The sequence below is a fragment of the Canis lupus genome, chromosome 19 (assembly GCF_011100685.1).
Source record: "Canis lupus familiaris isolate Mischka breed German Shepherd chromosome 19, alternate assembly UU_Cfam_GSD_1.0, whole genome shotgun sequence".
Taxonomy (NCBI): Eukaryota; Metazoa; Chordata; class Mammalia; order Carnivora; family Canidae; genus Canis; species Canis lupus.
Window position 1 is genome coordinate 21,810,711 of NC_049240.1, and position 254,541 is coordinate 22,065,251.

At 41.5% G+C, this 254,541-nt stretch overlaps 2 protein-coding genes, 2 long non-coding RNA genes and 2 pseudogenes across 10 annotated transcripts; 4 read left to right on the forward strand and 2 right to left on the reverse strand.

The window, feature by feature from the left end:
• The first annotated feature begins 16,955 nt into the window (after positions 1-16,955).
• On the forward strand, positions 16,956-17,052 carry LOC119864553 (annotated as a pseudogene).
• Positions 17,053-47,643: 30,591 nt separating this feature from the next.
• LOC111091128 lies at positions 47,644-73,247 on the forward strand. Its single transcript, XR_005374006.1, has 3 exons — positions 47,644-47,757; positions 70,979-71,115; positions 73,113-73,247. It is a non-coding gene; the product is annotated as an uncharacterized LOC111091128 (long non-coding RNA).
• Positions 67,782-68,226, forward strand: LOC100687725 (annotated as a pseudogene).
• On the reverse strand, positions 72,754-73,545 carry LOC119864465. Of its 2 annotated transcripts, none has more exons than XR_005374005.1 (2): positions 73,281-73,545; positions 72,754-73,179 (listed from the first exon to the last, which is right to left on the reverse strand). It is a non-coding gene; the product is annotated as an uncharacterized LOC119864465 (long non-coding RNA). The 2 variants fall into 2 exon arrangements; XR_005374004.1 differs by having other exon boundaries at positions 72,754-73,133; positions 73,281-73,543.
• A 30,154-nt stretch (positions 73,546-103,699) lies between these two features.
• ARHGEF4 (Rho guanine nucleotide exchange factor 4) lies at positions 103,700-190,750 on the forward strand. Of its 5 annotated transcripts, none has more exons than XM_038564797.1 (11): positions 103,700-103,830; positions 168,138-168,277; positions 180,407-180,586; positions 181,560-181,736; positions 183,060-183,239; positions 184,930-185,162; positions 185,464-185,593; positions 187,020-187,151; positions 187,902-188,145; positions 188,922-188,999; positions 189,564-190,750. In XM_038564797.1, the coding sequence occupies exons 1-11, from the start codon at positions 103,773-103,775 to the stop codon at positions 189,713-189,715; spliced, it is 1,704 nt and encodes a 567-aa protein (XP_038420725.1). In that variant the 5' UTR covers positions 103,700-103,772; the 3' UTR covers positions 189,716-190,750. The 5 variants fall into 5 exon arrangements, with proteins under 5 accessions (XP_038420725.1, XP_038420726.1, XP_038420727.1 ...); XM_038564798.1 differs by lacking the exon at positions 103,700-103,830 and adding an exon at positions 162,783-162,822; XM_038564799.1 differs by lacking the exons at positions 103,700-103,830; positions 168,138-168,277 and adding exons at positions 176,210-176,378; positions 176,812-176,873.
• Positions 190,751-191,438: 688 nt separating this feature from the next.
• On the reverse strand, positions 191,439-242,199 carry FAM168B (family with sequence similarity 168 member B). Of its 2 annotated transcripts, XR_005374003.1 has the most exons (8): positions 242,094-242,199; positions 233,206-233,285; positions 213,853-213,936; positions 198,588-198,730; positions 198,274-198,451; positions 196,380-196,505; positions 195,155-195,932; positions 191,439-195,123 (listed from the first exon to the last, which is right to left on the reverse strand). XR_005374003.1 is itself a non-coding variant. In XM_038564802.1 (7 exons), the coding sequence occupies exons 2-6, from the start codon at positions 233,273-233,275 to the stop codon at positions 196,393-196,395; spliced, it is 588 nt and encodes a 195-aa protein (XP_038420730.1). In that variant the 5' UTR covers positions 233,276-233,285; positions 242,094-242,199; the 3' UTR covers positions 191,439-195,932; positions 196,380-196,392. The 2 variants fall into 2 exon arrangements, 1 of the variants encoding a protein (XP_038420730.1); XM_038564802.1 differs by having other exon boundaries at positions 191,439-195,932.
• Positions 242,200-254,541: the final 12,342 nt, after the last annotated feature.

The window sequence follows — 254,541 nt, forward strand, 5'->3', positions numbered from 1 at the left end:
GAAGAAGAAGATAATAAAGATTTGAGGAGAACTCAATGAAATAGAGTCCAGAAAAACTGTAGAACAGATCAACAAAACCAAGAGTTGGTTCTTTGAAAGAATTAATAAAATAGATAAACCCCTAGCCAGCCTTATTAAAAACAAAAGAGAAAAGACTCAAATCAATAAAATCATGAATGAAAGAGGAGAGATCACAACTAATACCAAAGAAATACAAATGATTTTTTTTAAAGTATTACAAGCAGGCATACTCCAACAAATTAGACAATCTAGAAGACATGCATGCATTTCTGGAAAATCACAAATTACCAAAACTGGAACAGGAAGGAATAGAAAACCTTAACAGGCCAATAACCAGGGAAGAAATTGAAGCAGTCAAAAAAAAAAAAAAGAAAGAAAGAAAGAAATTGAAGCAGTCATCACAAACCTCCCAAGACACAAAAAGTCCAGGGCCAGATGGCTTCCCAGGGGAATTCTATCAAATGTTTAAAGAAGAAACAATACCTACTCTACCAAAGCTATTCCAAAAGATAGAAAAGGATGGAATTCTTCCAAACTCTTTTTATGAGCATTAAATTGACATTAACTTGACTCCAAAACCAGACAAAGACCTCACCAAAAAGCAGAATTATAGACCAATATCCTTGATGAACAAAAATGCAAAAATTCTCAACAAGATACTAGCCAATAGGATCTAACAGTACATTAAAAGGATTATTCACCATGACCAAGTGGGATTTATCTCTGGGATGCAAGGCTGGTTCAACACTCATAAAACAATCAACATGATAGATCACATTAACAAGAGAAAAGAAAAACAAGAACCATATGATCCTCTCAATAGATGCAGAGAAAACATTTGACAAAATACAGCATCCATTCCTGATCAAAACTCTTCAGAGAGTAGGGATAGAAGGAATATTCTTCAGCATCTTAAAAGGCATTTATGAAAAGCCCACAGTGAATATCATCCTCAATGGGGAAAAGCTGAGAGCCTTTCCCCAAAGATCATGAACACGACAGGTATGTCCACTCTCACCATTGTTATTCAACGTAGCACTAGAAGTCCTAGCCTCAGCAATCAGACAACAAAAAGAAATAAAAGGCATTCACTTGGCAAAGAAGAAGTCAAACTCTCCCTCTACACAGATGACATGATACTGTACATAGAAAACCCAAAAGACTCCATCCCAAGATTGTAGAACTCATACAGCAATTTAGCCATGTGGCAGGATACAAAATCAATGCACAGAAATCAGTTGCATTTCTATACACTAACAATGAGACTGAAGAAAAAGAAATTAAGGAGTCAATCCCATTTACAATTGCACCCAAAAGCATAAGATACCTAGGAATAAACCTAACCAAAGAGGTAAAGGATCTATACCCTAAAAACTACCGAATACTTATGAAAGAAATTGAGGAAGATGTAACGAGATGGAAAAACATTCCATGTTCACGGATCAGAAGAATAAATATTGGGAAAATGTCTGTTGTACCCAGGGCAATTTACACGTTCAATGCAATCCCTATCAAAATACCATGGACTTTCTTCACAGAGTTGGAACAAATTATCTTAAGATTTGTGTGGAATCAGAAAAGACCCCAAATAGCCAGAGGAATATTGAAAAAGAAAACCAGAGCGAGGGCATCACAATGCCGGATTTCAAGCTGTATTACAAAGCTGTGATCAGCAAGACAGTATGGTACTGGCACAAAAACAGACAGATAGATCAATGGAACAGAATAGAGAACCCAGAAATGGCCCCTCAACTCTATGGTCAACTAATATTCGACAAAGCAGGAAAGGTTATCCTCTGGGAAAAGGACAGTCTCTTTAATAAATGATGCTACAAAAATTGGACAGCCACATGCAGAAGAATGAAAGGCCATTCTCTTACACCATACACAAAGATAAACTCAAATGGACGATGAAAGATCTAAATGTGAGACAAGAATCCATCAAATTCCTAGTGGAGAACACAGGCAACACCCTTTTTAAACTTGATCACAGTAACTTCTTGAAGACACATTTATGAAGGCCAGGGAAAAAGAAAAGTGAACTATTGGGACTTAATCAGGATAACAGCTTCTGCACAGCAAAAGAAACAGTCAACAAAACTAAAAGACAATCTACAGAATGGAAGAAGATATTTGCTAATGACAAATCAGATAAAGGGCTAGTATCCAAGATCTCTAAAGAACATATTAAACTCCACATCCAGGAAACAAACAATCCAATCATGAAATGGGCAGAAGACATGAACAGATATTTCTCCAAAGGAGACATAGACATGGCCAACAAGCACATGAGAAAATGCTCTGCATCACTTGCCATCTGGGGAGCACAAATCAAAACCACAATGAGATATCACCTCACATCTGTGAGAATGGCAAAAATTAACAAGACAGGAAACAACAAATGGATGAGGATGTGGAAAAAAAGGAACCCTCTTGCACTGTTGGTGGGAATGAAAACTGGTGCAGCCACTCTGGAAAACAGTGTGAAAGTTCCTTAAGAGGTAAAAATAGAGCTACCCTATGACCCAGCAATTGCACTACTGGGTGTTTACCCCACAGATACAGATGTAGTGAAACACCAGGACACCTGCACCTCAATGTTCTTAGCGACAATGTCCACAATAGCCAAACTGTGGAAGGAATCACGATGTCCTTCGACAAATGAATGGATAAAGATGTGGTCTATATATGCAATGAAATATTACTCAGCCATCAGAAAGGATGAATACCCACCGTTTGCTTGGATGTGGATGGACCTGGAGCATATTATACTGAATGAAGTAAGTCAATCAGAGAAGTACAATCATCATATGGTTTCACTCATATGGAGAATATAAGAAATAGTGAAAGGGATTATAAGGCAAAGGCAGGGAATTGTGTGGGAAAAATTAGAGGGAGACAAACCATGAGTGCCTCCTAACTCTGGGAAATGAACAAGGGGTATTGGGAGGGAAGGTGGGCGGGGGGTTGGGATAACTGGGTGACAGGCACTGAGGAGGGCACTTGATAGGATGGCACTGGGTGACGGATCTCATCTAAAGCAGATATTGTCCAAATGGATATAAAAATATATATAAAAAAACTACATCCAACTGGAGGTAGTTTTTGTCTTGCGATGGTTCCACTTGCTAATTTCACTTTATGATGGTGCAAAAGCTATACACATTCAGTAAAAATTGGGCTTTGAATTTTGAATTTTGACCTTTTCCCAAGTGAGCAATATGTGGTAAGAATACTTTCTGGTGAGGCTGGGCAGGGGCAGGAGCACAGCTCCCAATCAACCATGAAACCATGAAGGTGAGCAACTGATACACTTAAAACCATCTGTTTTTCACTTTCAGTAGAGCATTCAATAAATCACATGAGATATTTAACACTTTATGATAAAATAGGTTTTTTGTTAGATGATATTGCCCAACCATAGGCTAATATAAGTATGTGAACATAAGGTGAGTGAGGCTATGATGTTTGGTAGGTTAGCCATATTAAATGCATTTTGACTTATTTTCAACTTATTATGGGTTTATTATGATGTAATCCCACTGTAAGTCAAGGACAATCTGTATATGCTCTTTATAGAAGACACTTTAGATTCAATTACACAAATATGTTGGAACTCAAGAGTGGAAAAATATACCATAAAAGCAACAGGAACAGGAGTGATTATACGTGTATCAGCCCAAACAGACTTTAAAACAAAAAATTTATTACAGATAGAGAGGGACACTTTATAATGATAAAAAGCTTGATCCATTTAGATGATAAAATAATCATAAATACATATGTACTTACTAAGAGTCCCAAAGTCCAGGAAGCAGAAATAGGCAGAATTGAAGGAAGAAATAAACAATTAATAACAATAGTTGGAGACTTCAATATCAGACTTTAATTAATGATAAACCAACTAGGCAAAATATCAACAAGTATACAGAAGACTTGAACAACACTGTGAGCTATTTAGAACTAATAGACATCGATAGAACATTACCTCAAACAGAAGTGGAATACACATTCTTCTGAAGTGTGTATGGACCATTCTCCAGAATAGACCATAAAACAATCATCAAAAAAGTAAAAGGAGGGGATCCCTGGGTGGCTCAGCAGTTTGGCGCCTGCCTTTGGCCCAAGGCGCAGTCTTGGAGTCCCAGGATCGAGTCCTGCATCAGGCTCCCGGCATGGGGCCTGCTTCTCCCTCTGCCTGTGTCTCTGCCTCTCTCTCTCTCTCTGTGTGTGTGCGTGTCTATCATAATTAAATAAATAAATCTTTAAAAAAAAAGTAAAAGGATTGAAATCAAAGAAAGTATATTCTTGAACTAAAATTGAATTAACTTGGAAAGCAATAACTGAAGGATATTTGAGAAATGACAAAGAAACATAAAAGTCTTAATCCAGTGAAAAACTTTTATGCTACAAACAAAAAATGGCATCCAGAAAGTTAAAAGTACACAAAATGGAGAAAATACATGTAAATGATATTCTGGTAAGACATTTATACCCAGGATTTATATAAACAAGCCTTACAACTCAATAAGAAGAAAACAACCCAAATATAAAGTAGGCAAAGGATTCGAATAGATATTTCTCTAGGGAGGCTGTACAGGGGGCCAATAAAACATACAAATTTGCTCAGCATCACTAATCATTAGGAAAATGCAAATCACAGAGATACCACTTCACATGCACTCCATGGCTGTAATAAAAAATATAGAAAATTTTGGTGAGGATCTGGAGAAGTTGGAACTCTCATACATACATTCCTGGTAGAACCGTAAAATGGTCCAGTCACTTTGAAAGCAGTTTGGCAGTTTTTCAAAATGTTAAACATAGAGCTATCACATGACCCAGGAATTGCACTCTGCATTTATTTATTTTTTTTTTAACGTTTCAACTTTTTATTTTTTTTTTACATATTGGTGTTCAATTTACTAACATACAGAATAACACCCAGTGCCCGTCACCCATTCACTCCCACCCCCCGCCCTCCTCCCCTTCTACCACCCCTAGTTCGTTACCCAGAGTTAGCAGTCTTTACGTTCTGTCTCCCTTTCTGATATTTCCCACCCATTTCTTCTCCCTTCCCTTATTTTCCCTTTCACTATTATTTATATTCCCCAAATGAATGAGAACATATAATGTTTGTCCTTCTCCGACTGACTTACTTCACTCAGCATAATACCCTCCAGTTCCATCCACGTTGAAGCAAATGGTGGGTATTTGTCATTTCTAATAGCTGAGTAATATTCCATTGTATACATAAACCACATCTTCTTTATCCATTCATCTTTCGTTGGACACCGAGGCTCCTTCCACAGTTTGGCTATAGTGGCCATTGCTGCTAGAAACATCAGGGTGCAGGTGTCCCGGCGTTTCATTGCATCTGTATCTTTGGGGTAAATCCCCAACAGTGCAATTGCTGGGTCGTAGGGCAGGTCTAGTTTTAACTGTTTGAGGAACCTCCACACAGTTTTCCAGAGTGGCTGCACCAGTTCACATTCCCACCAACAGTGTAAGAGGGTTCCCTTTTCTCCGCATCCTCTCCAACATTTGTTGTTTCCTGCCTTGTTAATTTTCCCCATTCTCACTGGTGTGAGGTGGTATCTCATTGTAGTTTTGATTTGTATTTCCCTGATGGCAAGTGATGCAGAGCATTTTCTCATGTGCGTGTTGGCCATGTCTATGTCTTCCTCTGTGAGATTTCTGTTCATGTCTTTTGCCCATTTCATGATTGGATTGTTTGTTTCTTTGGTGTTAAGTTTAATAAGTTCTTTATAGATCTTGGAAACTAGCCCTTTATCTGATATGTCATTTGCAAATATCTTCTCCCATTCTGTAGGTTGTCTTTGAGTTTTGTTGACTGTATCCTTTGCTGTGCAAAAGCTTCTTATCTTGATGAAGTCCCAATAGTTCATTTTTGCTTTTATTTCTTTTGCCTTCGTGGATGTATCTTGCAAGAAGTTACTATGGCCGAGTTCAAAAAGGGTGTTGCCTGTGTTCTTCTCTAGGATTTTGATGGAATCTTGTCTCACATTTAGATCTTTCATCCATTTTGAGTTTATCTTTGTGTATGGTGCAAGAGAGTGGTCTAGTTTCATTCTTCTGCATGTGGATGTCCAATTTTCCCAGCACCATTTATTGAAGAGACTGTCTTTCTTCCAATGGATAGTCTTTCCTCCTTTATCGAATATTAGTTGCCCATAAAGTTCAGGGTCCACTTCTGGATTCTCTATTCTGTTCCACTGATCTATGTGTCTGTTTTTGTGCCAGTACCACACTGTCTTGATGACCACAGCTTTGTAGTACAACCTGAAATCTGGCATTGTGATGCCCCCAGCTATGGTTTTCTTTTTTAAAATTCCCCTGGCTATTCGGGGTCTTTTCTGATTCCACACAAATCTTAAAATAATTTGTTCTAACTCTCTGAAGAAAGTCCATGGTATTTTGATAGGGATTGCATTAAACGTGTATATTGCCCTGGGTAACATTGACATTTTCACAATATTAATTCTGCCAATTCATGAGCATGGAATATTTTTCCATCTCTTTGTGTCTTCCTCAATTTCTTTCAGAAGTGTTCTATAGTTTTGAGGGTATAGATCCTTTACATCTTTGGTGAGGTTTATTCCTAGGTATCTTATGCTTTTGGGTGCAATTGTAAATGGGATTGACTCCTTAATTTCTCTTTCTTCAGTCTCATTGTTTGTGTATAGAAATGCCACTGACTTCTGGGCATTGATTTTGTATCCTGCCACGCTACCGAATTGCTGTATGAGTTCTAGCAATCTTGGGGTGGAGACTTTTGGGTTTTCTATGTAGAGTATCATGTCATCGGCGAAGAGGGAGAGTTTGACTTCTTCTTTGCCAATTTGAATGCCTTTAATGTCTTTTTGTTGTCTGATTGCTGAGGCTAGGACTTCCAGTACTATGTTGAATAGCAGTGGTGAGAGTGGACATCCCTGTCTTGTTCCTGATCTTAGGGGAAAGGCTCCCAGTGCTTCCCCATTGAGAATGATATTTGCTGTGGGCTTTTCATAGATGGCTTTTAAGATGTCGAGGAATGTTCCCTCTATCCCTACACTCTGAAGAGTTTTGATCAGGAATGGATGCTGTATTTTGTCAAATGCTTTCTCTGCATCCAATGAGAGGATCATATGGTTCTTGGTTTTTCTCTTGCTGATATGATGAATCACATTGATTGTTTTACGGGTGTTGAACCAGCCTTGTGTCCCAGGGATAAATCCTACTTGGTCATGGTGAATAATTTTCTTAATGTACTGTTGGATCCTATTGGCCAGTATCTTGTTGAGAATTTTTGCATCCATGTTCATCAGGGATATTGGTCTGTAATTCTCCTTTTTGGCGGGGTCTTTGTCTGGCTTTGGAATTAAGGTGATGCTGGCTTCATAGAACGAATTTGGAAGTACTCCATCTCTTTCTATCTTTCCAAACAGCTTTAGGAGAATAGGTATGATTTCTTCTTTAAACGTTTGATAAAATTCTCCTGGGAAGCCATCTGGCCCTGGACTCTTGTGTCTTGGGAGGTTTTTGATGACTGCTTCAATTTCCTCCCTGGTTATTGGCCTGTTCATGTTTTCTATTTCTTCCTGTTCCAGTTTTGGTAGTTTGTGGCTTTCCAGGAATGCGTCCATTTCTTCTAGATTGCCTAATTTATTGGCGTATAGCTGTTCATAATATGTTTTTAAAATCGTTTGTATTTCCTTGGTGTTGGCAGTGATCTCTCCTTTCTCATTCATGATTTTATTAATTTGAGTCTTCTCTCTCTTCTTTTTAATAAGGCTGGCTAATGGTTTATCTATCTTATTAATTCTTTCAAAGAACCAACTCCTGGTTCTGTTGATCTGTTCCACAGTTCTTCTGGTCTCGATTTCGTTGAGTTCTGCTCGAATCTTTATTAACTCCCTTCTTCTCCTGGGTGTAGGATCTATTTGCTGTTTTTTCTCTAGCTCCTTTATGTGTAAGGTTAGCTTTTGTATTTGAGTTCTTTCCAGTTTTTGAATGGATGCTTGTATTGCGATGTATTTCCCCCTTAGGACTGCTTTTGCTGCATCCCAAAGATTTTGAACGGTTGTATCTTCATTCTCATTAGTTTCCATGAATCTTTTTAATTCTTCCTTCATTTCCTGGTTGACCCTTTTATCTTTTAGCAGGATGGTCCTTAACCTCCATGTGTTTGAGGTCCTTCCAAACTTCTTGTTGTGATTTAGTTCTAATTTCAAGGCATTATGGTCCGAGAATATGCAGGGGACAATCCCAATCTTTTGGTATCGGTTCAGACCCGATTTGTGACCCAATATGTGGTCTATTCTGGAGAAAGTTCCATGTGCGCTTGAGAAGAATGTGTATTCAGTTGAGTTTGGATGTAAAGTTCTGTAGATATCTGTGAAATCCATCTGGTCCAGTGTATCATTTAAAGCTCTCGTTTCTTTGGAGATGTTTTGCTTAGAAGACCTATCGAGTATAGAAAGAGCTAGATTGAAGTCACCAAGTATAAGTGTATTATTATCTAAGTATTTCTTCACTTTGGTTAATAATTGATTTATATATTTGGCAGCTCCCACATTCGGAGCATATATATTGAGGATTGTTAAGTCCTCTTGTTGAATAGATCCTTTAAGTATGATATAGTGTCCCTCTTCATCTCTCACTACAGTCTTTGGGGTAAATTTTAGTTTATCTGATATAAGGATGGCTACCCCTGCTTTCTTTTGAGGACCATTCGAATGGTAAATGGTTCTCCAACCTTTTATTTTCAGGCTGTAGGTGTCCTTCTGTCTAAAATGAGTCTCTTGTAGACAGCAAATAGATGGGTCCTGCTTTTTTATCCAGTCTGAAACCCTGTGCCTTTTGATGGGGTCATTAAGCCCGTTCACATTCAGAGTTACTATTGAGAGATATGAGTTTAGTGTCATCATGATATCTATTCAGTCTTTGTTTTTGTGGACTGTTCCACTGAACTTCTTCTTAAAGGGGAATTTTAAGAGTCCCCCTTAAAATTTCTTGCAGAGCTGGTTTGGAGGTCACATATTCTTTTAGTTGCTGCCTGTCTTGGAAGCTCTTTATCTCTCCTTCCATTTTGAATGAGAGCCTTGCTGGATAAAGTATTCTTGGCTGCATGTTCTTCTCATTTAGGACCCTGAATATATCCTGCCAGCCCTTTCTGGCCTGCCAGGTCTCTGTGGAGAGGTCTGCTGTTACCCTAATACTCCTCCCCATAAAAGTCAGGGATTTCTTGTCTCTTGCTGCTTTAAGGATCTTCTCTTTATCTTTGGAATTTGCAAGCTTCACAATTAAATGTCGAGGTGTTGAACGGTTTTTATTGATTTTGGGGGGGATCTCTCTATTTCCTGGATCTGAATGCCTGTTTCCCTTCCCAGATTAGGAAAGTTTTCAGCTAGAATTTGTTCAAATACATATTCTGGCCCTCTGTCCCTTTCGGCGCCCTCGGGAACCCCAATTAAACGTAGGTTTTTCTTCCTCAGGCTGTCGTTTATTTCCCTTAATCTATCTTCATGGTCTTTTAATTGTTTGTCTCTTTTTTCCTCAGTTTCCCTCTTTGCTATCAACTTGTCTTCTAGGTCACTCACTCGTTCTTCCACCTCGTTAACCCTCGTCGTTAGGACTTCTAGTTTGGATTGCATCTCATTCAATTGATTTTTAATTTCTGCCTGATTAGCTCTAAATTCTGCAGTCATGAAGTCTCTTGAGTCCTTTATACTTTTTTCTGGAGCCACCAGTAGCTGTATAATAGTGCTTCTGAATTGGCTTTCTGACATTGAATTGTAATCCAGATTTTGTAACTCTGTGGGAGAGAGGACTGTTTCTGATTCTTTCTTTTGAGGTGAGGTTTTCCTTCTAGTCATTTTGCTCAGTGCAGAGTGGCCAAAAGCAAGTTGTATTGGGAAAAAGAGAAAAAGAGAGGAGAGAAAGAAGGAAAGAAAAGAGAAAGAGAAAAAAAAGGGAAGAAAAAGAAAAAAAAAACGAAAAAAAAGAAGAAAAAGAGAAAGAAAAAGAAAGGAGAAAAAAGGGGGTGGGGGAAGGAAACAAATCAAAAAGCAAAACAAAACAAAAACAAAAACAAACAAACAAAAAAAGAACCACTGGGGAGTATCTTCTGATTCTGTGTACTTTAAGTCCCTTGGCTTCTCCTGGAAGTTGTCCGTCTAGCTGGTGTTCTGGGGGAGGGGCCTGCTGTGCTGATTTTCAGGTGTGAGCACTTGGGGGAGCTGCTGTGCCCCTGCCTGGTGCAGGGCTCAGTGGGGCTTGTTTACCCCGTGAGGCCGCAGGAGGAACAGCCCCAGTGGCGGGGCAGCTCTGGAGCCCTGGATTCAGCTCCGGCAGGAACTCCGTCTGCAGGGCCTGGAGGCTCCGGGGCGGGGCCGCTGATGTGCTCAGCTGGGGCAGGAGCGTCCTCGCTGTCCTGGGCCCTCCCGGCCTCTGCCTGTCCCGGGGGAGGCGGGATCCTGGGCTGTGTCCCGGCGCCCTGTGCTCCGGGGCCTGCGCTTTTGGATTCGCGCTTCCGGGCCGCGCAACCCCCTCCGCGGAGCTGCCGCCCGAGCCCCCCCGAGCTGCTCCTGGAACCGCGCAGCCCCCTCCGCACGGAGCCTCTTCTTCTGCCCGAGCCCCTCCGAGCTGCTCCCGGGGCCGCGCAGCCCCCTCCGCGGAGCCGCCGCCCGAGCCCCTTCAGCTGCTCCGGGTCCCGCCGGGTCCCGCCGTGCAGCTGCAGCCCTTAGGGAGCTCGGCGCACTCTCCTGGGTGCGCAGTTGCTGTTACTGTCCCCGGGAGCCCGAGGGCATCCTCGCCCTCCTGGTTCCTGCTCCAACCCCCTGCGAGCCCCTTTCCCCCGGGAAGGTCGGTGCAGCTCCTGCTCCTCCGGGACGGGGCTCTCCTGTCCTGGGGACACTCGCCCCGGCCTCAGCCCCGCTCCTCGCGGGGCCCCTCCCCCTTGGAGGCCTTTGTTCCTTTATTTCTTTTTCCCCGTCTTCCTACCTTGATAGATGCGCGAACTCTTCTCACTGTAGCATTCCAGCTGGTCTCTCTTTAAATCTCAGGCCGAATTCATAGATTTTCAGGATAATTTGAAGGTTTTCTAGGTAGTTTGGTGGAGACAGGTGATTTGGGGACCCTACTCTTCCGCCATCTTGCTCCTCCCTCCCTGCACTCTGCATTTATCCAAGAGAAATTAAAGCATACATCCACACAAAGACTTGTACAGGAATACTCAAAGTAACTTCATTTATAATAATCTCAAAGTATGAAAAACTCAAATGTTCATCAGCAGTTGGGAAGATAAACTGTGACATAGCTATACAATGGAATACTGCTTAGCAACAATGGGATGAGTTATTGACACATATAGAACATAGATATAGAACATAGATGAATCTCAAAATAATTAAGGCTAGTGACAAGAGCCAGTCACAAGGATGATGTAATGTACGATTGTACTCATAGGAAATATCCAGAATAGGCAAGTTTATAGAGACAGAAAGTAGGGTGGGGTTGAGATGTGTGTGTTGGGATGTGTAATAGGGAGGGAATGCTAATAGGATTTCTTTTGGCAGAGTGAGGGAGGGAACATTCTCAAAGTAGATTGTGGTGATGGTTGTAGAACTGAGTTTATTTTTGAAAATCCAATTGTCTACCTTATCTTTTATTTTAATTCAATTTGCTGACATGTAGTATAACACCTAGTGCCCATCACATCACGTGCCCTCCTTAATGCCCATCACCCAGTTACCCCATCCCCCCAACCACCTCCCCTTCCTCAACCCTTTGTTTCCCAGAGTCAGGAGTCTCTTATAGTTTGTCTTCCCCCTCTATCCAATTGTCTATTTTAAATGGGTAATTTGTATGGTTGTAAATTATAACTCAATAAATCTTTAGAAAGTTGAGGAGATATAAGTGACATCAGGTGACTCCTTTCCTTTGATGGCAGAGACATGATATGGCTTTGTGTTCTGGGAGTAGTACTAGTCAACTGGCCAACATTTCTCAAATATCTCTGTCACATACGGAACTCCTACAATGCTGTAAAATATTTAGGTTGTGTTCCCTGTCCTCACAGGAGGAGCTTGTTATTTAAGCAAGGGTTTGATGAGGAAATTTACAACCACAATTTAAGATTTTTAAGGATTTGAGGAGTCATAAGAGGCATCTTAAAAGAGGGAAACGTTTGTACTGGGCCTTTAAAAATAGGTGGACTTTAAGTAGATGGTGAAGGCTTAGAGAATTGTTTTCAAGTGCTCTATGCTTGTACAACCCTCTCAGGTGCCTTCTGCCCATAAGCTATTGGGCAGCTCTAATCGTTGGAAAATTATTCCTTGTATTAAATAGACTCTCCTGTTGATAATACTCTTAACATTTATGATGCAGTTATTATTGACAGAACTGTCTCAGAAATAGTGTCTCAAGTAATTCTTTCCACATGAGATAGATGGTGCATCCTCCTCCTCATTATTATTTTCCTGATGAAAAAATTCTGGCCCATAGGTGTGTACATGACCTGCCTACAATTGCAGCCCCAGAACTCATCCTCATGTGCCCCTGCAGTACTGTCATTAGTGGATGTCCTTTCTTTCCTCTAATCCACACAGGACATGTCTAATTTCCATACATATGATAGTTAATAAAAGTGAAGATCTTTAATTTTTTATGCCTTTTAACGCATCTTTTCCTCCCTTAGGGTTAAACAAAATCCATTGCTAAATCATTCTTCATTCAGGATGATTTTGAGGTTCTTTCCCATCTTAAGCACCATTCTTTGATCAAATCTGTCAGTATTTTACTGAAGCATGGGCCTCAGAACTGAGCAGGCTACTGTGGTCTGACTAGCTGAGGAGTGTAGGACTTGATCTCATTCTTCTTCTGTACAATGTTTGTCAGTTGATGGATCCTAAGATGGCATTAGCTCTTTGGGCAGCCACATTCCTTTATGGATTAAAATTTTTGCCGAGTAAGGTCCAGGACCTGAATAAGGGAATCCTTTTAGAGTTGAATAAAAACACCAAGTCTGCTGTAGGGTCTGGATGAGGTTTGAACCTACTAACACCAGGACCAGGCTTCATTCCACCTAGGACCAGTCTTTTAAATAAAGTAAGATGTGACCATTTACATGGTACTCAATATAATAATATTGATAACTCCTCTAAAATCTCTCCTCCTAGAGCTTCATTATTCTGATCTCTGATACTTTTATTCCAGAATCCATTTCCTTGCTTTTTTCAGCCTACTAGAGACTGATTGGGTGATTACATTGGGTCCACTTGGATGATCCAGGGTGAACTCTCCATTACAACATCCTGAACATAAACTTATCTGCAAAGCCCCTTTTGCCATAAAAGGTGACATTCATAGGTCCTGGATATTAGGACATGAACACTGTGGGAATTATTATTCACCCTACACAGAAGGTATTTCACAGAGTTTGATTGGGGGGGGGGATGATGTGATAAACTGTATAATTCAGATCTGTCTGGCAACAGAGTGGGAAGAGTAAGGCTGGAAGCCTAGAAAGTACTTTGGAAGCTTCCAATATCAGTGGATACTGATCTGTATCAGTGGCAAAGGGACAGAGGAGAGGATTTATGTAGAGCACTCAGGAGGTATAACCCACAAGATTTGTAGCCAGTTAGGATGTGGGATGAATGAGAAAGGAGGTCTAGAAGGGCTCAGGGTTTCTGTGCTCATCAGTTGGGTTGATCAATAGGGAGTACAGGAGAGGCAGAGAGAGATTACTGGTTTTGTCAGGAACCTGACTTTGGGGTATCTATGAGATAAACAATGAGCCCTGCCTAATAGGCAGTTAGGTCTACAGAGGAAGGTGGTGACAGCTATTGGTGTGCTGAGCACACAGGCAGCACTTGAAACCACAGTAGACCAGATGACCCAGGGGCTGTCTCTAGAATTACAAAGAGCATCAAAGCTGTCTGGAGGGGAGGTCTAAACCTCAGCTGCCTACACTTGGATCTTTGAAATGCCCATTAATGTACAGATGCTTTGAGAAGTCTATAAGGAAAAAAATCAATTTAACTCACGGCATTTTCCAAAATTATCTGATTGTCAGGCTCATCATTTCTCTTCCAAATCATGTGAACCCTGCTTCAGAAAATGCTTCATGCCAGCAATCTGGGAAACTCAACTCCTCCAGATCCTGGAAAGACCCTCCAACTCTTTGTTAAAAAATCAACTTGACTCACTCCCTTATGGTTCTGTCAACACTGGGGCAATAAAAAGGGAGAGACCTTGACTTCCTGGGTTGATGTTAATTCCTCCTTCTGAAAATCCTCAAAACAAGGTGGTCGTAGGAAATGGTGAAATGTTTCCAGATCTTGGTGCATCACCTGTCAGCTGTGTCACCTTAGATGAGTACTTAACCTGGCAGAACACAAACTGCATATATGAAATATGAAAAATGGAGCCATGGTGCCTTGCAAGGCTGCTCTGCAGTTTACATAAGAAGAGGCAATGCACCTAGCTGAAAGGAAGGGTACTGCTATTCCTTTCTCTGCAGGGAATAAGCTTAGCTTTCTAAAAATGGCTTCAAGCCTATTTCAAGTTGTTCACCTTGTTGTTAGAGTTAATGGGTCTTCCTCTGCTAGCCTTGTACCAAGCACACCCCAGTATGTAAGCCTTGCTTTAAAAGATTTCTCCAGTCTAGAACCTGCCCTAGAAGAAGCCATGGCTTTTGTACTAAAACTAGGAGTATGTGATTGATGGCAGATGAAATTTTGAAATTGAGATTGTCTTGGGAAACCTGGCCCTGTTGGATTCTGTACCCACAGACTGTTCAGTCCTAAAGCAAAACCATTTCTAGTTCCTCCAACCAGGCCTCTTGTCAGCAGACCTTACTTTAGAGCTTGGCTCCTATTTCCCAGCTTTCTTCTTTGAGCTGCTTTGAGCTGAATTATACCAGTTGTGTGTCCCTTCCCCATGACCACTGGATACAATTTCAAATCTTACTGATGGCAAGTTCTTTTGCCTAATGTATGCAAGGTTCTTAATGGGATTTCTAATGGAGTCACTCAGAAAAGAGACTCTTTCTGCTAGCTCCTTATGAGAGGGAAGAATTTCCCTGTTGTTTGGGGATTATGGGTTGCAAGGAGATACAAAGGAATAGAGGAGAAAGAATGGGCTGGGATACGAACGCCATATGTGTAAGACAGGAGCACCAGCACCTCACAGGGCTGAGGTACAATTTGATGGGATGGGGTCAGGCCTCCATGGTAGCCCACCTTTGAAGAATGGGGGCCGCCTCTATAAGGCTACCTGGAGTACCTCCCAGCTTGCATCTGGTCCACATGCCCACCTGTGACCACACATGCTCACACTCAGTATTAGCTTGCAGAGCATGCTTTTAAAGACTCCTACGGCTGCAAAGCTCTAAGTCAGATGACTAATACGGGGCTAACTGTGGGCACTAACTTTATTTTGTCACTTTTCTTAATCTTCAGAGGAATGGACACAAAGGCTTGGAGCCAAACGGCCTGGGTTTAAATCCTGATTCACTACTTCCTAGCAGGTGTGACCATGACCAAGTTACTTGATTTCTCTGTGCCCTATTTTCATCTCCTAGGATATAGTGCCTACCTCATATGGCAGTCATGAGACTCCTATAAGGTTCAATAAATTTATTGTCATTTCTCCCATTTTATGAGAGGAGAAATTAAGACTCAGATATCAGTACTGGTTACTTTTTACTGAGTAAGTGGCAGAACTAACTAGGATATATATCTGATATAGTCATAGTCCTCTTTTATATGCCAGCTGTTGTTCATGGTCAGAGAAATTAATCCAGACTGATAGGAGATCAGAAACCATATATAGCAACACTGGGCAGTGTGTATGTGTGGTAGCAGGTGGGTTAAGAGTGCTCCTGGATGTGGACTTTGGCTCAGGGATACCCAGGGCCAAAATGGGATTTCCAGGAGATACACCCAGGTTCTTTCTACAGACCGATCTTGCCAAGAAAGGACTATTTTGGATTCCTTACTGTTCCCTGGTGGTAACAGATCCCTATGAGGCTCTTTCCCTAAGAGATCAAAGTGAGAGGCTATTTTGAAATTGGCTCTCTAAATTAATGAAGAATTTTGAACTTTTTGTTTCTCGGTTTTAGCCTTCCAGGCACCTCTGGACCAACAGCCTAAATTAGTTCTCGGTTTTGTCCCTTTATAAATTAATAAATAGCTTACTAACTGCTTGACCCCAGTAAGTTACCAGCCTCTTGGGGATGTTCCATCTGTAAAATCAGCATTTCAGTTCCACTCAGAGAACAGGATCTATTCCAGTCATTCATTCTTATTTTCAGCAGACAAACCACAAGGGGGCACTACAAGAGTTTGTCATCCTGTTTTCTCCCCAAGCGATGGAAGAGTAGGTCAGAGGAATTGTGGTATGTGCAGGTTGACTCAGAGCAAAGCTAAAAGTTATTCTATCTGCATGTTGTGTTTCCAACATGGCCAGCCTCAGCACTCATACCTGAGACCTCAGCATAATTCACATGTATGTGTGCCTTCTCCTTCTTATATGGAAAATAGAGACAAAATTCGCTGAAACTTCCTTAAAGGGCACCCTAAGAATTCAGATTAGCTAGTGGGTAGGATTAAGATTTATTTTTATAATTAAGTTAAATTTGAGGGTGAGGCTATCATGGATACACATAAAACTTAGAAGACATAATACAGAGGGCTACCATGTGCCTTTCACCCACTTTCCCCCAGTGACAGCATTTTGTAAAACTATAGCACAATATCACAACCAGGATGTTGACATTTATACCATCAGGACACCCAATACTTCTGTCACCATAAGGATCTCTCATGTTGCTTCTTTATAGCTACATTCATGCCCCCATCTTTAACTACTGATAAGCACTAATCTGTTCTCCATCTCTATAATTTTGTCATTTTAAGAATATTATAGTGCTTACTTCAGCAGCACATCTATTAAAATTGGAATGATACAGAGATTAGCATGTGCAAAAATGACACATAAATTCCTGAAGTGTTCCATATTTTTTTAAAAAGAATGTTGTATATCTTGCTATTTGCAGTAACATGGTTAGAGCTAGAGAGTATTATGCTAAGTGAACTAAGTCACAGAAAGACAAATGCCATATGATTTCACTCATATGAGGAATTTAAGAAACCAAATGAATAAAAGGAAAAAAGAGAAAGGCAAACCAAGAAACAGACTCCTAATTATAAAAAACACACTGATGGTTATCAGAGGGGAGTTGGGTGGAGGGATGGGTGAAATAGGTGATGGGAGTTAAGGAAGCACTTGTGATGAGCACTGGGTGTTGTATGGAAGTGTCGAGTCACTATATTGTACTCCTGAAACTAATATTACACTGTATGTTAACTAATTGGAACTTGGATAAAAACCTTTAAAAAATAACCAAGAATATTATACAAGTAGATTCATACAGTATGTAATACTTTAGGTTTGGATTTTTTCACTTAGCATAATTCTCTGCAAATGCACCCAAGCTGTGTGTGCAATGGCTGGTATTTCATTGGATGGATGTACTGGTTTGTCTTACTATTTACTTGTTCAAGGAAATCCAGGCCATTTCCAGTTTTGATCTACTCTGAATGTTAAGTTATTTTGATTTTGAACTATTGTGAATAAAGTTGCTATGAGCATTAATTTACAGGTTTTTGTGTAAATGTAAATTTTCATTTCTCTGGAAAAAAGGCCCAAAAGTGCAATTGCTAGGTTGTATAGTAGTGTCTTTTAATCAATGGATCCATTTCATCTAAGTTCTCAAATTTATATGTATAGAATTATTGGTAGTATTCTTATCTTTTTAATACCTGCAGGATCCCCTGTTTCATTCCTGATATCAATAATCTGTATCTTCCTCATTTTTCTTTGTCAGTCCAGTTAGAGCTTGGTCAATTATATTGACTTTTTGATCAGCTCTTTATTTCATTGATTTTCTTTGTTTTTGTTTTCTACTTCATTGATTACTGCTCATTACTATTTATTTACCTACTTACTTTAAACTTATTTTGCTATTCTTTAAGTTCTTGATATGTAATGTAGGTAATAAATTGAGACTTTCTTTTTTCCTAATATGTTCATTTAATGCTATAAATTTCCCTCGCAGCATGACTTTAGCTGTGTCCCACAATCTATTATATGCTGCATCTTCATTTGGTTATTTTTTTTTTTTTTACTTTTTCCTTGAAACTTCCTCTTTGGCCTTGGATTATTTAGACATGTGTTGTTTTGTTTTTCAAGTGTTTGGATTGTCCTATTATTTTTCTTAAATTATTTTTTAAATTGTTTATTTAACTTCAATTTAGTTAATATATACTGTATTATTAGTTTCAGGGGTAGAATTTAATGATTCAGCAGTTGCACATAACACCCAGTGCTCAGTACATCAAGTGCCCTTCTTAATGTCCATCACTCAATTACCTCCTTGCCCCACCCACCACCCCTCCAGTAACTTTCAGTTTGTTTCCTATAATTAAGTATCTCTTATGATTTGCCTCCCCCTCTATTTTCATATTATTTTATTTTTCCTTGCTTTCTCCTGTTCATCTGTTTTGTTCCTTAACTTCCACATATGAATGAAACCATGAGATATTTGTCTTTCTCTAACTTATTTTGCTTGGCACAATACCCCCTAGTTCTATCCACATCCTTGCAAGTGGCAAGATATCATTCTTTTTTGATGGCTGAGCAATATTCCATTGTTGAAGTGACTGTCTTTTTCCAGTGGATATTCTTCCCTGCTTTGTCAAAAATTAGATGAACAAAGAATTGAGGGCCAATTTCTGGGTTCTCTATTCTGTTCCATTGATCTATGTGTCTGTTTTAATGCCGGTACCATACTGTCTTGATGATCACAACTTTGTAATATAGCCTAAAGTCTGGCATTGTGATGCCTCCTGCTTTGGTTTTCTTTATCAGTATTACTTTGGCTATTTGGGTTCTTTAAAGGTACAATACAAATTTTAGGATTGTTTATTATGAGTGTTCTATAGTTTTCAGAATACAGATCTGTTACCACTTTGGTTAGGTTTATTCCTAGCTATCTTATGGGTTTTGGTGTAACTGTAAATGGGATTGATTCCTTAATTTCTCTTTCTTCAGTCTCAGTGTATAGAAATGCAACTGATTTCTGGGCAGTGATTTTTGTATACTGCCACTTTACTGAATTGCTGTATGAGTTCTAGCAATCTTGGGGTGGAGTCTTTTGGGTTTTCTATATACAGTATCATGTCATCTTTGAAAAGGGAGAGTTTGACTTCTTTGCCAATGTGAATGCCTTTTATTTCTTTTTGTTCTCTGATCGCTGAGGCTAGGACTTCTGGTACTATGCTGAACAACAGTGGTGAGAGTGGGCATCCCTGTCATGTTCCTGATCTTAGGGGAAAAGCTCTTATTTATTTCCTTTTTGAGGATAATATTCACTGTGAGTTTTTCATATATGTTTTTTATTATATTGAGGTAAATTCCCTCTATCTCTACACTGCAGAGAGTTTTTTTTAAATTTTTTATTTATGATAGTCACAGAGAGAGAGAGAGAGAGAGGCAGAGACACAGGCAGAGGGAGAAGCAGGCTCCATGCAGGGAGCCCGATGTGGGATTCGATCCCAGGTCTCCAGGATCGCGCCCTCGGCCAAAGGCAGGTGCTAAACCGCTGCACCACCCAGGGATCCCTGCAGAGTTTTTATGAAGAAAGGATGCTGTATTTTGTCAAATGCTTTTTTCTGCATCTATTGAGAGGATCATATGGTTCTTGTCCTTTCTTTTACTAATGTGATGTGTCACATTGATTGTTTTATGGATATTAAACAACTCTTGAAGCCCAGGAATAAATCTTCCTTGGTCATGTTGAATAATCCCCTTAATGTATTGTTGGATCCTATTGGCTAGTATCTTAGTGAGAACTTTTGTATCCATGTTCATCAGGGATATTGGTCTGTAATTCTCCCTTTTGGTGGGGTCTTTGTCTGTTTTTGGGATCAAGGTAATGTTGGCCTCATAGAATGAATTCGGGAGTCTTTCTTCCATTTCTATTTTTTTTTTGGAACATTTTCAGAAGAATAGATATTAATTCTTCTTTAAATGTTTGGTTGAGGGATCCCTGGGTGGCTCAATGGTTTAAAGCCTGCCTTCAGCCCAGAGGTGATCCTGGAGTCCCGAGATCGAGTCCCACATCAGGCTCCCTGCATGGACCCTACTTCTCCCTCTGCCTGTGTCTCTGCTCTCTCTCTTGCACTCTCTCTCTCTCTCTCTCTCTCTCTCTCTCTGTATCTCTTGTGAATAAATAAATAAAAATCTTTAAAAAAAATAAATGTTTGGTTGAATTCCCTTGGGAAGCCATCCAGCCCTGGAGTCTTGTTTGTTGGGAGATTTTTGATTACTGCTTCAATTTGATTGCTGGTTATGAGTCTTTTCAGGTGTTCTATTCCTTCCTGTTTCCATTTGGTACTTTACACGTTTACATGCATCTGTTTCTTCCAGATTGCCAAATTGTTGGCATATAATTGCTCATAGTATTTTCTTATAATTGTTTGTGTTTCTTCAGTGTTGGTTGTGATCTCTCTTCTTTCATTCATGATTTTATTTATTTGGGTCCTTCATCTTATCTTGTTGATAAGTCTGGCTAGGGGTTTATTGACCTTATTAATTCTTTCGAAGAACCAGCTCCTAGTTGCATTGATCTGTTCTTCTGGGTCTTTTTTACTTCTATGTCACTGATTTCTGTTCTAATCTTTATTATTTCTTTTCTCCTGCTGGATTTAGGCTTCTTTGCTGTTCTTTTTCCATCTCCTTTAGGTGTAAGATGACGTTGTGTGGTTGAAACCTTTCTTGTTTCATGATAAAGGCCTGTATTGCTATATACTTCCCTTTTAAGACTACCTTTGCTGCATTCCAAAGGTTTTGAACTTTCGTGTTTTCATTTTCATTTGCTTCCGTGTATTTTTTTCTTCCATTTATTTTTTAATTCTTCTTTAATTTCCTGACTGACCCATTCATTCTTTGGTAGGATGCTCTTTTACCTCCATGTATTTCTGGTCCTTCCAACATTTTCTTCTGGTTAATTTCAAGTTTTAAAGCATTGTGGTCTGAAAATATACATGGTATGATCTCTGTCTTTTTTGGTTCTGACCTGATTTGTGATCCAGTATGGGATCTGTTCTGGACAATGTTCCATGTGCACTTGAGAAGAATGTGTATTCTGTTACTTTAGGATGAAATATTCTGAATATATCTATGAAGTCCATTTGGTTCAGTGTGTCTTTCAAAACCCTTGTTTCCTTGTTAATCTTTTGCTTACATGATCTGTGCATTGCTGGGAATGGGGTGTTTAAGTCCCCTACTGTTATTGTATTGTTATCAATAAGTTTCTTTACTGTTGTTATTAATTGGCTTATATATTTGGCTGTCTCAAGTTGGGGGCATAAATAGTTACATTTGTTAGATTTTCTTTTTTTAAAGATTTTATTTATTTATTGATGAGAGACACACAGAGAGGCAGAGACACAGGCAGAGGGACGAGCAGGTTCCCAGCAGGGAGCCTGATGCAGGACTTAATTCCAAGATCCCCAGAATCACATGACCTGAGCCAAAGACCGACACTCAACCACTGAGTCACCCAGGTACCCCAATTGTTAGATTTTCTTGTTGGATATACCCTCTTATGATATAGTATCCTTCACCCCTTATTACAGTCTTTGGTTTAAAATCTAGTTTGTCTGATATAAGGATGGCTACTCCAGCTTTCTTTTGATGTCCATTAGCATGATACATAGTTCTCCACACCCTCACTTTCAGGCTGAAGGTGTCTTTGGATCTAAAATCAGTCTCTTTTAGACAGCATATTGATAGATCTCATTTTTAAATCCAATCTGATACCCTGTGTCTTTTATTTGGTGTATTTAGTCCATTTCCATTCAGAGTAACTATTGAAAGATATGAATTTAGTGCCATTGTATTACCTGTAAATTTACTATTTCTATAGATTATCTCTGTTCTTTTCTGGTCTTTGTTACTTTTGGGCTCTCTCTTCACTCAAAAGATCCTCTTTAATATTTCTTGCAGGGGCTGGTTTACCATTCACAAATTCCTTTTGTTTTTGCTTATCTTGGAGACTCTTCATCTCTCCTTCTATATTCTGAATGACAGCCTTGCTGGATAAAGTATTCTTGGCTGCATATTTTCCCATTTGATACATTGAATATATCATGCCAGTCCTTTCTGTCCTACCAAGTCTCTGTAGACAGGTGTGCTACTAGCCTTAGGTGTCTACCCATGTAGGTTAAGGACCCCTTGTCCCCAGCTGCTTTCAGGATTTTCTCTTTATCTTTGAAATGTGGCAGTTTCACTATTACATTTTGTGGTGTTGGCCTATTTTTATTGATTTTGTTCTCTGTGCCTCCTAGATTTGAATGCCTGTTTCCTTCCCCAGGGTAGGGAAGTTCTCTGCTATAATATGTTCAAATAAACCTCTGCCCCTGTCTTTCCCTCTCTTCATCTTCTGGGACACCTATTTGAATATTATCTCACTTTATGATATCATTTTCTTGAAGTCTCCTTTCATGATCAAGTAGTTGATTTTCTTTTTCTCATCTTCTTTATTCTCCATCATTTTGTTTTCTATGTATCGCTCACTTTTCTGCCTTGTTTATCCTTGTTAGAGCCTCCATTTTTTTTGCATCTCAGTAATAACATTTCAGCCTGATTAAACCTCCAACTTTGTTCTTTTTTTTTTTTTCAAGATTGTTTGGCTATTTGGAGTCCCTTGATAATTCATAAAAATTTTAAAATAGTTTTTTCTATTTCTTCAAAAAGAAGTCATTGGGTTTTGATAGGAAAACCCAATCAGGATAGGATTGGGTTTTAAATGTATCTGGAGATCATTTTAGGTAGTTTTGTCATCTTAAGAATATTCAGTCTTCTAGTCTATGAACATAAGATGTCATTTATTGGCACCTTCTTTAATTTCTTTCAGCAGTGTTATATAGTTTTCACTGTATTAACCTTTCATTCCATTAGTCAAGCTTATTCCTAAGTATTTTAATCTTTTTCTTGATATTTTAAATAGAATTGTTTCCTTAGTTTTGTTTTGGATCTTTCGTTATTAGTGCATAGAAATGCAATTGAGTTTTTTGTGTTAATTTTGTATCCCACAATATTGGTTTATTTTTTGTTGAATTGTTAATTTGTTTATTAATGTTAATGGTTGTGTGTGTGTGCATGTGTATTTGGAATATATAAAGTCGTATTATGTGTAAACAAAGATAATTTTATTTCTCCCTTTTCAATATTAATCCCTTTTATTTTTTCTTCTTGCCAATTTGCTCTTGCAGGGATTTCCAGGACTATGTTGAATAGAAGATGTAGAAAATGGGAATCTCTATTTTGTTTCTATCTTGGGGGAAATAATTTTAATCTTTGACCACTGAGTATGATGTTACATCTGGGTTTTTCACATCATCTTTAGGAAGTTTCCTTATATTCCTGGTTTATTGAGTTTGTTTTATTTTTTTGTGAAGAAGGGATATTGAATTTTGTCAAATACTCTTTCTGCATTGGTTGAGATGATCATATGTTCTTTCCCCTTCATTCTAATAATTGATTTTCCTGAATCAGTTTTCACTTGAATCATTATTATATTCTGGGGATAAATTTCATTTGGTCACGATACACAGTCTTTTTAATATGCTGCTGAATTCACTTGGCTAGTATTTTATTGAAGGTTTTTACAACATTTATAAGGAATATTGGTCTGTAGTTCTCTTGTATTGTCTGTCTGGTTTGAGTGTCAAGGTACTCCTGGCTTCATAGAATGAGTTAGGATGTGTTTCCTCCTCTTCAGTATTTTGAAAAGTTTGAAAAGGACTTGTGTTTATTCTTCTTGAAATGTTTGGTACTCTTCACTAGTAAAGCCATTTTGTTTTAGCTTTTTGTTGTTGTTAGAAGGTTGTGTCTATTGATTTAATCTCTTTACTAGTTATAAGTCTACTCAGATGTTTTTCTTTTCTTGATTCAGTTTTGGTGCATTGTGTGTTTTTAGGAATTTGCTTCATTTAGTTTAATATGTTAATATAAAAAATCACATTCTTTTTATTTCTGTAACCTCAGTAGTAGTGTTTTGTTTTTATTTCTGATTTTAGTAATATGAATCTTAATCCCTCTGCCAGTTTTGGGTTTAATTTGCTTTTCTTTTTCTTAAGACATGAAATTAGGTTATTGACTTAATACTTTTTTTCATGTGTACATTTATAGCTATAAATTCCCTTCATATCATTGCTTTCTCTATATCTCATAGATTTTGGTATTTTGTGTTTTTGCTTTCATTTGTCTCAATGTACACAGATCGTTCTCAACTTAAAATAGGGTTATATCCCAATAAACCCATCATAAGCTGAAAGTATCATAATTTAAATGGAAGAAGATTTTTGTGAATGACATATTCAACAAAGGGTTAGTATCCAAAATACATGAAGAGCTTATAAAATTCAACACCCAAAACCCAAATAATCCAATTGAAAAATGGGAAGAAGACATGAACAGACACTTTTCGAAAGAAGACATACAGATGATCACAGATACATGAGAAGATGCTCAACATCACTTATCATCAGGGAAATGCAAATCAGAACTACAATGAGATATCTCTTCACATCTGTCAGAATGGCTTAAAATTAACAACACAAGAAACAACAGGTATTGGCAAGGAGAAAGGAGAATGCTCTTGCCCTGTTGGTGGGAATACAAACTTGTGCACCCACTGTGGAAAACAGTATGGAGGTTCCTCAAACATTAAAAATAGAACTACCTTATGATCCAGAAATTACACTACTGGGTGTTTACCCAAAGAATACAAGAACACTCAAAGGATACATACATCCCTATGTTTATACCAACATTATTTACAATAGCTAAGATATAGAAGCAGCCCAAGTGCCCATTGATTGATGAATGGATAAAGATGTTGTGATATATACATGTATACATATATATACACACACACATATATACACGCACACATACACACTGGAAAAGTATTCAGCCATAAAAACGAATGAAATCTTACCATTTGCAACAACATGGATGAAGTTAGAGAGTATACTGCTAAGCAAAATAAGTCAAAGAAAGATAAATACCATATGATTTCACTCAAATGTGGAATTTGAGAAAAAAAAGTGAGAAGGAAAATTTAAGAGAGAGAGAGAGAGAAATCAAGAAACAGACCTTTAATTATAGAGAACAAACTGATAGTTACCAGAGGGGAGACGTAGGGGGATGGGTTAAATAAGTGATGAAGATTAAGGAGTGCACTTGTCATGATGAGCACACAGGGTGATGTATGGAAGTATTGAATTGTACACCTGAAAGTAATAAAATACTATATGTTAACTAACTGGAATTAAAATTAAAACTTTTAAAAAACAAAGGAAGTACCATAATTCAAAAAGACATTTAATATACCTAACCTACTGAGCATTGTAGCTTAGCCTAGACTACCTTAAATATGCTTAGAACACTTACATTAGTGTACATTTAGGCAAAATCATCTAACATAAAGTCTCTTTTATAACAAAGTGTCAAATATCTCATATAATTTCTTGATCACTTAACTGAAAATGAAAACCATAGTTGTATGGGTACAGAATGTTTGTAATTATATTGGTTGTTTACCCTCATGATCACAGGGCTGACTGGGAGCTGTGACTGGGTGCCACTCTCCAGCATCACAAGAGTATTAATAGTATCATATATAATGAGCTCAAGAAAAGATCAAAATTCAAACATCAAAGTATGGTTTCTACTGACTGCATATCACTTTTGCATCATGATACACTTGAAAAATTGTAAGTTGAACCATTATAAGTGGAGACTGCTTGTGTTCTCTAATTTCCCTTCTGATTTCTTCTTTGACCCATTGGTTAAGAATGTGTTGTTTTTGAAAAAAAAAAAAAAGAAAAAGAATGTGTTGTTTAGGGGCAACTGGTGGCTCAGTTAGTTAAGCATTGGTCTTTAGCTCAGGTCATGATCTAGGGGTCCTGGGATCAAGCCCCTGCTTCTCCATCACTATGCTCATGCTCTCTATCTCTCTCAAATAAATAATATAAATAAACAATATAAATAATATTAATAAATAAAATCTAAAAAGAAAAAAGAATGTGTTGTTTAATTTCCCCATATTTGTAAATCTAGTTGTTGTTATTGATTTTTATCTACTGTGATAGACATGAATATTTTTTATGATTGAAAACTTTTAAAATGTATTGACTCATTTTGTGATATAACATACGGTCCCTCTTGGAGAATTTTCTATGTGCACTGAGAAAATACGTATTCTGCTGTTCTTGGATGTTCAGTATATTTCTGTTATGTTTAATTAGTCTATGGTTTTGTTCAAGTCCTCTATTTCCTTATTGATCTCCCATTGGTTCTACCATATTAAAAATGATGTTTTGAAGTCTTCATTATTCAATGTCCCCATTTCTCCCTTCAAATCTATAATGTCTGCTTCATAGATTTAGGGTCCTGATACTTGATGCATATATGTTAAAATTGTTATATTTTCTTGGTGGATTGATCCTTTTATCAATCTCTAATATTTTTGTTTTTGTAGCAGTTCTTTACTTAAAGTCTATTTTATCTAAATTAGTAGTCACGTTAGCTCTCCTTTGGTTAGTATTTGCATGGAAAACATTTTTCCATCCTTTCACACTCACCCTATTTGTGACTTTCAGTCTTAAGTGAGTCTCTTGTAGACATCATACAGTTGGATTATGGAGTTATTGTTGTTTTTTAACCAATTTTGCCATTCAAGTGCCTCTTGATTGAAAAGTCTAAGCCATTACATTAAATTTCTGACAAGGAGAGTCTTACTTTTGCCATTTTGATGTTTATTTTCTGTATGTCTTGTAACCTTTTTGTTTTTCATTTCCTTCATTACTTTTTTTGTGTTTAATTGCTTTTTTTATAGTGACACATTTTGATTCCCTTCTCATTTCCATTTGTGGCTACTCTATGGATATTTTCTGTATGGCTAAATGGAGATTACCTATAATACCCTATAGTTATATTTATCTAATTTGGACTGATTCCAGTAGTGCTCTCTCTACCCTCTTTATGTTTTGGTGTCACAAATTACATATTTATACATTGTGTGTCTGGTAATATTGATTTTAACTATTTTTATGCTTTTGTCTTTTAAACTCGTAGAAAATTAAAATACAAATTACAAACTAGGATTACAATAATACTGTTACACTCATATGTTTACCTTTATTGGAGATCTTTATATCTTCTTGTGTGTGTGGTTTTTTTTTAAGATTTCATTTATTTATTCATGAGAGACATAGAGAGAGAGGCAGAGACATAGGCAGAGGGAGAAGCAGGCTCCGTGCAGGGAGCCCGATGCAGAACTCGATCCAGGACTCCAGGATCATGCCCTGAGCCAAAGGCAGACGCTCAACCGCTGAGCCACCCAGGTGTCCCTCTTCATGTGATTTTGGGTTAATGCATAGTTTCCTCTTATTTTAACCTGAGCACTCTGTTAATTATTTCTGTAAGATATGTCTAGCAGTATTGAAGTCCATCAATTTTTTTATATAAGCATGCCTAATTTCTCCCTCAATTGTGAAATTCAACTTTGCCATATATAAAATTATTCATTTATAGTGTCTTTCTTTCAACACTTTAAATATACTATCTCTGGTCCAGAGTCTCTGTAAATGGCTGATAATCTTATTAGAAGTCTTTGGTACATGATAAATCACTTCTCCCTTGCTGCTTTCAAGATACTTTATATTTGACTTTCAACAATTTGATTATAGTTTGTCTTAGTGTGGGTCTCTTTATGTTTAAACTACTTGGAGTTTACTGAGCTTTTAAGATTTATAGATTCAGAGGGAGGAGGGGCAAGATGGCAGAAGAGTAGGGTCTCCAAATCACCTGTCTCCACCAAATTACCTAGAAAACCTTCAAATTATCCTGAAAATCTATGAATTCGGCCTGAGAATTAAAGAGAGAACACCTGGAATGCTCCAGTGAGAAGAGTTTGCGCTTCTATCAAGGTAGGAAGACGGGGAAAAAAGAAATAAAGAAACAAAAGGCCTCCAAGGGGGAGGGGCCCCGCGAGGAGCCGGGCTGAGGCCGGGGCGAGTGTCCCCAGGACAGGAGAGCCCCGTCCCGGAGACGCAGGAGCTGCACCGACCTTCCCGGGCGGAAAGGGCTCGCAGGGAGTTAGAGCAGGACCCCAGGAGGGCGGGGATGCCCTCGGGCTCCCGGGGACACTAACAGGCACCTGCGCCCCGGGAGAGTGCGCCGAGCTCCCTAAGGGCTGCAGCGCGCACGGCGGGACCCGGAGCAGCTCAGGGGGCTCGGGGTGGGGGGACTCCGCGGAGGGGGCTTCGGAGGGAGCGCGAATCCAACAGCGCAGGTTCCGGAGCACAGGGCGCCGGGACACAGCCCAGGATCCGGCCTCCCCCGGGACAGGCAGAGGCCGGGAGGGCCCAGGACAGCGAGGACGCTCCTGGCCCGAGCTGAGCAGATCAGCGGCCCCGCCCCGGAGCCTCCAGGCCCTGTAGACAGAGAGCTCCGGAGTTCCTGCCAGAGCTGAATCTAGGGCTGCAGAGCTGGCCCCGCCACTAGGGCTGTTGCTCCTCGGGCCTCACGGGGTAAACAACCCCCACTGAGCCCTGCACCAGGCAAGGGGCACAGCAGCTCCCCCAACTGCTAACACCTGAAAATCAGCACAACAGGCCCCTCCCCCAGAAGACCATCTAGATGGACCAGTTCCAGGGGAAGCCAAGGGACTTAAAGTATAAAGAATCAGAAGATACTACCCCGTGGGGTATTTTTTGGTTGTTGTTTTGTTTTGTTTTGTTTTGTTTTGTTTTGCTTTTTCATTTGTTTCCTTGCCCCACCCCCCTTTTTTCTCCTTTCTTTCTTTTTCTTTCTCTTTTTCTTCTTTTTTTTCGTTTTATTTCTTCCTTTTTTTTCTCTTTCTCTTTTCTTTCCTTCTTTCTCTCCTCTCTTTTTCTCCTTTTCCCAATACAACTTGCTTTTGGCCACTCTGCACTGAGCAAAATGACTAGAAGGAAAACCTCACCTCAAAAGAAAGAATCAGAAACAGTCCTCTCTCCCACAGAGTTACAAAATCTGGATTACAATTCAATGTCAGAAAGCCAATTCAGAAGCATTATTATACAGCTACTGGTGGCTCTAGAAAAAAGCATAAAGGACTCAAGAGACTTCATGACTGCAGAATTTAGAGCTAACCAGGCAGAAATTAAAAATCAATTGAATGAGATGCAATTCAAACTAGAAGTCCTAACGACGAGGGTTAACGAGGTGGAAGAACGAGTGAGTGACATAGAAGACAAGTTGATAGCAAAGAGGGAAACTGAGGAAAAAAGAGACAAACAATTAAAGGACCATGAAGATAGATTAAGGGAAATAAACGACAGCCTGAGGAAGAAAAACTTACGTTTAATTGGTGTTCCCGAGGGCGCCGAAAGTGACAGAGGGCCAGAATATGTATTTGAACAAATTCTAGCTGAAAACTTTCCTAATCTGGGAAGGGAAACAGGCATTCAGATCCAGGAAATAGAGAGATCCCCCCCTAAAATCAATAAAAACCGTTCAACACCTCGACATTTAATAGTGAAGCTTGCAAATTCCAAAGATAAAGAGAAGATCCTTAAAGCAACAAGAGACAAGAAATCCCTGACTTTTATGGGGAGGAGTATGAGGGTAACAGCAGAGCTCTCCACAGAGACCTGGTAGGCCAGAAAGGGCTGGCAGGATATATTCAGGGCCCTAATGAGAAGAACATGCAACCAAGAATACTTTATCCAGGAAGGCTCTCATTCAAAATGGAAGGAGAGATAAAGAGCTTCCAAGACAGGCAGCAACTAAAAGAATATGTGACCTCCAAACCAGCTCTGCAAGAAATTTTAAGGGGGACTCTTAAAATTCCCCTTTAAGAAGAAGTTCAGTGGAACAGTCCACAAAAACAAGGACTGAATAGATATCATGATGACACTAAACTCATATCTCTCAATAGTAACTCTGAATGTGAACGGGCTTAATGACCCCATCAAAAGGTGCAGGGTTTCAGACTGGATAAAAAAGCAGGACCCATCTATTTGCTGTCTACAAGAGACTCATTTTAGACAGAAGGACACCTACAGCCTGAAAATAAAAGGTTGGAGAACCATTTACCATTCGAATGGTCCTCAAAAGAAAGCAGGGGTAGCCATCCTTATATCAGATAAACTAAAATTTACCCCAAAGACTGTAGTGAGAGATGAAGAGGGACACTATACCATACTTAAAGGATCTATTCAACAAGAGGACTTAACAATCCTCAATATATATGCTCCGAATGTGGGAGCTGCCAAATATATAAATCAATTATTAACCGAAGTGAAGAAATACTTAGATAATAATACACTTATACTTGGTGACTTCAATCTAGCGCTTTCTATACTCGATAGGTCTTCTAAGCACAACATCTCCAAAGAAACGAGAGCTTTAAATGATACACTGGACCAGATGGATTTCACAGATATCTACAGAACTTTACATCCAAACTCAACTGAATACACATTCTTCTCAAGTGCACATGGAACTTTCTCCAGAATAGACCACATATTGGGTCACAAATCGGGTCTGAACTGATACCAAAAGACTGGGATCATCCCCTGCATATTCTCAGACCATGATGCCTTGAAATTAGAACTAAATCACAAGAAGAAGTTTGGAAGGACCTCAAACACGTGGAGGTTAAGGACCATCCTGCTAAAAGATGAAAGGGTCAACCAGGAAATTAAGGAAGAATTAAAAAGATTCATGGAAACTAATGAGAATGAAGATACAACCATCCAAAATCTTTGGGATGCAGCAAAAGCAGTCCTAAGGGGGAAATACATCGCAATACAAGCATCCAGGAATTAACTAACAATAGAAGGCAATAGCTTGCATTGGAGATATGAAAGCAGACCAGGAACAGTGATAGAAGTAAAAGAAAACCCCAAACTCCCTCTTCTATTTGAGTTACCTATTCTCAACTCCTTCCAAGAAAAGGTACATGTTCTACCAGTGGAAGGCAACACAGCATAACAGTCAAGACCATAGGCTTTATGATATGAGCTGCTCACCTTCACTAAATAGTTGTGGGGAATTAGGCAGATTGCTTACTTGCTCCAATTCTCATTTTCCTCCTTTGATAAATGAGTTGTGAAGATAAAATAACATAGTATTTGTAAAACACTAAACACAGGGCTTGACACAAAGAATTTTCTAGAAGTATATTGAAATTGCCAAGAATTAGGACACAATTGGCATTGGGGAGAGTTAGTGGTAAGTTAGGAACCAAAATCTTGAAGGAATAAGGGCATGTAAAATAGACGTATATTGCTTCAGTAAAAGTAGTTGTGGGCAGCACAGTCCAGATATATGATATTCAAGGTTAAGTGACTTAAGAGATTGGGCTTTTGCTTTACTGGTTTGGAATTCATCAAACAGAGACTACAGTTGTGCATGAGTTGTCTTTGGAAGGTATCCTCTTTTCCAAGGCTTTTGCCATAGTGAATGCTACAGAGATTCTGAAGAGGAAGAGGTAATTATGGGTCAGAGTCTCTACACTTGGAGGGTGGCCCTTGAGTGGAGGTGGGTTGGAGATAAGGAGGAAAAAGTGATGCGGAGTACAAGCGGTGAGAGTCTGCATGGGGAGAGTTTGCTTGGAGCAGGTGTGCTGTAAGAGAGCTTCCTGGGCCAAAAGGGGTTGGTTTGAGGCCAAGGCTAAGCTAGCCGGCAAAAGAAACACCCTCTTCTCTGGTTTGTCCAGGTAGCTGGTACACAGGTAGGATCCATGGGAGTCAGGAGTGACTAGGGTGGAGGGGTCAAAGATAGCATTATGAGTTGAATATAGAGAATGGCCAGTGAGAAGGAAAGCTCACTGCCCAGCCGAAAGAGGAGATAATTCATGACAGAATGGGCAGAGGTAGTAAGTGGTCAGGCCAGGCCTTAGGAAGAGAGGGTTGTCCCCTCATCCTCAGTCCTCTTATTGCTTCTTGTCCTTAGATCTGCAGCCTGCTCCGGAGGCTTCCAATTCCAAGACAAAATGCCACTAATACAGAACAAGGGAATGATATCTCACATGCATGCTCTCCCACAGGTGTTCACATTTTAAAAGAAATTGGATAGAAAATTAAATTTCTGCTGGCGCAACCAAGAGGGCCATGTTCCTTAGGAGCATAGGGAGCAATTGTCCTGATTTCTCAGGTTGCACTGCATGGAGAAGCTCCTCCTCCACCCACATTATTTGCCACGGTCCCCACGGTGGGGTTGGGGGAGGTCTTAAATAGGGCTAGACATTCTACCTGGGACTTTTGTTTTTCTATATTTTAGTTTATGTTTTATTTTAATTTATTTTGGGCTTGCTTTAAAAGACTTGACTTCCCTCTTTAGCCCAAGGTTTCATTACCTAACTGCCTCTCACCCCACAAGGTGGTAAACACTTCTTTTATTTCTTCTCTACCTCCAACTCTAAGAGTCATTTTTCCAGGATACTATTGAGAAATTAAGATTTTTCAAGAGCAAGATGCTAGAACCTTTATGCTTTCCCTGATGGCTGCCTGTGTTCATGCCTCAGAATTGTCTGGTGCATGTCTGTCTTCCCTATAAGATTTGAGTGAGATTTCAGGATTGAACTGATTTGAGATTTCAGAAATCTCATTCATTTTTGTGTTGCCAATGCCTAGACAGCTAATATTTGTTGCACTGAAATGAGGTAGATACGGGGCTTAAGAAGGAGGCTTATGGGACTTGGGGCTAGGGGCTCCCTGTGTTTTCTCTGTTTTCCTGTTGATTCAAAACACATTCAGGTGAGTAGGCACTCCCTGAATTATGAAAGTGCCCTGAAGTCTTTAGGGATGCCAGAACTTCCTCTTCTATTCTTTGGAATGCTGGAGCAGAATGGTAGGCAGTCACTTAAAATTAAACAAATCTTTTTTCTTATGGGAAAAAAAATGTCCAAATCCAAGATATCATGGATTTTTCAAATGCCTCTTTTCTTCTTCTCTCTCATCGAAAATACTATATTGTTAACTTTTCTAAATTTTCTGCGTGGGTTGATTCAATTCCACTGATTCAGTTCCTTTAATGGTTATTGAGTTATCTCAGTTGTTCAGACCTGGGGAAACCAGAGGCAAGTGTTACTCTCCTGGCTCTAACCCAGTCACAGAGCTGATGGTAGCACTCATGTGTAACTATGGGAGACAGGGATGAGCCAGGCAGAGGCAGCATGCTGTGAAATGACTGTGTATCTGGGGCTTCTTCTCTGAGGTGTCTGAAAGAGTGGGCAGTTTGGTTTTCTGAAAGGCCTCAACATCCTAGTTCTCTGCAGGCAGAGGGTGTGGGCTAGCAATGGTTCTGCCGCTAACCATGTGGCTTTGGGTAATTGTTTAACCTTCTGAGTCTCAGACCCCTCATATTATATATATCCATATTCCACAAAATATGGAATAATAGTGTATGTTTCCAGGATATTCATGAGAATTAAATGAGTTAATTCATGTAAAATCCATAGAATAGTGGGTAGCACATAAATAAGTGTTCAACAAATACTAAGGTTCATTATCACCATCATCATCATCATTGTCATCATTATGTCCCCTTATACTGACATATTACAATGTTATTTTATATTGTGAAGGCAAAAAGTGGTGTAAGAATTTTGAAAATGTTTTGGAAATGTTTTCACTAAATAGTTTAGAAAGGCTTTTTGAAGGAGACAGGAAATGAGCTGAGCGTGGAGAAATGTAAGTAGTGGCAAATGAATAGACAGAAGAGCATTCAGAGAAACTCAGTTTAATTTAGTTAATGGTTAAAGAGCACACTCTGGAACCTGACTACAATTGTTAGATTACTGGTTTTGCCATTTACTAGCTACATAACATCATGTAAATTACTCAAATTCTCTGTGCCTCAGTGGATTTCTTTGTAAAATGGGGATGTTTATAATACCTACCTGAAAGGTGATTATGATCAAAAGCACATAAAAGCAGTCAAAAGTATTAGCTGACATTATTAACAATGCACCTAATATGCGGTATTTGGCATGAATTTTGTTACTTCAAGGAGTAAAAGGCAGATTGCTTATCTTTTCTGAGCTGTCCATTGTTGGAAGATACAAACCATTTAGCTAGAGAGAACAGGTAACCGTAATACCAGGCAATGTCTCAAAATGCCCATGGTGGTAGAGAGATTCAAGAAATATTCTTGATGAACTAGGATGTGTATACCTGTTTTTCCAGGACCAACTGGAAGTGGCTAGGGGTTCTCAAAACCAAGCCCTGCTGCCTCCTATAGAGCAGCATTTGATTGCAGACTGAGGACTGTCCCCAGGATCTGTCCTGACCGGGAAAATCCTTGGCCTTTCTAGGCCCTCTTCAGTTTTATCAGTAATATGAGGACAAAATCCATCATCTTACAGCACTAGAGAGGAAAATAAAATGAGGTACTATATTTCTGAAAGTACAAACTTTGTATTGACCAAACCTGGTAATTATGGTTTTGTTTCTTCCTATATTGCTGGATTTGGTATAATGATAGTTTGTTTTAGATTTTTGCATTTTTATTCATATATGAGACTGGTAGGTAATTTTTCAAGCTCATTAGTGTTTTAGGTTTTGATATCAAAGATGTATTAACCCTATAAAATGAACTGACAGGTAATACATTTTTTTTTAAAATTCTGAAAAAGATTGTATAAAATTTTTATTACTCATTTCTTGAATATTTGGTAAAAATTGCTAGGAAGCTTCCTTTTTAGAAAAAATATTTTAGCACTGATTCAATTCCTTTAATGGTTATTGAGCTATTCACAATTTCTACTTTTTTTTGCTAAGTTATTTTTTGCTGTTATTTTTTTCTATGTGGATCTATAATGTGCCCAACATTATTTGTTGAAAAGACTATCCTTTTCCCAATGAAAAGGCACCAACAAAATGATCTCTTTGTGGGTACATATTGTTTAATTCCTTGTCTCTATTTGGTCTCATCAATCTAGCATTCTTACACTGATTGTCTTGCTTACTGTAGCTTTAGTCTTGAAAGTCTGGAAATCAGCCTGTATAGTACCCTAGTTTTGTTTCCTGTTTTCAAGATTGTTTTAGCTATTCCAGAAAATTGCATTTCTGTGTAAATTTCAGAATCACATTATAGTTTCTACAAAAAGCCTGCTAGAATCCTGACTGGAACTACATTTACCATACAGAACAATTTAGGAAAAATTGACACCTTAACAATGTTGAGTCCAGTTTTGTTAAATTATATTTTCTGAGAATGTGCAGTTTCATTTAACTGTTCAAAGTAATTGGCTTTTTCTCCATCAACCTTCTTAGTAATGTTTTTAAAGGCCTGCAACATATATAATGGTACCATCTTTTTCATTCCTCATATTTATTATGTGCGTCTCCACTTCTCCCTTAACCAGTCTTTTCAAAAGTTTGTGGCTGCATTAAGGTATTCCTGGTTTCTATAACAACAACCAACAATGTGATATTTCAGAAGTTTATTTCTCCAAATAGGTGCTCTTAGTCAGCAGTGGCTGTCCTCTAAGTGATGACTCAAGGATGCTAGACCTTTTCTATCTTTGGTTCTGTCATCTTCACAATGAGGTTTCCAAGGCTGACTTGCTTGCCTATACCATGCTAGGAAAGTGTATGGAAGGCCACATGTTGGAGGGCTCAACAGGCAGGGTGAGAATGGTGTGTGTCACAGTTGCTCATGTTCCACAACTAGAACTGTTACACGGCCACAACCATTTAGAGGCATTAGGAAATGTTATGGAGGGGTGTGCCCAGAAAGAAGAATAGGTTTCTATAGCTATCCCGTATAATCTATAAAGATTTTTATTAGTCTTAAACTTAAAAAAAAAACTCTTCCTTTACTGGTTTTCTCTGTTATTTCATTAATTGCTTCACTGTATTTTCTTAATTGTTGCTCTTCGCCTTTTATATTCTTCCTTATACTTAATTTGGCTTTATTTTTCTGTTCACTTTCTAACTTCTTAAATGAAATGCTTAATTTATTAATGACAGGGCTTTCTTTTCTAGTGTTTGGTTTTCTTTCCAGAATTTAGGACTATAAATTGTTCCCCTAAGTAATGCTTTAGCAGTATCCCACAAGTTTCATTGAGGGTATTTTAAAAATCATCCAGTTCAAAATACCTCTGATTTCCAACCATATTTCATCTCCAATGCATGGGTATTGTATATTGTTACTTAATTTCTAAATATATGGAGATGTGCCTTTGCTGAATTCTACTTGAAATGCACAGGATTATTTCAGTCTTTTGAATTGTGTTATTTTTCTCTACTTTTTTTAGAAGTTGCACATTCTGTTTGCATTTCTCTTAATATTTGCCCAGAACTTATAATATGTATTTTTAACTTAACCAAATTATAGTGAATCAATTCCTTTATCTTCCTCATGGATAATATAATAATCCCAAAACACCTTAACCTTATAATTTTAATAATTTCTTTAATATTGTTCTGTAATTTATGTCTGTTTTCTAACTCTAAGATATTATTATTTTATATAGTCCATGTGCATTTTTATTTGCCTACTTATGTACTACTTCTTTACCTTCATTTTTTTTTGTCTATCTGGAATTATTCTCCTTCTGTCAGATACTCATCATTTAGATGTTCCTTAATGAGAGTCTACTAGGAGTGAATTTTTCTCAGCCTTTTGTTTTCTTAAATTGGACTTATTATTAAAATGTGTTTTCACTGGAAACATATCATTCTAGTTGGGCAGCTATTTTCTTTCAGCATGTTGAAGATCTTCCATTCTATTCTGACTTCTGTTTTTGCTCTTATAAGTCTAATATTGTACAATTAGAATTTTCCCCCTCTTGCTACTATTTTTAATAATAAATTTAAATTTTATTGGTGTTCAATTTGCCAACATACAGAATAACACCCACTGCTCATCCCATCAAGTGACCCCCTCAGTGCCCATCACCCAGTCACCTCCACGCCCCGCCCTCCTCCCCTTCCACCACCCCTAGTTCGTTACCCAGAGTTAGGAGTCTTTATGTTCTGTCTCTATTTCTGATATTTCCCACACATTTTTTCTCCCTTCCCTTATATTCCCTTTCACTATTATTTATATTCCCCAAATGAATGAGAACATATAATGTTTGTCCTTCTCTGATTGACTCATTTCACTCAGCATAATACCCTCTAGTTCCATCGACGTTGAAGCAAATGGTGGGTATTTGTCGTTTCTAATGGCTGAGTAATATTCCATTGTATACATAAACCACATCTTCTTTATCCATTGATCTTTCGATGGCCACCGAGGCTCCTTCCACAGTTTGGCTATTGTGGACATTGCTGCTAGAAAAAAGGGGGAGCAGGTGTCCCGGGGGTTCATTGCATTTGTATCTTTGGGGTAAATCCCCAGCAGTGCAATTGCTGGGTCGTAGGGCAGGTCTAGTTTTAACTCTTTGAGGAACCTCCACACAGTCTTCCAGAGTGGCTGCACCAGTTCACATTCCCACCAACAGTGTAAGAGGGTTCCCTTTTCTCCGCATCCTCTCCAACATTTGTGGTTTCCTGCCTTGTTAATTTTCCCCATTCTCACTGATGTGAGGTGGGATCTCATTGTGGACTTCATTTGTATTTCCCTGATGGCAAGGGATGCAGAGCATTTTCTCATGTGCATGTTGGCCATGTCTATGTCTTCCTCTGTGAGATTTCTGTTCATGTCTTTTGCCCATTTCATGATTGGATTGTTTGTTTCTTTGGTGTTGAGTTTAAGAAGTTCTTTATAGATCTTGGAAACTAGCCCTTTCTCTGATACGTCATTTGCAAATATCTTCTCCCATTCTGTAGGTTGTCTTTGAGTTTTGTTGACTGTATCCTTTGCTGTGCAAAAGCTTCTTATCTTGATAAAGTCCCAATAGTTCATTTTTGCTTTTGTTTCTTTTGCCTTCATAGATGTATCTTGCAAGAAGTTGCTGTGGCCAAGTTCAAAAAGGGGGTTGCCTGTGTTCTCCTCTGGGATTTTGAAGGATTCTGTCTCATATTTAGATCTTCCATCCATTTTGAGTTTATCTTTGTGTATGGTGCAAGAGAGTGGTCTAGTTTCATTCTTCTGCATGTGGATGTCCAATTTTCCCAGCACCATTTATTGAAGAGACTATCTTTCTTCGAGTGGATAGTCTTTCCTCCTTTATCGAATATTAGTTGACCATAAAGTTGAGGGTCCACTTCGGAGTTCTCTATTCTGTTCCATTGAACTATGTGACTGTTTTTGTGCTGTCTTGATGACCACAGCTTTGTAGTACAACCTGAAATCTGGCATTGTGATGCCCCCAGATATGGTTTTCTTTTTTAAAATTCCCCTGGCTATTCGGGGTCTTTCTGATTCCACACAAATCTTAAAATAATTTGTTCTAACTCTCTGAAGAAAGTCCATGGTATTTTGATAGGGACTGTATTAAACATGTAAAGTGCCCTGGGTAACATTGATATTTTCACAATATTAATTCTGCCAATCCATGAGCATGGAATATTTTTCCATCTCTTTGTGTCTTCCTCAATTTCTTTCAGAAGTGTTCTATAGTTTTTAGGGTATAGATCCTTTACCTCTTTGGTGAAGTATATTCCTAAGTATCTTATGCTTTTGGGTGCAATTGTAAATGGGATTGACTCCTTAGTTTCTCTTTCTTCAGTCTCATTGTTAGTGTATAGAAATGCCACTGACTTCTGGACATTGATTCTGTATCCTGCCATGCTGTCAAATTGCTGTATGAGTTCTAGCAATCTTGGGGTGGAGGCTTTTGGGTTTTCTATGTAGAGTATCATGTCATTGGCGAAGAGGGAGAGTTTGACTTCTTCTTTGCCAATTTGAATGCCTTTAATGTCTTTTTGTTGTCTGATTGCTGAGGCTAGGACTTCCAATACTATGTTGAATAGCAGTGGTGAGAGTGACATCCCTGTCTTGTTCCTGATCTTAGGGAAAAGGCTCCCAGTGCTTCCCCATTGAGAATGATATTTGCTGTGGGCTTTCGTAGATGGCTTTTAAGATGTTGAGGAATGTTCCCTCTATCCCTACACTCTGAAGAGCTTTGATCAGAAATGGATGCTGTATTTTGTCAAATGCTTTCTCTGCATCTAATGAGAGGATCATATGGTCCTTGGTTTTTCTCTTGCTGATATGATGAATCACACTGATTGTTTTACGGGTGTTGAACCAGCCTTGTGTCCCGGGAATAAATCCTACTTGGTCATGGTGAATAATTTTCTTAATGTATTGTTGGATCCTATTGGCTAGTATCTTGTTGAGAATTTTTGCATCCATGTTCATCAGGGATATTGGTCTATAATTCTCCTTTTTGCTGGGGTCTTTGGTTTTGGAATTAAGGTGATGCTGGCCTCATAGAATGAATTTGGAAGTACTCCATTTCTTTCTATCTTTCCAAACAGCTTTCGTAGAATAGGTATGGTTTCTTCTTTAAACGTTTGATAGAATTCCCCTGGGAAGCCATCTGGCCCTGGACTTTTGTGTCTTGGGAGGTTTTTGATGACTGCTTCAATTTCCTCCCTGGTTATTGGCCTGTTCAGGTTTTCTATTTCTTCCTGTTCCAGTTTTGGTAGTTTGTGGCTTTCCAGGAATGTGTCCATTTCTTCCAGATTGCCTAATTTGTTAGCGTATAGTTGTTCATAATATGTTTTTAAAATCGTTTGTATTTCCTTGGTGTTGGTAGTGATCTCTCCTTTCTCATTCATGATTTTATTAATTTGAGTCTTCTCTCTCTTCTTTTTAATAAGGCTGGCTAATGGTTTATCTATCTTATTAATTTCAGAGAACCAACTCTTGGTTTTGTTGATTTGTTCCACAGTTCTTCTGGTCTCAATTTCGTTGAGTACTGCTTGAATCTTTATTAACTCTCTTCTTCTGCTGGGTGTAGGATCTATTTGCTGCTTTTTCTCTAGCTCCTTTAGGTGTAAGGTTAGCTTTTGTATTTGAGTTCTTTCCAGTTTTTGAATGGATGCTTGTATTGCGATGGATTTCCCCCTCAGGACTGCTTTTGCTGCACCCCAAAGATTTTGAACGGTTGTATCTTCATTCTCATTAGTTTCCATGAATCTTTTTAATTCTTCCTTCATTTCCTGGTTGACCCTTTCATCTTTTAGCAGGATGGTCCTTCACCTCCATGTGTTTGAGGTCCTTCCAAACTTCTTGTTGTGATTTAGTTCTACTTTCAAGGCATTATGGTCTGAGAATATGCAGGGGATGATCCCAATCTTTTGGTATCGGTTCAGACCCAATTTGTGACCCAGTATGTGGTCTATTCTAGAGAAAGTTCCATGTGCACTTGAGAAGAATGTGTATCCAGTTGAGTTTGGATGTAAAGTTCTGTAGATATCTGTGAAATCATCTGGTCCAGTGTATAGTTTAAAGCTCTCGTTTCTTTGGAGATGTTGTGTTTAGAAGACCTATCGAGTGTAGAAAGCACTAGATTGAAGTCAGGAAGTATAAGTGTATTATTATCTAAGTATATCTTAACTTTGGTTATTAATTGATTGATATATTTGGCAGCTCCCACATTCGGAGCATATATATTGAGGATTGTTAAGTCCTCTTGTTGGATAGATCCTTTAAGTATGAGATAGTGTCCCTCTTCATCTCTCACTACAGTCTTCGGGGTAAATTTTAGTTTATCTGATATAAGGATGGCTACCCCTGCTTTCTTTTGAGGACCATTTGATGGTTAAATGTTCTCCAACCTTTTATTTTCAGGCTGTTTGTGTCTTTCTGTCTAAAATGAGTCTCTTGTAGACAGCAAATAGATGGGTCCTGCTTTTTTATCCAGTCTGAAACCCTGCGCCTTTTGATGGGGTCATTAAGCCCGTTCACGTTCAGAGTTACTATTAAAAGATATGAGTTTAGTGTCATCATGATATCTATTCAGTCTTTGTTTTTGTGGATTGTTCCACTGGACTTCTTCTTAAAGGGGAATTTTAAGAGTCCCCCTTAAAATTTCTTGCAGAGCTGGTTTGGAGGTCACATATTCTTTAAGTTCCTGCCTTTCTTGGAAGCCTTGCTGGATAAAGTATTCTTGGTTGCATGTTCTTCTTATTTAGGATCCTGAATATATCTTGTCAGCCCTTTCTGGCCTGCCAGGTCTCTGTGGAGAGGTCTGCTGTTACCCTCATACTCCTCCCTATAAAGGTCAGGGATTTATTGTCTCTTGCTGCTTTTAGGATCTTCTCTTTATCTTTGGAATTTGCAAGCTTAACTATTAGATGTCGAGGTGTTGAATGGTTTTTATTGATTTTAGGGGGGGATCTCTCTATTTCCTGGATCTGAATGCCTGTTTCCCTTCCCAGATTAGGAAAGTTTTCAGCTAGGATTTGTTCAAACACATATTCTGGCCCTCTGGCCCTTTAGGCGCCCTCGGGAACCCCAATTAAATGTAGGTTTTTCTTCCTCAGGCTGTCGTTTATTTCCCTTAATCTATCCTCATGGTCTTTTAATTGTTTGTCTCTTTTTTCCTCAGTTTCCCTCTTTGCTATCAACTTGTCTTCTATGTCACTCACTCGTTCTTCCACCTCATTAACCCTCGTCATTAGGACTTCTAGTTTGGATTGCATCTCATTTAATTGATTTTTAATTTCTGCCTGATTGGATCTAAGTTCTGCAGTCAAGAAGTCTCTTGAGTCCTTTATGCTTTTCTCTAGAGCCACCAGTAGCTTTATAATAGTGCTTCTGAATTGGCTTTCTGATATTGAATTGTAATCCAGATTTTGTATCTCTGTGGGAGAGAGTACTGTTTCTGACTCTTTCTTCTGAGGTGAGGTTTTCATTCTAGTCACTTTGCTCAGTGCAGAGTGGCCAAAAACAAGTTGTATTGGGAAAAGGAGATAAAGAGAGGAGAGAAAGAAGGAAAGAAGAGAGAAAAAGAAAAAAGGAAGAAAAAAAGAAAAAAGAGAAGAAAAAGAAAGCAAGGTAAAAAAGGTGGGGGAAGCAAACAGAAATAAAAAAGGAAAAAAAAAAAAAAAACAAGGGGGAGTATCTTTTGATTCTTTATACTTTAAGTCCCTTGGCTTCCCCTGGAACTTGTCCGTCCAGCTGGTCTTCTGGGGGAGGGGACTGTTGTGCTTATTTTCAGGTGTTAGCACTTGGGGGAGCTGCTTTGCCCCCTGCCTGGTGCAGGGCTCAGTGGGGATTGTTTACCCCGTGAGGCCCAGGAGGAACAAGCACAGTGGCGGCGGCCAGCTCTGGAGCCCTGGAGTCAGCTCCTGCAGTAACTACAGAGCTCTCCGTCTGCAGGGCCTGGAGGCTCCGGGGCGGGGCCGCTGATCTGCTCAGCTCTGGGCAGGAGCGTCCTTGCTGTCCTGGGCCCTCCCATCCTCTGCCTGTCCCGGGGCGAGGCCGGATCCTGGGCTGTGTCTCGGCGCCCAGTGCTCCCGGGCCTGCGCTGTTGGATTCGCCCTCCTGCCCCGCAACCCCCTCTGCGGAGCCACCCCGAGCCCCCCGAGCTGCTCCCGCCCCGCAGCCCCCTCCGCGGAGCCGCCCCCGAGCCCCCCGAGCTGCTCCCGCCCCGCAGCCCCCTCCGCGGAGCCGCCCCCGAGCCCCCCCGAGCCCCCCCGAGCTGCTCCGGTCCCCCGTGCGTGCTGCAGCCCTTAGGGAGCTCGGCGCACTCTCCCGGGGCGCAGGTGTCTGTTAGTGTCCCCGGGAGCCCGAGGGCATCCCCGCCCTCCTGGGTCTTGCTCCAACTCCCTGCAAGCCCCTTTCCCCCGGGAAGGTTGGTGCAGCTCCTGCGTCTCCGGGACGGGGCTCTCCTGTCCTGGGGACACTCGCCCCGGCCTCAGCCCGGCTCCTCGCGGGGCCCCTCCCCCTTGGAGGCCTTTTGCTTCTTTATTTCTTTTTCCCCGTCTTCCTACCTCGATAGAAGTGCGAACTCTTCTCACTGTAGCATTACAGCTGTTCTCTCTTTAAATCTCAGGCCGAATTCGTAGATTTTCAGGATGATTTAAAGGTTATCTAGGTATTTTGGTGGGGACAGGTGACTTGGGGACCCTACTCTTCCGCCATCTTGTCCCTCCTTCCCCCTCTTGCTACTTTTAAGATGTTCCTTTCCTAAACGGAGTTTTCAGTTTTACTTTAATTTGTCTATGAGTAGATTTCTCTTTTTATTTATTGAACTTGAGATTTGTCAGAGTTCCTAAATGCATGGATAGGTATCTTATCAGTTCTACAATATGCTCAGCCATTAATTCTTCAAATATTGCATCTTTGCCATCTTCTTTCCCCCTCCCTTTGGAACTCCATTTTAAACTTGGTACATTTCCACACTTTATTCCTCATGTCTCCTAAACCTCTCTTCCATAATTTTCATCCTTTCTGTCCTCTGTGCCATTTTATAAATTTCTTTTGTCCCATCCTGTGATTCACTAATTCTCCTTTTAGCTGTATCTAATTCGCTGTTAAAGCTGTTAAGTTTTTAATCCTTTTATTTTAGTTTAGTTTTAAAAGGTTTTGATTTCTATAAGTTAATATCTAGTTTCCTGTTTCCTGTGTGTACTTGTCTCTGTTTCTTTGAACATAGGAAACATACTTGTTTTAGCTTCAGGCACTTTGCATTTGTTGTCTCCTTTGGTCCTCAGGACCCAGCTGTGAAGAATCATTATGCCTATCATAGAGAAAAAAGCACCAAGACACTTGTCTCAAGGTCCATTAATTCCTTTTCTATCATCTACCTTTAGCTAGAAGTTGAAACTCTGAGAAATTGCTCCAAGACAGAGAGGAGTGTCTGCCCACTGGAGCCTCCCCCAAAATTATACAATAGAGATGATGTCATTGAGCATGGAATACGTTTTATGGAGCTAAGACTTATATTTCCGTGATTCACTGTGAGCTCCCTGAGGGCAGGGACTGTGTTTGATGCATCCCTATGACTATAGTTCTTAGGACAAGACTTAGTAAATATTTTGTGATTGCATTATTCAGTGTTCTGGGCACATAGCCGGGATGCAAATACAACTATAGAAGTGAATTAATTAATAACTAAAATAATACAATTAAAACAAACTAACTTGAGAACTATTTCTTAAACATTTATTAATAACTGGTTATGAGCATCTAGATTGGAGCTTGGCAAACTTTTTCTATAAAGAGGACAATAATAAGCATCTTAGACTTTGTTGACTGTATGGTCTATTTCACATCTACTCAGCTCTAGCATTGTAGCCTGTATTAGTCTCTATAGCCTGTAGTAGTCTGATAGGGCTGTCAAAAACAAGAAAATGCCTGAGAGACACTTCTAGGTTCCAATATTTTCACACAATTTTGGAACCTAGAAGTCCAAGATCAGCATGCCATCAGGGTTGGTTTCTGATGAGAACTCTTCCTAGCTTTCAAATGGCTACCTACTTGCTGTGTCCTCATGTGGTCCTCATATGTGTGCAGAGAGGGAGAGAGAGATTTCTTCTTATAAGGACATCAGTGCTATCAGACAGATGCCACCTTATGACCTTCTTTAACCTTAACTAACTCCTTAAAGGTTCTACCTCATAATACTTTGGGGGTTTGAGGGCTTCAACATATGAATTTGGTAGGAGGACACAATATTGTTCATAACAGAGCCTAAAGCTGCCCTAAGCAACACATAAATGGGTAAGGCTGTGTTCTAATAAAATCTTATTTTTAAAGACCTTATTTATTTATTTTAGAGGGAAAGAGAGTGGGGGGGGGGGGCGGAGGGAGAGGGAGAGAATCTCAGGCAAACTCCATGCAGAGCACAGAGCCAAAACACAGGGCTCAATCTCAGGTTCGTGAGATCGTGACCTGAGTCAAAACTGAGAGTTGGATGCTTAACCAAGTTAGCCACCCAGGTGTCCCTAATTAAAACCTTATTTACAGAAACAAGTAGCAAACTGATTTGACTTATGGACTGCAGTTTGCCAATTCATTTTCTAGATATATAAAGATGATTACCTGTAAATGTGACAAAACTTATTTGAAATCATATTTCTTTAGGGTGCTCATTCTTGGCTCTAGTGGCTCTTGAGCCTCAGCAGGAAAAGTATAGCATCTGGGGCAAAGCCAGGGTCAGATGCTTTGCCCCACTGACCAAATAGGTATCCTGACCTTAGCTTTCCCTTGAGAGGAGCCTAATTTATCAGAAGCACCTAAGTGATGAAAGATAGTAAATAGGTCCTGAATGAGTTTTATTTCATTGCCCTATCTTTAATTTTTTATAGAATAAGATATAAAACTTGAGTTTAAATTGCAGTTGGTGTGATGTATGAAAGTGAAACAGCCTGAATCATTCTATTCATGCATTCATTCATTCAAATATGTATTTTTAACATCTTCTGTGTGTAAGACAGAGTTCTATGTGCTAGAGATACAGATGTGATTAAGACAGAGAAAACCCCGACCCTTCCTGATGCATGCTAAGATATGACTCAGGCTAAAATTATAGCATCATTGAAGAAAGCCCCTAAATCCTTGGCAGTGCCTCTTTCACAAGACTCTTTTACTCATTTCTATTCAAAATTGCTCTTTGGGAGCTGCCAATAATCAGGCATCTCACATGAGTGAATGGATCTTTCTTGGTTGCTTCTCTGTTCTATGCAATAGGTGTGGACCTGCTAAATCTAACAAGTCAGTAAGACCTAGGAGGACTTGGGATTTATAAGGAGAAATGAGTCTTTGGGGTGAAAAGCTTTTTGGATGGACAAAGAAGGAGAAGTAGCAAGATCGGCCTCAGGACTTCTCACTCTGAGAGTTAGGTCTTCCTTTCTTGATTTTGGCATTCTGGTGGGTTTCTTGCTAATGCTAATGCTGGCCTTAATCTACAAGACACATGAAACTAATGCTGGTTTGAGTGACAACCTGGGCCCATGCTAGTGGATGGGGGAGCCTAAGAACTGCCTCACTAGGATGCGATGACGATTCTTACACAGGAGGCCTGGCCAACCCTGTTACTGGGAAAGCATTTCTGAGAGGATGGTGGTATGAATGATCTGGTGAGTGGCTCCCTATAGGCGACTCCAGTACACTATGACAGGAGGCTGTCACCCAGCAGGCATTCACTGGGCACTGCCTTGGCATCTGACCCCTATATGGGTGTGGGAGGAGTGAGTGGATGGGACACAGGAATAAAGTCAATGGGATATAGTGGGTCAATGAACAGTTGTGTTTACGTACAACTTTTGCACTATTAGCTGCATGTTATTAAGCAAATCACTCTTTTAGGCTTTACCAATCCTGTGCTCCAGGCTATTAACTATGGCCTCTTCTATACCATTCATCTCAGAAGAAAACTGAAGCTAAGTACCTCTAAACTTTGCCCAGTAGCAACAGCTCTTGGTGGCAGATTGAGGACTAGAGCCAGGACAAATCCCATTCCAGCAGTCAGGTCACCCCTACCCTGCAATGCACATCTCTCCACAGATTCCTCCCCTAGACTTCTACTCTCCTTGTGCAGCCTGTGCAGATTGCCTGCATTCACAGCCCACCCAGGACCCATCTCCTCAGGAGGTGTTCTGCAGCTGCCAGGTCTGCCTCTGAGACCCATCTATACATAGGTGCTATACCCCTTGCCTTCATTCTCAGTGCTATACCCCTTGCCTTCATTCTCAGTGTCTTAATGTCTATGTTCTACATGGCTCCCAAAGTGGATGTTTTTCACCCAGAAATATGTTGATTTACTTTCTTATTTAAAGGCTGTGTCTTGTAGATTAAGGCCAGAGCCCTGAGCATAGTGTATATAACCCTTTGCACCCTGGCTCCTGCCTAATAAAGTTGAACCTTATCACTCTTTCTAGCCATTCCAGTAAGTGTTCCAACTGTGCTAAGTGACTCAGTTTCATCCCCTCTTTCTACATGCTGAACTTCTACTCCTGTTTCCAGCTTAGCTCATGCATTCTTTCTCTAGAAAGTTTCTCCTGTCTGCCTTGGCATATTTACCTGGGAGGTCCCACCAAACTTTCACATTCAGTAATCTAGTACTCATCACTTGGCCTTATAATTTTCTGCCTTCTTATTTGCTTCAACTTCTGTCTGACCTCCCGAAGGGTCAGCACAGAGTCTTTTATTTATTACCTAGCATAGAATCTGGCATAAAGACCCAACAAATAAATGTTTGAATAAATTTTTGAATTATGGAGAATGGATATATTCTATCTGGTTACAAACTGTCCTGCACTGTTTTTTTAATTCATCTTGTGCTACCTTTGTCTCTCTTCTGTTCTGTGGGGGCTGGTCTTCCAGTCTGGCACAGTGCTAGAAACAGAGCATGGCCTCAGGAGCTAAAGTGCTGAATTGGGCTGAGCTGCACTGTCTTCCATGCCAGTCAGTGTAGCCTCAGCAGGGTGGGGAGACATAATCTCCTCCCTGCTTTTCCTCCAGGACTCAGTCCTGTGGAGCCAGAGGGTGGAGTTCAGGAAGGAAAGCCGGTGCTTCCATTTTTTCATCTGTCAGGTGTTGTGGCCCCACCTGGTGAATCAGCCCAACCAGAATGGGCTTAGTAAAGCACGTGTTGGTGTTGCAAATACCCAGAGGCACTCTCCAAACTTCACAAAGCCTCCCTCCCTGCCCAGTCCAGGCATGTTCCCCAGTTCCCTGCAGAAGGCACTCTGTTGGAGAAGGCCACACCTTGGTTTACTTGTGTTCCAGGACAGCTGGACCTAAGAGGTAAGAAAGGCCACATGTGCTTCTAAGAAGGGAGACTACTCTTGTGTCTAGGAAGAGACTTTTTGATGAGATTCGGATGGGAGAGTAAATTCAGAGTTTAGATGGTCCTGTTACTGTTCAGCCTTCCCTGCCATGCCCTGCTGTGCCTGGGTATGAAGGATGTGCCAACCCACAACCCATTGAGGTCATGGCAGGGAGCAAACAGATCCTGTATAAGTATACTTGATCATTGGATATATTTTCAGAATTTTAAACTGTGTGTTACAAACTGGGTATACATGTCAATTTGCTATGGATGTGATTGTTTTCTGTAAAAGCTATTTATTAAACTAAACTGAACTTTAACTTAGTTACACAGAAATTACTGTAATGGTGTTATCTACATGCTTATTCCTGCTCTTTATTTTACCCACTGCCCACCCAGAACAGTTGCTTGATTTCTACATGTATAGTGATCAGGCAGGGCTTATGCACTCCAGATATGATCCCTGCAGAAGTGAGATTTGAGATTTTATGAGGAAATCTGTTTAATGAAATCTGAACCCCTAAATTGCAAACTAAATCTAGGTGTGGCTTTCAGTCCTTTTTCATTAAAGAACCACTGAGGAACTACCTGTAGGGGGAACAGGAGGACAATATGAGGGGCGTAGTCCTGCCCCCAGAGGGCACCAGAGGGCACTTCTGAGGCCAGGGCTGGGAGTCCTGGGACAGAGAGGAGATTCTATTGTCATTCATATCCTTCTGGTTCATTGCTTTGTTTGCACAATGAACCATCTATTGCTTTTCTAATTTTTAGGAAAAAAAACACTCTCTTCTGGAGAGGAAAAACTGGTGAGAATCCTTAACAATTTCATCCAGTCCAGGTTTTGCTTCTTTAAAGGTCCTATTCTGTGGCTCCCTGCATGGCCCCCCTGTTGCATGGTGTCAGGTTAGCCAATTCACAGCCTTTTGGGCAGATTAACCTCAATCTCTGTGTATGCAGTTGTTTAAAGTATCTTCCATTAGCTTCCTTTGTGATTCTTTTTCTGGCCAACCTAGAGATTACAATATGGATTTCTAAAACTAGCTTTATTGAGGTATAATTTGTATATAATAGAATTCACCACTTTTAAGTGTAATTTGATGAGTTTTGACAAATGTGTTCAATTGTATAATTATCCCTACAATCATTATACAATCATCATATAGAACATTTCTATTCCCTGAAAATGTTCCCCTCTGCCCCTACCTAGTAACTCCCCTTCCCATGACCCCAGTAAACATGGGTGTGTTTTCTGCTACTTCAGGTGTCCTTTTCTTCTAGAGTCTCACATAAATGAAATGGCAGCTTAGGTGGCCTTTGGTGTTGGGCTTCTTTCACTTAGTAGAATGCTTTTGAGATTCAACCATGTTGTTCTGAGTGTGAGAAGTCCATTCCCTTATTGTGGCTATGTAGTGTTCCATGATGTCACTGTGTGATTATGCACCAGTTAGTGGACATTTGGATGGTTGACAGCTTGAATATTATGAATTATGAATACATCTATTGGAGCATTTGCTTAAAAATCTTTGTGTGAACATGTGCTTCACTTTTTTTCAGTAAAAACATAAGAGTAGAGGAGTGCCTGGGTGGTTCACTTTGTTAAGTGTCTGCCTTCAGCTCAGGTCACAATCTCAGGGTCCTGGGATTGAGCCCTGTGGTCCTGCTCCCTGCTCAGTGAGGGACCTGCTTATCTCTTGCCCTCTGCATGCTTATACCCCTTCTCTCTCTCTCTCTCTCTCTCGTAAATAAATAAAATCTTAAAAAATAAAATATAAGAGTAGAACCACCAATCTCATGGCAAGTGTGTAACTTTATAAGACACTACCAAGCTCTTTCCCAGTGGCTATACTGTTTTATACTCCCATCAGCAGTATGTGAGAGCTGTGGTTTTAATTTACATTTCCTTAAGGACTAAGAATGTTGGGCACTGTTTCATGAGTTCATTTGCCATCTGCCTAATCTTCTTGGTGAAGTGTATGTTCATATTTTTTGCCCATTTTTTTTATTGGGTTGTTTGTCTTACTACTGAGCTATAAGGGTGCTTTATATAGTCTGGATATAGTGCTGATCAGATGTATATTTTTCAAATATTTCCTTCCAGTCTGTGGCTTACCTTTCCATTTTTTTAACAGTGACTTTTAAGCAGTAAAATTTTTAAATTTGAGCAAAGTTTGATTTTCACTTCTTTTGCATGTTGTACAAGCTTTTTAATCCAAGATCATAAAGATTTTCAAGAGTGTTATGGGTTAGTTCTAACACTTAGGTATATGTCTATATTGAGTTAATTGTATGTATGGTATAAGGTAGAGGGTTTTTTATTTTGCATTTTTGCATATGATTATAGTTCTAGTACCATTTGTTAAAAAGACTAGTATTCTAGGGTTTGGTTTTTTTTAAAGATTTTATTTATCTATTTGAGAGAGAGAGAGAGAGAGAGAGTACAGGAAATGGGGAGGGGCACAGGGAGAGCCAGACTCCTCGATGAGCAGGGAGCCCGATGTTGGCTCCATCCCAGGACCCTGTGACCATGACTTGAGCCAAAGGCAGTTGCTTAGCCAATTGAGCCACCCAGGTGCCCCTAGGGTTTGGTTTTTATATAGTCTTTTTTGATTTGTTATTAATCTAAAACATTATAAAAATATAGTACCTCATATATATGTTAACAAATGACCTTTTGTTCTTTCTCTTTTTCTGGAATACTTGAAATAGCAGTCTTATAATCCCTTGTGTGTACAGAGCCATTTGTGCTGGCAAATAGGAGAGATTTTATGTAAAGTAGACAGGGAGAGCTTCTTATTTGTTGTAGTCCAAGCAGAAACCATTATTCTAGCAGCAGTGACTCAGGAACATTACAATACTTAACTATGCAGGGATGGCGTGTGTATATGGGAAGGCAACTGATGTTCATTGAGCACATACTATATTTCAGGTACCTAATTTAACCCTTACAACAGTATGAGGTGAGAATAGCTATCTCATTTTGCAGATGGCAAATATGAGGCTCAGAAAGGATGGTTAACTGACCCACAGTAAACATTTCAGAGCTTGGAACTTTTTTTTCTTTCTGTTATACTGCCTTCACCAGTACTGGCGATTTTCATATTTTACTATATTAACTGTGTGTGTGTTCTCCATAGAAGGAGAATCAATAGAGTATATAGAGATGTATATAAGAGGAGATTTATTATAGGAATTGGCTTCTGTGGTTATGAAGGCTGAGAAGTCCCATGATCTGCCATCTGCAAGATGGAGAACCGAGGGAGCCAGTAGTATAATTCAGTTTGAGTCTAAAGTTCAAAGAATTGGAGGGCTGATGGTGTAAGTCTTGGCCTGGTTCCAAATAACTGAGAGCAGGGAGCACTGATCCCCAAGGGCAGGAGAAGGTGGATGTCTCAGCTCTACCAAAGAGAGTGAATCCTCCCTTCCTCCACTTTTTTGTTCTATTTGGGTCCCCAATAGATTGAATGATACCCACTTGCATTGGTGAGGCCAGTCTTCTTTCCTTCCCATTTAATGCTAATAATCTCTTCCAGAGACACCTTCATAGATACGTCTATAAATAATGTTTCACTAGTTATCTGGGAATTCCTTAGCCCAGTCAAGTTGACACATAAAATTAACCACCATATTAATGATATTTTAAAAATACTTATTTATTCATTTATCCATTTATTTGAGAGAGAGAGAGAGAGAGCACAAGCAGGGGGACCAGCAGAGGGAGAGAGAAAAGCAGGCTCCTTGAGGGAGCAGGGAACCTGACGTCAGGCTCAATCCCACAACCCTGGAATCATGACCTGAGCCAAAAGCAGGCACTTAGCCAACTGAGCCACCCAGGAGTCCCCACATTTATGATATTTTAGAACGAACTATCACTTACCAAATGAAGGTATATTTGGCAAACAAAGAGAACTCAGGCCTCAGGGTAAAAGGGTACGAGCCTCTGAAGTCCAAGTTACAGACCAGAGACAATGAGGGTAGATGTCTGCATCAACAGCAGCCAGAATGAACGGTCCCCAGCTCCATATGGATCCATACTGGTGGCCGGCCACTCATGCCAGGGACTGGCCACTGGTTCAGTGGAATTTAAGTCTGCATGGAAATAGTGGCAATCATCCTCTAGGGTGATGAAAATTGAATAAGATAGCACAGGTAAAATTTCTATCATTTGGTAGGAATGAATTAGCATTAGCCTGTTGGCCCTGATCACCACGCTAGGGGAGGACAGAGGAATGTAGTTCCTATAGAATTTCAATGAAAGGAAGAATATAAGACACAGTGAGCTCTAGAAATGCTAGCTCCCATCCTCTAATGCTACCGGATGAAAATATTTCTGTGACAGTGCACTTCCAGCCCATCATTGAACATGGCTCTGTTTTTTAAACCACAGCACACGCAGGAAAATGTATATACCATTTGCTTCTATGAAACAAAAGACATGCAGTGTTTGCATAAGTGATAGCTGGTTACTAAGTGAGCTGAAGCTGCTAACTGTGAGTCTAGGAATGTTAGCCTCCTGCCACAGAAGATCTTGCTTTCCATTATGGATGTATGGGACCTGAAAGGCCGCAGGTCAGGGTGAGCAGGTGTGAAGGTCACTCCACCCAGAAGCAGGAGGCATAAACATTTCCACATTGTTTAATTTTTCCCTAGCTTCAGTTGTGTTAATTTTAAAATTAAAGAGGAAAAGACCCAGTATTTGTTGAATATCTACTATTTGCTGGGCATTTTACACCTATTTTTTTCATTTGAGCACAAACATACATACATGATGTAGCATTTTTTCCTTAAATCTTACCGATAAGGAAACTGAAGTTCAGGCAAGTCTGATACCTTTACCCACAGACATAAGGCTAAGTGGTAGTTCTTTCTAACAACAGGATCTTTTAATTTTTCTGAGACACCATGCTGCTACTAATTCAAAATTGTCATAATAGTACACAAATTGTGAAGAACAAATGAGTTAATGAATGCAAAGTTTGCATGCTGTCAAGTACAATGGACCTATTTTAGCTGTATTTTTTTATGTTTAAGTAACTAAATGAACCTTTATATTAACTGTACAGTAAACATGCCAGAAGAAATATAGAAGTCCAGGCAGAATAGAGGGCTATACATGTGCATGCTAAGATTAATATTTAAATATGTAAGTAGGAAAAACTGCATTTTGTTTGTAGTATGGTTGTTTCATATTATCCACATTTTTCTCCTGTACCATGAACATAAAAATGCTATTATGCCCCCAGATAAGAGCCCTGGGTGGGCCAGGAGCATGGACAGATCTTTTGAATACAGTCCTGGATATGAATATAAGACATACATGTAGCCAAGTCCTGTGCAGCAGGGCCACTGGAGCTAAAGCCCATTCGAGCACAGGGCAGCGTGCTGCAAGTAAACATGCACTTTTTCAAGTCCTTCTGCAGGCCTGGGAAGGAGGCCTTCCACGGGTATCAGCCCAGGATGAAAGAAAATTATCACTTTCCCAGATCAGGAAACTAATAGTGGAGGAGTGAGTCAACCCTGTATTTGTCTGTATGTCCCTTGTGCCAAGCCCAGAGCCTGGCATGGAACAGAGACTTAACACAAGATGGCCAATGAAAGAATTAAAAATGAAGGAAGGAATACAAGATTGTGGATTTAGGTCTGGGAGAGTTCATGAGATGGCAGCACTGAGTAGATTGATGAGTTGGTCAGAGAGAAGAGAGAGACCTGGATTCTCAGGTGGAAATGATAGGACTCTGATTGGGCAGATGCTTCAAGGCCTCATAGGGAGCCAGAACACACCCATGACAAGAAGGAGTGTGTGAAAAACAGGGAAATGATAGGCAATAAAAAGCTGCAGACTGAAGCTGCTCCTTTTTATGTACTAAGGCAGAAGGATTCTGCAGCTCACACAAACACACTCCTGGTGGAGCCAGGTTTAAGTGATAGGACAGATGTTAGCTACTAAGAGCACTATATTGGACTGCCAGGCTACAACAGAGCATGGGTTCAGTTTGATGTGAGGGTGTGCCAGAAAATTTCCTCTCAATCTCAAAAATATACATATATCTCATATTCACAATTTTTCCCCGATTCATAGAATTCTTTACCATAGCTACATCTTGCACATAACCCCCTATAGCTCAGAGCCAGTGAAGGAGTGTCCGAGCTTTGCCACATTTGGAATCTTTCTGACTTCTGCCCCAGCTCACTGCCTTCCTCTTCTGCTTTGAAGCATATGACTACTTTGGGCTTGCCAAAGTAATCCAGGGTAATCTCTTTATCTTAATTTTAACTGATTATTAATCTCAATATCTGCAAAATCATTTGTGTCATGTAATTTATGTATGAACGTGATACTGGGGGCAAAAATTTTGCCTTCTGCACGCTCTTGCCTCCAACTCAAAAGGGGGGATCAGAATTGATAACAGGGAGTTAAGATACAGTCTAATTATTGCTACAAGAAGAATAAACACAGTGCTGTGGTGTACTTAGGAAGTCTATTTGAAGCAGGGGCAGCTTCCTGGAGGAAGAATATCTGATGTGATGGATAGAATTTAACAAGGGTGGGAAAGTCCCAAGCAGAAAGAATAATGCTATTCTGCTGCACAGTGGCTCATTGTTGTTGGCCTATGGAATTCACTTCAGGGAGCCTGAGATACAGGGCAGTGAAAGGACAGATAAGAGAGCTGCCAAAGGCTCTAAGCAAGGAGCTGAGATGATCAGATTTTCATTTTAGAAAGGTTGTCTGATAGTACTATGGGAATGGACAGGACTGTATTTAAAGAGGAGGCTGGCAAACTAATGAGACTGTTGCGGTAATCCAAGCAAGATGATGATGGCTTGAAAAGTAGAAATACCAGTGTGAGGGAGAGAGGTGAATGTGATACAATGTGGGATTGAGCATGAGAAAGTACCAAGTTATGAGTGATCCCTGAGTTCCTAGCTTGGCTGACTAGATGCAAAATGGCACCATTTCACAGAGACTAGAAGAGAGACAGAACAGTGGAAAGCATGAGTTCAGTTTTAGAGATATTTAATCATTTGAAGTGGCTATGACAATGAGAGGTGATGTTCCATGGATAGCTCTAAGATAGTGATAAGGTTTGGAGGTCATCAGTGAATGACTGGAAACATTCTTGATGTTTCTTGATGTGGAAGGGAGGAAGAGGAGCCAGAGAAGGAGGAAGAAGCAGCAGGTATAGAAGAAGGAAACCCAGGTGGGTATGGTGGCTCAAAGCCAAAGAATAGAGTTTCAAGAAAGAAGTTGAGGTCAGGTGCTCTTGAGAGGTCAGGTTAAATGAAGACCAAAATGTGCACTGGATTTAGCACCAGCAAGGTCACACTGGTGATCTATTAGAGTAATTCCCATAGATGGTGGGCAGGATCAGGTGGTATTGCATTAAAGAGCGACACATAAGGGATGACTCAGTCAGTTAAGTGGCTGTCTTCAGATCAGGTTATGATTCCAGGGTCCTGCTCAGAGGAGAGTCTGCTTCTCCCTCTCCCTCTCTTGCTCCCCTTGTTGGGCTCTCTCTCTCTCTCTCATAAATAAATAAAATCTTTTTTAAAAAGTGACATAGAAGGTAAGATAAGGAGAGTAGCGAGTAGCTGGAGGGAACTAATGTCAAGAAAGTTGGGAGGACAGAGGAATATTGAAAAAGAAAACCAGAGCCAGGGGCATCACAAAGCCAGATTTCAGGTTGTACTACAAAGCTGTGGTCATCAAGATAGTGTGGTTCTGGCACAAAAACAGACACATAGATCAATGGAACAGAACAGAGAACCCAGAAATGGGTCCTTAACTCTATGGTCAACTAATATTCAGCAAAGGAAGAAAGAATATCCACTGGAAAAAAGGCAGTCTCTTCAATAAACGATTCTATGAAAATTGGACAGCCACATGCAGAAGAATGAAACTAGACCATTCTCTTACACCAGACACAAAGATAAACTCAAAATGGATGAAAGATCTAAATGTGAGACAAGAATCCATCAAATTCCTAGAGGACCTAGGCAACATCTTTTTTAAACTTGGCCACAGCAACTTCTTGCAAGATACATGTATGAAGGCAAGGGAAACATAAGCAAAAATGAACTATTGAGACTTAATCAAGGGATTCCTGGGTGGCACAGCGGTTTAGTGCCTGTCTTTGGCCCAGGGCGCGATCCTGGAGACCCGGGATCGAATCCCACGTCGGGCTCCCGGTGCATGGAGCCTGCTTCTCCCTCTGCCTGTGTCTCTGCCCCTCTCTCTCTCTCTCTCTCTCTGTGACTATCATAAATAAATAAAAAAAATTAAAAAAAAATACTAAAAAAAAAAAGAAAGAAAGAGACTTAATCAAGATAAAAAGCCTCTGCACAGCAAAACAAACAGTCAACAAAACTGAAAGACAACCTACAGAATGGGAGAAGATATTTGCAAATGACGTATCAGATAAAGGGCTAGTTTCCAAGATCTATAAAGAACTTATTAAACTCAACACCAAAGAAACAAACAATCTAATCATGAAATGGATAAAAGACAGGAACAGAAATTTCACCAAAGAAGACGTAGACACGGCCAATAAGCACAGGAGAAAATGGTCCGCAAAACCACAATGAGATACCACCTCACACCAGTGAGAACGGCAAAAATTAACAAGACAGGAAACAACAAATGTTGGAGAGGATGTGGAGAAAGGGGAACCCTCTTGCACTGTTGGTGGGAATGTGAACTGGTGCAGCCACTCTGGAAAACTGTGTGGAAGTTCCTCAAAGAGTTAAAAATAGAGCTACCCTACGACTCAGCAATTGCACTACTGGGGATTTACCCCAAAGATACAGATGCAGTGAAAAGCCAGGATGCCTGCACCCTAATGTTTATAGCAGCAATGTCCACAATAGCCAAACTGTAGAAGGAGCCTCAGTGTCCATTGAAAGATGAATAAAGAAGATGTGGTATATAATTTTTCTTTGTTTTTTTTTTAGATTTATTTATTCATGAGAGACACAGAGAGAGAGGCAGAGACACAGGCAGAGGGAGAAGCAGGCTCCATGCAGGGAGCCCAAAATGGGATTCCATCCCGGGTCTCCAGGATCATGCCCTGGGCTGAAGGCAGTGCTAAACCGCTGAGCCACTCAGGCTGCCCAAGATGTGATATATATATATATATACATAATGGAATATTACTCAGCCATTAGAAACAACAAATACCCACCATTTGTTTCGATGTGGATGGAACTGGAGGGTATTATGCTGAGTGAAGTAAGTCAATCAGAGAAGAAAAATCATTATATGGTTTCACTCATACGGGGAATATAAAAAATAGTGAAAGGGATTATAGGGGAAAGGAGAGAAAATGAGTGGGAAAAATTAGAGAGGGTGACAAAACATGAGAGACTCCTAACTCTGGGAAATGAACATGGGGTAGTGGAAGGGGAGGTGGGTGGGGGGATGGGGTGACTGAGTGACAGGCACTGGGCAGGGCACTTGATGGGATAAGCACTGGGTGTTATGCTATATGTTGGCAAATTGAACTTTAATTTCATATATATATAATCATAATATAAATATAATATATATAATTATAATATATATATATAATATATATAATAAAAAAAGTTGGGAGGAGGACTTTACTTTAAATGAGAGAATGAAAATTATGCTTAAGTGCTATTGGGAGAAAGCCAGTGGAAAGTTGAACTTACAGAAAAGACAAGATTGTCATTGGAGTTTGGAGGGCTCACATCAGCAGGAGAAGGTGTGACTGGGAACACATACAGGAGAAAGGGAATGGGACTGAAAGTGTACTTGAAAGGAGGAAGAGATGAATGACACTTAAGGGAATGTAAAGGAGGAGACAAAATTTGAGGGTACTCTTGAGTGACAATGTTGTCTCCATTAAGGAGGTGATCAGATCACCTGGAAGAGACAAGTAAAAGATGTGGAGCAGGAGAATTGGGTGGCAGGAAGGTCTGAAGTAGCCTTGTGGAGAATGAGAGAGTAATTACTGGAAGAATTGCAGAGCAACAGTAAGCACCCATGTCTGAGGAGCCACAAGGGGCTTGTTGTTCCCACTACATCTGCCTGAGTGCACACTTAACAAGGTGGGCCTTGGCCTGGGGCAAATGAAAAGATTTTCGTTAGGGCGATAAAAACAGATTTTTAAGAAATTTTAAAGTATAAATGCAAGACACATTATTTATTCCTTATCTTTAGTGATCATCTGGAATCCTGTAATTCACAGGGTTGGGTAGATGGCTCACAGCATTACTAATTTATCACATTGAAGATCATGAAGCAAGGCTCTCCAGGCATGGCCAATTGTTAAGATTCAGAAGTATAGCATATCTCTCCACTTACGTGTCTTCTCTAGTGTCCTTATTTTTTCTTCATTATTGAAAGATATTTTCCCTGTCTACAGAATTTTTAGTTGGCAAGTTATTTCCTGTAAGCTCTTAAAAAATACCCACTTTCTTCCACTGCCATAGTTTTAGATGCAAAATCAACTGTCATTCAAAATGTGTTTGCTACAAGAGTATGTCATTTCTCTCTGGCTGCTTTCAGGATTTTTTCTTTGTCTTTAGTCTTCATAAGTTCAATTATACTGTTCTTGGCATGGAATTCTTTCTATTTATTCTACTTGGAGTTTGCTCAGCTTTCTGAGTCTTTGTAAATTTGTATCTTTTGCCATATCTGAGAAATTTTTAGCCATCATTTCTTCAAATAGTTTTGCAGTGCTATACTCTCTCTCCTCTCCTTATGAGACTCTGATGATACAAATATGAGCTTATTTATTATGATGTCACATATCCCTGAGACTATTAATATTGCTACAGTCTCTTTTCTCTCTGTTGTTCAGATTGGGAAAATTCTATTGATCTTTCTTCAAGTTTATTGATTCTATCCTGTATCATCTCCCCTCTGCTTCTGTGCCTAGCCAGCATATTTTTTTCTTTTTTTAAGACTTTATTTATTTGACAGAGAAAGAGACAGAGACAGAGAGACAGAGAGACAGAGACAGAGGGGAGGGAGAAGTAGGCTCCCTGCTGAGCAAGGAACCTAACTTGGGGCTTAATTCCAGGACCCTGGGATCATGACCTGAGCCAAAGAGAGACACCCAACTGACTGAGCCACTCAGACAACCCAGATTTTTCTTTCTCTTATTATATTCTTCAGTTCTATAATTTCCATTTGATTCTTTTTCATTAAAAAGAAAACTATTCCCTATTTTTTTCCTGTTTTCTTGTTTTTATTAGTTTCCAGAAAATTCATAATTGCTTATTGAAGCATTTTTATGATGGCTGCTTTAGAATTTTGTCAAATAACTGACATTTGGGATCCCTGGGTGGCGCAGCGGTTTGGCGCCTGCCTTTGGCCAGGGTGCGATCCTGGAGACCCGGGATCGAATCCCACGTCGGGCTCCCGGTGCATGGAGCCTGCTTCTCCCTCTGCCTGTGTCTCTGCCCCTCTCTCTCTCTCTCTCTCTCTCTCTGTGACTATCATAAATAAATTTTTAAAAAAATTTTTAAAAAATAAAATCTTAAAAAAATATATTAAAAAAAATGACTGACATTTGATTCATTTTGGTGTTGGTATCTGTAGATTGTCTTTTCTCATTCATGTAGGGATTTTCCTGGTTCTTGGTAAGACCAGTGATTTTCAGTTGTATCTAAGACATTTGGATATTATAACACTCTGGATCCTATTTAATCTTCCTTTAGTAGTAGGCAATACCCAGTTGAGATGTACTGCTAGGGCATGGTGGATGTGTAATGTTAAACTTCATACTGGGCCTTGACAATAACAGCCCAATAAAAATGGAGCACTGACTGACATTGCCTCTTTCTGTACAGGAAGGGGAAGCAGAGGGCTGACTCATACCACACTGTTGCTTCAGGGAGGGGTGGAAGCTTAGGGGTGATGGCACCAGAGAAGAAATGGGAAGGGAGGCATGAGGAGGGATAAGCAAGCCAGCCTTTCACCAGCCTTTCCACCTATGTGATGCTGGGTTGGGGTAGAGTCTTCGCTGGGGGATAGGAGGTAGTAGTGAAACATGGTGGTAATTACCTCCTTCTCATTCTGCCTTGTTAAGTCTGATTGTTATTGGTTTGGGATTGAGGTTCAGCACCCTGCTGGCACTCTGATGGCAAAGGAGTCAGAATACCACCTGCTTCCACTGAACAGGATATCTGCCTTCTGCTGGGGTCACTGACATTGCCCACTAGGGGCAATACCCACAGATGAGAAAACTGGAGCATCACCTCCTTCCTGGGAACAGGTGGAGTATCTCTGAGCACTCACCCTGCTGAAACCAGAGTGAGATGAGACAATGTGGTTTTCACTGGTGTTTGGCTGGAACAGGGAAGGTGTTGCCAAAAAGGTATTGTTTTGTGAGGCTACCCTTTTCCCGGACCTTTCATTAGGGCAGTTTTTGTTTGAGCCTATTGTGAGCTTAGGTTTACAGGTTCTTCAATATACATGTAAGCAATAAGAAAGCCAGTGGACTCATGTCATTCCTTAAGTCTAGAAGGTCCTAAACAGCCACCTTCTTCTTCCCACTCTTCAGAGACTTACTGTCTTGTTGTCTTGTGCCTACAGTTATTTAGTTGTAAGGGGGAGGATGTGGGAGCAATGAGGCTGCTCCATCTTTGGCAGAACCAGAAGTCCTTTAATGTCTTCCAAGAAACTTTTAAATTGAAACTGAAATTTTGCATTTAAAGTAAAAATTTTTTTCCATGAAGATTATGGACATATATTTATATATATTCTTATGTACTAAGGTATTTGATGTTGTGTTTATAAAAATATGTCTTTTTTACAAGAAAGGATCAGAGAAAATCTTCAGAAAGCCACAAAATAAGTAATAAAGTGGCAATACATACATATCTATCAATAATTACTTTGGATGTAAATAGACTAAATGTTCCAAACAAAAGACATAGGGTGACAGAATGGATTAAAAAAAAATAAGTCCTATCTATATGCTGCCTACAAGAGACTCATTTTAGACCTAAAGACACCTGCAGATTGAAAGTGAGGAGATAAAAAAAAAAAACCTATCATGCAAATGGATGTCAAAAGAAAGCTGGAGTAGCAATACTTATGTCAGATAAAATAGACTTTAGAACAAACACTGTAACAAGAGACAAAGGACATTATATCATAATAAAGGAAACAATCCAACAAGAAGATATAACAATTGTAATTATTTATGCACCCAAGATATAAGCACCCAAATGCACAAACAGTTAATAGCAAACATAAAGGAACCAATTGATAATAATACAATAATAGTAGGGGACTTTAACATCCCACTTACATTAATGGGCAGATCTTCTGAACAGAAAATTAGTAAGGAGACAGTGACTTTGAGTGATACACTTATACAAATGGATTTAACAGATATATTCAGAACATTCTACCCTAAAACAGCAAAATACACATTCATTTCAAGTGTACATGGAATATTCTCCAGAATAGATCACGTTAGGCCACAAAACAAGTCTCAACAAATTAAAAATATCAAAGTCATACCATGCATCTATTTCAACTACATGGTATGAAACTAGAAGTCAACCATAAGAAAAAATCTGGGAAGACCACAAATACATGGAGGCTATATAACATGCTACTAAATAATGAAAGGGTCAACCAGAATATCAAAGAAGAAATAATAAAGTAAATGGAAACAAATGAAAATGGATGACATTTTATATATATATTTACATATATATATACATATAAATTTTTATATATTTACTCAGCTAGAGAACTCTTACTATGACAATGGCAACTATTTCTCTTATTTATTAATTATATTTCCCCCTTATTCATGTGAGACACAGAGAGGCAGAGACATAGGCAGAGAGAGAAGCAGGTCCCTGCAGGACCCTGGGATCATGTCCTGAGCTGAAGGCAGACACTCAGCCACTAAGCCACCCATGTGCCCTTATTTATCCCCTTTTTAATATTTATTCAGTCATTTATTCCTATCAGTATAGGCTTATGGATAATTATTCTCTCTTTGGGTTATAATTCAATAATATGGTTATCTTGTTACTTAAATGATTCCAAAATGGGGAGAATTGGCTTCGTAATATTAAGTAATAGTAGTATAAAGCAGTATTAAGTCCTTAAATACATGAAAAGCACACTTGCTTTATATATTTATGTCTACTTTGATTTCTTTGATTAGTACTGATTAAAAAGCCATGCTGATGAAATATAGCATATAGGTCCTAAATTTTTTCCTTAGATTTATACGTAGGGATATAATTTTTGGCTACGATTTTTATAATTCAAAAAATGCTATTTTTTATTTCAAATTCTAATTGTTCATCCCTAGTATATAGAAATACAACTTATTTTGTTTCTTGACCTTATCGTCTTGAAACCTATTAAAACCTCCTGTTAATTCTAGGAGGGTTTTTTTTTTAATTTCCTTTGGTATGTTCTTTTTTTTTTTAAGATTTTACTTATTCATGAGACACACACATACACACACACAGAAAGAGAGACAGAGAGAGAGAGAGGGGGGCAGAGACACAGGGAGACTCCATGCAGGGAGCCGGATGCGGGACTCGATCCTGAGACTCCGGGATCATGCCCTGGGCCGAAGGCAGGCGCTTAAACTGCTGAGCCACCCAGGGATTCCCCCCTTTGGAATTTTCTATGTAGAAAATCGCACATAGACTATTTAGTTTCTTCCATTTCTTCCATTTTAATCTGTATTCCTTTTATTTCTTTCTATTGTCTTATTACACTGGCTAGGACTACAGAGTTCAGTATTGAGTAAGAGTGATAAGAGAAAACACCCTGGCCTTGTTAAAGACTTAGGGAGAAAGCATTCAATTTTTCCTATTAAGTATGGATTTAGCCTTAGGATTTTTTATAGATTACATTTATCAAGTCCAGAACATTTCTTCCGCTGTTTGCACTCTTCATTTCTGTGTGTAGACCCAAGATTCAGCCTGCTATCATGTTCCTTCTGCCTGAAGAAGTTTTAACATTTCTTATACAGTAGGCCTGCTGGAAATTAATTCTTCAATTTTTGCTAGGAAAATCTTTGTTTTTCCTTCATGTTTGAAAGATTCTTTTGCTGGATATTTTTTTTCTTTCAGCTCTTTAAAGAGGTCACTCCACTGCATACTAGTTTCCATGATTTCTGATAAGATTTTTGCTCTAATTCTTATCCTCGTTTGTCTCTATTATTGTGTCTCTTTATCTGCTTTGAAGATTTTCTCTGTCTTTGGTTTTCTGCAGATTAAGTATGATATTCATACATGTGAACTTTTTTCTTTTATATTTATCTTACTTGAACTTTATGAATTTGTAGCTTAATATGGTCACTTATTTGAGGAAATTCTTGGACTTCTTATTTCAAATATTTTTTTCTGCCTTGTTCTCTCTCTCCTCTCCTTCTAGGATTCTAATCATGACATGTGTTAGATCATTTGGTATTAGTCTTGGAAGTTTGAGTTTCCTATATCCCTGCAGATGCCCGTCTCTCATATTTTGGGCCAGTACTTTGCTCTGCAACCTCAGCTCTCAGATGGCTCCAAAAAATGTTGTGAATTTGAAACTATTGCTTTTTCATTTTAAGAGTAAGAGTGATGCTCCTTTGAGCTCATTTGTATCACAAGGCAGAAGCTGCAGTTAGAATGCTGTCTTGGAATATGCTAATCCAGTCATATGCCTTCATTTACAAATGAGGATGCTGAGGTACAGAAAAGGGAAGTGAGTTGCATAAGTCAAATTCTCATCACAATGAGAGTCACTTACTTTTTACCTCTCTAAGCTGTGGTTAAATGCCTATTTCCCATTGGAAAGGGATTCTAGACTAGTTTCTCAGGTGATTCAGTTCACCATTTAGAGTAGTCCATGGGGAAGGAGAAAAGGTTTCAGAGGCCAATGTGAGGGCATGCAGCCAGATAATAGGGTGCCTTTAGTAGGTGCCCAGCAGTGAGACATTAGAGTCTAATAGAGAAGACAAGTAAAAAACTACAGTAGTTTTCTGACTGGCCCAAGTGACTCTAAAGATAAACCACATCACGTCTTAAACTCTTTATTGGCTTCCTCTCAACTAAGAATGAGATCCAAATCTCCAACACACCTACAAGTCCCCACAGTATCTGGCCTTTACCTCCTTTTGCCTTCCGCCATGAGGTCACAGTGGCCTGTCCTATTGGATCACTTGAGCCAAGGTGTCTAGACCTGTGAGTTATGCTTTTTCCTTGACCTAGAATGCTCTCCTCCCTAACCCTTTCCACAGATGGTTCCTGTTCAGCTTTCAGGTCTCAGAGTAAACACTTTCCCTAATCATTCATTGCCCCTTGGCTTTTATCCCTTTACAACCTTCATCTGAATTTTTAATTATGCACACACATGTCCTTGTTTGCTGTTTGTGTGTCTTTGGGGGCAATGGCAAGGTCTACTTGATTCACCTGTATACCTCCAGATTTTGGTATTGTTGAATAATACTGATGATTGCAGCATTATGTGTTATGTGAGAAGGTGGAGATGTACACCTTCTGGTGGGTACAGAGTAGGTAAATATGCCCTCATCTGACATAGAAGAAGAAATGAAGAGTGCTAAGGACCCATCTTGCTACCAAGCCCCTCAGGGACCTTACTTGCCATCAGTAATGGCCTACTTTTACACTTCTCCCCCTGGCACTTATGAAACTTCATCTCTCATAACACAGTTCAAAGGGAAGCCCCCGTGAGAACTTCTTCCCTCTAAAATCATTCATTTTCATGTGTGTGTATAGTTTTTGTTTATACTGTTGGTAGAGCATGCAGCACATTTCACACTTGCTAGTTGCCTAGCTGCTTGTTCCTTTGTTAGTTTAGAACTCCTCTGATAGAGGATCCCTGAGTGGCTCAGCAGTTTAGCACCTGCCTTCAACTTGGGGTGTGATCCTGGAGTCCCAGGATCAAGTCCCACATCGGGCTCCCTGCATGGAGCTGGCTTGCCTCTCTTTCTTGAATAAATAAAATATTTTTTTAAAAAAAAGAACTCCTCTGGTAGAAGGGGCTTTGTTTTGTGTGTCTTTTATTTCAAACCATCTCTGGTACATAACAGTTCTAGTAAATGGCAACTTCTTCTAGAGTGTCTTATGGTTTGTTTCCCTCTCTCCTTTTGCTCTTTTCCCCCTTCCCATGTGTTCATCTATTTTCTTTCTTAAATTCCATGTATGAGTGAAATCATATGGTATTTGTCTTTCTCTGTCTGACTTATTTCACTTAGCATAATACACTCTACCTCCAACCACGTGACCATAAAAGGCAAGATTTCATTTTTGATGGCTGAGTAATATTCCACTCTAGGTATATGTGTGTGTGTGTGTGTATCACAGTCACAGCTACATATATATATATATATATATATATAATCACATCTTTTTTATTAAATGGCAACTTCTTAAGTGGCTCTGAATCCAGAATTTTGGCAAATGCATCTGTACTTTCCCAGAAAAATCAGACAAAGCAGTAGATTGCTATAGGGCCTTTGAAAATAAAAAGTGTCTGATTTATGTGGAAATTCAGGCTGAGCATATAGAATGAGGGCTAATTAAAGGAAAAGGCCATTTAGGATTCTAGAATATTCTTTTTTTTAAAAGATCTCATTTTTAAGTAATCTCTACACCCAACAACGGGGCTTCAACCCATAACCCTGAGATCAAAAGTCACACACTCCACCTGACTGAGCCACGCACCCCAAGATTCTAGAATATTTTTAAGTAAACATAATAGTAATACTTCCAAGATCATATTTAACTCCCATTGATTGCCTAAAAGGACTTTCCAGATAGAAGAAATCTTGTCACCTAACAAATGAGTAAAAACTAAGTGCATGTAGTGCATGTAGGTACAGTGAGGTAGAAATTGCTTGAATCCTTGGGCAGTGTAGAGAATACATTTGCCTTATAACTTCATCAGTGGGAACAACTGACCTAAAATCCCATGCTTTTAGAGAGTAAAAAAGGTAAATATGATCAGATCAGGTCCAAACATCACGGAGGGGTAGGGAATGAGGTTGAGTAAGTGAGCGGCTCTGTCCATAGGTAATAGGGCAGCTTGCTTTAAAACTGAGGGAGCTTCTAGGGCTCCTCAGACCTCCCCAACTTTCTTCTTTTTCTGTCTGTCTCTCTACAGCCCCACTAAATAACTGTCACTGCATTCTGTTCATTAATTCACCTGACAAACATTTACTGGAAAACCTTGCCCAACTGTGTGCCACACCCTGAGCTGTGACTGAGGAGTCATCAGGTGCTCCTTGAGCAACCAGAGGATAGACTGCAGTGGGACTCACCCTCCCTCTTGTCTGAGGCCTCTGTGAACTGCAGTCTAACTCCAATTATTTGAATAAGAGTTTCCTTTTGTTAAAACACACACACACACACACAATGTTTCTTTACTCAAGTAGAGTAGTAAAATATTTCATTTCTATAGTAAAATACATTCCAAATTGGAAAACTGAAAAAATAAGATGCTCTGCCTCTGCTGGCACAAGTCTAATATATACAATAAGCAGGAAATGTGTGTGTAAATCTGGATGTACCTTTGAATATTATGCTTGGGGGAAATGATCTGTGAAAATAAAATCATAAGATTTTCAGATCTTTAGCCACAGAATTGAAACAGCCATCCATTGCATGGTGATCCTGTGTGATTCTGTATCCCTCAAATACTTACTTTGTGTTTACTCTGTACCCCCGGAACAGATGCAGCAGGAGATGATGTGTGTATGACACAATTTATGTCCCCAAAGTTTTTGTGACCAGTTAGTTGTGAAAAGAACTGATAGAATTTATATTCCACATGTATCATAGAGAAATCAATATAACTTAGAGTGGCAGAAGAATATTTAGAATTTTTGGAGGGCTCTAATTTCCTTCCTTCGTCTTTCTTCAAATCCAGTAAGATAAGTGCACTCAGCCTTATGGCAGCCACTGACAGAAATGTGAACTCAGACAACTGAGAAAAATAGGCCTATAACCCAGACTCTACTACACTAAAAAGACCATGAGCTTTCTCTGGAAAGCAACATCGTTATATGTGACACAGTGCTTGTGTTCCTTGCCAGTGTTGTGCTACACATGCCTACTGGTAGACAACATGGAAAACTCTCATGTGGGCTAAAACCAAGGGGTCAGCAGGACTGTGTTCCCTTCCAGAGGCTCTAGGAAGAATCATTTACTTGCTTTCTCCAGCTTCTGAAGGCTGCCCACATTCCTTGGCTTATGGCCCTCCCTGAATCACTCTGTTTCTGCTGCCATTATCACACCTCCTTCTCTGACTCTCCTGCCTCTTATTTTTCCCCTAAAAGGATCCTCATGATTACATCAGGCCCACCCCAATAATTCAGCATAATCTTCTCAAGATATTTAACATAACCACATCTGTAAAATCCCCTTTGCCATAAAAGGTAACTTTGACAGCTTTCAGGGATTAAGATATGGATATCTTTTGGGAGAGATGGACATTATCCTGTCCACCATACTCTAGAAGAAATGATAGGAAAAATCTTTGTGATCTTAAGTTGGAATGAGTCTTTAAAATTCAACACATGACCTACATGACCTACAAAAACGAATAAATTAGGCTTCATCAAAATAAAAACTTTTCACTCTGCAAATTAAAAATAATTATCAATAAAATGAAAAGGCAAGTCATAGACTGGAAGAAATGTTGCAAAAGATATATCAAACAAAAGACTTATATCTAGGATCTGTAAAGTAGTCTTACAACTCAATAATAATAATACAACCCAATTTTTTTAATAGGCAAAAAACTGAAAATTGAAATGCTATTTCACAAAGATGTACAGATTGAAAAAGCATATGAAAAGATGTTTACATCATATGTCATTAGGAAAATGCAAATTAAGACCACTTCACACCTACTGGGATGGCTGTAATGAACAAAGGATACCATACCAGATTGGGCAGGGCGGGGAGGGTAGGGGTGGGGGGGGATATGGAGCAGCTCACTGTCATATATTGCTGGAGCAGTATAAAAGGGAATGGGGATTTTTTGGCGGTTGCTGTTGGTTGGGGCCGTCCCGCGTCTAAGGCAGGAAGATGGTGGCCGCAAAGAAGACGAAAAAGTCGCTGGAGTCGATCGACTCTAGGCTCCAACTGGTTATGAAAAGTGGAAAGTATGTGCTGGGGTACAAGCAGACCCTGAAAATGATCAGACACGGCAAAGCGAAACTGGTCATCCTGGCCAACAATTGCCCGGCTTTGAGGAAATCTGAAATAGAATACTAGGCCATGTTGGCCAAAACTGGTGTCCATCACTACAGTGGCAATAATATTGAATTGGGCACAGCATGTGGGAAATACTACAGAGTATGCACACTGGCTATCATTGATCCAGGTGATTCTGATATCATTAGAAGCCTGCCAGAACAGACTGGTGAAAAGTAAATCACACAAAATTTTTCTTTAATAAAACTGGTCAGAGCTTGTTTTAAAGAAAAAAATAAAATTAAAATAAAATAAAATAAATAAAATAAAATAAAATAATAAAATGAAATAAAATAGAATAGAATGGAATGGAATGGAATGGAAAGGAAAGCCATTTGCCATTCCCTAAGAAATTAAACATATAGCCCTTCCATATGATCTAGTCATTCCATTTCTAAATATTTACTCAAGATAAATGAAAGCACACATCTATACAAAGACTTGTACACGAATGTTCATTGCAGCTTTATTTGAAAAGCCAAAAACTGGGGGCAACTCAAATGTCCATCAGTAGGTGAATGGATAAATAAACTGTGCAATCTCTATACAAGGGAATGTTACTCAGCAATAAAACAAATTATTGACACATGAGACATGGATGACTCTCAGAATAATTGTTCTGAGTGAAAAAAAAAAGCCAAACCAAAAATATATACAGTATGATTCCATTTTATGGAATTCTAGAAAATGCAAATTAATCTGTAGAACCAGAAAGCAAGTAAAGATCGCCTGGGTATGGAGGAGGGTGGCCAGGGAGAGGTGAGAAGGAGATGAGAGGAAGCAAAAAAGCATAAGGTAACTTTTGGAAGCAAGAGAAGTGTTCATTATCTTGACTGTGGTCATGGCTTCCCAGATGTACGTAAAAACTTTAATTGTACACTTGCAATATGTACATTTTATTTTATGTCAATTATACCTCAACAAAGTTGTAAAAAATTAAATAGTCAACAACAACAACAAGGAGCAATCAAGACAGAAAACCGGAGTCCTGGGTTTGGTAGTGCAGAGGTCACTAGGGGCTTCTGCCAGAGTGATTTGGGTGAATGAACAGATAGCCAGTCAGACTACAGTGAGCAGAGTGAATTTCTGTTTCTAGAATTTTTGCAGATTGTGTATTGCCCAAAATGCTCACTGCAACAAAAATACACAGAAATGATGCGTATATTTATGCTCTTAAGCAAACCATTGCTGAATCTACACACAAAAAAGAGAAATTTCCAGGAAAAAAAGGAGAAACCCCAAAAGAATGAAATATGGTGGTAGACTGAAACCATAATATACCAGTGATCACAATAAATGCTCACTGATTAAACTTTGTAGTTAAAAGTTAATGAAAGGGGCATCTGGGTGGCTCAGTCAGTTAAGCATCTGCCTTCTGCTCAGGTCATGATCCCAGGGTCCTGGAATCGAGCCCTGCATACCATTGAGCTCCCTGCTCAGTGGAGGAGTCTGCTTCTCCTTCTGCCCCTCCCCCACTCATGCTCCCACTCTTTCTCTCTCTCTCTCATAAATAAATAAAATCTTTTTAAAAACTAAATAAAAGTGACTGAAATAGATGGGATTTTGAAAGCCCAGCTACATGTGGTTTATGAACAATATACTTAAGGAGCATAGATTGAAAATAAAGGAATGGAAAAACTAGGAAAATAATAACCCAAATTAACCCATATTAGAGAAGATGGCTTTGAAAGCAAAGACCTTTATTAGGGATAAAAAAGGTTACTATGTAGCAAGAGAGCCACTCACCAGGAAGGTATACCATCATAAACTTGTTTATGCACCTACTAACATAATGCTGAGATATGTCAATCAAAAGGTGACAGAGTTAAGAATAAATTGACAAGTGCACCACCTTTGTGGTTACATTAAATGTTAAAATCACCCTTCTCTTAATAGCAGATGAAAAACTGGTCAAATTACTGAGGATTAACAGTATTAATTAGGATTTAGCAGTTAACAAGCTTGAGCTAATGAACACTTATCAAACCCTGCATGATCTTATTAGAGAATACATATTCTTTTCAAACACACAAATCATGGGGGCAGCCCAGGTGACTCAGCAGTTTAGCGCCGCCTTCAGCCCAGGGCATGATCCTAGAGACCAGGGATCGAGTCCCACATCGGGCTCCCTGCATGGAGCCTGCTTCTCCCTCTGCCTGTGTCTCTGCCTCTCTCTCTCTCTCTCTCTCTCTGTGTCTCTCATGAATAAATAAATAGAATCTTAATCAATCAATCAGTCAATCATGGGTCAAAGAGCAAATCATAATGGCTTTTAGAAAAAAAAAAAAAAAATACAGGAGAAAGTCCAAACACCTTGCCCTAGCGTTTGAAGCTTCATATAGTTACAAAAACATGACAATTAGGAAGTGCCAGGACTGTGACAAAAATAGTTTCTCTGCTTAAGAACATTCAAATTTGACCCACCGCTCACTCTCACAAAAAATTTAAACAGGGATCCCTGGGTGGCTCAGAGGTTTGGCGTGTGCCTTTGGCCTATGGTGTGATCCTGGAGTCCCCGGATCAAGTTCCACATCGGGCTCTCGGCATGGAGCCTGCTTCTCCCTCTGCCTGTGTCTCTGCCTTTCTCTCTCTCTCTCTCTGGCTCTCATGAGTAAATAAATAAAATATTTTTAAAAATTTAAACAAAAAGAATACTTTTGCTTCTAGATTTAATCCCTAGGCCATCCCTCCAGGGTAACCATGGAATTACATGGATTCATGCTGAGAAATTACTTGAGGATTACTCCTATGCCAAGTCAGGAGGAAAAGATTCTTTCTTTAGAAGATTTAGAACCTAATATTCAACCAAATCAAATGCTTTTTTAAAAAGATATGTGCTCTTCATATTTCAGCATTTGTACACTTTTAAGGAATTTTAAACCTGCTATACCAGTGCACTTGCAGAGACAACACCAATTTTGCAATCTGGAAAAATTATTTTTTGTATTTTTCTGCAATTTTCTTTTATTTTCATTGAAACAGAGTGAGACCTCTTGCCCGAATAACCTGGAATTTAAAGAAAGGCTTGATCATTAAGAAGACCCAGCCAGGGAGTCCAGTACCTTGGCGTTAGTCCATCCCCTTATGGGCAGTGTTCTGGGAGGTGATACTGAACAGAGGTAAGCACAGGAATTTTGGGATAATCATTGTCCAGAGCATTGGCCTTTTGGAACTTGGGTTTTGGAACTCTCTGGGCTTGAAGCATGTGAGTATTGATGCCACTATGGGTCTATAAGTTTATGTCGAGCTATGTCTGGCTAAAAGGACTGCTCACATGTTCTATCATTGGGGTGTCAGTTCCTGATTTCATAACTCAGTTGGCAAGATGAGGGAGTGGACATGCTCCAAAAGCAGCACTCACTGAACAATAGCTGTAGGTGGCCTTCATTTTCTCTCCTTCCCGGCAACAGGCCTCTGTGCTTGCCAAGGCATGTTCACATCCACATCTTGCTCATCCTCACAGGGCTGTGGGTGACCTGGGAGTGACCAGAGTTTGCCCCTGTGTTCCTGCTGGGGAACTTGGGAAACCCTGGCTTCCTAGCTGGATATCTCCCCCAAATACCACACAGCAAGCACACAGCACTCCTTTCCAAATGTTTTGATTTTTAATGTTTCCTTTCATATTCCGGACTGACTCCTACCTGCCTTGCAACAAATTTGAAACTATACTATCATATTATTCCTGATGTTCTGAATCTATCTTGTGTCTTAAAAAGCTTCATATTGCATGCTTTGGTGTTTGTCCATTTTTCTCCTCTCAGTTAAGGAGTAATGAAATCTCTTATGACAAGTCCTAAGAAACGTGCTTAGGAATGGCTGGCTGAATGAACGGCTTTTGTACAAAACTTAATGTGGAGGAGCCTTAGCTAAAAATGGAGCCAATTGCTTGTTCCACTCTGGTCTAAGGAGTCTTTGGGGAGTTTGGTGATTGAAAGAAGGGTGTAGCATTATCACCTCATTCAAGGCATTGTCTGTCCAACACATGCTACAACCATGATACGTGAATGAAACTCAAATACTATGCTGAAAGCAAGAAGCCAGACCCTGAAGAATACAAACTGCATATTCTGATCATTTGAAACTCCAGAAAACAGAGATCTAGACTGTATGGTAGAAAACACGTCATTGCGAAGTAAGAAGGACAGAGGTAGAGAATGACTAGGAAGAGGCAGGGGCTTTTCTTTGAGAAATAGAAATACTCTAGGTTTTTATTGATAGTAGTTACATGGGTGTCCACATTTGTCAAAATACATAGGTCCATCTATTTTAAACAGATGCATATAAATTTATATCTCAACAAGTTGATTAAGAGATGTGTAAGACAGGGGTACCTGAGTGGCTCAGTTGGTTTGGCATCTGACTCTTGATTTCAGCTCAGGTCATGATCTCAGGGTTGTGGTATTGAGCCCCGGGTCAGGTCTGTGCTTAGCAGGCAGTCTGCTTGGGATTCTCTCCCTCTCCTTCTGCCCCTCCCTCTGTTCACTCTCTCTCTCTCTCAAATAAATAATTTTTTTAAAAAAAAAAGAAATGTGTAATGTCAAAAGGAAAATTTGCAAATACTTGAACAATTCTCCATCTTTTCTTCCTATTCTCAAAGCTGTCTTAGGCACTTATAATATCATGAAATGTGTTTAAAATTCAATAATTCTTTTTTTTAATTACTCCAGCAAACCTAACTCAGAAAACATTTCTAAGTGTAAGAGTCTTGACTTTAATCCAGTTGGTTATGTAAGAATAAACAACACAAAACAAACATATATTAATTTGATATTTACTGCTGCAAACATTAGGCAGAGATATGCTTTTCACCATGACTCACACAACATATTTATACTTACTTAAACTGCACATGCTCATTTGTCCTATTCTGATTTTTTAATAGAATTGCTTTAACTATGTGCTACATTTTCTCCGTACTGTTTGGGTTTGGCTTCATCGCTTGTTTTCTGTGTTAATAAAAGGTAGCTCTTCATATTTACCTCTCTTTTCCTAGGCACACATGGGGAACTAATAAGATGTTTCTGAGCCTTCCTCCTTCTGACAAAGGCTGGTGCAATGTAACATGAGTGCAAATGTCCTGAGGCCTTGTCTGACTCCTTTCTTCTTGCCCTTGCAGACTCCAGAGCCAGGTGTACACCTGCCAGGTGAAGACAAAATTGAAGATAAGCAGCTCCCCACTTCTCCTGCAGAACCAGAGAAACAGGCATGGAACCAGGAAACAGACCACAATGACTTTGAGACACTGTCCCACCAGAGTGAAAGTCATTCAGACACAAAAACTGACCCCTTTGAAAGTGCTTCCGACACAGAGTCCCTGCCTGGTGACCTCGCTGGGGGAATCTGCCTTCCTCTAAGTGGTACCTCTGTGGACAGAGAAGGACACTGGCGATGCCCTGACATCCCAGCACCCAGACCTCCTCAGGAGCAGCATTCAACTGGTGTCCCTGGGCTTGACCCAAAGGAGAAACTAGACTTGTCCCTTGACTTCAAGGAAGAGTCCTACAAAAGTGGGTTCCAAGACTTTGCTGTAGAACCTGGAGAAGAGAAGACAGAACACCTCCAGGACAATGGTGTTCCCAGCCTAGAGCAAGAGTCTTGGCTGGCAGGGTCTCCTCACCACACAGCGAACTGCTCACAGGGTACCACAGGCAGCTACAGTCTCCAGCCAGCAAAGGTGGTGACTGCACAAGACCTTAGGGGATTCTCTATTTTTTCTCTTCAGAAATCCAGGTCTGAAAGTTGTCTGGGCATCCCAGTGGCCTGGCCCTTCCTTCACTGGTGTTGTGAACTGGGCCAGAGCTGGCCATATATCCACACCTGGGCCAGGGGACCAGGGCTGCCTTACAGAGGTCCACTACATAGCACAGCCCCTCTGGGAGCCAGGACAAAGAAGGGAAGTACTCTAGGTCCTGAGAACACAGACTTGCTCTGCCCCCAGCCCTACTCCGACGCCCCTTGCCAGCTTCCTTTAGGGACATCTTGCCTTCCACATGCCAAGCTTCACCATAGTGCCCCAGAAAATATTAATGACAAGGACAGGACATCCCCAGAGTACTGCTGTCAGCACATGGGGACACTGACCAGGGCCCATTCCCTAGCAGTGTTTCCTATAGGTTACCCTGAGAATCCTCCTAAGCAGAACTTTGTGAAATTTGGGACTCATTTGAAGGAAGGAACCAAATCAGAACAAGATCCAAGAGCACAAAACCCTCTTCACCCTGTTCCCACCCAACTGTCTCCTTTGCCTTCTGCTTCCCAAAGGAAGGCCCCTTTCTTACAGGATCAGTATAAACTCAGGGCTCTTAGCTGGAAGAAGGCCTTTCAGGACACACCTTGTGAATATCTCTGCTTGGAAAACCAGTTGGGACAGGATTTTAGATCCTGCCCAGTCTCTTCATGCCTTACTGCAAAGTCTGTGAGCCTTAACACAGAGGAAGCACCAGCGCCCACAGAGTGCAAGTCGGAACACAGACCAGAAAGCCTGCAAGAGGAGCCCCGAGGCACTGGCCCTGCACCAAACATTGCTGATGTGAGTGACAGACAAAAACATCTTCAGGACATTTCTGTTGAGGCAGGAAACCAAACCAGTAATTACAGATCAAAGTCCATTCTCAGTGAGAAAAGAAAGCCACCTGTCAGGGCCAAGTTCCCACTTCATTCTAGCAATAGCAGGTTGCAGGTGTGGAACAGAGACTGGATGGGTTGCTGTAAAGTGGGTAATTGTTCAGTTGCTCCAGAGACCACCCTGATATCAAGTGCCATAGACACTTCTCAGGAAGTGGAAGACGTGATGGTACTAGACTCCAACTGCACCAAAAGTGCCTTACCAGAGTTTTCAGAAATGACAGCAGCCACTGTGCTTCATTGCAGCGGTGGGGATGAGTGTGAGCAGGGGCTGGAGGCTGGTGTGCAGCCCTCTTCTGAGGGCCTGAAGCTAGAGCCCACAGCAGACACACCTAGGGGCAGGTGTACACTCTTCATTATAACTGTTGAGCAGAAAGGTCTGCAGGCCACCAGGACGAGAGCGGGTCCTCTTTCAGAAACACAGTCTGAGTTTCTGGAGAAAAGACCACAATCTCCTTGTAGTGCTGAAGTGACACCCTCTGAATCTTCCAGGGCTGGGAAACCACAAACCTGTGGCAATGAGTGCAAGCTGTCTGCATGCAGCGGCCTAGGAGGTGACGATGGGAGTCTTTGGCAGAGGGCCCAGGCCACAGAACTTACGCCAGTTCTGCTGCCCTCGGCTGCCCCCCAGGAGAGGCCCTTGGGCAAAGAGACTTTTCCCCAGGAGCTGACCCAGGGCAGTCTGAGCACAGGGGATACTGCAGAAGAGAAACTGCCTGGGGCAAGCCAGACTCCTGGCACTAAGGCAGACAGGGAACAAGCTGCTAGTGTGCCTGGCCCCTATCCTGAAGATACACACAGAGACCAGGGCCTTCATCACACTGGGAGCCAAAGAGCACAGAGCCCCAAGGCCGGGAGAGGGGTTGGGGGAGCAGAGGACACAGAGAAGGAATCTGGCACCCCGGCCTCTGCCCCCGCCCAAGCTCTCCCACCACCAGGCCCATCCTTCTGCCCCTGCAAGACTTCGCAGGAGCCTGGGAAGTGCCTGACATTTCCTAAGGTGACTTCCCTCAGAAAAAGCAAGCCTATGGTTACCAAGAGCCCAGGAAGGGACGCCGGTGCACAGGGACCCAGCACCCCTGCCCCAACCATAGGTTCTTCGGGCCTCCAGGAGCTGGCTGTGGACAGTCATGACCCTATGGCCTGCTGGCAGAATGCAGCTGGCTGGGACATACCTCCTACACACCAAGTGGGTACAAGCGCCTCTCAGAAGGTCATCCGCCAGGGAGCAGGGTTGAGAGAAGGGGACAATGTGGAGACACCAGGGGACCTTGGTAGCAGAACACTGTCCTCAGAAAGCTGTGATGCCAAGAGACTCAAAACTCCAGAGAAAAGGTTCAGAGCACAGTTGGCCTTAGCTCATAAGACCTTTGCAAATTTTTTTGAGTCAAAGGTTTTAGAAAAAGAGAATACTGATGAATGTTCTCTAGGTTTTCTCAAGGGCCGGAAGGAGAAGAGTAGGCCATGGCAGAGTTCCTGGTGTGCATTTCTGAAAAGCAAAGATGCAGAAGGCACAAAAAGGCCCTTAGTTAGTCTGGTTCCAGGACAGGAAATCTTGAATCCATTCAGACCTTCTCCACCAGGGCCCAACAGTCACTGTGAGGAACAGGTACAAGACCAGGAAGGCTGTGTTTTTGAAGATCACTGGTCACTTCCACATCTCCCCACACCTTTGACATCCAGCAATTTGGTCTCTCCACATAACAGGAGAAAAAGTGAGCCAAACATCAAATGCACAAGCCCCCAGGAAAGTGGCAGGTACCTAACTTTAGGTATCTTTCCTGAAAAGTCCTGGCTGATGTCACCCACCAGCCCTCATACCCAGCAGGCTGGGATCAGCTGCACCCTTCCCTCTAGGTCTGCCTGTTGCTTGGCATATGGAAGCCAAGGCATGCCCTGCAAACCCATGAGTCCCAAGCCCCGGAGCCCCAGACCTGGTGTTCATCGGGCTGATCTCCAGTACTCAGGCAGGAGCAGTGCTGTCTCCATGGTTTCTCTTGGAAGCTACATTGATGTGGTTAACAACTCAGAGGCTTCTGAAAGGCCCAAGACCCTCAAGACCCGAGCAAGCCTCCTACTTTCTCTGCAGACACTAGACCAGGATGACCAGAAAGAGGAGAGCAGGAAGAGATGCTGGAATCACCATGGCCTGAGCATCACACCCTCACTCAGGGACCTTCCTGGGAGTGAGGTGAGTTACCTGTGGCTCACACCAACCTGTTTATTTACTTCTAAATACAAGAGGAGGGAACCATATGGGAAATTTTCCTAAGTGAGGGGAGAGGTGAAGCAGGAAGGCCAATTTGCCTTCCGTGGAGAGAGACTGTACCATCTAACACTCCTAGAGTGTCCCAACTCTGATCAATACAATGTATGACCAACTTCTGGGAATTTGCTAAACAAGTAGGAATCGGCCTTTCACTATAATTTTTTGACTTTTTTTTTTTCCTTGCTATTTGAATCCCCTTTTCTGTCAACTGCCTATTCATAGTCTTTGCCCATCTTCTATCAGGTGGTTGATGCAGGCTTTTTCGTGTCACCTGCGCCCTTCCCCACTGTGAAACTTTTAAAAAAGAAATCTCCCTATTTTGTCTTCTACTCTTTTTAATCTGTTTATTTTTTAAATTTAGTTCTGATACAGTTGAACTTATTTCAGTAAAGAGATAGTTGTTGGTGCTTCTGAATTAGTAAATAAAATGGTCTCTCTCCCAAAGCAACGGCATCTACCCAGAACAGGGTAACTGTGGTGCTGGGTCAGGAACAGGAAAGGGTATACAAGCTTGAGTTTTCTCATGAGTCACTGCCCTGAGAAGGAGGTAGCTTTCTTGAAATTCCAGAAAGAATACCCTTGGGACTGTGAAAGAAAACCTCTCTATGTCCTGCCCAACTCTGCATCTGTGTACCCTTTACCCCTTCGCTTCTTTAGATAAATGGTATGGTGTCTCACCTGTGTTGAGCACTGTGTTGATGTGCAAGGACCTCAAGTTCAGTGTTAGTCTCCAGGCAGAGCCAGTCAGTGCTGGCCTGACTGCCCCTGGTTCCTGCTGAGCCCCTTCCCTGAGGGAGCCATCTTCCAGAGGCCAGTCGTGCTGCAATGGGTCTGTGCTCTCCCTCCTCTGCATGTCAGCCATCCAGGTACTCCTGTGGGTCTCTCACGCACTTCCCTTGCGTTCATGTATCTGCTGCTCTTTTGTTTTCCTGCTAACAGTGGTCACCTACTTCATGCCTGGCCCTTTCTTAGGCACCTTCCAGATGTTTGCCTGAGGCCTACCACAGCTGCTCCTTCCTTATACTACACCTGGAGGAGGGGGAAGACCTAGTGTGCTTGCACATCAGAACATGTAGGAAGACAAGAAAGTAGCATAAGTAGATAAGTGAACACAGGATTGGGAATGGGAGAAAAACTTGGAAATTTGCTCTCTAGCGGAAGCCCAGAGCAATCACAGAACATGAAACTCAACCTGGAGATATGAAGGCTCCCTCCTGTGGCTGTTGGTGGGAAAGCAGGCAGTGATGTAAGAGTAATTAGCAAGGAATTCAGTGGGCATTCCCATTTCTTCCTTCCACAGCTCATTTAAGGAGCAAGGGTTCTTTTATTCTAATACCCTAAGACAGCCACTTTTGGTATTTTGTTTTTTTTGTTTTGTTTTTTTTGTAATAAAATAATTTTTATTGGTGTTCAGTTTACCAACATACAGAATAACACCCACTGCTCATCCCGTCAAGTGTCCCCCTCAGCGCCCGTCACCCACTCACCCCCACCCCCCGCCCTCCTCCCCTTCCCCCACCCCCAGTTCATTTCCCAGAGTTAGGAGTCTCTATGTTCTGTCTCCCTTTCTGATATTTCCCACACATTTCTTCTCCCTTCCCTTATATTCCCTTTCACTATTATTTATATTTCCCAAATGAATGAGAACATACACTGTTTGTCCTTCTCCGATTGACTTACTTCACTCAGCATAATACCCTCCGGTTCCATCCACTTTGAAGCAAATGGTGGGTATTTGTCGTTTCCAATGGCTGAGTAATATTCCATTGTATACATAAACCACATCTTCTTTATCCATTCATCTTTCGATAGACACCGAGGCTCCTTCCACAGTTTGGCTATTGTGGACATTGCTGCTAGAAACATCGGGGTGCAGGTGTCCCGGCGTTTCATTGCATCTGAATCTTTGGGGTAAATCCCCAGCAGTGCAATTGCTGGGTCCTACGGCAGATATATTTTTAACTCTTTGAGCAACCTCCACACAGTTTTCCAGAGTGGCTGCACCAGTTCCCATTCCCACCAACAGTGAAAGAGGGTTCCCTTTCTTCCACATCCTTCCAACATTTGTGGTTTCCTGCCTTGTTAATTTTCCCCATTCTCACTGGTGTGAGGTGGTACCTCATTGTGGTTTTCATTTGTATTTCCCTGATGGCAAGTGATGCAGAGCATTTTCTCATGTGCGTGTTGGCCATGTCTATGTCTTCCTCTGTGAGATTTCTCTTCATGTCTTTTGCCCATTTCATGATTGGATTGTTTGTTTCTTTGGTAAACATAAGAGTAGCCCTTAGCTCTGACTGTTCACTACAGTGGGTCCATTTTAGAACTTGATTTTTTAAGACTATTTCTTCCTTACTTCATGATGGATAATTCGTTTGCAAATCAAGAATTTGAAGTTGATTTTTTTTTCATTATGAAAAAATTTGCAAATGTTCTCTAGGGAGAATTGATTTCTTTGGTTCTGAAGGAAAAGTCATTCACACAGAAAAATTGAGGAAGTAACATTTTCAAATGTGACATTAACCCAGGAAGTTAGACATACTGGGTCCTTAAAGGTGTCATATTGATTTAATGTCTTTTACATTTTAAGTTGTGATTTTTTAATTTGTATAAGTCAAAAAAAGTGTCTTATGCAGATTAAAAAACTGTAATAAGACCTTCTCATTGTAAGCAATTCCAGTGAAGACTGAGAAATAAAATATTTTAAAGACAAAAAAATAAAATAGAAAGAAAAAAGAAAAAAGAAAACCATAGCTGGGGGCATTACAATGCCAGATTTCAGGTTGTACTACAAAGCTGTGGTCATCAAGACAGTGTGGTACTGGCACAAAAACAGACACATAGATCAGTGGAACAGAATAGAGAATCCAGAAGTGGACCCTGAACTTTATGGGCAACTAATATTCAATAAAGGAGGAAAGACTATCCATTGGAAGAAAGAGAGTCTCTTCAATAAATGGTGCTGGGAAAATTGGACATCCACATGCAGAATAATGAAGCCAGACCACTCTCTTTCACCATACACAAAGATAAACTCAAAATGGATGAAAGATTTAAATGTGAGACAAGATTCCATCAAAACCCTAGAGGAGAATACAGGCAACACCCTTTTTGAACTTGGCCACAGTAACTTCTTGCAAGATACGTCCGCGAAGCCAAAAGAAACAAAAGGAAAAATGAACTATTGGGACTTCATCAAGATAAGAAGCTTTTGCACAGCAAAGGATACAGTCAACAAAACTAAAAGACAACCTACAGAATGGGAGAAGATATTTGCAAATGACGTATCAGATAAAGGGCTAGTTTCCGAGATCTATAAAGAACTTCTTAAACTCAACACCAAGGAAACAAACAATCCAATTATGAAATGGGCAAAAGACATGAAGAGAAATCTCACAGAGGAATACATAGACATGGCCAACACGCACATGAGAAAATGCTCTGCATCACTTGCCATCAGGGAAATACAAATCAAAACCACAATGAGATCCCACCTCACCAGTGAGAATGGGGAAAATTAACAAGGCAGGAAACCACAAATGTTGGAAGGATGTGGAAGAAAGGGAACCCTCTTTCACTGTTGGTGGGAATGGGAACTGGTGCAGCCACTCTGGAAAACTGTGTGGAGGTTGCTCAAAGAGTTAAAAATATATCTGCCATAGGACCCAGCAATTGCACTGCTGGGGATTTACCCCAAAGATACAGATGCAGTGAAACGCCGGGACACCTGTACCCTGATGTTTCTAGCAGCAATGTCCACAATAGCCAAACTGTAGAAGGAGCCTCGGTGTCCATCGAAAGATGAATGGATAAAGAAGATGTGAGGGAAATACAAATCAAAACCGCAATGAGATACCACCTCACACCAGTGAGAATGGGGAAAATTAACAAGGCAGGAAACTACAAATGTTGGAGAGAATGTGGAGAAAAGGGAACTCTCTTACACTGTTGGAACCATTGGTCTCTAACAGCAGATTGGACATGATGGACTTAACAATATATACAGAACATTCCATCCAAAAGCAGCAGAATACACATTTTTCACAAGTGTACATAGAACATCCTCCAGGAGACATCACAGGTTAGGCCATAGGTTAGGCTACAGTGTACATAGACCATTCAGGAGGCCATAGGTTATGCCACAAAACAAGTATCAATAAGTTTAAGAAGAATGAAATAATTTCAAGCTTCTTTTCTAACCACAATAGTAGGAAACTAGAGATCAATTCATAGAAGAAACTGGAAAAATTACAAATAATCAGTGACTAAACAAAACACTACTGGAAAACCAATGAGACTATAAAGAAATCAAAAGGGAAATTCAAGACAAATAAAAATGGAAACACAACATTCCAAAAATCTATGAGATACAGGAAAAGTAGTTCTAAGATGGAACTTCATAGCAATACAGGTCTACTTCAAAAACCAAGAATAGTCTCAAGTGAATAATCAAAACATATACCTGAAGGAATTAGGAAAAGAACAAATGAAGTACAAAATTATTAGGAGAGAAGAAATAATAAAGATCAGAGCAAAAATAGGGACTAAAAGACAGTACAAAAGATCAATGAAACTAAGGGTTGATTCTCTAAATAAACAAAACTGACAAACCTTTAGCCAGACACCAAGGAAAAAAAGAGGGCTCAAACAAATACATGTAATAAATGACATTGCAACTGATACCACAGAAATACAAATGCTCATAGGAGACTACTATGAACTTTTATCCACCAACAAATAGGACAACCTAGGAAAGATGGATAAATTCCTGGAAACATGCAGTACTCCAAGACTAAATAATGAAGAAATATAAAATTTGAATAGACTGATTATTATTAAGGAAATTGAACAGTAACCAAAACCCTTCCAACAAACAAGAATTCAAGACCAGACAGCTTCACTGGAGCTATATATCAAACATTCAAAGATTTAATATTTATCCTTCTCAAAATCTTCCAAAAAATTAAAGAGAAAGGAACATTTCTGAACTCACTTTACAAAGCCAACATTACCCTGATCCCAAAACGAAAAACACCACAAAAAATTACATTACAATATCCCTAATGAACAAAAATGTAAATTTTTTTCAATAAAGTACTGAAGCAATCCAAATATCACAATACATTATAAGGATCATACACTATGATCAAGTGAGATTTATTCCAACACTGTGAGGATGGTTCAAAAGCTGCACCATTGCAGTACACCATGTCAACAAAATGGATAAAATCATATGATCATCCTAATAAATGTAGAAAAATAATTTGACAGAATTCAATATCCATTCATGATAGAACTCTCAACAAAGTGGGCATAGAAGGAACTTGCCTCGCCATAACTATAATAGAGGCCATATAGGACAAGCTCAGTGCTAACATCATACTCTTTTTTTAATTTATTTTTTAATTTTTTAATTTTAATTTTATTTTAGTTTAGTTTTATTATTTTTTATTTAAATTCAATTAGCCAACATATATTACACCATTAGTTTCAGATGTAGAGGTCAGTGATTCCTCACTTGCATATAACACCCAGTGCTCATCACATCAGGTGCCCTCTTTAATGCCCATCATGCAGTTACCCGAGCCCCCCACCCACCTCTTCTCCAACACCCCTGTTTGTTTCCTGTAGTTAAGTGTCTCTCATGGTTTGTCCCCTCTCTGATTTCTCCCTTTCAGTTTTTCCTCTCTTCCTCTATGAGCCTCTGCACTGTTTCTTATGTTCTATGTATGAGTAAAACCATGTGATATTTATCTATGGGCAGCTTTATCTTTAAGGTTCACAATCATAAGGTACTTGGCCAGTGAATCCTACAGTAGATTTTAGTAAAAATTGAAGGAGTCACATGCTACACCTGATGTCATGGAGCAGGGGAGAGTGGATTGGGTTGTTTGTTTGTTTGAATGTCCTAACATACTCAATGGTGAAAGGCTGAAAGCTTTCCTTCCAAGATCAGCAACAAGACTAGTATACCCACTGTCACTACTTTTCTTCACCATAGTACTGGAAGTCCTAGCCAGAAGAATTAGGCAAGAGAAAGAAATAGAATATATATAAATCAGAAAGGAAAAAATAAAACTGTCACTATTTGCAGGCAACATGATATTACATATATAGAAAGCCCTAAAGACTTAACCAAAAAACTGTTAGAATAAACAAATTCACTAAAGTTGCAGAGCACAAAATCAATATACAAAAAAAATGGTTGCATTCTATATACTTAAAACAAACTATCAGAAAGAGAAATTAAGAAAACAATCCCATTTACAATTGCATCAAAAATAACAAAATCCCAGGGAATAATTTAGTCAAAGAGAAAGACCTGTACACTAAATTATACAACATCAATGAGGAAATTGAAAAGACACAAATAAATGGAAAGTTATACTATGCTCATGGATTGGAAGAATTAATATTGTTAAAATGTCCATATTATCAAAGGCAATCTACACGTTCAATGCAGGTACTCTCAAAATTCCAATGGCATTTTTTCACAAAAACAGAACAAACAATCCTGAAATTTGTATGGAACCACAAAATATCCCAAATAGCAAAAGCAATCTTGAGAAGGAAGAACAAAGCTGGAGGTATCATGCTCCCTGATTTCAAACTATATTACAAAGCTATAGTAATCAAACTAGTATGGTATGTTTAGTTTTTTGAGGAACCTCCATAATCCTTTCCATAGTGGCTGCAACAATTTAAATTCCCATCAACCACCTACCAGGCTTCCCTTTTCTCCACAAACTTGCCAAAACCTTTTATTTTTTGTCTTTTGATACCAACCATTCTGACTGGTGTGAGGTAATATCTCATTGTGGTTTTGATTTGCATTTCTCTGATGATCAGTGATGTTGAACATCTTTTCATGTGTCTGTTGTCTGTTCGTACTCTAGAAAAATATCCATTCCTCTGCCCGTTTTTAATTAGATTAATTATTTATTTGGTGTTGAGTTGTATGAGTTCTTTATATTTTGTATATTAACTTCTGATTGGATATAGTGTTTGCAAATATTTTCTTCCTTTGGTTGCCTTTTCATTTTATTAATGGTTTCCTTCACTGTGCAAAAGGTTGATAGTTTGATGTAGTCCCAATTGTTTATTTTTGCTTTTGTTTCTCTTGCCTGGGAGACATATCAGAAAAATATTGCTAAGGTTGACATCCAAGAGATTACTGCCCGTGTTTTCTTTTAGCAGTTTATTTGGTTTCATGTCTTACATATAGGTCTTTAATCCTTTTTTAGTTAATTTTGGGGTATGGTATAAGATAGTAGCATAGTTTCTTTTTCCATGTGGCGGTCCATGGCTGTTTTCCCAGCACCATTTAGTGAAGAAACCATCCTTTTCCTTTTCCTATTGTATATTCTTGCTTGCTGTGTCATAAATTGACTGTATATGCATGGGATTATTTCTGGGCTCTCTATTCTATTCCATTGATATGTGTCTGTTTTTATGCCAGTGCTATACTGTTTTTTTTTTAACTGAGGTACAGTTGACATAAAATATAATATTCATTTCAGGTGGACAACAGAATGATTTGACAATTAGATATATTATAAAATGCATACCACAATAAGTTATTTACCATCTGGCACCACATAAGGTTATTACAGTTTTATTGACTGTATTCCCTTTGTTGTACTTTTCATCCCTGTGACTTATTTATTTTATAACTAGAAGCCATGCCTCTTAATCCCCTTCTTTTATTTCATCTATTTCCCCACCCTCTTCCCCTCTGGCAACCAATAGTTTTTTTCCTATGAGTCTGTTTCTCTTTTTTGTTTTATTTTTTAGGTTCCATATGTAAGTGAAATCATATATCTGTTTTTCTCTGTTTGATTTATTTCACATAACATGATACCATAATTCATCCATATTGTCATGAATGGCAGGATTTCATTCTTTTTGTGGCTGAATAATATTCCATTGTATTCAATTCCATTGTATACAATTTCTTCTTTATCCATTTATCTATCAATGGACACGTGGGTTTTTCCATTTCTTGGCTATTATAAGTAACACTGCAATAAACATAGGGTATTCTTCACAAAACTAGGACCAAAAATTCCTAAAATCTATATGGGGGCAGCCTGGGTGGCTCAGTGGTTTGGCAGCTGCCTTCGGCCCAGGGCACAATCCTGGAGTCCCAGGATGGTCTCATGTCGGGCTCCCTGCATGGAGCCTGCTTCTCCCTCTGCCTGTGTCTCTGCCTTTCTCTCTCCTTCTGTGTCTCTCATGAATAAATAATTAAAATCTTTAAATAAATAAATAAATAAATAAATAATCTGTATGGAACTACAAAAGAATAGCCAAACCTATCCTGAGAAAGAACAAAACTAGATATCAATACACAGTAGAATATTACTCAGCCATAAAAGAAAGTGACATCTTGCCATTTGTGACAACATGGATAGAACTTAAGGGGATTATGCTAATTGAAATAAGTCAGACAGAGAAAGATAAATACTGTATGATTTCACTTATATGTGGAATCTAGAAAACAAAACTCATAGATACAGAGAACAGAATTGGTGGATGCAGAGGGGAAGGAGTGGAAAGTGGGTAAAATAGGCGAAGGCAGCCAACAGGTACAAACTTCCAGTTATAAAATAAATAAGTCATAGGAATCTAATATATAGCATGGTGACTACAGCCAATAATGTTATAGAAAATACTTGAAGTTTGCCAAAAGAGTAAATCCTAAAATTATCTTTGTATGAGGACTGATGGTAACTAAACTTCTGTGGTAATCACTTTGTAATGTATATAGATATCAAATATTATTTTATACCTCAATCATTAAGATTATGTCATATGCCAATAATACCTCTATAATTTTTTAAGGGTGTGCTAGTATGGAATTCATGGAGTATCGGGGATAGTACGTGGTAGGTCCTTGGTGCCTTACAGAGGCAGGAAACAGGGGTTGTTGTAATGGCTAGAAGACAGAATGTGAAAAACTTGGCCCCATGTCAGTCAATTTTTACTTGATCCTATAAGAAATGGCAGTCTTTTAGGGCTTTAGTAGCGGAGTGGCATGATGAATCTGGTGTGGAGCAAGGAGAGAGGATTTAGGAGGATGTTTTAGTAATCCATGTGAAAGATGGCTTGATAAAAAGTTTTATGAAAATGATATAGTCACCAACTGACATGACTGTTTTTAAAAATCAGACATAATCTGGCCTCCATGAAAACATTTACAGGGTCCATTTCCCCTCAACCAGGATTAAAGTAGATTTCTAGAGAACTCTAAGTCTGAGATTCTATGATTTTAACAGGTTTGGGGGCCTAAAAAAGAATTCTGAGAATTTAGTAGGAAGTGGGAATTATATACTAGTTGAGTCATATAATGCTCTGATAGTTTCTACAAGTAAACACAAAAAGATACATTATAGGTATGATTATCAAAAGAGTATGATGAAGAATAATACAGTGTACTTAAAAAAAATCAGAACACTGGGAATTAAAAAAAAAAGAGAGAGACTATATTGAAGAAATTGGAATGCTGGATCACAGTTCTCAAAGTGTAGTCACTTTACTACCGTGGATTATTTTGAAATGTGTTGCTTAATTTCTAAGTAGGTGAAGACTCTCCAGTTACCTTTCTATCACTGATTTCTAGAGTAATTCCATTATGGTTAAAGAAGCATATTCTGTATGATTTTAGTCCTTTTAAACTTAAATTGTTGTTGTTACTGTTACTATTATCATGCTTATCAAGGATATAGTCTCTCAGGTAATATGCATATTCCATGTGCATATTTTGTGATTGTTGGGTGGACTATTCTGTAATTGTCAGTTCCATTTGGTGGATGATGCTGTTCCTTCACCTGTCCCCTTGCTATCTATGTTTCTTTTTTCTATTGATTAGTGTGGTAGAAGTGTTAAAGTATCCAACCATAATTGTGGCATTTCTATTTCTCCTTTAAATTGTATCAGGTTTTAGCGCTTCTCAGCCTTTTGGCTAAGATCAAGTATACATTGTATCAGGTTTTGCTTCATATATTTTGAAGGTCAGTGGTTAGATGGTGTCCTGTCTTCTTGATGAATCTACCCTCTTGTTATGTTTGTAAAGTCCTCCTGTATCCCTGGTCATTTTCTTTACTCTGAAGTCTGTTGTGTCTGATATTAGTGCAACCTTTCAAGTTTTCTTTTGATCAGTGTTTGTGTGGCATATGTTTTCCAACCTTTTACTTTTTACCTTTTACTTTTCACCCTCATCATTATTTTGAAAGTGGATTTCTTATGATAGCATATTGTGAGGGTTTTTTTTCTTTAATCCATTTTGAAAATCTGTTTAATTATGTGTTCTTAGTATTTCAATTTAATGTAATTACTGATGTGTTTGGATTTAGATCTACCATGTTCTCTGCTTGCTCCTCTGATTCACTGCTCTGTTTCCTTTTACTGTCTTTTGGATTATTTGGATAATTTTTAGTTTTCATTTTAACTTACCTATTGAGTTTTTTACACTATTTTTATGTGGGTTTTTTTCTTAATTGTCATTGTGGGGGTTAAAATACATCTTTTAACTAATCACAGTCCACTTTTTACAATTGGTTATTTTATTACTTGAAGTAGAACATATGAAACCTCCCACCATATAAATCTCTTTAATCTCTCCTTAACGCTGTAGTTGTCATGTGTCATCTGTGTACATTGAAAACCTCATCAGACAATGTAATTTTTGCTTTTAACTATCAAACATAGTTTAAAGAACTTAGAGGAGAAAAATAGCCTGTTACACTTACCTATATATTTACGATTTCTATTGCTCTTCCTTCAGTTCCTGAATTTTGAAGCATCCCTCTAATACCATTTTTCTTTATATGAACATATTCCTCAAAGTGTATTTATTTTTTTCTTTTAAAGATGAATTTATTCATGAGAGACACAGAGAGAGAAAGAGAGAGGCAGAGACACAGGCAGAGAGAGAAGCAGGCTCTATGCAGGGAGCCTGATGTGGGACTCCATCCCGGGACTCCGGGATCACACCCTGGGCCAAAGGCAGGAACCAAACCGCCAAGGCACCCAGGGATCCCCCCCTCAAAGTGTATTTAGAGCAGGTTTGCTAGCTATGAATTTTCTTTGCTTTCTTCATGTAAGAATGTATTTATTTCAACTTCCCTAAAGCATTTTGTTGTTGTTGTTGGATATAGAATTCTGGGTTGACAGTTGGGGCTGCATTTAAAAAATACTGTTCCACTTCTCTCTGGCCTCCATGAGAAATCTATAGTCATTTGAATGATTGCTCCCTATATAAGGAATTTGTTGATTTGTTGTTAGTTTCTGGCTGCTTCTAAGATTTTTTCATTGTCTCTAATCTTTGGTAGTTCGATTATGCTGTGTTGGGCATTTTCTTGGGTTATCCTGTTTGAAGTTTGATGAGCTTCTTGTACTATATGTTAAGGTTTTTCACCACATTTAGAATCTTTTCAGAAATTTTTTGATATTGTTCAGCACCACACTTTTTCTTCTCCTTCAGGGTCTCTGATGGCAGAATGTTAAATGTTTGTTGTTCTACAGGTCCCTGAAGCTCTTGTTTTTTTTTCCAATATTTTTTCTTCTCTGTTCTTCAGATAATTTCTTTTGAGCTATTTAGTTTACTGACTGTTTCCTCAACCATCTTACTTTGTAACTATACTATACCAGTAAATTTTTTATTTCAGTTATTATATCTGTCAGTTCTAATATTTCCATTGCATTCGTTTTTCCATCTATTTAACCCTTGAGCAATGCAGGGATTAGGGATGCCAACCCCCCCCCCCCCAAAACAGTCAAAAATCCACATAACTTTTGATTCCCCCAAAAGTTACTAATAGTCTACTGATAAGATAAGCAATCAATTAACACATATTGTTTATGTCATATATATTATATACTTTATGCTTACAACAAAGTAAGCTAGAGAAAAGAAAACATTACTAAGAGAATCATAAGAAAAATACATTTACAGTACTATAGTTATTTTTTTTTAATCCACAAGTACACCTGTGCATTTGAAACCCATGTTGTTCAAATGTTAGCTATATTTCCCTGATGTTATTTTCCATTCATTTCAAGAGTAGTCACCCTTACTTCTTGGAGCATGTTTATATGAGCTGCTTTAAAATCTTTGATCATTTCAATGACCATGTCATCTTGGTGTTGAGATCTGTCAGTTGTCCTTTCCCTTATACTTTATTGAGAGTTTCATAGTTGTTTGTATATTAAGCAATTTTGAACAATATCCTGGACATTTTGAATACTATGTTATGAGACTCTGGGCCTTGTTTAATTGCTATGGAGAACAATTTTTCATTACATTTTTTCAGGCAATTGAATCCAATTTAGACTAAAAGTTCTTACTAACCTTCAGAGGCTATGTTTCTTATGTCAGTTCAGTTTTCAAGGTGTTTTCAGTACTATTTGGATAATGTGGATTACTCAGTGGCCAGTTTAGGACCTGTAAAATGTTCTGTTCCATAGTTCAGTTCTCAAAGACTTAAGTATTCTGTTTAGGATCAGATCCCCCCATGCACAGTTTGGGGGTAAGTCCAGTAGCTTATGAACAACTTTTGAGGATCAGTTTCTTGAGCTCCTTCCTCTCTGCATTCTTTCAGACACTTCCTGATTCCAGGAGCACTTACATTCCTGGTTTTTTGCAAGATTGCTGGCTTTTGTTTTCCAATTTTGCCACATACTTCCTGCCATCCTGTCTGCCTCTGGGACCAAGTGGCAGTAGGAGAGAGAGAAAAATGAAACAGGATTCTCCACCTATCCCATGCTTTTGGGTCCACAGTTCCTCAGGTCATAAAAGATTCCCCTTCCTCAGAGTTTTAGGTGCCTGTCTGGCTATTGTTGCCATCCTATAATGGGATTTCCTGGGAATCCAGTACAGGAGGGGAACAACAGAGAATATTTCCCCCATTTGTTCATAGTCTCTAGGGGCCCCTTTCCCTTCAGACCAGAGAGGGCTTCTTTTGGATTCCTTTTTATCCATATGCAATTTCAAGCTGCCGCCGAGTTCAGACCACAGGATATCACAGGAACAAAAGAATTTTTCAAGCATACTTGCTTAATTGTGTGAGGAATACATAAGAAAAGGAAATTGAACATTTATTTGAATACATATCAAAAATTTTAAGTTAATACAATAACTTTACAAAGTAGACAAAACTGGAAGGGGCTAATTTTGTCTCTAGATGATGGGATGATAAAGAAAGGGACAGTATCCATTTTCTTCCCAAGACTCTATACAACACTGGTCCTTGCAGTTTGAAAGGTAAGGTCTGCCTCATAATTATGACATGTCAGGGGCTTTACGAGTTGCATTTTAATTAAATTCATTTTTTTTAAAGATTTTATTTATTTATTCATGATAGACAGAGAGAGAGAGAGAGAGAGAGAAGCAGAGACACAGGCAGAAGGAGAAGCAGGCTCCATGCAGGGAGCCTGACAGGGGACTCGATCCGGGGACTTGATCCGGGGACTTCAGGATTGCGCCCTGGGCCGAAGGCAGGCGCCAAACCGCTGAGCCACCCAGGGATCCCCTAATTAAATTAATTTTAATTAAACAGTTATGCTTTTGGAAAGATGTCAGGCTTTGTTACTCAGCAGCTGGGGGAGACTTAAGGGTTTGGAGACCTTCTCAAGAGTCCTCATTTTACATTGTTGAATGACAACCTATCCTGCCACAACTACAACATATGGCCACACAGGATGTAGACTCCAGGATAAGTTTTGCGGGGTTTTTTTTCTCATGGATTTTGATGTGAATGGCACCTCCTGAAGCTGTGTACATTTTGGCTGTGTACCCTACTACAACAAAGATCCCAGACAATGAAAAAAGTATGAAATGACAATGACAGCTTGTCATCTTTTTTCTTCATTTACTCTCTATGTCTTTCCTCCTCTCCCAGTGTTGGAGGAAGGTGACTATTACCTCTCCAGAGTCTCTGAGTCTCGCTAGAAGAAGCCATCCATTCTCCCAGAGTGCCCCAACAGGATTGAACTGCATGGGCTGGCCACAGTACATACCTGACACTGGTGAGTTATGAACCTCTCTCTTCTGCTTTATACTCTGATGTCCTGGAAAGAAGGACAAGAAGTGAGAGAATGTTGTTGACTGCTATGTTTACTTGTCTGGAAGAAGAAACTTAAAGTAAGTGAGATAGATAAACCAGTGTTTCTTATCCTTTCAGGATAAGAGGTCCCTAGCTCCCAGAGAAAGGGAATTCTTGGCTTGGGGAAGAATTCATTATTGAATCCCCAAACCTGTTTCCCTTTGTTTATTTTAAGCAGAACTAATGACCACCTCTTGGGTCTTGTAATAGAATATAATTTGCAGAAGAAATAATCACAGAGATTTGTCTCTAATTTGAATGGAACTTGAGTGTTTTCCCCTTCTGAGGGACAAGCCTCTTCCTCCAGTTTTATGGCAACTTCTATGAGTCTATTTCCCAAATCTATACCAAACAGCTTCGCATCACATATTTGGCCATAAAAGGGCTGGTCTTTGTTCCAGAAGGAAGCTGGGCCCCAGTGAGAACCAAGATAGGGCATCCTCATGCAAAGCTACCCCCTGTCCTAGACCTAACCCAGAAATGCCTGGATATGCTGAAAATGCTCAAGGGCTCCTGATGGAAGGACAGGTGTTAGGTCTTGAGCAGTGCAGATTATATTAGATAGTAACCTTACTGTCTAAAAGCTAGCTGGTGGGGTGGGCGGGGGTGGAGGGCCTATGCCGTTTATGAAGGATAAAGAATGGTAAAGTCCTAGACAGGGATAAAAAGGCAAACTAGCTCCCCATGTCAAACATGTACTGTGTCCAGACTTGGGGAGTGGGAACAGGACTGGCATTGAGGACAAAAGATGATAGGAGCATTGTGGCCAGGCTCTGAGCATCAGAGTGTGGCATATGCCATCCTGAGAAAGGTCAACTCTGATGTAGACCTAAGTCCTGAGCCCGAATCCAACTTAGTGCATACTAACTGCTGGTCCTGGGAGAACTGATTAGCTGGTGGACATGATTGTTTTCCATTAACAAATGTATGTACTTATGCTGCATTTTGCAGTGGACCTTTATTCTTTTCCAAGTGTGGTTGTGATCTTAAATTCACAACAAGAAAAGTCATGAAAGGTATTTGACAACTGCTGAAAGAATCTTTTCAAGGGAAAGAAAGATATTTCTAACATAGCTTTTCATTAAATCATGGGATTATTTAGAGACTCATGGAAGGGGCCATGATGGGTTCCAGTAGTGTTTTTTCTAGCAATAGTTGTCAAGGCTGATTTTGGCCCTTGAAGTTAGAACTTTCTTACAAAGCCAAAGCTTAACAATCACATAGTCTTATTATTTCATAAGTTCATTTGTATTAATTAACAGGTGACTTTATTTCAGGATAAACAATTTAAAAACCTCACAGTGACACATATGTCCTGGGATGTTTGCATATCAAGAATACTGGTCTGAATGTCAGAGTTTAGGGCTCTGGTTCTAGCTGCACTGATATGAGGATAAGAAATTGGGCACATCCCTCTGTTTCTCTGTATTTCAGATTACTTTATTATTCAAAAAAATAAGTAATAATTTTTGCTTTCCCATTTCATTGGTTAATATGAGGGTCAAGTTAACATGGGTAGAGTCTCTGGATTTAACTCAGGAAAGCCTGCTTTTCTTTATCACTTCCACTCCAACTGTTCTGTTCCAAACTTCTGAGATTTCTCTTTTCTACAGATTCTATTTACAGTTTCTATCCTTGGAACCTCTCTCATCATTTTCATTTTTTACTCCTTTTCCCTCTACGTTCTGGGAGAAGTTCTTAGTTTAATTTTCTGTGTTGGTTTTCTGATTTTATCTACCTGTTCATTGCCTTCATTGGAATTTGTGGTTCAGTGATCACACTTTTAATCTACAATAAATCTTTCCAATACCCTCTAGAAGCTTGTTAAAAACAGAAAATAGAGAATTTTGTAAAAATTGTCTCCTATTCATGTTTTATCAATTCATTTCCAAAAACACCTGCATTTCTTTTGACTAGTAGTTTTTCTGTAGGGGAAATTTCTCTATTGGCTTATCCTTACAGATATCAATCCTTCCCCAGCAAGGGCTTGTTATCATGTAGCATTGGAGACAGCACCCTGTCAGAGACTGCTATAGATTCCTGTTAAAAATCCTTTTAAAAAATAATTTAAAAAAAATAAAAATCATTTAAACATGGCTGAAGCAGGATATGAAAAGTTAAACTTCCCTGTAACATATATCACAAGTTCAGTCACCTTGAAAGGAGCTGTAAGCAGTTCCAGCTGAAAGCTTTGCCTCTTGCCAGTACTTCTTTTCTATGTTTGGAGGAGTAGCCAAGAATTACCCTAATGTGAAAGCATGCCACACTCTGCCCCACAAGTTGGTGCCCAGGATAAATTGCACCACACCCACTCCTCTCTTGGTGGAGCCAGCAGAGCAAGATACAACTCTTCAAGTCGCCAGTACAGCAGATGCACACATCACATAAAGCCCTTGACACCTCCAGAGCCCATGCCTATGACTGAAGAAGGGTTGGCAGGGTTCCACCAGGCATTTTCCTACTTGGTTCTGGGTGCATTGCTATTTCAAAGATATGGGTCATTTCTTTCTTCAGGCCAGTAATATCTTTATTGTATCTTGTGGCTAAATTTCTCTATTTTTTAAACTGCTTTATTGAGATATCGTTCATATACCATACAATTCATCCATTTAAACTGTAAAATTCAAAAATTTTAGTCTATTCACATACATGTGCAATCATCACAAATTTCCCTATTCTGGAATTTCACATTGATGGAATCATATAGGACCTGGTCTTTTGTGACTGGCTTTATTCACTTAGAATAATGTTTTCAAGGTTCATCCATTTTGTCACATGTATCATTCTTTTTGATGACTAAATAATATTCCATTGTACAGATATACCACAATTTGTTTATTCATTCATCTGCTGGTGGACATTTGGATTGTTTCCAACTTTTGGCTATTATGAATAATGCTGCTTTAAAAATTCTGAGACAAGTTTTAGTGAAGACAGATGGTTTCATCCATATACATAGGAGTAGAACTTCATCCATAAAGTCAGATGTTGACTTTATGTTGAATCATTTGAAGAATTGCTAAACCATGTTCTAAAGCAGCTGTACCACTTTATACTCCCACCACCAGTGTAACTACTCCAATATCCACATCCTAACCACACTAGTTATCTGACTTTTTTATTCTATTCAAACTAGTGGATATAAAGTAGTATCTCACTGTGGTTTTGATTTGCATTTCCCTTTTTATGTCTTTATCAGCCATTTATATATCTTCTTTGGTGAAATGTCTATTTAAATCTTTTGCTCATTAAGATTTGTGTGGAATCAAAAAAGACCCTGAATAGCCAGGGAAATATTAAAAAAGAAAACCATAGCTGGGAGCATCACAATGCCAGATTTCAGGTTGTATTACAAAGCTGTGGTCATCAAGACAGTGTGGTAGTGGCACAAAAACAGACACATAGATCAATGGAACAGAATAGAGAACCCAGAAGTGGACCCTCAAATCTATGGTCAACTAATATTTGACAAAGCAGGAAAGACTATCCACTGGAAAAAAGACAGTCTCTTCAATAAATGATGCTGGGAAAATTGAACAGCCACGTGCAGAAGACTGAAACTAGACCATTCTCTTACACCATACACAACGATAAACTCAAAATAGATGAAAGATTTAATTGTGAGACAAGAAGCCATCAAAATCCTAGAGGAGAACACAGGCAACACCCTTTTTGAACTTGGCCACAGCAACTTCTTGCAAGATACATCCATAAAGGCAAGAGAAACAAAAGCAAAAATGAATTATTGGGACTTAAGCAACATAAAAAGCTTCTGCACAGCAAAAGAAACACTCAACAAAACTAAAAGACAACCTACAGAATGGGAGAAGATATTTGCAAATGACATGTCAGATAAAGGGCTAGTATCCAAGATCTATAAAGAACTGATTACTCAGCAGCAAAGAAACAAACAATCCAATCATGAAATGGGCAAAAGACATGAACAGAAATCTCACAGAGGAAGACATAGACATGGCCAACACGCACATGAGAAAATGCTCTGCATCACTCGCCATCAGGGAAATACAAATCAAACCAACAATGAGATACCACCTCACCCCAGTAAGAATGGTGAACATTAACAAGACAGAAAACAGCAAATGTTGGAGAGGATGCAGAGAAAGGGGAACCCTCTTGCACTGTTGGTGGGAATGTGAATTGGTGCAGCCACTCTGGAAAACTGTGTGGAGGTTCCTCAAAGAGTTAAAAATAGATCTGCCCTACGACCCAGGAATTGCACTGCTGGAGATTTACCCCAAAGATACAGATGCAGTGAAACACCGGGACCCCTGCACCCTGATGTTTATAGCAGCAATGTCCACAATAGCCAAACTGTGGATGGAACCTCAGTGTCCATCGAAGGATGAATGGATAAAGAAGATGTGGTCTATGTATACAATGGAATATTCCTCAGCCATTAGAAATGACAAATACCCACCATTTGCTTCAACGTGGATGGAACTGGAGGGTATTAAGCTGAATGAAATAAGTCAATCAGAGAAGGACAAACATTATATGGTCTCATTCATTTGCGGAATATAAAAATTAGTGGAAGAGAATAAAGGGGAAGGGAGAAAAAATGAGTGAAAATATCAGTGAGGGTGACAAAACATGAGAGACACCTAACTGTGGGAAACGAACAAGGCATAATGAAAAGGGAGGTGGGCAGGGGGTTGGGGTGACTGGGCACTGAGGGTGGCACTTGGCAGGATGAGCACTGGGTGTTATGCTATATGTTGGCAAATTGAACTCCAATAAAAAAATAAATCTTTTGCTCATTTTTTAAAGCAGTTATTTAAATTACAGTTAGTTAACATACAATGTAATGTTAGTTACAGGTATACAATTTAGTGATTTAATACTTCTGTACAATACCTAGTGCTCATCACAAGTGCCTCCTTAATCCCAATCACCTATTTCCTACATCCCCCCACCTACAAACCCTCTGATAAACATCATTTTGTGTTTTAATGGGATATTTGGGGATTTTTTTTTATTGAGTTGTAAGTGTCCTTTACATCCTGGATACACATCCATTATCAATTAAATTATTTACAGACATTTTCTTTATCCTATTCTGTGATTTGTCTTTTCATTTTCTTGTTGGTATCCTTTGAAACGCAGAAGTTTTAAAAATCTGGTGATGCCCACTTTATCTTCCTTTTTCTTTTGTTGTCTGTGATTTTTATCTCATGTCTAAGAATCCTTTGCCAACCCAAGGTCATGAATATTTGGCTCTATGTTTGTTTTTTTTTTTTCTGAGACTTTTATACTTTTAGCTCTTACATTTAAGTTTTTGATTTGAGTTCATTTGCATGTGGGTATCCAGTTGTCCCAGCACTACTTCTTGAAAAGACTATTTTTAAAAAATTATTTCTACTCTAACTTTTATTATTTCCTTTCTTCTTCTTGCTTTAGGTTTTGCACTTCTTTTTCTGGTATCATGAGGTGCAAATTTGGTTGTTGACTTGAGATCTTTCTTCTTTCTTTAATACAGGCATTTGTAGTTATAAATTTCCCTATAAGCATGCTTTAGCTGTGTCCCATAGATTTTGGCAAATTTTGTCTTTATTTTCACTTATCTCAAAGTATTTTCTGATTTTTCTTCTCATCTACTCTTTGACCTATTGGTTACTTAGGAATGTGTTGTTTAATTTCCACATATTTGTAAGTTTCCTAAATTCCTGTTACTGATTTCTAATTTTATTCCATGTGGTCAAAGAACATGCTTTGTATTATTTTTATCCTTTTAAATTTACTGAAGTTTGTTTTATGGACTAACATAGGGTCTAGTCTAGAAAATGTCCCATGTATACTTGAGGAGAATGTATACTCTGTTGTTGAGTGGTATGTTCTAAGATGTCTAAGAGGTTTAGTTGGTTTGTAATGTTGTTCAAGTATTTATTTGCTTGATCTTCTGTGCAGTTGTTTTATCCATTACTGAAAGTTGGATATTTAAACCTCTAACTATTGTTGAATTATCTATTTTCCCTTCATTTCTGTCATTTTTGCTTTATATATTTTGATGCTCTGTTATTAGGCCTATATATGTTTTAATTTTTATATCTTCCTGATGAATTGACCCTTTTCTTGCTAAACCCAGCTCTTAAACTCCACTGATTGGCAGCTGATTGCTCTACTGTTTACAGCCATGCCTTGGGTACAAGTTGCTCTACAAACTAATTCAATCAAATTCTGGCTCCTTTGAAGAAATAGTTTCAGAGATGTGTGTTTGGAGTTTGTTCTGATCCCAGAATGAATCCCCCCAAATGTCTTACTCCTGGTTCTTTCTTGCAAACTAATAGGCTTACAACCTAGGCTGTATCTTTATTAGATCCATGAATATGTTTCCCAATGCCTTCTACCAGAAGCTCCATTGCTCTTGGGACCACCTTTAGGTTTAAACTTCCCCATGCTCCAATACAAATGAGGTCAGTTCTTTTGGGAAGAGATTAGCAGCTATCTGTTTTACAGCCTTCCCAGGGTCAAAATTCTCTCCCCAGGCAACATATTTGAGCAAAAGCCTGGAGCTGGAGATAGAGATAATGGCAGGCTTCTCTCTGAGAGACAATCACAGAAGGAGGATACATTCACATATGGTTACCTGGGCTTGCCTGGCATGGAATCACAGCCTCCCAAGCAGAGGGAAAAACTATCAGAGCTCCAGTATTCTTGGTATGCAGAAGAAGGGAGGCTCCACTGCTCAGCCCTCTTGTACAGGACTTAGCCTCAACAACAGGTAGTTGGGGACAGGGTGAAAAACACTGCTCCTCTAGGGAAGTAAGCTCTCCAGCTGGGAGATGGTGAAAGAGGGGGCCCTATGTTCTTGGCTTTAGTCATCCAGAGTATTCTGGAGTATCCAGAATCTCCAACTCACTAAGCCAGAAAGAAGAGAAGAAGGAATGGACTTGCTTCAAATACCATAGACTCTCACCCTTCTTTGTAAACTTTCATTGATTTTCTTGAACAGATGTTTCTTTATTTGCTGTTTGCCCCTAAAGCCATATCCAGAGGTTTTAAGTGGTTATTTTTAAGTGATTTTCACTAGTTTCCTGGAAAGTGGGTCAGTAGACCTTGTCATTTTCCTGCCTGCATGACGTCAATCTCAATTTCCCCTATTTTTATAACCTATTAGTCATTTCAGTTAGAGTCTTAAAGTAGAGAAGTTAGATGACTGAGCTCAAGTCGTACTTACTCAATATCAAGATCCATTGCTTAAACTTCATTATATTCCTAACAGCTAGCATTATGCTCTGTACTAAGTAGGCTCACAGTGGCTCTTGCCAATGATACTGATAATATGCCAGCAAGAACTATCTACAGAGGGGTGCCTGGGTGGGCAGTCGGTTGAGCATCTGCCATTGGCTCAGGTCATGGTCATGGTCCCAGAGTCCAGGGATGGAAGCCGGCGTCAGGGTCTCTGCTCAGCAGGAAGTTTGCTTCTCCCTCTCCCTATACCTACCTGCCCCTGGCTTGTACTCTCTCTCTTTCTCTCTGTCAAATAAATAAATAAAATCTTTTTTAAAAAAACTGTCTAAAGAATCCTCAAGGGATGGCTTAGTGGCTCAGCAGTTCAGCGTCTGCCTCTGGCTCAGGGTGTGATCCCGGGATCTGGGATCGAGTCCCACATCAGGCTCCTTGGGGGGAACCTGCTTCTCCCTCTGCCTATGTCTCTGCCTCTCTCTCTGTATGTCTCTCATGAATAAATAAATAAAATCTTAAAAAGAAAAGAAGAGAATCCTCAAAATCAGGAGGAAAGGAATTAACAATTTCATAGTGGTTAAAAGCATAGCTGGTGAGCATTGGAACCAATTCTACCATTTCCTGGATGTGTAGCCTTGGATCATTCTGAGCTTGTTAGTTTCAACTGTAAAATTAGGCTGATAATAGTACCTATCATTTGAAGTTGTTGTGGAATTTTAAAAATATATGCAAATACTTAACATTTAGTATATACTTAATAAATAGCAGCTAAGATTTCAGACATTTCTAGACACTGTTGTATATGTATGTATCACTTCATTTAATACTTACAATAATCCTGCAAAAATAGTTGTTAGTATCATTATTTGATGGGTGTAGGGAGAAAGACTTAAGAAGTTTAAATAATTTGCCCAGTCACAAATAGTAAGAGAAAACCAGAATTTGAACCCAGATCTCTCTGGCTTTAAAGCTTCTTTCCATTTAACATTGTTGTAGAAATCAAAATACGGGTTAGTCAGGAATGACAGGACAGAAGCCAATCACTAAGCTTAGACAAATTTCAATCCCATTCTGTGTCTGTTTCCTACATGTACAGTTCAATTGCAGCTTCTTTTTTCACATCATTGAGCCAGCCTCAAACAGTAATTCTTGGGGATCCCTGGGTGGCTCAGCAATTTAGCACCTGCTTTCGGCGTAGGGCGTGATCCTGGAGTCCCGGGATCAAGTCCCATGTCGGGCTCCCTGTATGGAGCCTGCTTCTCCCTCTGCCTGTCTCTACCTCTGTGTGTGTGTCTCTCTCATCAATAAATAAATAAAATCTTAAAAAAAAAAAAAAACAGTAATTCTTTTGTGCTGACCTTTCTGATAAAAGCACTGTGTTACTGTTAATTCAGAGACAGAGAGAGAGGTAATTACTTATAATTATAAACCTATCATGTGATGTTAAGAGAACCAAAATCTCCTTTCTCCCTTAATAATATCAGAAATAGATGAGTTTGATGGGCCTCCCATTGTAGGGAGGCAGCTAAGTCTCACTGCATCAACTTGTATCCCTCAAGAATTCCCTTAAGCTTGGGAAATAAGTATTAATTTTGGATGCCGGGGCACCTGAGTGGTTCAGTTGGTTGAGCATCCAACTCTTGGTTTTGGCTCAGGTCATGATCTCAGGATTGTGGGATTGAGCCTTGAGCCTTGTATCGGCTCCATGCTCAGCAGGTAGTCTGTTTATGATTCTTTCCCTCTCCCCCTCCCCAACTCGTTCTCTCCCTTTCTCTCTCTAGAATAAATAAATAATTTTTTTAAATATTTAATTTTAGCTGCCATCATGACTGTGGTCTTAAAAAACGTAGATCCCTTTTTCACAGCATAGCTCAAATGAAGACATTCAGCAATACAGCTGAAACCAGGATAGCTGGTTCAATTAAGAGTTTACTAAAGTCTTATGAAGATTTAAAAAAGAAATGGGCACTTGACGGGATGAGCACTGGATGTTATTCTGTATGTTGACAAATTGAACACCAATAAAAAATAAATTTATTTAAAAAAATAAAAATAAAAAAGAAATGGACTCACAGAAAGCATAGCGCTTAGCCGTCTGGCTGACAGTTGCTTACACGAGCTAGATTTGCCCATGCTGCTGCCATCTGGAGCACTCAGGATAACACATCATCTGCTCAAAGGTCTGACCCCAAAGAACAAGAATGCTCCCTTCCTGCTAGTTGGCCTCCTACTCAGTTCCAGGCCCGCACTCATTCCTCCACGGGCACACACCAAGCACCTAGCCTGCAACAGGTGCCCAGCAGACACCTATAGGGGCAGGCAAGAGATACACAACAAACCAATAACAGATAAGTCCTGTGAAGGATAAATGAAGTTTCACTGAGAAGATAACAGTTACTAAGATCTTCTTTATCCATTCATCTTTCGATGTGGTTTATGTATACAATGGAATATTGCTCAGCCATTAGAAACGACAAATACCCACCATTTGCTTCAACGTGGATGGACTGGAGGGTATTATGCTGAATGAAATGAGTCAATCGGAGAAGGACAAACATTATATGTTCTCATTCATTTGGGGAATATAAATAATAGTGAGAGGGAATAGAAGGGAAGGGAGAAGAAATGTGTGGGAAATATCAGAAAGGGAGACAGAACATAAAGACTCCTAACTCTGGGAAACGAACTAGGGGTGGTGGAAGGGGAGGAGGGCAGGGGGTGGGGGTGGGCACTGAGTGGGTGACGGGCACTGAGGGGGGCACTTGACGGGATGAGCACTGGGTGTTATTCTGTATGTTGGCAAATTGAACACCAATAAAAAATAAATTTATTATTAAAAAAACAGTTGCTAAGATCTGAATATTGAGAAGGAGCCAGTACCTTAAAAAACAAAAAGAATAGCATTCCAGGTAAATGGAACAGTCAGTGCAAAGACCCTGAGGCTAGAAGGAGAAACAGCAAGGTGGCTACAGTGGCTGGAATGCAGAGAGCAAGGGATAGGGGAGATAATAAGAGTTGCAGAAATAGGTCAGGTCAGAACACAGAGGGTCTTTCTTGCAGGTCTGGCAAATTGTGAAGAGATGCTTCTAGAGGGCTTGAAGGAGGAGCATGAAATAGTATGATTTATATTTTAGAGTTCCCACAGGCTGCTCTCTGGAATAAGTAAAAACAAAACAAAACAAAACAAAAACCAAAAAAAAAACCAAAAAACAAAAAACAAAGATGTCTTCCAAGCACAGTGTGATAGTGGTAGCAGTAAAGACATGGACAACTTTGACACTTACTCTGGAGGCAGAACCCAGATTTGCTAATGAGTTGGGAGAGGTGTCTCTTGATCTGTGCCTCACACTGACAATGACCACCTCCTTCCTGAGCAGTTCTTCCCACCCACCAGAGTTTATCTCAGAGTCCTCAACCAGACAGCCACACATGAATGGACATAGGGGGGACCCTCCTTGCAGTACTGCCCACAATCAGGAACATGGGAAGGGAAGAGTTGTTCTTCCAAGGGGCAGGAAAGGATGGTAGGAGGTGTGCATTCCAGGTATGGGGGAAAGTACACAGTTTTCCCAGACAAGTAAAATAAATTGAGGGAGGGGTCTTCAAGATGCAGATTGGCTGAGTCACCCTCCAGTGCCCGTCAATTAAACACCCAACAACACCATTATTGCCTTCTGCTTGTATAGAGCTTTGTACTTTACACAAATGTTGGCATGCCAATGTCCCCAGCCCCTGACTCTATTAATACCAGCAGATATTAATATACTCATTTGATAGACAAGACAACAGAGGCCCTACAAGAAGAGGAGTTAGAAATCTATAAAGATGCAGGGTCCCTTACGGTACAGAGCTGGGAGCACATATAGCTTAGTGAAAGAGATGGGCCACAGGAAATGGACCCCAAATGCAGGGAAGGGGAGAAAAATGACCTTTACCACCATCTGCCCTATACTAGCTGGTGTGTGGCAAGTACCTCTCATTTTATCCTCATTATCGATAATACTTCAGCCACTTTACAACTAGCTCCCTAGGACGTGGAGGAGTTGGAGGAGGAACAATGCTGGGGGTAGGGGACTGGAAGGGTAGGAGGCTGGGAGGGAGGGTCAGCAACCCTGACCAGGCCATATCAATCCATATTAGGACTTACCCTCTCCCATGTCACCTCCATGACCAAGTCTCCTACTGTTTTCACTTCCCAGATTTTGTATTTCATGTGAGTACTTCTTGATTTACCATTCTTATTTGGAACATTGGAGGTACCTCACCTTTTAAGCCCACTCCACGAACCCACAAAACGTTCACAAGTGTCTGGAAGGATCAAAGGAAACAGCAACATTCTTTCCTAATAGTGCCTATCCCTCTGCCAAAAAACAACCCCCTGTAATCTCTGGTTCTCTGTCTTGTGCTTTGGGGCTCCCATTTTCATTTGTGCCTGTCACTGGGCTGTTCCGGACGCTGTATAAAACCGTTCGGGCCGATGACTCTACTTCGCATGGTCTCCCAGCCGGCGCGGAGCACCTGGACGGCGACCCCCGGCTGCCCCGCGGAAGCGTCGTGGGGGCGCGCGGCAGGGCGCGGGGCGTGTCCCGGCCAGGCGCGCTCCCGGGGGGGCTCCCCGCTGCAGGGCTGGGCTCGGTCTCAGACCCGGGCCGAGCCGCTCACCCGCCGGAGCTCCCGCCCCGGTTGGGCAGGGAGGCGCCGCCCGCAGTCGGAGCTGGGTCCTTGCAAAGCAAAGGCCAGCGCCCACCGGCTCTCCTCGTCACGGTGGCCTCCGCGTGTCCCTCGCGGAGAACGACCCTGACCTCACACACGCGTGCGAGCGCGGGCGGCCGGGCGCGGCCCTGTGGCACGGAGGGTGGCCCGGTGCCCCCGCGCGCGGCGCCCGCGCTCGCCGCCGCTCCAGGTCGGCGTGCGCGCCTGCGTGAGCGCGTGCCCACGGGCCCGCCACCCGCAGCCGGGCCGCCGCCGCCGCCGCCACCCGCAGCCCGGCCGCCGCCGCCGCCGCCGCCGCCGCGGTGCGCAGCCAGGCTGGCCGGGGCCGGGCGGCGAGCCCGGGCGCTGCGCCCTGCCGGGTGGGCGCCTGGCCTGCACCGGAGCCGCGCGAGCCCCGGCCCTGAGAGGACCCCGCGCCGCGGCCGCAGAGCCCGAGCAGGCGGCGGCCGGCCGGGAGCCTCCTTAGCGGAGCCCCATGATGTCAGCCGAACCGGAGCCGCGGCCGTGCGGCAGCGGGGATGGGGCCGAGGACGCCGCGCCGGCCGCTGCACGCCCCTCGCCCTCCGACGGCGCCGCCGGCCCCGGCCCGGGCCCGGGCCCCGGCCCCCTCGCCCTGTCTCCCGGCAGCCCCGGGCCCGCGCCGCCGCCCGCGGCCCAGCCGCCCCCCAGCCTGTGGCTGGAGCTCAGGCCCGCCTGCACCGGGGCGCAGCAGTGCCCGAGCGAGTCGAGCGGGCAGACGAGCGGCGACCTCGGCAGCAGCAGCAGCAGCAGCAGCAGCCGCGCGGGCAGTAGCGCCGGGCTGTCCCCGGGCTCCGACTCGGACAGCAGCGGCGTGGTGTGCGGCGGCCGCGGGGGCGCCGGGGGCATGCGCGGCGCCCTGCCCCGCTCCTGGAGCCTGGAGAGCCTGCGCTCGGCCACCCCCGGTAAGGGCGCCGCCCGCGCCCCTGCCGCTCCGCGAGCCAGTCCTCCCCGGAGCGGCCCTCCTGCTTCTCTCCTCCGCCTCGAAGAGGTCGGGCCTTTCCTCTCCTGCTTCACTTTTCCTGTTTTTCGTTTCCATCTTCTGGCTCCTTGCTTCCCATTGCCTCGCCCTCCGGATTCCTTTTCTTTTCCCTGGTTTTCTTCTGATTTGCCACCACCACCACCTCCCACCATCCCTGTCCCTTCTTGCACCCACTTTTACCAGTGGGCTACCTGTTACATCTGGGACCTTGTCTGCCCCTTCCCTCCCCAGCAGGGCGCGTCGTCAACGGGAAACTGAGTGCTTAAGGTGAGATTAGAATTTGGTCCTTGATGCGCTGTTACCCTTCCCCAAACGGTTCGTGACCAATGGCACGTGTCTGGCTTTCTGAGCTGCAGCTTTTTGACCTCTGTAAAACAGAAGGGAGGAGAGGGCTCGCTGGCCAATGGTGGACCGGATTCAGTGGATTTGTCCTGGCTTCAGGTCAGCACCCCCCCACCCCCCAGAGGAGGAGAATGGTCTTGGACCTTCTGAAATAAGCAGTGCAGTTTCTCTGAGATGGGATTGTTCTGAGGTCCACAAGGACCATGTGCTCCCCTTAGCGCTCTCCTTCCTATTCGGAGGACCGAATTCTGGGTACAAAGTGAGAGGAAGACTTTGACCCTAAATATTAATTAAGGAAGTTCAGAGTGATTTTATAAATGGTGATCCCCTGCCCTTGGCTAATTGACAAACTGGATTATTTATATTTTACTTCTTCCAAACATTCAACAAGTCATGCCATAGGAGCTATAAAGGAAGATAGGTGCTGCCCAATAATCTGAAATGGAATAGGGGGGGAGATAATGCTTAAGTTATGCTTATACATGGGGTAGGGGGTGCAGCTGGTGAGAGCTGCATGGTCCCACCGAGGTGGTGGAGGTGAGGCTCTATATGTGCCCTGGTCAGAGCAGCAAAGCCAGAGAGGGGCAGGGGCCCATACACAGAGCAATTCCCCCTACCCCCAAGAGTGGAGCACAGGCCATTTGGGGGAGTGCAGTTAAAGCTTGTCTCCCAGGGGTGTGAGAGTACCCTTACGGGCAGATGCAGGGTTGGGACTCTGCTCTAAAGTCAATGGGTTTGCAAAAGGCAAGTGAAGGATGCCCAGACCCTTATATTGAGCACTCTGTGATTCTCATCTGCTCTGTCCCAAAACAAACACTGAAACTCAGAAAAGTTGGGGTCTCCTCCAAATAAAAGTTTTTTAGAATTCTGCATCTCTGACTCCTTCCCATCCCAATTCCTTGAAACTCTCCTTTTCCTCCCTCCCTGGGGTGTTTAAATATAACCCAACTTGAGAAAACCAAATAAGATAATACCCTAAGTGAGACTGTAAGGAAACTGACAAAGTACCCTTTTTTCTCTGTGCCCAAATGGTACAAATTGTGGAAGGAATTCCACATCCAGCGTGAGAAGGCATACCTGCTCCACCTCAGCAATTGGCAAACAGGCTCAGAGAGGTGGCCCTGGTGCCCCCAAGAATTCCTTTGCCCCAGGGCAGGGGTGAAGCAGATGGAAATGGCAGAGACCCAGGTTTATTAGGTGACCCTGAGATTTAGGGACTCCCCAGACCACACCAGGGGTACTGAGGCCACCAGATGAGTTTCAGAGATAATAGCCATATGTATATGAAGGTGTGGGGTGGTGTGTATATGTCTGTTGAGAGGTGAAGCAAGGTCACCTAAAGTCCAGAACTTTGAGGGGTTCAGAAATGTTCCTACAATGGGAGGACAGGGTTTAAAGCAACATGATACTGGGAGAGTTGATGTGAGAGACCCAGAAGCAGATGCCATACCTCTGCCAAAACACAGGTATTGTGAGGTATATGGACAGCACACTGCCCTTGCTCAGGGAGTTCTGGTCAGTAACCAACCACAGAGACTCAGGACTTGAAGGTATTTTAAATCACTTCTTCATCCTCTGCCCTCAATCCCATACCTCAGCCCTCTACTACCTGCCTTTTTCTGGGGACTCTGTATCAGTTGTATTCAATACTAGATTTGTAATGGTGCTGCCACGAACCCTGTAGAGTTTTGTGAGTCCATGAAGCCATCTCAGCTGGGTTCCTGGGGAGAATTAAGCCCAGCCCTAATTTCCTAAGACTTCTACTATATGCAATGGAGGAATTTTCTTCCCTTTTACTAGAATGATACTAGCTATTTGCCATCCTTGAGAGGAATTGAGAAAATAGGCATTTACGTAATGCTCTTTGGATTTGTGGTTTAGATGAGGAGATCTGGTTGGATAGGCTGCCATGGAGGGGTTTTGATGGGAAGAACAAAGGGAAAGTAATTTATTGAACATCATGCACCATGTTACCTGCTTTACCACATAAAAATCCAGTGAGGTAAGCATATCCTACAACTCAGGTACAAAAACAGGGTCAGAGAGATGCAGTAATCTAACTAGGCCATGTCTAACTAGAGCTTCAGGCCTGGATCGGTATGATTTGATAAGGGCTCTTTACCAAGTTTGGAGTGGAGGCTCCAATGAAGGGCCAGATCCAGAGAGAAAAGATTGTGTTGGGGCAGAGAGAAAGGATGGAGGGACATATTGTAATCATGTCTTGGCTACTTGCATGCTGTTATCTTTACTCGACAGTCGCGGCTTTTTTCTAGATCCCAATTAACCCATTTTCAGAATGAAGACATTGAAATCAAAGATCTGACTTCTTCTCTAATCAACTATAAAATTCCATAATTCTAGTCAGAGCTACTGATTTGGGATGGATACCCTCCATGAGTTGGCATTTGCTATATATTGTATTTCTGTTTGGTCTATGGCTCTAAGACGAAGCACATGTGTGTTTAATTGAACTGTATTTCTCTATTAAGAAAGATTAGAAATTACCAGTAAAAGATCCTTAGCAAACTTAGTTATTATTTTTGTGATTTTTGTTAAACATTTTTGTAGTTGTCAGCAAAAACCAGAAAGGCTAGTACTTGAAGCTGGAATCGCAACTTAACCCACAGGGCAGAACATCAGCTAGGGAATCTAGCAGAGAACTGTAGATTCTCCTTTATTTCCAAAAGACTTCTTGAATTTTAAATGTCCAATCTTGGCATTTTCCACTGAAATTTCACATTTCCTGGTGTGGAGAGGGCTTTCCTTAAAGGCAGAATCTAAAAATTAAACATAGTTGACAAGGTGGAATTTCTACAACCCTTCTTTCTGCCACACTGTTCTCATCTCCCCCTAAGCAGGTGCCTATAGTCTCCACAGCCCTCAGCTATGTTTACCACACTTCTGCTACGGGGCTAAGGCTTTTTACATTTCTGTTCTGGATGTCTTGTCTGACAGGATTATTTCTCAGTTCAGGTTTCTGGGGTTGACAGTTTTCACTACCTGTGCTTTTGCATGGTTAATGCCATATGACTTCTTGGAGAGAGTGCTTGCTACTTCTACATTCTTCTGCAAGTCCCTGAGGCAATTTTCTGACTCAGATAGGAATCAGACTTATCAGAAGGCTAGGCTTCTCTTGCAGTCAAATGTTTATTTAACACTTATAATGTTCCAGCCATAGCACTAGGCACTAAAGATGGTAGGCAAATCATACAAGGTTCTTGGCCTTAAATAAATGACATCAGAGTGAGACAGACAGTGACAGTTCATTATAAGGGCCCTGAGAGAAATAAACCCAGTGAGATGATACTTCAGGGGTGCCCAAGCCACTTTTAGTGGATGAGTCTCTAGAAGACTCAAAGAGCTCAGAAAAGCTGTTACACCCATGGTTCCAGTTTATTACAGCAGAAGCATACAGATTAATATCAACCAAGGCAAAAAGATGAATAGGGCAGAGTATAAGAGAAACCAGGTGCATACCTCCAGATGTTCCCTCCCATGGTCACTTGGACCTTGCTTAGCTCTCCCCAAAGCTGGGAGAGTTCACCAAAGCCTTGGTGCTCAGGGTTTTTATTGGAGGTCAGTTACTTAGGAATGTAGTGTCCACAAGACTGACCTTCATTACTTAGTCTCCAGGTTCTCCAGAGTTCACATTGATACAGTATAGCCCAGGGCTCCCATCATAAATCATAAATCATAAATCATATATATATATACACACACACACAAATAAAGTGTGGTTTTTTTGTTTGTTTGTTTGTTTTACTTTTAAGCTGAACTTTTATTTCCTCTCTTTGGAAGTTCAGCTTCTGATTTTGACCTTTGGGAAAAGTATAATGAGAATACCAGCAGAGGCATTTAATATCCTTAGTTCCAAGGTCTGGGTTGGCTAAAGACCTGAGGTATACAAAGTCACTGTTAGCAGGGAGGATATTCCAGGGACTTAGAGTCAATCTCCCCAGAACCAGCTGAAGGCCAGCCCTTTCTTCATAATGTGTAAGGTTGAAACATTCCCAAGCCTTTACTGCTCAGATGAGGAAGCCCAGAAGAGAGGCACCAGACTACACTGATTGTGAGGGACAGAGATGGGGAGGAAGAAGTCAGAGAAACCTTTCAGGAGAAGGTACTGCCTGAGTCTTACTGACTGCAAGTTAGCTGTGTGGGAAGGAGTAGAAAGAGCCTTTGTGAGGAAGAGCCAACATAAATGCAGAAAGATATATAAAGGAAGGGAGCCTGTGTTTACTGAGCACCTGTGCTAGGTTCTGTGTCAGGTGTTTTAAATATTCAAGAATTGCAAATAATACGGAATGAGGAGCATAGGAAGAGAAAATTTGGAAGACCACGCTGTGGCTCCATGCTAAGAACTGTGTACTATTAGCTCTTGAAGCCATGGAAAGGTATTAAACAGGACATTAATGTGGCCAAATGTTTGCATACTTTCTCTTCTTATTTTTAAAGTTATACACAGTAAAAATTACTCTTTTTGGTGTATAGTTCTAACATTTGTATACAGTCATGTAACCACTACCATCATGTAAAATTACTCTTTTTGGTATATAGTTCTGACACTTGAATACAGTCATGTAACTACCACCATCATCTAAATACAGAAGAGTTCTATTACTCTAAAAACTGAATGCTGCCCCTTTGTAGTCAACACCTCCCCCCACACCCAGCCTTTACTCCATCTCTATGATTTGACTACTTCAGAGTGTCATATCCATGGACTCATATCATATTGCCTTTTGAGGCTGACTTCTTTCACCCAGCATGATGCATTTGAGGTTTATCTGTGTTTTTGCATGTATAGATAGTTGTCTTTTCCTTTTATTTGTTGAATAGTATTCCGGAATGGATATACCACAGTTTGCCTAATAGTTCACTGATTGAGGGGCATGTGGGTTTGTTTCCAGTTTTTGTCTATTATAAATAAAGCTACTGTGAACATTAGTGTACGATTCTTTGTATGGACATAAGTTTACATTTCTCTTGGTTAAACACTTAGGACTAAATTGTGCGGTCATTTTCTAAGTAAGTGTTTAACTATAGGAAATCAACAAACTCTTTTTCAAGGTAGCTACCATTTTCACTCTCACCATCAAAACATGATGGTTCCCATTGCTCTGGATTTTCTTTAGTACTTAGTACTGCCAGTGTTTCAAGCCATCCTGTTAGGTGTGTGATAACTCATTTGGTTTTAATTTGTATATCCCTGGTGACTACTCATGTTGAACATTTTTTTGTATGTTTATTGATTGTATGGGTATCTTCTTTAGTGAAGTGCCTGAATCTTTTGCCCGTTTTTTATTGGATTGTTTATTTTCTTACTACTGCATTTTGAGAGTTCTTCATTTATTCTAAGTACAAGTGCTTTATCAGCACTTGTATTTGCAAAGTGCAAATTTGCAAATATTTTTTCCAGTCTGTGCCCTGTATTTTAATTATTTATCAGTATCTTTTGCAGAGCAAAGGCTTATAATTTCAGTGGAATCCAATTTATAATTTTTCTTTTATGGATTATACTTCTAGTGTTGTATACTGGAACTCCTTTATTGAACCTGAAGACACAGAGTTTCCTGCATTTTCTTCTAGATGGTTTTATAGTTTTACATTTTATACTCGGATCTTTAATCCATTGTGAGTCAGTTTTTATATAGTTTAAGATGAGGGTCAAAGTTCATTTTTTTGCATACCTTTACATACCGTTTTGCATACTAGTTTTGCAGCACCATTCATTAAAAAGACTATCATTTCTCCACTGAATAGCCTTTGCACTTTTGTCAAAACTCAGCTTTCTATATTTGTGATCTATTTCTGGATTTTCTGTTCTGTTCCACTGATTTAAGGGTCTTATCTTTTTGTCCATACCATTTGTCTTAATTACCGTAGCTTTATAGTATGTCTTGAGAAAAGTATGTGAACTTCCTATTTTATTCTTCTTTTTCAGTATTACTGTAATTATTCTATTTTTTCTTGCTTTCCATTTGCATTTTAGAATCAATTTGTCAATATCTACAAATGTCCTCCTTGATACAGATTATAACGAAACTGTAAATAAACTTGGGGATAATTGAAATCTTGACAATATGGAGTCTTCCAATTTATCAACATTGTACATTGGAGGCTAGGAAGCTAAGCCATGGACCACGCACCAGTCACCTACAGTACATATAGATTTGGATGAATTCCTCCCTTCTAAAAGTTTCCAAAATATCCTAATGTTTCTAGACCTGCCAGATAGTGACCTTCCTCACTGACCTATAAAGCTGGGAACTCTATAAGCCCCAAATCAGACCAGTTTTTTAAGATGGCTTTGTAAGCATTGGCTGCATAAGTCAACTTTAGCTTCTTAAAAGTGTCTAGGTGTATGTTATTAAATTCATATTCTTAAATATGACATTCTATTCAAGGCCTTGGTCATATAACCAAGTTTCCAGATATTCCTTCTGTTAACAAGGAGGACAGATTCTTATTAAACCTATGGGAACAATTATATTGCTATGAAAATAAGAGTACTCAGAGTATCCAAATTCTAGAGGGGTCAGGCAGGGAGAAAAAGGCATAATTAACAAATGTTTCATTTGATAAAAACATAGTCTGGCTATTTACAGCTATAAATGGCTATTTATCAATTAAGGATAACTTAAGAGAAAAAATAAGGGGTTCCTTATGTATCAAGAAACTAGAACATTAAAATATTAACAATGTTACAAATAAAATCCACAATCATCCTTCGTCAATTCATTCAGTTTAATGTAGTTAATTACACCTGGATTTGTGATCTCTTAAATCCACCTGCTTCTCTGCTAGAGTTTTAGAAATCCACTGTTGGAATGTCAAAGTTGATTATGTAATATCATCAGAACTCTACACCCAAAAGTACCTGGCATAGTCCCTTTCATGGGGGTACTGAGACAGTTCTTTATGGAAGAGGAAACTCTCAGGCCAATAGCTATAGCATCAGAATACAATAAAAAACTATCTGTGGAAAACTTAAGGTGGCTATGATTAAATTACTACTAATAATTTTAAAAGTGAAAGAAGATAGTTAATATTACAGCTAATTTATTAAAATGAATGAGCATAATCTCTACAGAAAAAACTTCAGATATAATATGTAATAATCCTGGAGTTCCCTGGGTGGCTCAGGGGTCCTGCCTTTGGTCCAGGGCATGATCCTGGAGTCCCGGGATCGAGTCCCATGTCAGGCTCCTGGCATGGAGCCTGCTTCTCCCCCTGCCTGTGTCTCTGCCTCTCTCTCTCTCTCTCTCTGTCTCTCTCTCTCTCTCTGTGTCTATCATGAATAAATAAATAAAATCTTTTAAAAAATAATATGTAATAATCCTGACAAGCTTATTATGAATAGACCAACCATGTAGTTAGAATACCAAGAATATCTATAAAGAGGTTAAATAAGTCTGGAGCAGATCCTAAACATCTGTATATTAATATAATTGCATAGGTTACATTATTTCAATCCCCAGTTGAAAATTACTGGCCTCTAAATTGCTAGATTCAAATTAAAGAAGTAAAGCAACCAATTTAACATTTAAAAATAAATGAAATCATCACTTATAACATTATATTATTGTCATATAGGCAAAGTAGCACCAGTACTCTGATGCAAGGGCATTGGTAATTCTCTAGGAGGTTTCCATAAAGCATACAATTTCTGAAGTATTTATGTTAACATTTTATCCATTATTTTTTTTAAGATTTTATTTATTTATTCATGAGAGGCACAGAGAGAGAGAGACAGAGACACAGGCAGAGGGAGAAGCAGGCTCCATGCAGGGAGCCTGACATGGGACTCGATCCTGGGTCTCCAGGATCACACCCTGGGCTGAAGGCGGTGCTAAACCGCTGGGCCACTGGGGCTGCCTTATCCATTCATTTTTAACCTAGGAACGTCAGGCATCTCTCTAATTTGGCATCTCTTCCCATTCAACTCATCTGTGATAACACATCAAATAAAGCTAAACATTTCTAGCACTTGTCTTTTTCACAAGATGAAAGAACAAATGCTTTATGATTTTCCAAGGACCCTGTAGGAAATATCAAAGGCAGTTTCAGGTTCTAAGGATTTAATTTTGGAAGGGCAAAATATCAAAAGTTGTCAAGAGATTTGAACGCTGATTAAGATAAGATCATGCATTACTGAAGAATACTTGATTAGATGTTTAACCAAAGTAACAAAATATTTCTAAAATAAACACAATTGTAAGGAATCTTAGCTCTTTTCTAACTAAGAAACTTTTGATCTGAGGTAATCAGAGACATGGCAAAGTCAACAGAAAACACAAAGAATGATTTTCATAATATATCGAATCTCTGCTGTCTAGGCAGATGACACAGAAAGCAACAAATAACCTTCTCCAACTTCTTATTAAGAGCAAATCAATAATCCAAGAAAATTTTGTCATTTTAACAAAGAAAACCAAATCTTTTTTACATCAGTATAATATTCAATACTACAGCTCCTTTTGCAAGTCTTATAAAACCTACCAACTCTTCATCAGTTTTGACCGTAGCAAGTTGAATTCTTCCCTTACAATCTTCTAGTTCTGTGTATATCCCTTATGTTACACTTCTCAAGATGGGAAAAGGAAACACAGTTTTTAACAGGCCCAATTATATGTTTGTAGTCTCTCTGTAGCAATAAAAAATAAGAACACTTAAATTTAAATTATGTTTAGTAATCAATAAACGATTCAGTATTCTATCATATTGAAATAATCTAAATATCTATTGAATATCCACTAGTTAACTGCAAGGTTGAGTGACACAAAAATCTTAGAAACTATCTTCATGCTAACATACCTAGTGTTGAAAGAGAGTTTGTCAGAATAATGACTCAGTTTTGTTAAATACATGTACATTTTTCATAATGGTAAACATTTAGTAAAAGTAATGCTAGCTTATACAATCAGTAAGCCCTTATAAGTTTAGGAAGAACATACCCAAGTAGAATAAAAACCTACACATATATTATTTGGCATTGGTAATTATTTAACATAGAGAAGACATAGTTTCGTTTATTAAGTCAAATATTAAACTAGTATTGCCTGTCAAAGATTCACCTAAATTATCTGAACTTGAATAGTTAAAACTGTTTCTGAGTCATATTTTTTTCACATTGAAGATATTTGATGTTCTGGCACCTGGGTGGCTCAGTCGATTAAGTATCAGCCATCGGCTCAGGTCATGATCCCTGTTCAGCAGAGAGCCTGCTTCTCCCTCTACCCCTTCCCCCCCACTCATGCCCTCTCTCACTCTGGCTCTCAAATAAATAAATAAAATCTTAAAAAAAGAAAAGAAAATATTTGAGGTTCAATTTCTTTAACTTCTTATAATATTAGGAATATTCAGTTACTACAAATGATTATTTTTAAGCTGATCAGAAAAGAGCTCCTTTAAGAGAATTTATAATCTAATTTGGTAATACTGCCTGAAGTTAGGAAAATATTATATATTTGCACAATGAGAAGCAAAGTCCTTTCTGAATTACAGTCAGGTGAACATACAGAGAAAGTTTATAAGCTTCATTTATAAAATTTCAGCCATTTTACATGCATACAAAACTCACCAGTCCAGATACCACCTCCTGGTGGGCATGGAATTCTTAATTGACTTGAGCTTAAGATAGACAAACAGACAAGCAGAAGACTAACAAACCAGATTCTCTGCCATCTTCACTCAACAGTTTTCAGAGATCACCAAATGGTCAGACCATGAAACCAAAAGAAGTCAGCACCAGAAATTAAGTGAGCACTCAAAAGGAATCGAAATCAAATCCTTACCATGCTCCTGCTGGACACAAGTCCGGAGCTCAGGACCATAAGCCTGACACACTATTGTTTCTGAATCACCAATCAGGAAGGAGAGACTCATCACCATCACCTGGGGGGACCAAATTGGGATCTGAAGGCTGGCTCTGGGACGGCACAAATCACAGCACTAAAACCACTAAAGATGAAGTGCACTGGGCAATTGAGATGGTTTGATTTAAGCCATTGCAATAGGGAGAAAAGTCGCAGAGAAAAGAGAGAAAATTTGCGGTTTTATTAAACAAGGGAGTCTTGCAGAAGGACAGAAGTGGTCTTATCTCAAGATATGGGAGATAAGGGTGGTCCTTTGTATTCTCAGAATACAGAAGGATCACAAAAGGAGGGAGGTTTTTCTGTTTTCTGGGAAACAGGGCTCAGCTAACATTCAACATTGTTGAATTGTTCTTTTCTATGTCGAGAGGAGATTATGTAGATTTGGGATTATTTTTCCTGAAGTGTTTAATGGAATTCAACAGTAGAATTATCTAGGCCTGGGGAAACTTGCTGTTGTGGTCTTTTTTTTTTTTTTTTTTTTTTTCAGTCGATCTAACTAGAGGTTTGTCAATTTTATTGACTTTCCAAAGAACCAACTTTTGGCTTCATTCACTTTTTTTCTGTTTTTCTGTTTTTAATCTCATTGATTTCTTCTCTTACCATTATTATTCCCTGTCTTCTGCTTTCTTTGGTTTTTTTGCTGTTTTTTCCTAATTTCTTAAAGGTATAAGTGTAAATAGTTAATTTGAAACCTTTCATCTTTTCTCACAGAAGCATTTAAACTTGAGTCTCCCTCTTAAGCACTGCGTTAGCTATATCTCACAAATTTTGATGTTATATTTTTATTTAATTTAAAATATTTCTTAGTTTCCTTTGTGACTTCTTTTATCTGTAAATTACGTTGATTTTTTTAAAATTTCCAAATACTTAGGGATTCTTCCAAATATCTTTTATTGATTTCTACTTTAATTCAATTATGTTCAAATAATTTAATTCAAATATGTTCAATAGAGAACATATTTTCTATGACTTATTTCCTTTAAAATTTTTAAAGCTTGATTTTATGGCACAGAGTATGGTCTATCTTGGTTAATGTCTTAAAAGATCGTTTTCATTTTTATATAAGGAGAAAAATTAGGAGTCCATCCTGAACTGCACTGGGCTGAAGTTCCCACATATTGGAGTAACTAATTAACACCAGCCAAAATGAAGCATCACTCAAGCCTTTGATCACTCACTATGATATATAAGCAAGACGACAAAGCACTGGCTCCCCCAGTGTTTCATTTCCCCAAGTATCAGAGCTGGTGGGGAGAATGTCTCAGCGCTGAGAGAGGATAGAACAAAAGACTCCTGACTTGGTATGGACAGGGGGCCAGGGTTGGGAGCAGAAGTGCTAGGTCCTGAGTCAAAGTGAAGAAAAGAGTCTTCAACGTTTCTCTCCTCACTACTATTATAAGGAAGTGTCTGTAGAAGCACCTGAGTAAGGCCTTGCCTGAAGGCCCCAAATAAAGAGATGTCCAGAGGCACCTAGGCTAGGAATGCAAGTATATGTGGAAGCATGGCTGGCCAAGATGCCTGAGCCCTGACTACAACTCCCTTCAGAGACTGCAGGTGTAATTGCCTGTGATCAGACCTGAAAGTTCCAATATAGATTTCTGGCCAGAAGGCAGACTCCCTAGAGTCTCTTGTGGTTATCTAAGCAACACATGACAGTGGCCATGAACTAAAACACTAATAGTAGGGGAAGACTTGAAAGCAGACCTCACAGATGTAGAGTAGGAGATGTTGCCAAAACTTGGTAATAGATTGGTGTCATGGGTTGGGTTACCTGAGAAACAGACTCAGACACAATCAATATCTATGAAATGAGAGGAAGGACATTCAGAGTGGTCTTGATTTGGGCCAAGATGGCTAGACCTCTATCCTTCCACATAGACTGACGGACCACTGGATAGAGCAGCAAAGCCCTGGATAAGGTGGCTCCCTAAGGCTATGACAGTCCCTACAGGGACTGTCACTGAAGGCTACCATCACTTTCCAGCATTGGGCAGGAAGTCCTTTGTCTATGACAAAGGTGTTTGACTTGGATGCCTGGGTAGATGGAGATACTCTCTCTAAGATAAGTAGTCCAGGACAAACAGGTTTAGGGAAGGAAGATGCTGACCTAAGTTCTGAACATGTTGACAACTTGGGAATCAATAAACAGCGGGGATCAGATCCCCTTCTTCTGAGTGTACAAAGAATTGCATTTGTCATGCTTTTATTTGCGAGTGCTTTGACATCTTGGGGCCTTGCCAACACTGGAGAGAAAGCCACTCCCAGGCTGCCTCTTTCCTGGGAACAAACACTCATCTGAGCCATTTTCTTTCTTTCTTTATTTTTTTTAAAGATTTTATCCATCTATTCATGACAAACACAGAGAGAGAGGCAGAGACACAGGCGGAGGGAGAAGCCGGCTCCATGCAAGGAGCCCAATGCAGGACTCAATTCTGGGTCTCCAGGATCACACCCCAGGCCGAAGGTGGCGCTAAACCACTGGGCCACTGGGGCTGCCCTGAGCCATTCTCTTTTTTATTTATTTATTTATTTATTTATTTATTTATTTATTTATTTTTATGGGGCAGCCCGGGTGGCTCAGTGGTTTATTTTTTTTTATTTTTATTTTTTTTTTTTTTATTTTTTTTTTGTTTTGTTTTGTTTTTGTTTTTTTTTTTTTTATTGGTGTTCAATTTACTAACATACAGAATAACACCCAGTGCCCGTCACCCATTCACTCCCACCCCCCGCCCTCCTCCCCTTCTACCACCCCTAGTTCGTTTCCCAGAGTTAGCAGTCTTTACGTTCTGTCTCCCTTTCTGATATTTCCCACACATTTCTTCTCCCTTCCCTTATTTTCCCTTTCACTATTATTTATATTCCCCAAATGAATGAGAACATATAATGTTTGTCCTTCTCCAACTGACTTACTTCACTCAGCTCTCCAACTGACTTACTTCACTCAGCTCTCCAACTGACTTACTTCACTCAGCTCTCCAACTGACTTACTTCACTCAGCTATTTTTTTTTAATAATAAATTTATTTTTTATTGGTGTTCAATTTGCTAACCTACAGAATAACACCCAGTGCTCATCCCGTCAAGTGCCCCCCTCAGTGCCCGTCACCCATTCACTCCCACCCCCCGCCCTCCTCCCCTTCCACCACCCCTAGTTCGTTTCCCACAGTTAGGAGTCTTTATGTTCTGTCTCCCTTTCTGATATTTCCTACCCATTTCTTCTCCCTTCCCTTCTCTTCCCTTTCACTATTATTTATATTCCCCAAATGAGTGAGAACATATAATGTTTGTCCTTCTCCGATTGACTCATTTCACTCAGCATAATACCCTCCAGTCCATCCACGTTGAAGCAAATGGTGGGTATTTGTCATTTCTAATGGCTGAGTAATATTCCATTGTATACATAGACCACATCTTCTTTATCCATTCATCTTTCGATGGACACCGAGGCTCCTTCCACATGCAGAAGAATGAAACTAGACCACTCGCTTGCACCAGACACAAAGATAAACTCAAAATGGATGCAAGATCTAAATGTGAGACAAGATTCCATCAAAATCCTAGAGGAGAACACAGGCAACACCCTTTTTGAACTTGGCCACAGTAACTTCTTGCAAGATACATCCACGAAGGCAGAAGAAACAAAAGCAAAAATGAACTATTGGGACTCCATCAAGAGTCATTCTCTTTAAATGCAGGCTAACCAATCCAGAGCTCACTCTCCCAACCACCTCCTTTTTGGGGCTCTTACACTCAGCACCGCTGTCCTCCAGCCTTAATCATCCCAGGCTCAGAGACCAGGCAACTGGAGGCAATCTCTAGACCCCAGCATCTGCTGAAATTATTCAAACTAGTTAAGTCTAAGCCTGGTTACTCCATGTCACCTTGCTTTCCCCACTGAAACCACCCATGTTTCCCCTACTCTGTGCTACCTAACATTGGTGCTTCCCACATGTAGCCCTGTGTGGCAGATCATCTTTCCTATGTGTAGGAAACTGTATTAACTTATGCCTTCATGACAGTCATTTCCTTGTCCACGTGTCTTACTGTATCTGATGAAAACAAATCCGGACATTTTAACACACTAATTTAGGTGATCCAGACCTGAGGGTTAGACACCTCTCCACCCACCCTCTGCAGTCAATAGTTGAAAGAACACTGTACAAATGAGGAAGAGAAAGAAGAAATGGCACATTAAGGATTTTTCTATGTTGTCCCCACAACCATCCTATTTCATAAATAAGAGAAGTGGGAGCTCACAGAGTTTAACTAACTTACAGTGATAACATTACACAGCTGACTAATTATTTTCGAGTTGACCTCAGGTCTATCAGATTTCCATGTTTGTTCCATTCTAGCTGTCTCTAATCTGGGGCTTCTGTTTGGTCTTTGAAAAATAAGGAAATTGATGCATGGGGAGCTTGTCCAAGGCCATTCGTAAGAAAGTGAAGCTCGAAACATATATCCCAGAGTATGTGGCCTGGAGCACCAGTCTTGATCAATGTTCAGTGAAAGAGAAATCCATAGATCAAATCAGTTTGGAAAATGCAGGTTACAGTGTCTCAGAACCATAATTTTCTAATTTTTATGTAGTGCTTTTTTATTTCATAATTCTTATGTGTGTGCATGTGTGTATGTGTGCACATGTATGTGTATGTCTGAGGAACACAGGAGAAATGCTGACTTCACTGTTCAGTTTCTTGCCTGCATCTGCCCCATGGGGTGCCGTAAGCCATTCCTAGACTCTGAGGTTAGGCTGTAGGGTGAGAAGTTATAAAGGAACTTCTGAATTATGCTCACTAGAATCAGCTGGTAATAGTGCCAGCAACTAACTGACTTTGATGGGCAGAGTAAAAATGAAGGTGGAAACTCTTCCTCCAGGAAATTTCAGAAAATCATATAGACAGTTCTCAATGAATCTAAAAGTCTTTTTTTTTTAATTTTTTTTTTATTTATTTATGATAGTCACACACAGAGAGAGAGAGACAGAGAGGCAGAGACATAGGCAGAAGGAGAAGCAGGCTCCATGCACCGGGAGCCCGACGTGGGATTCGATCCCGGGTCTCCAGGATCGCGCCCTGGGCCAAAGGCAGGCGCCAAACCGCTGCACCACCCAGGGATCCCTGAATCTAAAAGTCTTAACTGAAAACCTGACATATGTTAAGATCCACTGAAGAAGAAAGGATGGGCTCCCATAGACTAGAGGCAAGTGATTTAAAATAAGAGATACTAGTTTAGGCAAAAGAAGGGATATGATATAAGAAAGCCAGAATGCAGTCTAGGAATCTGGTAGGTGCTTATGTGTCTTGTGTGTGTGTGTCTGTGCGTGCATGTGTGTGTGTGTGTGTGTGTGTGTGGTGTCTTATGCTGCTTTTCTCTGCATCAGCTTCCTTCTTAGTCTGTTTAGAAAAGAAAGTAGTACCTTCTGCAGGTTTCCTGAAGCAGCCCACAGTGTCCAAGGTCAAATGTTACAGTCTGTTCTCATAGAGAAGTCAAGCGTCTCTCATTCCCAGTTAGAGTTAGAGATCCTTTGAGGAGGATCCTGATTACCTTAGCGTGTGTAATCATCTGAAGCCAGCACAGTCATAATTGCCTATGTGAGCCAGACAGACATTCCAAGAGGTATGTACAGCAGGGAGTTCCTAGTCTCATTAAAAAGCTGCTATTTATACACAAAAAGCAATGGAGACACTGTTGCTAGAAAGCATAGCTCAGACACCCCTGCTAAGGAGGCTGAAGGGAGAGAGGATCCTGTGTAGGCTGGAGAGGTTGACTTTGAGGGGTTTGAGCCTGAGGAATGTGGAAGTGCAGCAGGTCTGTACACCGGAGGCAGAAGGGAGCTGGCAGGGGACTGCAGGATAGAGCTCAGGACCTCCACTACCAAACTCATGGGCAGACTGGTTTGGAGCCCAGTAAAAAGAGCTCTCCTTTGGATATGCTTCATTTCATCAGTGCCTCTGCCTCCTTTCAGATTGCAGCCATCTGCCCCAAGAGAAAAGGATTTTAAAGGCACTAACTGATGTGAGAGACAGGTGAAATTTTGGGAAAATAATTGGCAAGTAAGTGCCTAATAATTGTTCGCAAGTACCTGCTCTCCCAGATTACCCCTTCATCTGGCTTCTCCTTTCTCCTGCTTCAGGCAATTTAGCAGGTTTTAAAACAGTCTTCTCCACCTCCCTCCCTCAACACTGTCTGTAGTGCCTTGGGGTGCACTGCCCCAGGTGGTCTGCATTAATGGAGGGGTGAAGTCAGGAAGAGCACTTCCCTGGCCTTGAAGCAGCAACAGGGAGAATGAGACCCCTTCAGGGTACTGTTGCATCTCACCCACATCTCGAGTAGACCCACTCTTCTGTACTTCCAATAAGGCTTTCTTTAAGCATGTCTGCCATGGTGCTGTAGCAGCCCCATGACCAATGACAAGAGTGCAGCCAGTGTGCACAGGCAGACAGTGTAGGGGCACTGACCTTGCGCTGTGCGGCTCATGCTAGCCCATGAACATGGGGCCAGGACACAGCCCAAGGCACAGAGTGCAGCCCAAGGATGTACTGCACCATTCTGACCCTGGATGCATCTATGCAGGGCCACAGGGAGACAGCTCCATGAGGCCAGAAGGCAGCCAGCTTTCTTGCTGTTCAAGATCCAAACACGATGGTGATTCTTATTACGTAGAATAATTTCCCCGTTCTTTTGGGGGGTCCTAGGCAGAGAGCCTGCAGACCTTCAACAGTGGATGTTATGAACTATGTCAAGGCCACATTAGGTGTGGATTTTAATGGAGAAGCAGCTTGTGAATGTGGCAAAAGATGTGGATTAATGTTCTATGTGTCAAGATAAAATTTCATCTTTTGATTTTTAAAAAAGATTTTATTTATTTTTTTGAGAGAGAGTAAGTATAAGCCAGGAGGAAAGGCAGAGGGAGAGGGAGAAGGAGACTTCTCACGGATCAGGGAGCCTGATGTGAGGTTTAATCCCAGGACCCGAGGGTCATGACCAGAGCTGAAGGCAGACGCTTAACCAACTGAGCCGCCCAGGTACCCCTCCTCTGATGTTTTACTTTTCATCAACTATTATTACAAAAGCAATGTATGTTTGTTATAGAATTTTGTTTGAAAAACCACTCATAATCTCCTAACCTAGAAATCATTGCTATTAACATTTTAGTGTATATTTGGCCAACTGTTATTCCATCTATAAAATTTTTTATTTATTTATTTTTTTAATTTTTATTTATTTATGATAGTCACAGAGAGAGAAAAAGAGAGAGACAGAGACACAGGCAGAGGGAGAAGCAGGCTCCATGCACTGGGAGCCCGATGTGGGATTCGATCATGGGTCTTCAGGATCGCGCCCTGGGCCAAAGGCAGGCGCCAAACCGCTGCACCACCCAGGGATCCCTATAAAATTTTTTATTAACAAAATAGAGCTCCTACTGTATGTTTTGTTTCAGCATGTATTTTTTTCCCTCCACTTAATATATTGTGGCTTCTCTGGATGTCATTAAATATTCCTATTATTTTCATGGCTACATTTTATGGACATATCATAATAGTTTTAGTTTATATTCTATTATTAAACATTTAGGTCTTATTTACAATTTTTTAGTGTTTTAAACAGCACCTTAATGGGTGTCCTCCACATATATCTTTGTATTCTTCCATGATTATTTTCTTTCTTTTTTTTATATATTATTTATTTATGATAGTCACACAGAGAGAAAGAGAGGCAGAGACACAGGCAGAGGGAGAAGCAGGTCCATGCACCAGGAGCCCGACGTGGGATTTGATCCTGGGTCTCCAGGATCGCGCCCTGGGCCAAAGGCAGGCGCCAAACCGCTGCACCACCCAGGGATCCCCCATGATTATTTTCTTAAGCCAAACTTCTAGAAATAGATTTGCTGAGTCAAAATGTATCTAAAAATTTAAGGTTTCTGATAATTCGAATTAAACTTTGATTGCAATCTTATTTACCTTGCTACAAATCTCTAGAACAGGATTATATTCTATATTTTCAATAATATATTAAAGCCAATAAATTTGTTATGAAACTACACTACATCATAAATAAGATGTTTTATAAAACATTTAATAGAAGCACATTATATTGTTAGCAATGAGAATGACTATGATAAAAAAATCTAAGAATGAAAAAGCATAAATAGGACAAAATTACCTGTAATCCCTTTTCCCAATTAGATTTATTCTTAACATTTTAGTATTTTCCTTCCATATTTTTTTTCTATTCATTTAAACAGAACTGAGATCATTCTATACCCTTCATTTGGTACTTCTGCTGGTATGATTTGTGTGTAGTAAAGTGCGCTTGGCCTTCTCCATCAGGTTTTTGATGACAGGGCATATGTTTTATCCCTCCTTATGGCCCAACATTGCATAGCACTGTCACAAACACCAAGCAGATGCTCTATATAGACCTTCTCTGAACAGATTTGAGAGTCAGGAAAAGCAAAGGTAAAATCAGTCTTGTGACCATATGGGTGGGGAATTACTGCCATGTAGTTAAGCCTCAGAGCCTCTGCCCTTCCAGGATTATCTTACATTGCTGCTTCTCAGAAGTCAGGAGAAAAGCAGTTCCCTATACACAAATCCCTTTGCACTTCTGTCAGCAAACACAGTGATCATTTCCCCTACACACTTCCACACTACTTTACTGGGAGCTTCCTAACCCCTGCTGTGTTGGGATCCATTCAAATTTGCAGCTTTGGAACGTAGAGAGGTTTAGAACCTCTTTTTGGTTTCACATAAGCTTTTAGGGTTTGGCACATTCCAGAAAAATATTTTATACATTAAATGAATTGTTATGCAAACACAGCTCAGCCTTCTGAAGATGAGCAAATTGCTAATTCTATTGAAAAAAAAAATATTCTGAATGGCCAAGGACTACATAGTAAATTCTTTCTGCTTGAATATTTTTGCATTTTTATCCTAAATTTGAGTGCATTTATTTCCCCTTTCTATAAATGAGCCTAGAGACTTTGATATATTTTTTCTTTATAATTAAGTGTCAGCAGATATTGTAACAGTTTTTGTAATAAAGTAGACCTAGCATGGGCTTCAAGGTCAGACCCAGCTGAGATTAAGCCCTGGCTCCAGCCTTGGTGAACTGCTTGGCCTGGGGCAGGTTATTTAATCTGGTGCCTGAATTTTCTCATCTCTAGAATAGGACTAACGATACTCCATTGGTTGAAATATTGAATGCAAAGTTCCTAACACAGTATTTGGCATATAGTAGATGCTTAATCAGTGCTTAATATTTTCTTCTGCTTTCCCTAACACCATCACCAATGGTTATGATCTACGACTGAAGTTAACATCCCAGATATCAGCACTGTGGCCAAGAACCATGGGAGAAAAGGCATAGGAAATTAGCACATAAATAATGATCTTAATAGGTTACATTTTTTAACAAATCCTTAATAGCAGTTAGTTTTGTTTTCATTTTTTGTTAAAGACTTTTTTATTTTAGAGAGAAAGAGAGAGAGAGCATGCACAAGTGGGTGAAAGGGCAGAGAGAGAGGGAGAGAGAAAGAGTCTCAAGCAGACTCCCCACAGTGCATAGAGTGTGATACAGGGCTTGATCTCACAACCCTGAGACCATAACCTGGACCAAAATCGAGAGCTAGGTGCTTAACTGACTGAGCCATCCAGGAACCCTGTCTTTATTTATTTTCTGCTGAAAATTGACTATATCCAAAATTTAGGTTTCTCTCTATGCAGCTCAATTGTTTCTTTTTCTTCTTGCGGCTAGGGGGAAAGTATGTTTATTAACAGTGTTAAGAGGTATATAAAACATCCTTGGGTAGAAGTGTTTTGGGTGTTGGTAAAAAAAAAAAAGATTTTTTTTAAACATTCATCAATCTGGTATTTTCCATGATTTCTCTTGAGATTTAATTTCTTATTAGCTTCTTGATGAGTTTAAAGTCTTAGAAGCTGCAATTCAGCTAATGTTTTATGTAAAAATAAAATTATATCTTCCAGTTCTTCCAGCTCGTAAGCTGAGATAACCTTAAAACTTATTTGCTGTATATGTTTCAAAAATTTACCTGAACTGCATAGCAGTAGAAGAGAGCTTCCAACTGCCAGCATCGGGAGGCTCTGAAGATGACAATAGACAATAATACACTCTGACACTATAGTTGATGAGGAAAAGGGGGGTATTTGCCTGAAATCATAGTGGCTAGAGTTGTTGTTATCCACTTGGGAACAGAGGATCAGGCCTTTCACCTATACAAGGCATGAGATAGGACTAAAACTCTTACTCAAAACCGAGGCCCTGTAAGAGCTTGAACTATCAGTAGGAGGGTGGATTTTTTTTTTAATTCCATTCAACTCTTGCTCTCTGGGTTCTGGGTCTGTATTAGTAAAAAAAAAAAAAAGACTCTTTGAGAATTTAAAATCTTGGGCCTATACATTACATGGATATAGGGTTCATTTTTACATCAACTCATGCAGTCTGAGAACCTACAAATTGGGAAATCATCTAAAAATCAGTCCTATTTAGTGGTAACACAGGGTATTTGAGAAACATTCATATATCTAAAGGTATTCCAAAAGGAAAATAAGTAGAGTAAGAAATGATATTTGAAGCATTCATGGCTACAAATTTTCTAAAATAGATAAAGATATGAATGTTTAATTCAACAATCACAATTAGCTGTTCATCATAATGAAACTCCAGTATACCAAAGGCAAGTAGGAGATATTAAAAGCAACCAAGCAGAGAGAACTCTAGAACACTACTAGAGTAAAAGCCTACTTCTTAGCAGTAACAAAATAATAACTTCACTAATAACTTCAAAGTACTTCAAAGTGCTAATAATAATGCCTTATCCAAATAAAGTATCATTCAAGAGTGAAGTTAAAATAAATATATGAAGGCCCTTCATCTTTTCTATTGCAAGCTTAAGGCTATATTTTTTCCTTCAACCAGATTAAGTTGCATTAGAGACGTTTCTATTATTTGCATTACCATTCAGTTCAAAATTTTTTCTAATTTATATCTAAATATCTTCTTTGGCCCATGGGTTATTCAGAAGTGTATTATTAGTCTAAATATATGTGGATTTTCTAATTAGATTTTTGTCCTTAATTTCTGACTTATTGCCTTCAACAAAGATAGAATACACATTATTTTCAAGTACATAAAAAACACTGAAAATCAATCATGTTTTAACAAATTAAGAAGGATTGAAATCATGCAAATTCGTTTCTATGTCTTAATGCAAATAAGTCAGTAAGTCAAGTCTTACTATATTTATTTGTCTACTTATTCTATCAGATGCTGAGAAAGTATGCTTAGATTTTTCAATCAGGATTTTTAATGTTTCTAATTGCTTTAAATATTTAGGAGCTATGTTATTAGGAACATACAAATTTGATTTGGATTATATCATCCTTAAAAATGAACTTTTTGCTAATATTAAAAGTTCTTCTTTATCTCCAATAATGTTTTTTGCCTTAACATCTACCTTGGTATAAAGAGAGCAGCATTAGCTTCCTTTTGGTAGTGTTTGTATGACATTAAAGCTTCCATTCTTTTAAATGTAATGTTTCTATTAGTTTAAACATAACTCTTATAAATAGCAAGTTAAGAGAGTTTTAAAATGCAATATGAAAGGCTCTCTTTTAATTGAAATATTTAGGGCAGAGCAAGATGGTGGAAGAGTAGGGGTCCTAAACTCAACTTGTCCCACCAACATACCTAAATAACTTTCAAAACATCCTAAACACCTATGCATTTGACCTGAGATTTAAAGAGAGAACAGCCATAACGCTACAGAGAGAAGGGTTTTACCTTATAGCAAGAATCATCTAAGGTGAAATTTACTAAGGTCGTGGTTGATATTATTGACTCAGCCTGCTCATACAGCCACACTGCACTGAGCAAAATGAATGACTAGAATGAAGAATTCACCACAAAAGAAAGAAGCAGAAATAGTACTCTCTGCCACAGAGTTACAGAATATAGATTACAATTCGATGTCAGAAATTCAATTCAGAAGCACAAGTATAAAGCTACTGGCGGCTCTGGAAAAAAGCATAAAAGACTCTAGAGACTTTGTTACTGCAGAATTTAGATCTAATTTGGTCGAAATTAAAAACAACTTAAATGAGATGCAATCCAAACTGAATGTCCTAAACACTAGGGTTAATAAGATAGAAGAAAGAATGAGTGACAAGGAAGACAAGTTGATGGCAAGAAAGGAAGCTGAGGACAAAAGAGAAAAAAAATTAAGAGACCATGAGGAAAGGCTTAGGGAAATAAATGATAGCCTCAGAAGGAAGAATCTACGTATAATTGGAATTCCAGAAAATGTCAAGAGGGACAGAGGGCCACAAAGCATATTTGAACAAATATTCATGATTGTGAATGGTGAAACTTGCAAATTCCAAAGATAAAAAGAAAATCCTTAAAGCAGTGAGAGAAAAGAGATTCTTAATTTATACAGGGAGAAATATCAGATTAACAGCAGACCTCTCCACAGAGACCTGGCAGGTCAGAAAGGGCTGGCATGATATATTCAGGGTCCCAAATGGGAAGAACCTGCAGCCAAGAATACTTTATCCAGCAAGGCTTTCATTCAGAATAGAAGGAGAGAGAAAGAGCTTCCAAGATAGGCAGAAACTGAAAGACTATGTGACCGTCAAACCCACTCTGCAAGAAATAGTAAGGGGGACTCTGTAAAAGAAAGAGGAAGCCCAAAGAAATAATCCACAGAAACAGGGACTGAATAGATATTACAAGGACACAAAACTCATATCTTTCAATAGGTACTCTGAATGTGAATGGGCTAAATGATCCCATCAAAAGACACAGGGTTTCAGACTGGATAAAAAAGCAAGACCCATCTATTTGCTGTCTACAAGAGATTCATTTTAGACCTAAAGACACATCCAGCCTGAACATGAAAGGTTGGAGAACCATTTACCATTCAATTGGTCCTCAAAAGAAAGCTGGGATAGCAATCTTCAATCAGATAAATTAAAGTTCATTCCAAAGACTGTAGTAGGAAATGAAGAGGGACACTATATCAAACTTAAAGGCTTTATCCAACAAGAGTACCTAACAAACATGAATATTTATTTCCCTAATGTGGGAGCTGCCAAGGATATCAATCAATTAATAACTAAAGTAAAGACATACTTAGATAATAATACACTAATAGTAGGAAATTTCAACACAGCACTTACTGCAAAAGACAGACATTCTAAGCAGAACGTCACCAAAGAAACAAGGGCTTTAAATGATACACTCCAGAATAGACCACATACTGGGTCACAATTCAGATCTCAACAATACCAAAAGATAGGGAATGTCCCCTACATATTTTCAGACCACAATGCTTTGAAACTAGAAGTCACAAGAAGAAATTTGGAAGAAATTCACATACATGGAGGTTAAAGAACATCCTGCTAAAAGATGAAAGGGTCAACCAGGAAATTAGAGAAGAATTAAAAAGATTCATGGAAACTAATCAAAATGAAGATACAATGTTCAAAATCTTTGGGATACAGCACAAGCAGTTCTAAGAGGGAAATACATTGCAATACAAGCCTCCCTCAAAAAATTGGAAAAAACTAAAATACACAAGCTAACTAGGCACTAGTTAGGGGGTGGGAGTGAATGGGTGACGGGCACTGAGGGGGGCACTTGATGGGATGAGCACTGGGTGTTATTCTGTATGTTGGTAAATTGAACACCAATAAAAAATAAATTTATTTAAAAAATAATAGGTATTGTTAAGGAAAAAAAAAAGAATAGGTATTGTTTCTTGTATAAACGTTTTTAGAATTCCCCTGGGAAGCCATGTGGCCCTGGATTTTGTGTCTTGGGAGGTTTTTGATGACTGCTTCAATTTCCTCCCTGGTTATCGGCCTTTTCAGGTTTTCTCTTTCTTCCTCTACCAGTTTTGGTAATTTGTGGTTTTCCAGAAATGTGTCCATTTCTTCTACATTGCCTAAACTATTGGCTTATAGCTGCTCATAATATGTTTTTAAAATAATTTGTATTTCCTTGGTATTGGTTGTGATCTCTCCTTCTTCATTCGTGATTTATTAATTAGAGTCTTTTTTGTTTTTAATAAAGCTGGCTAATAGTTTAGCTATCTTATTAATTCTTTCAAAGAACCAACTCCTGGTTTTCTTAATCTGTTCTACAGTTCTTCTGGTCTCTATTTCATTTAGTTCTGCTTGGATCTTTATAAACTCTCTTCTTCTGCTGGGTGTAGGTTTTATTTGCTGTTCTTTCTCCAGTTCCTTTAGGTGAAAGTTTGGCTTGTGTATTTGAGTTTTTTCCAATTTTTTTGAGGGATGCTTGTATTTCCCTCTCAGGACTGCTTTTGCTGTATCCCAAAAATTTTGAACAGTTGTATCTTCTTTCTCATTACTATCCATGAATCTTTTTAATTCCCTAATTTCCCGGTTGACACTTCATCTTTTAGCAGGATGCTCTTTAACCTCCATGTACTTGAATTTCTTCCAAATTTCTTCTTGTGATTGAGCTCTAGTTTCAGAGCATTATGGTCTGAAAATATGCAGGGAAAAATCCCAATCTTTTGGTATCAGTTAAGACCTGATTTGTGACCCAGTATGTGGTCTATTCTGGAGAAAGTTCCATGTACACTTGAGAAGAATGTGTATTCAGTTGCATTTGGATGCAATGTTCTGTAAATATCTGTGAAATCCATCAGGTCCAGGGTATCATTTAAAGCTCTTGTTACTTTGGAGATGTTGTACTTAGAATATCTGTCATTTTCAGCAAGTGCTGTGTTGAAGTCTCCCAGTATAAATGTATTATGATCTAAATATGTCTTAACTTTGGTTATTAATTGATTGATATACTTGGCAGCTCCTACATTAGGGGCATAAATATTCATGATTGTTAGGTCCTCTTGTTGGATAGATCCTCAAGTATGATTTAGTGTGCCTCTTCATCTCTTACTATCGTCTTTGGAATAAACTTTAATTTATCTGATATGAAGAGTGCTACCCCAGCTTTCTTTTGAGGACCATTTGAATGGTAAATGTTTCTCCAACATTTTATTTCTAGGCTGTAGGTGTCCTTAGGTTTCAAATGAGTCTCTTGTAGACAGCCAATAGATGGGTCTTCCTTTTTTATCCAGTCTGAAACCCTGCATCTTTTTATGGGTTCATTAAGCCCATTCACATTCAGAGTTACTATTGAAAGACATGAATTTAGTGTCATCATAATACCTATTCAGTCTCTGTTTTTGTGGTTTATTTCTTTGGGCTTCCTCTTTCTTTTACAGAGTTCCCCTTAATATTTTTTGCAGAGCTGGTTTGGTGGTCACATAGTCTTTCAGTTTCTGCCTATCTTGGAAGTTCCTTATCTCTACTTCTATTCTGAATGAGAGCCTTGCTGGATAAAGTATTCGTGACTGCATGTTCTTCTCATTTAGGACCCTGAATATATCCTGCCAGCCCTTTCTGGCCTGCCAGGTATCTGTGGAGAGGTCTGCTGTCAATCTAATATTTCTTCCCATATAAGTTAGGGATCTCTTGTCCCTTGCTGCTTTAATGATTTTTTTCTTCATCTTTGGATTTTGCAAGTAGCACTTTTAAATGTCTAGGTGTTGAACTGTTTTTATTGATTTTAGGGGGAATCTCTCTGTCTCCTGGATCTGAATGCCTGTTTCCCTTCCCACGTTAGGGAAGTTCTCAGCTATGATTTGTTCAAATACGCTTTCTGGTCCTCTGTCCTTTTCAGCGCCCTCTGGAACCCCAATTAAATGTAGTTTTTTCCTTCTGAGGCTGTCATTTATTGCCCTTAACCTTTCCTCATGATCTTTTAATTGCTTTTCTTTTTTTTTTCCTCAGCTCCTTCCTTGCCATCAACTTGTCTTCTATGTCACTCATTCTTCTACCTCATTAACCCTTGTCGTTAGGCCCTCCAATTTGGATTGCATCTCATTTAATTGATTTTTAATTTCGGCCTGATTAGATCTAAGTTTTGCAGTCATGAATTCTCTCAAATCCTTTATGCTTTTTTCCAGATCCACCAGTAGCTTTATAATTGTGCTTCTGAATTGGCTTTCTGACATCGAATTGTAATCCAAATTCCTTAACTCTGTGGGAGAGAGGACTGTTTCTGCTTCTTTCTTTTGTGGTGAGTTCTTCTTTGTAGTCATTTTGTTCAGTGCAGAGTGGCTAAAAACGAGTTGTACTGGAAAAAAGAAGAAAATAATAGGAAAAAAGTAAAAACAAACAAACAACAACAACAACAAAAGGCGCTGTATCCTCTGGTTCTATATACTGTGAATCCCTCAACTTCCCCTGAGCTTTCCAGCGCTGTTTGGTCAAGAACTTGCTCTTCCCTTGTCCTACAGCTGATCTTCTTGGGGAGGGTCCTGCTGTGCTGACTCTCAGGTGTGTGCACCTGGAGGAGCTGTCCCACCCCCTGCCAGGAGCACAGCTCAGTGGGACCTGTTTATCCCGTGAGGCCTCTGTTCCTTGGGCCCCCACTCAGTCCCGGGCACAGGGTGTCACCAGGAGGAACAATCACACTGGCGGCGGCCAGCTCCCCAGCTCCGGAGTCAGCTACCACAGTAACTACCACAGCTCCCAGTGCAGACACTGGAAGGGGGGACAGGGAGCACTGATCTGCACAGCTCTGGGGCACCCGGTGGCAGGAGCATCCTTGCTTTCCTGGGCCCTCCCAGCCTCTGCCTGTCCCAAGGGGGAGTGCAGGATCCTGGGATGTGTCCCCCAGTGCCCTGGGAATCAGGGCCTACACCACTGGAATTGTGTTCCCTGGCATGCAGCCCCCTCCACCTGGAGCTGCCACCTGAGCTTCTCCCAAGGCCCTGCCGGGTGCGTGCTCCAGCCCTTGATGGATCTTTCTGCCGTGTGTGGTATGCTCTCCCCCGGGGCACACTTCCTTTGTTAGAGACCCCGGGAACCTGGAGGTTCCACTGCCCTTCTTGGGAACTTCTCCTTCTTCTCCTTCCCAAGTTCCTTGTGAGTGCCTTTCCCTCTGGGAAGAAACCGGTGCAGATTTTTAAAGTTCTTGCTTCTCTGGGACTGGACTTTCCTGTCCTGGAGGCTTTCGCTGACCCCCTCTGCCTGGCTCTTCGCGGGGCCATCCCCCACTTGATTATTTATTTATTATTTACTTATTTATTTATTTTCCGTCTTCCTACCTTGTTAGAAGCGCAAACTCTTCTCTTTGTAGCGCTCCGGCTGTTCTCTCTTTAAATCTCAGGCTGAATTTGTGGGTTTTCAGGATAATTTGAAAGTTATCTAGGTAAATTGGTGGGGATAGGTGACTTGGGGACCCTACTCTTCCACCATCTTGCCTGAACACCCCATTTTAATTTCTTTTTTCCCCCATTTTAATTTCTTAGACTTTTGTTGGTTCAAGTTTTCTTTTATGCCACTTTTACCACTAATGTACATTTTTACTATTTAATGTACTTTTTCAGAATTTATTTTATCTAGGTTTTCAGATGTAGAATTGAACGACAAACTGAAACTACAGCAAAACCTAAAGGGAAAGATATATGCCTTAAAATAGAGAAAGGGACGCTTGGCAGTTCAATTGGTTCAGCACCCAGCTCTTGGTTTCCTCTGGGTCATGATCTCAGTGCCCTGATTTGGGCCCCAGTGGAGAGTCTGTTTGAGATTCTCTCTCCCTCTCCTTCCCTCTACCCCTCCTCCCACACACCTGCATACACATGTATTCTGTCTCTCTCAAAAATAAATACATAGATAAAATCTTTTTTAAGAACTACAAAAGTCTAAGAAGCAACATACAAGTCACATCACACCCTTCAAATTGACAGACACTTTAAGTGCAAATGCCAAATACTGGTAAGTATATACAGGGTCAGGAATTCTTATAAGCTGCTGGTGGTAGTGTAAATTTGTACAGGTCCTTTAGAGAGTGGTTTGCTAATATCTAGTAAAGTTGAAGATAATTTTTCTGTATACTGGATAAAGTCATCAGTACATGCATGAGGGGACAGCTATGTGTTGATTGGTATTTCAAGGTTTGGTTTTAACCAAGGAACATAGAAAAAGCAGGCTTTAGGATACATGCAGTATGATACTATTTATGTAAATGTGTAAAACAGAAATAATAGAATCCATAATAGTATACCTTTGGATATATATATTTAGTATTAGTAATATAGTACTCCCTTTGGATATACACATATTTAGTCAGATTATAGGAAGTGCATGAGAATAAATGATAATTTTAAGTACAAAGATATACCTCTGGAGAGGAAGATAAGGAATTAGCATGAAAGGTGGGGCTTCAGATGCTCCCATAGTATTTTGGGAGATAGCAGAGAATACAGCAAAATGTTAATACTTGTTTAATGGAAGATTTTTCCATTTTACTTTCTACGCTTTTCTGTATATTTAGTTTGCATTTATTCAAAAAATATTTACTGAGCACCTGCTAGCTGTCAGGCTTTGTTCTGGATGCTTATAATAGAGCAGTGAACATGGTACACATGTTGCCCAATGCTCATGGAGTTTACAGAGTTTTAAATGTTTCAGAATTTAAAAAAATAAAAAGTTTCAGAATTAAAAATTTTTAATGCTTAAGATAATTTTTTAAAAGACCCATTTGGGAGCTATTCCTTCTTTAACACTCTAATTACACTTCTAAATCTATTCAGCTTCATTCTCCTTATCCCTGGAATCAGGAACTTAAAAAGCTGTGGGTAACAAACGTGCCATGCCATTCTGGTACAGAACATTGACAGAGGAGGCTGCAGGGGGCAGGGGGTATATAGGAACTCACTGTACTTTCTGCTAAGTTTTGCTGTTGCTGTGAACCTAAACCTGCTCTTAAAAATATTTAAAAGGAAAAAAAAAACGTGGGGAAGAAAGCTAACTGCTCCTTATAAAATTAGCCTTTTCATAAATGGAATGTAAAGTCTAAATGAGCTATTGGTCTGACTTCTGTACAAGGTTTTCAGCATTATGGTTTATACTTTTTAGGTCATAGAATGAGCACCTCAGGTCTATAGTGCTGCAAATAGTCATTTACAGGAACTGTTTTAATGAATAAACAAGGATGGCTTCTAATTACTGTATTCATGGAACAGATTTTGGGTACCCTTACTTTGTGCAAGACTAGCATACAGGACAACAGGAGCAACAAGAGGGCAACAAGCAGAGATCTGCCCCTAGAGGTCCAATAGTATTTGTAGTAGTAATGAGTACTAGTAACAGCAGCTGTGACCGTTTGCTGTTCTACCTCCTGCATCAATTCTCCAAAGACCTGGAAGATTGAAGTTATTAGAGCAATCATGCAAGGACTGCCATGCCCAGTACTCTATACCCAGAGATTAGGAAGCCAGAGACTAGGAAGTCAGTAGTGGTTGAAGCATCAGAAAGGAATGGTAAAGGGGCACCTGAGTGGCTCAATCAGCTAAGTGTCAGACTCTTGATCTCAGCTCAGGTCTTGATCTCAGAGTTGTGAGTTCAAGCCTCACATTGGGCTCCAAGCTGGGTGTGAAGCCTACTAAAAAAGAAGAGAAAACAAGACAAGACAGAAGAAAAGAAGAGAAAAGAAAAGAAAGGGATGATAAAGGAGGACCCTAAAAGATGAGCAAGTACATGCTGACAGCCTTTTCAACCAGAGGGAATGGCCTGAGTAGAGGCACAGGTCCTGCCCAGAAAATGTCAGAGCAGCAGAGTGCTCAGGGGAGGGAGGGCATGTATCAAGCTAGTCATGCATCGTGGGAGATTTTTGAAACAGGGTGAAACAGAATTTTGAAACAAACATGAACAAAAGGGCCAAAGGGGAGGAAGAGAGAGAACAAGAGAAGGCCAAGAGCAGAACCCCAATACCTGTGTTTTGGGGTGTGAACAGCATGGGAGAAGGTAAATAAGGAACAAGTACAGTTGTCCTGTGCTTCTGGGCCAAGGGTCTGGGTGGGTATGACAGGTGTTGTGCATGCCATGGGCCTGCCAGTCTGGCCACGACTGAAAACAAGGAGCACTGCCTGACCATGCAAACCCTGTGTACCTAGATTAGTGGGAAAAGTTCCTCCATGAAGGACCAGTATTCACAGTTGGCAGTAGTTATGGGGTTGGTGGCATCCTGACTGAGCCATGGTACAGTTGTCTTAGCACAGACACTGACAAGAGTCATATACAGTAGGCATCAGATTGGGGTTCTAAAAGTTCTGTAGGACTTGCCACAGGCCATGTTCCAGAGCTAGTGAGGACCTATTGCCCTTGGGCTCCCTCACTCCATTCCTCCCATATGCTCCAGATGTTGTTATCCTTGGCCACGACTTGAGTTCTGGATTTTTGTTGGGTGGATGGCTTGTTCTTGAGGACCTGGTCAGTCTCATTTATACTTCTGAACATGGGGTTTGAGAATGGCCCAGAGAAAAGCAGAGACCACTATTGGCAGCCATATGTAACCAAAACAAAGCGTTCGATCCAGGCCTTCCCCTCACAACCTCAAATGAAAACACAGACCTAGAGGATGGCTGCCAAAGGAGACCCTCTGGGACCCATGTCTGGTAGTTGGAATGGTCTGAGTCAGACATTTGCACCCAAGTTGTATGGGTACCCAGTGTGTTTCAGGCCTTGTGCCAGGTGGTGGGATACAGTTGGAACAAAAAGTTGTTCCTGGTCTTTACAGGAAGTTTACCCTAGTAGAGAACCCAGACCAATAGAAACGCAGTGAAACATACATTTGCCAGGAATGACTACAGAAGGTGATGTTAGTATTTCTGTAGACAGAAGGGCTAGGTGCTGTAGACATCGAGGAAGAAGGAATCTCACTAATCTAGGGAATCCCAGATGTCCCCGGGGACATATGAAAAAGCCACAGCTAACATCCTACTTAATGGTAAAAGACTGAAAGCTTTCCCCCTAAGATCAGGAACAAGGCAAAGATGTTTGCATTCACCACTTCCATTCAGCCTTGTAATGGAAGTTCTAGCTAGAGTAAGTAGACAAGAAAAGGAAATAAAAGGCACCTACATTGGAAAGGAAGAAGTACAACTATCTCTATTCACAGATGACATGATTCTCTATATAAAAATTTGAAAGAATACACACACACACAAAAATTAAAGCTAAAAATGATTCCAGGATAGTCACACACAAAAATGAGTTCATTTCCATCTTCTAGTGCTGTACAATTTGAAGGTGAAATTTAGAAATCAGTTCCATTTATAATAGCATCAAAAAGAAAAGTTTTAGGAATAAATTTAACAAACAGTCTAAGACTTATACACTGAAAACTATAAACCATAACTGAAATAAATTAAAGAAGACTTATCTAAATGGAAAGACATTCCATGATCAACAGACTCAATGCCATCCCTATCAAAATCCCAACTGTCTGTTTCTGCAGAAATTGAAAAATGATCTTTAAATTAATTGATATGGAATTGCAAGGGAACCAGAATAACCAAACAACCTTGAAGAAGAACAAAGTCAAAGAACTCATACTTCCCAATTTCAAAATATAACACAGAGTTCTTGGAACTAAGACATAGTATAGTGCTGGCATAAGATACACATATAGGTCAATAGAATCAGCTTGGTGGTCCAGACATACATCTATACATCTATGCTAAATTAATTTTCAACAAGTGTGCTAGGACCATTCTCTGGATAAAAGAATGGTCTTTCACAAATAGTGCTGAGACAACTGGACATCCACATGCAAAACAATGTAGCTGGGCCCCTACCTCATACCATATTAAAAAATTAGCTCAAAATGTATCATAGGCCTAAATATAAGAGCTAAAATTTTAAAAACTTCACTACACAGGGCAGGATATGGGAGACATGGCTCCATAGGAGAAAAGCTGCTGAAGGGCTTTAGTTGACAATTAAAGGAGTCAGAGATAGGGTGAAGAGAACAAGCAAATTAAGACATTCTTCCCAGCATTAGGCTGAGGTATTTGAAATCCAATTTTGGATTGATTGGTTAGACCATTGCTAAGATATTGCAGATATGTGTACTACAATGTTCGAAGGACAGAGCAATCCAGAGTGTGTTCAGAAGTGTGACCAGGCTCACTCTGCTGTGGCCATTCCTTCTTCTGTATTCTGTGTATATGTAGCAGCACTATCTCTTTTCCTGGGTGGTGCACAGGCACATACATTACCAGTTCTGTGTGTGCCAGGTGATGAACAAGATTGAGAGGCACTTCTGCCTGCCATCCATGGCTTTCCCCTGTTTGAGTGGACCTTTCCACAAGGGTTCACTTCCTCTGATTCCTTACATACATCTGCTGCTCTAAGATAGACTCTACAGTACCACCATGCTTGTTTCTGTTTGTGTATCTGTACTCATGCATTTTGAGTTCCGTCCGCATCTCTCTCTCTCTCTCTCTCTCTCTCTCTCTCTCTTCAAACCTACCCTTCCCTGGCCATGCTAGCACATATCTATCTTTCATAGCTCCTTTCTGGATTATTCATTTACCCCATCATAAGCATAGATCATCAGCTGTAACATTCCTACCAGGCCTAGACAACTTCTCAGACAGACTGTTGTGGTCAATTATTGATGTGTATCACAGAGAGTGGCAAGATTGCCATTACCTGTTCTATTTCCAGCTTGGTTGATGTTATTTGCATTATTGCCTCATGGTGTGTCATGCATTGTAGTTTAATTAGGCAGATTGTCCCAATTTCCATAGTTTATAGCAGGAGTATTAGGCACATGGTTATAATTCAGGAATGCCTGTCTATTATTACCTTACCAGTTCTACTGACTCTTTTATCTTGGGACACAATTGTGTGACTCCATATTGAAACCTGGAGCCAAAAATATTTGTCATCCAAAGAGCTAATTCCACAGGGGTTTGAAGCTACTTATACTCCTAGCAACATTTTCTGTCTTCATCTTTCCAAAGTTCTCTAAACAAATCTTTCTTCTGCAGGGCCCCTCACAGTCTTCCTGATTCCTGATTCTGCCCAACTGAATGCCTTACCCCATCTTCTGCCTATACAAAATCCCAACCACAAGTAAGATCCAGCTCCAGTGTCTCTTGTTCTTAGAAATCTCCTCGAGCCAGCATATCTCCTTTTGTGTCGTACATGGGAATGCCAATAATTCTTCTACATTTGGTTGTTTACTATTGTCTGTGTTCACCTTGGTTTCTCACTGGAAATTAGTTTGCTCTGGATATAGCTAGACTTCACATCCATACCCTCCTACTTACTCCAAATCACAGCTGGCCTGAGCCTCACTCAGTTCCTTGTTTATAAACAGTGGTGATTCTTGTTTCACCATCTTTGTAGTAAGTGAAATAATACATATGAAATTTTCTGGTACATGATATCCTCTCAATAAATGTTAGTTTTATGTTCTTCCTTCTTGAGCTTGAGAACTCTCTCTTAAAATTTCTCCAGTAATCTCTGCAGAGAATTCTCTTCACCGAGCAGACTTCTAGTCAAAGCAGGACACTCAGTAAACACTGTCTTATGGGAATGTATGGTTCATTGAGTCCCCAAAAGCTCAAGACAAGTGGCCCGTAGGCAGATGGCTGAAAAAAATCTAAAAGACAATCTGTCCAGACTTACTGAGTCACTGAGAAAGACAACAGCCCAACCATTTACAAGGGTATGCCCTGTCTCAGAGACTCAAATGATGCTGATGTTAAGATTGAGATAATCTTTTCTGAACTTTCAGTTATCCAGCAGTCTGCCTTGCATTCGATAGTATGTGACAGCACTTGCTATAATGCTGCTAAAATGCAGAAACATTGAGCAGAAAATAATATCTGACCACCTAGCCTAGAAATCTAAACCTAACCAAGTATATGTCCATCAGCTGGTGGTTTTCAGATCTGTCTTTTGGAAAATAGACTTTTGTAAAACTGATGTGTTTAATTGGAAAGAACTTACATAGGCTAACTGGACAATAATAATTTGGAAATTGTTATGCAGGCATCCTTTGAAAGAAGTTTTGTTGAAGTCGGACTTTTTTAAGCCCAAAGCTTTCAACAGCCAAGGGCCATCTTGGGGGGGCCATGACAGGAGCTTCACCCACAGAGCCTCCCAGTGCCCCTGGTGGTCTGCTCTGACTCCGGGAGAGACAAAGAATGGTGGATCCTGGGTCCAGTGTAGTGTGAATTCTGGGCACATCTTTAGATTCAAGATATCCATTAGTTTTTAAAATGCATTCTGAAATGTTTCCATTCTGTGATTGTCTTTTCTCCTCAAAACAAAAAGAAAGGCTCCGGGACAGAAATAGGTTGATGAAGCTTACTCAGTAGCAGAGCTAAGCCTTCCTAGACATACCCCCAGAGCTGGTATCAATAGTCCTTCCAAGGCCATGTCCCAGACCCTGCCTCTTTGGCATGTATATTGGGGCCGCATGCACCTGCCACCTCAGCCAACCCCTAGGTATGTGCAGCGTCCTGTGTCCCACCCATATCCTTACAGAGTCCAGGCCTAGATCTCTGTACTAGTGTGAGAATGAAGCATACATGATCTGTATCCAGGGAGCACACATTTCAACTGATACCTTCTGGTGACAACATCTTCATTTTTTAATTTAATCCAGTGGTGGCATGTAGCTTGCATATTGTTTTATGGTTGCCCCATGGAGGCAGGATCAGCTCCCTGCTCAGCATCCCAAAACCTGGGGTAGATGTTGAGTCTGATGACACCACATACAGACCAAGAGATTATGGAAAATTTCATTGCTCACATAAGGGGGTTCTCTGGGAGAGCAGGGTAGATTCCCAGCATGTGTGGAATAGCTGGAGCAAAGAGTGGGTAGTGGCTGAGGATCTAATTGTAGATAGGGCTGGGCTGGAGTGAGTGCTCCTCACTTCCTCCTGACTCAGATGGGGCCATAAAATGCAAGGGATCCTCAGAGAGACACGGCCATGAGCAAAGTCATTCCTAAAATATGGAGAGGACTCTACCTTTCTGAGAGATACAATCTAGTCCTAAGCTATGCTGTAAACAGTATGAATAGGCTTATTCTATAGAAAAGATTTACTTAGAGTAGTTTTGGTTGAAAGCATGGATTTTACATTCAGGTTAAAGTCAGGTTTTGGAGCTAGAATGGCTGGATTTGAATCCCAGCTTCACCATTTCTTTGGCTATGTGACCTTGGGCAGGTTAACCTAAATGCTCTGTGCCTCAGTTTCTTTAAACTGAGATAATAGGGCTCAGTAGTTGGGCATCTGCCTTTGGCTCAGGTCATGATCCCAGAGTCCTGGGATCAGGTCCTGCATTGGGCTCCTCGCAAGAAACCTGCTTCTCCCTCTGCCTGGGTCTCTGCCTCTCTCTCTGTGTTTCTCATGAATAAATAAATAAAATATTTTAAACAAATAAACAAACTGAGATAATAGTGCCCACCAAGAGGTTTGTTTGGATTAAGTGAGATTATAATAAAGCACTAACTGAGTTTCTAATACATAGACTCAAAAAATTTTTTTTATTATTCTGGAGGTACCAACACATGCAAGTAAAATAAGAAAATAAATCAAAGTCATAAAAATTGGAAAGGAGGAGACAAAGGTATTATAACTTGATGATTATTATTTATTCCTGGAAAACCAAAGAGAATCAACTTTTAGATGTAAATAGATTCAGTAATGTAATTGGCCACAAAATTAGTGCATAGAATTATATTTCCAACATAAAAGGCAAACTTAGTAATATATTTAAAAACCAACAATTTTGGGGGGACACCTGAGTGGCTCAGTCAGTTGAGCCTCCAATTCTTGGTTCTGGCATTAGTGGTGATCTCGGGGTCACGAGATTAAGCCCACATCAGGGTCCAAGCTCAGTGCAGAGTCTGCTTGGGACTCTCCCTTTCCCTCTGCCTCTCCCTCCTGTGCTCTCTGTCGCTGTATCTGTCTCTCTCTCTAAAAATGGATAAGGGGATCCCTGGGTGGCTCAGTGGTTTAGAGCCTGCCTTTGGCCCAGGGCGTGATCCTGGAGGCCTGGGATCAAGTCCCACATCAGGTTCCCTGCATGGGGCCTGCTTCTCTCTCTGCCTGTGTCTCTGCCTCTCTCTCTCTCTGTGTGTGTGTGTGTCTCTCATGAATAAATAAATAAAATCTTTAAATAAATAAATAAATAAATAAATAAATAAATAAATAAATAAATATCTTTAAAAAAAATCAAGTTTTTTAATATATTAGCAAGAATAATCCAAGAAAAGATGTCACATAAATCTCTAACCAAAATTAAAAAATATCTGTGTATCTTGAAAGGAAATGTGATGGAGGTATATGAAGAAGCTTTTAAAATTCTACTGACGGGACCCCTGGGTGGCACAGTGGTTTGGCGCCTGCCTTTGGCCCAGGGCATGATCCTGGAGACCCGGGATCGAATCCCACGTCGGGCTCCCGGTGCATGGGTCTGCTTCTCCCTCTGCCTATGTCTCTGCCTCTCTCTCTCTCTCTCTCTGTGTGACTATCATAAATAAATAAAAGTTAAAAAATTTTTTTTAAAAATTGTACTGAGACAAAACTTGAAAATTAGAAAACTTCTTTTTAAATATCATAAAGTAAAACATCATCTTTTTCCTAAATTAATCTAAAAATTCTTAGTTTAGTTCACTCATTTATTCAAAAAATATTGAGCATTTTCTGTCCCTCAGACATTGTGCTAGAACTAAGACTATAGCAACAAACAGGTCGGCCATGGCATCTATCATGATTCTGGAGGTAGCCGGGTGCTGGTGTTTATAATAAGTGGAATGACGAAAAAGTTTAGAACATTGTGAGGCTAATTACACAAAAGTAGGTGCTCCAAACATAGTGGTCTATCTTTTTGAGTTAGAAGAAACCAAAGAGATATAGCAATCAAATACAGAGTGTAAACACTGTCACCTTTTCCTGATATCTAACACCTGATACCACACCTGTCCCCAAGTGTTAGGTTAATTCATTCATCAAATTGTTATTAAGGTATTGCCCTGGGCACTGAGATACAATGGAGACAGAAACCAGTTATAAAAACTTCTTTTGGGGAAAATTAGGAGCCTTAATGTGGCTTTAGGCTAGTCAATATTATTGAACTAATGTTAATTTTCTAATATTTGATAATAGTATTGTACTCATGTAAGGGAATGTCTTTCATAGGAAATGTACACTGATGCTTTGAAAGGGAAGTGTTGCCATGGCCACAATTTACTTTTAAACACAAAACAAAGTACGTGACATAAATCACTTATGTGTTGGAGGAAAATGTATGTATGGAGAAAAAGAAAGACCTATAGAAGTGTAATTTAAGAATACAAACTTTCGGGGTGCCTGGGTGGCTCAGTTGGTTAAGCATCTGCTTTCAGCTCAGGTCATGATCCTAAGGTCCTGGAATCGAGTCCCACATCAGCCCTGCCCCTGGCTGGGCTCCCCCTTTGGCGGGGAGTCGGCTTCTCCCTCTCCCTCTGCTCCTCCCTTTCCCTCTCATGATCTCTCTCTCAAATAAATTTTAAAAATTAAAAATTTTTAAAAGAGTGCAAACTCCAACTAGTAGCTATATAAGTTCTGCAGATCTAATGCACAGCAAAGCGATTATAGTCAACAATACTGTATTATAAACCTAAAAGTTGCTAAGAGACTAAAGTCTAATTGTTCTCACCACAAAAAGGAAATAGTTTTGTGTCTGAGTATAGGTGTTAGCTAATGCTGCTATAGGGTGGTAATTATATTACTACATGTAAATTATCAAATCAACATGTTGTGTGCTTTAAATGGAACTTGATATTATGAGTCAATTATATCTCAATTTTAAAAAACTAGATAAAGTAAATGTGGCAAGTGTCAACGGTTGATGAATCTAGGTGAAGCAGTATCCTTTGAGGTTTGCCATTTTCAAAATAAAAAGTGGGGGGAAATCCAGGTTCTCTTTCTATACAGGTACCACCTAAGACCCCATGCCCCATTTGAGAACTGCTTTGTCAGAAGCATTTGGAAGACTTGTGACCTGAGATGGGGTTGGGGAGCTTTGATACTGAAGAGGAGAGAAAACTGTATCCCCACATGTTAGCAGGTTAGCATTTGAAAGATTGAAAGGTTCTATTTCACAAGTCATGGTCATGTGCATTAGAAAGGAGTTATATGATCTGCCTAATAAAACATTAAGAAGCTGTCATTTGTTGAGACTGTTTAGATCATGTCTGGTTTATATAACTCAAAGTTCTCTGAGGGACCAAATTTCTTCATCAGTAGCAGATTAGTTGTGAGGGCATAATAATGGAGCAATGCCTCTTGCAGCCTTCAAGAGACAGGATGTCCAAACAGTGAAGGGTACATGAGAATTTAATTAAGACAGTCCTGGGTTTAAAGTTCCTAGGCACTTAGTAGAAAAATCACTTTATCTTTCTTCACTTCCACTTGCTTAGCTTTAAAATGGGGATGATAAAATCTACTTTCTGGGTGTTATAAGAATTAAAATAAATGATGTACTCATATGTGGAATATAGGAAACAGTGAAAAGGACCAAAAGAGGAGGAGGGAAACTGAGTGAAGAAAAATCAGAGAGGAAGACAAACCACGAGAGACTCCTGATGCTGAAAACAAATGGAGGGTCACTGAAGGGGGAGGTGGGTGAGGGGAATGGGTGACTGGATGACAGGCACTAAGGAGGGCACTTGATGGAATGAGCACTGGGTTATCCTATATGTTAGCAAATTGAATCTAAATAAAGGAAAAAAAACAAGTAAATGATGTAAAGTTCCTGGCATAAGCCTGCTATTTTAGCATTCGATGCTCAGAGTTTCCATTTTTCCTTGGATTAATGTTAAGAATCATATACATATGTATTTGTATATGAGTTAAATTTTGAAAAGCTAAATCTTGACATATATGTTCATGTATGTGTACAGAATATGATCTAGAAAGTATGTCAAAAAAAGAAAAATATATGTCAAATTATTGATAGTATTTTATACAGGGAGTGTGGTGGGCAGTCTTCCACTATTTAGATACTGTTTAATATTTTTTCTTTTTCTTTTTCTTTTTTTAAAGATTTTATTTATTCATGAGAGACACACAGAGAGGAGAGAGGCAGAGACACAGGCAGAGGGAGAGGCAGGCTCCATGCAGGGAGCCCGATGTGGGACTCTATCCCGGAACCCCTGGATCAGGCCCTGGGCCAAAGGCAGACGCTCTACCACTGAGCCACCCAGGGTGCCCTAATTTTTTTTCAATGAAAACTTTCTTGTTTCATAAAAAGAGAAAAGAAAGAAATCTCAACTGTGTAAATGCACTGGAGGTGGAGGTGGGTTCTCCACAACTGAAAGGAACCTTGTGATGAATCCTTTTGTAGACTTTCCTTCTTCCATTCACCTGCAATCATGATTTTAATTCTTTTTTTTTTTTTTTATGATAGTCATACAGAGAGAGAGAGAGAGAGGCAGAGACACAGGCAGAGGGAGAAGCAGGCTCCTTGCACCGGGAGCCCGACGTGGGACTTGATCCTGGGTCTCCAGGATCGCGCCCTGGGCCAAAGGCAGGCGCCAAACCGCTGCACCACCCAGGGATCCCCTGCAATCATGATTTTATATGCAAGAGTTACTGTTTTTTCATGAAGTATCCTAGAGTTCTGGCTGTTAATGGGACATGGCAGGATGGGAGGAGAACAGAATGTGATTTAAAAAAAAATCTGTTCTGGGGCTACCTTGGCTTGTGCTCCCCTTGTCTCCTCATTTCCTTCTAAGAGGATAGGTCTGGGCTCTGCTGGAAATACTCTGGCTGTGAGAATCAGTCTGGAGCTCTCCTCTTCTATTCAGTAACACTGTTTAATATTTATTTATACTGTTAAATAACAAGAACTCAGCTGAGGAATTTAAAAGATTGAACTGACTGATTAATTACTGAAAACTACAGCTGAAGCGAATGGGTTCTATATGTTGCTAATTGAATTTAAGTTAAATAAACAAGCAAACAAACAACCTGGCTTTATAAAACCATTATGAATTGGGCAGCATCCCATTCAGCAAATTGAAAGGAGCGCTGTAAAGCTAGAGAAGGGGAGGTTTTGGGGATCCCAGGGTGGCTCAGCGGTTGAGGGAGGGAAGAGGAGCTGAAATTGCAGATGGGTTAGATATTAAGTTTGCTGATATGGTGACTCCATTTGGGGCCTGTGGTTTTCTCATGGGACAAGCATGCAGTGGTACCAAATGCCTGGAACTAAGGCCCGTCTTGTGTCTTTGCAAAAAGAAGAATATCACAAATGGCCAAAGTCCATTCTGGTTTAATCATTAACCATAAGCAAGAACCCCTTCATTATTACTTACATCAGATATCATTCCTTCTGCCCTGATGGAACACATTAGTTTTAATTTAGGAAAATTTTACCGCTTTAGATAAAGCTTCCTCCTTATGCTGGGTCAAAATCAGCCTTCCTGTAGCTTTTCATTCTTCTTCATACCTTAAAGTAATTGAAATAAAGTTTTAGTTTTCTTAAATGTGACATACCTTAAGAAGTCTGAAAACCTTTCTCATCGCTCCTGCCTCCAAGTCTTCCCTTTGCCAAGATAATCATCAGTAGTTCTTATGACTGTTCCTGATATCTATAGACATATCTTTGTCCCAATTACTTTCTACCAGACACATGCTCATTATTTGTGGGGGTCCCTCTTGAAAGTGTGTTGCCAAGAGCCAGACAGAATATTCCACACATGTTCCACCAGAACAATGGAACCCATACTTCCTTGGACCATCACAGTACTACATCGAAGATATGTGTATGTAACTAAAGAAGTTAGAAGAATGGAGCAAAAGCTCTAAACAAGAAATTAACAAATCAAATTCTGCATTGTGTGAAAAAAGGATCATCTAACCTAATTACATTTTCAAAAATCAGTCAATAGGTACAACTACTTTGGAAAATAGTTTGGCAGTTTCTTAAAAAGTAAGTGTATACCTACTGTATTACTCATTCCACTTCTTTTGGTTTAATCAATTCCTTTTATTAAATCCCATTTTTATTTAATATCAGTTTGGCACTCCTCCTTTGCATTGTTTTGTAATGGTTGCTCTAGAGATTATTAGATATATCCTTAACTTTTCACAGTCTACCAAGAGTAATATTATACCACTTCATGTAAAATGTAAGAACTTTGCAATTATACAGCCTTATTCATCTCCTTCTCATCTTTCATAATAAGGCTGCTGCATACATTTATCTATATACACTATAAACCCCATAATATACTGTTATAAATTTTGCCTTTATTTTAGAGAAGTCGGTTTTTTTTAAGTAGTGTGTTGTGTATGCCCACATTTTATCACCTCTGGTGCTTGGCATTCCTCCTTGAAAATCAGAGTTTTCATCTGTTATTTCACCTCAACCTGAGGAACTTAGTATTTTTTGCACTTATGATCTGCTCATCACTAATTCTCTAGTTTTTATTTTTCTGAGGATGTCTTTATATAACTTTTATTCCTTTTTTCTTTTAAATTTTATCACTTATTTTTTATTTTGAAAGATATTTTTGCAATATGTAGCTGAGTTGACAGCTTTCACTACCCTCAGCAATTCAAAGATATGTTACACATCTCTGTTCTCATGATGAGAAGTCAACTGTCATTCAACCAGGGTCTGTCTAATCATGTTTCTACTACTGCTTGGGGATCACTGATGTCCCTGTACATTTTGTCTTTTACCAAATTTTTGAAATATTTGGCTGTTATTTCTTGAGATTTGTTTCTGCCCCATTCACTCTCTCCTCAGATATATTAGACCTCATGTATATTATTTGATATCGTCCCACAAATCACAAAGGTGCTATTTATTATTCTTCATTATTTTTAAATCTCTTTTTCAGATTGGATCATTTCTTTGGTCCACCTTCAAATTCACTTTTTCTTCTGATATCTCCCTTGTGCTAATAAGCCTATCCAGTGCATATTTTTATTGAAGGTACTATATTTTCCAGTTCTAGAATTTCTATTTGGTTCCTTGTTATAATTTCCATTTCTTTGCCATTTCTATTTCTTCACTCATTAGAAACATATTTTTCTGTATATTTCTAAGCATTGTCACAATAACTTATTTGCTAATTCTGACATCTGGATCATTTAAGTATTAGTTTCCATTGATTAACTCTTCTCTGGAGAACCAGTCCTTTTCTACATATATCTAATAAATTTGGATTGTATATTGGTCATTGAATGATAAGTTGTAGAGTATAATCTGTTTCTCTAAAGAGTATTGAAAGGGGAGGAATTTTTAGCAGGAAATTAAGGTGATTGAGTTAGAACTTCACATTCTCGTTCTTTATTTTTTTATTTATTTATTTATTTTTTGCCTTAGCTAGATTTCGTAGTCTTCCCCATACCTTCACAGTTCAGGAGTCAGCCAGAAATTTGGGCAGTTCCACTCAGCAATTATTTGTAGCTGTCCCCTTGCAGCTCTCTCCTTTCTAGGATCGTCTTCCTTGTTCCAGCTTCTATGATCTCCCTGAATTATGTTTTCTGATTCTTCTGTCAGTGAGACTATGAATGCAAGGTTTCTAGCTGAGTTTTAGCTAGATCTTGGAGTCTGCCCTAAGGCAAAAAACTAAGAGCAGGAAACTTACCTGGTAGTGTTCCGTTTTTCTCACCTCTTAATTTCTTCCTGCTTTGGGTCATTCTCCAGGGCCATCAGATTGTTGACTTTCACATTTTTTCCCACTGGTATAATTATCCACGGGAGAGTTTTTCTGATAGAAGTTACTCCACTAAAAAAAAAAAAAAAAAAAAAAAAAAAAATTAAAAAAAAAGTCACTCCACTATTAACTGGAAGCCCTTTAAATAAAAATATCTCATTTATTGAGTAGTTGAGGGAGATATATTTTTACATTCTCTGATATGGGAAAATAAGTTTTGCTTGACCTTAACCATTTCTAAGTAGAATAATTAAGGATGATTGAGTCACAGTGTTAGTGTTGTAACTGAGATTAATTTATTTGCATACTTGGCATATAATAAATGGAAGTTAGCATCCTTACAGAGCCCCACATTTCATAATATTTCAGGGGACTTTCCCATTTCAGAAATCAAATTCATTCATGTTTGTGTTTTAAAAGCACCCAGGGGCACCTGAGTGGCTCAGTTGGTTAAGCAACTGACTCTTGATTTCATCTTAAGTCATGATCTTGGGGGTCATGACATTGATCCCACCAAGCATCAGGCTCTGTGGTCAGCAGGGAGTCTGTTTCTCTCCCTCTTCCTCTGGCCCTCCCCTCCCCATGCTCGCTCGCTCTCACTCTCTCTCTCTGAAATTAATAAGTAAATCTTTAAAAAACAATAATAAAAGAAGATCCAAAATGGACACTGTCTTTAAGCTAATTCTTGACAGGTCTTCAGAAAAAGAAAAAAGCAAGATCTAGGTAAATTGGTAGTGCAAAGGTATGAGTGTCAGTCTTGAAGTCATAGGACTCAAGTCTGTGTGTGAGTTCTACTGCCACTTTTTCCATGACCTGATAGACTCTCCAGGCGACAGCATTTCTCTTGTGTAAAATTAAGACATATAACTTAGTTTACATGACAGAGAGATAAATATTTGCTAACTCTGAATCTAAAAGGTTTAGATTGGACTTTCTTGATAGTAAAACAAAACAGTCCAAGCATGTTAGTACACCTGTTCTTTTAGCTCTCTTTGTCCCAACTTTAATCCCTTTTCCCCACCCTCCAGATTATTCTGTTTCACAGTGTTCAAACCCATGACCAGGGATTTTATGGGAAATATTTTTACAATGAGAGAAAAGTAGCCTTGAGCAGATTTGTTTTATCTATCTGAAAGAATATGATGATTTGAATTGACAGTGTCAGGATTAATAGGAAAAAAGATAGTGGCAGAGAAGAAAAAGGAAATTTCTAGGAACTCTGAATGATTCCAACAAAATTTACGATTTGAGTCTCAAATGTCAGGATGTTAAATATGCCTCTCTCTCTCTCTCTCTGTATCAGCTACTTTGGCCAGAAATACATGCTATTAATTAACCACATGCTATTATTAACCACATTAGTGGTTTCCTGGTAGCTTGCATCAAAACTAGTTATTCCTCAGATTGGTTAGGAGCCCACAGGAGCTGGAGTGGAGGGATAGGGGCAGAGAGAAGAAATGAGGCCAGACAAGACACAGGCCATGGGCACTAAGGTAAAGACTTTGACTTTTACTAGAAAGTAAATGGGAGCATTTGCAAGTTTTAGGTAGAGGAGTGGTGTGATCTGATTATATTTTACCAAAGAACACTCTGGCTGTAGAGGATACAGGCTCAAACACAGGGAGATAGCGAGGAGGCTCTTGGGTCACTCAGTGGAGGAGGGAACAATGATGTGATCTGCGCCAGAGGTTAGTGGTAGAGCGATGAGAAATGGTTGGATTCTGGGGAATAAACCACCCACCAGAAACTGTTACAATGACAGCAGTGCAAAAATGCCCAATATCTGAATGTGAAACCAAGTGTGAGGGTGGCAAGCAAAAGATAGCTCATGCCGACACTTATATAGCCATACACTTCAGAGCACAGCGTGGAAAACAACTTCCATTGTGAAACTACTTATTCATACAGCAAGAGTCAAAGCATATTGCAAGTACATTCTCCAGTTTGCTCTTTGGACACACAATGGAAATGAAGTCTCCCAATATTTCATTTACATGTAGAATGTGAGAGGCTTACACACAAACTGCATCTTCAAGATCCAAGAAAAACAAGTCTGATTCAAATAATCACTGCAAAAGGATTCGCTTCAGCAATTTCCTGGAACTAATGACAAATACAATATCTTCAAATATTAAATGGTGAAACTGAAAAATCATCAGCCTCAAAAGACCAAAGCATAAAGATACCCATAAAAGCATTTATAGAGAAATGTTCATCAAGATTAGTATAAAACATAAGTTCCTCTAGGTCTCTCCAATCTAGCAATATATGTATTTATATTTGTTATTTAAAATGTTTAACTCTATGTTAGGGAGGGTCTTCTTTTTGTAATAAATAGGCTAAAGAAAGTCTGTATGAATGTTTGATTTAAACCAAAAAAAAGTGCAGATCTTCCAAAGAGGTCAGCTAGAATGACCATCAAGGTAAAGCCCAGCTATACTGAAGGTTCCATTGTGCATGTGAAGACATAGCAGTATTTGAAAAGTTACCTCAACCTGAAACTAGTATTGGCACACTCAGCCTCTGTGGGCTGAACATTAAAGCTTACATGCATGGCCTCACCTTGTTTAAGGACAATTTTACAAAATTTTATTTTACTTTGTAAGAACATTTAACATGAGACATACCCCCTTAGCAAATTTTTTAGTGTACAATAAATTATTGTTGACTACAGGTAAAAAGCTATAGAGCAAATCTCTAGAGCAATATGATCTTCCTTAACTGAAACTTTATGCCCATATATGAGTAACTATCATTTTCCCCTCCTCTCAGCCACTGGCAACTACCATTCCATTTTTTTATTCTATAAATCTGATTATTTTTTATTCTACAAATAAGTGGAATCATGCAATATTTATCTTTCTGTGACTGGCTTATTTGACTTAGCATAATGTGCTCAAGTTTCATCCATGTTGCATATTGCAAAATTTCCTTCTTTTTTTAAGATTGAATAGTATTCCATTTTATGTATATACACATCATCTTTATCCATTCTTCCATTGATGGATATTTAAATTGTTTCCACATTTTAGCTATTGTGAACAGTGCTGAAATGAACATGAGAATGCTGATATGTTTTTGAGATCCTGATTTTAGTTCTTTTGGTAAATACTCAGAAGTGGGATTGCTATTGCTAGATCATATGATCATTCTATTTTTAATTTTTTGAGGAACTTCCATTCTGTTTTCCATAATGGCTGCAGCATTTTGCATTCCAACAAAAATGTACGTGGGTTCCAATTTCTCTACATGTGTCTTTCAAGATGTGTCTTTCCATTTTTTTGATACTAGCCATCCTTATAGGTGTGAAGTAACCTCTCTGGTGGTTTTGATTTGCATTTCTCAGATGATTAGTGATGACGAGCATCTTTTTATTACCTCCTGGCCATTTGTAAAACTTCCTTGGAAAAATGTCTATTCAAGTGTTTAGCCCAGTTTTTGGATATTGATGTATTTATTTTAGAGAGAGAGAACATGAGTAAGCACAGTGAAGAGAGGCAGAAGGAGAGAGAAACTCAATCAGATTCCCTGCTGACCATGGAGCCTGACACAAGGCTCAATCTCACGACCCTGAATCATGACCCCTAGCTGAAACGAAGAGTCGGACACTCAACCTACTGCACCACCCAGGTACCCCAGCCCATTTTTTAATTGGATTAATAGTTTTTATGCTATGGAGTTGTAGGAGTTCCTTGTATATTTTGATGAGAATTACCTCATATCAGATATATGGTTTGCAAATACTTTCTCCCATTCTATAGGTTACCTTTCTATTCTGTTAATTGTTTCCTTTGCTGCATGGTACCTTTTTAGTTTGATGTAGTCCCACTTGTTTGTTTCTGTTGCCTATTCTTTTTGTGTCATACTCATTAAATCATTGCCAAGACAAATGTCATAAGCTTTTCCCCTATGTTTTCTTCTAGGAGTTTTACAGTTTCAGGTCTTACATTTAAGTACATTTAAGTATACTTAAGTATACTTATACTTTTGTATAAGGTATAAGATAAAGGTCCAGTTATCCAGTTTTCCCAGTCCCATCTGTTGAGGAGACTGTCTTTTCATTATTGTGTATTCTTGGCATCCTTGTCAAAGTTTAATTGACCATACATGGTAGAGATGAGGAGAGGTTCCCTCTCCTGCTACATTGGTCTGTATGTCTCTTTTTGCCAGTACCATATTGTTTTAATTACTATAAGCTTTATAACATAGTTTAAAATCAGAAAGTGTGATGCTTCCAGCTTTGTTCTTCTTTATCAGGACTGATGTGGCTATTTGTGGTCTTTTGTGCTTCCATATAAATTATACAATTTTTTTTCTATTTCTAAAAAAATGCCTTTTGGATTTTGATTGACATTACATTGATCTGTAGATCACTTTGGGTAGTATGAACATTTCAATAATATTAAGTGTTCCAATCCATGAACACAGGACATCTCTCCACTTTTTAGTGTCTTCTTTAACTTCTTTTTTCAGCATTTTGTGGTCTTCAATAGACAAGTCTTTCATCTTCTTAGGCTCATTTCTAAATATTTTATTCTTTTTGATACTATTTTATTTTATTTTTTATTTTTTTAATAAATTTATTTTTATTGCTGTTCAATTTGTCAACATACAGAATAACACCCAGTGCTCATCCCATCGAGTGCCCACCTCAGTGCCCGCCACCCAGTCACCCCCACCCCCTGCCCACCTCCCCTTCCACCACCCCTAGTTCATTTCCCAGAGTTAGGAGTCTTTCATGTTCTGTCTCCCTTTCTGATATTTCCCACTTATTTTTTCTCCTTTCCCCTTTATTTCACTATTTTTTACTATTTTAAATGGAATTGTTTTCCTTTTCTTTTCAATAGTTTTTGTTAATGTGTAGAAGTGCAACTGATTTGTGTACTTGATTTTGTATGTCCTTCAACGTTATTGACTTCATTTATTAGTTCTAACAGTTTTTTTAATAGAGTCTTTAGGGTTTTCTATATATAAGATCACGTCATCTGCAAACAAAGACAATTATACTTCCTTTCTAATTTGAATGCAGTTTTTTTCCTAATTACTCCAGCTAGAACTTCCAGTACTGTACTGAATGGTGAGAGTGGTCATCCTTGCCTTATCCCTGATGTTAGAGGAAAAGCTTTCAGGCTTTCACCATTGAGTACAATGTTAGCTGTGGGGTTTTTATACATGGCCTTTATTATGTGGAGGTACTTCTATCCCTAGCTTGTTGAAAAATTTTTTAAAAGATTTTATTTATTTATTCATGAGAGACAGAGAGAGAGAGAGAGAGAGAGAGAGAGAGAAGCAGAGGGAGAAGCAGGCTCCATGCAAGGAGCCCAAGGCAGCACTCGATTCTGGGACTCCAGGATCACGCCCTGGGCCGAAGGCAGGTGCTAAACCACTGAGCCACCCAAGGATCCCCTGTTGAAATTTTTTAGCATGAAAGGAGATTTAATTTTGTCAAATACTTTTTTGTGTCTATTGAAATGATCATGTGATTTTCATCCTTTTTTTTGTTAATGTGGTATCATATTCATTGATTATCATATGTTGAACCACCCCTGCATCCCAGGGATAAATCCTACTTGGTCATGGTATATGATTCTTCTAATGTGCTGTTGAATTTGATTTGCTAGTATTTTGTTGATGAATTTTGCATCAATGTTCAACAGGGTTATTGTTTTGTAGTTTTTCATGTCATGTCTTTGGCTTTGGCATCAGTTTGGAAGTGTTTCCATCTCTTCAGCTTCCATCTCTCTCTAACAGAAGAGTTGAGAAGATTGCTATTAATTCTTCTTTAAATGTTTATGCAGAGACACCTTTTAGATACAATCAATTTAAAATAACTGGCTCAGTTATAATCTTCCATGAAAGTCATGATATTTTATTTGGTATTTAATTTTTTGTAGTGAAAATTATTTTGAAATGTGCTTTTCTTTTCTCTCAGGTCTGAGTTTGATAGGTGAGTAATACTTCTGTGAGCTACTGAAATCCCAGCTGGGACTGGCTAAGAAAAAAGCCAAGAAAAGAGTGATTCTTACACAGAATCTGTTTTATTTCTCCCCAAACCACTGATTTTTAAATTCCTCAGAGAAGAAGGATGGGGGGGGGGGGGAGAGAGAGAGAGAGAGAGACATATCTTTTAAGACATATTCTATAGTATTTATAGATTAAATTATAGAATGTCTGGGATTTGCTTTAAAATAAGGCAGTGCTGAAAGAAATTTTTAAAAATCTAAATTATGGAGAGATATTTCATATTCACAGACTGGAGGACTTAACAGTTTTGTAAAGATGTCAGTTATCTCCAAATTGATACACAGTTTTAATGCAAGTTCTGTCAACTCTCAGCAACTATAACTGTAGTTTGTAACTATAAACAAGATTATCCTAAAATGTATATAAAAAGAGCACCTGGGTGGCTCAGTAGTTGAATGTCTGCCTTGGCTCAGGTCGTGATCCTGGTGTACTGGGATTGAGTCCTGCATTGCGGTACCTGCAGGGAGCCCGCTTCTGCCTCTCCCCATGTCTCTGCCTCTCTCTCTGGGTCTCTCATGAAGAAATAAATAAAATCCTTTTAAAAATAAAATAAAATGTATATAAAAGGCAAAGCAACAAGAATAGCTAAAATAATGCTGAAAAAGAATAAAGTAGGAAGAACCACTGTACCAAATTTCAAAACTTATTATGTAGCTACAGAAAACTGTGTGGTGCAGACTATATGGTATTGGAGGAATAAACAAATAGATCATTGGAACAGAACAGAGAATTCAGAAATAGTGCCAAGGAAGTATAGCCAACCAGTGTTTCCAACAGCTTTACTGAGATATAAGCCATATACCATACAATGCACTTAAAGTATAAAATTCTGTGTTTTTTGCTATATATTACTATTATTAATTTTAGTAATATATAAAAATAAAATATATATTTAAAAAATTGCCATTTTAACTGTGTAATTCAGTGACATTAATTATTTTCAGGTGTGCAACCATCACCACTACATATTGCCAAGCTTTATCACCCTAAATGGAAACTCTAACTATTAAGCTATAACTCCTGTTCCGCTATCTCTATAGACCCTGATAACCTCTAATCTATTTTCTGTCACTAAGAATTTGCCTATTCTAGGTACCTAATATAAATGGAATCATACAATATGTGTCCTACTGTATCTGGCTCATTTCACTTAGCATAGTATTTTCAAGGTTCATCCATGTTGTAGCATGAAATAGAACTTTGTTCCTTCTTATGACTGAATAATATTCCATTGTATGTTATACTGTATTTTGTTTATCCATTTATCTGTTGATGGACTTTTGAGTTGTTTCCAATTTGGGGCTATTGTAAATAATGCTGCTATAAATATTGGTGTACAAGGATCTTTTTGATTCCCTGATTTCAATTCTTTTGGATACATATCTAGAAGTGGAATTGCTAAATCATATGGTAATTCTATGTTTTGCTTTTCGAGGAACTGCCAAACTGTTTTCCAAAGCAGCTGCACTGTTTATGTTCTGACCAATAGTGCCTGAGGAACCCAGTCCCTCCAATCCTCCTCAATGCTTGTTATTTCAATGTTTTCATTCTTTGGTGGTTTTTTTTTTTTTTTTTAAATAATAGCCTATCCTAAAGGATGTAAAGTGGTATATCATTGTGGTTTTGATTTGCATTTCCCTAATCATCAGTCATGTTGAGCATCCTTTTATGTGTGAAGAAATATCTATTCAAGACGTTTGCCTCTTTTAATTCAATTTGTTATTCTTTTTATCCTCAAACTGCAACAGTTCTTTGCATATTCTGAATATTAATTTCTTATCAGACACATGATTTGCAATTATTTTCTCCTAATCTGTGAGCTGCCTTTTCACTCTCTTGAGACTATCCTTTGATGCACAATACTTTCAAATTTTAATGTAGTCCAGTTTATTTTTTCTTTTGTTCCCCATACTTTTGGTGTTATATGCAAGGAACCATTTTCCCACCCAATGTAATAAAGCCTCTCCTCTGTTTTCTTCTTAGAGTCTTCCAGTTTTCAGTTTTCATTCTTATGTTAGGTCTTTGATCCATTTTGAGTTAATTTTTGTATATGATATAAGGTAAGGACCCAACTTCATTCTTTTGAATATGGATATCGAGTTTTCAAACACAATTTGTTTTTTTTAATAAATTTATTTTTTATTAGTGTTCAATTTACCAACATACAGAATAACACCCAGTGCTGATCCCGTCAAGTGCCCCCCTCAGTGCCCGTCACCCATTCATCCCCACACCCCTCCCCTTCCACCACCAGAGTTAGGAGTCTTTATGTTCTGTCTCCCTTTCTGATATTTCCCACAAATTTCTTCTCCCTTCCCTTATATTCCCTTTCACTATTATTTATATTCCCCAAATGAATGAGAACATATAATGTTTGTCCTTCTCCGACTGACTTACTTCACTCAGCATAATACCCTCCAGTACCATCCATGTTGAAGCAAATGGTGGGTATTTGTCATTTCTAATGGTTGACTAATATTCCATTGTATACATAAACCACATCTTCTTGGGATCCCTGCGTGGCACAGCGATTTGGCACCTGCCTTTGGCCCAGGGTACGATCCTGGAGACCAGGGATCAAATCCCACGTCAGGCTCCCAGTGCATGGAGCCTGCTTCTCCTTCTTCTTATGTCTCCGCCTCTCTCTCTCTCTCTCTCTCTCTCTCTCTCTCTGTGTGTGTGTGTGTGTGTGACTACCACAAATATATAAAAATTAAAAAAAAACTTCTATAAAACAACCCACATCTTCTTTATCCATTCATCTTTCGATGGACCCAAGGCTCCTTCCACAGTTTGGCTATTGTGGACATTGCTGCTAGAAACATCAGGGTGCGGGTGTCCCTGCATTTCATTGCATCTGTATCTTTGGGGTAAGTCCCCAACAGTGCAATTGCTGGGTCATAGGGCAGGTCTAGTTTTAACTCTTTGAGGAACCTCCACACAGTATTCCAGAGTGGCTGCACCAGTTCACATTCCCACCAACAGTGTAAGAGGGTTCCCTCTTCTCCGCATCCTCTCCAACATTTGTGGTTTCCTACCTTGTTAATTTTCGCCATTCTCACTGGTGTGAGGTGGTATCTCATTGTGGTTTTGATTTGTATTTCCCTGATGGCAAGTGATGCAGAGCATTTTCTCATGTGCATGTTGGCCATGTCTATGTCTTCCTCTGTGAGATTTCTCTTCATGTCTTTTGCCCATTTCATGATTGGATTGTTTGTTTCTTTGGTGTTGAGTTTAAGAAGTTCTTTATAGATCTTGGAAACTAGCCCTTTATCTGATACGTCATTTGCAAATATCTTCTCCCATTCTGTAGGTTGTCTTTAGTTTTGTTGACTGTACCCTTTGCTGTGCAAAAGCTTCTTATCTTGATGAAGTCCCAATAGTTCATTTTTGCTTTTGTTTCTTTTGCCTTCGTGGACGTATCTTGCAAGAAGTTACTGTGGCCGAGTTCAAAAAGGGTGTTGCCTGTGTTCTCCTCTAGGATTTTGATGGAATCTTGTCTCACATTTAGATCTTTCATCCATTTTGAGTTTATCTTTGTGTATGGTGAAAGAGAGTGGTCTAGTTTCATTCTTCTGCAGGTGGATGTCCAATTTTCCCAGCACCATTTATTGAAGAGACTGTCTTTTTTCCAATGGATAGTCTTTCCTCCTTTATCGAATATTAGTTGACCATAAAGTTGAGGGTCCACTTCTGGATTCTGTTCCATTGATCTCTGTGTCTGTTTTTGTGCCAGTACCACACTGTCTTGATGACCACAGCTTTGTAGTACAACCTGAAATCTGGCATTGTGATGCCCCCAGCTATGGTTTTCTTTTTTAAAATTCCCCTGGCTATTCGGAGTCTTTCTGATTCCACACAAATCTTAAAATAATTTGTTCTAACTCTCTGAAGAAAGTCCATGGTATTTTGATAGGGATTGCATTAAACGTGTAAATTGCCCTGGGTAACATTGACATTTTCACGATATTAATTCTGCCAATCCATGAGCATGGAATATTTTTCCATCTCTTTGTGTCTTCCTCAATTTCTTTCAGAAGTGTTCTATAGTTTTTAGGGTATAGATCCTTTACCTCATTGGTGAGGTTTATTCCTAGGTATCTTGTGCTTTTCGGTGAAATTGTAAATGGGATTGACTCCTTAATTTCTCTTTCTTCAGTCTCATTGTTAGTGTATAGAAATGCCATTGATTTCTGGGCATTGACTTTGTATCCTGCCACCCTACGAAATTGCTGTAGGAGTTGTAGCAATCTTGGGGTGGAGGCTTTTGGGTTTTCTAGGTAGAGTATCATGTCATCAGCAAAGAGGAAGAGTTTGACTTCTTCTTTGCCAATTTGAATGCCTTTAATGTCTTTTTGTTGCCTGATTGCTGAGGCTAGGACTTCCAATACTATGTTGAATAGCAGTGGTGAGAATGGACATCCCTGTCTTGTTCCTGATCTTAATGGAAAGGCTCCCAGTGCTTCCCCATTGAGAATGATATTTGCTGTGGGCTTTTCGTAGATGGCTTTTAAGATGTCGAGGAAAGTTCCCTCCATCCCTACACTCTGAAGAGTTTTGATCAGGAATGGATGCTGTATTTTGTCAAATGCTATCTCTGCATCTAATGAGAGGATCATATGGTTCTTGGTTTTTCTCTTGCTGATATGTTGAATCACATTGATTGTTTTACGAGTGTTGAACCAGCCTTGTGTCCCGGGGATAAATCCTACTTGGTCTTGGTGAATAATTTTCTTAATGTGTTGTTGGATCCTAATGGCTAGTATCTTGTTGAGAATTTTTGCATCCATGTTCATCAATATCCATCCATGTGCATCAATATCTCTGATGGATATTGGTCTGTAATTCTCCTTTTTGCTGGGGTCTTTGGTTTTGGAATTAAGGTGATGCTGGCCTCATAGAACGAATTTGGAAGTACTCCATCTCTTTCTATCTTTCCAAACAGCTTTAGTACGATAGGTATTTCTTCTTTAAATGTTTGATAGAATTCCCCTGGGAAGCCATCTGGCCCTGGGCTCTTGTGTCTTGGGAGGTTTTTGATGACTGCTTCAATTTCCTCCCTGGTTATTGGCCTGTTCAGGTTTTCTATTTCTTCCTGTTCCAGTTTTGGTAGTTTGTGGCTTTCCAGGAATGCGTCCATTTCTTCTAGATTGCCTAATTTATTGGCCTATAGCTGTTCATAATACGTTTTTAAAATCATTTGTATTTCCTTAGTGTTGGTAGTGATCTCTCCTTTCTCATTCATGATTTTATTAATTTGAGTCTCCTCTCTCTTCTTTTTAATAAGGCTGGCTAATGGTTTATCTATCTTATTAATTCTTTCAAAGAACCAACTCCTGGTTCTGTTGATCTGTTCCACAGTTCTTCTGGTCTCGATTTCGTTGAGTTCTGCTCGAATTTTAATTAACTCTCTTCTTCTGCTGGGCGTGGGGTCCATCTGCTGTTTTCTCTCTAGCTCCTTTATGTGTAAACTTAGCTTTTGTATTTGAGTTCTTTCCAGTTTTTGGATGGATGCTTGTATTGCGATGTATTTCCCCCTTAGGACTGCTTTTGCTGCATCCCAAAGATTTTGAACGGTTATATCTTCATTCTCATTAGTTTCCATGAATCTTTTTAATTCTTCCTTAATTTCCTGGTTGACCCTTTCATCTTTTAGCAGGATGGTCCTTAACCTCCACGTGTTTGAGGTCCTTCCAAACTTTTTGTTGTGATTTAGTTCTAATTTCAAGGCATTATGGTCTGAGAATATCCAGGGGACTATCCCAACCTTTTGGTATCGGTTCAGACCCGATTTGTGACCCAATATGTGGTCTATTCTGGAGAAAGTTCCATGTGCACTTGAGAAGAAAGTGTATTCAGTTGCGTTTGGATGTAAAGTTCTGTAGATATCTGTGAAATCCATCTGGTCCAGTGTATCACTTAAAGCTCTCGTTTCTTTGGAGATGTTGTGCTTAGAAGACCTATCGAGAGTAGAAAGTGCTAGATTGATGTCACCAAGTATAAGTGTATTATTATCTAAGTATTTCTTCACTTTGGCTATTAATTGGTTTAAATATTTGGCAGCTCCCACATTCGGGGCATATATATTGAGGATTGTTAAGTCCTCTTGTTGGATAGATCCTTTAAGTATGAGATAGTGTCCCTCTTCATCCCTCACTACAGTCTTCGGGGTAAATTTTAGTTTATCTGATAGAGGTATCTGATGGCTACCCCTGCTTTCTTTTGAGGACCATTTGAATGGTAAATGGTTCTCCAACCTTTTATTTTTAGGTTGTAGGTGTCCTTCTGTCTAAAATGAGTCTCTTGTAGACAGCAAATAGATGGTTCCTGCTTTTTTATCCAGTTTGAAACCCTGCACCTTTTGATGGGGTCATTAAGCCTGTTCACGTTCAGAGTTACTATTGAAAGGTATGAGTTTAGTGTCATCAGGATTCTATTCAGTCCTTCTTTTTGTGGATTGTTCCAATGAACTTCTTCTTAAAGGGGAATCTTAAGAGTCCCCCTTAAAATTTCTTGCAGAGCTGGTTTGGAGGTCACATATTCTTTCAGTTCCTGCTTGTCTTGGAAGCTCTTTATCTCTCCTTCGATTTTGAATGAGAGCCTTGCTGGATAAAGTATTCTTGGTTGCATGTTCTTCTCATTTAGGACCCTGAATACATCCTGCCAGCCCTTTCTGGCCTGCCAGGTCTCTGTGGAGAGGTCTGCTGTTACCCTAATACTCCTCCCCATAAAAGTCAGGGATTTCTTGTCTCTTGCTGCTTTAAGGATCTTCTCTTTATCTTTGGAATTTGCAACCTTTACTATTAAATGTTGAGGTGTTGAACGGTTTTTATTGATTTTAGGGGGGGATCTCTCGATTTCCTGGATCTCAATGCCTGTTTCCCTTCCCAGATTAGGAAAGTTTTCAGCTAGGATTTGTTCAAATACATATTCTGGCCCTCTGGCCCTTTTGGGAACCCCAATTAAACGTAGGTTTTTCTTCCTTAGGCCATCGTTTATTTCCCTTTATGTGTCTTCATGGTCTTTTAATTGTCTGTCTCTTTTTTCCTCAGTTTCCCTCTTTGCCATCAACTTGTCTTCTATGTCACTCACTCGTTCTTCCACCTCATTAACCCTCGTCGTTAGGACTTCTAGTTTGGATTGCATCTCATTCAATTGATTTTTAATTTCTGCCTGATTGCATCTAAATTCTGCAGTCATGACGTCTCTTGAGTCCTTTATGCTTTTTTTCTAGAGCCACCAGTAGCTGTATAATAGTGCTTCTGAATTGGCCTTCTGACATTGAATTGTAATCCAGATTTTGTAACTCTGTGGGAGAGAGGACTGTTTCTGGTTCTTTCTTTTGAGGTGACGTTTTCCTTCTAGTCATTTTGCTCAGTGCAGAGTGGCCAAAAACAAGTTGTATTGGGAAAAGGAGAAAAAGAGAGGAGAGAAAGAAAGAAAGAAAAGAGAAAAAGAAAAAAGAAAAAAGGAAGAAAAAAGGGGAAAAAGAGAAGAAAAAGAGAAAGAAAAAGAAAGAAAGGGGGAAAAAAGAGGTGGGGGAAGCAAACAAATCAAAAAGCAAAAGAAAAAGAAAAGAAAAAAAAACCCACGGAGGAGTATCTTCTGATTCTGTGTACTTTAAGTCCCTTGGCTTCTCCTGGAAGTTGTCAGTCTAGCTGGTGTTCTGGGGGAGGGGCCTGCTGTGCTGATTTTCAGGTGTTAGCACTTGGGGGAGCTGCTCTGCCCCTGCCTGGTGCAGGGCTCAGTGGGGGTTGTTTACCCCGTGAGGCCCCAGGAAGAACAACCGCAGTGGCGGGGCCAGCTCTGGAGCCTGGAGTCAGCTCCCGCAGTAGCTCCAGAGCTCTCGGTCTGCAGGGCCTGGAGGCTCCGGGGCGGGGCCGCTGATCTGCTCAGCTGGGGCAGGAGCGTCCTCGCTGTCCTGGGCCCTCCTGGCCTCTGCCTGTCCCGGGGGAGGCCGGATCCTGGGCTGTGTCCCGGCGCCCTGTGCTCCGAGGCCTGCGCTGTTGGATTCGCTCCTGCCCTGCAGCCCCCTCCGCCGGAGCCCCCCCCCGAGCCCCCCGAGCTGCTCCCGCCCCGCAGCCCCCTCCTCGGAGCCGCCCCCGAGCCCCCCGAGCTGCTCCCGGTCCCCCGTGCGTGCTGCAGCCCTTAGGGAGCTCGGCGCACTCTCCCGGGGCGCAGGTGTCTGTTAGTGTCCCCGGGAGCCCGAGGGCATCCCCGCCCTCCTGGGTCCTGCTCCACCTCCCTGGAGCCCCTTCCCGCCCGGGAAGGTTGGTGCAGCTCCTGCTCCTCCGGGACGGGGCTCTCCTGTCCTGGGGACACTCGCCCCGGCCTCAGCCCGGCTCCTCGCGGGGCCCCTCCCCCTTAGAGGCCTTTTGCTTCTTTATTTCTTTTTCCCCATCTTCCTACCTTGATAGATGCGCGAACTCTTCTCACTGTAGCATTCCAGCTGGTCTCTCTTTAAATCTCAGGCCGAATTCGTAGATTTTCAGGATGATTGAAGGTTATCCAGATAATTTGGTGGGGACAGGTGACTTGGGGACCCTACTCTTCTGCCATCTTGACCGTCCCTCCTCCAACACAATTTGTTGAAAGACTGTCTTTCTCCCACTGATTGTCCTGGCTTTGTCAAAAATCAAATGGCCATATGTATGGCAGTTTATCTCTGGGATCTCTATTTTATTCTATTGATCTATATGTCTATCTGTAGGATAGTACCACATTGTTTTGATTACTGTGGCCTTGTATTAAGTTTTGAAACCAGGAAATGTGAGTCCTCCAGCTTAATTTTGGAATTTTTTTTTCAAGATAGTTTTGGCTATTCAGGGTCCCTTTAGATTCCATATGAATTTTAGGATAACTTTTTTTTTTCAGTAAAAATGCCATTGGCATTTTGATAAGGGTTACATTGAATCTGTAGATTGCTTTGAGTAGTAATGTCATCTTAACAGTATTAACTCTACCATTTCATGAGCATGGAATGTCTTTCCATTTACTAAGTTTTCTTTAATGTCTTGCAGCACGTTTGATCATTTTCACTATACACATTTTTTGCCTGCTTGGTTAAACCTATTTTTAAGTATTTTTATTATTACTTTCTTTTACACATTTTTTTAAATTTAAATTAAATTTGCCAACATATAGTATGACACTCAATGTTCATCCCATCAAGTGCCCTCCTCAGTGCACATCACCCAGCTACCCCATCCTCCCTCCCCTTCCTCAACCCTTTGTTTGTTTCCCAGAGTTAGGAGTCTTTTGTGGTTTTATTATTTATAATATAACTAAATTAATTTTTTTCCTTTTCAAATTGTTCATTGCAAGTATATAGAAATAAAACTAACTTTTATGTATTGATTTGTACTGCTGAATTTATTAGCCTTAATGATTTATTGTGGATTCTTCAGCTTTTCTATACATAAGATCATGTCATTGGTGAATAGAAATAACTTTACTTCTTCCTTTCCATTTTAGATGCTTTTTTTCCCTCTTTCTTGCCTAACTGCTCTGGCTAGGACTTCCGACACTGTACTGAATAGACGTGATTAAAGTGGGCGTCCTTGTTTTATTCCTGATCTTAGAGGAAAAGCTTTCAGTTTTTCACCATTGAGTATATTAGCTATGGCTTTTTCACACCTGACTTTTATCATGTTGAGGAAATTCTCTTTTATTTCTAGTTTGTTGGGTATTTTTATCATGAAAGGGCTTTGAATTTTGCCAATGCTTTCTCTGCATCAATTGAGATAATCATGCAGTTTTTCCCCTTCATTCTATTAATGTTGTATATTGCATTGAACAATTTTCATTTGTTGAACCATTCTTGTATTCCAAAAATAAATCCTAGTAGGTAAAGCTATATAATCCTTTTGATATGCTATTGAATTCAGTTTACTAGTTAGTTTACTTGTTGAATTCAGCTTACTAATCCTTTGCTGAGGATTTTTGCATCTGTATTCATAAGGAATATTTGTCTGCAGTTTTCTTCTAGTGTTTTGTCTGGCTTTAGTGAGTTAAGAAGTATTCTCTCTTCTGCAGTTTTTAGAAGAAACTGAGAAAGACTGATGCCAATTCTTATTCACATGTTTGGTGAGTTCACTAGTGAAGCCATCCAATCTTGGGCTTTACTTTGTTGGGTAGTTTCTGACTATGGTTTCAATCTCCTTACTAATTTTAGGCATATTCAGATTTTTTGTTTCTTCTTGAGTCAGTTTTGGTAGATATGTGTTCCTAAGAATTTATCCATATCGTCTAGTTTATCTAGATGTACAACAGTTGACCAAAAAAAGAAAGAAAAAACCCACGACTCAAAATGGATCATAGATTTACATGTAAAAATTAAAACTATAAGACTTTTAGGATGGATGTTATTCTGTATGTTGGTAAATTGAACACCAATAAAAAAACTAAAATAAATTTAAAAAAAAAAACAAAAAATAAAAAAAAAGACTTTTAGGAGAAAACATAACTGAAAATCTTTTGGAACCAAGGTTTGATGATGAGTTCTTAGACATGATTCCAAAGACATTACCAGTTAGAAGGAAAAATCAATAAATTGAACTTTATCAAAATTTTAATTTTTTTGCTCATGAAAGAGGATGAAAAACTAAGCTCCAAACTAAGAGAAAATATCTGCAAATCACATATCTGACAAAGAACTCCTATCTAGAATATATAAAGAATTTTCAGAGGTGCCTGGCTGGCTCAGTTAGTAGAGCATGTGACTCATGTTCTTGGGGTTATGAGTTTGAGTCCCACACTGGGTATAGAAATTACTTTAAAAATCTTTTTAAGAATTTAAAACTTAAAAAAAAAAAAGAATTTTCAGGATGCCTCACTGGCTCAGTTCAAAGAGCATGCAACTCTTTATCTCATGAATTTGAGCCCCACATTGGGGATAGAGTTTAGAGTTTACTTAATACAAAAAAAAAATTTTAAGAATTTTCAAATTTCAACATCAAAGCAATAAATATTCTAACTGGAAAAGAGGCCAAAAAAATGAAGAAATACTTCAGCAAAAAAGATATATGGATGACAAATAAGCACATGAAAAAACGTTCAAAGCACCTGCCCTTTGGGAAATGCAAATTAAGACCATGATCCAATATCACTATACACCTATCAGAATGTCTAAAATATAAAATTGTGACAGAGACATCTGGGTGGTTCAGTCAGTTGAGTGCGTGACTCTTGGTTTCAGCTCAGATCATGATCTCAGGATCGTGGGATCGAGCCTGGCTTTGGGAGCTCAGAGCTTAGCAAGGAGTCTGCCTGAGATTCTCTCTCTTCCTCTCCCTCCACCCCTACATAGCCCCACTCTTGCATGCTCACTTTCTCTCTTTCTCTCAAATAAATAAATAAATAAATAAATAAATAAATAAATAAATCTTTTAAAAATATATAAAATTGTGACAATACCAAATGCAGGTAAAGATTCTGAAAAACACACATTGTTGAGTGTGAGATTGTAAAATGGTACAACTGCTCTGGAAAATAGTTTAGCAGTTTCTTAGAAAACTGAACACTCAACTGCCATATGACCCAGCAGTTACAACCCTGGGCAATTGCATTTGTCCCAGAATAATGAAAATTTAGGTCCACCCTAAAACCTGTATATAGATGTTCATAGCATCTTTACTTAAAACAGCCTAAAATTAGAAATCACTTGGATATCTGTCAGTGGGTCGAATGGTTGAACAAACTTGTACATCCATTGCATGGGATACTAGTAAGCAATAAAATGAATGAGGTATAGATCTCAAGGGCATTTGGCTAAGTGAAAAAGCCATCCTCCAAAGCTTACATACTGGTTGCTGTAGTGGTTACACAAATCTACACATATGATAAAGTGATGTAGAATCATATATACACATTATACCGAGGTTATTTTCCTGGGTGTGATATTATACTATAATTCCATAGGCTATAACCACTGGGTAAAGGGTACACAGGACCTCTGCATTACAGTTACAATTCTCTGTGATCTATAGTTATTTCAAAATTTTATTTTATTTTATTTTATTTTTTTTGTTATTTCAAAATTTTAAAACAAGTTTTTTAAAAGAGTTATTTATTTATTTTAGAGATGGGGAGAAGAGCAGAAGGAGGAAGACAGGCAGACTCAGGCAGACTCTGCACTGTGTCCACCATTCTCTCATCTATGTCTTTACTAATTCATTTCTTTAACACTTAACTAAAGTCTATATAAAGCATGGTTGCTGCCTTTGGGGGAGACAGTCAGACAACACAATGTATAAGGGACCACAGTAAATGCCACGACCATTGTCCGTACAGAGCACGTTGGGAGTGAGACAGAAGTGGATGTCAGTCCTTGCAGTGATGGTGTCACATAAGACTTGCACAGAGGTTGTAATGCTTGAGATGAGTCTTCAAAGTTATTTTCACCTATGTTAGGGTCACCTGGGTAATCTAGGATAATCCCCCTATTTGAGATCAGCTGATTTGCATACTTATTCCACCTGCAATCTTAATTCCTCTTTGTCATGTAAAATAACATATTTGTGGGTTTCGGGGATTAGGACTTTGTTGTCTTTTGGAGGCCATTACTCTGCCTCCCACAAGAATAGAGTCCAGACCTTGATTTTAAGCCAGAGCAGACATTGTGGACACTTAGGAAAGGACTGTCTATCCCATAACTGGTGCTGAGAAAATTACTTATCCTTACAGAAAAAAAGAAATTGGATTCTAAAAGTTCTGGATCCCATTCTCCGGTATGTTCTCATTACCAAGCAATTTCTCAGATATCAGCAACATGTCCTACAATTCAGTGCAATCCTCACGCTCTCCACCTGGAGATAGCATCAGATCCCACAGGTCAAGGGCTCAGTCCTACAAGAGTACCCTTGTTCTTCCACTTCAGACACTAGTCACAAGCCAGAGGTACTTCTGGTCAACCGGCTATAGATTGGAGGTTCCAACAAACTCCTGCCTTGGGTTCAATCAATTTGCTAGAGTGGGTCTCAGAACTCAGAGAAACATTCTACTGACTAGATTACCGATTTATTATAAAAGGATATAACTCAGGAACAACCAGATGGAAGAGATGCACAGGCAAGGTATGCAGGAAGGACCACAGAGCTTCCATACCCTGTCCTGGCTCACCACTCTCCCCAAATCTCCACGTGTTCACCAGCCCAAAAGCTCTCTAAACACTGTCCTTTGGGTTTTTACAGAGGCTTCATTATGTAAGCCTGACTAAATCATTGGCCACTGGCTATTAAGCCAGCCCCTGTCCCCTCCCTAGAAGTGGGTTGGGGCAGCCCTATCCCTGGGTTACCTAGGGGCTTCCCAAAAGTAATCATTAACATAACAAAAGAAACTTTTTATCACTCTTATCACGGGACGTTCCAAGAGCTTTATGAGCTCTGTGCCAGGAAAGGGTCAAAGACAAAATATATATTTCTTATAAATCACAGTAGCACAGATTTTTATCTACACAATACACAAAAATCATTCCCAAGTGCAATAAAAATTTAATGTCAAAAGAAAAGCTATAAAACATTTAAGGATAACATAGGAGAGTAACTTTGCAACTTGGAGGTAAGGATGTCCTAAAGGCAAAAAAATATAAACCATACAGGACAAGATTGATAAATTTGTCTAATGAAAATTAAGAACTTCTGTTCACCGAAAGCATCTTAAAGAGATGGGACAGGCCACAAAGTAGGAGATGATACTTGTGATAAAGTGGGTGACAAAGATTTAGTATGCAGAATGGGGGCAGTGCATATATATATATATATACACACATACATAGAAATGTATTTTTTTTACATTATTGATTACATTAAAGAGCAACAGCTCAATAGACACATATTTTCCACATTAAAGGAAATACCAATGGCCCACAAATATAGACAAGGTGTTCACTTCATTAGTGATCATTAGTCATCAGAGAAATGTAAATTCAAATGACAGTAAGATTCCATTCCATATCCATCAGCTTGTCAACAATGTCTGAGGATGCCAATCTTTAGAGCTGGCTAGGATGTGGTGTAGTGGGAACATTCATACATACTGTTAGAAGTTTTTCTTAAGATTTATTTATTTTAGAGAAAGAGCAGGGGACAAGGGCAGGAGGAGAGGAAAGAGAGTCTTAGCAGACCACGCAGATTGCAGAGCCTAAGTGGGGCTCCATCCCATGACCCTGAGATCAGGACCTGAGCTGAACCGAAGAGTCAGATGCTTAGCCAACTGAGCCACCCAGGAGCCCCACTGTTGGAAGTCTTACATGGTAGAATAGCTTTGGAAAACAATTTGGCACACCTAGGGCCCAGGGATGCCACACCTCAGTCCTACACCCCAGAGCATAAATTCACACTAAACGGGGCAAAAATCTAAGGTGTGACAATGGTTTGTGGCCTTCCAAAAGCCATGGAAAATAACAAATATACAGTATATTCGTGGTATTAATATTTCATGGGAACAATTGGGAAAACAATGTATGAAAGGCTTTTTAGAGGGTAATAATGAAAAAGAGGTTGAGAAACACTGTCTAAGGGGAAACTCTGGAACATGTACCTAGGAGGTATGTGGGTATGTTTGCAATACCATTATTCATACCAGCAGCAAGACAGAAAAGCACCCACTGCTCTCCAGCAGTGAAATGGATGTGTAAAATTTGACATATTCATAAAATGCAAGTCTGTCCATCAGTGAGAATGAATCATTCACAACTATATAAGCAGTTGAGTAAAAAAAAAAAAAAAAAAAGTAAAAATCAAAAAATCCAGCCAAAGCAGAAAACCTACTAGATGGTCCCATTTATATAAGGCCAAATTATGCAAGATTCAACAGAAATAAATACTAAAACACACCATGGGTGTGATTTATAAAAATATTGGATAGCTCTAAAAGAAAGAGAGGGGAATACAGTTGGAGTAGGTCATGCAGGTGGTTGAATTCTAAGATTCGAGTATTTTTCTTTAGCAGAATAAGTACTATGGGAGTTCATTTTATTAATTTCCAAACTATGCTTCAATGTACATACTATATATTTCTTTGGATACATATATATTTCACAATAAATGGTTAGCATTATTCTTATAGGCCATCTACTATACCTGGCACATTGGTAGATGGTTTTGAATTGAATTCAGCTGGAGGGGACTCTTGAGTGTCCTACTCTTACAGATATTTCTGTTTCCTTGTTTAGGGAGATAGTGGAGATTGAAATGGTAGGTGATTAACAGTGATGGGGCAAAAGTCGGCCTGTGCATTCTTTCAACCAGATCATGATTTGCAGTAAAAATGGTTTGAGAAACTAGTTCCCAGGTCTTCTCCCTCCTCTCAAAGTAGTACATTTATCCTGAACAGGTTCATCTCCTTCTCTACCTGTTCCCCTTCCTCAGTTCCTATTTGCCAGCTGGTATCTCTCCTTCCAGCTATCCCTGATGGAGTTCTGGACACAGCCATCCGTGCTGATGAGGCGGGGAGTGAGGAGGACCTGTATGAAGACATGCACAGCTCCAGTCACCACTACAGCCACCCCGGAGGGGGTGGTGAGCAGCTGGCCATCAATGAGGTAGGGTCAGGGCTGCATGGGTGAAGGGACGGGGCTGGGACAGATGGTCTGGATGTCAAGGTGAATCCAGCATGCTCACACAGGCTGTCCACAGTCTCTGTATTCCAAGCAGATGGCAGTGGCTCCCACATGCACACAGCACAGTTTCAGCCTATGGCTCTCACTTACCCAAATACAGGACCTGCCTCTCTGCCCTCCTGAGCCTACAGAGAACCCAGAAGGGCAGGCATGACCCAAGACCTATGATGAAAGAATGCTGGTCTGTCCTACCCTATGACAGCCCCGTAAGCCATCCTGGATGAAGCAAACTCTTCTTGGTAGAATGGAGGTCACAGCTTAGCCCACCATCCCTCCAAGAAGTTGTCTGGGCAGGATGGGAAGCAAGGGAAGTGAAAATTAATTTTTCTTTGACTCCAAGAGCTCAAAAACCATTGTGGTTGCTATGACAACCGTGTGCAAGTTTGTTTGTTTGTTTGCTGGTCCTATCTAAACAGAAGAAATTAGGGACAAACTTCATCTAGGCAAGACTGGTTCCTTTTGCATTCTCCAAGCACAGAGAAATTTTGAGACCTTCACTCCTCTCTTTTTCTCACTTGTGCTCCTATTTTCTTGTCCTCTTCTTTTTTACTTAATTCAGTGGTGGGGCAGGGCATGCCACTAAACATAATGTGGTCAATAACCCACATCCATAATACTACATTCTCTTCCTGGTCATGAGTTACCGTGTATTTCTGCCTCATCAAAACCTGGATCTGACCCCCAGGATCTTGCAGCACCTCAGGAGGGATGGATTTACAGACAGTCTGAATCAGTGAAGGGCAGGTGGGCTTCTCAGAACCCCTTGAGGAGTGTGCTATCCTCATTACCTACTCAACAGATGGGTACAAACTGTAAATGGTGGATGAACTCTTCTCCGAGGTCTGGGTCTGAATAATGATTTAAAACAGTCATTAAAAAATGCTTTATTCAGCATCCATGATGTGTTAAGTAACACATATCCAAGGAAGTTGACTTTTCTAATACATAAGTATATAATAGTATACAATTGAATTCCAATACAATAGTACTCTTCGATGACTATTTTGAATGAAAGATGTTCTAAAATGATGTTATTTAACCTGAATGCACAGATAATGGTTTATTTTTTTTTTCCTTGAAGTATTGGGCTGCTGTCCTCAGTGTTGGGCCCCAGCCCTGGTGGTAGGCAGCATGGTGTAGGGGGTAGAATCTGAGCCCTGGGGCCTCCCAGACCTGAATGGGAGTTCCTCCCTGCCCAGGACCATGTGTGGAGCTCTGAGCAGGTAAACCCTCTGAACACTGGTTTACTTAACTGTAAAATAGGATAGCCATCAGGTTACCTGAGAACTGACTGAATTACGTAAATAACCCGGCATGTGGTGGGTTCCCAGTAAATTTCCAGCAATGAGAATGATAACAAAGAGGGAATATTCACACACAGCTTTTGGGACGATGAAGAGCTTTGGTGTTACTTGATTGGCCGTCGGTGCTATATGGCTAGAGTTCTGGTGTCTGTTTTTCTTAGCTGCGTGTCTCTTACCTGATGGTGAAATTCTGGTCTGTCACATTTTGCTGCTGGTGAGGAGGTGCCTTCTGAGGCCCTTGACAAGGTTTTCATCCTATGCTTTGAATGAGGGAAGCCCAGGGCCAGAACTCTAAAAGAACAAAAAGGCTCTGGCAAACAGCACCTTTCTGAGGGCAATGAAGGCAATTTAGATTATGAATGGGATAGCACCTATTTGGGCTACTTAGAATTTGTTTCCTATTTGGTTCTAAGGCCTCTCTTGGTATTTGAGGTTCCTTCATAGACCAGGTGGTAATGTTGTTGCTTATGTTTAGAGCACTCAGTGATCCCAGGGTACTGGTCTCTCCTGGACGTGCCTCAGTGGGGAAGGATGTGTCACATCACAAGCAGGGCAGCCACGTCAGACTGAGGAGTCCCTTTCCAGGGACACAGTGAGCAAATGCAGGTTGGAGACTGGGCTCCTGACTTGGTCAGTGGCCACCAGGCTGTTCTTCTTCATGAGACACACCAGCACTTCGAGGTCCTCTTTCAGGCCAGTACAGCATAAAGGACAAGGCCTGATTTGGAGGCTGCCAGCCCCATATCTTACCCCCATCCTGCCACTAGCTAGATACCCTCCCTCAGGGCCTCAGTTTCCTCTTGTGGGGTGGATGTGGCACCTGAGTCCCACCAGCAGCTGCAGGAGGGTCACTGTGCCCAGGTGTGTAAGATACTCAGGAAAGGCAGCACCTGTTGTGATTTGTTGGCAGCATTAAATAGATCCACTTTATCAGAAACTGAAGAGACATAAAAGGTGATTCTCCAATAACACGCTAGTTCCCTTGGCCTCCTAGAGCTGCGAAGTCCCACTGCACATCCCCTGAACCCTCTGACACTCACCACTGCTTCACATATATGGCAAGAAGACTTGCTAGGTCAATGTGAGTTTCATACTTAGAGATTATAGAAGCAACACATGTCAAAGAGAAGTCCATACTAAAGAATATTTATTTGCTTTAATATCACATATTCACTTGTACTTTTAGATACATGTGAATATCATATTCTAAACTGTGACACTCTCTTGTTTGTATTGACTTCAGAAGGAGAGACCACATCTCAATTTCCAAGCAGAAGGGAGCTCCTCTGGCCCAAAGAGCAGTAGATGCAGGGGAGAACAGTGGCACACTCTGGTATTCTGGGTACAGAAGAAAGGAGTACATGTGCCCACAAACACATGCACCTGAAGATCATGAGTGTGATGTGCGTTTGTGTATGTTGTATGTATGTGACGTATCTAGTGAGTATCTCATGAGTGTCAGGCCCTGGGATTTAGGACTGTGGTGGTAGGGAGCAGGCCATTCATGGATGTGCCCTGACAGAAGCAAGCAGGGACACAGTATCATGTTCATTCTGTATTCCCTGCATCTCACTCCTGCCTTGCACCTCACGGTAGTCCAGCCCCTGTTACATGAGTTAACTTCAGTGCCTAGAAGTGTCCCATCTTGTTCAGCATTGTCCCACTCAGTGCCTTGCCCAGATGCCCATGACCCAGGCCTGGGCCATTCTGTCTGGTTCCTCACCCTCTTCCCAGCCTCTCCTTTCCTCTCAGAGCTCTGAGTATGCCCTGCTAGGCTGGGTTGTGCTCCCTACAGTCAGGCCTGAAGGCATCCTTAGCCCAAGCATATTTTCTGGAGTTGTAGGCAGAAAGGAGGCGGTGTCTTTGGAAGATGTTATTCTCTTTTCGTTTCCACCCAGCTAGCCCCTGCTGTCTGCCCAGTTATGAGTTGGGACCAGAGGAGGGGAGGACATGGCTCCTGGCTCAGAAGTCTGGGGTCTTCTGATGCCCTCTCCATTGTGCTGTGGATGGCAGTGTCTCCCAGATGGGCCAGGTCACAGCTGCATTACAGGAGGGCACATGTGTGGAGCTGGTCTTGCTCTCAATTCTGCCCACCGCCTGCATGACTCTGAGGGCCTTGTCATGTTCAGGTCTACTCCAAACACTGTTCTGATGTCCCTGGTCCAGGAGGGCAAGCTGGGGACTGGGGACCATTCCTGGATCCTCTTACTGAGAAGAGATGAAGTTTGAACTAGAGGGCAAACAGACACAAATCTTGTCCTCCACCCTGGAGCTCAAAGCATAAAAGGAGCTCTACCAATAATTAGGCCAGCAGAGCAGGTGGGAAGTGAGACTGTCCTGGCCCACTAGGCCATAGGGTCACCCGAGGATAGAAGGATAGAAGACAGTCTTGCCATCCTCAAGCTCCCAGGAATTCTCTGTGGAACACTAAAAGGACATTGCAGGGCACCAGACCAGCTCGTGACCACCATCCATGAAGCTAGTCTGACATTCTCTCCAGGTATTTCTGTCTTCCCCAGGACCTGTGACCCTGGGTATTCATCCTAAGGCCTGACCTGGCTCTTATACCCCTTCCTGCACCAGCTCGAGAGAAGAGCCTGATACCAGCCAGTGCTCCAAATCCCTCTTGCATGCATGCCCTGTTGTTGGTCAACAACTGTATTTGACTCTCCATAAGGTGGGGTAGCATCGGTTTGCAGACTCCCACGGCCAGGACTGCAAGTTGTCCAGTGGCCAGCATACCCAGAGCAGCTTCCTCTTCCCTCTCCCAGACACAGTCCCCCATAGCCCAAGGACACTTATGTCCCTGTTCCATCTCCCTGCTAGTCCTGCTACCTTGGCAGCCTGGGTGGGCCACTTCCTGCAGCCACCTCCACTTACTCTCCCCTCCCTGGTATGGAATTATCAAGCTTGAATCCCTCAAGGGCCTAAGGCTTTGCTTTCAAGTCATGAAACACGTTTAAAAAGGATGTTTCCACTGTGTTCCCTGCTATATACCCATTTCATCAGAAGTTAGAGTCTGAGTGCCTCCAGGTAGGGCAGAGGGCACCTCTGAGTTCTTGATCCCAGTCCAGGTTCAGATGTTCTTCTGCCCCAGGTTGGTCAGCTACAGGGGAGACACAGAGGCCTTATCCCAGAACTGGGCCTTGGATGAAGCCTTAAACATGCCCCAGGAGGCCAGTACAGCAGCAGATAGAGTGCTACAGACTCACGGTGCTCAGCACTGCACTGGCCAGTGGAAGTTCCCCAGAACTTCCTTCTGTCCCTTCCTCCTTGTTATCTAATGGCTTTGAAACCAAGGGGCACAATAAAACATCTGGCCCCAAGTCAAGGCTTCCAAGCCACACCCTATCGGAATGCATGCCACACAGCCTTACCAGAGGAGTCCTGGTATTTGGGGTGGCAAGGAGCCTTGGATGCCTTTTCTTCCCCCACCATTCCCCTGAGAGCTCAAGGGAGCAAATCTTGAGCCTTGTTTCCTGAAAAACTGAAGAGATGGAACAGAGAGAAAAGTTTCCTCTCACAACCAGACAGATGGGACCAGGCTGAACCTTCAGATCTGAGGAAGGCAGCCAGGTTGTCTGGATATAATCCTGACCCTCCCCTGGCACACACACAGGTACCCACATACACAAATACATCCCAGCATTTGCTTGGCATGTTCAGTGGGAGGGTGGTGCCCACAGGTGCACTCATCTATACTCACTTACAGGCATGTTACTGACCCACACATGGAAACCTGAACATACAGAAACAAAGTCACCCACATGTGAACACCCATCTCTGCACATATTCCATGATTTCTGCCTAAGGAGGCACAGTGTTGAACATGGAACCTAGAAATCTCTACTCACTTCTTACCTGCTTTTAAATCTCCTCGGCTCCCTCCACTGCAGCCTTCTAACCCATCAGAGGGGCATGGTGACTGTGACAGAGCTCACTGTTGAGACACCTGCACATGAGCTTTGAGCCCTACAGCATTAAGTTTGCAGCCTCTGTCAGAGAGACAGTGGAAACTCCTGCATAGCTGACATAGGGTTTTTAAATTTTTTAAAAAGATTTTATTTATTTATTTGAGAAAGAGAGAGAGAGCATAAATGTGGGAAGGAGCAGAAAGAGGAAGAGAAGCAGACTCCTCACTGAGCAGGGAGCTCTACTTGGGACTTGTTCTGAAGACCCCGGGATCATGACTTGAGCCAAACACAGACACTTAACCGACTGAGCCACCCATGTGCCCCTGCCATAGGGTTTTTTGTGTTTTTGTTTTTGTTTTTGTTTTTGTTTTTAAAGCTGCTTGGGGAATGCCTGGGTGGTGGTTGAGCATCTGCCTTGGGCTCAGGGTGTGACGCCGGGTCCCAGGATCGAGTTCCACATTGGGCTCCCTGCATGGAGCCTGCTTCTCCCTCTGCCTGTGTCTCTGCTTCTCTGTCTCTCTGTGTCTCTCATTAATAAATAAAATTAAAAAAAAAAAGCTGCTTGAACCACATGCAAAAGAATGAAACTGGGCCCTTACCTCACAACATACACAAAAATCTACTCAAAATGGATTAAAGACTTAAACCAAAAACCTGAAACCATAGAACTACTAGAATAAAACAGAGAAAGGCTTCTTTTTTTTAAAATTTTTTATTATTTTTATCTTTTTATTTTTATTTTTTTATTTTTTTCAGGGAAAGGCTTCTTAACACTGGTCTGGGTAATAGTTTTTTGGATATGATACCAAAAGCATAGGTAATGAAAGTAAAAATAGGTAAGTGAGACTACACCAAACTATAAACTTCTGTACAGTGAAGGAAACTGTCAACAGAGTGAAAGGGCGATCTGTGGAATAGGATAATATATTTGCAAACCATATATCTGACAAAGGATTGATATCCAAAATACATTAGTAACTCATACAACTCAGTAACAAAAAAAAAAAACAAAACAAAAAAAAACAGATAACTCATTTTAAATGGACAAAGGACCTGAATAGACATTTTTCAAAAGAAGATATACAAGTGGCCAACAGATATATGGACAGATGTTCAACATCATTAATCATCAGGGAAATGTAAATCAAAACTACAATGAGGTATCACATCTCTTACAATGCCTATTATTAAAAAGACAGAAGATAAGTGTTGGTGACAATGTGGAGAAAAGGGAACCTTTAGAAACTGTTAGTGGGAATGTAGATTGGAAAACATAATGGAAATTCCTCAAATAATGTAAAAAGAATAATTTGATCCAGATGCTCCAAAAGAAATGAGATCAGGATCTCAAAAAGATATCTGCATTCCCATCTTCATTGCAGTATTATTCACAGTAGCAAAGACATTGAAGTGACCTAAGTGCCCTTTGATGGGATGACTGGACAAGGAAAATGTGATGTATATACCATGGACTATTATTCAGCCTTAAAAAAGGAAAGTCCACTATTTGTGATATCATGGATGAACCTGGAGGTTATTATGCTAAGTGAAATAAGCCAGACATAGAAAGATGAAAAATGCATGATCTTACTTATAAATGTGTAATCTAAAAGTCAAACTCACAGAAGCAGAGAGAAGGGTGGTTGCCTGGAGCTGGGGGAGGGAACAATGGGAATATGTCAGACAAAAGGATACAAGGTGTCTGTTTTGCAAGATGAATAGGTTCAGGAGATTTAATGTGCAGCATGGTGACAACAGTTATCAATACATTGTTGTGCACTTGAAATGTGTCAAGAGGATAGATCTTAAGCAGTGTCACCACACACAGACACACAACTGGTAACTGTGTGAGGTGAGAGAGATGGTAATTAGCCTGATTGTGGTGATTATTTCACGACGTATACCTATTTCAAAATCTCAAGTTGCACACTTTAAATATACACAATTTTTATTTGTCCATCATACCTTAACAAATTTGGGAGGAGGCAGGGATAAGCCAGCTGCTTTTCCAAAGGAACAAAATGTGGCTGTGATGGAGAGGTCCTCAGTGAGGAGCTTCTCGGAGCACCTCCATGTGGATGACCTACGTGCGTCCTGAGCTCAAGTCCTGACTCCAGCATCCCTGGATCCCTGTGCGACCTGATCTTTCAGCGCTGGGCTTACTCCTGCGCAGATCCCCTGGCCCCGCGCGGCTCCGCGACCCCCGCCCTCGCCGCGAGCATCACCGCGGCCCCCTGCGCGCGGCGGCCGTAGGCAGAACCGCCCGTGCGCGTCGACGTCCCCCGACCGCCCACCACCAGAGGCGCCCGGAGCCGCCTCGAGCCGCGCGGACTCCCGGGCCTCCCCCCCCTCCCCTCCCCTCCCCTCCCCTCCCCCTCCCCCTCCTCCCCGGCTACCCCGCCCCGCGGCGGGCTCGGTTGCCAGGGCTGCGGGGCCTGGCGACGCCGCGCGCACGTCGCGGCCGAGCCGAGAAGCCCCGGGCCGGCGAGCGCCGCGGCTCCGCCCCCGCCCCCCCCCCCCCCCCCCCGGGTCCGGCCGCCCGGCTCCCGCCCTGTCGCCGCGGGATCTCCGGGCCGCGCGGAGCCGGGAGCCCGGGCGCCATGGCCAGGGTCCCGCAGTCCCGGCGACGCCCCGCGGCCCCCGGGAGCGCCCTGCGCGCCCTGCTGCGCTGCAACCTGCCCCCCGGCGCCCAGCGCGCGGTGGTCTTCGCCGTGCTGGCGCTCCTGGTCCTCATCAACGTCGTGCTGACATTCCTGCTGGCCTTCCGCTGACCGCCCGGGCGGCGCCGCGGGGAACCGCGCAGTGGTGAGTGGCGCCCGCGCTGCGCTCCTCCGGCCGCCGCGCACCAGCCCCTCCGGCCTCGGCCTCGGCCTCGGCCTCCCAGGGGCCGGCGCGCCCCAGCCCGTGCGGCCCCCCTGAGCCCCGCACCGGACCCACCCTGGGACGCCGCCCCCACCGGCCCCGGGCACTGAGGCCGGGCCTGCGGGTGACTCAGGGCATGGTGACACGGGTGCCGCAGGCCTTTCCACCTGCCCTTCGTGCCATGTGCGGTGTGTGTAGGGCTAAATGGTGCATCTCCGTGCACCTGAGGCAGCAGAGGCTGTTGTGGCCACGGCTGCGTGCTTGTCTGGAAACTGTACATGTGACTGTGTGGGAGAGGGACTGGGGTGGAAAATGTCTGGGAAGATGAGTCGGCTCCTCTTTACATGTCATCTGCAGCTGCTTTCCCCATTTTCAGTCTTAGGTGTCTCCATCAGCCTGCCCCCACCACAGGCAGAGCCCCTTCTGCACCCCTCCAAGGTAGGCATGCTGGATGTCCCTATCCCCTCCTGTACAGGGACCCAAAGGAGCTGAGCCTCATTCCTTCCCAGACTGTCTGACTGGAATCCTCCACCAGCATGCGTGAGAGAGAGGAGGAGGTGGGGGCAGGGTGGGCAAGGTGGTGGGTAGTCATCAGGGGGACCTTGAGGCCAAGCCTGGCTTCCTGAACCTGTCACATTCTCTAGGGTACAGCAGTGGATCCTGCCCCCTGCCTCCTGCCCCCCACCACAGAGCAGTTCCTTGCCTGCCTGCACCTAAACATCCCCTGTCTCACAGCCAGCTTGTGCTTTCTGCTGCCCGGCCAAGAAAGAGCATGCAAATTCTGCCCCTCAGCCTGCTGGACTTGAATCTGGGCTTCCATGCAGCTGCACATCAGACAAGGAGCATCAGAGTTTCTGCCCAGAAACTCATCCAGTGAGGGCCCTGGTGGCCTCTGGGCTGTCCTGGAGGTAGAATGCATCTCTGACCTCTTGGAGCTATATTTTGTCTTGGTGACATCACAGAAATGATTCATGTCACTGCTCTTACTTGACGGAGTGCTCCCATTTGTGGAGCTATCAAGGAGCTGTGTGGCCCAGGGAGAGCACATTGTCACTGTGCATCAGTCGGAACCAAAGCACAGGGAGTTACTCACAGCTGTGTCTCTGTCACGTACCTCCTGTGCACAGCAAGGTACTGGAACAAGGAAGTGACAAAGGTGACTGCCCCCACCACCAATAAGGGCTTCTGGATGGATGACTGGACAAGGCAGATGTGAGGGCTTGTCCCTAAAGGTGCCCGGAACTTTGGTCTCTCTAGGGAGCCCTACCTCTTTGTCTCATACCTAGAGTCCTTCCTCTGCAGCTGTATAGGAAACCACCTGGGTAAGATCTGTACCTCTCTGCAAGGGCTGGCAGAGAAAGCAGCAGGAGGAGGCACTGGGCCGCGCAAGAGGGCTCATCTGAGAGAACCTGGGGTTAGGAGGAGACACCTGACCTGGTTAATATTAGTAGGGCCCAAGCTGGGATGGGAAATGGTGGGAAGCTGGGCTGCATGGGCTACGTCTGCATTACATCCTCCCTGCCTGAGCTCTGGCAGTGAGGGGCAGCCTCCATGATGTCCTGGACACCTGCCTGTGCAGCTGGTGTGAACTTAGGATGGACAGCATTCACCTGCAGTATGGCAGACTGTTCTTGAGAGATCAAAGTGTAGCGTGCCATTAGTGAGTGTATAAATGTGTGTTGGCAGGTGCATGTGTGTGTGCAGGATGAGGGGGTCTCAGAATACCTACCTCTCAAGGATCAAAACTACCCAAGTAGCCTATAGTCACGCATTCCCTCCATTGTGATGACACACTTGCCTGAGGTCACACACACCCTCTGTCCTTATGCTCACACTCACACATGGTCACACATACCTTCTGTTATGATGCACCTGCTTACCTGGGATCACTGTCCCTGGACATTCACCTGCATCCCATATTCTCACTGGCCCACCCACACCACCCTTGAGTACTCTGTTTCTTCCTTGTCTTCAGGCAAGATCCCTGGAGGCTAGTAGTGGTAGCCTGCTTGTGTGGAGAGTGCCAGCTATGGGCTGCCTAGTCTAGTGCCTGCTCCCTAGGTACAGCAGCCACTGTCATGTGGCCTCTCTGAGTCCTCTTGTCTCATCTTGTTCATATTGCAGCCAGGAGGTCTTGATCCGGGGGGCCAGGCCTTCCTGCAGGAGAGGCCATGCCTGTAGTAGATCTTTTTAGCAGGGATGAGTGCCACGGTCCCTTCAAGAGGCATGCAGTCCCCCAGAAATAACCCAGTGCTTGGTGCCCAGGGTCCCTGGGTGGGCATCAGGAATCTGCAGCTCCTGAATGGCTGTCGCATGTGAGAGTACGTGTACAATAGGCTGTGGATCATTCTGAGGAGTGGTTTCATCAGGGTTTAGAGCAGGTTTAATCCCCAGAAAACATGAACTGGAGGTTTCTGAATGTGCTTACTCAGGCCCTACCCTGAAGGAAGGCCTGAGTGGGTTCTGGTCCCCGAGTAGCCTACCCCACCCCTCACCCTGCCCATTTGGGGACTCAGGGAGGCCTCCTAGCTACTAGAACTCTCAGCTGGAGACCCAGACAGTCCTGCTACAGCCCCGCTCTGGTCCCATTTTGGTCTGAGGAATAGCGCACACACTGCCCTGGGAGCACCCAGAGAAGGCTCCACTGGACCTGAAGCCAAGGGAGGATTCACACTCATGAGTAGGGACAGGAGCAAGCAGCTCAGAGGAGGAAATAGTGTACAGGGTCTGACTGGTGATGCTCTGAGGCCTTGACTGCCAAAGAGCCACCCTGTGGCTGTGGAGGCCAGAGCCAACACTTGGTCCTAGCAGAGAAGGGCAGGGATCTCACCTCTTGTATAGCCCCCAACCTACGCCCTCCTCTTGTCATAAGCCCCAGAGGCATTCGTTCTTCATGGAGCAGAAACTGAGCCCACATTATAGGAAGGCAGGCATCAGCCCAACAAGAAATGGAGCTCTAAGAACAAGGCTGCTTGGGGCATGGGGGAGGGAGGGAGTCCCCCTTGGGGCAGGGGACCATCTCTCCTGATGGGAGGTCCATTACTGTGTGGGAGGAAGGAAACACACCAAATTATTTCATCAGAAAGAAATTAATATAAAGAATTGTGAGCCAGGTATAAAGTGCTTGACTCCATAACCAAGTCACAAGAACAATCCTGAGGTATCTGTTACAGAGGTAGCAGCTGCAAGATGTACCTACCTCACCTAGAGCCAGGGAATAAAGGAAAGGAGTTGGAATAATTAAAGCTAAGGATCCTGTGGGGCTTGGGACCTAGGATAGAAGGATAGGTACTGCTCAGCTAGATAGAGCTGGTGGGGGCAGCGGGGAGGGCCATGAGACTGGTTCCGCAAGTGTTCAAAACCACTGCGAACTAGATCCAGGTACTGTGATGGCTGGGCACCACCCCTGTGCCTGGAGGAGTGGCACTGTTCTTGCCAGATGAACTCACAGGTAATGCAAGTCCACAAGAAGCCAGCGGGAGGGAGTAAGCCTCTTCTCCCTCCAGCCTTGTGGTCCCCTCCAGTGCCACATTAGGAGAACCTAATGGGGTTGCACAGAAGAAATGCAGCTTTCTGAGCTCAGTCACAGCATCACAGAGCAGAGATGGCAAATGAAACTGAGAGCAATGATTTCATCACTGGCCCAGTAGGTTGGGAGGAAGGTGTGCCCTGTGCAGGGGAGTAACGTGCTTGCCTCTCAGATTCTGTGGCTCACCAGGATTCTAGTGGTCAAGTTCACTTCAGCCTTCATCGTGAGCCCCGCCAGTGTAGACATGCCCAGGGCATAGTCCTGTCCCCTGAAGAATGACTGGCTCAGAGGGAGCCTCCGTTCACTCCTCTGTAACATGAGTCAGGCTCCCCTCTGCAGGGCTTCCAAGGGTTAGAGGGCAGGCGGCAGGAGCACCCTGTCCCATGAGTAGGTCGGTGGCAGCTTTAGTCACTGATCTGCCTGTCTGTGGCTCTCTCCACAGCTCATCAGTGATGGCAGTGTGGTCTGTGCTGAAGCACTCTGGGACCATGTCACCATGGATGACCAGGAACTGGGCTTCAAAGCTGGGGATGTCATCGAAGTAATGGATGCCACCAACAGAGAGTGGTGGTGGGGTCGTGTTGCCGACGGCGAGGGCTGGTTTCCAGCCAGCTTTGTGAGGGTATGGCACCCACCTGTGCTTCTCCTATGCCCATAAGGAGCCAACTGGCTCTGCTCAGAACTGCAAACTTGAAACTACTCTGGGGTCTTCCCCCTCCCTGTCTCCACCCTCAGGGCAGTGCCTGGACTGCAAGGCTGTGGGTTGGGGATAGGGTGGGAGGTGTCAAGAAGGCCAGCCACAGAGCTGTGACACAGCCTTCCTCCTGGAAAGCCATCACCAACTCCTGCCTGCTCCCATGCCTCCCTCCAGGGTGCCCTCAGTGTCCAGAAAGGAAAGAGTCAGAAATGATGGTGTGTGGATTCCTCCACAGGGAATCTGCATGTTAGAATTCCATCGCCACACACAACTGAATACCAGGCATTTACTAAACACTGTGCAGAAAATTTGGAGGGTCGTCTCCATGTTAATTTTCACAATGCCCTGGGAGCTGGGAACAGCCACTTACACCCAAGAAAATTGAGGCATGCACCAGTTAAGTCGTTAGCACAAGAGATCCCAGAAAGGGGGCCCGGAGCCTATGTTTGGCAGCCTTTGGTCTCCAAGGAAGAACTCGTGGCGCCATCTCAAAAACCAGGCAGAGGGCAGAAGGGAGGAGATATCCCAGGCCTTGCGGTGCAGTGCTTCTCTTGCCCCAGACCCTGTGGATAATCCTCTAGCCTGTCCTACCCACGGGTCCGGGGTGCCAGAAGGGCTGCACCCCGCATCACTCCGTCACAGCCTCTAGAGGGCTGGCCTGGTGCCAGCGGGCATCGGTTCCCAAAGTCCCTATGGGAGTAAGAATCTGCTCCACTCCCCGCACTGAGGCCAGGACCAGCAGAGCAGGGGGAGGCGGGCGGGCGGGAGGGAGGGGCAGTGGGTGCTGCTGGGTCTGCCCGCCTCAGTTTCCCGCTGCCGCCGCGTGCCGGTCGCGGGGCGCTGACCCTCGGTGGGGGTCGGCCCTGGGGCGCTGACCCCGCGCGCCGCCGCCTTGCAGCTGAGGGTGAACCAGGACGAGCCCGCGGACGACGCGGCTGTGCGGGCCGGGGACGGCGGGGCCGAGGACAGAGGGGCCGAGGCGCAGAGCAGCAGGGACCAGATGCGGACCAACGTCATCAACGAGATCCTCAGCACCGAGCGGGACTACATCAAGCACCTGCGGGACATTTGCGAGGTGAGGGGCGGGGCGGGAGGCAGGGTCGGGGAGAGACCCGACGGGCCGCGGCGGGGGGTGATGGGGCGCGGAGAGGCCTGGGGGGGATGGGGCGCGGAGAGGCCTGGAGGGTGATGGGGCGCGGAAAGGCCTGGGGGGGATGGGGCCCGGAGAGGCCTGGGGGGGCATGGGGCGCGGAGAGGCCTGGAGGGTGATGGGGCGTGGAGAGACCTGGGGGGGGATGGGGCCCGGAGAGGCCTGGGGGGGATGGGGCGCGGAGAGGCCTGGGGGGGCATGGGGCGCGGAGAGGCCTGGAGGGTGATGGGGCGTGGAGAGACCTGGGGGGGGGATGGGGCCCGGAGAGGCCTGGGGGGGATGGGGCGCGGAGAGGCCTGGGGGGGCATGGGGCGCGGAGAGGCCTGGGGGGGCATGGGGCGCGGAGAGGCCTGGAGGGTGATGGGGCGCGGAAAGGCCTGGGGGGGATGGGGCCCGGAGAGGCCTGGGGGGGCATGGGGCGCGGAGAGGCCTGGAGGGTGATGGGGCGTGGAGAGACCTGGGGGGGGATGGGGCCCGGAGAGGCCTGGGGGGGATGGGGCGCGGAGAGGCCTGGGGGGGCATGGGGCGCGGAGAGGCCTGGAGGGTGATGGGGCGCGGAAAGGCCTGGGGGGGATGGGGCCCGGAGAGGCCTGGGGGGAGATGGGGCGCGGAGAGACCTGGGGGGGATGGGGCGCGGAGAGGCCTGGGGGGGCATGGGGCGCGGAGAGGCCTGGAGGGTGATGGGGCGCGGAAAGGCCTGGGGGGGATGGGGCCCGGAGAGGCCTGGGGGGGCATGGGGCGCGGAGAGGCCTGGAGGGTGATGGGGCGTGGAGAGACCTGGGGGGGGATGGGGCCCGGAGAGGCCTGGGGGGGATGGGGCGCGGAGAGGCCTGGGGGGGATGGGGCGCGGGGAGGCCTGGGGGGGGATGGGGCGCGGAGAGACCTGGGGGGGGATGGGGCGCGGAGAGGCCTGGGGGGGATGGGGCGCGGAGAGGCCTGGGGGGGATGGGGCGCGGGGAGGCCTGGGGGGGGATGGGGCGCGGAGAGACCTGGGGGGGGATGGGGCGCGGAGAGGCCTGGGGGGGATGGGGCGCGGAGAGGCCTGGGGGGGATGGGGCGCGGAGAGGCCTGGGGGGGATGGGGCGCGGGGAGGCCTGGGGGGGGATGGGGCGCGGAGAGACCTGGGGGGGGATGGGGCGCGGAGAGGCCTGGGGGGGATGGGGCGCCGGGAGGCCTGGGGGGGGATGGGGCGCGGAGAGGCCCGGGGGGATGGGGCGCGGAGAGACACCTGACGGGCCGCGGCCGCAGGGCTACATCAGGCAGTGTCGCAAGCGCGCCGACATGTTCAGTGAGGAGCAGCTGCGCACCATCTTTGGGAACATCGAGGACATCTACCGCTGCCAGAAGGCCTTCGTGAAAGCACTGGAGCAGAGGTTCAACCGGGAGCGTCCACACCTGAGCGAGCTGGGCGCCTGCTTCCTGGAGCACGTGAGCAGGCCCGCCCGGACCCTGCTCCCGACTAGACGGGCCCCCTGCCCCGTCAGTTTCTGCTGGGGGGTCCCCACTCCCCTACACACACACACACATCCTGGCCCCAGCACACCTTAGCCTCCCTCTGCTCTTTTCTCCCATGCCTGCCTCCTCTCAGAAGTCGACCCTGCAGACTAAAGCCCTAGCAACTGGCTGCTCTTTTCCAGAAGCTTCCAGGCCCCACATCCTATTGCCCAACTGCCCTCACCCTCCCGCTGTTCTAGCAGTGTCTCTGCTTGTTTGGGAGAGAAGCTCCTTGGAGCAAGGGTGTCTGGGCATCTGCCTGGAAATATGTGCTTGGGCTAGAGTGAGGAAAAGACAGAGCTGGGCTGGGCCACCTGTTGAGCATCCTCAGAGCTGTTCATAACAGGTTCTGGGCTTTCTCACACAGTGGGAAAATTGGAATTTGTGAAATACTCAGGGCTTACTTCTGATCTAAATGCCAGTGGGCATTCAGCCAAGGTTCATTGGACTGGTCTGGGCACATGGACTCCTTCTAGCTTTGCCTGGTAACGAAGGCACATGTTACTACCTCTCTCCTATGGCAGTCAAATGTGGGGTGGAGCAGAGGATGCCACAGCCAGCCCATCAAGGACAGTGTGGGTTCCTTTCTGCTGTTGGAAAGGCCCTGGCACCTCACTCCAGTGGCAGGAGGAGAACTGGACAGGGAGACCTTAGACTCCCTGAGCAGGAGCCAACGGAGGATAAGAGCACCTGAATGAGTGTGAGATTTGCACCGAATTACTCAGCAGACAGAACTGTGGTGGAGGGAGGGGCAGGCACTTTATCCATATTACCTAGTGTGACTGTCACAGCAAGCCACCAGTGAGCCACACTGCTGTCACCATCCTTTCCCACCTAAGTCCATGAAGTCCTAGTCACTAAAGGGAATACCTGGCCTTCCTCTGGCTCCAGGTAGATGGAATTTTTAAAAAAGGGGTGGGGGGAGGCACTGTGAGTCTCATGCAGGATACACACACAATGTAGACACACCTGTCATGTTGTGTTGAATAAAGTAGCAGAGCAGCCATTCAGGTATGAAATCAGAGCTTTGTGAAGGAGAAGCCAGACACTAGGCTGAGGATGAAAACACTACAGGGGCATAGCCATAGACCCTGGCATCCATTTAACCTCTCTTAATCTCTTTCTCTTCTCTCTCTCTCCCTCTGTTTCTTCTCTCCTCTCTCTCTCCCTACCCGCCCCCCCCCCCCCGTCTCCTCTCCTCTCTCTCTCCTCTCCGTCTCTCCTCTTGCTCTCTCTCCCTCTCTCCTCCTCTCTCTCTCCTTTTCCTCTCTTTTTTCTCTCCCTTCTCTTTCTCTGGTTTTTGGCTTTGATAATGCTGCTTTATTAACATCATTGATTTCATAAAAAAACCAGACATATAGTCAAAATATCTGCTGAAGGCCCAGCTGAGAAAGCTAGGTGGTGACAGGGCACACACAAGCCCGAGTTTCCAGAACACTCACATCCCTGTGCCTAATTCCATATAGTGTGTGCCCAGTGAAGTAGGTAGGCAGAGCCAGGGCCCTCTCAGCCCAGCTCCTGAAGGAAATGCAGAGGCTCCTGCTTCCTCTCAACACTGTGGCTGGGTTGCTTGGGTGGCCCAAAAGAGCAGGAGGTCACCATCCTAACCTCTGTGTGCCCCCAGCAAGCGGATTTCCAGATCTACTCTGAGTACTGCAACAACCACCCCAATGCCTGTGTGGAGCTGTCCCGGCTCACCAAGCTCAGCAAGTACGTATACTTCTTTGAGGCCTGCCGGCTGCTGCAGAAGATGATAGACATCTCACTGGACGGCTTCTTGCTAACACCAGTGCAGAAGATCTGCAAGTACCCTCTGCAGCTGGCCGAGCTACTCAAGTACACGCCCCCCCAGCACAGGTAGGAGGCCGCTGGGGTGGGAGACCCGCCTGAGGCTCTTCATACCCTAGGTCAGCCAGTGTGTTGAGTGCAGGTAATGTGGGGGTACTGCTACAGGCACTGGCCAGCGGCACACAGTAAAACAGCCCCCACTGTCATGCGCTGTTGTAATGAGGGAAGAGGACAGAGGTGGGGTATTTAGTTCTGTGTCCAGACAGGTGTGCATGGACAGAGCCCCAGAGGGAAGCAGCTCCGGGGGGGGGGGGGGGGGGGGCTCTCTGCTCTCTGTAGTGCAGCCTTCTCCCATCTTGCTCCGCCCCAGGGATTTCAAGGATGTGGAAGCAGCCTTACATGCCATGAAGAATGTGGCCCAGCTCATTAATGAACGGAAACGGAGGCTTGAAAACATCGACAAGATTGCTCAGTGGCAGAGCTCCATAGAGGACTGGGAGGTGAAGGCCCCACATCTCAGAAAATACCATGGGGCATGGCCCCTGGCTCTGCCCCTAAAAAAATCTAGGAAGGAGCCTAAGCAGGAAGCCATGCTCTTGGGAGCTGGCAAATAGGAACTAGTGGCAGGAAAGCTGGTCCTCTGCCCCATCCAACCCACCTGAGCACTGAGCTACAGGCCTGATGGGCCCTTTCAGGGTCAAGAGAGGAGCAAATGTGTGAAATAGTTGTTGCTCCTAGTGGGGCCAGCCAGCCCAGCGGGACAGGCAGACCCCAAGTTTTAGTTAGCTCCTGGGACTCCCCACAGAAGGGTTCAGACCTGCCATAGTATGACCAAAAGCATGGGTCAGAGCCTCCTGGTTCCATTCTGGCTTGCACATACCCCTTATATCTGCCAGTCTTGTCTCCTAAAGCACCCAGTGTGCTTGACCTAATGGGAACATTCCTGTCCTCCAAAGGTCTTCCTATCCTGTTCTCTCACCTCCACTCACCAGCCATAAAATGTGATGAAAATACTGGATCCTGGACCCCACCCTAGAAATAGGGAATTAGAATCTCTGGTGGTAGGGCAGAGCAATATGGTCTTTGTTTTGTTCCGGGTTTTTAATTTTCCTGGTGAATGGTTCTGAGCCCCAGCCCTGGCTAAAGACCACTACAAATTCACTTAGCTCAAACTCAGTGGCTGTGAAGAACTCCTGGATGTGGTTTGTATTCCCCAGGAGGAACCGGAAGGGGGAAGGGCTTAACCTGAAAGTTTGAAGTCTGATCGTGGGGCTTCAGGTACTAACTACAGTTAGCTGGGAAAACTTCCTTAGCCCCTAAGAGACAAGGCTCATGGATGACTTCTAGCTAGGTCTAGTTATTCTCGAGAACAGCACTTTCATATCTGATGAAAATATCATGGGAGCCACATAGGTAATTGTATATGTTCTAATAGCCATCTCAAAACAGAAAGAAAGCGGGTGAAATTAATTTTAATGTTTTAAAATTTTTTAATGTTTTAATTCAATATATCCAAAGTATCATTTCAGAGTGTACTCAACAAAAAATCGTTCGTGAAATATTTCACATTCTTTATATAGTCTTCAAAATTGGTATTCTTTTACTAATATGATAATCTCAGCAGGGATTAGCCACATTTCAAGTACACATGCCACTGGCTGTCACAGGGCCCCATTTTGCTGAGATAGCAACTTATAGGTCAAATGACCTTCTCACCACCCCCAGTAACCCCACCACTTCCTTGGGCTTCAAGAGCAACCCCTCCCTCGGTGGTCTGCTGCTTACTACTTGCCAGTGGAGGCCACAGGCAGGCCAGGCCAGTGGGGAGCCTACCCAACTCTTGATGGAGGCAGGCGGCAGGACCCAGTGGAGGGGGCTTCCAGCGTTGAGTACATTCAGCTCACAGCTCTCCTTGGGGTCTCCCAGGGGGAAGATCTCCTGGTCAGGAGCTCAGAACTCATCTACTCGGGGGAGCTGACTCGTGTTACACAGCCACAAGCCAAGAGCCAGCAGAGGATGTTTTTTCTCTTTGACCACCAGCTCATCTACTGCAAGAAGGTACCAGAGTTGCTCTGCCTTGCTGGGATGAGCCATTTAGAGCAGGATGGAAGGGGTGAAGCTGAGGGCTGGGAGTAACTGCCAAAAAAAAGGAGCCACACAGTGGTGGTTCCTTTCCCACCTTTAGTAGAGCAGGCTCTTCCCTGGTCAGGTCTGTAGGGGCAAGATGAGGGTGACTGCAGAGGGAGCCAAGTAGCCCACGGACCATGGGATGGCCCTTATAATCTGGCCAGGGCCCAGTGCTGTTGAGAATACCCTCCTTCCTGATCTAGCCCCTACTTGCTTCTAAAGCCACCTCTCCTGTCCCTGCAAAACTCAGCTCCCCTTGAGCCCTGGAGTCCTCTGCTTTTGCTGCTTTACTATTAGCTTCTACTTCTCTCAACACATGGCCCAAGGGGCCCTGGGCATGTAACCTGCCTGGCACTGGCCCTGGGCCCAGCCTGGTAAGCCTGGTACTCTTCTTATCATGCAACATGGGCCCTCCCCATGAGACTGTGAATACCTCAAAGACCCTCTAGGCCAGTCAGTAAATGTTCATCAAAGGAACGAGGCTCCTCCATTATAGGTTCAGCAGAGTTGTGGGCCAAATCACACTCACTCTGCCCTCATGAGCTCACCATCTGCTGGGAAAGTGGGTGTGCTGCCCACTGGCCCTCCCAATTGCAGGGTGCGAGGTGAGGAGAGTGGTTCAGAGGCCTGGGAGGGACCCAACAAGCAGGATAGGTCAGGAGCTCACGGAGTCTCTGGCAGGACCTTCTCCGCCGGGATGTGCTGTACTATAAGGGCCGAGTGGACATGGATGGCCTGGAGGTGGTGGATCTGGAAGATGGGAAAGACAGAGACCTCCACGTGAGTGTCAAGAATGCTTTCCGGCTGCTCTGCGGCACCACAGGAGAGAGTCACCTGCTGTGTGCCAGGAAGCCTGAGCAGAAACAGCGCTGGCTCAAGGCCTTCGCCAGGGAGAGGGAACAAGTGCAGCTGGACCAGGAGACAGGTGCGAGACCCTACTCAGCCTTGCTCCACTGTGAGAGCCCACCCGGCCCTCCTGACTCCTGAATGTGAGGTCAGGAGAGCCTTGAAACAGTGTGTCCCACAGCCCAAGGGCCTCAGGGTTTAGCAAGGTTCCAGGACATCTCTTTGTTTCAGCCCTGGGGCATGGGCCCCCTGGTCTGTTAGGCTTTGCTTCCAGAACACACATATATACACATATGCATGCACACTCCATAAAGTGGGGGCCCTCTGCTCAGCTGCAGAGACCTAGCGAAGCCCTTTTCTAGCACAAACCATTCAAGTAGGATTTGGGAACTGGCTTTGAGAAGCCTCCTCCACTCCAACATAAGCAAGGCACCTCCCACTGCATTTCTCTCTTCTTGATGGGTCCCTGGGCATCATGTTCAGAGTGACCAGATTGGCTGCTCTTGGTCTGGGAAAGGAGTCTCTACCATAGTGGAAAGGATGGACACTAGATGCTTGATACATCAAGGATTGGGTCAAGGTGAGAGATGGAGCATGGAAAGCCATGTGGGGAGGGCCCTTGAGCATGTAATGTTCTCTGCCTTGTTGGCCAAGGCAGGCTGTCTGAGCAAAATGCTGAGCTTCTGCAGCATGTTGAGACCCCAGGCCCTATGGGAGGTGCAGAGTACCCAGAGGATCACACAGATACCAGGAGGCACTGGCCAAGAGGAACACTGGATGGGGAGGAGGGAGGAGGTAGAAAGGCAGCCAAGTCCTCAGAGTAAGTGGAGGTCTTTTTGTGGCTCTTCCTCTCAGGCTTCTCTATCACCGAGCTGCAGAGAAAGCAAGCCATGCTGAATGCCAGCAAGCAGCAGGCCACTGGGAAGCCCAAAGGTAAGTGGATGGTACCCTATCTCTTCTAACAACAGCCTAGCCCTAGCCATGATCAAACTCTTCTCTGACCCCCAGAGCAAAGCCAGCTAGCACCTGGGGCCCATCTACTGCCCACTGCCCACTGTAGGTATTTATTCCCGGATTGGTGAGGCCACCAGTGACAAAGCTTTAGTCTGAGCAGTTGATTTTGCTCTCGATTCCCGTGGGTCTCCCAAAGCAGTACTATTAGTGATATCACAGCTCCCCATGCAGCACTATTTCTGGCATGCCTCCATATAACCCCCTGCCAAGGAGCTCATAGCCCCATTTCTTCAGAGATGTGAAATGCCTGGCCTGGGGCCTATGCTACGGAGTAGCTCCAGGACCCACACTGTCCCTGGTCCCTTGTCCATCTGCTCTGCAGGCCAGAGGGTGGCCCAGGCCACTGGAGGTGGTTGCCCTTATAGGAAGTTCCCTCCTGTGGGACAGACCTTATCCCACTCCCCTACCAAGCAAAGGCTGCTGCTCTGCCCTGTGCCACCCGGCTCCCTAGGCACCTACGTAAGATCCCTTTCTTCTGCCTAGCCCTCAGCCGGCCCTACTACCTGACACGCCAGAAGCACCCGGCACTACCCACCAGCCTGCCCCAGCAACAGGTCTTAGTACTGGCAGAACCCAAGCGGAAGCCTTCTACTTTCTGGCACAGCATCAGCCGGCTGGCACCCTTCCGCAAGTGAGCCAGCTTCCCATCTGGCAGCACTCTTGGGACCTGGCCCGGCAGTGGGCCTCCAGCCTTTTCCCCTGAGGCCCAGCGCATGTGGCCTCCTCTGCCTCACGCACACTGGAAGCTACAGACTGAGTGAGAGAGCTGCTTGGCCCCCCATTTGTGGGTTCTTCCCTACTACTGGTGCACAGAAGACACCAGCTGGAGGGGCAGGGGCCCACAGCAGTGAGCCTCCCACTGCCCCCTGGACTTCTATGGGGCCTCCTGGGAGGCACAGTGCAGAGCCCCCGGCCAGGGCAATGTGTGTGAGAAGACTGGCCGCTCTGAACCCTCTTCTCTGGACATTTAATCATCCCTCCTCCTCTTTTCTCTGGGCAGGAAACCATCTGCCTTTAGCCTCTGCAAAATTGGGCTCTGTACACCTCTGCCCTCCAAATGCCCCTCAGGCCCCCAGTCCCCCAGCTGCTGGTGCCAGGCAACTTGCATCACTGGAGGGTGGGAAGTAGAATTCTGTGCACAAAAATGTCCAGCCCAGAGCCTACTCATTTCTGCCTCCCAGCCCCTCTAGACACCCCTGGCTGCTGGACACCCTCCTCGTGATGTGTTTGTTTATAGTGGAGAGAAAACAAAACCATAGTCACTGCATACATCTGTCAGGGTTCGTGACCAGTCCACATATAGCTGTGGGTTGACTCCAGAACCTGGTCCTTTTTTTTTTGGTTTGGATTGTGTGGTTTTTCTAACAATGGGGAAAAGAATTGTTATTAGTGACACAGAAAGATTGCCTTACCCTAAGTGAGTGTGAGAAGCCATAAGGACTGAATTCTGTGGCCCAGCACCCAGGATTGACCCACCAACCCAGAGGCCGGTGGTCATGTGAGTTAAAGAGAAGCCCACATCCCAATGAGAAGGGTTACCCATAGTACAACCAGAACCTGAGCTGTCTCTTGCCCACGGGGATTCAGAAGCATGTACAGTCAACTCTTGCACTATACCTTCTCCAAGCCAGAAACCACATTTAATTTCATAAAAAACTTATGAAAAATTACCTGGCTGCCAGCCCTTGTTTTTCCATTTTTGTCTGTGTATTTTCTCCTTTGCATTCCCTGTCCTTCCTGTACCTCTTACCTATCTCTGCCCTGGGCATTTCCTTCAACAGAAAGGATGATACAGCATCACTCAGTGCTGTGGGAGCTCATTTATTTGCAGACCATGCCCTCAGAGCTTTGGTGGAAAGAAGCAGAGGTGATGGGAGAAGTACTTCAGAGACTCAGAAGGAGCTGGGAAAACAGTGTATGGCCTGGGAGCTGTCCTGGCTCAGCGCCTGCAACCCACTCAGGCCTAGAAGCCCACTGCCTCCTTCACTGCTCCCAGAGTCAATGTTTAGCTGAAGTTTAGCAAATGTGAATTTGAGGGTCAGGCAGTCTACAGTCTTTCTGGGTCCTAGCATCCTCAGTGAAATGGAGAATGTGTCCTCCCAGGAGGACCCAGGCCAGAGGACCAGAAGAGGAAGAGGGCCAGCTTTCCTTCCCTTCCTCTTGGGGAGACAGTCCCCACAACCTGTTGCCTCCACACACCCTTACACCCAACACAAGGTCCCTGAGGCTGAGCACCACAAGGCCCTCTGCCCCCAAACCCTGGATTTCCTAACTTGAAAGAAGCTACATCACCTCCCAGCAAGGCCATGCCACTTCAAAATAAAACCTACAGGGGAAAAAAATTTAAAAACCGCAATATGCAACACAAGTCAATCTTTATTGAAAACTGCAGTATTAATACATAACAATTCTTGTTACAATAAACGTGCTTTTAAGAATTTTAAATCTGAGCTCATCTACTCATCAGATTGCATAAAAAATTAAAATAGTATGAATTTACACATAATGGAACTGGCTCAAGATGGATGTTCCATTCCTTTATATTGATTGACACCGTAAGTTCAATGCAGAGGTGAGGGATGCCTTTAACACTGGAAGACAATGCTGACTTAAGCTTAAAAAAAGTACCAAGAGAACGGTCTAAAAAAAACCCAATATTTAAAAATTAAAAAAAAAAAAAAAAAAAAAGGAACCATTTCCTAGTCAGTCTGAATCCATGTGGCTCCTTGGGGGCTCTCCTCCATCACAGCAACCCTGCCAGGAGCAAAGCAGAGCCCAACTATTTTACTGACCACTAGTCTACATAAAGACCCAGGGGGATACTGACAAGGCTCACCTCCAAAACACCAGCCCTGGGAGCTCCTGAAGACCACCGCAGGTTCCCTGAACAGACGCCTGCCTCTCTTCTGTCTCCCTGTCCCAAGTGAGCAGACTTTAGTCTTTGGGATTCAAATAAGGTTACCCCTAGGATTTTCTGTTCTTCAAATGAATAGGGGTTGAGGAGGGGGGACAAATCCTCTGAAACATGTTAAGATCAACTTTGCAACTTTCTACCCAAAAAGATCAGACCCTCCTGTGTAGCAGGTCATCTGCAAGTCTGTTCAAAAAAAGTCTGAAGGACCTTCAGGAAAGCTCAGGCTGAATAATAAGCAGCTCAGGGAAAAAAACACACACAAACATTTGAGACATGCTAGAGAGAAGAGAGCTAAGCAGTCTGCTCTTCCCCTGAGCCAACCACACTCCTCTACAGATATCCCCACCCATCCTTAGAAAGCACCAGAGAAGAACCAGAAGCTGCCCCCCACCCTCAAGCCATTCACCCTTAAAACTGCGAGCCTGCTGAGGGGTCAGACAGGCATCCTGTCCTGTCTGGGCAATACTCAGGTTGGCAATGACTGGGATATCCAGCCATTAGCCGCCAGATGGGGAGAAGGTGGCCCAATTAGTCAGAGAAATATTGTTTCCAAATGTTTACAAGAACAGGTGAAGAAGTCTGGATTTCCATTTTGAAGTAGGCCCCAATATAGATGTGGCTGGTGTTTGCCACTTTTTACTACCCAACTGGCAGGCACACTCATAGCAACCCCTGGGCCAGATATCAGCATATCCAAAGTGCCTTAAAATGTACTTCCTCTCATTATAGAAGTGATGGTGCCACCAGATGGAGCAAGGCACTATATGCCCAGCATGGGAAGGGCAAGATGTTCACCAACCAGGTGCCCAGCCCAAGGTTCAAGACCTCTCTCATCTCCTGTAAATACTACATTTGCATAGCACTCAAAAGACACAGATTCACAGAATAGCAACTGGCAGGCCTAATAACCATACCAACAAGAATGTTCTAAAAAGATTTAACACAAGAGATCTAAAAGGTTCTGGAAGTACCTCGCCTCTGTGCCTATCACATGAATGGACCTGGCCCTGATGATAGTCTCACTTTTCAGAGGCAGCAAGCTAATGGGACCATCGCTCATTACTAAACACTCAAGTCACCAGCCCGGATCCAAACAAAATCTCCATAACCAGAAAAACAGACCTCCTAAACCTTAGCAGAAAAGCTGTAGAACAAAAAAATTTTTTAAATACCCATTCTTGTTTAAAAAAATTAGGTCCTTTGCTTGCCTATCTCCACTTCTAAGAGAACCATAATTCAGCTGAAAGACTCTCAAATTAGGAATGTCACCCCCCCCCACCCCGACCAAAGTTAAGTTTCTCTGGATGTTCCACTATTATGCTTGAGATATCAAATTATGAACTTTATAATAGAAATCTATTCCTTAGTTAATTTTACTGGAATTCAATGCTGTTAAAATTACAACCTATGATAGTTTTGCTACTATTCATATGTCCAAATTCTTACCTGCTAGACAAGATCTACCTTTCATTATCATATTTGATAGCTATGCCCTGATAGGTTCAAAACTGAAAAGATTTCCAGATGTATTCCATTATGCAAAAATATTTGATAAAGTCTTCAAACACACCTTCACAAAAGGGAAAAAGATTTAAGAAAATCGTAAGGGAAAGTTTATGAAGCTGATGTAAATGGGGGCAAAATGCAACCCACCCTCCTTGCTCTCAAAAACACCAATTAATTCAGTGCTTGTGAAAACACTCACCCTGTGTGTGCCATGTCTTAAGCAAGCCCAATGAAGCATCCTATATAACTTCTTTCTGTTCAATTCAAATAATTCCATCCCTTACATATAGTTTTGTGTGTGTGTGTGTGTGTGTGTGTGTGTTCCCATTCTGGTGCTAGGGCTTTTTTTAAAGCATACACTAAAATCGTATTTTCTCCTAATCTATTACACTAAACTGGGGAAACTGACTTTTCTGTTACTTGGTCAGTTCAGCCCTGGATCCCTTAGAACCTATCAGATATTTATTACAAACCATCTATTATACAGATGGAATTACCAACAAAGAGTTGAAGAACTGGACACAAACCATGTGCCTGGAATAAATGGTTCACACATATACAATCTCACTTGCTCTCTCTCAAACACACATGTGGGTTAAGTGCTAATGAGCAATTTAAAGAACTTATCAGTAAGCACACTACATTAATAGACATTAGGAATAAGGAATCTTCTGTTTACAATGATCCATGCAAAAATATTCCTAAACTTCTTATAAAATAAAATGTGAAAAAGAAAATTATGGGGTACTTACCATAAAAAAATAAGGTTACCAAAGGCTCAGAGTTCAGGTGTCCCACTCAACAAATGAGGCCAAATGCCAAACCAGTGCCAGAGCCCTGACCTAGCTGCCAGAGACAGAAGAGTAGGGTCCCCTCCCCAACCAAAGCCCACAACACTTGAAACAATGATGGGGTGAACAGGAGCACACCCCCACCTGACAGACTGCTGAAAGGGAACAAAACCCTCACCCTCCCACCCCTTCTTTGAACAGACACACACTCCCTCAAGACAAGCTGAGCATAAATCCTCTTTGTTTCTTATATACAATATTCAGACCTTAAACACAAAGTCCTTTCCAAATAAATCCCAGCAGGCAAATATATTCTGATTCTGCCTGGCCCTATGTTGTCCATACCTGCTTTATGCTAAAAGCCCTCAGCTACAAGACATGGCAGACAAGGCTCACAGACGAGGTACCAGCCCTTCCCTCACACCTCCACAGACCCATTTCCAGGAGCCACCTCCAAATGGTTTCAGATGACAAGTCTCCATCAGGTGGATGGGCCCCAACACAGCCACAGGCCTGCCTCTCTAAAAGAAACAACTTTAAATAAAGTTTTGTTCCCGTTTAAAATAGTTCTTAAATATACAACTTTCTTCATAACAGCTGAAATCTTTGCCCTTCTTTGGTGGGGGGAGACGAGACGACAGCAACGCCTACATATGTTTTCAATGGACTGAAACATTTCAGGGGAGGTGTGGGGGGGGAATGGTTTTCTAAGCTAAATAAAGGAGAAGCCAATACATCCTCCAAGTGTGGCTGTTTCTCCTTCATGTACCTTCCATCCCAGAAAAATAATTTATGTTCTACATAGGACTTTTCCAGTAAAGATACAGAAAACCTCTTATCTGTAAGAGGCTTATAAAGAAAACTTAGATGGCAGAGAAAAGTGCTTTGCTGATACAGACACCACTTCTTGCCCCTAACTGTACTGGCCACACAACTCTACACTTTTAGGATCATCTTTAAGAATGTCCATACCACAATGCCCTGGCAAGACTAAACAGCAAGAAAGAGATGCCCAGTAAACTGGCTGCATCCCAGGCAGTGGTGGCCCTTCCCATACTCTCCCCCATTCCGTGCAGTCAGTGTGAAAAAAACAGAATGTTGAAAAGTCAAAGTCCACGTTATCAACTGGCAACCCACCTCAACCCCAAAGGCTGAAGAATCATCTAAGGGATTTCAGATACTCTATGAAGAAATTCACTTTAACACTTATAACTTTAAGACTCTGGATACATTACAACAGTGCATTAGTGATACATGTTATAAAATGCTTTTCCATTCCTTTGGGTTTGCATATGATGGTTTTGCATCAGTCACTGCAGGTAGATTGAGCAAGCTTTGTTTTTGTGTTTGTTTTTTTAAACATGCATTCAACTAGATATGATTCAGAATAGATTAATACTCCCCTTTTTATCATTACAGTTAGCTAAAAAATTGCCAGGCAGCCCACAAAACAGGATTTACTTTAAGACCAACCCACAGAGTTAGTTGGAGACTAATGGCACTGGACCTGCTGGGCCGGGCCATAGTAGTGTTTAGCTAAGTGTCGAGAGCATTAAGAAGAAAGTCCAGGTTGGAGGCGCGAGGCCTGCAGCACCAGCTGTGGAACCTCCATGATGTGACTGCACAGCTCCATCCTCAAATCTGGAAGGGAAAGAGAGAGACATGGAGTCAACAAAGAGTGCCTCTGGCACCGCTGCTCCAGAAATAGAGGTGTTTCATTAACTCAAGGAAGACAAAATCCATTAGAACCAGAAAGGGCAGTAGCAGGAAAGACTATTGCTTCCAGTTCCCATGGACCTCAGAGACACTTCCAGTTACAATTAGAATCCTGTTTCCTCCAGAAAGCAGTGGGAGATTAGAGCATGGAACAGGAAAATAATAAAGTCTATAGGGTACAAAGCAAGTAGTCAATGGATTCCTTCCTTCTACTTTGTAGAGTCAGTAAGAACAAAAATTTAAATACCACATTGCTTTTAGGTTAACAGGTAGCATTTTTCTCATTAGTGCTTAAAATATGGTAGATGTGCCATTCTGTACTGAAAAAATGCACCTTAGTCAAGAGCTGACACAGGCTTCCCGGTCACTTACGTTTGCAGGGTGATCACCACTGAGGGGGCACGTAGCTGTAGGTGGGAGTTCCTGGGGCCCGATATGTGGGCACAGTGACTGGGTGGGGGGCAACAGGAGTTGGGGAGTGGGCGGTCAGCAGGGTACCTGGAAGAAAGAGCAGCTGTGTCAGTGGCAGGCAGCACCACCCACACAGGCTGCCTGTAACCAAACAGCTCCATGCTGCCTGGCAAGAGCCTCTGGGCTGGCCTGCTTTGAAAGTAAAAAGGGGTAATCTTGACCTACAGTGCTATCAGAACCCTGATCATACACAACTCAAAGTTGTACAAAGCAAGCTCGAATAATAATATCTGTAGAAGGCTTTGTGCCTCCCCTTCATATGAGAATACTCCGTGATTTTTATAAATCAGATGATCACTGACAAAATAAAAAAATTATTATTTAGCCTTAAAAAAGGAAACTTGTTACATACTATAACATGGATGAACCTTGAGGATGTGCTAAGTAAAATAAGTCAGTTACAGAAAGAGAGAACCAATAGGATTCCACTTCCACGAGGTATGTCAAGTAGTCAAACTGATAGGCAGGAAGTAAATGGTGGTGGCCAGAGGCTGGGCTCGGAGTGTGGCCTGTATAGGATAAGGTGAGTTGTTATATTTAATGAGCACAGACCTTCAGCTTTGCAAGGTGAAAAAATTCTGGAGATCTGTTTTACAAAAAAATGTGAATATACTTAACTATATAGTAAAAAATGGTTAAGACGGTAATAAATTGAAGGGAGGGAAGGAGATTTCAAAGTACATGAGCTTCTGAGTATACAAAGATAAATGTATTTCTCCTATAACTGCATAACTCAGCAATTCTCTGAGCCCATTTGTAGATAAGAATAACCTCAAACCTAACAGCCTCACCTTGTTTCTCTTCACTTCCATCTCCCTGCCCACAACCGACCCACAGCCTGCCAACCCTCCCTCCTCCACATGCCTCAAACATGCAGTTTCTGTCTCTTCACGGGTAGGTATGGGAAACCCAAATACAATGGAGATCTGGGCAGAAAAACACACAGTATCCTAACATACCTTTTTCTCTAGCACAATCTCCCTACTTTGAAGTTTGTTTTTTTTTTTTTTTTTAAAGGGAGGGGAACTTAAAAAAACAAAAAAACAAAAAAAACCCCACAGCCACAGGCAAGCAAGTGCATCTTCTGTACCTGGCCGCCCTGCCACAAGACCTCCTATGCCTAGTGGAGGTTACCTAGTCCCTAGACATTACATCAAGCCCCCAGGGCCTCCACATTTCCAAGAAGATGTATTCAGCCTACCCAGGAGACTCATCTCTCCATGGTTTATTTTTCTGACCAAGGGAAGCCTTGGGAAACAAAGTCGACCAATGCCAAAGGGTTTCTCCAAGTAGCTGTTACATATATTAACACAAAGCCAGTTTTCTTAGATTTATGTAAACACCAACATTCACACAACTTGCCTTGCAAAGGGAGCCCACACTTAAGGGAGGTACCAGAAGGGCCAGCCCACCTAGATCAAAATAATCCCCTCCTGCTCAAGTTTGGTGTGCTCCTCAGGGGGACCAGCCACTCCTCAGCCCTACTGCCAAGGGCTCAGCTCAGTCGTCAAATACAGAGATCACTATCCACTCGTGCCTACAGGGAGGGTACTTGGTTCTTGGCTTGTCACTCTCAACTCCACACTCAGTCTCCTCTCAACTGAAAGGACAAGAGGAGGAAATGAAGGGAAGGGAAAAAAAAAAAGATCATACGCTATTCCTTTCCTGAATCGTATGTCCTTCCATGCAATTCGAGCCATGAAAAATCAAACTAAGGATCAGAGAATTAGTGAGCTCTCCCTTCCCTTGGCTCTCATGCCATCATAAAACAGGCGACCCAGGGTCAAGGACTCACCTGCTGACATGGCCATAGTGGTCCCAGCCACCATGCCCATGGTGACGCCGTTGCCTCTAGGTGGAGGGATGGGAGCAGGGTACACTGTCGCCGGCATGCCATTGGGCTGCACCACTGTGGTGTGGTGGATGACGTGAGGGGGTGCTGCGTACAGGGGCTGTGTGTAGTACGTGCCTTGCTGTGGAGAAGAGGAGAGACAACTGCCACAGGGATCCACGCCCCATGGATCAGAGAGCCCAGAGAGAACCAATCCTTCCCATACACACAATACCCATGAGCACCATTAAGAGACCCACAGCATACCCCAGGCCTACCTGCGCGTAGGGGCTCTGCTGGGGGTAGGCACTTCGCACAGGGTACACAGCGGTCTGGTAGGGGTTAGGGGAGGAGGAGTATGGTGGCACTGCCCCGCTGGTGGGGGAACAGGACACTTTGTAAGGTGTGCCAGGAGTATAACCTGAAACAAAAAAGCCAATGGCCATGAGAAATCCAGAGCTTTTCCTGTTAAGATCAAGAACAAGACAGGGATGTCCACTCTCATCACTGTTATTCAACATAATACTGGAAGTTCTAACCACAGCAGTCAGACAAGAAGAAATAAAAGGCATCCAAAATGGTAAGAAAAAAGTAAAACTGTCATGCAGATGACATGGCACTATATAGAGAAAACTCTAAAGACTCCATCAAAAATTAGAATAAATGAATTCAGTAAAATTGTAGTATATGAAATATACATAAATCTGTTGTGTTTCTACACACTAATAACAAGGTAATAGAGAAATTAAGAAAGGAGGCCCATTTACAACTGTACCAAAAAGAATAAGATACTCAGGAATAAATTTAACCAAGGAGGTGAAAGACTTGGGGGAAAAAACTGAAGGCAACACAAACAAATGGAAAAATACACCACAATCATGGACTGGAAGAATATCATCAAAATGTCCTTAACACCAAAAGCAATCTACAGGTTCAACACAATCCCTATCAAAATATCAACAGCGTTTTTCACAGAACTAGAACAAACAATCCTAAAATTTATGTGTAGAACCACAAAAGACTTCAAATAGCCAAAGAAATCTTGAGAAATGAGAACAAAGCTGGAAGTATCATAATCTCAGATTTCAAGACATATTACAAAGCTACAGTGATCAAGACACTATGGTACTGGCACAAAAATAGACACATAGATCAATGAACAGAATAGAGAACCCAGAAATAAACTCATGCTTTTATGGCCAATTAATCTACAACAAAGGAGACAATATACAATGGGGAAAAGACAGTTTTTAAAATAAATGGTGTTGAGAAAACTGGACAGCTACATGCAAAAGAATGAAACTGAACCACTTTCTTACACCATACACAAAAATAAAATGGATTAAAGACCTAAATATGAGACCTGTAATCTTAAAACTCTTAAAAGAAAACATAGGTAGTAATTAATCTCTTAGACATTGGCCTTAGCAACATATTTATGGATCTCTCAAGCAAGGGAAACAAAAGCAAAAACAAACTATTAGGACTACATCAAACCAAAAAGCTTTTGCACAGGGGTGCTTGGGTGGTGTACTCGACTGAGCATCCAACTCTTGGTTTTGGCTCAAGTCATAATCTTAAGGTCATGGAATTGAGCCCCCTGCCAAGCTCCCAGCTCTGCACTAAAGGAATCTACTTGGGTTTCTCCTTTCCCTCTGCCCTCCCTCCTGTGTTCTTTCTCTCACTAAAAGAAATAAATCTTAAAAACACACACCCACAAAAATAAAAAGCTTCTGCACAGAAAAGGAAACCATGACAAAACAAAGACAACCTCGTTACTGCAAATGAAAAATCTGATAGGGGGTAATATCCAAAATACATAAGTAACACCAAATAAACAAACAATCCAGTTAAAAAATGTACAGAAGACCTGAATAGACATCTTTCCAAAGAAGACATACAGATGGCTCACAGACACATGAAAAGATGATCCACATCATTCACCATCAGGGAAAAGCATATCAAAACCACAATGAGATCTTACCCTGCACCAGTGAGAATAGCTAGTATCAAAAAGACAAGAAATTTTAAGTGTTGGCAAGGATGAGGAGAAAGGGGAACCCTGGTCCACTGTTGGTGGGAATGTAAAATTGGTGCAGCCACTACAGAAAATAGTATGGAGGATCCTCAAAAAGTTAAAAATAGACATATCACATGATCCAAAAGTTCCACTACTGGGTATTTAACCAAAGAAAATAAAAACAGTATACATACAGGCAAACAAGGATTGAGTACATCATTCCTATCTAGGAAACCAGCTCCATTGTCAACAATAAATAAATATTTAACAGTGAGGGGGGTCCCTGGCAGGTGCTAAGAGGTTCCCAGCACTTTCAGAGGTAGAGCCTGGTGGAGAAGGAGACAGTCAAGTTGCCAGCTCCTGCTGAGATTCTCCAGCAGAAGCAAACTGAAATTACAATAATAAATAATAACACAACAGTAATAAAAATAATATGCTTTGACAATTATCACAAAACCAACCACATATTATAAATTTCTCCTGGAGGACCTGACAGTGCAGAGAGAACAGTGTTGCTTTTCCTGGGGCGTAAGTAGGCCGCCTAGTTCACGTACCTCTCCGGCCTGGGCTTGTGCAGAAGTCCTACCAGAAAATGTGTGTTTGGTGCTGTCCTGAGGGGACAAGCAGGTTCTGATTTCCCCCTTTTTGGCTCTTCCAAGCAGCCTCTGTCCCCAGCTGCACCCCCAGCTTCTAAGGTCTTCTAAGGGTCTTCTAAGTCTTCTAAGGTCTTCTAAGTCTTCTAAGGGTCATCGTGGTCCCTGGCCCCATTTCCCCCAACACTCCTGCTTATTGTAGCATTATTTACAATAGCCAAGTTATGGAAGCTACCCAAGTATCCAAAGACAGAAGGGATAAAGAAGATATTGTATATACGTCTGTGTGTGTATGTACGTACGTACAAATATACACACACAAACACACACACACAGGAGTATTACTCAGCCATAAAAAAACGAATGAGATCTTGTCATTTGCAACAACATGGATAGACCTAAAAGGTATTATGTTAGGTGAAATAAGTCAGATTGAGAAAGACAAATACCATATGATCCAATGATTTCACATACACGTACAATCTAAAAAACAAAATGAGAACCACGGACTCATAAATACAGAACAAAGCAGTGGATGCCAGGCTGGGGGTAGGGGGAATGGTGATGGGTAAAATAGGTGAAAGAGGATTAAGAGATACAAACTTCTAGTTATAAAATAAGTCTGTCATGGAGATGAAAACTACAGTACAGGGAATATAATGAAGAATACTGTAAAAACATTGGTGAAAGACGGTGAGCAGACTTACTGTGCTAAGCAATGAGCAACACATAGAAATGTTGAATCACTATGTTTGTACACCTGAAACTATTGTAAAATTTTAAAAGAAAAGGAAAAAAGGCCTTAATTCAAACCCACTTTCAGGCCTGGCACTGGGAGGAACCAAGTGTGCAGTGAGGAACAAGGCAATGTTCCAGCCCTGACTGCAGTCAAAATCTGACACCACGGTGGCCTTGTCTAACCTCCACAAAAATATGACTTCATTTCTAGACCTGATGTGCAAGAATGTATGTGAGGGGAGTAAAGGTAGGTGGTATTTGGGTGAGAAGGAAAAAACAAAGGAGAAAGTTCGACTGAGAGTATACTCAACATAAAGAAATACCTGTCCTGTGGGAATACAAATTAGTACACTTTCCTGGGGTACCATCTGGCATTAAAAGTATGGATTGGAACAGACCAACAACTATAACAATGCTCATCACAGTGTTGGTTATTACAGCAAATTAAAAGGGGAGGGGGCAAACATGTCAAACACTAAGGCTAGGGATCCCTGGGTGGCGCAGTGGTTTGGCGCCTGCCTTTGGCCCAGGGCGCGATCCTGGAGACCCAGGATCGAATCCCACATCGGGCTCCCAGTGCATGGAGCCTGCTTCTCCCTCTGCCTGTGTCTCTGCCTCTCTCTCTCTCTCTCTCTCTCTGTGACTATCATAAGAAAAAAATAAAAAAAAAAAACAAAAAAAAAACCACTAAGGCTACTACAGTAAAAAGATCTGAGTTAAGACAGCAAGTTGAACATATACGTTTGCCATCCAAAGTGACAATAAATCAGATTAATAAGTAAAAGATGTAAAGTCACACGGATGAAGGATGGGAAAGAAGACACCACTTTAGAACCTAAAAGGCAAAAGTGGAAAATGAGTTGGCAGACTCAAAATAGCTGCATCGCAGCCAACAGTGAAGAGAGCCGAGAAGCTACCAGGAACACCCCTTCCTCAACACCTGGAAACTGTTAGCACTTGCTTCCAGGAGTTTACAGAGGGCTACAGTGGAAGAGTGCCTAGAGTCTATTTGGTGAACAGGCAGAAGACGTCTAGCTCCCCTTCCTGCCTCCCCACCCCATTCCAACACAGAACAGAGGCTTATTCTCAAGGGAGGCTAAGAGATGGTCTCTGAGCTGCTATGTTCATAGCAGGTTTATTCATAATGACCAAATGTCCACCAGCAAACTACTATATCCATATAATAAAACACTAGTCAGCAACCAAAAAGATACAACTGCTGATACACACAACATAGGATAAGTCTCAAAAAAACTGTAAGATGCAGAAGTCAGACATAAGAACACATGCTGAGGGTGCTGGGCTGGCTCAGTTGGTGGAGCATGCTACTCGATCTCAGGGTTGAGGTCAAACCGCCATGTTGAGCATGAAGCCTACTTAATAAAATTTAAACAAATATATATATATATATAAATTTTATATACACGCTAAATTCACATAAGAAACTCTAGGAAAGATGAACCTAATCTTCAATGATAGCAAACCAATTAGTGGTGCTTAGGGGCCAAAGGGCATGAGGAACTTTTCAAGAGAAGAAAGTCACTTGGCTGTGGTGGTGTTACACAACTGTATGCTTCTGTCTAAACACACCACACCATATGCTTTAAAAGATAACTTTCAGTATATGTAAATTACACCTCAATAAAATTGCTTTCTAAAAGTATCTGAAAGGGGCACCTGGGTGGTACAGTTAAGTGTCAACTCTCGGTTTCAGCTCAGGTCATGATCTTAGGGTCATGAGATCAAGCCCCACTTTAGGATCTACACAAACTCAGGGGGGAGTGTGATGATTCTCTCCCTACCCTCTGGCCCTCTCCGCACCTCTCTCTCTAAAATGAATAAATCTTTAAAAACAATTTTTTTTAAAGTGTCTGAGATACTACTTCTCATTTATTACAAGGGCTCACTCACACTTAGTTCATGGGAATGTCAAACAGCACAACTTCTCATAAAGCTAGAGAAATACTTTCTATAGGACCCAGAATTCACTCTTAGATATTTGCCCTAGAAGAATAAAAACATACATCCACAATAAGACTTAAAAGAAAAATGTTCACTTCACCCAAATTTATTCATAATAGACAAAAAATAGGAAATAATCCAAATGTTCATTAAAAGGAGAATGGATAAATTACAATACATCCAAATATACACTACTCAGTATCAAAAAAGAAAAAAACATGAATAAATCTCAAACCATGTTGAACTTTTAAAAGATGCCAGACACATAAAAGAGCACACATTGTACAATCTCATTTTCAATACCTAGCATGTAAGTATACCTATGGAGGCAGAAAAGGGAGGGTGGTTTGGTGAGGGTGGAAGGAAAGTGTCTGGGATGATCAAAGTGCTTGATTTTGATTCAGGTGGTAATCACATGAGTCTATACAATAGTCAAAATCCGCTTAACTGAATACTTAATACATGAGTGTTTGTGCATAAATTACACCTCGAGTTTAAAAACAAGTCCACTTGGGTGGCTCAGGTGAGCATCTGACTCTTGATTTTGGCTCAGGTCATGGATCTCAGGGTCCTGGGATCGAGCCCTATGTCGGGCTCTGTACTCAGTGGGGAGTCTGTTTGAGATTCTCTCTGTCCGTCTCCCTCTGCCTTCCACCTTCTGCTCACATGCGCTCTCTCAAATAAATAATTAAATCTTAAAACAAAAAAGCTGAGTATTAAGAAAATTAGAAAAATTTAAATGACATTATTGGACTGTGGTTAGAAGTGTACATATATTTTGTTTTTAAGGGAGAAAGAGAATGAATAACTCCCAGGAAATTAATGTTTGGTTTTTCTTAATTTATTTATTAGAGAAAGGGGCAGAGTAGAGAAAGAACGTCAAGGAGGCTCCCCGCTGAGCAGTGGAGCCCAACCACACAGGGCTCAATCTCACCACCTTGAGATCTTAACTTGAGCCGACATCAAGAGTCAGGCACTTAACCAAGTGAGGCACCCAGGCACCCTGAAATGCACTAGTTTTAAATGATGCTTTTTTTTGAGCCACAAAGATATTTCCCTTTTACAAGGATCAAGTCAGTCACAGAGGTCCTTCTTAGAACTGTCATGTACTTTGTGTGCCTCGGTTTCACTCCCCAAAATGTCCTGCATGGCATTCATTATGAAGATGCTGATAAAGATACTACTGGCCAAAATGTCACACAGTCCTGTGTAGCAGAGTGGGCACAACCCCAGATCTGGATATGAATCCTGACTCCATTGTCCAAACCAGGCAACTCCCAAGCTGTTTGAAGAAAGCTTCTGTTTGAAGACTGAAAAGACCCTCCCTGGTTTTTCTGTATTATTCTGAAATTCATTTTAACTGCTATGTCAACTGTAAGTAAAAATAACAAACAGCCACTTTGCTCAGGTGGAATGCTTCCATCACCATAACTGGGCCACAAGTTTGCCCACCATGTGCCAGCATCTCATTGATCCCAATATGATAAACTGATTCTGCAAAAGCAGCAGCTATTTGAGGAAGTGAAAACACACAATGAATTCATGAAAAAAGTGAAGAAAATAGAGTCTCTAAAAAGTCTATCACTATTCCTTTTTTTTTTTAAGATTTCATTTATTGATTCATGAGAGATACTCAGAGAAAGGCAGAGATATATAGACAGAGGGAGAAGCAGGCTCTATGCAGGCAGCCCGATGTGGGACTCAATCCCAGGACCCTGGAATCACGACCTGAGCCAAAACCACTGAACCACCCAGGCGTTCCAGCCTACCACTGTTCCTAGTAAGAAAGTTTAAGACCATTTTGTCACTATTCAAAATGCAGAAGGAGCTTGGAGCTCGGATTGGATACAAAATGGAAGTTGCCAACCTGAATGAGCCTCCACAAATACAGTATAAAATCAAAACAAGGAAGATCCAGGTATATAGCCCTTCACAGAGAGATTCTCTGACTCAGAAGCACTCTTTTGACCAACCACATCCACTGAAAAAAAGATGAAGTCCTTCACACACAACCAATGAATGGTCAACCTATGCCTTTCATTCTTCTAATGGAGGCCCAAGGCCTACTGCTGCAGAAATCCCTCCAGCTGGCCCTAGGTCTCTTAATCACCTGAAGGTGTCTTATAGAAGAGGATGAGATGATTCCAAGAAGCTACTATGTGCATACACCTGTCAGAATGCAACCAAATAGTACACTTAAAATGTGTGCATCATATGTAAATTTCACCTAAAAAGAAAACTAAAACAGAACTGCAAACAAATGTTAATGATATATACACTGAACTAAACGAGTAAAGTGTATTAACATCCACAACCTACTTTGAAACATATTAAAAAAACAAGATGCACTGCAGGTAGAGGGAGGGACACATAAGTGATACAACTAAACTGTTAATTTTATTTATATTTTTACTTATTTGAGAGATAGAACAAGCATGTGCACGCACAAGTAGGGAGGAGGGGTAGAGGGAAAAACAGACTCCCACCGAGCAGGGAGCCTCTATGCAGAACTCGATCCCAGGGCCCATGACTCTTGAGCTCAGGGTCAAGAGTTCAAACCCCACAGGGGGATACAAATTACTTAAATAAAACTTTAAAAAAATAAGTTGATTTTTAAAGGTTTAATTTAGGGATGCCTGGGTGGTTCAGTTGGTTAACCATCTGACTTGATTTCAGCTCAGGTCATGAGCTCAGGGTCATGAGATTGAGCTTTGTGTGGGGCTCTGCACTGGGCATAGAGCCTGCATAAGATTCTCTCTCCCAATCCCGCATCCTGACACTCTTTGTGCACGATCTCTCTTTAAAAAAAAAAAAAAAAAAAAAAAAAGTTTAATTATAGAATTTTGGCAGTTTACATGCAGATGTTCACTGTGAAACTTTTTTCAGTTTCTCTGTATACTGAAAATTTTCACAATAAAAATGTTGGAAAAAATAGTCACCCACTATTTCTATCAATGACAGCAATGATTTTTTTAAAAGACTGATTTATTTTAGAGAGAGAGGGAGTGGAGACAGGAGCAAAGGAAGAGGCAGTGAGAATCTTAAACGAACTGCCCAAGCACAGAACCTAACTCGGAGCTCCATCTCAGGACCCTGAGATCATGACCTAAGCCAAAATCAGGTCAGACACTCAACAGATTCTGCCATCCAGGTGCTCCAGCAATGATTTTTAATATATGTTATCTTATTGCAAATTTGTATAACTGTGAGCTATGCCCTAATACTAACCAGAAAATATATTTTGTTTTCTTATATAGGTACTTTCTATCCAACACTAAAGACAAATCAGTTTCAAGAAAACAAATATATTTCCCAGCCAGTTAAAACTGAGTATGTGCTAGGCATTCTACTTTGTGTTTTATGCAACACTAGCTCCAATGTATCCACAGAATCTCAACAGGAAGCTTAAAATACATACACACACCCCTCTCATAGTATCCAAAACTGACATGGCCTATCTAAAATAATTTTTAGCCTTGTCAACCATTCACAATACAAAACCAAATACATTCACTACACAATCTTTAAAAACAGTAATAGCTTTCCAGAGTCTCCTCTCCTACAAAGACCATCATATGAATGCAACACAGACAACAAAATGATTAGAATCTTTCTCCTTTCACTTTTACCAAATAAGTGAGTCATTGCTGGCTAACTTCCTCTTAAGGAAAAACTCATGTAAAGGCCCACTGTTCTTACTCTGCTGTGAAGTGCCAAAAGCTTTTTACATTCAAATAGATCATTTCTTCCAAAACTGCTGTATACCACAAGAGATTTTATATAATTTCCTTAGCATAAAAGGCATTTATTTAGAAACTTCAGAATAGGGACACCTGGCTGGCTCAGTGTGAGGAGCATGCAAGCCCCATGATGGGTGTACAGATTACTCAAATAAATTAAAAAATTAGAAAAAAAATCTTCAAAAAATATTAAAAAAGAAAAAAGAAAATCCTGAACATAAAATGTGAGAAGGAAAGACCTGCACCAAAACACAACATCAAGAAATTTCAAAACACTGGAGACAAAAATAGTAATACAAGATTACCAAAGAGAAACCCAGATTACAATCAATCAAGCATCAGCAAGGTATCACAATTCTCAGCAGCAACAATGGAAGCTGGAAAACAATTAAGCAAGGTCCTCAAAATTCTGGGGGCCAGAGGGATGGGGGCAGATAACTGCTAGCCTAGAATTCTATAACCCAACTATTAAAGTATAAGTGCAGAACAAAATGTTTTCAGACATGAAAAAAATCACAAAAATGTGACTCTTCCATACTGTTGGGAGACTACAAAAGGAGATCCTCCACTAAAACCAAAAGGTAAACTAAGACAAGGAACTGACCAGAAGGGAAAGGGAGAAGAAATCCCTGACATATTGGAGAAGAATGACCCCAGGGTAAGGCCTAACCTGGGATACCAGGACCAGGGAAGATAAAGCAGTTGCAGAAGAAAATAGGCACACATTCATCAAAGGATGCTCACACAGTCACAGTAACAGGGATGGGAAGGAATGAGGTTACCTTCAAACTATGTGCATGTAAACCCTTCATTAAAATGAAAGAAACAGATTCCATGACCCCACGACCTGCTAACATTCTAAGGCTTTTCTCTTTTATGTGGCTGCTATAAGTGAAGTTTTTCTTAAACAAACCTGGGGCCTTACTTCATGAACATAATTCAAATCTTCGCCAATTTATTCTCCATCCAGCCCTGCATGGCATGACCAAGGAAACTATTTCATCACTTAAGAGTGATGAAACATTTTTCTCCCTTTAAAATGTGTACTAGTAGGTAGGGGAATAGGTTAAATAGTTCATGGGTATTAAGGAGGGCAATTGTGTTCAATACTGGGTATTGCATGTTAAGAGATGAATCACTAAATTCTATACTTGAAACTGATATTACAGTGTATGTTAACTAGAATTTCAAAACTTGGAAAGAAAAAAAATACTCCCTCATGTGCTAATGTAGTGTTTAAATCACTTCTTAAACAGAGTTTACTGTAAAGAACTGAATCTTCTCTTGAAGACTTCAGATGATCATTGCAAATATTAATTACAGATACTCACAACTGTAAATGGGAGAAGAGAAGCCTGAATGTGCAGCCTCAGGGTGTGCATACTGCCTGCCAGAATCCTCAAATAACACAGCTGAAAGGATATGTTAATTCATTATATAGATGCCAAAAATGAAATAAAATCACTTTCCCAGAAGTGACACAGCTACAATCTGAGCCACATCTAGCACACTCCAACCCCAAACTCTTTCCAATATATTGCTCTGATTCCAAAAAAAGACAACCCACTGTGGCTGCATGCGTACTCAGCCTACTACGCTTATCCATGAGGATGAAATGAATGACACCTCCATCTCCAGGCTCTGAGTAATGGAATCTTTCAGCAAAAGACATGACATCTCATCACAAGGTTCTCTAAACCCTTGCTATGTCATACTTAGAAGAGTTAAGAAGTAATAAGTGGTCTTAGGATTGCCAAAGTGCTTCAAAAGCCAATCTCCAGAAACACACCACCTGTGTACTATACATCAGCTTTGTCCACAAATCTGATGCTGAGAGAACCAACCAGAAGGCAGTTGAGAAAGCAGCAGAACTGAACACAAAATTTCTTTTTAACTTTTTTATTGTGACAACTCTGGCTTGCTCATCATGTAAGATGAAAGGCCCACTGAAAAGGAAAAAATTTTAAATTGATAATATGAAACACTGAGCAGATGCCAGAAAAAGATAGGAGCACTGCTGTGGCCCAGACTCAAATCAGGTACCTGAAGCACTGGGGGAACGCTGGTGGGACCTTCAAAGTGCTTTCATTTTCACATCTGCAAATTTCATATACATCTTTATCCCCAGCCTCTTCCTGCTTATTTTTTATTCTCAACTTATTTTGTCATTTACAAATTTCACATACATCTTTATTAACAGCTTTCCCTAACGATCAGAGGGGTCTGACAATACTGGGCCAGCAGTCTGGCAGCTGACAACTCTCTAGTATCTGTCAGCAGATGTCCCTGTGAATACGGCAGGCACTGCTGGCAACCACCATCCCCAACAATCCCATTACTCCTACCTGCCTCCAGCTTCTGGGGTTACAACAGCAACTTGAGAACAGTTTTGGAAAAGCAGCAAGAAGAGGACGCATCTCTCAAAGAGAAGATGGAGGACACATGTTCTACAGGTTGGCCCCAAGGCACCCCAAAGGAAGAAGCTAACCAGACCTAAAAACACCAAGCTTCCTCTTGGGGGAGTACTATACTCTCCAGGCAAGAAAAGCTTTGACAGCCCCAAACAACTTGAGGCTCTTTTTGTAAAAAAATAAAAAAAGAGTTGGAAGCTTTTAGCACATTTTTGTTTGAAGATTTATTTACTTGAGAAAGATAGAGAATGCATGCGCCTGCACAGGGGGACAGGGCAGCAGGAGAAGAGAGAGAATCCTAAGACGACCCCGTGCTTGGGGCGCCTGGGTGGGTCAGTGGTTTGGCTCCTGCCTTTGGCCCAGGGAGTGATCCTGGAGACTCGGTATCAAGTCCCACGTCAGGCTCCCTGCATGGAGCCTGCTTCTCTCTCTCTCCCTGTGTCTCTGCCTCTCTTTCTCATGAATAAATAAAATCTTAAAAAAAAAAAAAAAAAGAAAAAAAAAAAGAAGACCCTGTGCTGCTGAGCATGGATTCCAATCCTACGACTCTAAGATCATAATATGGGCCAAAACCAAGAGTCAGACACTTAACCAACTGTGCCACGCAGGCACTTCGCTTTTAGTACGTTTTTACATTAACTTGTTGTACTCCAAGGAGAAACTGAGTACAAATAAGCTACCAGGGAAAATTCTAGAACGTGACATTTTATGGTAGTTTGCAGCATAATCACATACAGTAACAAACAACTAAATTCTTAAGAAAAAAAAAAACTTCAATCTATTCTTCTCATCATACATAAAAAGTAAACAAAATGGGACACAGACTTAATGTAAAACTTAAAACTATAAACCTTCTAGAAGAAATATGAGAACATCTTTGTGATTTGGGTTAGGCAAACATTTTTAGAAATGACACCAAACATATGACCTACAACTGAAAAAAAACAATAATCTGAAAATTATTAAAAACTCTTGCTCTTGGGGTATCTGGCTGGCTCAATGGAGCGTGTGACTCTTGATGTTGGAGTTACAAGTTCAAGCCCTAAACTAGGTGTAGAGATTACCTACAAATAATCTTTAAAACACACACACACAGAACAAATTAAAAATAAAACTCTTGCTCTTTTAAAGACACTGTTAAAAGAATGAAACAAACACTACCAGGGGAAAATATGTGCAAATCATGTACCTGTAAAACAAGTAAAACTGAGTAAGAAATTCAAAACTGATATACAGTAAAAGATGTACACACTTAACCAAAGATGTTACAAATGGCAAATAAGCTCATGAAAAGACGCTCAACATTATTAGTCCTTAGGGAAGTTCAAATTAAAACTGGGATGACACATTACCATACCACCCCCCCCCCCAAAAAATGGCTAAAATTAAACCGAATGACCATACCAAGTGTTGACAAGAAGGTAAAGGAACTGGAACTCTCATACACTGCAGATGAGAATGTAAAATGGAATAACCATTTTGGGAAAACAGCTTGGCAATTTTTTACAAAGTTAAATATACACTTGCCATGAAACCAACCATTCCCCTCCTTTGTATCTACTCAAAAATGAAGCATTACATCTACACAGACTTGTACAGAGATATTCACAGCAGTTGCATGTTTAACAGCCCCAAACTGCAAATAATCCATAGGTTCATCAACTAGCAAATGCATAAGCAAATTGTGGTATTCCCATACAACAGAAACCCACAATAAAAAGGAACTATGACATGGATGGTAATTATGGAGAATGAAAGCAGTCCAAAAAAAAAAAAAAAAGAAAAGAAAAAACTACATTCCATAGGATTCATTTATACAAAATTTTAGAGAATAAGACAATCTACAGGGGAAAAAAACAGGTCAGTGATTTCCTGGATCCTGGTGGAGATTACAAAGGGGCAGGAGAAAGCTTTTAGAAATGAGAGCTATGTTCACTCCCAACTGTGAGGGCGATATACAAAGCATCAAAAATTACCAAACTATACACTTCAAATACGTACAATTTACTGTATGTCACCTATACCTCAAGAGAACTACTTTATTTATTTATCTGACAGAGAGAAAGAGAGCAAGCACGTGCAAGGGGAGTGGCAGGCAGAGGGAGAAGCAGTCTCCCCACGGAGCAGGGAGCCAGATGCCAGACTCCATCCCAGGACCCTGGGATCATGACCTGGGCCAAAGGCAGTCACTTAACCAACTGAGCCACCCAGGCGCCTTTAAGAGAACCACTTTTAAAACGTTAAACAACGTAAGAAGTTTTACAAAAGGAGATGGACAGTGACATTTAGCTGTTAAAGAAACCAGTGAAGAAAAAAAATAAAAACAAAAGAAGAATAAAACAAGAAACCAGTGAATAATAATATAATATTGCTAATCCCAGGAAAAGGATTTCTATAGGATCTCTTTTTTTCTTTTCATGTTCTCAAAAAATATTTAATGACACAGAAGTTCCCTTGTTAAATGAAAAGAGCTGGATTAAAAAACTACACATAAGGCGGGACACCAATTTTATAAGACCACACACATACAACTTAGAAAAACACCAGACAAGACTGCATCATGACACAGAGTGATTGCCCATGTGGTGGTGGGTCTTAAAGTTGTTTTTTACACGAGTGAACCGTTCATACAATTTTAAAAGCAGTAAGTGAGGGTTTATGGAACTGCCAGGATCAGGTACTAATGGGAGACCCAGAACCTACTCCCCAGGTTGGCTGGAGAGACGACAGCACACTTGGCTGGAAAAATGCTTTGAGGGTAACCCTGCCCAGAGGCCAGACAAGGAAGAGGGATGTAGGTTTAATCAACAAACAAGTACTCTAGGCGAGGTGGGAGAGAAAGAACGTTAAGTAAAAGCTGGCAAAAACACAAAACAGAAACTATTCTGGAAAGAACAGGCCAATGTGTCAAAGAACCAGAGATTAAAGGAGAATCTCCCCCTCAGTCACAGGAAACCTTCATTGGGGAACATTACTCTGGTGTAAGCAAGCAGGAAACATGAACTAGAGGAGAAAAGGCTTGGGAGCAGGAAGACCAAACCAAGATCTTTGTCTAGGTGTGAGCTATTGGCTGAACAAATACAGTCAGAGTAGGAAGAGAAAAGGAGAAAGGGACAGAAGAGTCAGAGAAGGAAGAATTTTATGATTAGCAAAATAGAATTCAGGGAAAGGATACTACGCCTCTCTCTTTTTCTGTCAAAGTTAACTGTGTGGCTAGGGGTTCCGAGGTGAAAAAAGTGAAGCACCCCAGCAGATCCATGAGGCCAAGCCTTCAGGTCAGTGTGGGCCATCACTACTGCAGCAGAATCACAAAGTCTAGTCTAGGTGAGTAAAGCCTGGAATGAGCCCACACTAGAGCATAAGCTCACAAAGTCCCACTGTCTTTTACAAAGTTCAGATCCAAAACAAGTGGACTTTCAACTGTATCACTGATTTCTAAAATCTAAAAATATTCTCACGCATTTGAAATTAAGACTTTGTTTTAAAACTATATAAGACACAGCATAGGGAATATAGTCAATGGAATCAATGGAACTGTAATAGGGTTGTCCAGTGACAGTAGCTCTACTTGTGTAAGAAAAACATAAAGCAGATTTGTAGAAATCACTGTGTTGTACACCTGAAATTAATGTAACATTATCAACTACACTTCAAAGAAAAAATAATAAAACTATAATCGAAGTGCCAAAACAGTATAGAGAAATCAGTCATCTCTAAAACTGTTAGCAACATGGAAATTCCATCTATTAACTTGGGAAAAAGATCTTTAGTTTCTAGTAATCAAAACTATTTCATAAATATGTAATCTGGTACTAGTTACCTATAAACAATGTATGATTAGAATACAGATCTATGTGTGGAAGAACATCAGAAATGCAGTGTCTAAAGTGTTATGTGCAGTAAGAATAAAGTTTTTATTTCACTAAAATAAAGGCTAAACTTATGAACCAAGAAATCAGTTCAACCCCAAATCCTAATACTATACCCATACTTCTCAAAACCCAACCACTTTACATTCTCCTTTCCCCCGGCCATGAGGATAAAGCACTTCTGCCAGCCAGCACACATATGCTGCATACCTGTTTGGAAGGTAGGATTCGCTCCAGGGTACATGTTGGGGGAGTAGGCAGGAGCTGCAGCTGCGTAGCCCATGGGGAAACCAGCTGGAGAAAAAAACAGAACAATGTGATGTCACCACCAGAAGGAGTTACACAATTTTACAAACATGGCTCCCACAGACTCAATCCTTCTTATCCCCTTCATCAAACTCCACATATTGATTTAAGGAGCCCAAGAGTACTACATATGCCAAGCAGTGTCACTACTAGTTGTTTCCTTTCCTCAGAATTGGGATGGATCACAGATGTCCATTAACAGATGAATGGTTAACAGAGATGTAGTGTATATATACAATGGAATATTACTCATCCATAAAAAGAATGAAATCTTCCCACTTGCAACAATGTGCATAGAACATTGCTGGGTATTATGCTAAGCAAAATAACTCAACTAGAAAAAGACAAATATCATGTGATTTCACTCATATGTGGAATTTAAGAAGCAAAATAGATGAACATTAAGGGGAAAGAAAGGAAAAATAAAGATTAAAAAAAGTGGAAGGCAAACCATAAGAGACTTAACTATAGAGAACAAACTGGGGGCTGCTGATGGGGAAGTGGGTGAGGGAATGTGGTAACTGGGTGATGGACACTAAGGAGGGCACTTGATGTAATGGGTGTTATATGCAACCAATGAATCACTAAACTCTCCTCTGAAACTAAAATACACTATATGTTATCTAACTTGAATTTAAATTTTAAAGAAGGAATTGGAATGGGTCACAAATATAATCAAGTCTTTTTTAAACCTGTCAGTAAATGCTTACAACTTCCTACAATTGAAAAAATTTGGGCAGCCCGGCTGCTTAGCGGTTTGGCACCGCCTTCGGCCCAGGGCATCTGATCCTGGAGACCTGGGATCGACTCCCACATCGGGCTCCCTGCACAGGGCCTGCTTCTCTCTCTGCCTGTGTCTCTGCGCCTCTCTCTCTCTCTCTCTCTCTGTCTTTCATGAATAAATAAATAAAATCTTTAAAAAAAATTTTTGGCAGAAAACGGAGTTAGAATGCCAAAAAATAACACACGAACACAAACCTAAGCTGAAGTCGGGAAATTCCTAACACTTCTAGCAGCTTTATTCTAGACTGCTAATAATTTATTACTTAGCAACAATAAGAATGCTAAGATATCATGTGGTGAAGGGGCTGTTAACTGGCACCACTGACACATGGAAATGGGAAAAATTCAGTCTTACAATCCACTTGCAAGCAACCTAATATTTATTAATATAAATGAAGAATCTTTTTTTAATTTTTTAAATAATAAATTTATTTTTTATTGGTGTTCAATTTGCCAACATACAGAGTAACACCCAGTGCTCATCCCGTCAAGTGCAACCCTCAGTGCCCGTCACCCATTCACCCCCACCCCTCGCCCTCCTCCCCTTTCATCACCCCTAGTTCGTTTCCCAGAGTTAGGAGTCTTTATGTTCTGTTTCCCTTTCTGATATTTCCTACCCATTTCTTCTCCCTTCCCTTCTATTCCCTTTTACTATTATTTATATTCCTCAAATGAATGAGACCATATAATGTTTGTCCTTCTCCGATAGACTTACTTCACTCAGCATAATACCCTCCAGTTCCATCCACGTTGAAGCAAATGGTGGGTATTTGTCATTTCTAATGGCTGAGTAATATTCCATTGTATACATAGACCACATCTTCTTTATCCATTTAAATGAAGAATCCTTAATAACACTAAACCATAACTACTACTAATTCATGTGAATACAACAAAAATATCAAGTAAGACAGTAAGTGCCACAGTCAAAATCCTGGCTTCTTGGCATCCACCAGCAGAGGGGCAGGCCTCAGTTACCCGGCTCCTGGCCTCCTCAGAGCCTAGGGACCTCTGGTAAGGCCCATGCCCAGAACTTCCCCTGAGCCATCTGGTCCACAGTTCAAAACGTTCCATTCATGTGACAGCTGGAGCATTAGAATCTACTTCCTTATATGGGTACAGAGCCAATGAAGATGACCCACATTCCCTAGTCTTTACTACTGTCACAAACTAGCTGTGAAAAGCTGTTAAGTTGTCTATCCATTTTTCCCTTCACGGGTAAATAAAATTGAAATGGAATGGCAGACTTCAAAAGACACCATTGAGGAGACTTAGAGGGAGCGTCTCCTAGGGATATTTAAGGTACCGTGGTTGTCAAGAGTAACCAAAGTGAAAAAATGAAAGGTAGTAGGGTAATATAAAGGAGAAAGAGAAGTAGAGTTCGCAGTAAAATTTCAAAACTAATCTTTGTGAGTCTGGATGTCATTTGTAAAGATTTTGGATAAAGTGCCTTACAGGAATCCCTGCAGTCTCCAGCACAGCAGGATGCCCTTGCTCTGCTGCACCTCCTGCTATAGCGGTCTTGTAAGTTCCATGGGTCTCCTCAGAGGCAGGTACAGAAATGTTCAGTAGCACTGTTCCCAAGGAATCTCCACTTGCAGATGCTCAGTTCTCACCTCACATACAAATCTTGTGCTTCAGAGTCACCTTCTTCTTTCTCAAAACTGATCCTCCTCTACCTCAGCAAAACCTTTTTTGAGTTCCTTTCATAAATTATCATTTTCTCGCTTGACCAATTAATTAGAAAACAGTGTGAGGGGATGAAATGCTGAGCAGATTCACTCATTTTGGATATTAAGGGCAGATTCAACTTGAAACACACCTAAAATGGCTATTTTTTAAAAGACCAGGAAAGTGGCCTGCCTCCCTCCCTCCCTCCCTCTCTCTCTCTTTCTTTCTTTCTTTTTTAGTTTTGAATATCTAATACCTTTGTGGGTTTTTTTATTTTATTTTATTTTTTATTGGAGTTCAATTTGCCAACATATAGCAGTGGCTTTCAATCTGTTCTATGAAGCCTAAGCAGTTCCTTAGAAGCCTCAACTCTGAGCAGCAAGAGGCCAACCAGGCTCTGAAGCCTGCCTTCAATTCACTCTGGGAGATGCTCTAACTCATCCTAGAACTAAGGAAATACTTACAAATCTTTTGTAAGGTCACACTGTTAAAAACAAAGCTTAAAATACTACTGACCTAGATCATAACTGGTAGACTTCTGCACAATTCCCTCAAAATCCAAATGCCCTCAGCTCTACCAATAAATCTTCCAGAGGCATTGTCTGCTTCTGTACTTGCCTTGTGTCTGAGAGTTCCTGGGACACTACTATTATGGTCTGCTTGGCCCTTCCTATCCTAACTTTCTAACAATGAGTTAACATGCTCTAAAATAAGGAAAAGCCACATAACAAGTATTTAAAACAGCATAATTAACCACCAGCAATAGGACATCCTCTACTTCTATGTCCACGCACAGAAGTACACCTCCCTTGCACACAGATCACATACCACCAGATCCCACACATACACTACCACCCTGACCCAGAACCCCAGAAGAGTTGACCCCACTTACTCTAGTCCAGAGGTTTCTACTGTGACCACACAAAACCTCCACATGGAAATCCCTGAAATGACTACCTTCCTGGATCGTCACAAGCACTGTTTTAACTGGTCCTGGTTGTAACATCTTCTGTTTCTTGATTTTTCTAGAAAGTTGAGAAGCACTGTTCCTTCCTATTCCTGTCAATCTTTCTGACCACAACAGTGTCTTCCTAAAAATGCACTCACAGCAAATACTATACACTATTTCCTTCAACATCAGGTCTACGTCCCTTCTGGGACAGAAACATTGGAAAGCTAGAAACTACACTGCCCAGATACCTCTATTGTAAGAGATTATAAGTGATCTCAAATTCTACTCATTTTTATGAAATTAATTACTTCATGAAAATAAAAACTTCAGAATAGCTTTAAATACCATGAGCTAAGTAAAGAAGAAAAAAATACTTGCAAATTATATAGACAAAAACTTAATACTCTTAATATATGAATACTTCTTAAAACTAAAAAAACAAAGACCCAATAATCAAAATATAAATCAACAGAAGACATGGACAGAACTGCCAACTTCGTGTACACTGATGTGATTTCTAACATCAGACCACTAAAAGTCCAAAAGCTGAAAACACACTTGTTGGCAAGACTGTGGAGAAACCACCATCTCACACACTTCCAGTAGGGATACAAAACAGTAAAAATTCTATGAAGGGGAAATCAGAAGCATCCTCAAAATTGCAAATGCATTTACCCTCTCACCCAGCAATTTTATCTTAAGGAGCCCATCCTGAAGATAATTCCCACAATCAACATAAGCTGCAGCATTATGGGAATAACAAAAAACTTCAAACAACCTATCTATCCAAAGAACTGGTTGAATTAGCTATGGCAATCCCACAAGATGCATGTTTACACAGCAGTACTATGCAAAATATAAAAGAGAACAAAGCAAACCTCTGTAACTGATGTAGAATAATTTCTAGAACGTTCTGAGTTGACAAAGCAAAGCAAACATCACCACCTGAATTTCTATTCTGGAAAAGAAGCCCCTGTTCAGCCATGAACACTGCGTGGGCTGACAGCCTCTGGCAGCAGTGCCTCCTGAGGGCCTGCCTCCTCTCACCTCCAATCCTTCCCTCACAGCTCCCCCATGAGCTGGCTAAAACTTAACACGGAGCACAGTCCTCAGGTTCTCCCTACCTGATTAGGTACGTTCTTCATTAGAACATTCACGAAGGTTCCCCCCAAAAAAATGCCTATTTCCCCTAATTTCATCTGAGTGTTCACTACCTTTTGTATAATGAAAGAGTAATTAGAATATTACTGTATGTAATATTCTGTATGTTGAAATTCTAATCCTCAAACAAAATAGTATTTTAAGATACTAAATTGTGGTAATCATTTCACAGTGAATACATACATTAAATCATTACATACACCTCTAAAAAAAACATGATGTACAACCTAAGTATCTACAATTTTTACTTGTCAATCATGTATCAATGGAAGGGGCCCAGCGAGGAGCCAAGCTAAGTAAGGCCAGGCGGGGAGTGCCCCCAGGACATGAAAGCCCAGTTCCAGAGAAGCAGAAACTTTACCAATCTTCCAGGACAGTGAGGTGCTCGCAAGGAACTCGGGCAGGATCCCAGGAGGGGCAGTAGAGCCCCCAGGTTCCCAGGGTCACTAACAGAGAAGCGCGACCCAGGGGAGAGCGTGCCACACACTGCCTGCAGAGCTCCCTAAAGGGCTGGAACGTGCGCCCGCAGGGCCTCAGGAGTTCAGGCAGTGGCTCCCTGTGGAGGGGGCTGTGCCCCAGGAGAAGCTCAGGCAGCATCTCAGGCGGTGGCTCCAGGTGGAGTGGCCTGCGCACAACGGGAACACAATTCCAGTGGCGCAGGCCCCAGAGCCCAAGGCTCTGAGGGACACAGCCCAGGATCCGGCGCTCCCCTTGGGACAGGCAGGGGCCAGGAGGACACAGGAAAGTGAGGACACTCCTGAGCTGCGCAGATCAGCACCCCCCACCCCTGGAGCATCCAGGCCAGTGTGGACTGGGAGCTGCGAGAGTTACTGTGGGAGCTGACTCCAGGGCTAGAAACCTGGACGCCGCCAGTCTTGTTGTTCCTCCCTGTATCACCTTGTGCCTGGGACAGAGCAGGGCGCCAGGAAACAGGGGCCTCACAGGATAAACAGTTCCCACTGAGCCATGCACCTGGCAGGGGGCTGGGCAGCTACCCCAGGTACACACACCTGAGAATCAGCACAGCTGGCAAGAAGAGCAAGTTCTTGACGGAGCAGCTCTGGAAAGCTCCAGGGGAAGTTGAGGGATTTACAGTATATAGAATCAGAGGATACACCGCCTTGTTTTTGTGTTTTGTTTTTACTTTTGTTTGTTTTCCTTTTTTCTCTTTTTTCCTTCCTTTTTCCAGTAATACTTATTTTTAGCCACTCTGCACTGAGCAAAATGACTAGAAAGAACTCACCACAAAAGAAAAAATCAGAAATAGTACTCTCCCACAGAGTTAAGGAATTTGGATTACAATTCGATGTCAGAAAGCCAATTCAGAAGCACGATTATAAAGATACTGGCGGCTCTGGAAAAAAGCATAAAGGATTCAAGAGACCTCATGACTGCAGAATTTAGATCTAATCAGCCCGAAATTAAAAATCAATTAAATGAGATGCAATCCAAACTAGAGGTCCTAACAATGAGGGTTATGAGGTAGAAGAATGAGTGACACAGAAGACAACTTGATGGCAAGGAAGGAAGCTGAGAAAAAGGGGAAAGACAATGAAGAGACCATAAGGAAAGGTTAAGGGAAATAAATGATAGCTTCAGAAGGAAGAATCTATGTATAACTGGGGTTCCAGAAAATGCAGAGAGAGACAGAGGGCGAGACAGTATATTTGAACAAATCATAGCTGAGAACTTCCCTACTTTGGGGAAGTAAACAGGCATTCAGATCCAGAAGATAGAGAGATACCCTCCCCAAATCAGTAAAAACTGTTCAACACCTCAACACTTAATAGTGAAAGTTGCAATATCCAAAGATAAAGAGGAAATCCTTAAAGCAGTGAGAGACAAGAGATCCTTAACTTACATGGGGAGAAATATTGGGGAGAAATATTAGATTAACAGCAGATCTCTGCACAAAGACCTGGCAGTCCAGAAAGGGCTGGCAGGATATATTCAGGGTCCTAAATGAAAAGAACATGGAGCCAAGAATACTTTATTCAGCAATGCTCTCATTCAGAACAGGAGAGAGAAAGAGCTTCCAAGATAGGCAGAAACTGAAAGACTATGTGACCATCAAACCAGCTCTGCAAGAAATACTAAGGGGAACTCTGTAAAAGAGAAGTCCAAAGAAACAATCCACAAAAACAGGGACTGAATATAAATTACAATGACATTAAATTCATATCTTTCAATAGTAACTCTGAACGTGAATGGGCTTAATGATCCCATTAAAAAGTGCAGAGTTTCAGACTGGATAAAAAAGCAAGACCCATCTATTTGCTGTCTACAGGAGACTCATTTTAGACCTAAGGACACCTACAGCATGAAAATAAAAGGCTGGAGAACCATTGACCATTCAAATGGTCATCTAAAGAAAGCTGGGATACAATACTCATATCAGATAAATTAAACTTTATTCAAAGACTATAGTAAGAGATGAAGAGGGACACTCTATCATACTTAAAGGATCTATCCAACAAAAGAACCTAATAATCATGAATATTTATGCCCCTAATGTGGGAGCTGTAAAGTATATCAAGCAATTAATAATCAGTTAAGATATACTTAGATAATAATACAGTAATAGTGGGAGACATTAACACAGTACGTTCTGTAAATGACAGATCTTATAAGCCCAACATCTCCAAAGACACAAGAGCTTTAAATGATACACTGGACCAGATGGAGTTCAAAGATATTTACAGAACTTCACATCAAAACGCAACTGAATACACATTCTTCTCAAGTGCACACGGAACTTTCTCCAGAATAGACCATATACTGGGTCAACCAATAACAAAAGACTGGGATTGGCCCCTGCATATCTTCCGACCATAATGCTTTCAAACTAGAAATCAATCACAAGAAGAAATTTGGAAGAAATTCAAACACCCGGAGGTTAAAGAGCATCCTGCTAAAAGATGAAAGGGTCAAACAGGAAATTAGAGAAGACTTATAAAGATTCATGGAATCTAATGAGAATGAAATTATAACAATTCAAAATATTTGGGATACAGCAAAAGCAGTCCTGAGAGGGAAATATATCGCAATACAAACATCCCTCAAAAAACTGGAAAGAACTCAAATACAAAAGCTAACCTTGCTCCTAAAGGAACTGGAAAAAGAAGACCAAATAAAACCTACACCCAGGGCAGCCCAGTGGCTCAGAAGATTAGCACAGCCTTCAGCCCAGGGCCTGATCCTGGAGACCCGGGATCCAGTCCCATGTCAGGCTCCCTGCATGGAGCCTGTTTCTCCCTCTGCACCTCTCTTTCTCTCTCTCTCTTTCTCCCTCTCTCTGTATCTCTCATGTATAAACAAATAAAGTCTTTAAAAAAAAAAAAAAAAAAAACCTATACCAAGCAGAAGAGAGTTAATAAAGATGTGAGCAGAACTCAATGAAATAGAGACCAGAAGAACTGTGGAACAGATCAACAAAACAAAGAGTTGGTTCTTTGAAAGAATTAAAAGGATAGATAAACCACTAGCCAGCCTTATTAAAACAAAAGAGAAAAGACTCAAATTAATAAAATCACGAATAAAAAAGGAGAGATCACCATCAATACCAAGGAAATACAAGACACAAGAGTCCAAGGACAGATAGCTTCCCAGGAGAATTCTATTAAACGTTTGAAGAAGAAACAATACCTATTCTATTAAATCTGTTCCAAAAGATAGAAAGAGACGGAATACTTCCAAACTCATCCTATGAGGCCAGCATCACCTTAATTCCAAAACCAGACAAAGACCCCACCAAAAAGGAGAATTATAGACCAATATCCCTGATGAACACAGATGCAAAAATTCTCAAAAAGATATTAGCCAATAGGATCCAACAGTACATTAGGAAGATTATTCACCATGACAAAGTGGGATTTATCCCTGGGATGCAAGGTTGGTTCAACACTCCTAAGCAATCAATGTGATAGATCATATCAGCCAGAGAAACAAGAACCATATGATCCTTTCAAAAGATGCGCAGAAAGCATTTGACAAAACAGAGCACCCATTCCTGATCAAAATTCTTCAGAGTGTAGGGATAGAGGGAACATCCCACAGCATCATAAAAGCCATCTACAAAAAGCCCACAACAAATATCATTCTCAATGGGGAAACACTGTGAGCCTTTACCCTAAGATCAAGAACACGACAGGGATGTCATTCTCACCACTGCTATTCAACATAGTACTAGAAGTCCTCAGCAATCAGACAACCAAAAGACATTAAAGGCAATCAAATTTGCAAAGAATCAAGTCAAACTCTCCCTCTTCGCCAATGACATGATACTCTACATAGGAAACCCAAAAGACTCCACCCCAAGATTGCAAGAACTCATACAGCAATTTGGCAGTGTGGCAGGATAGAAAATCAATGCCCAGAAGTCAGTGGCATTTCTATACACTAACAATGAGACTGAACAAAGAGAAATTAAGGAGTTAATCCCATTTACAATTGCACCCAAAAGCATAAGACACCTAGGAATAAACCTAACCAAAGGTAAAGCATCTATACCCTAAAAACTATAGAACACTTTTTTAATAAAATAATTCTTTATTGGTGTTCAATTTACCAACATACAGAATTACACCCAGTGCTCATCCCGTCAAGTGTCCCTCTCAGTGCCCATCACCCACTCACCCCCACCTCCGCCCTCCTCCCCTTCCACCATCCCTAATTCGTTTCCCAGAGTTAGGAGTGTTATATTCTGTCTCCCTTTCTGATATTTCCCACACAATTCTTCTCCCTTCCCTTATATTCCCTTTCACTATTATTTATATTTCCCAAATGAATGAAAACATACAATGTTTGTCCTTCTCCGATTGACTTACTTCACTCAGCATAATACCCTCCAGTTCCATCCACGTTGAAGCAAATGGTGGGTATTTGTCGTTTCTAATGGCTGAATAATATTCCATTGTATACATAAACCACATCTTCTTTATCCATTCATCTTTCAAGGGACACCAAGACGCCTTCCACAGTTTGGCTATTGTGGACATTGCTGCTAGAAACATCGGGGTGCAGGTGTCCCGGCGTATCATGGCATCTGAATCTTCGGGGTAAATCCCCAGCAGTGCAATGGCTGGGTCGTAGGGCAGGTCTAATTTTAACTTTTTGAGGAACCTCCACACAGTTTTCCAGAGTGGCTGCACCAGTTCACATTCCCACCAACAGTGTAAGAGGATTCCCTTTTCTCTGCATCCTCTCCAACATTTGTGGTTTCCTGCCTTGTTAATTTTCCCCATTCTCACTGGTGTGAGGTGGGATCTCATTGTGGTTTTGATTTGTATTTCCCTGATGGCAAGTGATGCAGAGCATTTTCTCATGGGCTTGTTGGCCATGTCTATGTCTTCCTCTGTGAGATTTCTCTTCATGTCTTTTGCCCATTTCATGATTGGATTGTTTGTTTCTTTGGTGTTGAGTTTAAGAAGTTCTTTATAGATCTTGGAAACTAGCCCTTTATCTGATACGTCATTTGCAAATATCTTCTCCCATTCTGTAGGTTGTCTTTTAGTTCTGTTGAGTGTATCCTTTGCTCTGCAAAAGCTTCTTATCTTGATGATGTCCCAATAATTCATTTTTGCTTTTGTATCTTTTGCTTTCGTGGACGTATCTTGCAAGAAGTTACTGTGGCCAAGTTCAAAAAGGGTGTTGCCTGTGTTCTCCTCTAGGATTTTTTGCCAATCCATGAGCATGGAATATTTTAACATCTCTTTGCGTCTTCCTCAATTTCTTTCAGAACTGTTCTATAGCTTTTAGGGTATAGATCCTTTATCTCTTTAGTTAGGTTTATTCCTAGGTATCTTATGCTTTTGGGTGCAATTGTAAATGGGATTGACTCCTTAGTTTCTCTTTCTTCAGTCTCATTGTTAGTGTATAGAAATGCCATTGATTTCTGGGCATTGATTTTGTATCCTGCCACGCTACCAAATTGCTTTATGAGTTCTAGCAATCTTGGGGTGGAGGCTTTTGGGTTTTCTAGGTAAAGTATCATGTCATCGGCAAAGAGGGAGAGTTTGACTTCTTCTTTGCCAATTTGAATGCCTTTAATGTCTTTTTGTTGCCTGATTGCTGAGGCTAGGACTTCCAGTACTATGTTGAATAGCAGTGGTGAGACTGACATCCCTGTTTTGTTCCTGATCTTAGGGGAAAGGCTCCCAGTGCTTCCCCATTGAGAATGATATTTGCTGTGGGCATTTCGTAGATGGCTTTTAAGATGTTGAAGAAAGTTCCCTCTATCCCTACACTCAGAGGAGTTTTGATCAGGAATGGATGCTGTATTTAGTCAAATGGTTTCTCTGCATCTAATGAGAGGATCATATGGTTCTTGGTTTTTCTCTTGCTGATATGATGAATCACATTTATTGTTTTATGAGTGTTGAACAAGCCTTGTGTCCCGGGAATAAATTCTACTTGGTCATGGTGAATAGTTTTCTTAATGTGCTGTTGGATCCTATTGGCTAGTATCTTGTTGAGAATTTTTGCATCCATGTTCATCAGGGATATTGGTCTGTAATTCTCCTTTTTGGTGGGGTCTTTGTCTGGTTTTGGAATTAAGGTGATGCTGGCCTCATAGAACGAATTTGGAAGTACTCCATCTTTTTCTATCTTTCCAAACAGCTTTAGTAGGATAGGTATGGTTTCTTCTTTAAACGTTTGATAGAATTCCCCTGGGAAGCCATCTGGCCCTGGGCTCTTGTGTCTTGGGAGGTTTTGGATGACTGCTTCAATTTCCTCCCTGGTTATTGGCCTGTTCAGGTTTTCTATTTCTTCCTGTTCCAGTTTCGGTAGTAAGTGGCTTTCCAGGAATGCGTCCATTTCTTCTAGATTGCCTAATTTATTGGCGTATACCTGTTCATAACATGTTTTTAATATCGTTTGTATTTCCTTGGTGTTGGTAGTGATCTCTCCTTTCTCATTCATGATTTTATTGAGTCTTCTCTCTCTTCTTTTTAATAAGGTTGGCTAATGGTTTATCTATCTTAATAATTCTTTCAAAGAACCAACTCCTGGTTCTGATGATCTGTTCCACAGTTCTTCTGGTCTCAATTTCATTCAGTTCTGCTCGAATCTTTATTAACTCTCTTCTTCTGCTGGGTGTAAGATCTATTTGCTGTTTTTTCTCAGGCTCCTTTATGTGTAAGGTTAGCTTTTGTATTTGAGTTCTTTCCAGTTTTTGAATGGATGCTTGTATTGCGATGTATTTCCCCCTCAACACTGCTTTTGCTGCATCCCAAAGATTTTGAACGGTTGTATCTTCATTCTCATTAGTTTCCATGAATCTTTTTAATTCTTCCTTAATTTCCTGGTTGACCCTTTCATCTTTTAGCAGGATGGTCCTTAACCTCCACGTGTTTGAGGTCCTTCCAAAATTCCTCTGGTGATTTAGTTGTAATTTCAAGGCATTCTGGTCTGAGAATATGCAGGGGACAATCCCAATCATTTGGTATCGGTTCAGACCCAATTTGTGACCCAGTATATGGTCTATTCTGGAGAAAGTTCCATGTGCACTTGAGAAGAATGTGTATTCAGTTGAGTTTGGATGTAAAATTCTGTAGATATCTGTGAAATCCATCTGGTCCAGTGTATCATTTAAGCTCTCGTTTCTCTGGAGATGTTGTGTTTAGAAGACCTATCGAGGGTAGAAAGCGCTAGATTGAAGTCACCAAGTATAAGTGTATTATTATCTAAGTATTTCTTCACTTTGGTTATTAATTGATTTAAATATTTGGCAGCTCCCACATTCGGGGCATATATATTGAGGACTGTTAAGTCCTCTTGTTGGATAGATCCTTTAAGTATGAGATAGTGTCCCTCTTCATCCCTCACTACAGTCTTCAGGGTAAATTTTAGTTTATCTGATACAAGGATGGCTACCCCTAGTTTCTCCTGAGGACCATTTGGATGGTAAATGTTTTCCAACCTTTTATTTTCAGGCTGTAGGTGTTCTTCTGTCTAAAATGAGTCTCTTGTAGACAGCAAATAGATGGGTCCTGCTTTTTTATCCAGTCTGACACCCTGCGCCTTTTGATGAGGTCATTAAGCCCATTCACATTCAGAGTTACTATTGACAGATATGAGTTTAGTGTCATCATGATATCTATTCAGTCCTTGTTTTTGGGGATTGTTCCACTGAACTTCTTCTTAAAGGGGAATTTTAAGAGTCCCCCTTAAAATTCCTTGCAGAGCTGGTTTGGAGGACACATATTATTTCAGTTCCTGCCTGTTTGGAAGCTCTTTATCTCTCCTTCGATTTTGAATGAGAGCCTTGCTGGATAAAGTATTCTTGGTTGCATGTTCTTCTCATTTAGGACCCTGAATATATCCTGCCAGCCCTTTCTGGCCTGCCAGGTCTCTGTGGAGAGGTCTGCTGTTACCCTAATATTCCTCCCCAAAAAAGTCAGGGATTTCTTGTCTCTTGCTGTTTTAAGGATCTTCTCTTTATCTTTGGAATTTGCAAGCTTCACTATTAAATGTCGAGGTGTTGAACGGTTTTTATTGATTTAAGGGTAGGATCTCTCTCTTTCCTGGATCTGAATGCCTGTTTCCCTTCCCGGATTAGGAAAGTTTTCAGCTAGGATTTGTTCAAATATATATTCTGGCCCTCTGGCCCTTTCGGTGCCCTCGGGAACCCCAATTAAACGTAGGTTTTTCTTTCTCAGGCCGACGTTTATTTCCCTTAATCTGTCTTCATGGTCTTTTAATTGTCTGTCTCTTTTTTCCTCAGTTTCCCTCCTTGACATCAACTTGTCTTCTATGTCACTCACTCGTTCTTCCACCTCGTTAGGACTTCTACTTTGGATTGCATCTCATTCCATTGATTTTTAATTTCTGCCTGATTGGATCTAAATTCTGCAGTCATGAAGTCTCTTGAGTCCTTTATGCTTTTTTCTAGAGCCACCAGTAGCTGTATAATAGTGCTTCTGAATTGGCTTTCTGACATTGAATTGTAATCCAGATTTTGTAACTCTGTGGGAGAGAGGACTGTTTCTGATTCTTTCATTTGAGGTGAGGTTTTCCTTCTATTCATTTTGCTCAGTGCAGAGTGGCCAAAAACAAGTTGTATTGGGAAAAGGAGAAAAAGAGAGAGAAGGAAAGAAAAGAGAAAAAGAAAAAAGGAAGAAAAAATGGAAAAAGAAGAAAAAGAGAAAGAAAAAGAAAGAAAGGGGAAAAAAATAGGGTGGGGGAAGCAATCAGAAATCAAAACCAAATAAAAAACACGGGGAGTATCTTCTGATTCTGTATCCTTTAAGTCCCTTGACCTCCCTTGGAACTTGTCCATCTAGCTGGTCTTCTGGGGGAGGGGCCTGTTGTGCTGATTTTCAGGTGTTAGCAGTTGGGGGATCTGCTCTGCCCCCTACCTGGTACAGGGCTCAGTGGGGGGTTGTTACCCCGTGAGGCCGAAGGAGGAACAACCCGTGGCTGCTGCAGCTCTGGAAACCTGGATTCAGCTCCTGCCCGAACTACTCTGTCTGCAGGGCCTGGAGGCTCCGGGGCGGGGCCGCTGATGTGCTCAGCTTGGGGCAGGAGCGTCCTGGCTTTCCTGAGCCCTCCCGGCTCTGCCTGTCCTGGGGAGAGGCTGGATCGTGGGCTGTGTCCCGGCACCCTGTGCTCCCGGGGCCTGCGCTGTTGGATTTGCGCTCCGACCCGCAGCCCCCTCCACGGAGCTGCTGCCGGAGCCCCTCCGAGCTGCTCCGGGTCCCGCCGTGCGCGCTGCAGCCCTTAGGGAGTTCGGCGCACTCCCCTGGGGCGCAGGTGTCTATTAGTGTCCCAGGGAGCTTGAGGGCATCCTCGGCCTCTTGGGGTCCTGCTCTGACTCCCTGCGAGGCCTTTCCGCCCAGGAAGGTTGGTGCAGCTCCTGCTTCTCCGGGACGGGTATCTCCTGTCCTGGGGACATTCGCCCCAGCCTCAGCCTGGCTCCTCGCGGGGCCCCTCCCCCTCGGAGGCCTTTTGTTTCTTTATTTCTTTTTCCCCCGTTTTCCTACCTTGATAGAAGCACGAACTCTTCTCACTGTAGTGTTTCAGCTGTTCTCTTTTTAAATATCAGGCCGAATTCGTAGATTTTCAGGATGATTTGAAGGTTATCTAGGTCATTTGGTGGGGACAGGTGATTTTGGGACCCTACTCTTCCGCCATCTTGCCCCTCCTCTAGGCTAGATCTACAACACTTCTGAAAGAAATTGAGGAAGACTCAAAGAGATGGAAAAATATTCCATGCTCATGGATTGGCAGAATTAATATTGTGAAAATGTCAATGTTACCCAGGGCAATTTACACGTTTAATGCAATCCCTATCAAAATACCATGGGCCTTCCTCAGAGAGTTAGAACAAATTATTTTAAGATTTGTGTGGAATCAGAAAAGACCCCAAATAGCCAGGGGAATTTTACAAAAGAAAAGCATAACTGGGGACATCACAATGCCAGATTTCAGGTTGTACTACAAAGCTGTGGTCATCAAGACAGTGTGGTACTGACACAAAAACAGACACATAGATCAATGGAACAGAATAGAGAACCCAGAAGTGGACCCACACCTTTATGTTCAACTAATATTCCACAAAGCAGGAAAGACTATCCACTGGAAGAAAGACAGTCTCTTCATAAATGGTGCTGGGAAAATTGGACATCCACATGCAGGAGAATTAAACTTGACCACTGTCTTACACCATACACAAGGATAAACTCAAAATGGATGAAAGATCTAAATGTGAGACAAGATTCCATCAAAATCCTAGAGAAGAACACAGGCAACACCCTTTTTGAACTTGGCCACAGTAACTTCTTGCAAGATACATCCACAAAGACAAAAGAAACAAAAGCAAAAATGAATTATTGGGACTTCATCGAGATAAAAAGCTTCTGCCCAGCAAAAGAAACAGTCATCCAAACTAAAAGACAACCTACAGAATGGGAGGAGATATTTGCAAAAAACGTGTCAGACAAAAGGCCTGTATTCAAGATCTATAAACAACTTATTAAACTCAACAGCAGGGGATCCCTGGGTGGCGCAGCGGTTTGGCGCCTGCCTTTGGCCCAGGGCGTGATCCTGGAGACCCGGGATCGAATCCCACGTCGGGCTCCCGGCATGGAGCCTGCTTCTCCCTCTGCCTGTGTCTCTGCCTCTCTCTCTCTCTCTCTGTGTGACTATCATAAATAAATAAAAATTTTTAAAAAAATAAATAAATAAATAAACTCAACAGCAGGGCAGCCCGGGTGGCTTAGTGGTTTAGTGCCTCCTTCAGCCCAGGGTGTGATCCTGGAGACCTGGGATGAAGTCCCACATTGGGCTCCCTGAATGAAGCCTGCTTCTCCCTCTGCCTGTGTCTCTGCCTCTCTCCATGTGTGTCTCTCATGAATAAATGAATAAAATCTTTAAAAAATAAAAATAAAAAAATAAACTCAACAGCAAAAAAACAATCCAATCATGAAATGGGCAAAGGCATGAAAGGAAATTTCACCAAAGAAGACATACACATGGCCAATAAGCACATGAGAAAATGCTCTGCATCACTTGCCATCAGGAAAATACAAATCAAAACCACAATGAGATACCACCTCACACCAGTAAGAATGGGGAAAATTAACAAGATAGGACACAACAAATGTTGGAAAGGATGTGGTGAAAGGGAAACCTTCTTTGCACTGTTGGTGGGAATGTGAACTGGTACAGCCACTCTTGAAAACTGTGTGGTGGTTCCTCAAAGAGTTAAAAGTAGAACTGCCCTACAACCCAGCAATTGCACTGCTGGGGATTTAACCCAAAGATACAGATGCAGTGAAACGCCGGGACAACTGCACCCCAATGTTTATAGCAGCAATGTCCACAATAGCCAAACTGTGGAAGGAGCCTTTGTGTCCATTAAAAGATGAATGGATAAAGAAGACGTGGTATATATATACAATGGAATATTACTCATCCATTAGAAATGACAAATACCCACCATTTGCTTCGACGTGGATGGAACTGGAGGTATCATGCTGAGTGAAATAAGTCAATCAGAGAAGGACAAACATTATATGGTCTCATTTATCTGGGGAACATAAAAAATAGTGAAAAGGAATGAAAGGGAAATGAGTGAAAATATCCGTCAGGATGACAGAACATCAGAGACTCCTAACTCTGGGAAACTAACAAGGGGTAGTGGAAAGGCAGGTGGGCGGGGTGATGGGGTGACTGGGTGACAGGCACTAAGGGGGGCACTTGACGGGATGAGTACTGAGTGATATGCTATATGTTAGCAAACTGAACTCCAATAAAAAAATATATAACTGTAAGTAGTATGTTAGAGAAAAAAGAAAATGGAGTACATGAAAAAATTAAACTCAATAAATAGGTTCTATAGCAAATTAGAGAAGAATTTGCAGGCTAGTGAAAAATGGAAGCAGATCAGTATAAAACATCCACATTAAGACTCACAGAAAATAACAAAATACAAAAAGGATGCAAGAAACGTGAGAAAGAGTGAAATGGTCTAATATACTTATAAATGGAATCCCAAGAGAAGAGGGAGAGCAGAAAAAAAAGACTTGAAGACTCACTGCTATTCCTGGAAAAAAAAAAAAAAATCAACCTACTGAGGCGGTTTTCAGTGTTACTGAAATACACACACTCTGGAAAGGCAGAGCTGAGGAGTTACAACAGAGAGGCTATCCCTCATAAAGCCTGAAACATACATAAAGTCTGTCAAACTCTGCTTTTGACCAACCAAAGAATAGAAACAACATCCAGACACATACCTATGAAGCATGACAGGCAATCAATGGTTTATTAAAAAGACTATCAGGTAATGCTAAAGCCGTCAGGTTTTACCTATTATTTCCCTTGATCTATATCCACTCAGGATTTCAGGAAGCTATTTGGCATTCTGTTTAAACAGAATTATTTAAATTATCTTGATAATTTAAAATTACCTTTTACCAATTCTGGAAAATTCTGTCACTTTTCTTCTCTATTCACCCCTTCTGGAGCTCTTAATTCATCCCAAATCTTCTCATTGAGACATCTCGATTTCTTAACTAGTCTTCTAAAGCTACCCCTTTCCTTATTTTGCATCCTGGGTCTCCCATTTAGCAGTGTCATGCTTGCAATGTAACCTGAATTTTGCTCAAATGCCATTTCTTTAAGTTCAAGTTGGTTCTTTTGGTCCCTCCCATGTGTTATTCCCCTCTTACATTCTGATTCTTTCTTGATCTTCAATTATTCTCAACTTGCCCGATGTGTTATCTATTTGAGGTTCTATTCCTGCAGTCTATCATAACTAGTAACTCTTTCTTGATGAAGTCACATGTTTTATAATAACTCTGCATTGTTAACAGGCAGAATTTTGTGGGAAACCCACACTACCTGGAATACATAACAAACATATGCCTCTACAGGAGCTTTGCTTTTGCTGCTGTCAGGTGCTGGGGATAATGCAAGCTGCAGACTATGTTTCATGTTAGTTTCTCATTTATGAGCGCCTGCCGGCACGGCAGGCACGCACACACACACACAGTATTTACAAGTAATAACAAAATAGAGACTCCAACATCCTTGACTGGTTACAAAGTCTTAAGAAAGATTTCCCCTTCCTAGAGCCCAAGCAGACACTAAATTCCCTTGTGGAATCAGTAAATGGAATTTTTCTTTTTTTTTTTTAAGTCTACCTCTTCCCTGGGAGTATCACTCTCCAAGCCCCAAACCCCAAACTCAAAAGGCCTCACTTTCTGTCCCCATGTAGGTTGTCAAAACCCACAAAAAGCAAATGTTCCCAGCACAGGAACATCATTATTAGCTCAATGGCCAAATGCACTGGTTTTTATGTCACTTTCATATTCAGCACAGATATTTTGTTTACTACCCTACAAGATCAGTTATACATTTTTTAAATGTCCAATTTTCTACAGACTTTTTTAGCAATAGGATTTGAAGATGATCTGTTCCATCATACTATCAAAACGCGTAATAAAATTGTACCATTACAAAAAATCACTCGTGGATATCACCAATTAGGATGACCATTTGCTATTTTCAAACAACCAGTTCCTATTCCCTCAAATTTTGTTTTACCACTTCCCTCATAGCCCATGTTCAACTCGCTGACTCCCATAAGTGGGGAATGTGGGACGCCTGGGTGGCTCAGTGGTTGAGCTTCTGCCTTCAGGTTATGGTGTGATCCCAGGGTCCTAGGATTGAGTCCCAATCAGGCTCCCTGCATGGAGCCTGCTTCTCCCCGTGCCTAGATCTCTGCCTCTCTGTGTCTCTCATGAATCAGTAGAATCCCCTCCCTGGCTCAGAGACGGAAGCTGAGTGCAATCAGAACACACCCAGGACTGGTCTGATTAGAAAAAAAGAAGCCCCATTGGGGTTTCCTATAGAACAGAGATAAAGAGGCTCATAGGGTACTGCTGAACACCACAGAGACCACAAAGAGAAGTGTAACCTGGGACCAACACTGAGCCAATCATGAGGAAGTGAGCTGAGTTCGAAGGTAGGAACTAGATCCTGGTACTTACTCCTGGAGCAACCAGATCAAGCTCTGACCAAAGCCAGTCCTAGCTCTTGATTTTTTTTGTTCCATGAGCTGAAACATTTTCTCCTTGTATAAATTACTTTGAGCTAAATTTGTCAACTGAAAGCATTCTTACCAACATGGAAATTTCCCAAGTGTTCAAAGTTCAATAATGAAACAAAGTTTTACTTTTGCTTACCTGGATAACCAATTCCTTTGGCATTTGCATAGGGAACCCCAGAAGAACCAGGGCTATAAACAGGATTCATGATTTCAGAACTAAAAAAGGAAAGAAAAGTGATTTAGCCAAGCACTTTTATTCTCCAGTTCTCTCCAGTATCAGTCAAAAAAGAAGTCCCTTCTCTAGTTTACTAAAAACAAGGCATTTCATGCTGCTGCCAACCAACACAGAAGTCCTGATGAAGGCCCACCCAAACATTGTAAACTTTCCTTTACAAATTCTTCAGTCCATCAAAAGCTAAGAAAAAACTGTTTTCTACGTCCCTGCTTAAAACAGTGAAAATACGTTCTTATAATCTAAATGTCCTTTTATTTTTTATAAAGATTTTTACTCATTTATTCATGATAGAGAGAGAGAGAGAGAGAGAGGCAGAGACACAGCCTCCATGCCAGGAGCCCGACATGGGACTCGATTGCGGCACCCCAGGATCACGCCCTGGGCCAAAGGCAGGCGCCAAATCACTGAGGCACCCAGGGATCCCCTCTAAATGTCCTTTTAACAAATAGTTAAGGAAACCAGATCTATCCGGTGTATGAAATATTATACAGATACTTGTTAAAGTGTTTAAAAACATGACTGATACTATGTTAAGTGAGGAAAAAGATAACAATGCTGCAGATGCAGTTATAATAAAAAAACCTGCACCTACATGCAATAACTACAAATAGTACAGGCATGTGCACTTCCAGCACAAACAGAAAAGGTTGGGAGAATATAAAAATGTGAACAGAGACAGTCTCTAGATGGGGTGGGTTTAGTGTTCTTTTTATACTTTATTTCTTTTCTTTATTTTTTTAAGATTTTATTTCTTCATTAATGAGAGACAGAGACAGAGAGAGAGAGAGAGAGAGGGAGAGGCAGAGACACAGGCAGAGGGAGAAGCAGGCTCCATGCAGGTAGCCTGATGTGGGACTCAATCCCGGGTTTCCAAGATCATGCCCTGGGCTAAAGGCGGCGCTAAACCACTGAACCACCTGGGCTGCCCTTTATACTTTATTTCTTAAATAACTTTTGTTAAATATGCATATATTTTCTTAAAAATACAAGTCAGCTATAGCCTAGCAACTCTATTAACCCATTCAATGCTTTTTTCATAATCTTTTTTCCTGAAAAGTTCAAGAACTTGCATAGCCATAACCATGATTTTACTCCTTACCCAACAGAAATGATTTTCATCAGTATCGCCAGCAAGCTCCTCTGAATTCTTTCACCCAGTATATTCTGAAAGCGTGAGTTTAAAGATTGTTCTGTATTCCTCACCTAGTAAGTCACTCACTGACTTATGTGGTAGTAAGGATTAAGGGGATCTTAAGTTTAAAATAAAAACAGCAGGGTGCCTGGGTGGCTCAGTTGGTTGACTCAGGTCATGATCCCAGGGTGCTGGGATCAAGCCCGAGGCTGGGCTCCCTGCTCAGTGGGAAAGTCTGCCTCTCTCCCTCTCCATCTGCCTCTCCACTCACTCATGCTCTCTCACTCTCTTTCAAATAAATAAATAAATAAAATCTTAAAAAAAAAACAAAACAAAACAGCACAGGAAAGGGAGCTAGCTAACAGGCAACAAGTATTATGAGAACTCTGTACTTTCTGCTCAAATTTGCTATGAACCTAAAACTCCTTTAAAAAGTCTAGTTAAGGGATCCCTGGGTGGTGCAGCGGTTTGGCGCCTGCCTTTGGCCCAGGGCGCGATCCTGGAGACCCGGGATCGAGTCCCACATCGGGCTCCCGGTGCATGGAGCCTGCTTCTCCCTCTGCCTGTGTCTCTGCCTCTCTCTCTCTCTCTGTGTGACTATCATAAATAAATAAAAATTAAAAAAAAAAAAAAAAAAGTCTAGTTAAGAAATCCCTGGGTGGCTCAGCAGTTTGGCACCTGCCTTCGGCCTAGGGTGTGATCCTGGAGTCCCGGGATCGAGTCCTACATCAGGCTACCTGCATGGGGCCTGCTTCTCCCTCTGCCTGTGTCTCTGCCTCTGTCTCTCATGAATAAATAAATAAAATCTTAAAAAAAGAAAATCTAGTTAAAAATATATAGGGGCACCTGGGTGGCTCAGGCCTTGATTTCACAATCATCAGTTTGAGCTCCACACTGGGCTCCACACACAGCATAAAATCTACTTTAAAATAATTAATTAAAAATAATAAAAAATAAATAAAAAATACACATATATACTAAATAGTGTCTGCCCCTACCACATCCCCAATCAGAAAGTAGCCCCATGCAGACAAGGAACAGAGACTTGGTCCTATTTACTGCAGTTACCTCTAGCACCAGTATCTGAAACAATACAGGTGCAAGTACCTGCTGACTTTCTAAAAACATATGCACCTTCGAACATGATATAGGTATTAAATTCCAATACAAAGATATATTGTAAAAACTTACCACTTCTTAGCTTACCTGACTCATTTAAAATATTCACAATCAACAGCAACCCTCTCAGGTCCCCTCCCTCCCCAGGAACTTTATTCTATCACTTTACTATCACTCAATAAACCTTGCATTGCTGCCCACCATAAATAAATAAATAAATAAATAAATAAATAAATAAATAAATAAATAAATAAATAAATAAATGAAATTCACAATAAAAAATATACCCAGTCACATCCTTCATCTTTGTAACAAGGTCTAGTCTAAACTAGGAAAAAAATCGGGGATCCCTGGGTGGCGCAGCGGTTTAGCACCTGCCTTTGGCCCAGGGCGCGATCCTGGAGACCCGGGATCGAATCCCATGTCGGGCTCCCGGTGCATGGAGCCTGCTTCCCCCCTGCCTGTGTCTCTGCCTCTCTCTCTCTCTCTCTCTCTCTCTCTCTCTCTCTCTCTGTGACTATCATAAATAAATAAATAAATAAAATTTAAAAAAATTTAAAAAATAAACTAGGAAAAAATCGAGAACATCAGTGATTGGAATGTTCTTGCTAAATAACTGCCTAATTTTTTTTTTTTTTAACTTCTAAGTCAAACTTACTGTGACATCCACAATTACGGCTAAAACATAAGTCTAGATCAATGCTGGCCAACAGTACTCTGCAGCAATGAAGATGCCCTGTGCCTTCTAATATGGCAGCCATTAGCTGAAAGTAACACCCAAATATGTGGCTAGTGCAGGATATGATTTTTCAATTTTATGGGACTGCAACTTATATTCATTTTCTTAATTTATGTATTTATTCAACTGATCTCTACACTCATTGTGGGGCTTGAACTCAAGACCCTGAAATCAAGAGTTGCAGGCTCCTCCAACTGAGCCTCAACTTAAATTTAAATAGTCATTGATGTCTAGGGGCTACAGTGGACAGCATGTGTTTACAACACAGATGAGAGAAAAGAAGAATAGGAAGAATATAAAGAAAGCAGGAGAATCGATTACGTATCTTACCACACAATTTAAGAATAAACAAACTGGGGGCACATGAGTGGTTCAGTTGGTTAAGTGTCTGACTTTTGATTTCAGCTCAGGTCTTGATCTCAGGGTCTTGAGTTCAAGCCCTGCCTTGGGTTCCACGCCCAGCGTGGAGCCTACTTAAAAATAAATAAATAAATAAAAATAAAAATAAAAATAAAATAAAATAATAAAATAAAATAAAATAAAAAAATAAACAAATTGGCAACCAAGCCCTATTATCCTGCATTTTTAACCCATTCTTGGTGGATCATCCACAGAAGAATTGTGGAAGGCCTTGTGAATTCCATCTATCTCCCTGCTTCAACTATGATCTGTTGAGAAAGTACATACTTCCTAAAATTGTTTCTCTATGCTGTGCAAGAATCTTATTCTCAGTTGAATTCAAGATAAGCAAAGCACTATGCAGAGTCCACAGAGAAAACAAAAAAAGCAAGTCACAATCCTGCTTCTGAGCAGGAATCTAGGAAAGTGCTTGCTATCCAATAAAACCTTCTGCAAAACTGAGAATGTATGGCTACTTTCCATGTAAAGCAGCCACTAATGGTTGGCTACTGAACACCTGCAGTGTGGCTAGCTAGCACAACTAAGGAACTGCATTTTAGCTTAACTTATCACAGTCACATGCAAGTAATGGCTATTGTATTAAGAGAACTCAGGTCTATAAGATAAAAGACATGAATAATGGTGATACAGGGCAAAGAGTATTAATATTAACAGTCACATTAAGTACCATAAAAGAATGAAGTGCTCTGAAGGTTGAGTGAAGAGAGCAAAATTCAACAGGCGAGGGGAAGAATGGCCAGGAACTTGATTACAGAGGTGGTATTTCCAATAAGCTCTGAACAAGTATCCCAAAAAGCCCACAGAAGTAAAAAAAAAAAAAAAAAAAAAAATGGAAGATGCATACATAGGAGTATTGGGCAATTGGGCTTGTAGGGAATCAGCAAAGATGACTATGGAAACACAAATTAGATTCTTAAAACCATCATGTAGAGACCCTTAAATGTGGTCGGCTGAGCAAATGTCATCTAACTCATAAAGAGCACAGCAGTTTAACACAAGAGTTACCAGAGGATCTGGTAATTCTACTCACTGGTAAATACCCAAGAGAAGTGAAAACATACATCCACACAAAAATCTGTACACAAATGTTTATTATTCATAATAGCCAAATATTGTAAACAATTCAAATGAAGCACTGAACACAAGGTTCTCCTGCCATAAAGATCTCACAGTGCAAACCAATAATACAATTTACTATAAGCTTGCCACTAAAAAGTATATAGAGCTGTATCTGAATTCTCAATACCATAAGTTACAAACTACCCAGAAGTTATATTTCCTAAAAGCAAAGGTGAATGTTTCCTAAAGAGATTGAAAAATCTTAATTAAAAATTATACGCAAGAAACTATAATAAGATTGATAAAAGAAAATGTTGCGGTCAGTTCCCCTTCCTATTCAATAAAAGGGCTTAATATAAAGACAAACTATGTGAACTAATGTGTAAAACAAACAAACAAACAAAAAAAAACAAAACCCTTCTTAGGTCACTTGTTCAAATAATGAGATTCTCCCAAGACTCTGAGCCTCAAGGACAGGGAAAATACTTTGTTCAGCTCTTCTTCATGTATCTCACCAGTGCTTGGCATATAAGTAGCTTATGTATATCTTCTGAATGTTTTTGAATAGAAAAACTAAAAGGATATATAATTTTTCACAGGAATAAATATGAAGTTCAGGGGTGCCTGACTCCTGATCTCAGGGTAATTGAGTTCAAGCCCCATATTGGGTGTACAGTTCACTTAAAAAAAAGTTGAGACATTTATTTAAAATATAACTCAGGGCGGTGCCTGGGTGGCATCTCAGATGGTTAAGCATCTACCTTCAGCTCAGGTCAAGATCTCCAGGTCCTGAGATCAAGCCCTACACATTGTGCTCCCAGCTCAGTGGAAAATCTGCTTTTTACTCTCCCTCTGCCTCTCTCTCGCTTGTGCTGTCTCTCTCTCTCACAAATGAATAAAAAAGAAAGTATTTAAAATATAACTCAGAACAGTTGAAATACATCTGTTTCTTGATTAGTGGCTATAAAACCTGAACCAGTTGGCCAGTTTTAACATCACCAGAAGACAAACTCTTTATCATTATGTACATCCTTATATGATAGAATTACTCTGCATCACCTAAGGTGTACTGCTACAAGAACATTACAGTCTGAATCTAATGGATCTTTTACACCCAACTTCTAGTTTACAGAAAAAGAAATTGAAGGAATAAGATGAACACAATGAAGCAACCCAACAAATCCAAAAGGTAGGGCATCTTGGAGAACAAATAACCCCAGTTTCTTCAGTAAGTCAATGGTCTGAAAAATGGTGAGGATGGGGAGGCTGGAGAACAGTTCTAGATTAAAATAGATTTAGATGTAAAAACCACCAGGTAGATTTTGTTTGGATTTTTAGATTGAAAAACTAAAAAGATCTTAATGATTTGGGGACGCAACTGATTATGGGGCTAAGTATTAAAAGGCATCAACTGTTAATTTTTTTAAGTGTGGTGATAACATTTTGGTTGTGTAAAGACACCATTTTTCAGAGGTACATGCTAAGGCATGGAAGATTAAGATTTTAAAAAATGACATGTCTTTAACAAAGTATTTTTACAAAAAAGGGAAATTACAGTAAAATGCTAATAATTGTTACACTGAAATGTTGGGATGTATATTGTATTGTTACACCTTTTAAGTTAGCATAACAACAACAACAACAAAAAACCCAAGGAAAAACCCATCACCACCATTCTACCTGGGATCTTAGTGCCACTGGCTACCCAGAAACCACCAATTTCCCAAATCTGATTTAGTGTAGACAGACCAAGGACTCGGATTCCAACACTGGGTCCAGAGAGTACCACTTTTTTTTTTTTTTTTTAAGTTTCCTATTTAGAATCATTCAACTGCCAGAATACCTACAAGTGGTTTGACACCTGCAGCAGAATAAACAACTCTCAGATTTCCCTTTAAAAAAGATGATAGCAAAAGTTTCTAAATTTGAAAATCCGGTAATAATTAGAAACATATTAACACCCATCACTGTACTACTTTCTCTAGTTTCAAAAAAGACCATGATCTAAACAAAGTTCCTATACACAATAATTATAAAACTCTAAAAGCGTTTTATATTAGTGTTTCATATCAACAAAACTAATTTCAAGAAGCTCAAATTTTATTTCTCTCAGAGACCTCACTATCCAAGATAAAATACCCCTTAGCACAAACACTGGAAATTCTCGGCAATGTCTGATATTATCAAGAAGACCAAATAAGGGAGAAAGTTCTCAACTCCCTCAAACTCGACCTTCACTACTTAGGTTTGCAATCTATTGGAAGAAATTCATGTACTTCTCACAGGACAGGACAGATCTCAGACATAGATGTAGAAATGGAACAGACATGAGAAAAGTAACTATGACTCTATTACACTGGTGTACAACTATTTTAAAAGTGTTTCAACCGGGTGCCTGGGTGGCTCAATAGGTTCAGGTCATGAGCCCCTGCTCAGCCAGGAGTCCGGAGTCCAGGAGTCAGCTTCTCCTTTTCCCTCTATACCACCCCTTTGTCATGCTCTCTCTCAAATAAATAAAATCTTCAGAGAGAAAAAAAAAAAAAAAGTGTTTTAATTGATCCAGGAAAAGAAATTGTTTAAGTGAGTCAAGTTTGATAGACAAAAATTTCCCTTTAAACTTCAGAACCTGTAGGGTGCCTTGATGGCTCAGTCGGTTAAGCCTCTGGAGCTTGATTTCAGGGTCATGGGTTCAAGCCCCATGCCGGAGCTTCAGCTCAGTATGAGCCTACTTAAAATTTGTTTTAAACTACAGAACCTAAAAAAGTTAAAATATGTTTCTGTGAAGTTAACGTTTCTTTTTTTTTTTTTTTTCAATTCTAATCCTCTACCTCTGTGGCATTATAACACAGTCCTGATGTTCGAAAATTCAAATAATTTTGGCATGACAATTCTAACCATAACACGGAAAAAAGCTGAAAAGCAGATGTAGAACAAAATAACAACTCAATATCCTAATATATATGAGGACCCGATAAATGGGCAGGGGCAACAGCAGTATACGGTGATTCCTCCAGAGTTGCAACCACTTTCCTCACACACACAACTCAATCTTCCCACTATTTCCAGGGGCAGGAGCCAGGAAGAGGGGATGCTACCTGCTCAGCATTTCTAGCGACTGCTGCACAAGAACACCCAGCAGAACGCACAGGCACCAGCTGTCTCCAACTTAGAAGGCCTGTGGAAGCCTCTATCAAGCCTCAGCTTCCATTTAGTCACAAACACAACTAAACATAAATAACAGGCATGCACTCCCACCAAAGCCAGCCAGCTTCATAAAACTGAAGGGAACCAAAAAAAGCTTCACAATGTGGACACACTAGCTTCGACAGTAGGGGAAAAAAGCCTTAAGTTGTCAAATTGGCCGTCAAAGCAAAAATTGCCCACTGCTTCTTTACTTACCAAAGTTGCAAAATGCGTCCCTAGGATTGTCCACAGCAAAAACTCTTAAACTTCTCCATGTAATATTTCAGAAAATCTTAAACTGCACAAGGATGACTTGAGAGTTTAAGCTGTGGCAACAAGATAAATCTTCCCACTTAAAATTTTTTCCTGTCGCTATAAACATTCCAAAACACCTTTACGCAGGACTTTAATGAAACATGGACTCCCACAATCCAGTAGACGCAAACTTACATGTACTATAAAAGAAAAATACCCTGCTTGTTGACAGGCTGCAAAGGCACACCTCTTTTTCAAAGTTAACTCGCATTGGGCCACGAAACGTCTTTTCTTAAGAAATCATTCAAAGCCTTTCAAGCTGGAGTGTGAGTGAGCACCGTGGCTTCTGCCAGGCAAAGAGAATAATTCCCACTTTATGGGCAGTCACACTGGAAGCGATCACAAGCACAAGAATTCTCGATCTAAGTTACAGAAACAGCAGCCTGCCCTGGCCGGTCTTCTTCCAGGCGGGTCCTCAGTAAGGCCCGGGGACCGTCCCCGAGCGCTGACTGCGCCCCCCCCCCGGGCCCCCGGCTGCAGCCCCCGCCGCCGCCGCCCCCCGCCGCCGCCCACACGGCACCTGCCCGCCTCGGCCCCACCTCTCTCCGGCCCCCGCCGCCCCGCCCGCCCCTCAGGGCAAAGCGCAGCCCGGGTGGTCCGTGGCCGCCAGCAGGCGGTGCCCGCCCGGGCGACCAGCGACCCCGAGCCGCGGGCCCGACCTTGGCGCCGCCCCAGCCCGGCCGCACAAAGCGCCGCACTTCCGGCCGGGCCCCGCCGCGGCCCGCGCCCGCCCGCCAGCCCGCCCCGGGGCACAGAGGGCGCCGCGTCCCCCCGGCCCGCCCGGCCCGGCCCGCCCCCGCCGGGGCGCCCGTCCGCACTCACCGCGCCGCGGCGGGGGCGGCGGCCTGGACCTCGGCGACCAGCGCACGCCGGCCCGGGGAGGGCTCGGCGGTGGGCTCAGCCACGGGCGAGCGCCGCGGACGCCTGCTGCGAGGGAAGGGCGGAGGCGCGCTGTCCCCCGCCGCCGCCCCCCGGCCCGCGCTCCCCGCCGCTCGGCTCCGCTCCGCCCGGCCCGCCTCTCCGCAGCCCGCGCTGCCGCCGACGCTGCGCAGCCACCGAGCCGCCGACCTCACTTCCGCCCGGCGCGCGCCGCGGCGAGGGCGCGCAGGGCACGTGACCGGACGGCGCGGTGCGGGGGGGCGGCGTGCGCGCTCCCGCCGGCGCGGGGAAGGCCCCGGATGGAGGGGCGGCGGGGGCGGCGGGGCCTGGGGCTCCGCGTGCCGGGGGCTTGGGGCCCGGTGGACCCAGCGCGAGCGGCGGCCTCGCGGAGGCTGGAGCCGACCCGCCGGAGGAGGACCGTGTGGCCTGCGTGTCCGCACGCCGCGTCCGCCCGCCTACGGCAACGCGAGAAGAACACGGGGACTGTAGGGCCGTACTGGTCTTCGACTTCGTGTTTTCAAAACGGCCGCCGCAGCGCAGAAGCTCGTGGTGCTGTGTGACCCGGCCCAGGCCGTGAGGCCCCCTGGAGACACCCGGGGCGACGACGGCGCCTCCAGGACCGGGCCGGCGCGGAGCCCCGGGGCCGCAGCGCCGCGCCCGCCACCCCCCGCCACCCCCGACGACACCAGCGCGAGCGACACCGCGGAGCCGCGCGGCGAGCGGCACCGACTCTGAGCTCGCCCCGCCCGTCGCCGCGTTGCGCATCCGTCGGGCCGTCCTCCTGCGCAGGAGGGAACTAAGACACAAAGACGCCGACGAGCTTTCAAGGAAACGTTACTAGGAGGCCCCAGGATTCCAACCCCGACATCTGGCTCCCAGACTGTGTGCTCTAAAGGGGGAGCTCCGCAGGCTGGTTTCCCCAGAACAGTTCTGGCTGCTGGTGCGATCAGTCCTCTGCCCGAGCTAGGAGTCCGGGAGCCTGCCTTGAAGACACGGGCCGGAGTCCCAGGCTGCGGGCTGGGCTGGGCCCTCTGGCAGGGCCGCGGAAGGCAGCGCAAGCCTGTGGGCGTGTGCTCGGCGGAAAGAGTACGGGGGGTTACCGGGGCGGCGATGCAGAGGACCACCTGATATGGAGGGAGACTGAGTATACAGAATTCCTCAAGACTCTTTACCTGGTACATCTGTAAGAATTCAGTGTGGGTTAAAATAGTTGCAAACGACATGATTTCTGGCAGTCTGTAAATGTCAACAGTTTTTTTTTAGATTTGTTTGGGGTGGGCCCGAGCAGGAGAGGAAGAGAGAGCCTCAAGCACGCTCTCTGCTGAGGTGGGCCGGGTCCAGAACCCCCAGATCATGACCTGAGCTGAAATCAAGAGTTGGCTGCCTAAAGATGGGGCCACCCAGGTGCCTCTGAGGATTTTTTAGTAATCTCTACACCCAAAGTGGGGCTGAAATTACAACCCCGAGATCAAGAGCCACAGGCTCCAGTAACTGAGCCAGTGAGGGTGCTCAATGTTAACAGTTTTAGATAAAATGTCATTCTCTAAAACGTCCACTAGAATATAAACACTCTGCCAATTCAATGCCCATCTCTTTCCATTTTAATTTTTACATGAGTAAGGTCTATAACAAAAAAAATGTAATTATTCCGTTTTCTCCTTGACTGCTTCAATTTCACTGCCCCGCAGAATTTCACTTGTGTGTTGATTACCCTTTTTTTAAAAAAAAGTATGTATATCTGTCAGGATAGCTAGGAAATACTCCAGTAACAACAAACCCAAAATCTTAGTGTCTTCACACAACAGAACTTTATTTCTTACTTATGAATCAGGTCAAAAGCAGGTGGGATCATCTGAAAAACAATAGGAGAATTCAGCAACAATAAGAGAATCCAGCAACAGTAATCAAAATGAAAAAAATGTATGTAGCTACCATGCATCTACATAACAAACAATTGGAAGATACAATGAAATCATATAAAAGATAAATATTATACAAAGAATATATAAATATAATAATTCCTACCGATAAACTTTTATGAGAATTGAAGATCTGTGTATTAAACTTTAATCCCTGAATGGCACAAAAGAACACCTAAGCACATGGAGAAAATACACATACTCTTAGATGAGAAGGTTTAACATCAAAAAGGTATCAATGCAAAAAAAAAAAAAAGATATCAATGCTCCCTAAATTAATTTATTTTTTTTTAATTTTTATTTATTTATGATAGTTACAGAGAGAGAGAGAGGCAGAGACACAGGCAGAGGGAGAAGCAGGCTCCATGCGCCGGGAGCCCGATGTGGGATTCGATCCCGGGTCTCCAGGATCGCGCCCTGGGCCAAAGGCAGGCGCCAAACCGCTGCGCCACCCAGGGATCCCCCTAAATTAATTTATAAATGTAAATAAAATTCCTATAAACGCCAGTAATTATTTTTAACTAAATGAAGTAATTCTAATTTACATTTAGGAAAAAAAAAGAATAATCAAAAGAAAGAACCTGCCAGGAAAGCTTTGAAAATAAAGAGTAATATGATGGTGGTTGGCTACTAGATTAGAAAATGTATTTAAAAGCCTCAATAGGGGGCAGCCCTGGTCGCCTAGGGGTTTAGCGCCGCCTCCAGCCCAGGGGGTGATCCCAGAGACCTGGAATCAAATCCCATGTCGGGCTCCTTGCATGGGGCCTGCCTCCCCACCCCCCACTCTCTCTCTTTCATAAGTAAAATCTTTTTTAAAAAGCCTCAACGGGACGCCTGGGGTGGCTCAGTCAGTTTAGCATCTGCCCCTTGAGATCAGGTCCTGGTCCCTGGGTGCTGGGATTGAGCCCTGAGTTCTCCCTGCTCAGAGGGGAGTCCGCTTCTCCATCTCCCTCTGCCCCTTCCCCTCTGCTCCTGTGCTCTTCACTCTAGCTTTATCTCTCCCTCCCAAATAAATAGATACATACACTCTTTTAAAAAGTAAAAATAAATAAAAGACTCAATGAAGGGCACCTGGCTGCCCTTCAATCACTAAAACACTTGACTCTTGATCTTGGGGTCACAAGTTTGAGCCTCACATTGGGTGCAGAGATTACTCTAAAAATGTTTTTTAAACCTCCAAAAGGAGCACCTGGGTGGCTCAATTGGTTAAGCATCTGCCTTTGGTTCAGATCATGATCCTGGTGTCCTGGGATCAAGCCCCACCTCAGGCTCCCTACTCAGCAGGAAGTCTGCTTCTCCCTCTGCCCCGCTCATGTGCCTTTTCTTTTCTCTTTTCTTTTCTTTTCTTTTTTTCTTTTCTTTTCCTTTCCTTTCCTTTCCTTTCCTTTCCTTTCCTTTCCTTTCCTTTCCTTTCCTTTCCTTTCTCTCTCTCAAATATATAAAATCTTTAAAAAATAATAAAGCCTCAATAAATCAATGTGTCACTGATGCATGAATAGACAGATCAATGATACGTAACAGAAAATCAAAAAATATACCCAAATAATTTTAGGAAATCACCAGGGATAAAGATAGATTATTCAATAAATGGTATTGAGACAAAAATACAGCCATCCAAAATAAATAAAATAAAATTGGGTCCATACCTTACACCATACCAAAGTGAAACTCAAATCAAAAAAGATATGAATGGGGATCCCTGGGTGGCGCAGCGGTTTGGCGCCTGCCTTTGGCCCAGGGCGCGATCCCGGAGACCTGGGATCGAATCCCACGTCGGGTTCCTGGTGCATGGAGCCTGCTTCTCCCTCTGCCTGTGTCTCTGCCTCTCTCTCTCTGTGTCTATCATGAATAAATAAATAAAATATTTAAAAAAAAAAAAGATATGAATGTGTAACAGTGGAATCATAAAAGGACAAGAAGAAAACGTGGGAAAAAATCCTTTTTAACCTTGGAGTAAAGAAGGCTTTTCAAACTCCTGCTCAAAATCCAGAAGCCATGACTATGAAAAGCATTGGTTTGGCAAAAAACATCATGAATGTAGTCAAAAGACAGATGATTAACAAGGAATAAATAGTTCCAACATGTGATAGACAAAGAGCTAATCTCCATTGCATAAAGGAATTTCAGAAGTTAGTAAGAAGTCCTACAAGCCAATAAAAAACAAAAAGGACAGTTCACAGGAAAGAAAGTACATGGCTCTTAATCATATGAAAAAAAAGTCCAATGTTAGTCATTAAGAGAAACATGCAAGCTAAAACTCTTTGAGATAGCATTTTCCCTCTATTTGATTGGCAAATATCCAAAAAAAAAAAAAATGATAGTACACTCTACTGATGTGGCTGTGGGGAAGTAGGCACATTGCTGGTCTGCAAAAGGGACTGGTGATGTACGATTACAAGTACACACAAAACATTTCACCCAACAATTTCACTTCTGGTAATTTGTCTACAGAGATGCTCTGTAGTGTGTAAAATGAAATAGGTGCAAGCTTATTCATTGCAGCATTGTTGAGAGTAGCAAAATATTAGAAACAGCCCTGCTATCTATTAATAGGGGACTGGTTGACTGGTTCTATCCATACAATAAATTACTCTACGATTCAAAATACAAATGAGCAACCTTTCGATATATTGAAATGGAAATATCATCTAGGTAGACTGTTAAATGAACAAAGCAAAGGATAGAACTGTTTTTATAGGTTGAATTATGTTCCCTTACCATATGTAAAAGCTCTAACCCCCTGTGCCTCTCAGGTAACTATATTTACGGATAGGGCCTTTAAAGAAGTACTTAGGTTAAAATGAGGTCAGTGGGGTGGGCCTAACCCAATCTGATATCTTTATAAGAAGAGATGAGGACACAGACAACATAGATGACAGGACGGCCATGTGAGGACACAGTGAGAAAGTGGTCATCTATAAACCGTGGAGAAAGACCCCAGGAGAATCCAACCCTGCTGGCGCCATAATCCTGGACTTCCAGCCTCCATAACTGGGAGAACATAAATTTTCATCGTCTAAGCTGTCTTGACTGTGATATTTTTATGGCAGTCCTAGTCCACTAATACCACTGTGTTAAAGAACATCGTGTAAAAAAGGGAAATGAAATATATATTAGTATTTACTTGTGTATAAAAACAGAAATAATTTCTGGAGCACCTGGGTGGTGCAGTTGGTTAAGCATCTGACTCTTGGTTTTGGTTAAGGTCATGATCTCAGGGTCCTGGGATCAAGACCTTCGTCAGGCTCCAAGCATGGAGTCTGCTTGAAATTCTCTCTCCCTTTCCCTCTGCTCTTCCCACTTGTGCTCTCTCTCTCTGTAAAAATAAATATAATCTTTAATTTCTAAAATCCAAGAGACTGGGTGCATATGTGGCTTAGTTGGTTAAGCGACTGCCTTCAGCTCAGATCATGATCTCAGGGTCCTAGGATGGAGCCCTGCATTGGGCTTCCTGCTCATTGAGGAGTCTGCTTCTTCCTCTGCCCCTCTCCTCTACTGATGTGCACACACATGCACTCTCTCTCAAACAAATAAAATCTTAAAAATAAAATAAAAATAAAATAAAATCCAAGAATGATACCTGTCATGAGGCCAGGGACAGAGTTGACCCTGAGCAAATGGAGGAGGGAGGGAGAAGAATAATTTTCAAGGTTTGTTTCTCTCTCGAAATATATGAATGTATTACATTTTCTAAAATTGAATTATAAATAAATAAAATCTAATATGTTTTAAAGGAGCGTAAAATGGTATAATCATTTTGGGAAAAGATCTGGCTGTTTCTTTAAAAACTACACACACCTATCCAACACCTAATACATGGTAGGTATCTGCCAAAGAGAGATGAAAACATACATCCATTCAAAGGAATTGTACAAACATTTTCATAGCAGTTTTGTTGATAATGGCCCCAAATTGAAAAAAGTATACACATCTATCACCAGGAGGATAGCTGAACAAGCTCAGTAGGGTGACTGGGGTCTGCTTACAATAACCTGTACTAGCTCCTAAAAGCCAAAGGATACATTTTCAAGAATTTGGAAAGACATTTGGCAAGCACAGCCATTGTTAATTATAGAAATTTGATGTTAAAAACAAAAGAAATAAATATTCAAAAACATCCTTTCCTAATTCTTGGGTTTTATTGTTGCCTGTTCTGTGAGGCTCTTTGCAGCTATTGGACCTGTCTGGTGGAAATGCTCTATAACACTAGGCTACAGGGCTTCCTTTCTTGCCTCTCCTCTATGAGGTCACACTGTAGCCTGAAATCAACAGTGGTAGGAATACCTACACATGCAATTTGTCCAGTGATATTAATCAGGACTTAATTTATTGTTTGCTAATGTTCTGGGCTTAAGAAGATAATGGAGAAAATATTAATAATGTAGATTAAACATAAAAGGGTGTGATGTCTGTAACTGTCACATTATGAATATCACAGAAAATTTAGGACATATTCTTCTAATATCCAAAGATTATTATCTTACACAGCAAAGAAGTGTCTCATGTCACTGACAAGCAACTGAAGTTCCAACGAGCTTATTTCATTTAAATCTTACTGGTTAACACAAAGGGAATTATCAACCTGGGGTACTATGCGGCATGGTAATAGCAAATTGTTTGAAGCCATTAAGTTTGGGGGTGAATTGGTATGCAGCAGTAAGTAATCAGAGAAACCCTTTCTCTTAAACTACAGTCCCAGGTCATGAAATCAATCTGATGATTTATTGTGTGCATTTTAAAAAGTGAGCTGAATGGAATGAGCACTGGGTGTTATACTATATGTTGGGAAATCGAACTTCAAGAAAAATAAATAAATAAAAATAAAAAGTGAACTGAACTAGAAATAAGAAAATAGAGTGCTAGCACAAAAGTATGATTAAATATTGTTTTGTAAAACTCTGTATATATGTTTTTACATATATTATATACTGATCACTGAAAAACTATTTCATTTGTTTTAATTTGCATTTGTTAGAGTACAGGCAAGATTCATTTAAAAATGTTTGTTGCGGGATCCCCGGGTGGCACAGCGGTTTGGCGCCTGCCTTTGGCCCAGGGCACGATCCTGGAGACCCGGGATCGAATCCCACATCAGGCTCCCGGTGCATGGAGCCTGCTTCTCCCTCTGCCTGTGTCTCTGCCTCTCTCTCTCTCTCTGTGACTATCATAAAATAAAATAAATTAAAAAAAATTAAATTAAAATGTTTGTTGCAGGGGCACCTGGATATGTCAGTTGGTTAAATACCCAACTCTTGATTTCTGCTCAGGTCATGATCTCAGGGTCATGGGATCAAGCTTTGTGTCTATGTGTCTATGTCAGGCTCTACCCCTGGATGTGGAGCCTGCTTAAAATTCTCTGTTTCTCTCCCCCCTCTGCATTCTCATTTTCTCTCTCTCTCTAAAAAAAAAGAAAAACATGTTTGTTGCATTTGCTTTTTCTCTTATGTGAATGACTTACTCATATATATTTCTGCCTGTTTTTGTACTGGAGTTGTCTTAGTGTTTTTCTTATTAATCTATTTGGGTTCCTTCTACATAAAAATTGAGGGGTTAATAGGAAAGCAGTATTGTTTTCTCTTCATGATTTAGCTGGATGCAAAGTTTTTGAAAGGGCAGATTTTTTGGTATGGTTTGGTTCAGCACATAGGATTGAACATAGGGATCTACTTCCCTCCTCTTCCAAACCCTATTTAGTTAAAAGAAAAAATATTTTTATTATTTTTTTTTTATGTAGGCTCCACTCCATGCCCAGCATAGAGCCCAATGTGGAGTCCCAAACTCATGACCCGAAGATCAACACCTGAGGTGAGATCAAGAGTCAGATGCTCAACCGACTGAGCCACCTAGGCACCCCCCAAAAAAAGTATTTTTCAAAGAATCAATTCTGAATAGTTCTGGAAAACAAGTTAAGGGTATTATCATTAACCAGACATTAAGAGACAGTTGAGCATGATAGAAAGCATTTGGGGTTGGAGGCTTCTGACTCAAGATGGCAGACCAAACACACTTTGGCCTTCTATTCTCCCCTTAGACCTTTATGAAATAGATAGTAGGTATTTAAACATAATAAGCAACACAGCAAACTAAAGCAGTAGTAGAAGTCATAGTGGGTAGGGGGAGGAGAGGGCCTCACCTTCATGTGGATGGTTTAAAGAAGCAGAGCAGGAGAGGGGAAGGGTGGTGAGAAATACACCTGTAAACAGAGACAGTAATAGTAAGGCTGCCTGTGCCACAGCTGTGCCCTGTCTCTTTTCCCCATTCTTGTATGCATGGACAGTTTCATGTCTATAGTGGGCAAAAACACAAGTGCTCTCCTCAAAAGAAATGGGCTCAACTACCTGAATAAAACTAATGCTTTTCAGTAGATGTTGAGAGCAAAATAAAGTCAAATTTAAACACTCAAGAACTCATTAAAGAAAGTTTCAGAATTTCCTTCTAGGAAGAGCAAAAGTACAGCAAGCTGAGTAGAAAGGCTTCCTAGTCCTGGACTAGACTTGGCTTTGGCTTGACCAAAGAGCCAAGTCTGTTTCTTACTAGGATTCTGGTTCCAAATGATGTCGGGTGTGGCATGGAAAGACATGATATATTATTTCATGTTCTATTAATTTTTTAAGATTTATTTATTTTAAATGATTTATTAAAAGATTTATTTATTTATCTAAGAGAGAGAGTGGAAGCATGGGAGAGGCAGAGGGAGAGGGAGAAGCATGCTCCTGGCTGAGTAGGAAGCTGAATGTGGATGGAGGTTAGATTCCAGGACTCTGGGATCACAACCTGATCTGAATGCAGATGCTCAACTGCCTGAACCACCCAGGTGCCCCTATTTATTTATTTTAGTAATCTCCACCCCCAACACGAGGCTTGAACTCACAACCAAGAGATCAACAGTCACATGCTCTACCAACTGAGCTAGCCAGACACCCAGATGTACTATTCAGATTTCCTTTTTTAACCACAAAAAACTTACACTTTCTTTTTTCAATTTCAGTACTAGTAATTGGGGCAAAAAAGGGAGTGGGGCTAATCAACACATAATTTGGCTTGAACATGTTGAACCACACATTCTATGGAGCCATGGAACCAGGCAACTGAGGACTGCAGAGTCCCAGTGTAGCTCCTTGAAGCCTTGTTTCAATTCTAGACCAGAGGCTACATATTCAGTATTGGCAGATGTGGGGCTGGAATTTAGGTGTTCTTACCTGCAGTTGGTCTTCTTCCTCCTGCACTTTTCTTGTCAGCAAACTTGGTCAGAAAGCCAATTTTACTGGGCACTGTTCCTTGTGAGAGAGCTCTGCAACCATCCTGGGAAATGTAGCACTAGGCCCAGTGGCAGCAAGCTGGCTGTGCTGGGCTCAGAAGGACTTAGGTGGGGCACCTGGGTGGCTCAGTGGTTGAGCCTTTGGCTCAGATTGTGATCCTGGGTTCCTGGGATTGAGTCCTACTTCTCCCTCTGCCTATGTCTCTGCCTCTCTCTGTATTTCTCATGAATAACTAAGTTAAATCTTAATACACACACACACACACACACACACACACACACACACAATGACTTAGGTGATTTGGGAGCATGTCAGAACACTCCAGAGGAGACTTTGGTTTACTTCCTGCTTCCACTTATGGAATCCCAGGAGTCCGGAATATTTAGGATCTGAATGTTGCTGTTCTTCGTATCAGCCGTCACTGGTGATAGTGCACTATGATTTTCAATTCATATTTATTGAATAGTATTTGTAGCTATGCACAAGTCATAGTGCTGGTGAGTGCTTATGAACTTTGCCAATTATGGTGAAATACTGTATTAATAGCCTAAGAGAACTACTTTGACCTGAATTTGGGTTAAAGAGATTAAAGAATTAAAGAAAAAAGAAAGAAAAGAAAGTTAATTTTACTAAACCAGGAAACTTACTAGGAGACATTTCCTGCTCTAACTCCTGGAACATCTGCATAAACCAAACTGGGTTCAAATATTACTTTTTTCTGGGGCACCTGGGTGGCTCACTTGGTTAAGTGGCTACCTCTTGAACTCAGCTCAGGCCTTGATCTAAGGGTTGTGAGCTTAAAGATAGATAGATATAGGGCAGCCCGGGTGGCTCAGCGGTTTAGTGCCGCCTTCAGCCCAGGGTGTGATCCTGGGATTGAGTCCCAAGTCGGACTCCCTTCATGGAGCCTGCTTCTTCCTCTGCCTGTGTCTCTGCCTCTCTCTCTCTCTCTCTATCCCTCATGAATAAATAAATATTTTAAAAATATAGATATGTATAGATATAGATAGATGTATCTAGATATAGATATATATAATTTTTTCCTATTGTCTAAGTGATTTTAAAGTTAAGTGATTAATTGAAGAAAATTTGGAAAATACAGAAAAATATGAAGAAGAAATAAGTCATCCATAGCCCCATCACTCAAAGACAATGTTTGTGTATGTTTGGACACTCCAAATCCAAGCCTTCAAAGATACCTAAAACTAACACAGAATATAGGGCTAGCTTTACCACTTACTGAAAGAGGTCAGGAACTTCAGTGATGTCAGGCAATTTGCTCAAGCTCATGCTTGGGTGGTGGGACCAGGAAGAATTCTAGATGATTCCAATCTTTGAACTGTTTGTTGACTAAGTCACACTATTTTGCAAAAGATTAGATTGGAAGGCATCACAGGATTCCCCACCCTGTATTACTTTTCAGAGAGGAGCTGGGTTAAGACGTGAACTTTTGCCATCAGAGTCTGGAGTTTTGAAGACCATTAACTACTGGCCTTTCCTATAGATTTTTTTAAAGTGTGTGTATGTGTGCGCGTGTAGAGAGAGAGTGCAAAAAAGTTTACATGCAGATGTTAAAAATGAGAAAGCAGTCCCAAAATGGAGATACTTTTGCTAAATTCCACACTAGCAAACCAAGATTTAATACCTAACCTAATTGTAGTTTCAATCTCCCAGGAATAATCTTTAACCAGACAACATGGAATTACCTGGTAAACATAGTGAGATAATCCTCTTGATAGACCCTTACTGATCTCCTTAGGCAGACAACCTTGCCTGAAACAGTGCATTCTTTGCTAATAATTTTCTTTTCCTATCCTTTTTTTCACCTTGAAAAACCTTTCCTTTTCTACAGCTCACTGGAGCTCCTTTCTATTTGATGGATGTGATGCTGCCTGATTTGTGAATCATTGAATAAAATCAATTAATCTCTCAATTTATTCAGTTAAATGTTTGCTATTCACCACAGAGAAGAAAACAAACCTGAACTGTACAGCTTGATAAATGTTTAAAAAATTCACCTTTTAGGAATAGGGTTGTGAGAAGTTCCCTCAGGCTACTTCCCATAAAGGGTACCTACCCTGATCCTAGAGGCCCCACAGGGTCTTAAGAGCATCTTAAACGTTTAGCAGTAAAGATAACTAACGTTTCTACTTTTTCCCTCCAAAAAAAGGAATTTTTTTTTATTTTATTTTTTTATTTTTTTTATTTTTTTAAATTTTTATTATTTATTTATTTATGATAGTCACACAGAGAGAGAGAGGCAGAGACACAGGCAGAGGGAGAAGCAGGCTCCATGCACCGGGAGCCCGACGTGGGATTCGATCCCGGGTCTCCAGGATCGCGCCCTGGGCCAAAGGCAGGCACCAAACCACTGCGCCACCCAGGGATCCCGGAATTTTTTTTTTAAATAAACTTTTAAATAGTCTTTTAAATTTTTTTAAAATTTAAATAAACTTTTTATACTGGAATAATTTTATTTATTTTAATATTTTAAATATTTTATTTATTTGAGAGAGAAAGAGAGTGAGTACAAGCAGGGGGAGCTGCAGAAGGAGAGGGAGAAGCAGGCTTCTGCTGAGCAGGGAGCCTGACACAGGGCTGCATCCCAAGACCTGGGATCATGACCTGGGCCAAAAGCAGATGTTTAACTGACTGAGCAATCCAGGTGCCCCTATTTTTTTTTTTTCTTAAAGATTTTATTTATTTATTCACGACAGACAGAGAGAGAGAGAGAGACACAGGCAGAGGAGAGAAGCAGGCTCCATGCAGGGAGCCCGAGTTGGGACTCGATTCCGGGTCTCCAGGATCACATCCCAGGCCGAAGGCAGCGCGAAACCGCTGGGCCACGGGGCTGCCCAGGTGCCCCTATTTTGGAATAATTTTAAATTTGCAGGAAAGTTAGTATGCTCTTCACTCAGTTTCCCCTAACAATGTTTACATCTTACACAATCACGGTACAATTATCAAAACTAAAAATTACAAGTAATTATGATTAATTAAAATGAAGACTTTATTTGGAATTTACCAATGTTTTCACTAACATCCTTTTTCTGTTTCGGGATTCCACCCAGGATTCCGCATTGCATCCCACATTGACAGCTTTTCAGTGTTCCCTTGTTTTTCATGACTTTGATGGTTTTGCGGAGTAATGATGAGCTATTTTGTGGAATATCCCTCAACTAGGATTTGTCTACTTTTTTTCTCATGGTTAGA

What these genes read in the sequence shown, in the direction of transcription:
- ARHGEF4 (XM_038564797.1), top strand. Translation starts at nt 103,773, where the DNA reads ATGCGCGGCGCCCTGCCCCGCTCCTGGAGCCTGGAGAGCCTGCGCTCG. An exon ending in AGCTCATCTACTGCAAGAAG is followed by an intron (nt 187,152 to 187,901) that starts GTACCAGAGTTG and finishes AGTCTCTGGCAG; the next exon opens with GACCTTCTCCGCCGGGATGT. An exon ending in GGCCACTGGGAAGCCCAAAG is followed by an intron (nt 189,000 to 189,563) that starts GTAAGTGGATGG and finishes TCTTCTGCCTAG; the next exon opens with CCCTCAGCCGGCCCTACTAC.
- FAM168B (XM_038564802.1), bottom strand. Translation starts at nt 233,275, where the DNA reads ATGAATCCTGTTTATAGCCCTGGTTCTTCTGGGGTTCCCTATGCAAAT. An exon ending in CAAAGGAATTGGTTATCCAG is followed by an intron (nt 213,937 to 233,205) that starts GTAAGCAAAAGT and finishes TTTTTTCTCCAG; the next exon opens with CTGGTTTCCCCATGGGCTAC. An exon ending in CACTATGGCCATGTCAGCAG is followed by an intron (nt 196,506 to 198,273) that starts GTGAGTCCTTGA and finishes TCTTTCTTCCAG; the next exon opens with GTACCCTGCTGACCGCCCAC.